The sequence below is a fragment of the Cyanistes caeruleus genome, chromosome 2 (genome assembly GCF_971803275.1).
Source record: "Cyanistes caeruleus chromosome 2, bCyaCae1.hap1.1, whole genome shotgun sequence".
Lineage (NCBI taxonomy): Eukaryota > Metazoa > Chordata > Aves > Passeriformes > Paridae > Cyanistes > Cyanistes caeruleus.
In genome coordinates this window covers 61,899,558-62,187,915 of record NC_141702.1, presented here as the reverse complement: position 1 = coordinate 62,187,915, position 288,358 = coordinate 61,899,558, and the positions used below count along the sequence as shown (strand labels likewise).

The window sequence follows — 288,358 nt, the reverse complement described above, 5'->3', positions numbered from 1 at the left end:
TGGTAAAAAATGACTGAGAATATCGTATTCCTCCCTTTTTCTTTTAAGGCATTTCTACCATAATATTACTGTTTAAAGATTAATTTCTAGCTTTGGGGGTTTTATTTCTCTTGTGGGGTTGAAAAACTTATTGAATTTAAATAGGAAGAGAAAAAATAGCTCTCTTAAATGCTACAGCACAAACTGCAGCATATGAAATTGTCCAGATGTTTCTCGTGGTGTGAACAATCAGACTGCCTGACAGAATGGAAAGTCTCTGTGTGTGCATTACATTGCAGTACACAGTTAGAAATGCCTGCTGATGGCAAGCAAAAGAAGCTCCATCTCTGTCCAAAATCCCTGATGATGTATTGCTAGATGCTTCTTGTTTGTTCATGTCACCCTTCCTATAGAAAGGACTCACCTTCCAGGAAGATGTGCATATATATAGCACCAACTTGTTCTAGTTCCCTGTAACCTAAGAAAATACAATGAGGTCCCTGAAGTTCCACTTGAATTCTAAGTCCAGAATGAAACCAAGTCAGGTTTTCAGGGTAATGTCTCCTATTTTGAGGAACCTTAGAGGCTTCTCCTCTGGTTTCTTTCTATTGTCTTCTTTCATTATTTCCTCATCCCATGACAGAGGAATTCCTCCTTCTGGGTAAACACACCACTGTGGCACCCTTATAAGAGCATGTGTAATGCCCAACTTGTCAGGCATGCTGAGCAGCTACTGAATTGCACAGCAAAGGTTTCAAGACTGACTGATTAAATTTTTATCCAGACATGAAAGGGAGCATTTTTTCCAGGTTATCAGTGTATCATGGACTATGGTAGTCATATAGTATTCTCTGAGATACTCAACCACTTCTGCTTTCAGCACTGGTCTTACAGAGGTTATGCCTTTCTGTCCTGGCAGAACACCATAATTTGCAGATTGTGGGATTCTTCTGTTAATGAGTCTCCAAAAGCAAGAAGGATTTTCCGCCTTCTTTTCTTCAGGAGTTCTGATGATTGAGTCCTTTCTGATGAGAAAGGACTGTGTAGAGAAAACAAAGTGGGCTCATTTATGACTGTTCAGCAAACACTTATCTTTTAAAGGACTGTATGAATATCCAGGCATTCAGGCTGTGCCTGAATAACTCTGGATGAGGGCATAGACATAATACAGAGCAACACACTCTGCAGAAGGTGAATTACACATCTATGCTAGGTGGAGTGAGTTGCAAATAAAATGAACACTGATCCTGGAAGACATGTCTAGACTACATTTGGATGAATAATTACAGCCAGATGAAACACACTCTTAATTTTTACATTAACTTTGTTATACTAACATGATTAATATTTAATATCTTAATTGATTCATCAGAAGACTGATAGTGATCTAGTCTTGTGGGATTTTTGTCAAGTTCATTTTCCTGGTGAGTCCGATGCTGTTATCCCTTCCCACTTCCGACCAATCCCATAAGGCAACACATTCTCTGAAGGGTACAGAAGCCCACAGCAGTCCTATGGGAATATCTACTCAGCACTATCAGGTATGTGATTTATTCTGGTTCTCTATATTTATGGATTGTGACAATTTTGTATCTTTTCAAATCTATTTGTCACTTAGCAAAAAAGTGTGAAACATGCATTGCAAAATGAGTATTTCCCCATTGATTACACCCCCTACAGTATTTTCTGGTCATTATTTGCTGCATTTTTGAAAACACAAGAGAATGTTGAAGTCACAGACTTGATATTTCCTCCTATTCTTTATGAGTACTGCATGCAGACATTGATCTAACAGAATTACATGAAAGAGAGGTACAAAAAAGAAAAGGTTTAATCTATCTGACATGTCTGAAGGGTGTACCCAAGGACTATACCTGCTGTGTATATTCTTAATTCAGTAAAAAGAGAAGCTGTTTTTCCATTGAAATGTTCTTTTGTTTCTGCCATTGTGCAAACTCTGGGAAAACACTGAAATGTTCTGATGTGCCACAGCTTCATTCGTTCAGTGTCTGATATTAGACTGTGTCAGAAAATATCTTTATTTTCATCTGACAGACTGATGGAATAAGCACTTTTGTTTTCTGCCTTTCAGTCAAATTATTGTGTTGTGCTTCTTCATATCAATATCTTTGATGTTAAATAAAACCCATACATAAAGTTGCTAAATATAAAAGCAACTCTCTAGTAAAACATGACAGATATCAGTATACATCAGTATACATGACAGATCCTTTAAAACTTGAAATTTTACACATATCACTTCCGCATAAGGGCTGTCAAACAGTTCCCTAGATCTAAGATTTATTCCAGAGAGTTTGAACTGGGCAGTTTGGTTACACAGAATCATAGAATCACAGAATAGTCTGAATTGGAAGGGACTCACAAAGATTATAAGTCCAGCTCTTAAGTGAATGGCCCATATAGGGATCAAATACACAACCATCACATTATTAGCACCATGCTCTGAAAAACTGAGCTAAATGGAAATGTTTTGCTCCTCAAAACCAAAAAATGTCTCTAAGATTATCTCATTAAGTAAAAAATCTGATTTTTCTCTGCTTTTTTGCTTAGATTCAAGTAGTGTCATTTTTCTTAAAAGGTTTATAATTTTTTTTCACATAAAATGTGATATTTTCGAGAAAAATTGTTGATTTTTTTTTTCATCATTTCTTTTCTTGGGAGCAATTTCCATTTTTAAGACATTCCTAGTGGAAAGTATCACACAGGACACCTTGGCTTTTAGTTGCTCTTTGTTGGTTTTGTGCTTCTGTGGGAATTATAGAAGCTAAATGAGATGAATAAATGGATTTTTAACAGGCTTATTACAATGAACACTTGCCAACATGTTCTCAGCTTGAAATATAAAGCTCTTAAGATTTAATTTTTAGCTGCCTTTCTCCAAAAGTACAATTTAATTAGAACCAAATTATACTGAAATTGAGGTAACTGCTGAGGTAGTGCAATGGATACTCAGTCCCATATGGTCTGATTTATAATCCACAAGCACTCTGAACAACTACCTTATTGCTTTTTCTGTATTTATACACATTTCCTATTAATATAAATTAGAATTTCATGGCTGCTCTGAATGTATTTGAGAAAAAATTAAACTTATATAAGAATGTCTACTTTACTATATATTTACTATGGCTTTACATTGCTAAGAATAAATATGCATAAATTGATGTTATATCAATTCAGCAGAAACTGAGAGTTTCTGCTGAAAAGATAAAAAGGAGAGTAAGAAAATCTTTCAGAAACACCAGTATCACCTTAATTCTTTTGTACAATAAAACCTTCCTAGAAAATACAAAATATGGTTTCCTATTTTGTACTCACACCAATGTGAGCCCAAAAAAATGTTTCTAAACTCATGATTTCTAGTTATTCTGGACTTTTAACAAGTATCTTTAATCTATACGTGAATCCATTAAAATAAAATTCATTAAAAAGCCCCCAGCAACAACAAAATAACAGAGACACAGACTATTTTCTTACCTCCACCATTTTTCTTTGAGGGAATTCCTGATGCTTTTAAGGGATTTTATCTGAGATTTCTAATTAATTACATGACTAGAACTTAGAGCAGAAAGCATCTTCATGTCTCTCTACATAAGGCACAACATAAGGTAGAAGACAATGGAGGATCAGAAGGGTTGAAACAGTAAAGAAACAGAAGCCTGAACAAATGGCCCTTCTTGACTCATGTTCTAATAATTTTTGGTCAAATTTGGAGTTACAAAATGCTGCTATTCCTTATTTTTTAATGTTTAACAGGAAATGTTAACAATTAAATAGTAAATATTTACCTACCCAATTAGTATTTCCTGCAAAGTAATTTGATGTGGACTTAGGTTAGTTTGTTAAGCTCAAGCTATTTTCTCCAAAAATCATTTTGTGTTCTGAAAATGTTTTCTGTAGGATAATAGTCTATATTTTAAGAACAATTTTCTGGGTGATCAACATTATGACATGGTTTGGCAGATTAGCTAAGTGGCAGTAAGGTAACAAGTACTAAGTGTTGTGTTGTGTTATGACCTAAAAAACTTTTTTTTTTTTTAATTTTGTAATTGAAAGCCCCTCTGCCTTCCTCTCATTCTTTTACGTACAAGAAGCTTAAAAACATATTTATTGTATCTGTTTTCTCCAGTTACACATCTGATTGCAGATCTAATATGTCATGGGAATTGCCAACAGCTCTGCTTGTTGGCAGCTGAATGTCACTGAATGCTGGTACTGTACCTCACCACATAATTTCTCAAATCACCCTTGCATCTACAATCCAAGCTACAGGAAGCTGATGAGTATTCCTAAAGAGGAGGAAAGACTCTACAACCCACCGTGTAAACAATAATTGATCTGCAGCATTCATACAACCATAGAATTGTCAAGGTGGGAGAAGATCTCTAAGATCATCAAGTCCAACTGTCAACCCAGCAGCACCACCACATTCACCACCAAACCATGTCATGAAGCCACATGTTTTCTGAACACTTCCAGGTATGGTGACTCCACCACTTCCATGGGAAGTCTGTTTCAATGCTTTACAACACCTTCTGTGACTTTTTTCCCCCAATATCCAATGTAAACCCTCCCTGGCACAACTTGAGGCCATTTCTTCTCATCCTGCCACATGTTACCAGGGAGACACAACCAACACCCACCTGGTTACAACCTCCTTTCAGGTACCTTTCAGATACCTCCAGATATTACCTGGAGAGTGATAAGGTCCTCCTTGAGCATCCTTTTCTCCAGGCTAAACAGCCCCAGCTCCCTCAGTGACCTCTCATAAGATTTGTGCTCTGGACCCTTCACTAGCTCTGTTGACCTTCTCTGGCCCTTGTTCCATCATCTTAATGTCTTCAATTCAGTGCTTGTTTACATACTGTTAAAAACTACAAAAAACTCCATAGCAATGTGCTCCACTTTTTTAGCCCAATTCAGGCTGCTACTGTCATTAGAAAATAATCATAAAACATCTTTACATCTGTGAAGAGCAGTTTGGAAGTTGGTTAAATTCCTAGCATGTGCTTGCCCATTTGGGAGGCTCGCAGGGTGTGATCATCAGCATGCTGGTCCTCCCGTGCATACTGTGTAAAAGGATCATTTCCTCCTCTCTGCACGTAGTCTCTATTCTCTATTGCACTTGTGGAAAAAAGAATCAAACTGGGAGTTTGCATCTGCTCAGGTTTTAATAATATTATTCACAAATATATCTTGATTAGCTGAGTTTCTGGTCAGCTGCTGCTAAATCCTTTCCAGGTATAAGCTGATTTGAAGCTTTGATGTTTAATTGAAATGTGGTTTTGAGCCTGTTGTTAGTACTGGTCAGTATGCTGGAAAATGCAGCCTGACTTTTTGTGATATGAGCTGTCAGGGTGATGCAGACACTTTTTTTCAATATAGGCTAAACCCAAAAAACTGCTCTTCTTTGTAAACAACACACATAGCATTCAAGAAAACCATAGTAAAAGGTCATTTTTAAAGTGGTAAAGCAAAGATCTCCAAAATAAGTGAATACTGGATTTACACTGAACCTTATTGTGTTTATCTCCTTCCCTGTGCAGTGCAGGAAGAGAAGTCCTGTGGGAGAGGAAGAGTTTGTGGTTCTAGATGTAATGATATCAATAATGTCTCCTCAAAAGTTAAAAGAGACGCACCACTGATTTTAGCCTTTTCTTCTTTGTCTGTTCTGTGGTCTGCAGCTGAGCCAGAATGCTAAACCAGCCATAGATCATAAAATCATGGAAGGGACCTTAAAGATCATCTAGTTCCAACTACCCTGCCATGGACAGGGACACCTTTCACTAAACCAGGTTCCTCAGAGCTCCATCCAACCTGGTGTTGAACAATTCCAGGGATGGGCCATCCATGATCTCTCTGGGAAACCTTTTCTGGTGTGTCACCACTTTCTTTCAGTTTGATCCCATTCTCCGTTGTCCTGATCTTGCAAAAAGGCTCTCTCCATCTTTCTTGCAGGCTGTCTTTTTCCCTTTTACTCCTGGGACTTTACCCAACTACCAGGAAACATCTTTTCAAACAAACTTAGGAAAGTGACTTGGTGACTACATCAGTCAATTCCCTCAGGACTCTGGGATGTGTGGGATCTCATTGACTTACCTTCCAGTTCCTCAGGTGGTCATGAACCTGATCTTTACTTACAGTGGGAGGGACTTCGCTCCCCCAGTCCTCATCCTGCTGTCCATCCCCTTGAGATGTGTGGGAAGACAAGTTGCCATTGAAGACTGAGGCAAAGAAGTTGTTGAATACCTCAGCCTTCTCATCTGTTGCTACCAGTTTTCCATCATCGTTTATTGGGGAAGTACTATGGATGCCAAATGCAAAAAGTAAGCAGGGAACAGAGCCTGTGTGACACAGGCTTCTCAGTCTGGCCTGAGAAAGCATAAGAAGGAATCCAAAATAATCCAAACAGACCTTGGTAAAGGACAACAATCTTAGCAGGTGGTGTTTAAGAAACGGTCAAGGGGTAGTGTTCCACTTAACCAATGATGGTGATGTGTTGCTTTAATGACCAATGAGAGTTTTACCTCTCAGACCTTCTCAAAAAAGCATATAAAAGAATACTAGGAGTAATAAACTTTGCTCTCTTGGACAATGCAGCTAAGGGAGTCAGTGTTGTACTGCTTCGCCGTTCCTAATATAGTGTGACAGAGTACACCTTCTTTGACTTCTTTTTTTTTTGTTAATATACCTGTAGAAGCTCTACCTGTTATTTTTGTGTCCCTTGCCAGGTTCAGTTACAGCTTCACCTTGGCCTTCCTTGTTGGGTTGCCCTGCAACCAAGTCATGTCCAGGGAGGGTGCAGCTACGGGTGACCGACGTGGGAAATCAACGAGGTGCATCTCTGTTTGGTTAAATTCGGGAATCCATTTATTAGGGCATCACTAACACAGGATTTAGCGGAGCATAACCCAGAGACAAAGAACCTGGAACAAAGGCAGGGTGGTGGGTTTTATGGGGTAGAGCAAGGGTGGAGTTTATGGTCTTTATCAAACTGGGACACACCAAAGAAGTCTCAGGGGCACAAACCAATAGGGGCACAACAGGAGGGCCCACCAAAATAAATGCAGCATACACCAGCAACACAAGAAGGGTAGAACATTCCTGGCTGACACTTTACAAAGGACCTGGGGGTGGAGCAATTTCCCCCAGGGCATCCCACAAGGCAGAGGGGCAGAGTCCACCCCTCCCAGATTTAAAGCCATGTCCCTCACCTTAACACTGCCCATATGAAATCAAATCCCTGCCTCTTTGGCTGGGGATACTCCACACTTCCTCATCCTCTCCCTACACAGCCATACTTCATCTCTACACTCTTCACATGTTACCTGTCAGTATTTATACTGTGTATATTCTTTCCCTGTAGTTGAAAGCAGTTCCCAACTCAGCCATGCTGATCCCTTGCCTTCCTTGCCCTATTTCTTACTCCTGGGGATTGCTAACTATTGCACTCTTTAAAAATCTTTAAAAATATACCAGCTCTGTTCCACCCAGTCCATTGTCCCTGAGGGCAGTATCCCAGGGATACCACTGACTATCTCCTTGAAAATCTGAAATTCTGCTTTCCTAAAGTTCAGGGGTCTAACCTTACTCCTTACTTCACCCGTATTCCTAAGGACAACAAACTCCACCACTGTGGCCCAGACTGCCTCCAATCTTGATATCCCCAGCTAGTTCACTTGCATTAGTTACCAGCAGATTCAGTGACACCTCCTCTCTGGTAGGACTATTACCTGTCTTAAGAGGTTATAATGATGCCCATATCATTCCTGAGGGCATAAAGATAGTTTAGAACACTGTCATTCCTTCACTGTGTGGAAATCTACTACAGTCCATATGTTTTATTAGATGTATCACTATGAAACTGATAATAATGAAATGTGTTGGATGCATCAGCTTTTGCCCTCAGAAGAAAAGAAAGCAAACAGTGTGTAGACATAGAAGCATTTAACAGAGGCTAGTGCACAGTGAAAGATATAATATTTGCCATTGCTGGTATTCTCTTCTACAGAGATATAGATACCTCCTCTGCTGCTGACAGCTCCATTCTCTGCAGCCACAGAATCAGATTGGAGAGCTGCTGTAGAATCATGAGCCCCCCCTAAAGCTATGTTGTGCTTTTCTGAAATGTGTGCACAGTTACAAAGGTTAAGTAAATCTGCTCTCAGACAGGCAAAGCTGATGGATACTCAGCAACATTTAGTTGCAGACATTGGGATGTTCAAAAGTAAGAGTACTAGAATTGCAATGGTTTTCGATCATATTGATTATATTGCACTGTCTTGGGATTATCTACCCTTAGTTTTAACTCCAGACTTTCACATCTCAAAATACATTCAAATTCTAGTTTGGCTTTTCCAATCTTCTCCCTACATGACCTTGCAATATACTTATATTCCTTGCAAGTTACCTGACCCTCCTTTCAGAGACGATAGATTCTCTTTTTTTCCCTAAATTCCAGCTTAAATTCTCCATTTAATCAGGCTGGTATATTTTCCTGAAAACTTGTCTTTCTACACTTGGGGGCAACCTGGTCCTGAATATTTAACAATTCCTTTCTAAAGCACTTCCAGCCTTTTTAAACTCCTTTACATTTCACAACTATCTACCAAGGGACTCTGTCAATCAGTGTCCTAAACAGTCCAAAAATCTGCCCACTGGAAGTCCAAGGTGAAAGTTCAGCTGGTACCTCTCCTTATTTCACCCAATACTGAAACTCTAACATTTCCTGGCCACAATGCTCAAGATAACCATTGACTACCAAATCACCAGCCAGTCCTGTGTTCACAAACAGCAGGTCTAGCAGGACACCTTCTCTGATAGGCTCATTTACCAGTTGTGTTAGGAAGTTGTCTTCCACACATTCCAGGGAACTTCCTAGATTGTTTCCTCTTTGCTGCATTGTGTCTCCAGAAGGATCTGGCTGTTGCCTTTTAAGCAAGGCAAACACCCTGGTTCAAGGAACAGCACGGTAGCCCCCCTTGGCCACTCAGTCCATAACCCACAGACATCAATGTGATGGATGGCGAAAATGGCGTTTATTGCTGGAGAATTTGACATTTTATAACCTAGGGTCACTATGTTACTCCCATCTGCTTTCATCACAGCTAGGTGCTATTGGCTAATTGCAGGAGTCATTACCATACCAATGAGGAGGGGAGGTTACTATCTTTCCGTTACATTCCAATATCTTCCAAGCGCCAGACCTTACTTCAACATCTGGCAAGTTGAAGTCACCCATGAATACAAGGATCGGCAACCATGAGACTTCAGACAGCTGCTTGTAGAATGCCTCCTCTGTCTGGCTGTCGTGGTTGGGTAGAATATAACAGAATCCCACCACCATGATACCCAGCCTGCTGACCTTCCCCCTGATCTTTACCCACAGGCAGATGCAGTTCCACCCCACCGCCTCTCCTGCTTGGCCTGGGTCTTCTAAAGGGCTTATCGGTATCCATTGCAGCACTCCAGTCATGAGAGTCATCCCATCATCTTTCCATGATAGCAGATACATAACTTTCCTGCTGTACAAGGGCTTCCAACTCCTTGTGCTTGCTGCCCACTCTGTGTGCAGATGTAGATCTAGCTGTAGATCTACTCTTGGTGTAGATGCACTTCATCTGGGCTAAGGGTCCTTCCCTCATCACAAGCCTGCTAACACCTAGACTGATCTCTAGTAGCCTGGTCTTATCCCTTTCCCCTTTGAGCATCATTTAAGACCTCTCAATCAGCCCTGCTAATTCCTGGGCCGTAGTTTCTGTGAATCTTCCTTGACTGAGTTAAAAAAATATCTCTGGGGCAGGTGTGTGGTAAAGATTTGTCCTGTAATGTAAGTGAAGTGACTTTGTTGAAGATAATTATCACATCACGGTGTAATGCTAAATGAGGTATCTCAGGTCGGTTGAGAATTTAACCATACAGACATTTCAGGATTCAGCAGTGTGTGTAATATTTCTAGTACTGACAAGGTGGAGTGAGAAGATGTTATCAGACTTACATTGTACTAGCTCTAGTCTACAAAAAAACCCAATTGTGTTACACTGAGTAAACAGTAATTACCTCTATTCTTTCATTTTTCAAAGGTTAAGAAGGGATTGAGAAGTTTTCTCAATTGTTGCAAAAATATTTTTGAAAGAAACCATCTCAAAACTCAGGAGAGGAACAGAATAGAACAGAACTGATGTTTCTGAAATAAGAAAATTTTCATAACAGAAAAAAACATGGCATTTTAAAACTATTTTGGCATAGATCTCAATGATGAATATGAAAAGCTGACATGATCTTATTTATAGATTTCCTTTGTTTCTTTGACTACAGTTAGAAGAAAATACTTTATAAAATGCATTCTACAATCATTTTAATTGTTAGCAAGCAGAGTTGTCTGAAAATAGCTTTATACATACAGCTTATATACAATGTGTACAGAAGCACAGTAACAGACACTTCCAAAACGTGCACTTTGGGTTAGCAACACACCTAGTAGAGCTCCAGACAGATTAACTAATTCCCCCACACCATGCTATGAAAATTTGAAAGGAGCTATATACAGTTTAGCTTACTTACTTGAAACAGACTTTGAATATTAGGTCTGGGAAATAATGAAGCAAAACTGTGCTGATTTCCTGACAAGAAGGAGTTATAGTCTGCCTTGGAACACCTTCCCTTCACAACAAAAAGGAACAGACTGTAGCTTTCTGTTCTGCCAGAAAGCTGGCTCATTCTGTCTATACCACACACAACAATTTAAGACATTGAGTGGAGAGCATGAATCAAGCAGAAGCATCAAATCTGCTACAAATTAGATTATTATTTTTCCAGTAGGCCACCTGTATTATCTGGTAATGTCTACATCAGAAAAATTCATTTTGAAAATAAAAACCACCATGGATTTAGAAGGTCTGTGAAAGGCTATCCAGTGTAGAAAGATTGTCAAACAAAATGAGGAGCAGGGAACCACAAAAACCCCAGCAGGAATAAACAGAAAACTTGGTCACAGTCAATGATAAGCATCAAGAATTGACAAAGGAATACTTTAGTGCTTTGCAGATGTACAATATTTGTGAGTGAAAAAGACTTGAGGCTGATCAGAAGAGCAGAATCCAAAACTTTTTCTGGCATCCAGGAAGAATTAGTGATATAAAATTAAAAAGTAGTTCTGAGAACATGTGGGCTCACACAAAACTAGGGCAAGAAGAAAGAGAAGAGGCAAAATGAAGAAAAAAGAGGATGAGGCAGTGTTAGGCAATTATGGATGTGTCCTTGTTCCAGCCAGAAAAGGGTTCATTTCTGCAGTAGCCAGGAGGGACATGACCAGGACCCCAAGGTTACTCTGTACCGCCTCATGCCAAAGCAGGGAGCGGGGGAAGGATGGGTCCTTCCAGTCAGGCTGATGGTAAAGTGTGTGATCCATGTAGCAAGATCCCTGTGATGAGTGCTTGCATGTCAACCCTTCACTTGTTATGAATTTTAATAACACTATGCTATTAATATTGTTGCTGCTACTGTTTGTTGCTTATTTCATTGCTGTTTCTAGTAAATTGCTATCATCTTAACCCACCTTTTTTGCCTCTGATTTCTCCTCTTCATCTCACTGTTGGGGGAGGGAGAGAGGGAAGTGTGGAGTGAGACAGTGGCACATGGAGTGGTTCAGTGGGAACACTAAATTGGGGAATTCCATTCCTAAACTGTGACAAAATGACAATTTGCTAAACCATTCTACATAGATTTACAGGTTCATGTTAATCAGCTCCTTTGTATAAAGACTTCTAATGAGCCACTGAAGGCACAGGGCAACAGCAACCAGCTAGGTAGGGTAGGCCATATGGAGCTGCTGTAAACTGAACTTAAAAAGTTCTCTCATTTGAAAGATGCACAATATTTAACTACATCCTCCTACAGATCTCACCAGCTGGACCATGCTGGTTGACATCACGAACTTCAATCAACTTTCTCTGTTGAGTAGTCGCAACTGGGGATATTTTTTTTTCTTTTTTTCAGATAAATAGCTAGACAACTTACAGGTTACGTTAATGTAAACTTCTCACTGCTTTAAAAATTGGGGTAGGGTTATAACTATTCTTGAAGAGAGAGGAATTGAGAAAGAAATTTTGAACTTCAGGTGGTTCACAGAGTTACAAACAGAACCAAATAAGAACAAGTGCATTATTAAGGACAAAGAGAAAAATGAACTGATACACTGCATTAGCACTCCAGCTTTTGAAATTGTAAGACTAGAAACTAATTGCAAAATCCAGTCTAAATTTCTAGTGTACTCTCTAGTATTCACCTTAGAGAACTCACTGCAGAAGTACAGGATACAGTGTTGTGACAGAGACAGATCTGTGCTGGAGCAGTTCCATCCAACTGTAAAGAAAAACATACCTAAAATTACATTTGGCTCATGAACTGGCCATAAAAAACTACTTCCACTGTGGGAAACAGTAAAAGTAAGAAGACTTTCATAAGCTGTGAAAACAGGCCTCGGAAAAGAAAAAGCAGAGAGCTTAGAGCTAGCTGCAGCTGCAAAGCCTGAAAGTAAAGAAGACAAAATAATACAATATGCAAGGACATGAAACAATAGTTGAGTTTTTAAGCTTGGCTAAGATAGACCATAAGGCTGCAGAAAAATATGCTTACCAAGATAGTAGAAGGTTTTAAGCTTAATAACAGAGTATTGTGTATTGTTATTGTGTATTCTATTGTTAATAGAAAATAAACAAGCAAGCATTGTTTGAAGAAGGTTTACGTGTGCTTTTAGTGATTGGATAGAACAATTGTCTGTAAGCTTTAGCAATATGCTATTGGCTGAAAAACTTTTAAAATGTTCTGTAACAGAGATCTCTGGCTGCTCGTGCAGAAGTGAGCTTGTGCCATCTCCTGTGACTGTAACTGAGACTGGTGTCCAAAATAAAAGCTCGTGACACATCACCCGGGGGTCCCGTCCCATTTGTGAAAAATTAACCTCCAATATTCCACAAGGTGCCTTTGTCTGCTATTACTGCTCCTTCTAAGAAAGACACTGTGAGCATCTTCTCTCTGGAGCTCAGACACAAAAGCTAACCTCTCACCTGGCTTGGGAATGATTATTTGTCAGATTCTATGCCATTGTGTAAGGGGGGATAGAGCTCTGACACCCCCCCTTCAAACTTTTATATGAGCAGCCTTGTATAAGTAGCAGCAATAAGCTTCAGTCAGACTACCTGTGCTGACATGAGAGCTGATTATAGAAAAAATAAATTAAAAATAAAAGTTTAATTGAATCCAAAATGTCTAACAGTCTTAATCAGCAAAGCTAGCACACACCACAGAGCTAAAATCATGCACAATCTATTAAAGCAAAACATAAGCCTGGATCAATATTCAGTTAAAAATACATATTTTCAGATCAGAAAATCTATATTTTTTAAAGCAATGTTTTATCAGATACACTGCTTTCCTTTATGTTAAACATGTATCAGCATCTCCTTTAAAGTACAATATGATGCCAGTCAGTTTTGTTTTTTCAGTAAAACACACTCTTCACTTCTATCTAAGAGTCAGACAGTGTGAAGTAACCTCAGATTGGCCAGAATTTAACAGATCCTCTCTTCTGAGGACTGTCTAAGAATGAGAGCCAAAAGTGAGTTACAAGCTGCAAAGGAAAAGTTCAGATTTGTTTCACAGTCAAAAATCACACTCATGATATCATAATGACATTTCTTGTTTCAAGTGGTGCCCATTCAGTTGTGTCATGGTAGTTACTGTGTTCCTGGTATTACTTTTCAGGGAAGTCATTTGAATGGCAGAAGTGTTGCACAAGTAGCTGGCAGATCTCTCTTTCTGAGCTTTCTTCCTGCAGCGAAGCTGGTTGTTGAAATGTCTTCTAAAACTCTCACTGAGAAAATACAGTGCAAATGGGTTGACACAAGAGTTGCAGAAGCTTAGCACTCGGGCCACTAAGGTAACAACCATATGTCCCATCGATGGATCAATCTTATTGTAATGAAAAGATCTGTACATGTATAGCACGTGGTTAGGAAACCAGCAGATAGCAAAGAAGCCAACAAAAACTAAAACAATTTTTGCCAGACGCTTCCGAGTTTCCATCTAAAAAGATGAAGAGAACTCAAATGAACAACAACAAATAGAACAACCCCACATAACAGATTTAATTAAAATATGTAGCATTTTGCTTTATATTAGCTTCAACAATTGTCATGAGTAAGGCCAGCAAAAATGCTTCCTTTAAGACCTGAATTACTTTTGCCATCTCATTTACTTTCCTTTTCCTCTTGCATTTTTCTTTCAGTGAACTTTCTTAGCTGTTTGCAGTTTACAGAAGGTTGCTCTCTCTATATGATACACACAGCAAGAGTGATTCATGGCCCAAGGAAACACTGGTTTGTAGCCTGTAAACACGCACCAAAGGATGTCATGAAATGTAACCTCTTCTGACAAGATCTCAGTGCTTGGCTCAAAACTTAAGTTTTAAGCCCTTAGTCAAAAAGCTATTTGGAAACTGTTGGCTTCAAAATCTAGAGATATAATGAGATAGACATTACTAGGGTTAGCTATACAGTGGTACTTCTATCCCGTTGTTCTTCACTGAGGGTCTCAGCTTGCACCTTTCTCCTAGGGAAACCACCAAAATTACATTACATCATCTGAAGCATTTTAATTTCAGGCTGAGGTAAAAGGTTTCATTAATTGCAGTAACATCACAAAATGTGCCTTAATTGCAGTGCTAATGTATAACAGATTGCATTGTAGATACTGAGAGTGGCTGAAAAGATGGCAGGATACGAGCCTACACAGCTCCCTCTGACAGAGGGAGATAAACTGGTCAGGCAGAAGGCACCAAAGAGGTAGGCAAAAAGTGTCCCCATATTCCTACTAAAGGATTTATTATGTATATCAGGCATGAAAGTTTTGCACAGCAAGGAAAGTTTTCTACTCTGCTCAATTTTCTGGGGAAAAAAAAACCCAACCAAAAATCAAGTGAATTTATTCTAACAGTTTTTCAAAATCTGTGAAATTAATCTTTAAATAGTTTTCTTGGGTCTATCTAAACAAAAAACAGTGGGGAATCAAAAAAAGATGGGAAAACTCTAACATTCAAATTTTGTAGCATTTGCACTCAGACAGATTGCAAGAGCAGACTAAAAGGTACAGAAGTATAATGTGAATATTACACTTGGCCTAAAGAAACATGAGCTGATAGCAATAGTCTGAATTTATTTCCCCTTGCTGGGAGATATGTAAGTACACCAGAATTTTCTATCCTTCTGAGCCTCATAGATTAACAAAGAGAAAAAAAAAAACTAAGTAGAATGAAAAAATGTGTTCTTACTTTAAAAATACGTATGAGTTCAGAAATGTGGTATAAATTAAATATTGTTTCCATCCAGAGGGTTCAGCCAAAAGGCCCTCTATATTTCACAGGAAAATAAAATAATACATGAAGTGCTAATAGGTATGCACTTTTGACAAGAAACAGACTAGAGTAGAAATGAAATGCTGCTCAAAAAGGATGTAAAGGAACGTAGACTTTCTAAAGGAATGTGTACATGTGAAGAGATTTCTGTGAGTAGGAAAGTAGTTTTCTAAATTACTGGCAGAGAAAATAATTCAAAACTGTTTAAATGGGTGTATTTTTCTCTGTCAATACTAATGCTTTTTTGTAAACTAGCTGAGGCACTTTCACTGCAAAAGCTGTTGTTTGTACATATGTGTGTTCATGCTGATGTTACTATCTTATTGCTTCCTCTGACTTCCAAGAAAGATTGGCTTTGTCCAGCATTTTAAAATGTTTTGTCTCAAAGATATACAGAATCTATACCAAGAATTTTATAGCATCTCTTTACAGAAAGGATATTAGAAAAGTGCCTGTTCAGTATTGTAATCTTAGAAAGTAACAAAAAAATCAGCTACTGCTCTGTGTTCACATTTTCAGCACTCCATCTGAGAAGAACCTTAAATCCCCTAAGTAAAGTTTTCCTTGCCTGTGTCAGTTTTCTCATTTCCAAACACAAATAAAAAGGGACGATTCTCAAAGCATTAATGTAAGATTTCTTTCCTGAAATGACTGCCTATAGAGACAGGTGAAGCCACCATCATTAACTACAAAAACATCATTCCTCAGTAAGAATATAAGTAATGGGTACAGTAACAGCACATACAAACTTATATACCTATCTCATTTGCTGTTATGAATGTGCATTCATGGGAGTGAATTTATAATTTTCCTTGTTCATATTCATTTGCATACTGGGCTTAATATTGAGAAATTGTGAAAATAAGTAAAATTTTGAGATAATCCTTGGTTTATTTCATGCGGAAACTGAACTAATTCTCTGCAAAATCCAACAAGTTGGATGTTATAATCCCTTGACTTTCATTTATAAGTGTATACAGCACACAAATCTTTTACCAGGATGTAAAAAGCAATTTGCTTACCTGTCTTTTGGAATGCTCACTGTGTTCCCCAGGGATGTTGTGAGCACTTTTTATTAAGCTCTTTGCAATATGATAGTAGTAGATACTGATAATTACAAGAGGGAAAAGGAAATACACAAGGAAAAGCAGCACAGAATGGATCTTTGGGTGCACGTCATCTGTCATGGGGTATGGTATGCAGGCTGTGAAAGTGGCATTATCTGTGTCATTGATGTGAGCCAGTTCAGAGAACACTGCTTCAGGAACTGCTAGGAGCATGGAGATTACCCAGATGGCAGTGGCTTTAAGACAAGTCCACAGCACTGCACTGGAGGTCTGGATGTCCATGGGATTTACAATTGCTTTGTACCTGAAATTGAGCAAAATGCAGATGCAGATTAAAAGGTACTCAAATTCATCATGCAATACACAAGCTTACTTCATATCTTTGATTAAAATAATGTCATGAGGTGTTTTGGTTTTTTTTCTTATTTGAAATGCCAAGGGGATTGTAATGTTTCTTTAACTTGCCTTCTCTAAATCTCTACCTTTTTTTGTATACACTCATCAGAGGAGGAGCCCTGGATACAACCCGTGACTGTAGGTGCCCATTCTGTGCCATTGTGGTGCAAGTGAAGAATCAGCCATGGCTCTACCCTCTGCTTTTCCAAATATCCCCAGAAAATCTGCAAATGTCCATACTCCATATCCAAAATCCATACTCCGTGTGTACCAGAACATGCACGCTTAGTGTTTCCTTCCTTCTTTCCTCAGCTCCTGAAGCCCAGGGCTCTCTCTTGCTGCCACCACAACTTCCCCACTCTAGGAAATCCCAGTCCCCCTCAGAGGAATATATGCATCTTCATCAAGTCAGGCATATATGACTCCCAACGGCTTGTGCAGAAAGTATTAAACTCTTACATAAAGTAAACATTTCCACATCAATAGCTGGAAGCTGCTGCTCTACACTGCATTTTGGAAAACTGTCTCATAATGTATGATTGCATATAAACCTTTGTGGAACTGATAATTTCATAGCCCATGCAATGGAAACAGGAAGATTTGCAGAGAAGGGAAATATCACTCTAGACCAAAGTAAAATAAATGAACTGAAGTAGACTTTGGTCAGGAATTCTTTTATTAAATAAAATCATTACAGGAGGTGATACAAAGTTAAAATTTCCACAAGAAAATTTATATGTTATAAGGACAAATATAATTTGAGAAAAATATTTCGAGGATACCTTAAAGTCCCAGTTAGACTTTTAATTTATTTTATTTTTTTTAAAATGTAAGTAAATTATGCTTTATTGTTTTTATTAAAAACTAAACCTTAAACAAAGGTTAAGCAAAACATTTTGTCTAAGCTGTGGAAGTATGGAAACTCATGGGATTACTTTTAACTCCATTAAATTTTTTGTTTCTACTTTCCATTTGATTTGGGATGGCTGTGATTTTTTCTGAAAGAGCAGAAGTTTTGAGAAATGGAAAAAATTATTCTTCTTTAATATTTAAAGAAAAGTTTAACAGGATAAGGGGAATCAGGAGAGATTCAGACTCCAGGAACATAACTTTGTTCACACTTTGTTCATCCTCACGTGTTTGTAGTCCGTGGAGAAGCACTTTCAAAGAGTGATTCAGATTTTAGGTTTATTAAATCACCCTCTAGAGTGCTTGTGTTGTTCTCTGTTCTTAATCTAAACACAATGAGTTTAGATTAAGGAGAACAGTAAGTTAGATGCCTCTACTTTGTGATAAAATTCCATATCCATGCACGTAGATAGATAAACATCCGTAAAGATTATACGTATAAATATGTACAGGTATGAGCAAGTGTCTAAATACTTACCAAGGATTAGTTTATACCCAGATATAATGTGGTTGCTGAAGGGAATGCTGATAAATGGAGCTGTGGTCCCAAATGCCCCTTAGGGCTAATTTGCAGGTCCTGACAGGTAGTTCATAGTCCCTCAACACCTTGAGCAGATCTATGCCATGAAAACGTCTGGAGCAGGGATACTGCCATGGTACCCAAGGAAACCTTTACTTCAGAGAATATGCGAGTCAAAATGTGCCTTAGGGTCCTCTTTCTCAGGTTTGTGATAAATTTTTTGATCATTAAATAATTAAAAATAATGGCTGTTAATGTTCATGTCCTCTCTAAATTCAGAGAGAGAATTTTCACTCTATTTTCACCCCTATCATGGAGTAGACAAAACTCAGCAAACTGTCTTTGTTGTTTTCCATTTTTGCTATCACACAGTGAGAAACTCCCTGGACACCAAGGTGTAAAGAAAGCCTTTGTACTGCCATAGGAAGGACCGGGATTTCGGCACAAAACATGGATACTCCCCAGCACAAACTGTGACCTTAATATTCAATAATTGTTTTCTATTGCTGTCTGCATTTATTTCATTACATAAAGACATATTTTTGAGGTGATGTCAAGTCCTTACATCTGCTAATTTTTTAAAAAGTCTGCATTCTTAGGAAAAACCTGGCTTGGGGATTTTGGGGTAGGGGGAGGACATTGGATAAAAATAATATTTTGTAGTACAGATTTTTTCATCTCCTTTTCCATTTCTTTGCTTCTAAATATTTTGACCACAGTCCTATCACCCAAGTAAATGACCATGTCATAAATAATTGTTTTAGAAGCAAATTTGCCTAAGTAATCTAAATGGAAGACTTTTTCAGAAGTCTTTACCTTAGCAGAAGATGACACATATATTTGTCCTTTGGCATATCTTGCTGTTTCAGTAAATAGTATGCTTTTCCCTGAGCCATAACTTTCTCCAAGTGGAAAGACATTGGAGCAGAGTGCACTTTTTCACGAAACAGCTGAGTTTAGTGCAAAAAAAAACCCCTCCTTTTATTCTACTCACTGCTTTACTGACTATAGGGTGGCACTCTTCCTGGGACTCAGCCCTTCACAGTACTCAGTGGCAACGGGAAGAAAAATGCAGTGTGTTTTACAAAACCAGTCATCTTGTTACATCTTTAAAAAGCTATAAAGTGAAAAGAAACAGGTTACAGATAAAATTAAATGTAAACTGAGTGTAATGAGAAGTGCCCCCAAAGTGAAAACCCAACCTCTTTATTGAGGTATAAAGCCAGTGTAAGGCTGAAACATACCATCAGCCATTCAAATTACAAAAACCATATTTTCCATCAATAAAAACAATGTCAGTAAAGTAGATTAGCAGTGTAAATTAGTCAAAATAATAAGTAAATTCATCATTTCTTTTACTCCACAGATGAAAAAAGTGCAAATTATAGGTTACCATGAAGTTCAGGAAAAAATTATAAATATGCATTTGGTTTTAATTAAAAGCCTTTATGTAAACTCCATCTTCCTATATCCTCTATCATTATCACTGCTGACAAAGGGACCCCAACTTGGGAAACCCTTCCTGTCTTTGAAGCTGTAGTTTCTGCCAACAGACACAAGCCCAAACTTGCTCACTCTCCTTCAGCAGATGGGTTTTTATTTTTGTATAGTGTTTATTTCCATTTTAAAGCAATCTCCTCCCTTCTACACAATCCTAAAATAAATTCATGAAAAGAATATCCTTTTTCTCCAGAGGTATAATATTTTACTACCTTCTAAATTCCAATCTATTTTATCTGCTTCTCCTAACCTTTGTTTTCAAAGACTTTCTAAAAGTATTTCTCAGCTCCAAATTAGAATGGAAATCTCTACTCCTGTTTCTGCTGCATCCACAATGCTGTTTCCCTCCCACAGAATTGATTTTGAAACAAGGTGCTCCTTTACTACACCTACGCTGTCCTTCCTTTTCTTTCCTAGTTCTTTTTTTAGAGTACTTTTTGTGATGATCTTAAAAAAAACCTGAAAACCCCAAACCTTAGGCAGCCACTGGAAAGTAGCCTACCATTCTAACAAGATTAGCCTCAATATCTTCTTGCCCTTTTGATTCTGCGTGGTCTCTTGTCCTTTCTTAAAAGCCCTTCAGGTCAAGGATTTCCTTCTTGTTGCTGTTTATATAGTACCTACCACAAATAGGACCCTAATTTATCACCTAATTTCCTTCATGACATCACAATGAAAATAAATGTAATAATGAAGTGTCAGAAGCCAAGCAGAGATACAATTCAGGCAGGGAAGTTTCACAATACTTTACTTTTTCATTTTAATCCTGGAGCTAGAGGAGTTGGTATTTGTCTCATTATAAATAAGCTTTTTGAAGTGATGTTGCTGTGCCATTGTACTGCATTTCCTGCAAACTAGAGTAATTTATCAAAACCATTCATATGTTAGTCTTTTATTGTGTCCCTGCATGGTGCTTTCAAACACAAAAAATTTAACAACATAAAAGCTTATAAATATATCTGAAAAGGAAACCTGCTTGTATAATCAGTATTTGTTAAAAATACTCATATTATGTCCAATTGCAGTCCACTCAACTGCAGTAAAATTAAATTTTGGATGGGACCAAAGTCCTTTTCCTTGTTCAACTGGCCCAAATCCAGTTGAATCATTAAGAGGAGAAAAAATTTATCTAGCTGAAAACATTATGGGATCATTTTATCATTTGATCTGAGATTTGCATTGTTCTATTTTATTCTTATAAATCCTTGCAACGTAAAGTACATGTCTCTCTTTTTTTTCTTTTTTTTTTTTTTTTTTCAGGTAATACCAGTATTTTTATTCTGTGCTTATCTCTTGAGAGCAGAGAATTGCATTCACTCAGGAATGAGCATCTCTGATGTCTGGTAGTGAATAGAATGAACAGTGTTTGAAATGCAGACTAGAAGACCATGTGTAAACACACTTAAAGTCAATGTCAATGACATGTGTTCTGTGTTTCTCAGGGGGAAAATATTAAGATTTTCCTAAGTGGAAAAAGTTTTCCACTCTGTAAAAATACACTCTGTTGAGCCAAAAACTATCAATAATGCTTCAACACTTGATGATGATCTCTCCACCCTGAAAAGAATCAAACCAGAAGTTTCCCAGGATGGTGGAGTGGTTTTTTTCCTGCATGAAATGTATAACCTGTCCTGCCCCACCAGTGTTTCAGAGGAGACACTTTTCATTTTTTCTTCTCTTCCTACGTCTTGGTTGCCTCACATTAGCTAACTATGCTTATTGCAAGCTCAAGAAAATCATGCAATGCCCACTCATTGCCCACAATCTGGACTTTAAGTTCCACTTCTCTAAAGCCATTCATTTATGGGTGGAGAGGAGATCACCAAATCTAATAAAGATGCTAAATCTCTATGAGCAAATTAAACAGTACCATAATCTATTTTTAGGCTATGTGGAGGCCAAGTGGCATTGGCTGGACATCCATGACTGTTTAATTAATCTCTGTAATAGCCCAGTACAAAACCACCACATCCAAACAAATTAGCCAGTTTACTCTTCTATTGGTAATGGCCCCTGGGCTTGTGTTTAATCCTGAATCATGCCTTGAAATTGTTAAGAGAATCCTGATTGACCCAGGTCAAAACCACATCATGGACCTCTACAAAACCAGTGTGACAAGTGTCTGACTGTCAGTCCTCAGTCCCATGCTCTGGTACTGTTGAATATTGGTCTGTGCAAATAAATATGGGTAGATAGATATACACAGACAGATGTATGTGCATAGAAAAAAACACACACTTTCAGGTGCCTGAAGGTATCATCCAGAAGCCTCACAGAATGGCTGGCCCATCCTCACCCACTGTGCCCATTCTTTCTTGACTTTTAAAATAAGCAAGCAGTTGTATTTCCCCTGCTGTGTGTGCCAGGACCTCCCCGGATTGCACCTACTCTGTTTGCACCTAAGCTTCATTTACAGTCCTGAAACTAAGCACAGCCAAGTTGAGGAGTCAGACCTCAAAGTTATGTTTAAATAATTGCTGGGGCACACCAAAGTCATCAGCCTTCACAAAACTGCCCCAGCAAAGGCAACTCTGGTACGTGCATCTCCAGTAACAAAAAGGGGCCATTCATGCAGCCAGGGTGGCTGGGAGCCATTGCCCAGGCCTGCTACACAGTGGCTCAAAATTAACATTTCACCTCTGAGGAGAGAACTTTATTCTTAGCCCGTTGCATCACACAAACAACTGGATATACAATTTCCCTGGAGGAAGTTTAAGGAAGCTTAGCATGTGTATTCTCTTGGCTTCTATCACCTGTCTGGACTATTTATCTCATTCCAACATTAATTTGGAATTCTGGATTTTGGATTATGCTCAAGAGGGGTGGATAGGATGAAGGGAAAGCCAGTACCTAGGCTAGATATTAGGCCTGGCAATGTGCAGCCTGGACAAGCTTAGGTACTGTTTTGCTTTGTCCCCTAGTTCTCCGTTTTCCTTTTAAAAAAGCTTAGAAAACCACAATTAATCTCATTTAATTCTTTCAGGGTTTATAGGCTCAATCCTGAAGGGTCAAAGGACTTTAAGAAAAGATAAATCTATTTCTCCAATTGAGTTTGATCCAAATCACATCAATACCCCAACCTTTAGACTGATGAGACAGAATTGCATGCTTGTCTACATATTTACTATGTGCTTATTGCATGGCGCTCAGCAGAAATATCTATACATACTTGAATGGAAAATGTCTCATAAAATCATCACTGCTGGATCAGAAGGTCAATAAAAAGATCAATTACAGAAACTAGAGTGTCTGAAAGAAGAAATCCCAAGTGTAAAATATGCTTAGTGCCAGTTTGCCTTTATAAAATTTTTGCTGTCACAAAACAATTCCTCGCATTTCTTTGAAGAATTCAGTTATAATCTGGGCCATGGCAGATAACATACTGTTGTAGAGAACATCACATGGTCAGATGATTTCTAGAAATGTTACAAGCCAGGAAGAATTAAATAACCAAACTTGCATTCCGCAGCTGCAGGATCATGTCCAGAGAAGCTACAGTTACCAGTGAGTGGCGTGGGACATCAACGAGACGGGCTTTTGCTCATGAAACCATTTATTCAGCATGGGAACAAACTCAGATCCAGAACAGAGAGCCTCAAACAAAGGCAGGGTGACAGGTTTTGAGGGACAGAACCAGGGTGGAGTTCAGGGTCAGGGACCACTAGGAACACAGCAAGGGAGAAACCCCAGGGGCTCAACCCCAATCAGAACTCTGGGGCTGGCACCTCACGAGGGGCCTGGTGTGGGGTGACTCTTCCAGGGCTCACAGGGCCCAGCCCCTGAGACAGAGGGATGGACTCCACTCTTCCCAGGCTTTAAAGCCATGCCTCTCACTTTAACAATGCTTATCTGAAACTAAATCTTTGCCTCCTTGGGTGGGGGGCACCTCACACCAAATCTCTAGTAGTATATCTAGACTTAGACTTAGATTTTCCCATTTGGGAATCTAGACCCTAAATCTTTAATTTTAAAATTCAAAAATCATAAAATCCATTTCTTTGCTTTAGTATTATCATCTAAAAGCTCTACTCTGTCACTTTTAAACACATTTCCAGTTCAATTCTATTTGCAACTTCTGATCTGGGTCTGCCCTGAAATCAGCATAGATGGAAAATAAATAAATACACATCATGGTAAAAAAAAAGACTATAAAAACAATATAGAGTGAAAAGTAATATAACAATCTTTAGAATACATTTAATCAAACAAACTTGGAGCCAAAACACAAGCATGAAACCATTTTTTTAAAAATACTATGAAAAACAGTTGGAAAAAAATGAAACAATATTTGGGATAATCATGTGAAGTAAAAAACAAAATTATATGAGATATAATGACAGCATATCAGAATAACTCATTTCTCTCATGTTTGTACACACACCACAATTTTATTTTGATATATGCTCATACAAACCTGGAAATACACAAATCTACATGCAGCAGATGCAATTATGAAAGGCTTATGTGGACTGTTTGTCTCATGGTTATTTTCTCTGATATCTGAAAAGTTGTATCAGCTCCAAAATTAATGGACAAATCAATGGACACCAAAGTAAGTTTCCTCTTCTTTCTGCAAATTTAATGAACTTGTAAGAACTTACTTGCTATTTGTAATTACACTGTCAAATTACACTCAGCATGGATTTAGAACTTGTTTGTGGAACATGTTTAGACCTAGGGATCAAGACTGCATATACCTTGTTTCATTAATACATATAAAAAAATATAAAATAATTTAGCACCAGAAATACATAGTCTGGTTCTACAGCAGAACTCATATCATAAATACACAAGTTCTTCTGTAATTAAACAATTTAAAATGAAGATTCAATTAAATTATCCCTCTTCAGGAAGATATTGAAGAGTTCCATCACACTGCACACATATACAGAGATGTATTATTTCTTTTCTAACAAATTTATCATGTGAAATCTTTCCCCAGACAAAACACTGGTAGAGCATTTTTGGTCTTTGACAGCATTTCTGAGGGTCTGCTAAATGCAGACTTGAGAATTCCAACATTCCAGTTCTTATTAATCCATTGCAGTGTACTAGATAAGGGCATTATGCTGATGGGCAAACAAATTAAATGAATGAATGGTGATATACATGCTTGTTAAGAATTGGGCTGGATCTGCTGTTTAGCAGGTATTTTGCCTGTTACAGACACAGACTTTTACTGAATAGCTCAAGGAAGCAGGAAAGGAGAGGGATAGTTTTAAAGCCGTTTCTCCGTGTTTAGGTTGCAGCCTACAAAAGGCAATCAGACACCAACATTTGCAATAGTTAAAACAAAGTGGTTTCTGCCAGCACAACACAGGCACTGCATTGATCACTGACTGGGATAAACACCACAGCCATTTCTTACTTCTCCATCCTCAATCTCAGCTGTTTCTGTATGGGTTGGAGGGCACACAGAGGACACACACAAAGGCAGGAGTTTAACAGATGCGTATGTTTGTATGAAGTTTGAGAAACAGTTGCCTAACTTGGCAGGAAAATGGTTTTTGCTGAGAAATCATTTTCAGCTGTGCAAAAACAGTCACAAGGGGAACTTCTCCAACTGCTGATTTGAATTGCCTGGCTTGGACAATATTACCTTAGAAGAGTTAACTCCTGAATCTACTCCAGACAGAAAATTATTTCTACATTGCTGGGGAAGGGGTGGTTCTGCCATCTCTTTTTTTCTTTACATTTTACATCCTATTCCTTTTATCTACAGAAGATGGATATAAATCAATTGGAAAATTATTGAGTGGGGACAGGTGAGACAGGCTTCTTTGTTCAATTTGAAAAAGGTTTTCTAGTAAGCTTTATTTTGTGAATCATGTTTGCATATATGAACTAAAAGGCAAGTCAAAAAAGTGGCAGTCAAAGCTTGCCAAACCTCTCTTAAATTTCTTTTGCATTGTATGTTATTGCATAATTATAACCATACTGCTACAGCCTACAATGAAAGAAACATCTGGACCATCATTTATTTTAATGTACTTCAGTAATTCACTCATTCAATACATTTACCTCAAGTGTTAAGGTTCCTAAAATATGTACTTACAGAATCTCATTGTTCTACTTGGTCCATATATTTCTGTTTTCCCATCTCCTGTCTACAATGAAGGCATTGTTTTTCACTTACACAGATAATCTTCCATTTTACCTTTGATTATTTTTTCTTTATTCATTCATCTTTATTCATTGGTTAATTATAAGTAACTTTCAAAATGTCATTTAATACTGCTTTCCTCATAAGGACTCCTTAGTCCCTGACTATCAGCTATTAGAGCTGAAAAGGAAATCATGTCCACTGTCCTGCTTCACCTGCTCCACTACATGTAATAAGAAATGAGGATTTTATATTTTTTCAATCACTGCATTTCAGCCTAAATCAGCATCTGCCATAATAAAGAAGAACCTAAAAATAAATTCTGTGAAAGTTAAAAGGAAATTTTCATTAAGGTGATATTACTATTGAAAAATCCAAAGAAGTTACTAGGGCAGCTTTTCTTCTTCAGAAGAACTTTTCAGAACTTTTCACCTCAGAACATTTCCAAAGTTCCCCAAAAATAAAAAAAAAGGAGATAATAGAGCAGCAAACTGAGCCAAAACAGATTTTGCTATCAGATGTCATTAGAAGTCAGCAGAGTACAAACTTGCAAAAAATATTTTTTACTTTTTTTAAATATAGATTGCAGTCTTCCAATCTAACACAAATAAATAAAGAAATAAGATAGAAGGAACAAATAGTTCAGCTAAGAAAATCTATAGAATACATTTTAAGCATCTCAGGCACTATATTTAGCTATTTAAGTATGAATTTAAATTTTCAAACTGTTACCTGTTAATCAAGTATTTGTCTCATCAAAGGTGTCTTTATGTCACATTATTTAGGAAGATAACAAATACAATGCTATTCCATTTGTAGTAGGGTGAGTTCAGCTTTGCTGTCTCCATTAGAGTGCAGCAGAACTGCATTACAGCTAACACATTTAAATCTTTCATTAGCAACAAAATTCAGTGTAGGAAAAGAAACAGAATTAAATTTAATCCTATTTTTACAGATCACTTAAAAATGAGGGATAAATGACAGCTAAAGAGAAAAGGAAGGACTATGTTGGACAAATCTAAAGCTGTTTGAAGTGGCTGCTGTTTATTCCTCCAAAGGATATCCACTGCAGATGTCTTGGCATTTTGTGGGTACCACACAATACTGCAGTAAGGCCAGAGGCACCAAGACTTAATTGACTGTCCCCTGAGCTGTCCACACCAAGGCTAAAATGCTATCCAGACCTCTAACTCTGAAAAGCATTTTGGATACACCTTTCTATACCTTCCTGCTTATGTTCTTACTCTACCTAGATTCCTTCCCGTGCACAAAACAGCAATATCCCTCACCCTGAGAAAAAGAGGAGGAGTCCTATGGGCCCAGTTTGCCTACTGAGCTAAATGTATGTCCATCATGGACACAAATTGGAAAAACACTTTGTGCAGCAGTGAGCAAGTTCATTGGATGGTTCAAATCAGGTTCATCCCTGGCTTCTGCCCTTTTTGCAGTGAGGAGATGCTAGCACACAGCATTTTCTTCAGGTGTGCCATACTGCAGTCCCTCTGGCAAACAGATCTCACTTCTTTATTCTTATCCTCCTTATCAAAGACCACACCAAGTCCTGAGACTTTCTCATCAACATCCATCAGCCCTTGCCAAAACTGCAGCCCATGGACCCTGAAGAAACAAGCTTATCCACGCCCCATTTTTCAGTTCTTGTCCTACCACATCTTTAGGAAGTGCATTCCTAGCCACTGTGCACCAGCTCTGGGCACTTTCAGGGTATGCTGAGTGCTATTGGGAGTGTTCTGTCTAACACTCCCCTTAGTTCCCCTCTTTTTTTTTTGTCTACATATTTGTCTTTCAGCCCTCTTCCTTTTCCTTATTTGTCATCCACTCTATTAAGTTTTCTCTATTAACCACCCTCTCTTTTTGCTTTGGTTTTATAAACAAGAGATATATAATAATAAGGTTTGTAGAGGTGGTCTGGTTTTTCCACAATAGAGAAAACCCAGTGGCCACGAGGGGCAGGGTTGCTGTCCCTACGTATCTCCTGGCTCAGCAGCACAGCTCCTGTGCTGCCTTCTCTGTCCCATAGGAAGGGCAGTTTTCATCCTGCTCTGACACCGAAACCCTGCACCACCACTGCATCATCTCTGCTGCCAGCATCCCCACCTTCACCACTGACCTCCCTCTCCTCTCTGCCCCAATAAGTGTGGGGCTGCAGCAGGGCACCACTCCCCACTCCAGGCAGCCAGACCTCCAGGAGCTCAGGGCTGGGAAGAGCCAGCTGCTGCTCCTGTGATGGGGATGGGCAGCCTCAGGCAGATATGATGCTAAATTCCACCTGCATGGAAGGGAAATCTGAAAAGTATTGTTAAAAATGGCATATTACATTTGTATACACACACAAAAACCCCTAAATTAAAACTCAATCTCAATACAAGATAATGAAGTTTGCAAATAAAAGGTGCATGTTTGTCACACTGAAAGCATTACTGATGCTGAGAAGGACTTCTGTGACAAAAAAAAAAATCTATATGAAATAAAGCAACTTTAGAAAAAAAATATATATGTAATTACATACCACTACTTTTACTAAAGTAGTAGTACTTTTAATTGTACTGAAAGTACTATTTCTTCTTTCACTTTGCTGGCAACAGTCACTCAGAGTTTGTAACTTCTGCAGCTACTTCTGTTAAATGTATCACATACTCAGAAATTGTCATGCAGAATTTCCACATAAACAATAAGTGTTAATTAGACTGTGGAACCCAAGACAACCTCCCTTATCCTAATTTTCACAAGCATGCTCTAAAGAATCCTAGGTATTCCTAAATCTGTTATTTAGTGTAATCAGTGTCTGCCATTCTATACCGTCTCATGCCTACAAGGAGCAAACAGCAGGAAGGGTTTTGTTATCCTATATTAAGCTGTACTTTGAACATTTTCTGTGAGAGAAGGGGCCACTATGAAGACAGACCAAATAGGCACTGGATTGTAATGGAGCCCTCTTGGTGACATCACTGCTTACAAACTGCCACCATCCTACCCTAAATTCACTCACCTGGAGAAAACACTGCCCCCAGCCAGGCCTCACCTCCTCAGCACGTCTTGGGTGCAGGATGCTGCCAGCACCTCTGATCTGCCAGCATAACCACCCACAACTGATCTAGTGGTGACACACATTAGAATCCAGCTACAGATCAGTGTCACAGAAACCCCTCCACACCAGTGCTTCCCCTCTAGCTCAACACTGGTGTTGTACAAATCCATAGATTTGACTCCAACCCAGACACCACTGAAAGGTCAGCCGGCTTCACTCAGCAGTCTCCTGGGTCCTAAAAGACTGGTCTCTGAAGTCTTCTGACTGGAAAATAAAAGTTGTTCGGTTCTCAGTAACCTAAAATAAAACTACAAAGGTTAAAGAAACATTATAAATTCCTACTATAACAATTTCTGACACTGGCATATACTGTGGAGTCCAAAATGCTGAAGAAATATGTTCATTATGAGCTTGTTTGGTCTCAGCACACAAACTGTAACCAATTTTTAGCATATGCAATTCTACATGCATTAAGCATAAACAGTCAGTATTATAAATTCTTGACTCTTTACTGATATAAAAAAGTTATAAAATTATCTGGAAAATGAAACAATGAATGCTCCAAAGCTATATAAAAACCAAATTAATGAATCCTTAAACATTAAATCACCAGCATTCCCTCACATTACATTTCTCTAGAGACGTGATCTCCACTAACTTCTTCCCTTTTCAAATAAGATATATACCACAAGATATTAAGGAGTGGAAATAAAGCACAAAGAGAACTGTAGGTTTTCCTTGGATTTGTAAGGACAGATTTTGAAACACTATTTGACTGAGGTAATCAGAGTTACAGGTGCTCACTTTAAGGTATGTTTTGCAAACTCTTCTTCAAAACCATAATCCATTTTCATCAGTTGCAGACTTTATAGACAAATATGTTATGTCCTGATTCAAACAGAATTTAAATTAATGTTCACTGAAGGCTACCCTCAAGTGAAATCAAACAATTGACTGAATTAGTTAAAAAAAAAAGAAAAAAAAATAGTTATAGTCTATTAAAGAAAATAAAGGATTAAAAGAAACATTACTCTAAGTAGGAAAATGTATTTCTAAACTCAACTCTTCACATCATGCACCAGTATAATGCAGTGGCTCAGTTCAAAATGCAACAAGAGAAAATGGGAGAATTCCTACGGAGAAAGAATTAAACATTTTCATTTCTGGCCAAAAAAAATTGATTAGATATAAAAATAAAGATCATTTCATATAATTTAAGTTTTCAATTACACTGCAAAATTTTTTCTTTTGAGCCTGAAGCACAGTCTTATAACCACTCAGTTGTTATAAATTCCTTAAGTACCCATTCACAGTAATTGGAAGGAAAAGCTGGGGATCCAGCTCCTTCTTTCTTCCTAATTTGACAAGTACTGGAGATAAAAGTGTTACTTTCTAGTTTGTTTGGAGGTATTTTCTTTTTTTTTTTTTCCTTTCTTTTCTAAAAGTTCAGAAGACAATAAGAATAGTTTGAACTAGAGTTTAAGACTGACAATTAAAACAGAGCAATTTGGTGTCCCTGAATTCCCAGAAGCTAAACTAGTTCTGGCAGTCACCTCTAGTAACCTGCTCTTCTCCTAAGGCACAGACACACATACATGCACACATGCCTAAACCTTCTGAGCAGAAAGAAATAAATTGATTAAAAATACATCTGTGCCTAACTTGGTTTAAGTCGCTCATTGCCTGTTGACACAACACTGTGACTTGGCAATGGTCATATCTAAAACTCTATTGAATAAAATTCCAATATATGGACTGTTACACCATCCCAGGGGTGCAGAAGACAGGGCTGCTGACATCCTGGAAGCTGGGGGCCAGGCACAGCTGTTTCCAGATACCCTTTAACTTCAATAAGTACCACTTGCCATCAGCCAGTGAGGGAAGAAGAAGCCTGGGCATCTCGCAGGTTGGAATGAAGGGATTACAGAGCAGGGACGCCTTATCTAGAGAGATGCTTTACCTTTCATCCAGCCTTAGCCCAAGTTGCAGAGAGCTGAAGTGGCAGCCCAGCTTTCCTACCTGTCAGCACTGAGGGCAGTGAGGGTGAAGACAGAGACACCGACGGAGGTCAGCTGGATGACAGGGATGAGCTTGCAGCCAACTTCCCCAAAGAGCCACTCTTCAGAGAAATACCGGGAGGCATCCACGGGCACACAGGTCACTAGCAGGAGCAGATCACCAGCGGCGAGGCTGGAGATGAAGATGTTTGGCACACTTCTCATGGCACTGTTGGAAATGAAGATCTTCATGAGGGTGACGTTGCCCAGCAAGCCGACAGTGATGATCAGCAGGTAAAGTGAAGGGATCACACAGCGGATGATGAACACGGCCGTGCCTCTCCCCGCGGCCAGCAGGGCTGTGTCGGGCACCGGGTGGGCACTCCCATTCTCCCCCAGGGGAATTGCTGGGAGCTCGGGCGGGGGCTCTGGCTCCATTCTCCAGCTTCGCGTGGACTGACGGTCTCAAGTGCAAAGTGCAGTGGGAGCCACAGCAAAGCTTCACCTCTCTGCAAGTCAATCAACTTTCCCCCGCTTCTCTACTGCCCTTCTTCGCTGAGTTTTCCCCCTTAAGAAATGCAGAGGAATGTCAGCCGGCGCAGCTGCCGGGGAGGGAAATAGAAGCTCCCGTGCGCTGCCGCTCGGCTCTTCGGACAATCCTCTCTCTCCCTGCGGGCGGGAGATCCTGGGCCCGGGGGCAGAGAACGCCGTCGGGACAGCGGACACCTGCCCGGGTCCCCGGGAGCTCCCTGGGCTCGCCGCTCCTGCCGTGCCCAAGGCGCGGTCCGGTCCGGTCCGGTCCGGCCGCTCTCCGCGCCCGCGGAGCCGCCTGCGCTGTCCAGCGGCGCCGCTGCTGCCCGAGCTGCTCGGTTCTGCTCGGTACTGCCGGTGCTGCTCGGTGCTGCTCGGTACTGCCGGTGCTGCTCGGTTCTGCTCGGTACTGCCGGTGCTGCTCGGTACTGCCCGGTGCTGCTCGGTACTGCCGGCGCTGCCCGGTACTGCCCGGTACTGCTCGGTACTGCCGGCGCTGCCCGGTACTGCTGGTTCTGCCCGGTACTGCCGGCGCTGCCCGGTACTGCCGGTGCTGCCAGGACCGCGGGGGTGGGACAGAACGAGCCCGCTCCTCGCTCGGCAGCACCGGCTTATACCTGGTACCGGGAGGGGCCGCCCAGCCCCGCCGCCCCTCCTGCGAGCGCCTGTGCCCTCGCCCCAGCCCCGCGCCGCCCAGGAGGATCTTGCGGTGAAGGGAGAGGCGGGTCCCGGAGCGTCCCGCGGGGTGCCAGCCCCGAGCGCCGTGGGGAGGGGGAGCGGACAGGGAAGGCTCCAGCCCCGCCGCTGCCCACCGCAAAGCAGCCCCTGCCAGGCTCTGCTGTCCGACACGTCGGACAGAACGGGGATCGCCTCCGGAAACTCGTCTTTCAGAATCTCACTCAGGTGAAAGCACGGTGCTTTGAAACGCAGGGTGGCAGGGAGCGAGGGGCCTGAGAATGAAGAGATTTTATTCCTGACATCCTCCTGTGGGTTCTGCATAGATCCTACTGAAAGACATCAACTGTGTTTAAAGTTTTAAGGGTTGATTTGTGAAGCTGCATTTCACAGTGGTCTCGACTGTGGAAAGGGGTACAGGTGATGTGCTTTATCCATGACTTACTCTGCAAATGGAATAACACAGTGGAGAATGAATTTTGTTTGCCTCTTTGAAGAGTAGAATTTGTCCCTGATGTTTCTTGCTTTTCAGTGAGGTAATGTCTTTTACTTCTGAGTGTCTGCACATGTATAGGCTTTCCAAACAGCTCCATCTGCTTCCAGCAGAAGCCATGAATGTAGATAGCCATGTAAATATGCTGGAAGACAGGCAGACCCATTGGACTGAAGTTTCCAAGATAAAATGTTAAGGTAGAAGAATAACAGCATTTGCCAGTAACATGCTCTGCAGACTGATTCCTTTATTTCTTTTTCTCAAAAGAGAGCTTGTAGAGAACTAGCTTGTTCATATTACTACAGCAGCTCTCTTCTCTTCTCTTGCAGCTCTGTGAGTTTATGACAGGCCTATGGAGAGTCTGACCACTGAAATACCAGAATCAAAGCATGTCACATGTGCATAGCCTGTCCATGACATGCTGTCTAGTCTAGGAATTAAATCAGTGATTTCCTCTTAAATAAGCTTTTGCTAAGATTTTCTTAAAAGTTACACTTGTCTATATCTATTTGTTGATCTTTGTAACTCTTCTCACATCCCTGAATATATAAATGTGTTAAAGGTGTGTAAATTACTGATTCATATAATGCTGAGTAATTTGTTTGAACCCAACCAGTGCTAGGCCTCAGTGAAGATCAGGCTAGACACTTCACCTTTACCACTAAGCAGCTCATCACAGTCATCACACAGCTCCTCTGGAGGTGACTCTTGTTACTGATCAAGTTTTCTCACACGGTTTTAAATCAACTGTGCTCCCTCTGAGGCAGCCGTACTGATGGCTTACATACTTATATAAATTGATGTGACCATCTACTTTGTTGAGCATACATGACATTTTCTAAGATCAACAACAGTCATGTTTCTGTTATCCAAATCACTCTTTTTTGTCCCCATTGGCTGGATCTAATAGAAGTCTTTAACACTGTGAGTTTAACATTGGGAGTCTGGTCCTTTTGCTAATTTGTTTGAAAATGGGTTTATATATTAACAGACAGTATGATTCCCATTAGGAGAATAGTTTAAATTCAACATATCTTTAATATTGCTTTTTTGGACAAGAGGAAGTTGAGTCTTTTTGCATGAATATCAACAAAAGAACACTTTTAAAACTTCTATTCATATAAACATACTGCAGTTTGCATGGAGAGAGGTCAGATTCCTTGTTTTTTGTTGCACGTCACCTCCACTCCTACTGCTGGCTTCCAGGAGAATTTCTTCTATCCTAGTGAGTTTTATCTGTCCTTTAGTCCACTGGATGGAATTCCTAAGGTTCAAGAATTAGAAACATTTTCAGTAGAAATTTACATTCCTGATTTTTATCAGTACTGATTTTATCTACTCCATGTTTTTTAGAACTCTAACAGCAAGGAAATAAGCTTTGAAGAAAGTGAGTGTCTCCAGCTCAGGGAAAACAGAAAGTTAGATTATGCTTCTAATGTTGTTCAGCAGATGCCTGTGTAAAGTCAATGGAATACACTCAACCAGTGTGAATATAATTTCCTGCAGAGGTAAAAAGGCGTCTTTTTAACAAGATCCACAGACCCTGAGATAAACCAGTCAGAATTCAGACCTCCACATACAAACTGTTCATCATTCTCTTTTCAAACAAGAGTTCACCCATATCTTTGGATCTTATTTCAGATTAAGCCTAGAGACAATTCCATTGTGCAGCTCTGACACAGTTCTTAGCACAAGAGTGAGGGAGAGAGTGCCACAGGTGACCCTCCCCAGTGGGAAAGAAACTGCACAGGCACAATCAGCCACCACAGATGGAGAGCATCTGGGAGTGCAACACCGTAGGGCAGAAACCACAACAACTTAGAAATGTGAGAGGCAAATTCACTTCATCAGCAATTCCCAAATGTAGGGTTTCATAATCAGTTCATTTAGGAATGAGGAACTCCACACATCTCACAAACGCCCTCTACCGAGAAGTGGGTCTGACAGGAAAAAACACTCTTTTCACACATTTATGCAGCTCAAGGCACTTGATAATTCCAGGGCTAATTCCAGATTTGCACATCACAACATCTGTAGTCCCATGAAGAGCCAAGTATATTTGCCACCAAAACTACCTGCAGAAAGTACCCTAAGTATGTGTACTTGCACATTAAATGAAAACTGGGTTCCAATGGAGCCCTGGATGTGATCATGTTTGAAGGCCTGATCATCAGTCAAATTTAAAAAAGAAACAAAACAACAACCAAGGAACAAATACAACCTGATTTTAAACACTGAGCATTAGGAACCAAACCTTTGATAGATTTTGTAATAACACACATTACACAGATAGATACAGCAGGGAAAAGTGGGCACACATTGTAGCAGAGAGTGATTTCTTCCAGGCAGTCAAATGTACAATAACCTAGAACAACTCATGCTTTTTTTCTTGTTACTTCAATAGAGGCTTTCTTATTTTGATGGAGGGAACTCTGCAAACCAAAATGGAAATTCAGGTGCTTCCAGCACTAGACAAAGCTGGAAAGCTGGCAGAAGTGTCTTTCTCCAATATTTATTCAAGTTCCCTTTAGGGAAACAAAACCTTATCTTACTGATACCAGTTCAGTTTTGTGTACCATTTCCATGGTGCTGTTTTTTGTTCATGGCACGAGGATAACAGGTGCCATTACATTTAACCACGTTAATAAAGCAATGAATTGGGTGCTTAATGTTAAAGACACAGGTCATCCCTCTAAGCGCAACTGTAGCTTTATGCATGCATTTAGATTCCATTTGTTTTAAACCGTATTCATTCAGTAGGACTTAAACTCATTAAAAGGCTGAGGAGCACAGTGCTAAACTGCAAACTGGAGTCACAATCCAGGCTTCAGACTCACTTAGAAACAAATGTGATACCAATATCTTCCATCCCACTTGTCAATGATAGACAACTAACAGACAGCTGCTCTTACCGATTCAAAACAAATAATGATTTTCTGTCAAGGAAGTCCCAAGGAATGGCTTGAGTTCCCTCAGCAGACTGCACTCAAAAGGACTGCACAGTGCCAGCCTACTCTACTTCCATCTCAAATTATCCTCCTAATGTGGTGTTACAAAGCACATTATTGAACACACACGACAAAAGAAAAACATTGCTATTAGCTCCTCCTAGTGCGAAGATAATGGGATTCCTGTGCTTGAGCTCACATGACACTGGAGCCATTTCAAAGAAAGTGACAGTTTTATTGTGGGCCTATTCATCACACTCAGGGGGGTTTTACTGCAGACACCCATGGGCTTTGTGTTGGGTTTATCTGAAAACCTCTCTAGAATTAGTTTATTTTTTTTTTAAATTTCAATGCAGCTGTATTCCTTATGTATTCCTAGAAAAAAAATCAGAGCATTGCCAGCTAAGTCTTCTTTTAGCATCTTTATCACAGGACAGAGATTCAAATTTCCATATTGTTACTGAGGTTGACTGTTGATTGTCGTGTATTAGACCATCCAGTCAGGTAAGTAATGATGTGATTCTCACCTAAAAATAAAAAGTTACAAAGTAGCATTTGTATAATGCAGATTTCTACCTGAAATGTGTTCTGAAATATTGTTTCTATATATGCTGGAAGCAAATACTGACCAAACTTCATGGGTTCATATTCATCAATTAATGTGCAAATAATCACTACTATACCAAGCATAATAAAAAGCTTTGAAAGATTTATCTCTGTTTAAAAACTAGGAGTTGTTGAGTTTTTCTACTGTGTTTTTAAACATTCCTACTTAAAGAGATCCTAATAAATTCAAATATAACTATTTTTGACATACATTCAACAGCAGATTTTTAATAGATTTTTAAAATTCACATTTTTAAATAATTAAATTATTGAAATATTACTGATATTAAACGTGCTGAACTAACTTGGTCATTTTGTAGTATTGTGGGAACACTAGACTTGCATTTGGATGATAATTAGGCTCCATATGTATTGAAAAACAATTCACTGTAACCAAAATCAGTGCATTTTGGTGAAGGTTAGTCACCACACTGAGAACCATGGTACTTTTTTGCAGGTCGCACACACTATGAGACATTGTTGCTTTTAGCTCATCTGGCATACACAAACCTCAGCATTCTCTCTATGCAGCAGAGCAGCAGATGCAGATTGCATTAAAAACCAATACAGCACCTTTTACAGTACTCCAGGAGACAGACATTTAATTAACTGCCTGAAATAGGAGCTGTAGTAAATAACATGCTCTTATTGGAGCATTTTTCACTTTCTTTGTAATTTACCCACTTGAGTAGATGCAGGGTGGGTTCCATTTACAAAGGGTGTTCTGATGTCTTACAACAGTTATTTCAACCATGTCATTAATGCAGCCTTTTAGGGACACAACAGATAAATCCATAGATAAATGAACCGGTTCCCATCATTTCCTTTCTTCTGTCCATGTTTCCATGACTATGAGCATACATGACAGAGGGAACAATGCTTTTTGATACATCAGCTGGAAGTCATGCTGCAATTACCAGGGCGGCTCCCTTTTGAGTTTAGAGGCAAAAGAGTAACTGCCCCAATCTGGATTTGGTAACCCGATTTCGCTTTCCTGCGCATGCCAAATAAATTACTGCATACGAGTGGGTGAATGACAAACCAGCATTTCCCCTTTGCCGGTTTCTCATCTCCATCCTTCCACTCTCCATCTTCCCATAAAATTCCCACTGGGTTCAAACTACTGAGCTGAAGTACTTCCTTGCGGCAGTTTACCAGCAGGAGTGTCTGGCACATGCATGGACTTGCATGCACAGCTCTTCTGGAGCTGCTTCAGCTCCACATACTGAGTATGCTGGCAAATTATTAGTAGCAATTATTGCCATTAAGTTATTTGTAGCAATTTTGAGGTGGGTAATATTATTTGTTTTAATTCAATTTCTATTTCTTTGAATTCAGAAGCGTGGATCTACAGCTTCCAAGTCCTGCTGCATCCTTTTTTATTGGACTTAGTTAAAAGGTTGATAAGCTCTAGATGCTCCGGCTAGCCGGGTCCTGGCTCTTCCCGCCGGCGGCAGCCCCGAGAGCGCTGTGCCTCAGCCGGGACGGGGCTGGGAGCCCGGGCGGGGAGCGGCTCCGGGGGCAGGAGGGGCTGATTGATGGTGGATACAGCGGTACCTCGGGGCGGCGGTGAAAGGCCGGCAGGGGCCAGCGGGGCAGGGCAGGGGCAGGGGCAGGACGGGACAGGAGCAGGGCAGGGCAAGGGCAGGGGCTGGAGCAGGGGCAGGAACAGGGGCAGGGGCAGGAACAGGGGCAGGGGCAGGAGCAGGAACAGGGGCAGGGGCAGGGCAGAGGCAGGGTTAGGGACAGGGCAGGGGCAGGGGCAGGAGCAGGAACAGGGGCAGGGGCAGGGGCAGGTGCGCGGCCGGCGGCGGGGCGGCGCTGGCGGCAGGCGCTGCTGACGGTGCTGCCCGGGGATTATCGGCGGGCGCCGGCCGGCCCCGCTTTTGCTGCTCCCGCTGCCGGCCCGAGCGCGGGGGCCCGCCCGGGGGCAAAGGGCGGAGCGAGCCGGGGCCGGGGTCGGGGTCGGGCCCAGGGCGGGCTCCGGCTCCGGCCGCCGCCACCCACACAGGGCACCTTCCCCAGCCATGTCCCCCAACTACATCCGGAGCTTCTCGGAGGGATGTGTGAGTACGCGGGGCGCGCCCCGAGGGCAGCGGGTCCGGCCCCAAAACGCGCGGAGGCCGCGCCGCGCCCCCGGCCCCGCACACGGGACAGCGGTGCCGCCCGGGCGGCCCCAGCACGGCGGGCAAGGCGGCCGGAGAGGGGCCACTGCCGCCCCTTCGGGGAAAACTGAACTGTAATTCGCGGGAATAAGTATAGTTCGAAGCATGGTTAGGTTTGATGGTGGCACGGCGGTCCGTGCTTCGCCATCACCTGACATCATGTGAATGAATCAGTACAACAGCAAAACGAATAGACTTTGGGTCGAAGCGCTCAGCTCTGTCTGGCGCCTTCTGCAGCAGCGGAATACAGATAAAGGCAGTGAAACAAATGAACTGGCAAGCGCTAGACAAATTAAAGCTTTTATAAAGTTAGTAGGAACAATAAAGTGTTGTAAAACATTATTTTTTTTAGAGAGCTACTGCACCCTTCATAGGCAAACTGTCTCCTGTAAAACAAGTAGAATAAAACAAATATTTTGGATAATGAAAAAGAGCAAGTAGACCTCCAACAATAACACTCTTCATTTTTGTTTTTTTATGTTGAATGAACCCTCTGATTTGCAGCTCAGGCCGCCAACAGTAATTGGACAATTCCACACTCTTTTTTTTGGCTCAATTCGAATGTTTTTTCTTGGTGTTTTGGGCTTTGCTGTTTATGGAAATGAGGCCTTGCATTTCAGCTGCGACCCAGACAAGAGAGAGGTTAATCTTTTTTGTTACAACCAGTTCAGACCTATAACTCCTCAGGTAATTATCTTTTTCTGTCATTTATTTCATGGTTAAAATCCAATGTAAAGAAAGTAAACTGCAAAAATTAAAACATGATTGTTCCATATAAGTACTAGCTGACTAAGCTAATTATCACTAGCTTTCATTAATATGTTCCTTTTAATATCCCTTTATCTGTGACTAAATATGGAGCTGTGCTTCCTGTCCTTCAAAGTAATCCTCATTTTTCAGAACCCAACTAACTTTTCAAATCAAAACATAACTCGTTTTTACCTTTATTGTCATCTAAGTTTTTATGCATTTGATATATATTTAAAAAAGACTGTCAAAATGTTCCAATATGCATGTGTTTTAGCTGTTCCAAAGCAGTTGTAGATAATCTGACAACTACATTTCTGCTACATTTTAGGTATTCTGGGCATTGCAGCTGGTGATTGTACTGGTACCTGGAGCCTTTTTTCACCTTTACGCTGCTTGTAAGAGCATCAAACAGGAAGATATTCTCCAAAAGTCATCCTACACTGGTTTTTATATCTTTTCTGTTTTCTTAAGGATTGTCCTTGAAGTTGTGGCTTTTTGGCTTCAGATTCAGCTCTTTGGTTTCAAAGTGAACGCAATCTACATGTGTGATGTGGGAGCACTTGAAAAAAAGTTTAACATTACCCGGTGCATGGTGCCAGAGCACTTTGAAAAGACAATCTTTCTTATTGCGATGTACACATTTACCGTGATTACAGTGATCTTGTGCGTTGCTGAAATTTTTGAGATCTCATGTAGAAGGCTAGGTTTCTTAAAAACTCAGTGATGTCAACCACTCACACTCATTTACTGCTCTGTCCACCTGCAGTTTTGTAACAATTATTTCAAACCACAGCAAAAAGCATCTCCTGTCCTCTATGCAGTGCTGCAGAAGAGAACCATGCTCATGATTACTGAGGCAGAATAGTCACTTGACATAAACTGAGGAGTCTAAACACTTGCACACTATGAAAATAATCTTTGTTTCCATGTCAAGGTCAAAGGCACTCAGATCTCCAAGAGCAATATATTTTCATGACCTGCCACCTCTGATAGTTCTGCCTCTAGAGGAGTGTCTATGTGTGAGGAGGTTATTTATAAACATACTTCTATTCACAGCTTTTCTGAACACATGCCATAGGAGTTAATAAGGTCATTGCCCTTCCAGGAAAAAATATTGCAAATTTCTTACATGTTCTTATGGCTTGAGAATTGAACAATAATAGTGGATACTCTCTGGGTACCAGAAAGCATTCCAGCATCTTCCCAAGAAGTGCCACTGAGATGCAACCTGCCCCCAGGGGCAGAGACTCCTGGTTAGGCTGGGGTGACAACATATCCATAGATACCAGCTTTGCAGAGGCTCAGCTACTGTCACCTGCTGGCTCAGATTCTCCTTTTAAAAGTGAAAGAATAGCATTTTAAAATAGGTATTTTTGTGCTGACCACAGCGCCTCATTATGTTTTGGCTTAGCATGTAGGAGATTTTTACCAATTCAATATGATCTCATTTTGAAGGAAGAAAAGGGCTTTTTAACAATTTTGCATAAGCAGCTTAAAAGTGTCAAAATAAAATCTTGGAGAAAAGCCTTTCCTAGGCCCAATCATGATTTGATTTCAATGCGCTTTGCTTGTGTGTGACTGCAGAATTGGGCCCACAAAATTTTCTGCTGCTTGTGTCACATCTAAATTTTCCTTTCTCTGACTAAAGCTGCTTAGAGTAACAGTGAAAAGAGAACTCTGCATATTAAAATTATTCTATGCAGTAAGTGTTTTTGGTTAGATTAGGTCTCAGACTTTATATAGGCATCAGATGTTTTTGTGTGCAACAGCTTATTCTTAAGGGCTAATAAACATTAAATTTAGAAGTGATTTCCTTGTGCTGAAGTGAGATAAAGGAAATAAAACAGATTTCAGAATCAGAAAGGAGGAGGTAGTTTCCTGTATAATATATATATAAATAAATAGAAATAATAACAATCAGATATTTTCCATTTGTTTTCCAAACATAAAAAGTTGAGATCCTGATGACAGAATTCAAAAATATTTAGAAAATTCTGGAAAAAATTCTTACCAAATGTTTTACCATCAAGTGTTAGTGAATAAGTCCCAAACACAGATAAATTATCAGCCTTGTAATTCTCACCCACAAAAGTAAACCTCCTAAATAAATGGAATAACAAGTTTTAAGTGTCTTGGATTTGACTGAAACTGGGCCTTTTAAAACAAAGTGGGCTACAATTAGATGTGTTATTTTTTTTAACATGCTGATCAAGATCAAGACAATAGATTTCAATATATTTGCTATGTTAAAATTATTTTTTTTTCCCTACGGAAATAAGTTATATGTTGTCTTAAATAAATGTCCAGTCAAAGCTTTCAAATTCATGCAATATTAAACTAATCATTTGATATTTTCAAGCATTGCAAGTGAAATAAAAATCACTGTGCTAACTTCTTGTTTGTATAATATGCCATGTTCTTTGGTTGATACATGTTTAATTTTTCACTGTATATGTCAGTATACATCTGGAATTATTCTTTCCAATTGAAATTTGTAATCTCGGGTAAAAAAAAAATATTTATAAAACATACAGTATATAGAACTACTGAGAAAAATAAATTACTGTCATGTGCTCAGTACATGCTAGATACCATGTTACCAATGGTACACAAATCCCACTTCATCAGTGATTTGTATAATAATAAAATAACTTAATCACAACCTTGTCAGTATCTTCCCTGGTGCTTAATATGTCATTGCTTGCTGTTCTTCTGCAAATTTCCAAACACTTCAGAAGAGTCAGAAGTGTGCCAAAACCCCCAAGCCCTCAGGACTTAAAGAAGTCCTTGTTACCATCAACAGCCTTGAAGAACAACTACTGGCATGGGACTGCCTGAGGAACCCTGGAGTGCTTTGGGAGCTGGGTTACCCACCACCACGGCCTTTCTCTTTGTGGTCAAATTCTGGAACATATTAAAAATTTTCCTTCTTCCAAATCAGAGGCACTGCTTTTTTTTTTTTTTTTTTTTTTCCTTTTTCTGCAATTTCTGTGGAATTAAAATTGACAAATTCCTTAATCTTTCATTTAAAAAAAAAAAAAAAAAGTGCATTATTGCCTTCTAATGCAAATGTTCCTCTGTTTCTGATTCTGCCATTAGTTTCTGGAACATGTTGATAGAGATATTATGTCCATGTAAAGAAATCATTTCCCCATGGATGTCAACATTTCTCTTTCCTATATTTGCCATTTGTCTTTCCAGCGCTCACTGTATTCTCAAGTGTCTCTAAACTTTTCTTTTGCTTAGTCTTCCAAACTCCCACCACTTTCATCCTCATTTACATTGTTTTCTTTTGGTTTCCTTCCACCCTTACTCCCTCTGAGATTGATATGCCTTCATGTATTTCTCAGCGTTGAGCTGATTTTTGCTCAAATATTTAGCAAGTATTTGAGATGATCATGATGGCTTTTTTTTTTTTCTTTTTTGCCATTAAGAAAGGAATTATATAACACACTTGTGGATTCTTTGATTTAATTCTATTTCTTTACGTAGCAAACATGAAGTCCTGTTTCCCGGAACACTGAGGAAGCATTTTTGTTGCTTACATCAGGTTCATACTGTAAGTGCTTCTTTGACTTTTTCATTGTTTTCCACCATACTCTAGCCACCAAATTTTCACAGATAGCACTCAAAGCAATCCCCAGCTCATGTGTTTGCAGTCAGTTTTGTCTCTAGTCAGACATGACTAGTTCTCACTTAACAAAGAGCTGTAATTGTGATGTGATTGCATTTACATCAAAGGTATAGCTGCTCTGGGCCACCCAGCTTCTAGTACAGCACCACAGCATCCCACACAGTCCTGTAACCACTCCTTGTTCTGTTCCTTTCACGGATTCCTCTCTTCTGTTCAGACATCATTTCCCTTCTGCTCCCTTTTTGGCACACTCCCATGTTAGCAATGAGACAAAGCAGCCACCTCTCCTACCCTGTGCCTCTGTCCAATATGCACCTTTCTTTATGCCCTGGAGCACTGACATGCTCCTCCTTTGCAAACAGATACTTTGAGATCAAGAAGAGGCTTGGCAAAAGGGCTGCCTAAAAGAAATTCAAAAATAGTTTTAACTACACCATTAGAACGAGGTAATAAACACTAAAATAATTTATATTGCAATAACTCGTGAGATCCATTTAAAACCATTTTGCTTTAACAGTTCACATTTCGTTTGCTGTTCTTATCCCCTCTCTGCAAAACCAAAAATACCTGGTGGTTCCTCTGAGGAAAAATCTGGGAAGTGGTGATCCTAGGAGATCCATGTTCCAGGGCTGAAAGACTTTCTGACAGCCACCAGGAAGCAGCCCAGTTCTATTAGCCAGGCCATTGTAGTATTGCAAAATGAGGAATATGTGACATATTCTTAAAAAAGGATTTTCTTTGATGTTTAATCTTTAAATACTTCCAAGCTTAATCAACAAGGGAGATTTAATCTGTTAAAACAGACAGCAGCTAACAAGCAAGCTCTAACTGATGTCCAAGTGTTAGAAAGACAAATCACTTGGTAGGAGAATTGCCTTGTTTACCAGGTTTACATTGCTTGCCAGGTTTAGAGCTTGACATTCTTCATTGATCTCAGACCCTGGGAGAGGTTAAAAAGGCTTAGGAAGAAGGATGCCCACTTAGAGCTGACACAAAGAATGCAGAACTTACAGGCCACAGGGCAATTTGGCAGAACTCACAATATAAGGAAGAAACTTATAAGGCAGAGCTCAGCAGCTGCACTGCAATCATCTCCGACCATGTAAAGGGTAGTTCTGGCAGGGGGAGATCCTGACCACCAGCTCATGGACCAGTGACCCAAGAAATGCAGTGGATCAAATGAGAAAGACTAAACACACTCACTAATTAGCATTAGAAGCAAGAGAATCATTAACGATCAGAAGACAGAAAACTAATTAATTAATAAGAATGTAACCTGTAGCATTTGTTTGCTGAAATGTATAAATAATAAAGTGTTGATAGTTGGGGTGTTTGATTCATGGAATACCCCCAAAAACTCAGGCCCACACAACTCTGAAATAAATAATGTCTCTCTCGAGTGTGTATTTATTGGTTAATTGCATGCCAGGTAACAAACCTGGCAGTTTTGGGGGATAAGGAGCAGAGGCCCAGAAGTAAGGGCACAGTTCAGGCCCCACGGGCCTCACGGACTTTGGTAAGCCTTGGTGGAGCCCAAGGAGCAGTTTCAATCTGAGAAGGGATTTGACTTGCAGGTGTATGTCCAGGCCGGCTCTTTGGGCTGGCCTGCCAAAGGCAAGGAAGCAGGAGGGCTGGGGAGGGCATCACTGCTCAGCCCCGGGCACCGGGGCCAGCACTCCGTTCCACGCTGGGCCAGGGAGCAGCCCCGACCGCCCCGACGTCTGCAGCCCTTCCTCACGGCAGCTGTGGGATGTTTGAAGTACTAAGGGGCCATGGAGGTGGCCTTTCAGGCTGTAGGTCACCATAGACAGACGGACAGATAGACGGACACACGGCCCGGCCGGCCCCCTCCTGGCCAGCAGGGGGCGCTCCCCGCGCCCCTCAGCCCGCCCACGGGCGCCCGAGCCGGAAGCGGAAGCGGCGCGCGCCAGCCCCGGGAGCGAGAGCCGCGCGCCGCCGCCTGCCGCCGCCGCTCGCGCCATGGCGGCCCCGGCGCTGCCCCCGCTGCCGCCGCAGTTCAAGAGCATCCAGCACCATCTGCGGACCGCGCAGGAGCTGGACAAGCGCGAGCCCGTGGTGGCGTACTACTGTGAGTGAGGAGGCGGCCGCGGCGCCGTCCCGCCGGGCCCGGTCCGGCCCGGCCGCCGCTGCACCGGGCGGAGCGCTCCTCCCCTGCCCGCCCGGGCTGCCCGCGGGGTGTGCGGAGACGCGGGGACAAGCCCCACCTCTGGGCGGTGCGGGGTGGTCGCGGTGTGCCTCGGCTGCCGCTGCAGCCCCACCCGCCCGTGCTCTGCTCCGCGCTGGCCGAGTTCAAGGCTCTCGGCAGGCGCAGCGCCCATTCCCGCAGCCCCAGCGCCTGCTGCTGCTCCACAGGGCACTGATGGGACAGTCCTAAAAAGTATGGCAAAAAATAACATTCAAGAACCTTTTCAGCGTTTTTGTTTTCCTGAAAAGATAATCCCTTTCGTACTGTGTAACCCTGAATAAGGACTTCGAGTTTGAGGATCTTTAGTGCTGATAGAAGCTTTCATTTTCTTTTTTGGGGGGCTTTGTCACTTTCTCGAGGCTCTCAAAGGGAGTGAGTGGTTTTCTCGTTTTCTGCTTCTTTCACTGAAATGAACACAACAAAACCTTACTGTAAAACTTGCAAATTAATATGTAGGTTTTTCTACAGCTGATGTGGCTTCTAAGCTAATGGTTGTTAGCGTGGACTGTGAGCCTTTCTAAAAGACTTTGCATAGTGAATTAAGAAATGCAAGCTTGCTGTTAATTCCTGGTACAGTTAAGACGCATTTGTAAAGAGCCTAAGACTAGCAGATCACCAGGAATGTTTATGTTGTTGACAGCCCCCTCTTAAGGGGAAGGAAGATGACTCATCACAGCGTTGGTATTTTTATTGAGATACGAGGTCTTTCTTTTCTTCAAGAAGAATGAAATAAAAAAATAGATGTAGAACTGGTAGTTTTTCTTCATAAGGTGATCCTAGTTTAGAAGAAAGAATTAGTGAAATCTAGGTTTCAGATAGCTCTGAGAAAATTGTCATCTGAGTGACAGAACAATAATTTTATCTTTTCTGTGTTACACAGGAATAGTGTGCTAACGTGGAACAGTGTGACCAGGATGGGGAGGTAGCCACATATTAGAATGCTGGATGTTCTCAGTAGTACTCGTTTTTTATGTACTGGAAGAACACTGGACAAAGTGACACTGTGTGTGGCAGGAAGCACAAGCTGGGTCAAGTTGCACTGGGAGTTTTTTTTGTTTGTTTTTCTTTATTTTTTTGGATTTTTCTGTCAGATGTAGCACCCTGTCTGGCTATACAAGAAAAAGACATGCATCAGTGTATGTGATGAAATACAGGTCTATTTTAAACCAGAAATATTTTGGTGTGTGATCTTTACTTTTCTTTGGTTTTTGCATTCTGAAACTTAAGTCTTAGTGTGGAGGAAAAGAAAAGCCTGTGTTGGATAATCACCGTATTCTGTAAGGTCATTTGCCTTGTCTGTCCTAAGTAGTCTGAAGTTTTGTTTTTCATTTGAGTACTTCAAGACATCTGGTTCATTACTGAATATAGCAAAGACTATTCTAGAGGTATCTGTTTCATTACAGTATTACGTAAAGTAAAAAGCACTGACACCTCTTTTTCAAGTTAGGTCTTGCTCAGATCCTTTGTTTTTTTAAATACACAAAGGAGAAGAATTTGTTTTCACCAGTGTTCCACTGATGACACTTGTTTCCTCCTGTGGTGGATGAGTTTGTCTGGATTGATGAAAATGCAATACTCCTGCTCCATAGTTGTTTTTTTTCTTCATTTAGTTCTGGCTTTGAAGCAAAAGTAAGGTTTATGAACCATTAATTTTTAACACCATGGGTTTGGAATAATTACATGGAATCCCAAAGTATTAATTATTAATATTGCTACTGTCAAAAAAAAATGTGCTGTATATACTCCTAGCATGCTATAAATAATAAAAGCTTTACTAAAAAGATTGATTTTTTGAAGTGTAGAGCAGGGAATACAAAAAAATTTTAGTATTCCTTTTGGATAATGTTTTGAAAACCGTGCGGATTTATGTAGGGTTAAAGCAACACTCCTCATTAGATGCTTCACTGAAAAAAGTGAGTGGAGCCTTTGGAAATGGGTTTCAGAGAATCTCTATACATTTTATACAATGTATTGCGTGGAAGGAACAGAGTGAGGAAAGCTCTGGGTGTGCTGGATTGTGTGGTGTTCTCTGCACTGGCACTTCTCCACCAGCCTCACCTGCAGGCACATGCCTGGCACCCTGCATGTCCCGGGACAAGGGGGCTGTTGGGTCTGGGATCCTGCATGTCCCAGGTATGGGGGGCTGCTGTGCCTGGGATCCTTCGTGTCCCAGGACAGGGGGGCTGCTGTGTCTGGGATCCTGTGTGTCCCAGGACAGGGGGGCTGCTGTGTCTGGGATCCTTCATGTCCTAGGACAGGGGGGCTGCTGTGTCTGGGATCCTGCATGTCCCAGGTCTGGGGGGCTGCTGTGCCTGGGATCCTTCATGTCCCAGGACCAGAAGGCTGCTGAGGCACAGCAGAGTGCTCCCTGTGCTGAAAGGGCATGTTCCATCACAAAGCTGCTTACACAGCCACTCTGTGAGTGGGATCATTGGTTAGCTAGTGGATGTAGCCATCACTCTGAATAGTGATGTGCTTAGAGCTTTGGAATGTTGATTCATACCCAGAAAAAAAGCTTTGGTCACAATATTATTAATGTTGCCATGGCACAGTAGTTTGCAGTATGGGCATATGTATGCTAGATTTTGATTTATGTTAATTTTAGTTAAATTGCACTATTATATGTCTAATAATAAATGACACAATTTAATTGGAGGATTAGAGGCAAGTGAACTCTGGCAAGATGTGTTTGCAATGTAAAATTTTGCTTTCTAAAGCTTAGCAATAAAATTTTCAGAGAAACTACTTACTACTTTTGTTAATGTTTTCATCTCTCCTAATAGGTGCTGTAGGTGTACTCTTAAAGCTGGGAATTTATATGGCAGTTACATGATTTATTTGCATGCACCATTTTTTTTTTCCTGTGTTGTAGTGCATTTTGAGCATTAAGCTAGCATAAACCAGTAATGCTCCTAAAGAAAATGCTGTAGTCCTTCTCTGGCCTCTCATTCCCAACCCTAGAGTGCTTTAGAAGCAAATGTGGATGTAATTGTATGATGAAAGACAATAATAAGCTATTTTTCAACCAGGCCAATTCACTGCTGCTTAAACAGCTGTGTTCCCACACAGACAAAGAATAGGAGCAAGACACAGTGGCTTGGGGCAAAGGCAGGACTCCTGCTTTTTTGGTATTGCAGGCATATGTTGATTTACAGAAACTGTAATTTAATTAACGTTAATCTGTTTTACACAATATAAATAGCTACAGCGGGGATTATTTGTCTTTTTCAACTGCCACATAATTTTCCACATGAAGAATAAAATACTGGGCATTGATGTTCTTGTACACTGTGACACAACACTTTTTGTTGTGGTACTTCCACATTGCAAAAATTAAGAAACTGGTTTAGTGATGGTAATCCTGTGTAATCTATAAAAAAACCTTCATCATTAACCTTTTTTTAAGTATTCAGATTGAAAGAAGAATATGATCAATAGCTTAATATGTTGTGTATAATCTGTTACCTTTTTTAGCCCTATCTATTGTTAGATGATGGACGTAATTGATTGAAATAATTAATTTTTTCCCTGACAGTGACAGCACCATAAATTCACATGGTTGTAACATTTCTTCTACCCAGAAAACAGGCTCTAGAGAAATAAAGAAACCAAGTTTGTTTTTTACAAATTTTTAGTAGGACATGATTTTACAAAATAATTATTTTAAAGAGGTTTGACACTTAATGGTTAATGTAAGTATCCAGCACTCTGGTAATCTACCACCTTATTTTAAAATGCTTTACTCCCCATATGATACTTTTTTACTTTTATATTATTTGTTAATCATTGTCATTAAGTATGTAGCTATTTCAGGTGCAGTAAATGTCAGTTTATTCAGCAGATATAATGGAATACCTGAAATTTATGCTATTTTGTCTGCTATTTAACTTTTTATGTTAAAAACTTACTTGAATCTAACTGTTTGACTACTTTGAGGTGTTATTTGCAGACACAAGGAGGCAGGCTCCGATAAAAAAAATCTCTGGCCTGTAATATCTGAAGAAATCATATCTCCAACTGTAGCATAGGCACAGGGGTTTTTTTAAAAAGTTATTTTTTAAAAGAAATATTAACTTTTTTTAGAAATATTAACTTTTACTTACTGGAAAATTACTAAAATTTACTTTTTTTAAAAGTTATTTTAAAAAAAAATAAAATTGCAAGGTTTGAGACATAACTGTATTTTCCAAAAAATTAGAGTTAAAAGCAAGATTTTCCTTAATGGCTGTTGTTTCAGCCTTCCAGTCACATTATTAATCTCTTCGAAAAGATGAGTGGTAGTCTGTACTTACTGGACATTGATGTTCTAATTCAAAAGTATTGAGAGAATTCCAGTGAGTTGCCAGAAAAGGATTGATGTTTCATGTTTGGATAGTCAGTGAATTCATGTGAGAACTTACAATTCTGGGAACTTTCAAAAAGCAAAGTGTGGTGATTTTTGCTTTACAATCTACTAAACATCAGGAAACAATTATGTAAGATCAGTAGATATGATCTGTATAAAAGAGGCATGAAAAAAAATTTTATTTTTAATTCTTGAGATGGAAAAGCGTCAGAGAAATGCTTCCAACGGATCACACTCTTGTATTAGCATTTGTGGTTTTCAAAGACAAAGCAGGAGAGAAAAGCAAAAGAGACAACTTTTATTCTACAACTAGTTGACAACTTCTTGAACCAAAAGTCATTCAGCTTTTAACAGAAATATCCATCTGTTAAATGTGACTGGCTTGTCACTTTCAAGTGTAGTCAGATACCTGTGAAACAAACTTCTCTCTGCATACAAATTCTAAGTTTTTTTAGTACTATTGTTATTATTACTAAGAAAAAATTGACTGTGAAGTTCATGGCTTGACTAAAAATTTGGAAAATATAGTTATAGCAATTTTACTACTGAAATACTGTTATTTTTTACCAATTCTTATCCTTTACCAATCCAATTAGTCCTTCTTAATAGGAAGGACTAATGATGGTCAAATATTTTAATTGAGTTTTTAAATTATTCAATCTTTTATTGTATCTTGATGCATTCTAAATGATTAATTTAGAAGATGCATGCAATTAAGAAGTATAAATACAATTAAAAGTAACTGGTATTTGCTGTATTTGGAGAGATTCAGCACATACTTAGTGACTTAATTTATACTGGGACATTGTTGAAATGAAATGCATAAAAAAATGTGTTGTAGAATTCCATCTATAATATGATCAAGTCCCTGAGCTTTCCTGTTTAAATATTCATCTTTTGTAATTTATATAGTCCATTTGTAAAAGTATGTTTTTCGTATTTTCTTATGGCTGGTGGCAGAAAACTATTTTGTGGGCTACTAATACAGCAAATGTTTTAAAGGTTTTTGTTAGAGCTTGCATACAGAAGAATAATCTGTTGTTTACTTGGGGTAAGTTAATATGTTTAAATCAGATATTTAAGTAAATACCAATTTCATAGTGTACTGGGAGAGTTTTGATTCTGCTATGAGTATAAGCTAAAAATTTTTCTTAATTTATACTTTTCCCTTTGCTTTCTATTTTTTTTTTCTGTTTTCAGTCTGTGGAGACAGAAAAATTTTAAAAGTGGTAGGAATAACAAAGATAATTGTATAAACCCCACAATCCTCAAAACAGACTGTGGGTAGTGGCAAAAATTATGATTATATTAATTTTGGGCACTTGCTGCTATGATTACATAGGTGATATTTTAAAATAATCTGTTCTGGTAGAGATAGGACTGAGAACATATAGGACAAGTGTACTTTACAAATTGAAATCTTTCCTGGGTTGCATGTATTTGTATAAAACTCCTAAATTTCACTGATATGGTGTAAGTATACTGAGGTGCATTTTTTCCACCATATAATTCACCACTTTTTGGTATATATTTATTCAACTTGAACCTCTGGAAGCAGAATTAACAACTGTCTTTTCCTGGCCAAGGTTTGCTGCTGCCTTTGAAGAAGGGATGCATCCACATTCTGATTTGCAGAATCACAGAACTATTGGTTGGAGGGCTTTGTACATTGCCCTGTGCAATGCCTTGCTCAGAGCATAATCGGTAGGGCAGGTTGGTCAGGACTGTGTGCAGGTGGTTTTTGGACATCCCCAAGGATGGCAACTCCATGACTTCTGGGATCAACCTTTTCCAGTGTGTGATTACCCAGACAGTTGAAGATTTTTCTGGTGTTTTAATAGGATTTCTTTTATTTAATTTTGAACCAATTGGCTCTTGCCCTGTCACTGGACACCCCTGAGAAGGGTCTGGCTTTGTCTTCTCATCAGGTATTTACACACAGTGATAAGTCTTTCTGATCCTTTGCTTTTCAAGACGTAAACACTGAGCTCTCTGCCTCTTCTGGTGTGACAGGTGTCCCTAGCCTTTTGTCAGCATTGTGGCCGTTCCATGGCTCATACTGGGAGCACAGGGCTACAGGTGTGGCACAATAGTGCTGAGTAGAATGCAAAGATCACTTCCCTCAACCTGCTGGCAACACTTCTAATTCTGCTGCGGATGCTAGTAGCCAGTAAGGTCAGGAGTACACTTTGGAAGCTTGTGGTCATCTAGAGTGCTTTGGTTCGCCTCACAAAATGGTTTAAAGATGTGAAATAGGATTCTTCCAGTTTAAACTAAGCAAGAGGGAGTTTCAGATTTGTGCTCTAATCACTAAAAGGTGTTTTATCCTCATGACTTGACCACAACTAATCCAGAGTAGCTGCCTTCTCCTCTTGTCTCATTCTAGAGGTCTTAATTGCTGTAAAATCTATGTTTAATGTAGTTTTTCTGTTTTACTTGGAAATGTTTTGTTTTCTTTATTTAAGTGTAGAGACAAGCTTTTAAAAATATGGGTAGTTTAAATATTGTAGAAAAGCGTAGAAGCTTATGAATTGTACATATAACTCTTACTCAAATTTTATTAGACCAAAGTAAGTACTTAAACCAGACTGAAGTGTGGTAGTGTAAAATACAATAATTTCCTGAAATTCATAGTAGATATTACTGTGTTACTTGTTTTGTCATCTAACCTTAATAGTTAACAGTTGAGTTTTTCATTGGAAATTTTGTTTCGCCTGTTTACCTTGTCTATAAGTTGCTATTATTATTAGTGAATTGTAAGGGGGCTTACTATAACTTCCAGGAATTTTAAGAGGCAATTGAGATAATTTTGACTTAATAACATTTGTTTAGCGTGTAGTATACTATACTGTTAGCTACTCGTTTTCTTCAGTAAGATTTAGAATAGTATAAGAGAATCTGAGAGGACAAAAGGGTCATGATGCTATCTCCTTTTGAGTTTCTTAATTGTAGTCTTGATTTCCCCAACTTTTGCATTGTATTTTTTTTTCTTAAATATTTCCCTAAGTTAATTTAGCTTGAAAATAAGTATTTGAAAGTAATTTGATATCTCTGGAATGTTTTAGAGTTTCAGTTGATGCTGCCAGCCTAATGAATTTTGCCAGTTTCCTTCAGCATCATGTAATGAAGAGATAGTGTAAGGCCTTCCAAGTTTGTTTGTCAGTATGTTAAATCTGTTTTTAAAAGTCCTTGAATTCAGACAGGTTGGACTAAGCCATGTAGAAATATATTTATGACTGTGTGCAGAAATTCCATGATTGAATTATGACACATTAATGTTTATGAGAGCAAGAATAATTCATTTTTATATGAAAATGTTTCCATTAGTTTTGGATTTGAGTAGAATCCAATTTAATGTCTTTGTGCCTTGTGCTTCCCACATTTGTATTCCAGCGGTTGGCTTCCTGTATCAAGCATTTAACAAATGTTTTTCTGTCAGTGGTTTGACAAAGAGATGTAGAATATGAATGAGTAATAAATAAGACCTGGTAAAGCTTTCATCCTTAATCAGAATCAAAATATCCCTAAAATTTATTGCAACGTTATTTGTTACTATTTTCTGTCACTTTGTTACTATCAAATGTAAAAAATATTTCAGTTGCTTGTCATTTATTTTCTATGCTAGAGAATTAAATACACACAGGGAAAAAGAGGTGTAATCTTTTGATCCTGTTATACCAGGAAAGAGAAAGATGGATAGTAGGACAGAATTTAGAAGACAGAGAATCAGCCTATTGTGCATGCTTGCTGGCTGGAACTTTTGTTCTCTGGTATTTTTTACTTGGCACAAAGTTAGCTTAAAATGGGAGTGAGGGGAGTTTCAGTTGTTATCCAAACATAAATCTGGAGTAACTTACTGTGTATGAGGAATGAATGTCTGGCACACACTAGAGACAAAATACTTGCTCTGAAATTGTGCTGTGTATTAGCAAAGGAAAAATAACATGGTATTACGTGACATAAATAAAGGCAGAGAAGTTTCTGTAAAGCTCACTGTATAATTCCAGCCAGCACACCCACACTTAGTATTTACTGAACAAAGATTAAGGGCAGCAAATCAAGATGTATATTTTGTAGTTGTCTTGGCAAAATATTTTTGTGAGAATGATTACTTGCCAAGTCTTTATGAATTTGAAGATAAATGTCCTGTCTACGAACTGAGAGCAAACTCTTTTAGTTAATAATTGGCAAAACAGTTGTGTCTTTGTGTGTAAAATTACAAGGGACTTTAGCTCTACTTCTTATGTTATTTAATATTTAAACATCAGCTCTCTGTAGCTTCCTTTACCTCCTTAGTACTTTAATTTCTGCACATAGTATACTACTTTGTTGGCCACATAAAAGTATTTTTTGCTACTTGGTTTGAATAGAGGGGGGCAAAAAATAGTTGTATCTATTATAAAACTGAATGCATAAAACAAAAAGGAGGAATAATTTCATTCACCTGTTTGTTTCCAGATATTCCAGATCTTAATCGTAAGTAGTGAAGAGAGGTAAGAAGTACAGGTCACTTAATTCAAAGATTGTATCCATTCTTCATATACATTTAGGTTTTAAAACTTAAAAAATTTTGTAGCTAGAGTGTATGGGTTTACTTGTCTTTTACATCAACATGTTCAGAAGCTTGGCTGTTCACAGAGGATTTATTTTTTATCAGAAGTTCCTAAACAAATACCTCCTCTAAGTCGAGCTCTTTAGGTTTAACAGTGTGTCACTGGTCATTAGGGACATGCACTTTAAACATTTTGTTCAATGTGTAGAGAAGTTCTGAAGAGAAAACCAAATTATTTTGATGTAAAATGGCCTTTCAAGTATGGTATTCTATAAGGTAAAATAATGCATTTGTAACATGTAACACTATGAGGATTTTTTTTGTGGCGTCTATACTGTTCAGGAGATTCCTTACCACTTACTAGAAATAGAACACCTTCCATTAAAGCATAACTTTTGTGACTTAGCGGGCATAGTAATAATACTGTCTGTTGCTTTTGCAATATTACAGAAACCAGAACAGCTGTATTTAATGGAATGTAAATAATTTGTTTTCTTTTAAATGTGGGAGAAGGGGGCAACTGAACTCATGTCATTGTTGACTGTCTTAACAGGGATGTAGGAGGTAATAAACTTTTGTCTTCTTGCTTATGAGTTATTTGCTACTGAAATTACCAACATAAACAAAAACCTCCATGTCAACATAAACATGGAGGACAGTTCTTTGACCATTAATTGCCAGTTTAAAATTTGACTGATATTAACACAGGATAGGTATGTTTTGCTCTTGCTGCTGAAAATTTAGTCTTGAAGTGCATTTGCCCATTTGCTTCAAGTTTGGCAGGAAAAGGACATTAATAGATTTCCTTCACTAGGTGAAAACATGTTTTTCAGTCACAATCATGGATCTTTATAATAAGTAATACTTGCGTGATCAAGCACACACAAAAGATATACAAGAGAACACCTTAAATGGCAGAAGTAGTAGTATCAAAACCAGCACAGTCTTACAGATAGCCTTCTTGTAGAATACTTGGGACATTTAAAAATTAGAGGATAACAGAAGACACAGATGTGGAAGAACTTGCATTTGGAAATAATTTTTTTTTTTCCCTTACAGTAATACTCAAAAATGGAAAAAGTAGAACTAATATATAATTTTTCTTGTTGGCAGCAGTAAGGCAAAAGACTGCTTGCAGCTTTCAGATGCACTCCCATATTGCTTCACCCAGATTATTTCAAAAGCAAAATTTTAAAACATGAAAATTTTATTACATTTATTTCAGTATTGTATATAAAGTTAAATGCCAAATTATTTCCTCCTCTTCCTATATTGTTTCTTTCCCTAGAAATCTCTAGCTCTTTCAGTTTTTCAACTATTTCAACTTCTGTTTGCTTGGTAAGTTTATTGATGGAAGTTTTCAATCCCAAAGCCCTACTTTTGACTAGAGCAGCACTGATCAAAGCAGTAGGTATACCTAAATATACTAAACAACATTCTATGTGTTACTGGTGAGATTCAGACTGATAGAGTGTACTTTTCTTCTGTTTCTTCAGTTTATCAACTGAAACTGATGTTTGTGGAGATTTTGACTGGTAATGTCTGGTTTGCACTTCCTGACCTGAAGGTTGCCTCATTTTTCATTACAGTTGGGTTTTATCAGTGTTTTATCAACAGTATCTGAGCCAAGACTACCTTTTGGCACTGAATGCTACTAGGTAGTGATGCTCTGTCAATAGTTGTTTTCACAGACATCATGCTTTCTCTAGATCACCACTTACTTGAGAAAAAAGGAATAGCTTTTGCCTTTATCTGAACTGCCTCGTCAGAGGCTTGTCTCCTCTCAAACACCTAAATGTATGTGAAGAAGAGAGCATGCAAAAATTGCAGGCTTCAAAAGCTTTTAAAGATCACAGTAGACTCTCCTGCTAGGGTAACTTAAGTGTGCTTTGACCTTTTTCTAGTTAATAAGATCTTTTAGGAAATTTTAATGATTTCTATGGGCAGTGATGCAAATTGGGACTTGGTGGCTGCATGTAGTAACTGGTCAGTTTTGTGGTACAGAGATATAATTGCTGCAACAGGTGGAACACATTTATTCTTCACTCAGGTGACATTAATAGTTTGGCTCTAGGATGTTGCAGTTCCTAGTATTTTAGAGCTGCTGCTGCTGCAAGAGCACCTTCACGCTTTCTTGACAATCTGTGCTTTGAATAATAGTACTTTGATTTTTAACAACCTAGGAACCTTGGCTACTTTGGTCCTAGAACCTTTTGTTAGAAGGAAGGTGTTCATGTGGAAGATTGCTCGATGTCACCCACAGTGTAAAGTTATATATAGACAAAACATTTTGTTTCTGTAACTGTTGTTCTCTGAGGTGATTTCTGTGTGTTCAGGAGTTACTCTGCATTTGTCCACTGGAATGCCTGAAGGAGTCTTAAAGTCTTCCTAAGGCTCTGAAATCCTAAGAGGGGAAAGGGCTGGTTTTTTAGGGCTTTATACAAAGCATACAAATGTCTCAGTCCTGTGAATACATCCCTTTGGATATTAGTGAAGAAAAAAATTATCTGGCTTTCATGATTTAAATGGATGTATTTGCAATGAGAATGAAAAGATCCTCTTAATAGGTAACATGAGAGTAACAGTTACAACGTAGAAGATCTTTTCATTTTTCAACTGATCAAGGCTAAAGACATTTGCAAGATCCATTTATACAGAAACAGAGTTCTTTTTATGTATATGAGTTATGGACAAGATCTGAAGATGCATACTTCAGCAAGTAAGCTAAATCTGTATCCCATAATGATCAACTGTATCTTGGATTTGTCACCCTAATGCATATCAGTCTAAAATTAATTTCTTTGCCTCTGAAAATATCTGATCTTGTCATCTATCAAAAAGAAATAATTGACCTAAATGGCTCATAGGTTTCGCAAACTTATGTTAAACTGTTAAATTATACTGTGAAATGGTTGGGGGGAGCTTACAATCAAGTATGTACTTAAAAATCAATTTAATTGAAGACTTCAAATTGGCTCCTTATCATGTGATGATGCTATTTTAATTGATGGTTGCTTTTCATATTAATTTTAATGCCTTAGATACAATTCTTTTTACGTTTCTGTGTTTGAATTTCTTTGAAATCTAATTTCAACTTTGCGTGTACTAGTTTTGTAATGTTTAACATTAACGTGTCAGCATCCTGAAGATAAATTAGGTGGGCTTAAGAGTACCTATCCTTAATTAGCTTAATAGTAATGTCATTTGATGAAACCTACATAGCAATTCTTTCATTTGTATTGGTCAAGTGTTGTAATTGTTCTTAGTCTTTATTAATTTAATTCCTTTAGTTTTGTTAAGGACTTTCACTTGGTTGTTCTTTACTTAAAACTTGAATATGAAGATTCTAGATCCTTCTATACATTGTAAAAACAGAGGCATTGGAGAGCAGAAGTATTTTATTTTTCAGGGAGAGTATTTTTAAATGGTTGGTCAACCCAGCATCTTTACCATTCAAAAATAAGTGAGCTTTGCAATCCCAAATAAGGAATGTATGCTTAGTCTGGTACACTCAGTTATATATGAAATAGGAAATACTACTTTAAAAATCCAGAAAAAATTGGTTAAATTGTGGTGCTCACCAGCAGAATCAAAGTTTTGTAGAAAGATATTTTATTTTATTAGATAAATTGCTAATAGATGGAAAATGCAGAGAAGCTTTTGAGCATATGTAGTGTTTTCTTCTGCATCAAGCATCAGGATAAGTGCGTGATAACAATTGTGTTATATTCATGTTTAATGAGGTAATTTGAAGGGAAAAGAGTCTCTAGTGTATGAAGAGATGCTTGGGAGGAACAAGCTAAAGCTGTGAAGAACATTAGGACTGCTTGTAGAACTCTGTCCTGCAAGAAGAAAGACATGATTTATTCCATAATAACTACCTCATGATAATATTTGGTGGAGTTAGACCTTTTGATTCTTAAATTCTGCATTTGAAAGTGTTTTGTAGGACTCCCTTGAGAGGGAGTCAGAAGTGAGAGTTAGAGGAATGTTTTTTTTGTGGAAAATGTTCTACATTTGATTACTGAATGTTTCTGTCTATTTTCCCTTCTTGGTATGTGTTAATCCTAGTAAATAATACTTGCTTGGGTTTGTCCACAGTTTCGTGAAGCCTATAAAGTTCTGCCATTTGCAAATCTACAACTCACAGATTTTTGGTAGTAAAAAATTAATCTTTAATCAGAAGATGCTAATCATTCATTTTCAAGATCTTATTAAAAACTGGCAACTCTGCTTGCAGGGGAAGTTTGATAAAGTCTGGATTGTCTGGTTTAAAGATAAATTTTTTGTCTTTAGTATTTTGATGCTGTGTATGCCTGTACATGGAGATAGTAGGTGCTTAATACCATTTGTTCAAGTGTTTTAACTGCCTCCTGCCACATGCAGTTCCATTTATATCCATGCACTCTTCCAAATCAGTTTGAAGTTCCTGTTTGGGTGAGTTGCAAGTGAGGGTGGTGGTAGTTTATAAAAGCACTTGATATTGCCTAATAGTGATACAAACATCAGTTTAAAATTAAAAGGAATAGTCATGGAGGAAAAATAAAACATAAATCTCCCGAAAATAACTCCTAGTATCTCTGCAAGACCAAACCTTATATTTTGCTGTCACTGCTCAGTAGTACTGGAGTCAGTGTGTGGTTAAATCATGAGCTGTCTTTCAGGTGTGTTGGGGGGCTTTGCTTTGCTTATGGGTTTTGCCTTAGGTTATCACTTAGTGTTTTTTGTGTGTTTTGTATCATTTCAAGGTCGTTTGTATGCAATGCAGACAGGGATGAAGATTGATAGTAAAACCCCAGAGTGCCGTAAATTTTTATCCAAACTTATGGATCAGTTGGAAGCTGTAAGTAGAAATTATTGCTTTCTTCAAAAATTATGATTATATTAATTTAATTTTATTTAAATTTCTGGAAATACTGTCTCTTCTCTGCAGCTGTTCTGCATGCAAGCATACTGCATGAACTTCAGTTGTGTGTAATAAATTGCAGAAGGATTGGAAGGAGATAAAGCTGTATATATGTATGCATGTACAAACATAATTGAAATTTAGAAATAAGAGTTGTGTAGACAGCATAAATTACAGTGTTTTATTTATGCATGTTCTCATGGAAAATCATAATTCATTATGAAGTTAACATGGGTGTTCTAGAAGACTTTTAATGGATTTGCCTTTGATTCCTTGAAGTCTGTACATTTATTTTTACTGCTGTAGGACTTAATAGCCTAGTCCTTGGATGCTTTTGAAATATCTAACCTAAATTGTTGTATCCAGGGAGTTATTTAAAACATTCTGTAAAAGATAAAGATACTTCTGATTGAATCCTGTCTTTAAGATTAGAGATTTTATTTCATAAACTCTAGTAAGCACAGCCTAATCTCTGTGGGTAAGGGGTAGCTATGCCACGCTGGTCTGAAAGGACCTGATACTGTTAAAAAGCTTTAAATAAAAGAGAGTTAAACTAAGAAAGGTAAAGTTGTGGTACAGATGGTGAGTTTAAGTTCCAGGAGCTGTTTATGCTCATATCCTGTAGTTTTCAAAATTCTCAAAGGAAGAAGTTTTTTGATTCTAAGGTCTAAGTGCTCATTTGGAAGCAGAAAGCAATGTTGAAAGATTTATCAGCAGTTCTTTTCTTGTTCAGTATTGGTAATTCCATCCAAAGTCTAGCAATGCCTGAAGAGCTTGTGTGAAACTAGTACAGCAGCCTTCAGTTATGAAAGATGGATGGCTCACCCACAGAAGTATTCAAGGCCAGATTGCATAGTCCTGAACCTCTTCTAGTGAACATCATCCCTGCTTACAGCAGGGGAGTTGGAACTAGATGACCATTAAGGTCCTTTCCAATGCAAACCATTTTGTGATTCTTCAGAAAATAAATGTAACATGAACCATTTGTCTTTTTTTTTTTTTTTCTCATAACTTGTGCTTCTTGCTTTTTTTATCACTGTTTTTTTGCAATGGAAAATTCAGTGTACAGTGATTTCTTGGTGTATTATTTCATTGGAATTTGACACCTTTAATAGGGGTGTGACAACTGATGCACAATACTGAAGATTCTTCTATGTATCCGGGTGGTGGAAGGATGAAGAGAGCGCTCCTAGTCAAGTCTAATAGAGCAGTTTTGGGGCTTAGAAGTTTGTGTTTATGGAAAAGTTGGACCCCTGCTGTAATTTAGGATTTACTGTTTCCATCTGCCCGTGACCACCAGGGGGCGTAGAGGGGTGCGGTTTAATTTTTTTTAAGATTAAACCTAAATGCCTTGAGGTTTAGGTTGAGATTTTGTATTAACGTTTGAAACACCAATACTGCTGTATTGAATCACAGGTAGTGTAAAATGGTGTAAAGGATAATTTCAGCAGTAAACAACTTGGTTACCTTTAATACTTTTAGCAGTGTATGTAACAGTGTTAGTTGTGTGTTTGAAATAATTGAGAATCAAATCAAGTACAGTAATCAGTTCTTCTCTGAGTGTGAGGTGTGCAGATTGGTTAAGGAAATATATGTATACAAACAGTTTTCTTCCTGAGTTAGCTTCAGTGTTTGGCTGTTTCGTTTGAACACACTAATTTTGGTACTTTCACAAGAAAATTACACTTTGTAGAACAATTACTCTTTGAAAACCACATATAGAAAAAACTTATGTTTAAACTTCAAATTTAAAATTCTATTTGGAAAGCTTATATTGAACTACTGAAATCCAGTAACTTTTCTGGCAACATTCTATGTCTTAGAAAGTTGGCAGCAATATAAAAAAATATGGAAATGCTGCCTGCATGATTAAATTTTCTTCGCACGCACAGTGAAAAATAACTGCCATTCAGAGATTGTTTTTAAATCTTTTGGCAAAATAAAGGCTGCAGGTTAGTATCATGCAGTGTTCCTGTTTTTGTTCTCTAAGGATAACCTGAGATTTCCTTATGTGCAAACAGTAAGCCTATTCAGAAGCTGTAAATCCACCTGTTGTAACTGTTACAGGGTTGTTTGCTTTGCTGATTTTTATTAGGAAACCTGAGGATTCTTGCACTCTTAACATCTTTGAAAAGAGTTCTTTGAATTGAAATACGCTGCTTACACTGAAAATTCCAGTAAATCCATAGGTCTCTAGACTGGTCAAGGTAGGGCTCAAAGACTTGGAAAGATGTAATGAACTGCAGTGAAATAACCTTACAAGAGGGAAGATACATTATCGATCCCTCTGATCTACAGCACCTTTATAAAGCATGCATTATTTCACCAGCTGAACTGTGTTGAATCCTGACACAGGCTTCAGAGTGCCAGGTCTTTCAGATACTAAGGGGAAAAATATCTGTTGCTGTTCTTTCACAGCACTGTAGTTGTGTTTAACTTTGGGGGAGAGGATGTTGCTGTGTTGGTGGTTTTTATAAGCATTTTGTGACCGAAGATTTAGAGCTACTTATTTGTAGTGTTTCTCTCCAGATGAATGTGCTTTCTCTTTCACCTGCTGCTTTTAGCATTTGTTATGTTTGAAACTGCAGAATTGTAAAATGTAGCTTAAGTTGTTTCTTTTTAAATTGTACTTGACTTTGTTTTAATCAGCAGGTTCTTTTTGTGTTTGCAGAATTGCTAAGGTCTAATAAAGTAATTAATGTATTTTTCCAATATTTTTCAGATGAAAAAGCAATTTGGTGATAATGAAGCAATTACTCAGGAAATTGTTGGTTCTGCTCATGTGGAGAATTACGCCTTGAAAATGTTTTTGTATGCAGATAATGAAGACAGAGCTGGGCAATTTCATAAGTAGGTGCAAATCTTTGTTTTTCTTATCTGAATTAAGATACTGGTCAGGGAATGTGAATATCCAAATGCTCTTTAATTTCACTGGAAACAAGAATTGGGCTTTAATACATTCTTTTCTCTTCTGAAAAACTCAATTTGCTACTACTTTTAGGTTTCACTTCACACATTAACTGGTATCCTCCTCCTTGTGTTCCTTAGGGAGTTGCTTAACCTACTGGCAAGCCTTCTAAAACCACAGGCTAATACTGTGCTTTATTTTATCAAGCATGTTATGGTTTCTATTGATCAGTGATAGTAAAATAGTCGTGATGATCCATTATGTGATTTGGTTTACAGCAGTTACTATGGCATCTTAATGTATTTTTCTAAGTTAACACAGGATTTCTGATGTCCTACACAAAAAATACTGAACATTTTCTGAATAGTAGTTAGGAGACTAATCAATAGTGTTGGATTTAAATGTTGGGAATCAGCTTCTATAACATCAGATTAAAAGAAAAAAAACCCCGATGTTTGGCTTGAAAAAAGCCAGTATGGTCTAAGATTACAAGTCCTAAAATGTGATTCTGAGAGACTGACGTTACCAGGTTAGCAAAATGCTTTCTTTTTTGCAGAAACATGATAAAGTCCTTTTATACTGCAAGTCTCCTGATAGATGTTCTAACGGTATTTGGGGAGCTCTCTGAAGAGGTAAGTGTTAGGCATATGAGTGTATTTTCTGATTGCTTTTCCAAGCACAGACGTTGCTATTATAATTCATGAATATGAATTTCAAAGAATATAGGTTCTAGTAGTGTAGCCAAATACTTGTTAGTGAACCATAAAGAATCATGCTAAGTATTTCAGATAAATTGTAGATGAAATACTTGACATCTGTTAGAAGATGCTTCATGACAAGTATCATTTAGAAATTCAAATTTTGATTTGTACTGTGGGATACATAGCGTTATATTGAGCAAGTGGGAATGCTTATAGGGGAAAAATTATGCAAGGTTCCTAGCTTGAGACACCTTCACTTTTTTCCATGTCCTGCTTGAAATTCACATGCTTGACAACCTGTTTGTAAATCTCCTAATCTGTTAAGTGTGCCTAAAGTGCAGTCAGTACTTGATCAGTTTCAAATGTAGTTGTTGTGGCTACTTTCATTTGTAAACATTAGAAAGAAGGTAAAAGCATGGTTTTGATAGTGGTGCACTTCTTGAATACTATAGGATGTAAGTGTAGATACTAAAGATAGGTCTTACCCAAGAGAAATGCTTGGTGAAGAGTTCTTTCAAGATTCTCCATCTTCTGTAGCCTGAGACTACCAATCCAAAATTTCCATCTTATAGAGAGGCACAAGTAAGTTTGCTCTTTGATGTGTCCTCCTTAAACTGTCTGCTCTGCACCCTGACATCCTTTCCTAGATCCAGTACTAATATTTCCTAGAGCCAGAAAGTGAATGCACATTTGCACATTGGACTGAAAAAAACAATATTAATCTGTAGTGCACAGGACAGTGCACTGACAATTGAGTCCTCAGAATACCTGAAGCAATCCTGCTTTGAAGATGGAAGAAGTTGTTACAAATGTCAGTGCAGAATGCTAGCAGGGGTACATTTTCTACTTTGCACTGGGGGTTTTTATTGTTGATGCTGCAAGGAAATGCTTTGTAATTGGAAAAAAGCAGAATTCTCTCATTTTGTTTGATTGGTGAACACCGACAGTAAAAGAGGGTGTACAAGAAATACAGAAAATATTTACTCTTCTGTATAGCATCATTATATTTCAACAGTTTCCTTATTCATTCTCATGTAAAGGGATGATGGGAGAAGTATGACTTGACTGTCTTAGACTTTTGCAGAAGTTTATGTCAGCCACTCAGACTCAGAAATACACTCAGAGCATGACATCTGCCTATTTTCTCAATAGATAATTGAAATTCATATATATGGACTATCAGCTATTGAAAGGCTTTTAAATCAACAGGCATAGAATGCAGGTATTTCACACTGAGAATCAGAAAATGGGTGTTTAGCATATGTATGTTTTTAAATGGTGAGTGATTGATTATTGGTTGGTATGAATGGATTGTGTCACAGATGAAGAGTGGTTGTTCTATATCTCCATGTTAGAACTAGGCAGAAGGATTTTCTGGAAGATGTGTTTTACAAGACACAGCTTAGATCAAAGCAGTAGGAAGCTCTGTGACAGCAGCATTCTTTTCATTTACTTCAATGTAGTAACATTCATTCAACAGGGCAGCCTTCTGAAAAGGGGCAGCACTGCAAACAAACCAAAACAAACAGCATTTCACTTCTGAGTTCTGGAATGATAAGCTTTGCAGTCAGGATGCAGGACAGACATCAAACTCTTTGTTGCCTTCTCCTCTCTCCCTCCAGCATCTTGGGTGTGGGGCTTGAGGGTGCTTGGCACTCCCTCAAATAAGCTCTCCCTAGGGCACCACCAGATGCCCGAGGGCCTCAACTGTGTCCCAAGGTGGGAGCACTGGAGCTGGTTTTATCCAGCGTGGGGCAGCCCTGGCCTCTCCTCACCACTCCTGCCATGCTGAGTTGCCAGCACCTGGCAATACCTGCTACAACAGCACCTTCACACTTTTCCAGTAAATACTCGCCATGTTAGAATGGAGGGGAGATGTAAAGGCTTTTAAATATTGCATAATAATCTTTCCTAAAAGTTGCATACTCTGGGTATGTGTTTTCTGTATTTTGTGGCTTCTAGAGTGTTTGTTAAAAATGAAAGAATTTGATCTGTAACACTGACTGACCAGAAATGATTATTAGAACAAATTTTAACAGAAAGCCATATTTTCCAATTGCACATTTCCTTTTTCAGGTAGAGTGAATGTGGTTTAATAAATATGTCAGCAGAATAGGCTTTTTTCTGGAGAATATCTTGTTTTCGAAAATGAAGACTAGATCTTTCTCCTGGATTGCCTGAGCATCCTGGGTGATACAATGTATTAAATATGAGCAAGGGATCTTGCTGGAGATACCTTTTGTATTGTGTTTCTCTATGCTGTTCTTGGTGACAGTGCAATAGGCTTTGTGAAGTACGGTATTGAATTTCAGTTTATTAATTTCTTAGAAACTTTGGATTTAATTTCCAAATAATTTTTTTAATTAATTTTAAAATGTTGGTGTGAAGCATGCTATCCCAACTTGCACTGTTCATTTGGGCAAATGATTCCACTCATCCTTACACATTTCTCATCTGTTTATATTCAGCCTTGTTCCTTGATTTATATTACCTCATAACTGTCAGAACTGGTTGTTTTCCATACAACTTTTGACAAGTAGTTGATTTGCATAATCAGTTTAATATTTCTTGCATCAATTGACAGTTCTTTCTGGATTAAACACTATTGTAATAGTCCCAGGAGATACAAAGTGGCCAATCTTCCTTTCATGTTTTGACATGTTTAAAGTTGTACCTAGGAACAGTAAAGTATATTTTGAAAAACAAAATGGAAAATCTTGATGCCATAGAATATTACAAACAAGTCACATTAATCTGCAGTTACATCAGCCTTTCCGTATCCATGCTTTTAAATACAATTTAAAATTATAAAATAATATAATGAGAAAAGATTTCATATTTCTGATCAGCAGCATAGCAGCATTTTAAGTTTCAAATATTTAAATCTAAAGCAAATAATCATCTAAATTTATGGTGATAGGAAGCTTTCTTCTTTATTTCATATCAATAATTACTAGACAGTGCTGTGCATTTCATACTAGATGTTCTTGGTGTAATTTATTTCCTTTTCCTGATACGCTGTGCTAATTGAAGAGCTCCACATTATCCTTTCATGCTGAGATCTTGCTAGAGCTGTTATTTTAATTTTTTTTTTTTTAATTCACCTATTAATTTTATACGTGTTGTTTATCTTTAAAAGGGTGTCAAATGACAGCAGAGAAGGTGGAAGAGATGTTTATATTTCTGTTTTGAATGCATTAATATGCAGAAGTGAGTGGTTAAAATGGCTGGCCTTTTCCCTCCCCTAGAACGCCCAGCACAGGAAGTACGCCAGGTGGAAGGCAGCATACATTCATAACTGCTTAAAGAATGGAGAGACTCCTCAGCCTGGCCCCATTGGAATGGAAGGAGAGAGTTTTGGTATGTGTTTTCCCTTTTCTTTTTAAGAGAGCAGAAGGATGTGCCAAGGTGAATTGGTGGTATGCACCGTTCTTCAGGGAGCACCCCTCAGGAAGCACAGCTTCCCCACTTGATGTTCCATTCACAGTGGGCTGCCTTCTACTTCATTTTAGCTTCTCCTGCTGTTATTTTTATTGGACCTTACTGTGTGATTGACTTATTTAATAAAATACTCTTTTCTTTGTAGTGGAGATTATTATTTTGAATACAGCTACTCTCTAAGAAGGCATTTTCAGCTTTGGGCCAGAACCATACATTTCTTTAACACTAACCATATCCTTATTTTAAATCTATTTTGTGAATTTATGATCCCTTTGCCAGTTTATCCACTCTTAAGTTAAGCAGGAGTTAAAAATGGACTGATTGCAAGTGAATTCAGCTTCAAAGCGAAGACCTGCTTGTGAGACAACCCCTTTTTCCTGTGTAATAACATCAGTTTCAAAACAGGTTGATGGCCTGCTCCTACTGAATTGGATTTTCTGCCTCTTTCTCACTCATCCTCCTTTTCCTTATGTTTTCAGTTGCTCCCTCTGGCTACCTGAGCTCTTTGTACAGGACTCCTTGAGGTTCCCACTTTATGTAACAGTTAAGGAGGTGATTTCCAAGGACACGCACTTAACCAAACTGAATGTGTATCAGAACAAGTTGTTCTGCTTTAGATAGTGATCAGTTTCATTGGTCTTGATAGTGAGCACTTTCTTTGCTTTTCTCCTCAATGCAGATTGAATTCCAATTTTAGAGGTTGATCTCTTGTGAAATAGGATGTCATTGGAATACATATTTTCACTATGCTGATTAAAACAGACTAATTCTGCACAGTGGCAAGCTCTGTGTATCATTCTTCACATACCTAATGGAATGACTGAGACCATCAAATAATTTGTAACTTTCTTGTGAGCTTTCATGTGAGACTTCATGGCTTGCTAGGGTTAGTTATCACAAGCTTGGGTATAGTAATACAAATTTCTCCAAATAAAAAGGGTCAATAAGCAAATCTACAGTACAAAAGGAAAAGATCAACTTGTTGAGTATTGTATTTAACCTGCAGAGCCACCTTCTAGGGCTACATAAAGTTTTGTGAACATATGTATTAATATAGATGACCAGTGTATTTATAGAGCACGCATATGAAATACAAATGTATATACACATAAAAGTAATTATCTGTTTGCATTCATTTGTGTTTGGGGTCTATACCTGAGTGGACTTTGAAGTCTGAGCTTGTAATTTACTTCTAATAAGTCACAAACGGGTTTGTAATTTTCTACTCATTACTTTGGTTTTAAGCATGTCAAAACATTAGAAAACTAGTTTCTCTTCTGGCTCTCAATCTTTTCATCATGCAGTCTCACATTTTGATGCATCTCCACATTGTAATTAATAAGTCCTAGACAGTGTTATATTAAAAAAAAAAGGGATACTATCATGATTTTTTTTTAAGTATGTGTACCGAACCTCTATTTCTATTATCTTTATAGTGTCTAAGAGCTATGGTGCCAAATATAATTTATTTGCAGTTTCCTGAATAAAACACTGTTTATATATTAGTACTCTATATTAGTACAGAAACACTGCAACATAAGTAAATTCAAATATTTGTGAACAAACACAGAGTATGATAGTTCTGTTTCCAAGCTACACATTTATTCTTGTTATTATGTCTTCTATCCTAAAGGGACTCTACAGACTTCAGCACTGGAATGGGTATCTTAACTGCTGAAATGTGCTCCAGTCTAGGCACAGCTGTATTTGAAGCAAAGCATTAGCAAACTAATTTCTTCTTCAACATAGTCTTTTCCAAGGCAGTTTTCTTAACTGTCCATGTAACTGTAGCAAGAGATTTTTATGATGCAACTCCAACTGCAAACATCACCTCATCTTTGTCAAATTACACCAGAATAGGGATTTAATAGAGAACGTAACATGAGAGAAAAATCTCCTGTTACATTGAATGCAATGAATAGCTCAGTTAAATATTTTCAGCTTTAAATGAGTGCTCTTTTAGTGGTCTGGCCCATAGTGTGGTAAAGCTGACCTGAGTATGTGAAGCAAACTATGAATTTTAAACAACTGCAAAAATAGAACTTCTAAATAAACATTACAAAGCTCTTGCTAAAAACCCATGTGTGCAACTTTGAGAAGCTAATTATTTCTCAAAAGCAACAAATAGGCTCTTTTTTCAGTTTATTAATGCACAGAGATAACTAACTTGCTCAAGACTACAAAAGAAACTGTTGTAGGAAGGAAAGCAGAATTGAGGCTTTCCTCAAATCCTTGGTATTCGTTGCAGTTCATTACAGGTGGTAATGGGAATTGGTGAAGACTTTTGCTTTCATTACCAGGTTATGTCTACATACAGCTTAAAAGGGACACAATGCTGAGTGAATCAAAATTTTAATATCCCTTTTAATAGGGAGCCTGCAAGAGCTATGGCTTGGCAGTGTTTCTTGTTTGTTTATTTTGTTGTTGAATTGTATTTCATGTAGAGAGATTATTTCTCGCACTCCCAATTTTCTGAGAAATTAAAATGAAAAATACATGTTGATGTTTTTTTATGCTGACGGTATTTTTTACAGTTAGCTCCATAATGTAGGTGTCCATAATGTTTCACATAATCAAGACAAAAAATTTATTCAAATTAATTTTTATGAGAAGAATCAGTACAAAAGAGTTTCAGTTCCTCTTTGTGCATCATAAGAAGAAAAGCAGTATTGTTTGAATGTACGACTGGACCTTCCCCATTCCTTTCTGCTTGCTCATTTTCTTCCTTCCCTAGCATGTGGAAAAAGTCTGTTTAAACAGAGTGAAACTAGGTCTCTGTAGCTTGACAAATTACCATTTTTTTCCAAGGTGCTATTTTTTTTGTGATTCTTGAAAACCATACTGTAACTCTTGGAAATGTTTTTACAGTAACATAGGCATGCTTTATGCAGTTCTGCTGTTGGATTTATGGATGCTTTTGTCAGGATGCCACCATGGAAACCTTAAAATTACATGCTTAGTTTATTAATGCAGTTGGAATACAAGTCCTAGAGTACACATAAAGGTTACTTAGCATTAGCCCTAGGTCATCCAAGAAGATTTTACGCTATTGGCAAAAAAATGAAAATAAGAAAGAAGTTCCTAAATAGCCATTCTATAGCCATAGTAAATACATTAAATGTAATCATGTTCATTGCAATATATAATATGTAGGCTACATTTCTATTACAGAATTTCAGAAAACCTTAATAGTTCCAACTAGTAAAAAGAATAGTGTGGGAAAGGTTGATGGATTTTTGAATTCATTTCTCAATGGAGTGGAAAAAAATACATGATCATTTGTTTTTTAAAAGTAGTGTTCAAATAGAACCTTACATTGTGGATCTTTTAGCAACATCTCAAGCAAAAGAGAAACAGCACAGCAGAATGAGACAAGGACAAAAAATTAAATTGATAGATTATAATTCTCTGAACTCATTAAAAATAGGATGCTAGAGAACTGGAGGAGTCTGAACTCCTTAAAAAAAATTGCTAATTTCATATTTGGTGGACTGAGCTGCTGAAATTAAGTCATGATCGATGCTTGCTTGCATTAGGAAAGGGAATACCATTAAGCCTTGAGAATCCTCTGTTTATATAAAAGTGTCTTTGGATGGTTGGCTATGGGGCTGGGGTGTTTATTTCACAAAGGCTTGCCTTCAGTAAATAAATAATTTTTAAAAAACACAAACAGGTTGTCTGGGTATACTGTAGCTCTGCAGAAAATTGAAAGATCTTGTGAATTCATTATACTGGGATTCAAGCACAAAAGCTGATGTGGTTCCAAGACAAGAGCTGAAATGAAATGTAAAGCAATTTCAGCTGGAGCTGAAATTAAGTGTAAAACAATTGTGTCATTGTTTCACAGCCTAGCTTCAGCATCTTTTAGCAAATTGTAAGGAACTTTGAATTCTAGGTTATTGCTGCAGAATGAGAAAATAATTTTCTAGAATTCTTTCCTATTCCCTGGGAAAGATTTTTTTTTTTTTTTCACTTACGGACATTCTAACCATAGAATTTAAAACCTCTGTTGACTTAAATGTTCTTTTATAGCAGCCTGAAATCCTTTTATCTGGCACTACTGTTTAAAACTATTCACAAATATTGAGAGTGGGTATCTTAGAATTTTTCTAATACTTTAGTCTTGGATAAAGAATATTTTAAATATTTGCTTTGCAGGAAGAATAGTTACAATGCTTTTATATTTGGGCACTTTAAAAACCTAAGAGTTAACTTAAACAAAATTACTTTTATGTTTAATACAATTTTAACATTGGCCAATTGCACAATGAGCAAATCAAAGCAAGCTCAGAAAAGAGCTTAGTCTTTTGATAAATACACCTGATTAAAAAGCAGATTGCCTATTTGTGAATTTGCCTCTTGCGGGCACTGTTACTATGGGTGGTGAGCACTTCTAACACTTTTTTTGGTTGTTTTTATCATTGCCAGACTTTAACCCTTTGAGTTCATGTCTTCTGTGGCCAGTGTTGCCCACAGCATTGCATTGTTACAGGATTGAGTAGAGACCCTGAGCTATGCAGTGAGGAAGCTGGAAGCTGAAACTGGGAATGGCTTGGGGAGAAAATGGGAGCAGTGCCAGAGGGACACAAGTATGTGAGATTGTAATCCTAGTGCAGAGAAGGAAATCAGAATGTGCCTTGAGATCCAGATTAGGGCAACAGGAAGGTGTAAGGGGCAGAATAAAGGAATAAATGCATTAACAGATTTAATATGGGCATGAATATACAGGTAATTTCTCATAACTGAGATACTAAGTGCAGTGGAAGCATGTTTTCTCTCACTGTCTCATTCTCAAAAGTTGCTTAGTAATTTTTGCAACAGCTTTCCCAAAATCCTAATTTCAAGCAGACCCCAGTTTGGATAATCCAACTTTATGGCTACAATTTGACCAAGCTGTAAATTATTGGTAACAGTGCTCCAAGTAATATTCAGTAGCCTCACCTTCAGACTGCATGATGAGTGTTGTGTGTAACTATTTTATTCATTTTATGTATAGTAAGCCTCTATTTTTGTTCATTTTATTTTCTGAAACTTTTATAATTATTTTTTTTTTAGTTAACAACAAAACCAGTGGAATAGACAGCATTCAAACAATGGTTTCCTATCATTACCATGTTACTTAAAAGTTATGCCACATTTATTCTTGAATCTCACCTTCTTTTTGCCAGTTTTCAGACATTGATTTTATTTCCATCCATTTTAGCCATGCAATATTGCAGTATGAGTTACTGACAAAGAATACAGCAAAAGAAAAATCTGGCACCTTAAAATATTCTTTGTCTTCCAGAAACCTGTCAGGTTTTCATCTACATGTGTCAGAAATTGTGCCACGAAACCGGAGCGTATTTATTACAGTCCACTAAAAATGCCCTAATAACTATACTTGATATTACTCTGCTTTATAGCCTTTTTTTTTAGTAAATTGTATTGCAAATTAGAAATTCAGGCATTTTTCATAAAGGTAGAATGTGAATTTTTTTCTGGGAGGAAGAGGGAAACAATTCTGATATTTATAATAGTCATATTTTTAATAATAGACCATTTAATTATGGAAGCAGTGGAAGTGTTTGCAGAACACATAGTCTTATGATGTTGAAGGTGAATGTGGATTTCTTAAAAAATATCTCTTTTGCCAGCTCTACACACATACAAGTTTTGTCCTCCCATATTTTATTGTTTGCTTTCAAGCACTGGCTGTTAAATAAGTAGTTCCCAAAACTGTGCTTGTTCTGCCTGACACCATGGATACAGGTGAACACATACACAGTAAATGAAAATTAGTTGTTTTAAACTGATCTGAATTCAAATGAAAGAGCAGGAATCAACCATACATTCTGAATTGACTGGATCCTTAGCCTTTAGAGTAATATTAAATAAAGTAAACCAGAAACTTAAGAATATGACTAGATTAAAAAATGTGTAGGTTCTTTGTACATGTTGTGGGATATATTGAACCTCATTGTTCTTACAGCTCATTATGTATTCTAGCTGTTCTCGATGGAAATACGACTTGGCTAAGCTGCATTAATTTCTTGTTTGATATTACTTTCTCAAAGCTCCTCTTGGTTCCTGTTTATCTGTGGTTTGATTTGGGATAAAAGAATTGGCACTGTCTAGCCTTTTATGAAGAGTTTGTAAGGCAAATACAATTTTCCATATTCTAGTTCATGTATACGTTAAAATGTGGATTTGTAATGCCTATTTGTAGTAACTTGTTCAACTTCTATGGATGCAGAATATGAAGGTATAACAAATTGTTCTAATGAGACAGCTTATATTCAGACAAGTCAGGAAATGATTCTTCAAGTTGAACAGAAGAGATCTTTGGAAATATGTGAGTTTCTAGATCTTTATTGTATGGTATATTGCATTTTACCTTTTTAAATCAACCCTATGTGGTTTGGGTTGATCTTTTTCACGTCACACTCTGTGGTCGCAATTTTTTTGGCAATAAAAATTTGAAAGGAGGTTTTAAGAAAAGCCAAAGTATTCAAGTGTTTATACATAATAGTTGCAGTAATTCCTATTTTGTGTCATTTTAGCAGATGCTGAAAGGGAAGAAGCGGGGTCATCTTCTGCCCATAGTGGAACAACTCCATCATCATCATCTACATATGAAGCTAACAACATACCGACTAGTAATTACACTGGCATACATATACCACCAGGTGCCCATGCACCAGCCAACACTCCAGCTGAAGTACCTCATAACACAGGTATGTCCAAATCATATCTGAGAAATCATGCCTTTACTGGGGGAAGAATTTTTGCCCAAATTCTAGTCCATCACGTATGAAGTAGAATAACACAGCATTGTGTGGTAAAAGCATCTTCATAAGCTAAAATTGTAAAAATGCCACTGGAAATATTTTTTACTATTTTTTAAAAATATGTAAATGATAGTTGGGAGCACTTTTAGAGAGGACATGTATGGACTAAGAAAGTGACTTTTCCTGCAGACAGAATTTATGTCTTCTCTTGAATCAGTAAAATGGTGTTGCATTGCAACATCTGTACTGTAAAGCACAATTTGAATCTTTCAGTTTATGAATGGAATTATATTACTTCAGTTCATATGTAGCTTTGCCTGTGCAGATAGGCTGCTGTTCTTCATGTGGAAGAACATTATCCAGCACATTGTTGAAATTGTTATGGCCTTGTAGCAGTCATGCCTCATGTACCTTTCATACTGGTTTGGTTTGGCTTGTGCCCCTTTTCCATGCAAGTGCTTTAGTGTCGTTGACTTCAGACAACATTATTAATGAAAACTTTGTCCCTGTGGCTAAACATATTGGCTTCTACATCCTTATTATTACATGTAATTTTTGGACCAAAATCAAGTTCTTAAAAATTCCAAGTTCATTCCCAGATGCTGTATTTATTTTAAAAATAAATAAATAAATAAATAAATAAAAGTATTAAGTGATTGGTGAATGCAACTTTTGTACCTTATGGGACCTTTTTATAACAATCATAGAGTAGAATTATTAATTAATGATAAATAAGACTAAAAAATTAAAATCTCTTTATTTCAATCCTGGTAATCATTTATTGCTCACATACATTTTTATATTATCGAACATACGAGATATTTTTGTCACACAATCCTTCCTTTTCTTTTACTTTCTCATTTAAAAAATGCTTCACCCTATGAAGAGTTCAGGATGCTCTTTTTTTCAACCTTATCAAAGGGAAATCCTTCAGATAGGTGGGGTTTTTTTGGGTCTGGGAGGGAGCATATGTTGTTTTTTTTTTTTACCAGATCTGAAAATTAGAGTACATACCTTGTTGGAATACATGAATTCTGTGCATTGCATAGTTTTAACCCCACTAATCTTTTAATGGGGTGATGTAACTTAGAAAAGTGATTATACCCTCTTCCTAGACAGCAGATGTTATAGAAACAACTTCATGCTATGTTCAGGACATACTGCAAAAATACAGTTTTGGATCAAAGCAAATGAGTGTACCTGAAATGGGAATGCAGGTACAGCATATGGTGCTGTATGTTTCTTCTTCTGGCACCATTATTTCCCTTTTAAACTTAGCTAGTTTTTTTATTCTCACTAATTGTTTTCAGAGGAATTAGGAAGGAGATAGTTTGCAAGTGTGAAGAGACTGGCACTGGGCTTCAAAAGTACAATAATATGCCTCTGGTATTAGAATGTAGAATTTAAGCTTCAAATATAAAAGTTTACTCACACTTTTCTTTAGCAGGTTTTTCCTTAATGCTTCAGGGTAACCAGAGTCTCTTGCACTAGTATTTTCTTATTTTTTTAATGCCTGCAATTTCTGTGAAATCCTGTACTGGTAAAATGTATGACAGTCTGTACATTTTTCTGTTTTATTTTCTAAAACATCCATATTTGAAGTGAAAGCATTAAAATTGCTTGTTAAACAGTTGCAGAAATAGTACACTATCAGCTGCTTAATTTGGAAATCATAAGGTGTATCTGTTCTGGGTTTTTTTGCGTACTTTTAAAGCCATTAAGTAAAAATAATCCAAGTCCATTTTTTTGCATTGATTTGAAGGAGTGACAAGTAACACCATTCAGCCTGCTGCTCAGAATATTCCTCTAGTTGATCCTTCCCTTTACAGTGCTCAGTCTGCAGGTAAGCTTATGGCATTTGTATTGTTGTACATGGACATACTGTGTCCTCTGTGTCTCCCCTGGACCGAAGGAAGAAGTTCTAGAAATCCTGTCACTATTATCTGAACGCTCTTCCAGAATTTTAAAAATAATGGACAACATCTAAGCATTGTGTTGTAAGATTTTAGTAGTTTCTGAAAGCTGTTACAGTGTAGTGTTGTCTGTCAGACTACTTTGAACCAGTGGCCTACCATTGTGTATAGCTTTTTATTATTTATATTATTGCTTCTCAGGTGAATTCTGATATAGTTTGCAAAGCCTATATTCAAAGCTTTAATTTATATTTTCTGTAAATAATACACATTCCCTTTACTTAAAATTTATTCTACAGGATCAGCATGTAAGTTACTTATTAATTTCATAAAATAATTTATAAAACATTCAAGTTGTGTTTTTGTGCAGAATAATAGGGTGTGCTTCCTGGCTATAAATAGTACCTGTGTTAAATGAAACAATTTGTAAGGCACTGCTGATGATATTTTTTTGATGTAACATTTAATCAAGGCTTTTATCTTCTAAGATATCATCTGTCTTTGATGTTGAAATCACTGATAACCTGTATCTTACATATTTAATGTCTGCTTGCAAATTCCATGCTTTGAAGTGTACACATAGGGGCTAAACTTAGGGAAACCATGGCCTGTGGAAGAGTAGTAACTGACAATAAAGCTGGAATCATCCTAGATTCTAATTTGAACACTCATGTATGTTTGGACAAAGAGTTAAGTGTTTTCTAAGATTTATTTTTTTTTCCATGGAGTAGAGAAAATAGTGTAAAAAAACCCCATAAATTACATCTGTTTGTAATAATCGGATTTTTGTTGGCAATATAACATGGATATTGAGTGAGGAGGAGGTCTAGAAGTCCTGGTACAAAATCTGTTCATATTCTCTCCTACAGTTTCTCCTCATCCGGGATCAGCTAGTAGTATATATTAGTATACAATATTATACATAATTGCTATTTTAAGTTCTAGTATTAACCACAGTAAAACATCACCTGTTATATTCTTGTATTTTATAACTTAGGAATATTTAGTTACTTTATTATGTTGTTCAAGAGTGTCTGTGCTAAACTAGCTTTGCTGGAAAAGCAGTTTTGCTTCAAGTGAATACTGTAGTAGGATTTCACTATATAACTTGGTTTTAGCATGCTGGCATAAAGAACGCGTAAGGATATTTCCATTTTATTATATTAGAGAGCCATTTTTATAAAAGATGCCATAAAACCAGCAAAATTTGCCATTGGTAGAGACATACTAACCTTTAGTATTCTCCTGAAGAGCAAAAGGTACAATGGGTGCTGTAGTTTTTCTGGCATATTATTATAATCACAGAATCACAGGATAAACTGAGGTGAAGGATGGAGCCCAGCTCTGAAGTGAATGGCCCATACAGAGATTGAACCTACTACCTTGGCACCATGCTCTGGCCAGCTGAGCTGGCACTAATATCTCATTTTTTGATAAAATTTCATTTTATCAAAAACAGCACCTCAGACCTGTAGCTGTAACATTTAAACTTCATGACAGTTTTTGAGTTTTGGGGACTGCTGTGGGGGCTTTGGTAGCTCCTCAGCTGAAAAGGCTCAAGGCTTTACTTAAGCTTTGCCATTGTCACTGCTAGTTGGAAGGCAAATTTTGTGGTGTTTAGAAGCAAAGCTTTCATGTTTAACTAGCTTATCATGATCTTCTAGAGTCACTGTACCAGGTTTTTTGTAACTACTCTGAAAATTTCAGTAATCATTGTTTCTCAGTTTGAATGTTTATTTCAAAATGTTGTCAAAAATATTATGATTTTGATTGAAACTTAAATTTCTTATAAAGTGTAAGACATTCCATTATTCAGTATCTGAATAGTATCAGTGCATTGCTCCATCTTACCACCTACCTGAGATAACCTGGTTTAGTAAGTACATAAATAAGTAGGAATTAAGTAGGTTTATGAGAATGCCTAATAGGTAATACTGTGTAATTAAGAGATTAAGACCCTTGCTAAGCACCATGATAAATTTCTTAACTTGATCTAACCTGTGTATTTGCATGCCTGCATTCCTCCTCTCCACATCTGTTGTGTCACTACAAGTTTGGGTCTGTTACAGCTCAAAGTGTTACATTCTTATAAGGGAGTGCTGCAAAGCACCCAGAGAGATGATAAAGGTCGTACAGATTGTTGGTTTGAAAGCTTAGAAAACACACTGTAGTTATGCAGGAGTCTCAGAGGGCACAGGGGATGTGTCAGCAGAGGTGCAGTGACAGTTTTGTTTGCATGTGTGGATTTTAGAAGCTTGACAGCAATTGAAAGTGTTTGTCCTTGCCTGTCACTGTCTTCTTGTGCATTCTTCTCCTCATGCTGCTGAGGAATCCTTTCTGTGCCAACAATGGCCTTGTTCTCTAACCCAAAAGTAGATTGAGAAATGCCTGTGTCTGTTAATGGATGTACAAAACTGGGGGACCCAGGAGGCCACCCCAGTTCCTGAGCTGCAGTATCCTTATCTGGGCTAGATCCTTGCTGCATACCTTGAGGTATGTACCGTTCCTGTGGAACTGATGTTTCCTGTGGACACGAAGGAGGGATCGGAGCTGCCCTCCATCCAGTAGATCCACAGAGCTATCCTGTGCAAGGTACATTTGCTTCATGATTTAGACACGATGTCTGTGTCTATGCTAACAAATTATACAGGCTTACGAATATTTGGCACGGAGAACAGCTGGCACAGAACCTCTCACATCCATATTTTTAAACTTCTAAACCTAAACGAGGTAGCTTGTTACGACTGCTCATATTGAATGGTCTGTAGCTTGCTCTGACCACAAGTCATGCCCAGGAATTGTTTGGGAAAGTGCTAGTTTGCGTGGGCCAAAACCATACTGGAATCTGTTCCAGCAGTTTGACGTTGCAGACAGTCAAGTTTGAGTGCTGAGACGCCTTCCTTGGCAGTGTTGAATGTGGTAGTATAGGCATAGCCAAACAGGATATTCCACATATTCCTGCAAGACTCTTTCTTGTAGTAAGATCAAATGTGTATTTTAAAGATAAATTATGTATTTTCTTTGCTTCCCATAACATGAGAGAAGCCATTTGATTAATGTTGTTATGGGAGAAAAACTTTTGGTGAGAGGAGTAGAATATTTTATGAAAGGAAGACTAAGTTAAAGGAATGGTGTTCTTTGATTTTTAGTTAGCATAAATCTTTCAATAGTTGTCCTGTCCTGTGGAAAGAAGTTTCAAAGTTTAACATCGACTTTTGAAAGTGTCAAAGCTTTTACATTTAAGCATCAGTTAATGTGTCTAACAGAATGTAGAGTTATGCAACAACTTCATGTACATGTGTGTGCAGTCCTCTGGTGTGGTTTTCTTAAGAAAATTATTACGCTTAGATTTTGCTAACACTAAAGGCATTCATAATTGTGCTACACAGTTTTTATAAGATCTTCTTACATTGCCATATGGTCCCTTCTACAGGTGGCATAGTATAAAGAAAGCATTTGTCCATTGTAATTGTATGTACAATGTTTGATATTCTACACACAAAGTAGACTTAATAATTTGACATTGAATGTGTTTTCATGATCTTAAAAATAAATCCTTGAGTGCTTATATTTCAAATCTTTTAAGTAATTTAATGGAAAAAATTGGTATCTTGTTTCAAAAACCATTTATTACCTTTTCCATCACTGTTTTTACATGCCAATTTGTATAAATCATCTGCCTTATATTTGGGTAAAAAGGAGAAACATGTGACAGGTAGAGGAGGATTCCAAGGAGAAGCAGATATATTTATGCAAAATGCACAATACTTTCATTCTAAAACTGTTTTTTTTCCCAGAATGATTTCCAGCAGCTCTAGTCAAATCGTTTTCACTTTGTGTTCCTCTTAAACTTAATAATGCTTGTTGTTACAGTTTCCTGTCATGTTTCAGTAATATAACTACAGTCCTAACCATTTCAGATTAACAGAGGGAGCAGGTTTGTTTCAGAATAAATACAGTATACCTTTTGTATCTCAGTGTTGTTGGGCTTTTTTAGAGCCAAAAATCACTGGATTCTTGAGGTTGTAAAGGACTTCAGCAGATGATCTGGCCCAACCCCTCTGTTCAAGGAAGGTCATGTAAAACCAGTCACTCAGGACCATGTCCTTTGTGTCTCCCCCTTTCCCCTGCAGTCTTCTTATGGTTTCATTTCCTGCACTGAAGAAGTTTGAGATAAAACGTCACTGCTAATTCAAAAAATAGGTTTTGAATCTCTCCGGGGACAGATACCACAACCTCTCCAGGCAACCTGTCCCAGAGCTTGGTCACCCTCAGATTAAAAACTGTTTCCTGATGTTCAGACAGGACCCTCCTGTGTTTCAGCCTTTGTTCTTGTCACTGTGCATCACAGAAAAAACCTATCTTTGTCCTTTTAATACTCTCCCTTCCTTCAGATGTTTATATACTTGATATAAGATCTCCCTGAGCTCTCTTCTCTAGGCTGAACAGTTCCAGCTTTCTTGGCTGCTTCTCGTATGAGAGGTGCTCCATTCTCTTTAGTCATCTTTGTGGCCCTTTGCTGTACTGTCTCCAGGATGTCAGTCCATCTCTCTTGTGCTGAGAAGCCCAGAACTGGACATGGCACTCCAGATGTGACTGGAAGGGAGAGGATCACTTCATCCACCTGCTGGCAGTGCTTTTCCCAATGCAGCACAGTCTACCATTGTCACTCTCTGCCACAAGGGTGGATTGTTGGCACATGTGCAAATCAGTGTCCACCAGGGCCTTTTCTCCAAAACTGCTTAACCCTTAGAATATGTAAATCAAAGTCGGTTACTAATTTTTGTGGTTATACCTTTGATGTAAGTACAGTCATTACAGTTAAGTTGTACATTATTTGTAAAACTTCAGAACGCAGAGCTGGTTTGTTTCTATTTTGCTTTTCCATTGTGAGGTGTTGACTTCAATAGGAGCTCAGGCTACTGAGCACATCAAAAGATCAACCCTCTTACTGTATAAACTTTGGTTTATAAATTTAAAACTATTAATTTTTTTCCCTCAAGTTTCGTCATAATAGCATCTGAGGTAGATTTCATAATAAATAAGGCTTTATGCCAGCAAAACATTAATAGAGCTCATACTGTAAAAATAAGATTAGACGGGTGAATTTAGGCTTGCTTCCAATAAATTAGTTGAATACTGGACTGATGCCTTGGCCAGTTTTTAAAGAATGATTTTGTAGTTTCTTTTGGCATCATAGCATAAAGCTACTTTGAGGGGAACTTAGTCTTTTTAATTTCTTAAAGATGTTTGGTAATGTGATCTCAGATTGACCCCAGCTGCTTTTAGTCTGTGGCTTTATTGAGATTACAAAATACTCAAGGTGTGTGCCTGTGTTTATGCACTCCCTTGTGTATTTACTCACATGTGTATGTATTTTAAGGTATTTAATAATAACTTCACTTATTAAGTGTGAAATTAATATACATTGCAATGATAATAAGCCCATCAAGTTTTTATGTCCCTCAATGGTTATATTTTGTTATTAAAAGGAAAATTAGTAGAGTTCTAGAGTATATTTTAAAAATTGATAAAATTAATCTTCAGAGTGCTTACCTTTCTCCTTTTTATTTGGGTAGGATTGTTTTGAAAACCAGCAGACCAGTCTAGCTTTTAATATTCCCAGGTTTTCTTTTTTATTTGTTCAAAAGCTGTTCTTAAAGAGTAAGATTGAGGGAAGGAAAAGCAAATATAGTAGACATTTTTTGATAAGAATAGAGATTCTTTAGTAAACATTCTCACAGTATTGCTAACAACAGTTTATTTTGAAAGGATCCAGCTGACTGAAATTGTGCCATAAAAAATGTCTATAAGTATGTTCATGTTGTTGCTTAAAAGTAAAATGTACTTAGAAAGCTAAATCTTCATTTAACTAAATTTTATGTAAAATGTGCGGTGCATTTAAAAGTGCATTTTCTCCTAATCTGTGAAATCTATTGCTTATACCATACTGTATGGAAAATTATCAAATATTTATACATAATCTTTAGTGTTTTATATAATTATTTATCTGTGCCCATAAATATCATTTACAAGTTAAGTTGTTTTGAAAGAATCTGAGTAAAGGTTTTACAATTTGTCCATTTTTTGATTATTGGGTTAGCATGGGATTGGCCTTAAAACTCGCAGTGAATTTGTGGGTGGAAGGAGGTACAGTAACACAGCTGTGCTTTATTTTACACTCACATCAGTGATACTATTCACATATAAAATCTTCTGCCAGTTTAGGGCATAAGTCTCTATTATGCCTTCTCTAAGACTGAATGCATGTGTTTGAGTGCCACAGAATTCCTAAAGTTTTAACTTACATCAAGAAAATACTCTGATTAATAAGTAACAGTAGGCTTATACTATATTATGGGAATATTTTTTGTTCTACAGTGTTACAAAAACAGGCATATTTTATGACATCAATCTTGTTTTCTTACATTTTATATAAAATTGGAAACATAAAAATTATTTTGAAAAACAGAAACAGAATGTGTGAAAACATACTAGTGAGAAATGCTTCTACATTCAGAAAAGTTATTCCAGTTGAGAACGAGCATTTTCTAACAATGTATTATTCCTGAAGAAAGCAGAGTAATTATGCTGTAAACACAAAAAACACTGTTGTTGTCTCTTGTAGGTTGTAACATGATTACAGCTAACTTAATGTCATGTAACAGCTCTCTTTTGCTTTCTTAGATGTAGAGCAGGTCTTTCTCAAAGGTATTGGCTTACTTTTGAAAGGCACTGGGTCATGCAAATACCAGTGTTTAGAAAGGTCCTCACATTTTTCAATAGCAAAGAAGTTAAGCTTTATATGATTGGAAAGAAAAAGAGAACAGAACAGAGGAAGTATTGTAGCTTGGTCTTTGCAATACTACCATAAATATTAGCCTGGTTTTCATAATATTACCACAAACATAAGTAAAACATAAAAATCGTAAGAAAGGATGCTTAAATCAGATTTCCTTTGTAGTAACTTTGTTTATGTTTTTGCAGGAGAAGTCCGCTTGACTCCAGAGGACTTTGCCAGAGCTCAAAAATATTGCAAATATGCTGGCAGTGCATTGCAGTATGAAGATGTGAGCACTGCTGTGCAGAATCTACAGAAGGCCCTCAAGTTACTGATTACAGGCAGAGAATGAAGTTTTAATCCAACAGATTCACATCTTTTGCCTAAAGAACTAACACTTTGTTACTGTACCTGTTAAGGAAGTGGAGTTACACAGAAATTCTCAATCCCATTACTCATGACAATGAAACCACTGTTTCAGTGTCAGATTAGCAATTTCTGGTACAGTTGGAATCTCTGTTTTCATTTTACAGACAGTGGAGCTTGAAACATGAATGCAGTAGCTCGTGGTATGCAAAGTATTGAAGGAAGTACTGTGAGCACCACTCAGGAGTTAGAACTCGTCTTGCAATATTTGGTTTATTGGAATTGGAGAATGCTGACTGTAGAAAACTTGAGAATTATGATGTTCTGTTAAAATTCTTACTCATGTTTATTATTGCAAACAATTATTTTATAGGGATAATAGCTTTAAAATGGTAACTAAGATTAGTGCTTTCCTCCTGAAATGAGAGCATGTGAAAAGGCTGACAGGTCCACACTTGGAAGGGCTTTTCTATACATAATTTTTTTGGTATTTGTATTATCTGAGACTTAAGTCTAAGCTGAGGGAGTCTTGAGGACCTTCATATTTAATTTGAAAATGTGCTGGAAAAAAAATTTCTTGATACTTCAGAGGGAGTAATTTTGATGGTGTTGCAATCTAGTCCCCCACCAGTATATGGACTACTATATGTATTCTCGATTATTCGTTCTTGCTCCTTCTGTGTGAACACTTAAAATTTTGTATATGTATGGTTAATTAAGAGAAAACAGTAATATTTATCAACAATGATCCCGAAACTGGAAGCAGAGATTCTAAATAATTTGAACTTTCAAGAAGGCTTACTGAAAAAACAAAATTGTTCCATCTTTTTAAGAGGCTGGAAAAAAGTTTGTTCTTCAGCCATTAAAACCCTATAGGTTTGTCTCTGGTATCAGTGTCATAGAGCTTTGTATTTCCAACTAATATTTTTCCTGCCTGCTTTGTTGTGAAGACTTTTTGGACTTGGGATTTAATTAAAATCTCTTCAAAACTGGATTTTGAGTCTTTATGAGGTCTACAACTGCAATTACAGAGCTCTTGATTGTTAAAAATCCCCCCATGCTGTTTAAAAGAACGAATACACAGTCTTTTAACTGGCGTGACATAATAATCGAGTACACCATAAAGCATGTTTGATATATGTGATAATGATATTTTATCTGATCTCTGTCTTTCCAAGCTGCCAGATCAACTCCATGTTACTTATAGCTGCACTGCTTTGGAGTAACTAAAATAAGTGTTAAATTCAAAGCAAAAAGATGAGGAAAAGAAAACCAAACATAAGCATGCATTAAAGTTTAGCTGGTTGTATCCTTTGAAGTGTGTAGTGTCTTTCACAGCAGATTTGAAACGGGTAATATGAAACTTAAAAATGTATGCTTAAGCACTTCTGTTGACTAGATAAAATTCAGTTGACTGAGATAAAATATGATACTTTTTGTGTTGCTTTCTGATATGCATGCGAATCTGGACAGTGATTTGGGGAGTTGTTTCTTTAACGTCAGTCGTTACTTTAATCGTTTGGGGAAATTTAGAATAAAACCATCTGAAACTTTTTGGACAGTAATGCTGTAGAGGCCTGAGCAGTAAGTCTGTATTTTGTACAGTGTTGCACGCAAGATAGACCTCTCACTTCAGTATCAAACTGAATTACTGCAAAGTCTTCCACATATATAATTGTTGGTTTACACTGTAGCATTGCTATAAAGTATATGCAGCATTGCTATAAAATAGTCAGAAGTTTCTTTCATTTCAAGATCATACTACTGTATTTTAAAACCAGCTTCAGTCCCCTGAACTTGTAGGAAGAAATTCAGTTTTCCTATTTCTATTTATAAAATAGTAAAAAGAACTTTGGGACTTTTGTATTACATGCAAAAATAAGTAGGCTATGATAAAACATATTGATTTGTGGCTTTTAAGTTAAAGTTGTTGGGTTTTTTTGTAATTGAATGATCTGAAATGGAATACGTAACTATGCTTGAAAGTGAAAATGTAAGCATTTCTTAAAGCATATAAAGTATTTTCTGTTGGCCATGATTATATTGTACCTCTTGATTCTTCTAGGAAACCAGGGAATCATCAGTAAAAAAGTGATAAGCAATGCAAAATTCATAAGCAATTTGCTTGAATGATCATTTGCACATCTGTTAACTTTATTCTGCCTAGAAAGAAATTAGTGTTCCTGAGGGGGATGGAGATGAAAATGCTAATACAAAAGTTGAAGAATTTCTTAAAGAAGCTAGCAAGACATTCTTTCTGAAAATAAATTAGTGTTTAGAAGATTTATTATATAAAATTCAATGTGAAGTGGAACATATCCTAATACTAACCTTCAGACCACAATACCCGATAAAGCCTATTAAATTTATTTTGCATAAAGTTATTTTGCTGTAACCATTTACTTCTTAATTGAGAAGTTTTGTAACAGCTCATAAAACCATGTTTTAAACCTCATCTTTAAGCTGATGGTTTTTTGATGGAACAGATGGAATATTTATCATCTAAACTGATGCCTAAAGTAAATTATAGCAAAGCATTTCCATTCCATTAAGTGTAGCCTCTGGGACAGCTTTAAATACAGCAGATAGCACAAAAGTAAAAACCACTGTTTCAGAACAGTTGAAAAAGTGTACATATTTGAAATTGTCAGGAGAATGTAGGTACATTGGCTATAACTATGCCAAATTGGAATTTGTGACAAGCACTGAAATTTATGGCCACATTGTTAAATGTTGTGTGAGCTTTTAAGTGTTGACTGATTCACTTTACAGCTGTTCTGAGTGATAAAGTAACAACACACAGCTTCTTCTCGACTGCTTCCCCAGACAAACAAGTACAGTATTAAGGGAGAGTGCTGATTTTTTTCCATGCTGCAGTTAACCACTCCTTTTCAGTCTGACTGCCACCTACATACTTGTTGGCCATTCTCCTTTGGATTGTGAATTCTCAATCTCCTAAATCTTTCTTAAGAAAAGAGGAGACATCTGTCAAATTTTTATTAGGTTTTCCATGTTCAGTTTTGCTACTTAGTTAAGCTAGAATTTTAGTCAACCTGTTCAGTGTTTGTTACTTAAAAGGCTTTATGTTTTTGCAGTTCTTTGTATTTTCATTTCTTTCCAGGAAAGTCCCATATTATACTTCAGGATTCCTACAGAAGTCTTTAAAAAGTGTATTGCAGAGGAGGTCATCCCTTATGAAATGGTGAAGATTTTTTCAAATTTATTTGATTTACTTATACTGGAGGCAATGTTCTCAAATTTTTGAAGTAATTTTGGGTGGAATAATAGTGTTCTTTGTAAGTGAAATTTTTTTTTCACTTCACTTTGTAAGTGTAAGTGAAGTTTCAGAAGCACAGACTTAAGTATGATCACATTGCAGAATGTGATTGTGACAGTAATATTTGAGACTATATAGTACTGACCTACAAGAAACTAACAGCAGAGAAACTTCCTGCCTAAAGCAGAATTGGGGGGTGGAGGTGGTTTGTGTGCAGATGCATCAGTGCATGTATAATACAATATATATAAATTCAATGGTGAGCTGTAGGAATGTCTTTAAAAAAAAATATTATTACCTTGTTTACAAGTATTGGAAAAATGTCAGTTACAAATATATAGATACTGCTGACAAATGTTGTTCTTAACATGAGGTTTTAAATGTACTAGCACAGGGCCAAAAGTTAGCATTTAATTGTGTGGTATTCCAGATGAATGATCTTTGGTTTTCTTCTTTTTCATGTCAACTGTAAAATAGGAGCCCAGTACAAACCGAGTAAGAACACAAATTCAGAGGACGTTAAATTTATAAAAGATCAAATGTAGTTTCTGTTATTGTGAAGTCTTTGTGCTAATGTTTTGATTCAGATTGGAAAGTGCCCATGCTTAAAAAGTGTAATTCTTGCGTACTTTTACAATATCCTTTGTCATGCGGTTTATGGAATTAAGAGCCTGAGCCAGGATATCTCGACTAGGAAAACCTAGACTTTGATGCCAAGTTTCTAAACCACCAATGCATCCTGGTACTGACAGCAGCTGCTTTTCACAATCACCTCAGTATTTATTTTTAAACACTGGAATTTTAACCAAGTTTGTTGGGAAAAGGAGCAATACTTTTTTCTTACTGCATCATCATCTTTCAGTGTACAGCTGTAGTAACAGGAGAACTGAACAAAACATGATTTTCCATTAGATATTTCACTATCAATCAAGAAAAGAGTATTAGGGCTGCCAGCAGAGCTCTCCTTGGCTTACAAGAGTATTGGAAAAGTCTGATTATAGACACTGTTGTAATGCCCTAAATGATCTCAGAATAGGAAATTTATAAGAGCATTGAAAACAAACTTGAAAGAGGGAAGACGTATGCCAGGGGAGAAAATGAAATTGCATTCTCCACAGAATGAGAGAGGGACAGAAGTGATTGCAGAAGGAATACTTAAAATCCCTCATGGAATGGGAGCAGGACAGTGACTGGAATGAGGTTAGAGCTGTCTGATTTCTTTAGAACCTTGGAAGTGCTGAGAAAAAATGCTGGATCTTAAAGCAGAAGATTACAGGGGGATGGGAGAGATGGGAAGTATGGGAATGACAGGGAAAAAAACATGATTTTTTTTTTTTTAATGCAGACCAGAACAAATGTGAGTTGCAGCACAGGGGAAAGTTAAAGCACAGGAGAAAGTTTACCTAGTTGACAAAATGATAGCAGAATCTGAAGTCTAGCTATAAAAGGGAAGCAAAAAAATACAATTGACAGCACTTTGAAAGCAGAGGGTAGAACTGTCCATACTAAGAATCTATGCTGATTAAATATGTCATATTAATTAAATAAATAAAATTGGCTTGATGTGCAAAACTTGGGAGATTGCATAAGTTACTGCCTGAGAACTACTGCTATAAGTTATCTGCAGAGAACTACGGAGATCTGTTTGCCTTAAAATGCTATCTACTGATCTTGTGCTTTCCTTCCTGTTTTGATTTGCCTCTCTATTTTCAGTGTCTGTATTCAATCTGTGGTGTTCCCACAGCTGGGAGGAGGTTGCTGTAGTTTATAACAAAGCTAAGTCTGAGTGATAGCCCGCATGTTCAGGCATTCTCAGGTAATTTGCGAAGATTATCTGGTCTGGGTTTTAGCTGGTATGTGCTGTAAAGAAAGAGGTAGTGATTGTACTTCCTTTCTTTGAAGAGCTTCAGAGTCTCTTTGGCAACAGTATGACTCTAAGAACTAAAGAAGGGTATATGGAAATTTACATTAACTCTACAGTTGTTGCACAACTAAGAGCCCAACAAACTAGTCTAGAAGTTTGAAAACCTCCAGCTAAGCAATTGATGCAACTGTAAACTTTCCTTTGCCTCAATTAGAGTCATCTGTAAAATAGGAGGATTTAGATTTAACACCTACTAATATAGTCAGGATTTTTGTAATTCTGTAATTAAGTAAAACAAGTAGTAATTAAGTAAAACAATGAGAGGAGGACTGATCATTGTAAGAAGTTCCCATAATAAATAGAATTTTTAGGAGAGATGAGAAAGTTTGGGTTTGTATGGTTTTTTTTGCCTTATCTCAACCACCTAGTTGTTTTCCATCTTGTTTTCTCTCCCCTGTCCTGCTAGGAAGGGGCGTTGTAGAGTGGCTTGGTGGGCACCTGGTATCCCGCCAAGCTCAGCCTACTACCAGAAGAAATGGGAAAAAAACCCCAAAAACTTGGTAGGGTAATTTAGGGAACAATGGGCAGAAATGAGAAGATTTGAGATGCAAAAATATTTGTAGTTGTAAATGACAGGCAGGAATATATAAAGTAGTAGCATTTAATGCAAATCATAAAATGTTCAATTTATCAGAGGTCAAAAATAACCTCCATTCCACAATACTGAAATAAGTATAAATGCAGCAATAAGAATCCTTAATGGAGTTAAACAGTTGTATTTTACAATAAAAGCTGTGATCAATTTTAGACCTGCTATTTTAATCACAGGACTAAGCAAGAGTTTACTTTAGATGGTGAACAAAAACCTTGGAAGTTCAAACATGGGTATAGATAGCATATAGTATGTTTCCTCCTTGCCCTTTCATTCTTCTGCTAACCCTGACTGTTTTGGGACACTGAGTTTTTAGAAAATGAATGCAGTTAACTTAATTTACTTAAAATGAAGTAATGCTTGATATAAGGCTCTAAAAATACTTGGATGGAAATAGATTAACATGAGAATTGAAAACCAGATTAAAGCTGGTGGAAAAAGAGATTGCAATAAATTCTAAATTATTTTCAGAATGGAAATGGAGAGTTCAGCCTAGAGACACATCCCGTTTCATGTATCAGTGACTTAGGTTGAGGTCACCATCTAAGTCAGATGTAATTTGTGGATGAGATGAAGTTGGGAAATATTGCAAGAGAACTGGGGAAAATTCTGTGATTTTAACTGAAGGATTAGAATGGAGTGAAACTGAAAACACAAAACACAATATAATTCACTTCTGTTTTAACAAGTCTGAGTTTTTTTTAAATACAAATTAGGATACTGGAAGCAGAAGCAATACTGATCATAATGGGAATTTAGTATGCATTGGATGAGATTGTATCAGTACAAAAAATACATTGTCACTTACAGCACTGGGTTTGATTCTGACCATTGTTGATGAAAATTATTTACCAGTACAAGATGCAAAGAAGGGCTACTGAGATTATGAAAATCTTATTTATTGAAAAAGCATTAACCATGGGTACAGAATGGCTTTCTTAAGGTATTAATGATGAAACATTTAAGACATTTTGATAAATTTGTGGATTGGATTGCAAGACTGAAGCGATTCTAGAGTTAAAATTTCAATTTGTCAAGGGCTTTTTTTTGCTGGTTTCTGCTAAACCCTGAGTAATGGTCCATCTTCCAAAATACCTGTAGATGTTAGTTTTGAAAAAGGTATTGCAGAGCTTGAGACATTGTGATGACCTGACTTCTCCCAGTGTTTTCCAGTGGGAAAATGTTTTCCATGTAAATTTATCTTTATTAGGCCTAATGTTTGCTACAATGCAATGTAAGCATTTTAGTGAATAATAGCGAGTGTGGGGTAGAATGAAGAGATACTTACAAATTCTATTAATACAGTCCGCATACTTCTCAATGCAAACACCTTTTCAATTTGCAGTACGAGAAGCTCTTCAAAGATTGAGATGTATAGCATGTTGTTAAAGATACGGCATTGCTCGAGATAGAGTCCATATCTCTTGGTGTGAATTCAGCTTTGTAGAACAAGCCCGTACTGAAATCTCTGTAAGCTGTTGTAAAAATCAGCAATATTTATTTTGTGCTGAAGTTAATCAAGTGTATCTGCACAGTCTTGGGAAAAATACTTCATTCAGTGTCAATACTGAAGTCGTGTTTGTAAAACAGGCATGCAGGTACTCATAACTGCTGCACTTCAGCTCAACAGCTTTTGGTCATAGAAACCACACACATCTGGCCTTCATCCTACACTTACTTGCCTGATTAACTCCATCCATTTAAATGGTCTTAGTGAGGCAATAAGAGTACTCATGTACATAAGTGTTTGCTGTATTCAGAAGGCTTTGCTTGCTGTTGAGTAAAATACAGCAAGAACAATGGCAATGGCATTAATGGATCCAGGTGTGGTATGCTGATAGCTCTCCAGAGTGGAGGTTCTAATCTCATAATCTTTATACTGATATATTTTTTTCAGCTATTTTTCTGAAACTCTCTATTAAGGCTTGGATTTAAAGTAGTTCCTTGAAATTTTGACATCAAGTGGCAGAAGTACTTTGCAAGGATAGTATGTTTTATCAATCTGTATCTTAGTCTCTGTATCTCTTTTTGTAGGTTCCTTCATCATCATTCCAAACATAGGTTCTGCTGACTGGGTCTCACTGGGTGGCTAGGTTCAAAATACTCAGAAAACCAGGAACTTTGACAAAAAGTATGAACAAGTGCAGAAGAGGCTTGTTTTGTTCATGTGACCAAACACAGTAGTCGTGTCTACTGCTGAACTGAGTGGCTTTTTTTATAGTAGGACCTGTCAACCACTTTGTAACATTTGAAGACTCACTAAATAATTTCTTCTGGGATTTGGCACAAAGCAATTATCACACAACTCCTTGGGCTATCCAGGAGAATACCAAAACACATGTATTAATGCCTACTCTGTGTGCATCCTGATTCCTGAAGAAAATTTATCATGCAGTGAGCAATCTTTAGCATCTGTATAGTGTAATGGTCATTTTGATAAAGATAGCTGTTTGATACTTTTTGTCACTAGGGGACCTCCCTCCACTCTAAAAGATACTAAATCTGATCTTTTTGTTGAGTGCAGTTCAAACTGTTTATTTTCTGTGTGTTGTGACTTTGATCTAATGTCATTTTGGATGCTATTTATCTCCAGTGTTTGACACCTGGTAACCTCAGACATGTTTGAAATTATGAAACAGTTTTTCCTTTGTCTACTAGAATTCCTCCCACAAGAATCCCATTTCCTTGTCAGACTTGCTAACAGAATCAGAGGTTCATCATACATCATTCCTAAAACGACCACAGTAGATCTTGTTCATGAAGATGCAATGTAAATTACAAACTTAGTGTACATGCAAAATGTAAAATTTTAGAAAATGTAGGGGGACGATTCATAGTCATCCTTTTTTCCAGCTGTGCTCTGGCAGTGCCCAGTAAAAGGTCTTAGTATGGAAAGCACATCTCAAACAAGAATTTCCACACAGAAGTGGATGGAAGAAAGGAAAAAATTAACCCGGATTCTAAAATAAAATAAATGTTGAAAATGTAACTGCCTACATCTTTATTGCTGTAAGTGTTTGGGGAGACATGTATGTGTATTTCAATACTGTGAACTTCTGGTTTTATTCTGTGGGGGAATACATGCTTCGTTCTTGTAAGTGTAAAAGAAATTTGAGTTCTTAATGTAATTAATACTTCTCTCTGGCAAGATATAACTGAAACCTAATTTTTTTGTATTCAAAGTTTCACATAATATATAAGAATATAAGAGGGACTGGAAGGGGGAGGGGAAACTATACCAGCACAATTCACTCATTCTTCAAATAATTTTCTTAGTGGATTATACTATTGATTCAGTTTATTGTCCAGAATGAGAGATTTGCACATACCTTTTTTATTCAGTTTTTACTAAGTTAATGTGCTCAACTAATTACTGTTGTACTTAAAATTGTGTTTCAAGATAGAGGCAAAGTAAAAAATTTAGGCAGTGTTGATGTAAATTTGTTACTTGCCTTATAAACATTCAAACATAGTACATCCATTTTTTTCTGGCATTTCTTTAAATGCTACACTTGCCACCAAATGCGGGTTCATAACCTGTGTTACGACATTCACAAGCCAGTGATCACACTGGAATATGTTGCAAGCATTCAGCTGTTAAATGCAAATAAGTATTTCTTCCCTTGAAGTGATTCCCTTCCCTGGCACAACAGATTTTGATTAGTGTCATCAAAATAGGCATGGAGAGAAGAAAATTATTTGGTCCAATTCTACATGAAAAGAAAACTGATAAAGTTCAATGTATGGACATTGGTCTCAGTAAGTCTGATTCTATCCTAAGTTAGTGTCTAGGTGTCAGATTTTGTGCGTAGGGGAGGAGAAATCTAGAGTCATAGCGATCTTTGACTTAAATGATTAAATTAGCACTTCCATGGGGACAAAAACAGGACTTTCAGTAAGTATGTGGCATTCTCTGCACAGATTATGCAATACGAGTATTTATGTAGAATAAAAATTGTTTTTCCTATTCCATTTACCACTGTCTGACTGCTTTCAGTTACTGCTCCATGCACGCAGCCAGTGTGTTGGTTGTCCTGTGTCACAAGCAAGTCACATAAACAGTTTGATAGCCACCAAATCCCACCCCTACAATGTGGCAACAGGAATGGCAGTTACTTTAGACGTGTCAGTAGTGGGTTTTTTACTAACATTGTGTTGTAATGATTGTGTGAGTTGGGTGCTGAATAACTTGATTTATTTTCTTGAAGTAGAGCACACTCATAGAAACGTGTGCTGTGAGCATGATTTCCTTGAACACCTGTGACTGCTACAGGAATAGCGGGTTCATGGAGAAGGGACAGATAGTCTTTGGTGACGTGATTGCATGTAAAAGAGAAGAGAGGACAAGGATGGGGGGGATATGATTTGAGGATGCTGGAGACCTTATATCCAGATTGGCTTAAGTGGAAGCAAAGATGATTAAAACAGAAACATATTGTTAAATATCAGTTCAGAGTTTCAAGACTTACTTTGTTGTGAAGGCTTCAGCTATAAAATTCTGCTCCCAAATCTTTTCAGGCAGGTTCAAAGTCTAGAAAGACCAAATTATCAGCAATAGTTGTCATGATTTTGTCCATTTCCTTTACAATATCAGGGTCTGATATCTTTGGAGCACATGGTATAAAAAGAACTATGTATATATTAAAAGGTTTTTTTCTCAGTCAGATTTGTACCTGTACCTGTATTTGCCATTTCTGAGATTTGCTTGGGAATGGAAGTTGTAATTGATAGGGGCTGGCATAACCCTATTTGGGCACTTGTGGAGAGTGCAGTGCTCTGCTTGTGCCACGACATTGGCACGCTTCAGAATTTCCTTTTTATTTCATCAGATACAAGTTTCCACAACTTCACACTTTTTGTTTCAGGTTGGCATTCTAATTCAAAGAACTCTTGCTGGAGTGATTAAAATCAGATTAACCAAAGGTGATTTTTCTTTTTTTTTTTTTTCTCTTCACTGTATTTTTCTTGAGCATGTTACACAAAACAGGTGATTCATAAGCTGCAAGGAGAAAATTGCATCACTGCATATGTTGGTTTTTTATAGACTTATTCTACATTGGCCAATACTTGTTTTTTAGTAGTTTATTCCACTATAATTTTGAGAATATTATTTCTCGACAGGACACATCATTGTTTATTTTCTCTAATTACAGTTTGGGATGTGAAACTTGACTAGATTTGCCAAAATGACAATCCAGTGAACTAAGACTCATTTAGGGGGAAAGGGCAAGGACTGGTATTTTGCAGTGCAGATTCCATTTTGATTGGGTTTTGCTTTCTTTTAGAAGATTCTTGGATAGCAAAACCTGAGGTTACAAAACCCATTTACCAAGGAGAGGGTTCAAAGCAGGCCATTGTGTCAAGCAGCATCCCTGAGCTTTGCATAGCTCTGGCTGTTATTTCCCTACATAACTGCAGCCTGCTTTCTAAATAGAGGATTTATCTGTTCAACAGGGGTGCTGCTTTTATGTTTTGGGATTTTTGGTTTGTTGGTTTGTTTTTATCTTTAGTTTGACCTAATTTCTTTCAAACTGGAGTGCAATTTTGAAAATAAAATAAGATTCAAGTATGTATTAATTTAATCTTGGAAGCTGTTCTGATGGATATACAATAGCAGCACTTCTGACCACAGTATGATGCATTGCAAAAGAAACAGGATGTAAGCATGCCAGAGTTTTACAAAGCCCCCTTCTTTAAAAATGGGAGTGTACAAATGTGTTGAAGTATATCCAGTGTCAGACTACAAAGGAGTGGCCATCCCTTTGCAGACTAATTAGACTTCCTACCCTTGCCGATTTGGAGTCAACAGTTATTCTGTACTGCTTCCTTGGCAAAACTAGGAGGCATGCAGAGAAGAGGATCAGACAGAGCTTTGACTTTCCTGCCTTCATAAAGGATCTCAACTTCTAAAGGGAGAGCTGTGCATTCATATGTGATTACGAATGATCACTAACATGGAACTAGCACCAAAGGGGGAAAAAGAAAAAATCTACCCTTTACTTTGCTTCTATAGTGGATCTATGTTATAATATTTAAAGTTTTTATTTTATTTTACTGGTAAATTCTCATTCAAGTACTGACTCTTCATCTATTAAGCATGTTTTCTGTTTTCTTTAGCACAAGGTTAATGAAACTGGTAAATTTCAAGAAGAGTTTCTGTTGAAGGGAACCAAATTCATAAAAGGATCAACAATCAAGTGCTTCTTATTTCACCTGATACAATTTATTAATCATAAAATTTATTAATGGTGAAGTTCTAGTATATTTTACTTTATTTCCAGAGGAAAATGTCATTGGTGTACAGAAGATTATGTTAATTTGTCTACAGAAAAGAGGGATCACCAAGCATGAAGAAATATTTATGGTCTGATATGTGTTTTACATAAATGCAGGACCTCTGATTCTGCATTATACTAATGCAATAATTTAGACACAAATGACATCAGTGGTGAAGAAGGGGAAACAAACTGGAAACAATATATTCCCTCCAAGTAATTTGAAGGCAGGATATCTGGGTAAGTTCTACTTTCCATAACCTGTCATGGCTTGTAAGCCTTGCAAAAACACATCTAAACACTCATCATTTCTAAGGAACTATATAGGAGACACACGGCTTGTTCCACATGGCATTTGAATTACCAAATGTTAGGAAGACAATCATAGAATCATTAACCCAGCACTGACAAGTCCATCATTAAACCATGTCCCTACCATTTGAGCAACAGCCATAGCATGAGATTCGTGTCCAGTTAAAAGATTGCTTTATAAATCTCTATTTTTTAATAAACCTGGCACAATGCCATTAGAGACCAAGTAATCCATGCCTGGAATTAAATTAATATGGTTATTTCTCAAAGCCTAAACCAACTCTTCATTAGTGTTTATTCTTCTAGTTTCATACTGCAGCTATGCTCATGTTTTGAGTTTTAGCTGCTTTAGGCCTGGCTGAGCACAGCACAAATTAAGGCTGTGTACTATCGTACATGATGGAAATTATCACGATGAAAAAAAGACTATGTCAACGAGTAAATGAGTGTAATAGGAACAATTGTATTGTCCAAATTAAATAAGGAACTTCAGATAATACTTCTTTAACTCTCTAGAATGACAATATTTAAATTGCATCTTTTCAACACACCAGTTCTCAACAGATACACAGAAACAATGAGAATGACAACAGGCAGGGTAACAGTTACTTTTGAGCACACCAAATAAGTGGGAGTTTTAATTGTCCTGCAGTTTCTCCCTTCTAGGACTAGAGAATTTCATTACTATTTTCACTAGGGAGAATAGCTTTAATGATATGTCATAAGGTCAAACTGTATTAAACTTACTACCTGTGTAAGAAAAGGTTCAATTGTAAGACCATAGTGCAAATTCTGCTGATGGAACATAATGTGGGGTTGTGTGAGATTTATGGCACATTTTCACCAAGAATTAAGGACTCATTTTTATCATTGTTCTTATTTCCACCTCTTCTTATATCCAAGTAGTAGGAGTTAATTATTGTATATATGACAGTATGAGACCATGTAGAATAAAACTTTAGAATCATCATAATCCATTCTTAAATGCCCACAGAAAAGCAAAACATTTGCATTTCCCTGGTATGTACTATTAAATCTTTGCAAAATACTGGGCAGATTCCAGTTCAGTTTAAATTACCTGTCTGTCCCGGTTGTTCTGGGGACCAGCTCTCATGTACCCCTGCAGTTCTTAGGACAAACTGAGGAAGCCTCAGCTATATGTGGTCTATGAGTTTGGGTTGCCCCTGCCCAGGGAAGCAGGGATTTGATTTTAGAGGCATGGCTTTAAGGCCAGGGAAAGTAGATTCCACCCCTCTGCCTTGGGGGACGTGCTCTATAAGCCCGGGAAAAGTTGCTCCACCCCCAAAATCCCTCGTGGGGTGTCAGCCCGAGGTGTTCTGCCTTTACTGTGTTGCAATTTGTTGTATCTCGCATTAACCCCTCCTATTGGTTTGTGCCCCTGGGGCTTCTGCCTTGCTGTAACATAAAACCCACCACCCTGCCTGTGCTTGGGGTTCTCAGTCTCTGGGTTAAGCTGAGTTGGTTCCCGTGTTGGTGACGCCCCAGTGAATGGGTTCCTGAGCTTAACCAAGCGGAGACCCATCTCACTGATTTCTGTGTCAGTCACCGGTGGCTGTAACCTTCCTGGACAAGACCCTGCAGCTGCAGCAGAATGCAGCAGATGACAACTGGAGTTGTAAGCGTGTAGTATTTAGGGAAAGAAATGTATCTGTAAACTCTGGTGTCTTCATAATTACTGATCAAACACTGTCCATTCCAAAAGTAGCCTCCTGGTTTGATACGAACATTCCTTATCTCAGTTATAATTTTGGTGGCACTGATAGCTTTCTGTAGATAAATTCCTTGTGTAGTGGTATTCTCTGATACTCCTCTTCAGTTGTCTCACCAGACCTGTTGGTGTTACCATCTTACACCATAATCTTGCACAAGCATGTGGAGAATAAAAATCAGTTAAGTAAATGAGAACCTGATCCTTAAAGTATTTCTCTACAGATGACTTGAAGTAGATTAATGGCTCTGTTTGTACACATATTTCCCTGTTTAGTATCAAATATAATGGCACTATCATTTATGAAAAATTATTAAGTGAGTACGTGTCATGTGAATTTACATCCTGTTTCCTTGCCACTTATCACAAAGCTGGAGGCGATACGCTGTTTCTGGTGTTCTGTTCCCAGAGGAGACAGAGGTGCTATAGCTGCGGCAAATGTAAACCTGGCAGACACTGGAGACCAGGAGGGGGAAGGAAGTACGTTAAGTGCTTAAAGGTGGGTAGTGTAAATATCATTTTCCCACTCCCCATGCTGTTGAAATCCCAAATATTTAGACCAACTGATAAAGCCAAAAGAGAGCTCTTTGTTTCCATGCGCAAAGCAAGAGCATATTTTTGAAGGCTGTTTAGCTTCAAGTGAGGGGGTGTTACTGCAGCAAAAATAACCATGGTCTAAGTTACCTTAATACTGCTGACACAAAACTGTGGCAGCTTGGGTTTCAGCACGGCTGGTTATCCCTCCTGGCCAGGGTTATGCACGCTAGTACAGCAGCAGCAGCCTGTGTTGGGGTGCCTCACTGCCAGCAGTACTGCAGGTGGTTGCCACAAGCCCTTTATGGTGCATCCTGGACCGGGGTTTGTTAAAATATTGATGTCTGTGTGTTACTGTTGAAGTTGTCAGATTATGCTTAGATCATTAAATTAGGTTTCTCTGAACAGTGAAGTAACAGCATCCTCAATTACTCCTCTGTCTGTCAAATGAGGCATTTTGGTGATGCCCTTCATGGAAGAAAAGCTTATTTTAGGAATATTATTGCTATCACACTAAATTTGCATTTTCTACTAGCAAAGGAAATCTAGTTGCTGATCATGCTCTGTTTTTTACTCCTATACAATAATTGCTCAATTTTGAAACTAATGTGCACTGAAGCACCTTTGGAGCCATACCAAATTCAATTTCACTGCCCAAATGTTTCCTGTTTTTCAAAGAATGTGTGCAAAAGCATTTCTAATAAATCATATGTGGAGAAGTATTCAGTATCAGCTATGCTTCTGTAGTAGATCTCTCCAAAAGAAATGTAACATTTTTTTTTATATATAGGTATTGTAGAAGTAAAATTTTCCTGTGAATTACCTGCACTTCAGATAAGGTTCTTTTAAAATACCTGTGTCTTGAAAGAAGAGAATTCGTATTTGATCTTTTGTATTTCAATACTGACGTAGAACTAATGTGGAACTGATGTGCTAAACCAATAATTATAATAAATGCAATTTCCTTATCATATAGATAGATACACTGTGGCTAAATGCAAACACAATGCAGCCAAAATTCCACACTGATTCACTGAAACCAAGTGAGCCAATGTAGCAAATTTCACACAATGTACTCCCACAACAAGCTGCACTATATTTTCCTCACTGCCTTCTAGTTTGCATCTCTATATAGAGGAAGAAACATTTATTTGTCACAGCTAGCTTTATCCCAGAAAGATGAAATTTCTGAAATTTCTGATCTTCAGTTCCAGATAATACGTGTGCCATCAGCAATGACATTTTAATCTGGAAATTTTGCTGAAGCTGTATCCAGTCTGCAAGAGGTGAACACCTGTTAGGCATAGAACATAATTAATTCTAGTGCAAAATATTTTTATTTTCTTTTTTTTAAGTGAAAAAAATATGGATTTTAATTAATAATAATTTGGATAATAATTTGACTGTTACCTGAGGAAATGGGGTAACATTTCCTCAAGATAGGAGAGGTAAGATAGGAGATTTTACCAAAATAAAACCCTCAACAAAACAAACCAAAAAACAAAGCAGTCTGCCCATATTTCTGCTAGGTGTTACAGTTCTCAGCTGTACATGTTAAGGCTGTTTAAAGACGTGTTTTACTTTTCAGGGTAGCCTGATTCTTTTAGTTGCACTGTTAGCCTTTATTTGCTGTCCTTGGAAGGAAAGTTGAGTTTAAACTGGCTTTGTCTAGACTGCAGCCATCTCTTTATAACCAGCATATTAGTACTATAGTTATTAGTTCTAGAGAAGGTAAATAATATGTTCATTTCCAAGGAAACTGTAAAAGCAGTAAACACAAATACTTTCATTAACGGCAGTGCTCTGGCATGAAAGATTTGTAAACAATAACTGGAAATAGTAAATTAGGCAAAAAAAAAAAAAGTCCTTCCTTAAAACTGCCTCTATGCTGCTCCTTAAGTCTCTTCCTATTCTGGGACTGCCTGTTTTTATTCATTTAATTAAATCTTGGTGCTGAGGGCTCTAACAATCCTTGTTAATGACAGACAGTAGCACAGCCTTCTCTTTCAAGTATACTCACTTTACATACAGTTTAATATTGGGAGGAACAGTGCATCTGTTGTCCTGGCTCTGGATTTTATTGACTACTTGCTACATCAAATCCAGTAATTCAGTAGCTGATTTGTGTAGTTGAGATAGTATTTGGTAATAGCATTCAGTGACACCTTAGTGTCGTATCTGTGTGATTTCTGGTTTTGGCAAAACTATGTAAGCACTTACATCAATATAATACCTTTTAGGAGCATCAATAGGCTTTTTTTACTGGAGGGAGCCTTCCCTCCAGGTGGATGTACATTATTTCAGCACTAGCAGGTGAGTGCTAGGGTATGATTCACCTGTTGCCTCAGCTGATGACATGCAACAAACTCTTTTTTTTTTTTTTTCTCCTTTTGAGTATTCTTTACCTCTGGAATTATCCTTATATTTAATTTCCCTCTTTTTTTTTTTTATTTTAATCAAATCTTAATGAATAATACTGTGTAGTATTTTTAATCTGCAGCTGCCAGATAAACAAACTGGTATAGATTGGTAGTTGTATCTAGCCAAAATAAATGTCTTTCACAATAAAACAAAGAACTAAATTAAAACCAAGATGTGCACATGAATCCTATGTGTCCAGCGGAGTACAATGAAATCAACAACATAATTAAATATTGCTCTGTCTTCTGTAAATTATATTTCTAATGGAAGCCAAGTAGTACATGCATCTATGAAACAGAGTGCACCAGACATTCCCAATAGTGGAAAAATTCTCAAGTACAGCAGGGAAAGGAACACAAATGCCAGAAGGATTGACTTGGAGCAATGAGGAGAAGGAAAGTCAAGGAAGGTTCCAAACATGGACAGAAAATGATAGCTACTTACTTGCAAAAGTTATATTTGACAAAGATATTTGAATCTATTGCAAAGTGAAATACTGTCACCTTTAAGAGCTTGGTGCTTGAGTAATGAAATGCACTTTATAAATTGTTTCACATAGCTCTATAATGTCAGTATAAAAAAAGGCACATCAGATAGGGCCATTTTAGGGGAGAATTAAAACTTAAATTCTAATTCTGAACAGTGCTGTATTGGCAAAGATTTTTTCTTTTTGATTTTATGAGTAGGGGGGTAGTTGAGGACTTCAAATTACCAGAAGGGTGCTGGAAATACAACACTGCAGAGAGGAAACAGTCTGGAAGTATCTGTCAAAAAACAATTTGGTTTATTCTGGGAAATTCCACCCTGTCTTTCAATTTCAGTGGTATTTACATTTATTACAGAGAAAACTATTTGTGTTTTGATTTCAAAAAGGCCTCAAAGACAAATCTTCCTATCTCATCCTTGCTATATTTCACACACTTTGTTAGATGTATGTCTGCTCAGTGGGAAAATGTGGTCTGTAAGTGTTTGCATATTGGTTCCACCATCCTTCAGCTGGAAACCTGACTGTTAACAGGCTACCATTTTGCATAATGGAAACCTGAGATATTTCTCCACTATATCAAGAATTTATTTCCAATTAAATTTGGAGGTAGAGTTCTTGCTGCTTTGGCTGGTAAAAGACAAGATAGACATGCTCATCCATACCACATTCAGATGCATTCTGTCACTCATACTAAGGGCAGAGTTGTGTTGTAAACTTTAGGTCCTGCTGACAAATACATCCAGATAGAAGGCAGAATCTTGGCATACAACAGAGAAAACAGAAACATAATTTCTTACAGTGACAGGATAAAGTCAAGTAAATTTTCTGTTCCCATGTGCTAATTTGTCATCTGACAAAGTAAAAAAAGACTTTGGAAGGAAAGCCAAGAGTTTTAGAAGCTTTTCTGCAAGTCACCTAGACTGCAGCAACAGTCAAGAAAATTAAACTCAAGAGAAAGACAATACCAATAATTTAGCCTAGAAGAAAGGCTAATACAGAATTTCATTCAAAAAAGATAGTTCTAATTTCTTAAACCACACTGTGGAAGATTGTGTGCATATGCCTGCCATCAAATTTGCTCTGGAAAGACCTCTGGAGAGTGAAGACAGTGCCCCATTAATGCTTTCAGGTACTGAAAAAAAAAAAAAAATCTGAATTTTTGATCATACAGATGCATATGTAAAAGAAATACGCTCTGATTTCCCAAGAGTGCTTTGTGCTGTGGGGTTTTTTGACAGGGCTGTGGTTGGAAGGCAGATATGGGAGCATCTCAACTCTTGTCTTGTCTAGGCTGTCTCAGGCCTGAAAACCTGGAGGAAGAAATTGAAGATTACACCACTGCTCAAAGCAAGCAACCTTAGCAAGGGTAAAGAATTTTCAAGTGCTTTATTATTTTTCTAGTTTATCTACAAGATCCAACAACCTGTCTTTGGTTGCAGATCGTGTTTGCGAATGCCACTATGGGTAGAAGGTCTTATTGGCACATTCAGTACACTCACTCCCAGATCCACCATGAAGTTTGGGCTGTCTTGAGATCCCATCATGGATCTCAAGATCATAGAATCCAATAGCAGCTATGTCCTATGCAGCTTTTAGTAAATGTGGCAGGACTGCTGCATGCAATGAAAAACCTACAACCAACACGTTTCAAAGGCACTTGGTAGAGAGAAGGATTAAGCAATATGCATTCCAACTCAAAGAGGAAGTGAGATTCAGTATCAGAGAGGTAAGGAGAAGAGTTAAGCCTTGTTACAGCCCTTGCCTCATGTCATTGCAACAGCAGACTCTAGTCAGGAAGGTGGATATAATCCCATGGAGGATAGGATGAAAACTCACTTGGCTTCAAAGTGAGCTGGTGCTGTGCTGATGTGAAAACAATTGGGTTTGATTGTGACAGAGGAGCTCAGAAAACCATTCAGATTGCTAGGAGCAGTGAGGGGAAAGAAGCCAGAAGAGCCCAGTCTGAACGATGCATAGCTTCTTTTAGGGAATAATGTTCCTGAAGGCTGAGTCTTCGTTCACTGTTCAGGAGGGGAGAGGAGAAGGGAGATTAAACGAGGTGGAGAAAGCATTTGTATCTTGAATTTTGAAACTGTGTAATAGGAAATTGAGACCAAAGGATGACTGCCAAAGCTATTGTGGAGATGGATATGTTATTGTCTCCATAGACGTGTTGTTGGCTTACTGTTATTCTTTCCAAAAATGAAAGCCAGATTCCTTCTCCTCCTCAAATTTTCTTTGTTTAGATGCCAGTACCATTCTTAAGAGAGAAAGGAAATACAGCAGTTGTGTGGGGTCTGTTTCCATCCTTTGCTTGCTGTGATTGACTTAAGTTGTGATCTATTCTCTTTCTTGGTAATTCTTTAAAGGAAAGAGTAGAGGTGGATAACAAACTAACAAATAGTCAATAAATGGTCATGACAACCATTACAATAAGATTTTCCTTCAGTCATTTGGTAGCCATTTGAGGGAAATCTAGTCACTTTATTTCTGTGCAGACAATATAAACTGCCCTTGGCTGCTGAAAGGATCTTCTGAAGAAATACTGGCACACCACAGACTATCCATCATTTTGGAATAGTTTCTCCTGTAATAAAAGGAACTATGTGACTCTAAGAACAATAAATTCTGTGACTAAGAACAATATCATAATAAGGGTGTACACACAGAACTTGTGAATCATTGGTTTACAATCATTCTAATTAGATTAAGCCTAAAATGTGTGTTTGCACCAGGAAATTGTGTTTTCCTATCTTAAAGCTCATAACAGGGTATGCAAAGAGTTATATGCAAGTTCTTTAGTACTGAATTTAATTATTCACTTCACCATCTTATATTTGAAGTGCAATACTGGATAAAAGTGCTTCTCATTCTTTTGAAAAATGGCCAATAAACATGATAATGCCAGTTGCATAATAGGAATTTGGGTTTAGGTGCTTGTATATATATAGATATAAATGCAACTGGCTTTTCATGAAAATAAACCTCAGTTAGCATGGAAGAAGATTTTACCTGTGTTTTCTCAGTATGTGAAATTCAACATGTTTATTGGTGGCATGCACACAGTTAACAAAATCAGCAGTGATTTAGTCATTGCTGGAATTTCTATTTAGCAGATTTAGTTAAGGTCACAATTGTACCTGAAACTTTTTGAAAAATGCTTGGGCTTATTTCGAAATAGGGAGGAGCATTCTTGCATATGAGAGCTAGAAGAGCAAGATGGAAGAAAATGTTTACACTGGCTTTTAAACTAAACAAGGGGACTCCAAAGCTGTGACAGACAAAACAGGGCTAAATTGAGAGCCAATCTGAGAAGGGCTTTGTTGGTGGAACAGAAGCTCAGTGTGACCTGGCAGTGTCCACTTGCAGCCCAGAAAACCAAACGTGTCCTGGGCTGCATCTGAAGCAGTGTGGCCAGCGGGGTGAGGGAGGGGATTCTGTCCCTCCTGTTCTGTTCTGTTCTGTTCTGTTCTGTTCTGTTCTGTTCTCTTCTCTTCTCTTCTCTTCTCTTCTCTTCTCTTCTCTTCTCTTCTCCTCTGGTGAGACCCCACGTGCAGTGCTGCATCCAGCTCCGGGCCTCAGCACGAGAAGGAGATGGACTTCTTGGCACAGGTCCAGAGGAGGATAATGAAGATAGTCAAGGATCTGGAGCATCTCTCCTATGAAGACATGCTGAGAGATTTGAGATCATTCTGCCTGGAAAAGGCTCTGGGGAGACCTTACAGCAACCTTCAAATACCTAAAGGGAGCTACAAGACAGCTGGAGCGTTTTCCAAGAGCATAGGACAAGGGGTGATGGCTTTAAACTGAAAGTAGGAAGATTTAGGTTAGATATTTGGAAGAAGTTTTTTACTGTGAGAATGGTGAGGCACCAGACCAGGTTGCCCAGTGTTCAAGGTCAGGCTAGATGGGGTTTTGAGCAACTTGATCTAGTGAAAGATGTTCCTGCCCATGGCAACAGGGCTGGAACTACATGGTCTCTTCCAACCCAAACCATTCAATGATTCAATTAAATTTATGGGTTTTATCCCATGTTAACATAAGCTTCTAACAATTGATGTAACAGTTGATTTTTCTTACCCTTTCCTAGGTTCACCTTCAGTTAAATATAATTTCTCTACTTTTCCTGGTTTCCTCATTTTCATCACCTGATACTGTCCCAGACTCTACAGCAAGGCCCTGGATGAAATTATCCTTGGTGAATAATGGTTACTTTCTGACACTCCTTGTTTACTCTTTCTCCTCTACTCCACTTGCTGTCCTCTACCCCAGTGTGAGTCCCTCTGGGATGTTCTGGGATGCTCTGACATAGGTTGTCCATGGCTAAAATCCTTCAAAGCCATAACTCCTTCATTGTTGGAGCACCTCTTCCCAAGAGTGTATCTCCAGCCACATCCCAGGACATGTCCACTTCTATTTCTTCCTCTGTTCCACCTTCCCCTAGCAGCTACTGCTCTTAAATGTCTGAGCACGGGTGCTGAGTGCTCCCCTGCACTGGTGTGAAACAGGTTACCCCACAGGTTTCACAGCCAGAATGAGGGGTTGTCTATGTGGGTTTAATAAACCAGATTAGTACAGTCTTCTCTAAGAACACAGATTGGTTAAGTTCTGCCAGCTAGCTTTCTTTCATCTGGCTTGTGCCAGCTTGCCTCCCACATTTAATAGATCTACCTGCAGTGTCTGAGGTGGCAGTGAGGCAGGCTGGGACAAAAAGTGTGTGGAAGAAAAAAAAGACAGTATGGGGAATCACTTGCTCCAACAAAGAGGAAAGCAGAATGGGAAAAAAAGAGGATTTAAGATTGCATTGCCATAGGCAGCACAGGGAGGCGTGCTGTTAATTGGGATGTGAAGGAGGCTGCAGGACTGGGGTCTCCACAGTGCAGTGAGGGTCACAGGAAGAAGAGGTTTTGTGAAGAGGGGTCTTGGAGGATATCTTGGAGATAAGACCATATTGTAGGTATCAAAAATTTTCCAGACCATTTCTTTCATTGTTGGGTATCAACACCATGGGGAGCAAGTCCTGGATCTGTCAAACAGAAGAAAATTTTGAAATTTTAGTGCTTCATGGTTGTGAGAAGAATGACTAAAAGGCTACATTTTCCGTGGTTCAGGAGAGATATATAGATACAGCATTAACTGAGGGAACATAGATTATTGGTTACACAATGTTACTTGCACTTGGGTTCTGTATCTTAATTGTTGTCTTGGTGATTTTACTCACTGGGCTGTGCAAGACTAGTTTTTATTACATCTGTAATTTAAATGAGTAATTCTATCATAAACTAGAGCAGATAAACTAGAGTATATTTACATCTGTATAGACACAAGTGGATTCTTAGCTCCTTTATTAAGTTAATATTTTACTTGAGCAACACATGTCTTAGCAAGATGATTGTCTTTCCATATTATTTCCAGAATACAGCACTTCTTTTATAGTGTGCATCAATGAGTTTTCTTTCAGTCCCTATGCAGACAAAGGAGTAATTTTCTATTATTACATTAATCAGACAGTTAATACACTCATACAAATATATATTCACAAATAGTTAGTACAAAGGAGTTCCTCTTCAGAGGTGTGTGTTATGACCAAAATATATTCACATGTATCCTGTACACATACACATATAATATTCACATGGTCTTGTTGTTTCTTATGCAAAGCAAGTGGAAAAGGCTTTGTGAGTTGCCAAGGAACTCAAGGGAAAATAAACCCAAAAGTTCAGGCATTCAAATCTACTATGCATTTAAAGTAAAGAAACCTATTCCATGCTAAAAGAAGCCCAAATCAGAGGACCTGCAGTGTCATCAAGTCTCATTTAATCAAGTAGAATACAAAAAAAAACCTTTTAGCCAACTTACCTGCAACAACTTTTGCATTCTTAACTAAAATTAACCTGAATTTTGCCCTATGCTTTAATAATGTAATTGTAGAGACTTTTTTAGGCATGCCATGATAAGGCAACCCTACTGTATCACCAAATTATTTTCCTGCTAAGTTGGGCTTGGGGTGTGGCAAATGGGTTACAGTCAAGGGATTTTTTTTTTAATTGTGCTTCTTATCCGCTTTTAAGTTATTCCCACCAAATTTTAAAAAAAAAAAAAAAAAAAAGTTGGTGGGAAGCTTAACTTCGTATTTTCTGAAGAAGAAAGCCTTGAGGGACATATTTTTTTCAGAAGCTTAGACAGTAATGTGTAAATTGCACGCATTTGCTGACACTGGGAAAGATGAATGTGCTTTCTGGCTCAGTAAAAGACAAGTGCTTTTCTCTGCGCTGAAAATCTACAGTCTGTATGAACTTGCTTCCCTGTACCAATTTTTTTTGAAACCTGGTTTTCTGGCAAAAATTACCTATTTTATATTTCTTAAAAACACCAGTATGTCACATTAACATAATAAATTTAAATGTATACAGTGCCCACATTTGCTGGCTTTTTCTGCAAATTGGCTTGAGCAGAAAATGGTTGAAGACAAAAATTCATTTATGGTCTAAAGAATACAATATTTAAGAGTTTGGAGTGCCTAATACGATGATTTCAATACATAGCCAGCCTATAGAATCATAAAATCATTTTGGTTGGAAAAGACCTCTAAAATCAAATCCAGCTGTTAAACCAGCGCTGAATTGCCCATCACTAGAGCATGTCCCTAAGTGCCACATCTCCATGTCTTTGAAAATAAGTCAGTGTATTTAATTCTGGTCTAGTATAGAAATTGATTTCAAGGTGCTGGGCCCCTCTTTGTAACAATTTTTTAAATCTAGTATAATTCAGAAAAAAATTAACACTTAGATTATTCAAAAATATGAAAACCGATGGAAAATTAAGAGAAACATTAGTCAATATAAACTGGAATTTTTTCTGTGTCCTCACACAAAATCAGCTTTTAGAAGGATGTCTTACCATAATCTCATTAAAATGGAGCATTCAATAAAGGGATATTCCTTGGCCCTTAATATGTCCAAATTGGATAAAAGGGAGGGGTAATATTGCATATTGTATCAAAGAGGATGTCCCAGTACTTACTGTCAGAATACTCCAAACAAGTACAGACTACACGCTGATGGGGAATGGAATTGTCCAGTGTACACTCTGACATTTACCCCAAAACCTTGTTTATAAGAATTATCCATGGGTTCTAACACCACTGACTAGATCATATCTTCCTATATTTTGATTGTTTTCACTGCTAGTAAAGAGTATTTAAAACAAAACATTTCTCACAAGTGCACTCACATTCTGTTGAACATTCGAGAGCAGAAGAAAAATTCAGTCTTTTCTCCGGTTTCTTCCCTCCTGACCTTTTTGTGGATGGGGGATAATTAGAGCTAGAAAATAAAGGATAGAAACTCTCCTCTCTTCCAGGAACAAAGCATTCTGAAATTCCCCATCTCTTTCTGTGTTTACCTGGCAGAGCCCCAGATTCTGTCACCAGTATTTACCCTGCGCAGATCCTTATTCACAGCTTAATCCAAAGCCTGTTGAAGTCAGTGGGAACCTTTCCCTTAACCTCAGGGGGAATCACTCTGCTTGTGTAGGCAGAGCAGTTTCAAATTATTTCCACTGCTGATTGCAATATAAGTACTGGTTGAAATCAGTAACCTGTCCTGACATCCAATGTTACAGCTAAGCTGATGACATCTTGAGATTCTATTATGCTCTTTTAGCTGTGCTTTCAGAAGCTTAAGTAGTAACAGCTGCCAGAAAAAAAAATCCCCAACAGATGAATTACTTTACTGAGAGTAAAGAAATTAAGAACAATGTTACAGCTTCAAGAGACAATCATCAATAACCATCCCTGGAGACATCATAATGGTTCTTCTTGTCTTTTGAAATGTTTATGTTAATAATACAAAGTTATTTGGTTACTGTAATTTAGGAAAAAAAGCCCAACCTTAGCTTTTGTCTGGAGATTGTTTTTAATGATAGAGGAAGTTCTTCTGATAAAAGATAAAGGGGGAAATATGGAGAGCAACTAGACACTCTTCTTACTGACTTCACATGAATTTGGGGTGTGCAGACCTTTCTGAATCTGAACTGGCTATTTATGGTAACTCTATAAAAAGCCTCATTTAAGGTCTTGCTTACTATTGAACTAAGTGGTGTTGGGAGCCATTCCAGGCAGACTACTGCAAATTCAGCTTCATTTTCCTCAGGAGCTTAATGGAGGTCTGCATTCAAGTTCATAAAAATAAAAAAGGAATGAGAAATGGAGGAAGAATGTAATGATTGTCAATTCATAGCTTTTAATGATTTAGATTGTTCATCTTTACAATAGTTTGTATAGTGGGCATTATCTCTACACACACACATTCTCACATAATATGTATGATACCGAAGAACAGAGGTCTGAAGAGTGCATTTACAGTTACATTGTTAAAATATTTCCAAAAATACTTGCTTGCAGTATATGAACTCCAGGATCAAGATTTTGCAAATCCTTTTCACACCCATTTTATTTTGATCTCATAATTTAAATTTTAGTAAACTTAATGCTTATTTCATACTTTTCAAGTTTTTCTGATTTTCCAGTTTAATTTATTATTCTCCTTCTGTACCTCCTTCAATCATCTTCATTCTCTTCTCATTGCAATGTCCCTTGCCTTTTTTTATGCTGTAGCTGTATTTCTATTTATTGTCTCTCCATGATGTGGCCCTGCCTGTGCTTCTTCTGTACCTATTTGGTTTATCCACCCAGTCTTCTTCCACCACTTCATTTTCTTCTACCATTTCCCCTGCGTCTTCTTTCTGAAATTCCTACCTCCTGAGAATTTCTGTGTCTTCCTAGTCACCCTTAGATGTTTGTCTTGTGCCACCTCATACACTCACCCTTTTTCCTCAGTCGTGCTTAGGGGTTTGCACTCCTTTGTTTACATCTGCCTTAATTGCTAAGATGCTGTGGGAAATTCCACTGCAGGGTGGAACCAGCTGCCCATTATTGAGCAAGGAGAAGGTGGAGGTGGAGCGCTTCATGCTTTGGGGGTAGAAGGATGATTAGGAAGCCCCTGAGGGGTCTGTGGACACGGTGGCACTTCCTTTTTCATCCTCCAAAAAGGCAGGAGGAAGGGCAGAGAGGGGACAGGGAGGAAGCATGTTTCAGAAGAAGAGAGGAAGGATGGCACACAGAGGAACACCCACTCTCAATATCTAAATGTAGTCTTCTATGGTAGGACCATGTAGTGATACACAGAATAACTCTTCTAATGCATTAATATTTCTAACACACTACATTAAATCTCAAGTCCTAATGCAGTAATTTGAAAGTGGGATTCCAGCACTGCAGACCTTTTCATAGAAAGGGTTTGGGGCAGACACTGGTGCCTTCCCAGGCCATAGAGCTGTCCTGTCCCTAAGGTGAGTGGTATGTGCTTCGCACAGAAAAGAGGTTGGCTTTCTGCAGTCCCCTTCACCTCTCTGCTGAGACTTTTAAATAGAGACCCCAGGGCAGATGTTTGGAGCTATGACATGTTGATGGTAAAACCAAGTCACTGAGAGCTGGACTCCAACAACTTAGGACATAAAAGAACCTGTATATGAGATCATTGCTTTAGGGACATATTTGAGCTGCTGAGTCATTAACTCAAACTGGTTCGCCAAATACCTCTAGTTTAATAAATTACTGTCTATACTAGTGTTGTGAAATTAATAAGCAGCACTAACATTCAACTGCCTGAATTTCCTTTTCAATTTGAAAAAATAAATAAGTATGTTCAGGATAGATTAGACAAAGGTTAGCTGCAGGAAGACATTTCGACATCATAATGAAAATGGTGAACTTCAAAAGAATTACTGTATGTTTTTTAATTTATCTTTGTGACTTATCCAAAAAAGGTTATTAAACTAAGTTCAGATAGTTTCATACAAGGCACTTCTTTTGAATTTGTTCTTTAACCCTCTGCATTCTCATGATTGCCTACTTCTAATGAAAATAATTTAAAATAGCAAAATAAAAAAGTCAAATGGGAATGATGTTCAAGCATCTTTATCTTTGTGAATCTTGAATATTTATACTTGTACCTAAATTTACATTATTTGTAGTGGTTTCTTTCTGTCACTGTTACTTGTAATAGATTTCAGAGATTAAGAGTGTATATAAGTAGTCAGAAATTAATATTATTAAGAGAGATTTTGCTCATTTCTTTTTATCTTAGAAGTACAGTAACCCTAACAAGTGATATAATGTAAGATTTAGAGCCTGTAAGAAGTAGCAGCTCTCATGATTAGCTGGACCTTACATCTGAAATACAAAGCAAGCCACAGGAGCACTGAAGCATCCCCCGTTCCTGTGCTGTGGGATCTGTCCTCTCCTCCGGTGTCCTGGTCTGTGGGCAGCGCTTGCTCCTCACTTCAGTAAGTGATGATTTCTTGCCACAGGCTGGAATTTGCTCGGGGTGAAGCCACCATCTCCTGCTGCAGTTGTTTCACTGGTGAGGGCTGTGCCCTGCCTTTTTAACCTCAGTGCTGGCGAGAGGGAAGTGGTGTGGGGAGGATTACTCTGCTAGATACACCTGCACTTAAGCTCCTCCTGGAAGTCAGGGATACAGCCAGCTGGATTATTTTGTATCTCCACATGATCCCTAATACTGCTGTATATCCCAAATGTTTGGGGAAGTGAACAGTCCCCAGGTGCCAGGAGGAGAGTACAGGAGACATGTCTGCTGAGGCTAGGACTGGTCTATATTTCCCAAACAAAGGAAAAACAGCATTTTAAAAATTAGAAAAAGTTAGAGGTAAGAGGTTTTCTTCTTTATTTTTATTTTTTTTTCACACAGAGGCTTTGACTGACTGTTCTGGAATACAGTTTGTTCTTTCTATGATGTTTGTAAAGTTTCAGTACAATTCAGGGAAATGACTGAATATGCCTAGTTAATACAAGCTTGGAGTTCGTGTTTTCAAGGGGTTTTTTTCTTCAAACTTATATTAATCTTACGATTTTTCAAAACACATGCAAAATACAGATTTTTGATAGTTTAAAAGTTATGTCATATTTTTTATTTAAGTAGGTCTTAATATAAAGTGAAGTTAAGTAACTTTTATTTTGGGATCTCTAATTAAAGACGAACTATTTGTAGAGGAAAGGTGCGGGGAGAAGGGGCAGGGAAGTGGGGGGAAACAGGATGGAAAATAAAGAAGGGGGAAAGAAGATTTGAAAAAAAAATTATAATTGTATGAATAAAACACCAAAATTTCACACAGGGTTAAGTGGAAAATATGTTCTTTTCTCTCTGCATATTTTCCTGTGACTTGTCAAGCTCTAATTCTGAGTTAGGGAAGTAGACATTATTTCTTTCCCCTTCCCCACAAAATTTTCCAGGACTTATTTATTCCTCATAAAAAAATACATCCTCAACTCTTTTTCTCATGCACTCTTTCTTAAATTAGGGAAAAAAGTATTGATAGAATCATCCAACACATGCCACATAAAAACAACACTATAATATTATATTAATTCAGGTCCTGAGATTATACTATATGAAGTTTCACAATGTAAAAATAATTTTTACAGTAAAAATAGAAGAAAATGCATTAAATTTCACACAGGATTCAAAATATCTCAAAAAGAAAATTGTGACATGGGTCCTGACAAGTAAAAAGACCAGCCTACAAACATAGTCTTAATTACCCCTCCCTAAACACAAAATTCAGGGGACTGAACATTGGCATTGCAGTGCAAATAGATGAAGTCTTGTTTCTATGATGAGACAGCAGTGTTTCAAAATAAATAAATCAAAACCATGCACCTATCTTAGCTTTCACAATGAACTGAACATCTTCAAATGCTGGACTGGGTCTTCCATGACAATTCTGAATTAAAGCTGTCCATAAAGCTTTTGTGTCTGTTTTTCCACTGCTGACTTCCTTTCCCTGTTTTGCAGCTGGTCTGTGGAAGCTCTCATCCCCCAAAATCACAAACACATACGCCTGTTACAGTAGCACTCTCTTAATGAGGCTGTGCCTTTACTTTTCAGGGCTTTTTCACTGACTTTTACCTTTGTTTTCAATTATATTCTGCCTGTGAAAGCAGAAGAGAAGACATGAACAAGAAATAGCCAGGAAGTCAACAGAGGTGTGGATTCCTACATCGTCATATGGAAAAGTTCAGGTTTGGGTGAGACAAATAAACATTAGCCTAGTGATTCTGAGCTCATTTTGGCTCATCTCAGTGATATTCCTTTGAGTAAATAAATTATAACCTGTTTCAGATTAGCTGTTTTCCCTCACAGCTTTTTCTTCTTTAGTTGCAGGATGTTGTATTTGTGTCAGGTCAACTTGGAGTAAGACATGGTGCCTTAACTGGAGGTTCTGGAGGTGTGTGATCAAGTGGAGCTCAGTGAGCTGGACATGGTTAAGTTGACATATAACAATACATGTGTGATACAACTTTTTAGTTCTCACCACACCCTCCTCATGGTTCCAGCTGTGTTCACTGATAGGAGTCTGTACATGCAAGAATCACAATTATTTTTAGGATTTGAGATGCCTCTTCATTGTGTGCAATACCTGCAACCAGTGAGAAAAGGAGCCAACACATGGGAAAGGAGCTGAAGGCAGACAAAAACCATTTTAAGGAAGATATGAAGAACTTGTTCCTACTGCTGCCATGGCATTTTAGATTGAAAAAAAAATCATTACAGATGCACTTCCACTTCCCCATTAATTTTTACTATGAGGAAGACTGAGCTCTACAGGACTGCATTTTCAAAAACTCAGAAATGTTATAAATATAGCACAAAATTCACAAGGGAAAATAATACCCTAAGTCTTTAAGTCTGGACACTTATTATGGGGGTACTTTTCTGTAATTTTGCTCTTAATCTCTCTGTCAGGTCCCTTTTTAGAACATTACAGTAGATCCATTCCCTCAAGGGTACTGTGTAATCAACCATTCACATATAATGGTGAGAGTAATTCAAAATGTACATTGAAAAGTTCAGGGTTTGGACTGTTTTTCTCAGATAATTCTTTTAATGGAAAGCACTTTTTAGATTTCAATTAACTGTTCTCATACTGACTGGGGCCTGTGAGTCCAAAGCATGGATTTAATTGCTACTCTGAATTCACACTAGAGTCTGTCCTACTTAGTTCAGCTTTAAAAGAATTCCTAATCATTCAGCTTGAGGAACTGAAGTCTGTCAGACAAAGTGTTACCTGCATCACTCCATCACGTTCTTCAGGCTCAAGAAACTGTCTCATTTCTTCCTCATCTTGTGGAACAGATAGTATATGCTTCTGTTATATATCATACTGCATATGCACAGGAAACGGAATTTAAATTCTGAAGGCAGGTCAGATTTTAACGTACTTCTGAAAAAACATTGGGTAGTTTTGCTTGGTTGGATTTTCTGTATAATTTATTGAAAACTGGAATTGCAAGGACTTTTACTCATATCTCAAAAAAAATTACTTTGCAGTAATGTTTTAAAACACTGGTGTGAAATTCCTGTGGTTTCAGCCTGAACACAGTGAAAAGTTTCAAAAGAGCTGTGGATAGCTTGTTAATCACAAACAGTACTAGCTCGTTTTTTCTTTAATTTTCTTAAAAGTTATAAAAGGTTTATATATTTGTATGTTTTCTCCTTTCACCCTACAACTCAGCTCTTTGAACCTTCTTTTAATTTAATGATATGCTTCTGTTTAGCATCTAATTTCCATTCTGCATGGAATTACACTATTTTTTATGACATGGAAAATAATTGCTTGTGATTAACATGCAATTGTTTCAATTTCTATGTGATCTTATGGTTTTTTACCACTTGTCCTATTATTATAAAGAGTGATGAATGAACTTTTTGCAGTTCCCTCTGGCTTCAGTCCTGATAAGCATCCAAATATTTTGATAGTTACTCAAAACTTATCCAAAATGTCTTAAGCTCTTGAGTCTGCAAAACGAGCCTGAACACTTAAAGAAGGGCTTTCCTCATGAGGCTTCCAGTTGTTCCACTAGTGGAACCTGATGGAAATACCATGAGGTCAACTTTTCTTCCAGTTGTTCCAAATATTTAACATCTGGACAGAAAACGGAAGTGAGAAATCCTGCCCAGGAGTCATATTAAAGGAAAAGTTGGGTTCTTAAAATAGGTGAAGAATGACTGTTTTTTAAACTCCTCCAAACTGGCCAATACATGACTGAAAAAAAGATCAAGACTCCAGAATTAGAGATGAATCAAGTTAACTGGTACCATAAAAATATAGCCTGCTCAGCTGAAGCCTGTTTCTCCTTAGAATCTGGTTATTTGTGAGGTAACATACATGGAGAAAAATTAAAATTGGTGCCATTTTAGAATCCTTCAGGGATGAGTATTTTTTCCAGTCAAGTGTTTGTTCATTCATGAATAGGTTGTGTACAGATCTTGGTGGGAAAATGGTCTTCTAAAAAATTATCTGTTTTTTCCCAGTACTGACATTCTGAGAGAGACCCTGGTTATCAGTGTTGCCTTCTCTAAATAGCTCTAATTTCAAGGTAAATCTATGGAGGATATGGGGCAGTTTAGGTGGTGATGAACTCAGCATTAAAATTACTTGTTGCCACAGAGGCACATTTTTAGACAAAAGAATTGGATAGATAAATTATTTTAGCCTGTTGGTATCTATTAAGTTCAAAGTGTACTTGGCAGAGATTAATTATCTCTTGTCGAAGCCCCTCTTTTCACTACTGGGCCTCTACCCCCTGTGCTTTGTATCACACCACAAATGACTGATCCTCTCTGCATATCCTCTGATTTTACAAGCCCTTTCTTACCACATTTATCTTCCTGTTTGAACACCAGACACCAGTTCATATCCAGGCTGCAGATTCCTCTTTACTGGTAACATCCTCCTACAGTGTTCTTTAGAGTTAGAGTGCATCACCATGCAAAGTGAGCACCACTCCCAGGTTCATTCATCTGAAGCTAGAAAAAAGTTATGAGGTTCCTCTTCCCCTTTATAGAAATGAAAGTTCAGGAAGCAGGGACCTCCAGCATCCTCCCACCCCCACAGATCAGAAATGTGTGGAAAAACACCAGTGGCAGCATGCCCCAGCAGGCTGAGGTTCAGGACCCCTGGAGTGCTCAATCAACAATAAGGAGTTGAAATGGGCTCAGAAAACAAGACACTGATCAAAGACATGAAATGATTCGTAAAAACTATCCAAATTAATTTTCTGCCTGATCTGTCTCTTGCTTTGTTTGAGGTCACAGACTTTACAGAATTTTATGGAAGGCAGCATGTGCAGACACTGTATATGCCATGGTGTCAGCACTTCATCAAAGACGTCTTATCTGGCACAAAGCACAGCATTCTAGCTGGTGGTAACCTCCCTGACAGGAAATATTTCATAGCCCAAGTTTAATGCACATGAAAGCACATACAGAAAGTACTATGTGAGACAAACTTATGAGTGTATGTTAGCCCCTGAATTCCTGCATGTGCATTGTAGAAATACATTACATTTACAATTCACTTTATGCTTGTTTTCAGGAGACAAAAACTTAAATTCAAGAACATATGGGTCAGTACAATAACTTATAGGCAGTTTCACCACTTACAAACATTAATTGATAAGGTCCTCGAAATTCCCTTGCCTCCCAAGCTCTTGGAAAACCATGCTGGCTTGGTACTTGGTTAAGCATAGAAACTGTGTTCCATTTCCCCCTATCTACTGGGTTAGCAGCCTCTAAAACATGCACCCAGCCATCCCTGCCCAGCACTTAGGTGACACCACTGCATTAAGGCCCACAGTGAAAACTGACTGACTTGACACCTCTTCAGCATCTTACTAATGGGAACCATGCCCTGTCTGAATGGCACTTGAAATCTGAAGGGAAAACATATGTTCAGAAAAAAAAAGGAGAGAAAAAAATAACTAAATAAAGAAAAAGACATTTCTGATCTTGTTTGTGCTGCATTTACACATGAAACAGAAAGGTAAGACCCTTACTCTCTCAGATACTCAGCTCTCAAATGTGATCTGCTTAGACATTCTGAAAGTAGAAAAGCCAGGAGCTTTGATCATATTGTCTTCTGGGCTGTGAAAAATGGTTTCAGCTGTGACCCAGGGAGGGACAAACAAGGCTGATTGGTGCTGGGAAATCTGGGAGCTAGTTAAGTTGTCTTTAGAGGGACAAAAGATTCTCAAAAAGAAAAAGCTACAAGAGAGATTACTTTAGGTAATTTATTAGATCAGTTTATGTAAAAGCATCATGAAACAGAGCTATGTATCAAAAGTCTGAAGCAATTCTTGGGTTGATTGAATCCTCTAATTAATGTGAATTGTTGTTACCAACAATTCACATCACTTCTGCTACTTCACCTTTTAGACTGATGCCCGAACAGAGGTTCCTCAAAACCAGCATTTGGGAGCTCACCTTTGAACTTTCAGACTCAGCTGTGCATATGTAATATGTTTTCTTCAAGATATGAGAATGACCAGACAGAAAGCCAGGAATAGTTCTAGAATGCAAAGCAAATTATTTTTTTTCTTTTGGAATTTTTGAGAATGCATAAGATCTTGAATTTTCTTGGTGAGCTTATAGCAATTAATGCACTAATATTTTCGGCTTCCTTTTTATTGTTTCTCTTTTATTGTTTTCTCTTTTACACTGTTGTGGGTAATAAAGTTTCAGTATTTGCACTTCTCTAGAAAACAAACACAGATTTTCCTAAACTCAATTGACTATAATATAGTCAATATAAATAGACTTTCAAAACAAAAGTTCATTGAGAAATGAAGTACCCAGACATAAAATATGGTATTTCATACTATTATTTCTTGAAGCATTCTTGAACATTCTTATAAGACATTTAAAGGAGTCGATGCAAACTTGCACAAAATATAAGGAAATCACCCTAGCCATAAGTTTACAGAAATATGTGAACAAAGCCATAAAAATCGGGGCCTATAAACTAATGCAAAATATTTCACCAATCATCTCAGAATATTCATGAAACACTCTGCAATATTTGAAAAATATGCTACCCCTGTACCTAAGAATATTCAGACTGCTTGAGGTGTAATAAAAATAAATGTAAGGCAACATTGTGACAACAGATGTGGCAAGAAAAGACTAAAAAGAGCTGCTTGACTTTCTGTGGGTGTCGCTCACTAGATGTCAATATAAAGAAGCTTTCTGGTTATAGCACTGCTTCCCAGACTTCTGTAATTTTTTTCCTCTTAATCACATTGTGCAAAAGACAGCCTGCAATGTTAACCTGAGTTGGGTGTTGTAATGTAGCCTGCGGTTTCTCATGCTGAGACAGAGATCTTAAAATCACTGTGATCTACACAGAAACTCTCACTCTTGCTAAGCAGCAGCCAGAAACGCAGCCCTCTCCAACTACCCACACCATGCCAAGTTGTTTCACTATTGACTAAAGGCAGATGTGGCACAGTGAGCTCCTGCCAGATAATGATCGGCATTTTCTCATTAGTGATTGGGTTCCCTTCCCCTGCTGCTCTGCAGCTCTGAGACTGTCTTCAGAAACACTCTTCTTCATTGTCCAGAAAATCTGCACTGCACGTGATCCCCACTGGACACCACAGACGTTTCTTGCTGGGCAGTGCTCAGTTTTGGATCCAGAAGCAGCAGTGCTCCTGCTGTGGAGGGGAAGCAGATTGAAGTTTGCAAAAGTGCATGTCAGCAAAGTCAGAACAGGAGAATTAACCAAGAAATAGCTGAACAAAAACATGACAGGGGAAAAATCCCATTATTTCCTATTTTTCTTCTGGGTTTTTTGGGGTTTTTTTTAGCTTGACCACCAGGTTCTGGAATTGCAGTCACCTCTAATGTCTTCCAGGTAGGGAAAGAAGATGTAAGTTTCCAACGCAGCCAGCAGATAAACACTACACGTGTACCACTAATCTGGGCATGAATGGCAGATTGATTTCTTCCAGATGCTCTCGATTTACTGTGTACATCTCATACCAGGTGGGTTCAATACGCCCAAGAGATACTGAGCTCATGTACAGTGAGTCCAGTGCATTCTAGAAGCACAGACTTGGCTGTGCATGTGAGGAAAATGCAATAATCTGCAGGTGTACAATAAACCCAGTGGCAGGAACTTGTAGGCTGATGTTGTCCCAGCCTGCACCATTGTCCATGTGGATTTGGCTAACCAGAAGTTCTTGCGCCCATGTTTAGTGCCAGCAATTTACAATGAAAGCAAGCCTATAGATTTATTGGTTTTAAGGACAGAGAATAAAAATTGACCAGAATAAGTGAATATTAATGTTTAGTATAAAGTTCATGAAAAATTTATTGATTTTTTTTTTTTTTTTTTAAATGGGAACAGTTTGCTTTTAACTGCCATTGTATGCTGATAACTTCATTGAATGATTCACTGTGCCAGGTCTTATATTTCCCCATCCTTCCTAATCCTGCCTGTTCAGATCCATGGAGTACTCTGAGAATTCTGGATTTCTCTGATGATCTTTTGTTTTTCCCTTTCTACCATTTCAATGCTTTCCTACCTACCTGTAGCGCAGTCCCACGTCCTACAGATTTTAACTGAGCAAAGCAGCTCAGGATCATGAGCAAATGGTGCGAACTACCATTCTCCAAGAAGGCTAGCCAGGAGTGAGGTGTGGGCCAGCGTTCTGTGGGAGCAGCACACCGCCTTGCACGCTTCAAAGTGGGTCAGAGCCGCGTCACCTCCACCCACCTGTCTCGTGTCCCCAGTGTGTTCTGTGCTTCAAAGGCGCCTGGCACACGTCAAGTGCCGTGGAGTCTGTGCCAGCAGCTCTGGGACACGGTGGGACAGTTTGTTTCCTTGGGGCGAGCGGGTGGGTTTGTGTGCTCTCCCCTTTGGCTTCTGCGGGCTGCGCTTGTCCGCAGGGCCCTGCTGCCCCTGCGATGCTGCGAGGTGCTACACGCTCAGGGCGCTGTGACCGCCAAGGGCAGCGTCCCCTCCATGGAATCTTCTCAGAGGCGGCCCCTGTCCTTGCGGGTGTGCCTTTGGGCCTGCGGCTGTCATCTCCTGAGGGGCACCCGGGGACCGCACACCCCCGGCCCAGCCCCTAACCAGCGAGCCGGGTCGCTGCACCGCCGTGTCAGCCTGGAAGGTGCCGCCCGGGGAGCGCCTTTCCGGGGATGGGCACCCCTCCTCCCGGAGCGTCGGTGCCGAGGAGCAGCTCCTGGGAGCGCTGCTTGGGGCTCCGTCCTGACCCCGCAGCGCTGGGCCGGGCCGGGCCCGCCACCTGACAGCGGCGAGCGGGGAGAGGGGAGAGGGCGGGGCGGCTCCCCGGCCCCGCCGAGTTTCCCCGAGTTGAGCGAAGAGAGAGGCAGGTCCCGGCGCGGGGTGGGAGAAGCGGATCGCGGCGGAGGAGGAGCGGATCGGCGCGGGCGTGGAAGAGAGGTGGGCAAGGAGCGATGACCTTAGCGGGGAGCCGGCCAGGGAGCGGGCCAGAGGCAGAGCGAGCGGCAGCGCGGGAGGATGGTTGCTGAGAGCCGGAGGAGAGCCGCCCCGTAATGTCACCATGTGAGTGTCCCTTCCCCGGGCTCTGGGGCCAGGGCTGCGGCTGCCGCCCGGGGCGCTGGGGGACAGCCCCGCTGAGAGGCACCCCGGGCGGATCGGCAGGGCTTCCCCACCGCCCACGGCGGCTGGTGAGTAATGTCGGGGCAGAGCCGTGCAGGTAGGTAGGGCTGAAGGAATGGGGAAACCGGGAAGTTTCAGGCCGGGAGCTCGGAGGGCAGGGCTGGCAGGGCTCTGCCCCGTCCGGGCTCCGTGTCCGTCGGCGGCTGCCCTGCCGGCTCCCTGCCTTTCCAGGGCCCCCTAACGCCGTGCTTAGGGCCGCTCTGGTGGATTTCCCCGTGCTTGCGGACAAGTAGCGAAGCGCTCGGCCCCGCTGGCCGCCTGCCCTGAGCGGCGGTGCCCCCGCATCCGCCCGGCCCCGGCCTCTCGGCCGCTCCCGTCGAGGAGCCCTGGCACCACAGGCAGCCTTCCAGGTGAGGTGCCAGCACCAGCAGGGAAGAAGTAGGGGAAGGGAAAGGGGAAGGGGAAGGGGAAGGGAAAGGAGGGCAGGGCGGGCTTCACAAGGCGTTGGCAGCCCCGCCGCGGCTCTCGGCAGCGCCCGGAGCGGGGGCAGCGAGGGGCGGCCCCGGGGCTCCCCCGCCTGCCCGACCCCAGCAGCCCCGGCCCGGACACTGCCCCGGCCGCCTTGCCGGCGCATTTCTCTTTCACCCACTGTCCCTCGCCGGAGGTAAGGCGAGCTGCTGAGGGTTAGGCGTTCCGCCGGTGCGCTCACAGCCGGGAGCGAGAAGCTGGGGATGCGCCCGGGGAAATCGGCACAAGTGCAAAGGGCAGGGGCTTCTCCCACCCTCCCGCAAGCTGCGGCACAAAGCAGGAGCTCCTAAAGATTTAGTGTTGCGGTGCTGCCGGGCTGGAAACAGCCAGCAGACTTGTTGCCTGCAACTGGAACTAGTTCCCTTTGAAAGGAAAGCCAAGGGACTTAGATGGATCTGATAGGGATGATACTGTTTAAATTAAAAGGCAGTGTCCTTTTTTTTTTTTTTAATCTCTTGATGAGTATGAGGGTGTTTTTAAAGGTGGCTGTAAGAATAATTAAGAGCAAGCAGTGCTTAACAAAATGAAAGTTTTAAGGGGTATTGTGTAATTAATCTTTCAAGACATTCGTGTACTACAGTTTAAAGCAACTATTTCAAAGTTAAAGTCAACTTCTCTATTAATCTTGGGGAGCTAAACTATGAGTTACAATCATCTTTCACTTGCAGCTCCACTTGGGAGTAATTAAGCTTAAAATATTTTTGTTTACAATCTATGTGAGGAAAAAAGTAGTGAAATTGATGTTATCTTTCTTTTAGTTTTAAAGTGTTAGCATTATATTTTCTTAATAGCTTTAGACATGTCAAAGACCAAAGAATGTCAAGTCAGTGCGCCTGAGGCGGAATTCACATCCTCCAGGGAACTTTTGACAAAGTTTTGAACACAGAAGACGGTGTGTTCGAATTTGTATTGCATGTTTTGGGATGGTACAGTCTACAAATGAAATGCTCCAGCATTATTCACATTTTGTGTATGTTGTCCTGCAGAGCTGTATATTCCCTAAAAGGTGATGCTGGTTTGTCTGCTAGCTGGCTGCTGGCAGAGCAAAAGATTTAGTGGTTGGATGTAGCAAAACTCAAAACTCACAGTAATACCATCTTGAACTGTGTCGAGTTACTATCCATTTATGGTTTAGATAATTTACATGTCTATTTTGCTCTTCTGGAATGAATTGTGAATAAGTTCATTGTCTCCCTATGTTATAGGAAATTCAAGTAGCTGTGGACTAGGCTGGACTGAATTGGTAGCTAGAGTGCATAGCTGGTCATGTCACACAGTGTCTACATTGGGAAATGCAAGTCCATAGAAAAATTAGCACTTCAGACAAATCAGACTCCACAGAAGGCCAAAACCTTCCAAAAACCCCAAAAAGTTAAGAGGGACTACTGCTGTTTTCAGACTATATCCATCTGTAGTCGGTGTACTCCTACCATTGGTATCCTAATAATTCCCAAAAATATTGGGTAAAAGGTTTTGGTTCTGTGACAATCTAGAGTGTTTTGTTCAGAGCTGCTTGTGTGTTACCAGCTGGGGATAGAGCAGGGCTTTTTCATTTAATCTGATACAAAACAAAGAAAACTCACTATGAGCAGTGTTCAACAATTTCTGAGTAACCAAAGACTGGAATAATTTGTATAACTTCTGAGATCTTTGTTACAGATCCATCCCTTTGTTACAGGGTCCATCCCTTTGCTTACTTAAACTCGCGATGTTTTAATTTTTTTTAGCAGATTGCTGTTCTGATATCCATTCTCTGTGCTGTTAATTAATATTAAATGACAGAACACATCTTTTTAAAGCTATTTAAAATAGAAACATGAGACCAAAGGAGTCTCTTGGGCCATCAAATCAGTGCTGTCAGGGGACCATGTAATTCCTTGATAAGCTATAAACAAGCCCAGAATTGTTTGCTGATTTTTCTATTGAATTATTCATGTGCTGTCTGTATTCACTTCTAGATGTTAACACGAGTAACCAAGAAAAAAAGCCTTAAAATAAATATGGTGGCTACTAAGAGGTGAATAATATCTGCAACTGAGTTGTGTTTTTTTAAAGCCTGGGAAGTATTTATCAGTTATTGTGACACCTTATCATAATTGCCTGAAATGTCAAATAATAAAAATATCAGGGATAGATTTTGTTGCGGAAGAAGCCTTTTTGTTGGCAATGTGTTTTCTGACTTCCAGCTCTGACAACTTCTTGTGTGGACAGGAGTGTTACACATCTCAGTGAGATGGCAGCTTTCTGAATTTTGACTTTTTGTATCTGAAAGATCCTAGAAACATATAAATAACTGATTTCCTCACTAATTTTTAGCACTCAGCTAGTATTTATGCTTTGTAAAACAGTTCTTCAACAATCCTCTCCAAAAGAAACAGATCTGACTCATGGTGCCCACATTAGTGGAGTGTTTTTGTAGCATGCGCTTCTGTGTTCATTCTTGTCAGAGTTTGATAAACCTTTTTTTTGTAAACTGAGACAATGTGGTGTAAAGAGAATTGTTTTGCCCTTCAACAGTGGAGAACGTAAATGGAGAAGACAGTTTGCTGATTTTTATATATTTGTTTTGTTTATTTATTTTGGTGGAGAATTGTGTATTTTTTAATAGCAATTATGTAATTATCTAGCCTTTTGCTCTAGGGAAAAGTCTTTATAGCTACTCTTTTCTGCCTTATTGTTTGCACTTATTTATTCTCTGCTCTGTTGTTGCTTATCCATGTTCTTGAAATCTTTCTTGCCTAGCACTTTTTACATGGGTGAGAATGGGGAAACAGACTATAAACTATCACTCTGGAGTACTGGCTTGTAAGCACTACCACAATGCAAGTAAACAGTAGCAAATTGAAACTGGCTACCTCTTTCAGAGGCAGAATTTCATGTTCTTTCAAAAAGGCTAGAGGAAATGTGACTGGATACCTTCATACCAGACCAAAGCAGCAGAAGCTTGTCATGTTATTTTTCCTTCATTTTATTTATCTCAAATGTGGTGTCTTGGATTCTCCAGTTATTAAATGAGCAAAAACTTTGTCTGAGCTCACAGAGATATCAAAAGTGACAATACAGACAATTTACCAGTTTGATGAAAACCAACGCAGATCTATTCTGAATTAATAAATAATTGATTGTTTCCTAGTCTGATAACTGTTAACTGTGCTTGTTCAAAACAAACCAGCAGCAAAAATCAGTAATACAACTGCTTCTACGGGTTTGCATAGGAAGATTAAGCAGCAGGATGCCATGTACCTGCAAACTCTTCTGTAGGAACAGGAAAATTCTTTTGTATCTCTGGTATGCCATGCTGTTAGCCCAAACATTTCCATTTCCCCACTATGTCAGTATATATGCATGCCATATGTGCTTGCTGTTACTGTTTTCATGCCTTCAAAGGACTTATGTTCAAATTCAGCTTTCTAGATTAATATTAAAGGTACTGTGGTTTTATGAATTATATACATTGGAAAGTAACAGTTTCAAAAGCTCAGCTTTCTGCTGTCTGAGATTTTAATAGGGATTTTTGGATCACTAAGTTGAAGGACAATAATTCTATTGTATGATAATCCAGTTATACTGTATGTCTGGCTTCATCAAAGAGATTCTTGTCTTTCAGAGCCCCATGTTTTCTGAGCTTGTCTTCAACACTTGTTAAGTTTGACTTTACAATATCTCAGAAAAACAAATCTGCTTCAGATTCCTAATTTGATAGAAGTACCCACAAAGAACTGAACTTCTTTTGTAATCAGATACCTGTGCTGTGTAGCTCTGCACTCAAGGGAAGCCTAACTGGTCGCAGCAGTCTGCTGAGGTGCCGCTTACCTGGGCCCATTGGCAGCTAGCCCACAGGAGTGCTTTGATGAATTGCTATTTTTAAAGTTGAAATATTACTTGTTACTTTACAATGGTTTGTCTTGCTGCATTGGTTTCCACTTTGGGCATAAACAGAAGCTTACACTTCTTTGTGTAAAAAAAGGTTTTATAAAAAGGTTTTATATTTGCCCCCAGCTTTTTATGGTGGGTTCACAGCAATATCTGTGGAGCAGAAGGAAGACTCTTGTCCTTATCTACCTCAGTTTAGGTAGTATTTGTTCTTACTGAACAAAAGCCAGTTGTCATCACCAAAGAGGAGAGGAAGGAGTTGGTCAAAATGATGCGTGTTGTGTTTCATTACTTGTTATTTCCTTTTGCTTGCTGCTGACTTGTTGAATAAAATGAGATGTGAATGTAGTGGAGCACCATTCATTTTGTATGAATGGTTAAAGGTCTGGATAAATTTATTAAGAATTTTGCTTCCTGTTCTGCCCACAATGGAGGAAACATTTTGGTTTAGCCGTTAAATATGCTCTAGGCTTTAAGGGAAAGGAAACTTTAACTTCAAGCTATAACTGATAGGGACTTTTCTATAACTGCATTTATTTTATTAAATAATCAGGATGTTCCTGACTTCTCTGGCAGCACAGATGAGCTCCTAGTTCTTGGCAAGGAAAGTTTCAGAATTTTTATAAAAGTTGTCAGCAGAAAATATCATAGTTGTCAAAACATTAGAACTGAAAAATGGGAAGCCTTGTTAAGGGCAGAGGCAAATTATCATCTACCATCTTTATTTAGTTAATAACAAATATGTATATATTATGTATAATTAAATAGAATAAATGCTTCTATATATGTAAAATTTCATATTTTAAAAAAACAAACCCTACAATTTATCTCTTTCACACTGTGCTTCTTGTTTCTTTTACAAAAATGCCACCCACATCTATCTGCTTAGAAGGCCAGTGCTGACCAGTCTTACATTTTGCTGTCTGCTGAGAACCAGACGATATAATTTCTGACCCTTTTTAGGAGACTTTTGTCTCCATTTAAACAATACTAGGGCCATCCATGACTAACAGAGTCTTCCTCATGTTCTTGTCATGTAAAACTCACTGAGTTCTTGGTTGCTTTTCTTTTTTCCCCACAGGATGTCTCATGTGAGTGAAATGTGGTGTTATCACTGGAAATGGAAGCTGCAGCACTGCCTCTGCATGTTAACCACATATATTATATGCATGCAGCAAGCAGGTAAGTCAGCAATTTATCTTCTTGTATAAAGAAATTATCTAGGAGCCGAAGTTTTAATGACCAAGGACTATGCTTATGTATGGCTGAATTCTGAGCAATGTAACACTTTGATGAAAGTGATGCATTATGATCACTATTTGTGATTTTATAACTTGGCTCCTCTGCTACTGCTGAATTTTCTTTTTTGCCATTTTTTTAAGTTTTGCTGTTATTAATTGTTACTATTTTTTTTCCTTTGAATTTCTTCCCTGGATTCTTTAATTTTGTTCTTTCTTTGTGTTTATCTTGTTAATGCCTGCCTCTTTTGAACTTCTTTTTGTTGTTGAAATTCTCTGGATAATGATGTAGTTCTTCCATTTTCTACAGTACTGTTTGTGCCTACAGATTGTGTATTTAATAACCCTTCACTGTATTTCAAAGCTGTAAAATACCTGGAGTGTGCTCATAATTTTTAAAAGCTTTTATGACTCAAATAATAGAAACATTCCTCATCAAAGTTATATGTAAGATATCTTACATATAATAGTGTCCACTGTAAAGAGCCATCGGTTTAAGCATGACATCATCTTGATCTGTGGTGACACTTCAGCACAGCATAATGTAACATTCTGGCTGTTTTCTTTAAATATATGAATGAGAGATTTCATTTAGTAAATGTCTTGTCCTAACCACTAGAGTGCAAAGTATTTTAGGAGATCCAGCTGCTTTGCTGGAAAAAAGATGTCTGGAGTTTATTCTGGAGCATATGAAAATTTTGGAGCAGCTTGTGGTGCCCAGCTAATTCTGTATCAGATGGGTAGTTTTGCTTTGACAGGCTTGCTATTGGAAAAAAGGATTGTTTATATATAGAAAGGGCTTCTAACTTCTTTGGTAATGTTTTTCCTTTTTTTAAAAATGCTTTTTTTAATTTTTAAAACCTACACTGTTTTGGTTTTTTTAGAGACAAAACAATGTTGTCACTGTGCAGTACACTTTCCATATTTATGTCGCTTTAATAGGTGTTTTCCATTTCCATTAAACTGTAGCCAGAAATGCATTTAGGATCTGTCCTCACCTCTGGCTCCATTGGATGGTGGATTTTGTGTCCCAGTGTTCCTGGTCCATACTTGATCTTGGGCCATGCAGCTGCCATTCTTAGCACAAAGTGAATCAGCAAAACCTCCTCTAATTTACATCTACTGTTACCTGTTGACTAGAACATTAGGGCACCACAATTATTATCCTTTGCTAATTCCTCTGCATGACAGAGAGCTGGTAAGTGAAAGTGCAGGTGGCACAGCAGCCTAAGGCCTGTGAGCCAGCAGGTCCCAGCCAGTGTGCTGTGAGGGCAGAGAAAGCCACCCACAAACTCACCTGTGCATTCAGCTAATTGCAGCACACCATGGCTAGCTGAGCTGGTGCTGAACAGGTAACGTCAAAAGCCCTGTGCCAAACCCCAAGATACACTTCCAGAAAATCATATATGCCCCTGGCTAACCTTGTCAGCAGTAAAATGATTGGTGCCATTGGATTGGTAAAAGCAGACAAAGTGTTCCAGTCTCAAGTGCATCCCTCTGGGGACTTTTCCTTGGTTGCCTCCACGGGAATAGATTTGAAATCTTCAAAACTTTCAATAAATGGAAAAGATATTTCCCTGTCTGCCTGAATTAGTAGATAAATCAGGTACACTGGAAATGCCCAGGTTCCACAGACGGATGTTTGCTGTTCAGCAGTGGAGGAGATGATAGGTAGCCTGCTGTTAATACTTGACTGAAATGAAAATGAGACATTTACCTTTACAGGAACCTGTCATTTGGCAGTACTTGCCTGCAGACCCTCAGGGTTCATATTTCTTTTTATGTTGATGTAAAAGCATAGGTTATGCTGCAAAATGGAGTATTTTCATCCTGCCTTTTCTAATAGAGCAAGACAGACAAAGTGGGAAACGCTGCTGCTCCTGCATTTTTTATTCCGTGTTCTTAAAAGGTATTGGTCACTTTGGCTATGGATTCATATGGTATTCATAATCTCTCTGGCAGCTTAAGCTTGACTGAATTTACAGTAGAAATCTCATAAAAACCTGACATTCATCCAGATTCTCTAGTGAGCTGTAAGCTTAGAAAGCTATTGGTGCTTATTAAGCTTTGCCCAGAGGAGGTTACATACAAGCAAGGGATTATGATCATCAGGTCCAGGTTTTATGGATTATTTAAGGGGCTATTCATAAGGATAAAGATATCAGTCATACTGTGACATGGAAAAATGCAAAAGTAATAATCTTATAGTTTAGGTTGAAGAAAACTACAGTACTGGGCCTGCTTTCAGAAACAAAGTTTAGGAGTGGGATTACACAGCAGAAAACTTAGAGCAGGAGCAAGATGGTTTGTGGAAAGAATTGGTAAGGTGCTGATAGCAGGTGCACAAGTGGAGTGCAATCCAGAAGATACCTCAGAGGCATCAATGGATGCATTGTGACACTTGAAACAAGCTATGAACAGGAAAAAATTGATAAAAATATAACATCTACTTTAGTTAAAAACTCAGCAACCTTGAGGGTTTGGACACACTGGCTTCAGGTCATGTGTTGTGGGTCAGGGTGAAGTTACGGCATAGCTCAGTTAGTAACTTGTCAGGGTTCCATTGCTGTCTGGGGTAGATGTCCCTGGTGGTCTTATATGGGTCATTTAGCTGTGCCTCAGTTTCCCTGTGATGAGTGTACATCTTGCCTCCCTTGTAAACAGCTTGCCTATCTTCCAGGCTGCATAGGAGCTGAGATGTTAGAATAGGGGTGTCCTAAACAGAATTAGTTACATCTGCTTTTACAGGAGACTCGGATACTCCTAACTTTTCATTTGTATGCACATGTCATTGGTTTCAGAAAGCCCAGAGGAGAACACCTGGAGTGAACAGAGTTCTAGAAAACATAACTAATCAAGGCAGACAGAAAGTACTAAGTTCTCTTCTACCTATAATAGGTAGAAGAGGGAATGCATGAGAACTGAGAATATTTAAGGAGGTAGGTGCAGTGGGAAGGGATAGACTGATCTTTTCAGGCAGTTGAAAGGGAAAAAAAAAAGAAAAGGGGGAGGGGCTTAAATTACAGCAAGATAAATGAGAGGAAGACACCTCATCAAGAGGTTTAGATAGCAGTGAAACAGATGTCAAGAAAAAAACTGGGAAATCCCAGTCCCTGGGAATGTATAGTTATATCTAGCAGGAATGGTTTAAATCTATGGTTCTCTTTCCCTGGGGATGAGAAGTGCATTATATAATTTCCAAATTTATCTAATGTCTATAGCTCTTTCTTAATCATTGTCCTGTAGAATCTCTTCTGGTTAAAAATCTGGGAAATGAGAAGACCCTTTGGAAATTGCACTTCTCGGAATATGACAGTGCTTTTGCTGTGCCTAAAAAATTGTCTTGGTGTTTGTTCTGTCACAATGGCTTCAATTTATCTGACACAGAGAAGCAACAGTTCAGTATGGAAAGAAAAAAATCAATTGCTTCAGGTGTGTGCAACCTCACAAAAACGTTCCGTCCCATTTTAGTCCCCTCTGTGGTTTTTTGCTTTTCTGTTCTCACAATAAAATGTCTGTTTTTTCTGTATTGTGCTGTCTTTTGAGTTGTCTGCACTCTCTGTGGTAACTCAGGAGAAGAACAGGAGTTTCCCCAGTGATCTTAAATGCAGATTGCAGTTTGCATAATTATTTTCTAGTCTAGTTTTTGAGTATCTTGTCAGCACTGGACTTTCAGAGTTTAGAACTTTTGAGGAGATGGCAACATCCTCATAAGAGTTTTCACCTTCTTATGTCATTAGTGGACTTATAACGACATAAGAGTCAATAAATATTTTAAGTTTTGACTGCTCTGCAACCATATTTAGTTTTATGCAGAATGTGGAAAATATTTATTTTAATGAAGCCATGAGGACATCTATAATTCTTACTACACTATTTCTGCATTATGCCCCATGCTGATGTTATCACAAAATTACTGTGACTGTAGCAATGCCAGAATGAACATTTGTTCTTTTGGTCATCCATCAATAAAGTGCACTGCTGTCTGTAGTCACATTTCCATGTCCTCAGAGCAGTTTAATCAATTCTCAGGAGCTCCCAAAAGTGTAAATTTAAATTCTGTTACAGCCCCTGGAATCTTAATTTTAAGTGATGATTCAAAGCAAAATTTCTTGCTGTATTTAATTCATCAAGAAAAATAAACAAATCTGAAGGCAGGTCCTTCACCCTCATGTCTGGTGATGATCCACAATATAAGATCATCTTTGTTATGCTCTATAATTGCGTCTGCGTCAATAAAGGAGGGGTTGAAGTCCTCCCTTGTTTACGGGAGCATTTCAGAGTGAATCTGCGGGTTCAGAAGCCTCATAAGAGATGGGAAGTCAGTATGGTGGGAAGTATTTCTCATGCCACCAGCACTAGCAGTGGGAGTTAGAGACACAGTGAAAATGGACTGGGCTTTATCTGGCACAGCCCAGTCAGGAAGTGTGGCTTTTTCACCACACGTCGCAAGCCGCCTACCCCAGACGGGGCCAAAGATCCTATCACCGGGCAAATGCTGAAATGGTTGTCAGCACATTCCCTTATCTTCCTCTTTCTTACCATGTGCAGAGCAAGAACCGAAGTGCCAAGGCATTAGCCCAGCCAGTCAGTCAGCACAATCCTCACGCAGAGCAGGGGGTGGTTTTATAGCCTTGTTACTGGCGCTTTGTCCAGCTCCTCTCATGGCATCCCAGGGGTGGGAGCGGGTGTGCATTTATTGCTGAGCAGGGTAAATGTGACTGATAGCTCTGTCCCTGACTCAGGCATGGAAATTCTTATTTCTGAAAGTTATGAAAAAAGTCAGGAAATTTAAAAAGTGTGGAAAAAATATTCAGTCTGGCAGTCTCTTTCCTTACAGAGGCATACATAAATCATGAGTAACTGAGAGATTAGTCAGAAGGAATCTATGTATTTAACGAATAGCTCCAAGGTTTTTTTATTCTTTCTTCTTGCTCTGTCAGTTTGGGTTGTTTTTTTTTTTTTAATATTTTAATTTCACTTAAACAAAACATATCATAAGCTATCCCTTTTATGTTCTGTTTAATATCTAAATTTTTGCTGGCTTGAGACGTGTTTAGAATTTCTGTTCATACAAATATTGCGGAGAAAAAGTTGCTAGTCGGCTTTCTTGTATTTCCCCTAGTTGACAGCTTGTTAATATAAAAGTAAATTACTGTTGAAATGAATTTCACAGGAACCTGCCTTTCATTGCCTCTGTTTACTTTTTTAGCTATAATCTTTTGATGGTGTTGATAATTCTTTTTCCTTAAGTGTTTCAACCTCATTGCATTAACCATGCCAATGCTGCCTTAAAAGCATAGTGATTTTTTACCCCCTCCTCTGATGTGCCCTCACAGCCAAACCAATATGGAATGTGCTCAGGCATTTCTAAGCTGACTACAACCTCATTGTACAGGGTCTCTGCACTCCTTTATTAGAGCAAAGGCTAAATAATGTTCCTCTCTGTGAAGAATTTACCTTCAAAGAAAGAACACAGAAGGTCTAATCTTTACAACCTTCACTATTTTAGAATCTGTTTATAAATTATTTTTGCCTCATTTTCTTTGTTCACTGTTAGAAATTAAAAAACATAGCCAACAAAAGCTTGAATGTTTGTCAATACTATTGATCTCAACACATAATAGAAATAGTTACCTTAGCAGTATATCCAAAAACAGGCCCAAGATGACTCGTGGCCATCTGGGCTGTGCTTTACAAAAGGCTGCCCTGACAGAGGTTATTATGTGAAAAAATTAATGTTTTGTGGTACTTGTCAGTCGCTCTCAATAAAGTGAATGAAAATTTTAGAACAAAATGTGTTTCTGTCTTATTAAAAAGCTGAAGTCTTTGCGAACTCCACTTTATTTCTCCTGTGGATTACTAATGTGAGAAGCATTGCATCCTGAAGTGAAGGTGTTAACTAGAAACAGAAGTTTTCCAGGTAAAAGTTCCTAACATACTAGTCTAGCAGTTGTGTGATGTGCATTTCAATATGTATCACAATTAATACTGAGTAATTAAAATGGTTGATTTAATATCCCAGTGGACCTTTTAGAAGTGAGTCATTACCACTGCAAAGTCAGCATTTCTCAATTAATCAGAAGGGCTGATCTTGCAGATTTTAGATGCCTGTTTTAATGTCCATGGTTATTTTTGCTAGAACATAGTATTTGTTTACTTAGTGGGATTGCTTAAGCATTTTGCACAAGGTGTAACATGCAATGATTACTGGATCAAGGCCTCAGTTATCACTTGCTGATAAAGAAATGTTAAAATTTGCATTTTTACACCACCACAACACAGAGATGACTGAGATAGATATACAATACTAAAGTGAAGAAAACATATGTGATGTTTATTTTTCAAGAATCTGAAAAGAAGAAGTGAGGGAATTGTAACTACAATCTAGTAGGGTACCACGATGTAAGGAAACTCACCTGGAAAGTTATATTCCTTGTTTAGACTATGTCCAAAAAACATCTGATTGAATTATTCACGTGTACTGTTCCTTAATTCCTTTCTCTCATCATGGAAGAGAAAAATATCTCTCCTGTGGCAGGAAAATAAAGTATTTTAGCTATAGACTGTCAACATTTTCTACAGAGTTAACAAAAATATTAAAGTAATAATAGTAAGTTACAATGGAGAAGTACATCCCTTGCTGTGATATGTTGAACCAAAACTACTTTTCCTGCCCTAGATATGATAATACAAGCGCGAATATCAAGGGAAGGAAGGGTTTCCAGAAACCCCTCTTGTTTTGTCTGGGTTCAGTGCCTGTTGGTCTGCTCAGTTCCTGACAGTAAATGACAGACCAAGCTCCAACTCTCGCTGCAGTACAGGAAAATTTAGCGTACAATTCAGAGTTAGAAGTGTGCCTATGTAGTCTGGCCTCCAGATATCTTTCACACAACTCCAGTTTAATCGCCGTCTCTGGAAAGATCAGCTACTTTCCACTCTAAACTCAACTCCAGTCCTGTATTTTTGGTACTACCATGAATTTGTGCTCTTCTTTATGATCTTCCATGTTGTAGGTTTTGTGGAGTTTTTTGGTTTATTTTTTTCCCCTATTGTCTGGGGCTACAGCTGCTTGAATAGTATGTTGTCTGTTTTCAATTTGTTAGTTGGAAACAATTTTGCTAATTGTTCTCAAGATTTCAGCTCCCAAAGATGTTTAGCAGTTCCCATTCTGTGAATTTCCTTTTCAGTAACTTTTGAACATCTTTTCAGTTATTTATTGGTTTGTCCAAATTCCAGTGTAGCAAATAGTCAAATTTGACAATAGAGGCTACCACAGTGGTAACTGAGATTGCATAATCCTCTAAAACTACTGCTATATTAATTAAGATGTAAGACAGTTAATATTGCATGGAAGTGTCAGCATGGCATATTTTCGGAGAAATTAATGTTTGAAAGTTCTTGTAGACTTAAAAAGTGTGTATTGGAAAATAATTTACTCAAAAAGTGACAAAAAGTTAGTTTCTGTTTTTGAAACCATTTTTCTTCTGGATATCCCAAGAGCAGTCCAGCTGTCTCCCAGTACACTCTCTCCCAGTACAACTGCTTTTTCATTTTCCAGAGCTAAATATCTGCAAGAGCTTGCAGGGTAGATCCATGAAAAGATTGTCACACAGCTAATGCAATTTTTGAAAGGATACAATGCAAGCAGATTTTTTTTCTAGTTCCAGCATTTTTCGCTCATGAATATGTTTCTTAACGGGTGTCAGACAGAAAGCTGCAACTCCCTGTCTTGAACAGAGGTTTTTTTTGTTCAGATGCATGCTCTGGCTTCTCAGAGCTCTTTTAATTAAGAACTGTGCAGTGACAAATCCATACTATGAAACTCAAGGCATTTTTTAATCAGAACTTGCTTTTTAGGTAGAGAGAAAGACCTCATGGTTGAAGTTATCACAGAGTCATTTGTACAAGTGACCCAGTTGCCTGTGACTTTTTTTAAGTGTGCAGACAACTGGTTTTTTTTGCTGTCTTGAATTTACAGGAAAACTCTATAAATGGGTTTAAATTTTGAACTTTTATTTTTTCTTCTGATTCTGTCTAACTATCTTCCATACCCAGGGTATGATAGTCACATACTGCTCTCAGTGGAAATAGAAAGCGTACAGAGAATCCTGAAATCACTTGTCTAATGAGTCATTAAAAGTACAGAAAGGAACAGTAGTATGTCTTTTGCAATGAAATCTAAAATAACTGAAAGATTTCATTCTGAGGTCCCACAACCAGAATGAAATGTCTCTAACATTTTAAATATCAAATAACCCAAATGATGTTAATTTATCTTGGGCTTTAATTTTGTTCCAAAGAACCATTATATTTCATGTATATATGTCATTTACACACAAAAATAGAAGGACAAAATGCTGGAGTTGGAAAATTACATCATTTGTACAATGGGTTAGAAGTTGTGGGGTTTTAAAAAAAATTGTTAGGCTGATAAAGATACTTAAAGGAAGTGTAACAATAACAAAAATGGGCCCCCTCCCTCACAGGGGTACATCAGATGTGCACTAGCTGCTCTGGTTACAGTTTATTATATAACTGGTTTATAAAGTGTGTTTTTTTTTCTTTGACCAATCAGATTTTGGCAGTATACCATTTCCATGATGTCTAGTATTTTGATCTTACTTTGGATTGGCTGTGCTTCTGCTAAAATCTTGCCATTGGAACTGGCGAAAGCATTGTCTGTCAGAAGTGCCACCAGTCAGGCCTTCCCTCTGTCTGTCTCTGCATGTGAGGAATTGCTCTTCTGTTGAGCGATTATTTCACTGCTTTACAAGTGAATTGTGTTTCTGGAAAGGTCTCTGTGGAACTCAAAAAGGCAGAAGCAGCATTGGTAGAATAATGAATTTCTCTTTCTGGTGGCACATGGCAATCAAAAGATACTACTGAGGATTAAAAAGGCAAACATCTCTATGTATATGCTGCCTCCCTCTCTTTAATGAAATATACACATATTTTTCATGTGGGTAATACCAAACAATAAATTTCTAAGTCTCTGACCAAAATCTAGTAACTTAGAAGTTACCTGCAAATAATAGCTGGCATAGTTGTCCTAAGTTTTGTGTAGGTTTCTTTCCCAAATATAATTTTTAATGTTGATGTATGTGATACAAGTATTCTGTTTTACACAGCTCCTGTGCTTTCTGAATCCTTTAGCTATTACCATCAACAAAAATATCTGAAGTTGTTCTTTTTTTTTTAGAGCTTAACAAAATTGAATTACTGGCAATTTAATTATAAAATCAATAGCAGAACTCAAGATCTTAGGGAAAAATGCTTGGCTGCATAAATCTTTTCTGAATAGCACATCATAGCAATGGAATGTAGCAGATGCCAGAAGTGTAGCTGAGAAGAGTCCAGTTTTTAAAGCTATTGTTCTCAAAACATTCATCTTGCCTTATCATCCTAATAATTTTTCTGGTGTAATAAGTATTCTGAATCTGAAGGAGAAAATTATAACACTGATTTTAAAATTCTGCCATGTTCTCTTAAAAGCATTAATTTTCTTAAATAAACATGCTGTTCAATAAAGTAAAAGAAAATAACTTCCTGATAACATGATTGAGAAAATAATGAAATAATTTCATAGAAGGTGTGTGCTTTGCTTTTTTATGCCAAGGAATGGTGAAATTGAGACAAAACTGCTTTAATCTTCAAATAGTTTTGCAAAAATTATGGGCTAAAATACAAGGAAATTCTTAAGTGGATGTTCAGCTGTGTATGTTCTGTTGGTTCCTCCATGGATTGCATAACATTCATTTTACTGGGTCCCACCAAAGTCAGTGCAGGTTTTACTATCCTTGAGTGAGAGCAGAGTTACATCACTGTGGAGATCTTTGGAAAATCCCTCCCCAAATGTCCAAATAGAAACTATTTGGGAGCCTGTGCCTTGGCCAAGCAGTGCTCCTATGTCAGAGGAAGCCAAAGTTCTGCCCCATGGCTTTAAAAGATTTAACTTGCATGGTGCTGCACATGTTCAGTGTCAGAAAGGAAAAAGGCTTAAAGAACGAAAGAAGAGTTGCTGTGGACACTTGGCAATGATTATATGTTGTAACTTGTGGGTTTTGTCTGCAGATTACTGTGATCTCACCCAGTGAAATGGAAGAGGTTTTTGTATTCTGTTTTTTGTCTGTGTAATCCCCATGTCATGTGAATCCTTTCTTGGTACTTAAGAATTGACTTGAGCTCCAGCGAAAAATTCAGATGCACAAACTCTTCTGGAAGGACTGATGCTGAAAGACTTTCTGTTCCAGCACTGTTCCTGCTTTTTCTGGGACATGGTACCATTTGTGGGAGTCAGAGCACCTCAGATTCCCAAAGATTCAGTGTTAAATGAATATTCTCAGCTCTCACAAAAACTGAGCCAGCATTTTTGCTCTATCACTCTCTTTTTCAGCTAGGTTTACTACATCTCTTTGGGGATTGTTCAGTAACTCTCAGAGTCAGTTAAAGTATCATAAGAATCCAGATATCCACTCTGGTTTTAAATCCTAATGCACAGAGGAAAGCTTCGTTTTTCCTTTTGAAGTTAACTGCTTTTGATTATAGTGGCATGATTTTTTGAGCTTTCCTCTTATTTTATTTTAGTGTGTGTGCTTTTAATGAGAATACAGCTCAGCCTGGCCCAAGTTTTAATCTTTAGGGTGAGGTCTACAATGCTTCTTATCTTAATCAGCTACTGTGTTTATTGACTTGAAATATGTGGAAATCTGAAGAAGCATCTTTTATTAGCAGGGATCAAGCCAAACTTAGAAAAATAAAAGAAAATCAGGTCTTTCAGAAATTTGTAGTGTTTCACATTAGATTTCGATTAGTTTTCCTTTGCAGAATTCAATATAAGAAATGATACAAGGACAGTAGAATGGAAAAATAGTGTTGCATACTGTAATGACAAAAAAAAAAAGGTCTTGAACTAGAATCTGGTCATCAAAACGTGATGATTGTGAGTCACAAACATAAATTACTTAATAGCAGTTGATGAAACCTCTTTTTTTTTTCTTGCCAGGAAGCTCTTCTGTGGTACTTGTGATTTGTTCTTTATACTTTGTCATCATTTAATTGTCTTCATGTTTGTGGTTCAGTTTTTTATACTGGCCCTCACAAGAGTTCTCATCTACTCCTCTAATATCACTCCTCACAGTAATTATGGTGTCGGTGTGTAAACCTAGAAGTGTGTCTACAAACACTGATGGTAACAAATATGACAGTCAAACGCTGTGCAAGTAGATTTTGTATGGCTGAGGTGCTACATACATTCAAGAGCCAGTTACTTGGCAAGAAGGGAGATATTCTGCACTACTATCTACCACTGTTGGGCTATGTTTAACAATTTGTCAACAATTGTGAAGAACGCTGAAGACCAATATGATCAGTCACACTGATCTGAGAAATATGTTTGTTCCCTTATGCACCTTTCTTGGGGTTATGGTATGCATTACACATGTGAAGCTTTCAGTAAGATTAACAATTTGTGTGTTATGTTTTTAAAGCTATAATGCAACTCAAAGAGGATTGTCCACCTAAAGGCATAAGATAAATATTAAATAATAATAAAGATAGTATTTTATTATTTTTCTCCATGTAACATGAGCTTTCATAAGTAAATGAGTACTAGGTAGCATTATCACTGCTGGAGATATAGTTTGGAGGTAGGATCAACCATTACCCTGTGCTTCTGTACTGCCATAAATAAAGCTACTTGACTTGTTCTTTGATGTTACTTTAAAAAATACAATTATTATAAATTGTAGAAATTACTGATAAAAATGATCCTGAAACATTTTATGTTTATGATACAACTTAAACTTTAACAGAAGCAAATGCTGAACTAACATTTTGTGTCAGTTTAAGGACAAATATCCATACGGAAACACGGTATTGTGTTTATTTGGATTGTGCAGGTGGATCTCCTGTGTGTACTGACAGATTTATAAATCCAGCCACAGAGCACAGAGCCTTTGTCCATGCTTTAAGTAAATTATGTTCTTGAGTATAGGCTGCTTTGGTCATGGAAAAATAGATCTGAATGTGACTTGAATGAATAATGGCTTTCATTGTGAGCACCTCTTTATCAGCAGCAATAAGAGAGGTTTGAGTGAATATCCAGGCTCCCAATTATATGTGAGTAATGCCATATCCTTGTAATCTATCTTTTCTAATTATGACACAGTATGTTTATTTCTGAAACGCCACATGCTGTTAAATGGCTATTACCTGTCTGTTACTGCTTTAAAGTAACACAACCTTTTAATCACACCAATTCTGACAAAGAGTAAGACATCCAGGTATTTTTAATTTGCAGTAATTTCCTGTCTTGTGCAGAGGTGAGGAAAAGCTTGGGATTAGCTAGTGAAATAGAGAATTATAATCTAGAATCAGCAGTTGCTAGTTTAATTGATTCGTCAGAAACCTGTTTGGTGGACCACAGGGGAAGGTTTCCTTTGATTGTCACATAAGGGTAATTTTCAAATTTGACTTATTTTAAATAATAGAAGAAAACTTTAATAAGAAAATGTATAAAAGAAAGTGCTAGGGCTAGAAAGCTGGCAACCCAATAATTAGTAAATAGCAGATTTGAAGAATTCAGCTTGCCTGTGATTTTTCTATTTTCACATCCATGGTGATCATGCAGGGTGTATTACAAAGCCACCTGCTTTTTGTCGTTGGCCTTCAGTTTTGTACAAAGTAGACATGCCAGGAGGCTGAAAACAAACATAATTTTTAAGGTATTTGCTTGAAGTGTGGCCAGAGGTAAAATATGTACACTGAATGAGAAGCCGTATTGCAGAGAGATTTCACGGCAAGAGTGGCTGAAGGCTGTGCTAGAAAACTGAATTCTGTCTCTATTTTCTGTTATGTGTGGCTCAGCAAATGAATTTCATGCCTGTTTTTAGCTTGTCTCAGTTTCTGTCACTAATTTAAACCTATAGAATGATTTGCATCTCTGACTGCAGCTGAGGTGAATAGGAACTGTCTTTGACTATATTAACCTCCATAGAATGCTGCAGATCACAAGTCAGGTCTTGCATGTCTGAGACACCTAACAACAGAAGATTTTTCTGATCTGGATACTCCCCAGATATACTTCTGTAAAATGAGTTTAAGAATACTTCTTCTGTCCCAGCTGTATTGTAGGTTTTTAAATAAAATAACTGTTGGAGAAACGTTCAGATGTTATACTAATGAACACCACAGAAGAGCTCATGAGGAAGTCAGTGATAATGCCTCAGGAGAGAACTGGAATCGCTTCAAGGCTGAGGGTAACACATCGAAGAACAGAAGTCAAGCAGGATACTGCAAAGTTGCTTATTTCATGGGGTTTGTCCTTCCTGTGCACTGAATGAGATCCTGCAAAAACAGTAGTATGTGATTATGTAATTGAAGATTTTTTTTCAAGTATCTGTGCACAAGGGCCAGAGGAAGGTTAACTTTGGCATTTCCTAACTTCAGTTGTCCTTGATTGTGCAACCCTAATGGTGTCTGACTGTTTCTGGGAGGGGTTTATATTGTTGTGATGTCTGTGTATATGTAGATAAAACTATAATTACTCTTAAAGCTGTGTAGTTAGAATTCTAATGCATCCCATATGCAGAGCAGAAAGTCCTCTTAAAATGCAATTTACTTATTTTTCTTGTTTCATGCATTCCTGCTTAATCAAGGTGTTCTCCACTGTATTTTTGAGACACTTTAAGGAAGCTGAAATTGACAGTGATTGGAGTAATCAAACTACTTCCCTGTGAAGCAATTTGCTTAAGACTAGAACTTCCTTTTTCATTTAATTCTTTATTGCAGCCCTTGAATGATCCAGCAGTTAGAGCAACTGCAACCTGGTTCTGTACAATCTATGTAACACCAGAACACAGTATTTTGTAATATAAAGGGAAAAAAGGAACAGAGAGATATTCTGTTGTTGTATTTCTAGCACACTCCTAATACTTGCAAGATTTTTTTTTTCACTTAATTTTTCTATTCTCTGTAAAACTTCAGGGGAATTTCTGGTTACACATTTGAAAAATACCATTTCTTCATCTTCTCTGGTATTTTCTCCAGGGTGATGCTTGGGTGTGGTTTGGTTTTGGTTTTTTGCTTGCTTGTTTGCTTTTTTGTGTTTGTTTGTTTTTAAGGCAATGTAATTTTAGTTTATTGATGATTGATTTGTGTTGTCCTGTTGGAAAAAGGAAACAAAACACTTGGCATTAGGAATAAAGGATTCAATGTTACTCTTAGCAAAAGAGTGACAAGAAAATATCTATCTAGGGAGAAGACTTTTACTTCTGGAGTGTTAGTTTCTGAAGGAGCACCTGGGCAGTGTTTTAGTCTGGATGAGCAGGTCCTGCGTGGACTGAAGTTTGAGGGAAGGTGGCATTTTTCTGAGAAGTGGGGTTCTCTGAAATGCATACAATCTGTGTGTCTGAGGTAATGGCAGGGTGCCCAGAGCTTTGTGGAGAGATTCCTACTTCTTCAGCAATAAATAAAGTAAATAAATTAATACACTTAGTGAAGGGTAGGATATCTTTGATGTCAAGATAGTCTGTTAGATGAAAGACTGGAATTGGCAGGCAGTGCCAAGCACCCCCTGCTTCCTTAATGCCTTTGGTGCCAACATCCTCAAAAAGAACAAGGATCGTAATCCTTAAGACACCAGATTTGAAAAAGGATTTCCTTTAGAGCTGAGGTTGTTTTTCTTACTCTCCAGGTTTGTAGCTAGTGGTAAGACAAACCAGTCTTCTAGAAATTATGAAATGTTTAATAACTGCTTAATTTTTCAGACTACAGGTTATATTAAATAATTTTTTTCCTGTAACTGTGGACAAAATCTTGATGCCCATCTGTCCTTGGAACAGAAGTAGGTCTGTTTCTTCTTTAAGATGGGGTCAAAACAGCCCAGTGTTCATATTTGTGCATCTGGAATAGAAGCATTAAAGCAAGGCCTGTGTACTGACACTTTTCCTCAAAACTCCTAAGTCTTCGACCCTTTCCATTTTGGGCATGCAAATCTAACTGAGGCTGGTGTGGCTTGCCTGTTTAGTCTGCAATGGATTTCTGCCAGCTCACTGCCCACTCCCTCTGAACTCACACATCACAGTTGTTCTCATGCAGGGAGTGCCCTGTGTCCATTTCCTGCTGTATGGGGGACCACCTTGTTCTCCTTACTCTGAACCTGGCTTCTGTAGCAAAGGGTCACTGAGTGATGACAGTGAGCAGGTACTCCTTATCTCTCTTTTCCCTGTCACCTACAGACCTTTTGTAGACCTTTGTCTGTGCTCCATTACGTTGTCTCTTTCCCAGCTTGAGAGCACCTGGCTACTCCCTCTTTTGCCCTGGCCATCCCCACATGGAACCCACACCCATGCATCCTCCTCCTGTGGCCCAACAGCTTCATTAAATCCAGGCTGGGACATCCACAATGCCCTGGGCTGTCACCTGGCTGGGAGCAGCGGGATCTGGAAGCCAGGCTGACCCCAGCACAGACAGGGTCCTGACTGGATACAGTCTCACCATGTCTGGGCTGGGTTAATAGAAAGGGTGATGTGAAGAAGCAGGTCCAGGGTGCATCCAGAAAGTCTTGTTAGGAGCAGCCAGAGACAAAGGCCAGAGACAGATACACCTACAGCATATGTCCAGCAAGAACTGAAAGCCAATTAAGGGCTTTTAGTGCACTCAGGGTACCGTCATGCTTATCTATGTTGAGTTTTATTTGTTATTTTATTGCCTAGTCACTCTGTCTTAGAAGAGACTCATTTTTCTGTTCTTTACAGTTTGCCTTCAAGGTATCTACTGTCTGGAGCAGCTTTCCATCAGCAGCAAACTTAGTCTGTACTCTTCTACTGCTTTCCCAGATACTTTCTGGATACACTAATTTGTGTTGAACCCAGCAAAGACCCCTGTGGGACTCTGCTGGTGACTTTTTTGTGTTTTTACACCATCACATTTGCTCGAATGCCCAACTTTTTAAGCAGTTACTTATCCGTGCCAAAACTTTGCTTTTTTGGCTTCTTAGTGGCCTTTGAAGCTTATGGTGAAAGTCTTTGCCAGAAAATTTCTGGGTATCCAAGTGAAATATGTCAGCTGGGTCATATTAACCCACACAGCACAACTCAAGCCTGCAGAGAACTCCAAGAAGTTTATAAGACAACATGTCACTTAACAGAAGTCATGTTGACTCCCCAAATAGATTTTATTTATTCAGGCGTCCACTAATTCTAGCATTTCTTGTACTACAGATCCTTTGTGGTAGCCAAGGCACTGGTCTGGTCAGAGGGAAAAATTGTGGTAAACTAGTTTTGCTTGCTTGCCTGTTACCAGCAAACTGTACAGGTGTTAACATTATTAACAAAACTTTAGGATGTATGACTTGTAATTACACTCCTGTTCCAGTGCTCTAGTCTAAGACTGCATCTGGTAAAATGGGTCTGAAAACAATAAGGTGTGTTTGATCATGTTGACAAGCAGTGGAAAGGACTGAGTGGTACTTCAGGTCCTTTATTAAAATGTAATGAAAGCTTCGAGCAGCTCACTTGAGTGGTAATTCCTCACAACTGTGAACATTAGCAGAACAACCTTTCCAGTTGGAGCAAATAGCTAGACCACCGTCTCACACCTTGGTGAAAGTGGATTCATTTCTTCTTTCTTCTGAAATGCAGAAGAGACAGAAGGAAACTGCGGTGCAGAAGTGACTAGATAGTCTGCAGTGCACTATATATGCTATAAGTTCCTTCTCACAAATGAGGGAACAAACCTGTTATTCTGCACTGTGCAGATGTGGTAGCCATAGGACTAATGGTCCTACCTCTTCCTGGAAGGACAGAACACTTCCCCATATCCACATATCAACTCAAATATGGTCACATAAATAGGTTATTTCTTATTGGTGGGCAATTCAGCAATCATCTGCTTCAGACCGCAGAGGTTTTTACACCTTTCTATTTGAAAGATCATGTAGGTGTCAGCTCTAAGCAGTAGATAACACTCTTGTGCCAGTTCTGGTTTTTTAGTAAACCAAATGCCAAGAAACTTCTGATACTATTACTTCCTGTAAAATAATTGCTTTCTTAGAACAGCGCAGCTTGTTGCTTTTAAATGAGGTAGCAAGGTTTTCATGTGCAGGGAAAAACAAAATTGGCTTAAAGGAGACTTAACTATGAGACAAAATAATGTTAAATATTTGTACACTGGAACTGCAGTTCTTTTATTGTCATCTTTTTTCATGAAATAATAATGTTTCACATTTCATCTGTGCTAATACAGACAGATTACAACCAAAATAAGGTGATTTCCCATCACAGCTGCTGCTTTGGCTTTTGAAATGAAACTGGACCTTTGGTTAGTATTGGGGATACAGTTCTGGGAGATGGACTAGATTCAGGCAGAGCAGAGAGTTGATTTTAGCAGAAGTCTGCTGTAGGTAGCAGACCTGCTGTAGTCCTGCTGCATACTGTAGGGTGGCCTTGCTGCCATTGTGGAAGGGATGTGAGCGTGTGGTTCACACTTTTATCACCTCGTAGTGATAAAAGCAGTAGGTGTTGCAAGGTTGGCTTTCCAGACCTCTGCATCATGCCTGTATCACTGAGCCCACTCTGTCCCTTACACTTCGCTGAAGTGTTTTCCTCACAACCCTTCTCTACAGACAGGCAGTGCAAGACCATTCTTACCCTATTGAAAAGGTTTGAATGTAAACGTGGTGGTATTTATTTTTGTTGATTTATCCCACTTGGAAGGTTTATATGATCAGCTTTTTTAGGCTGAATTATTTATATTTTTGTCTCTGTTATTACTTTGCATTTGTTTCATCAGTTGCCTGAAGGCAGCACTTGCAAAGAGTCAGGAAGCTTGAAAGAAAAGGTGCAATTCTGTCTACTTAAAAATGAACTCACTTCTGGCAAATGTTTCCAAGTCATAGTTGGTGGAGAATCTAGGAGTTGCCTGATTACTTACAAACAACCCACTGCTATTTCCATAACTAAAAACTGCTTAAAATTGCTGCTGGCAGTACACTGTAGGTCTGTTTAGAGTTCAGGCTGAAGCAGACTCACCAGACGATCCGAAAAGAGTTGTGAGCCTGTCAGCATTACTGCTCCGTAGTGCGGCGCAATCTCTTCGGTAGTGGATCAGGCGACCACGGTTTCAGAGGCATTTACATCAGGCTGGCATGGCCTTTCTGTCCCCAGGGCATGGCACACATGCAGGTGGTACCAGAGTGGTTCTGTCAGAAGGAACATGTTCCAGCCGACCAGTAGGCACTGCTCTGCAGCTTTCATAACTGATCCAGACTGAGGAAAATATGCAAGCAGTTACCATCAGAGCTATTATAAGAAGTTTTCCTTCATGTAGTTGTTGCAGCCTGATCATAATGACTCAATTACCACATGCTACAAAATGTTGTAATTGCTGTTAGTCCTGCATACTGTCAGAGCCTGTTTTGGCTGTTCTGGCTGAATAGTTTTGAGTCTGACTACAGGAGGTGACCCGAACTGCTTGGATGGAGAAAAGCCAGCAGTCATGAGAGTCACAGGAGAGCTGTCTAGCACACCCAAAAGCTTTTCATACTACAAATGGATCTCCAGCACTCTGTCTCACCACAGAATGTGCTGCATAATAACACTTAAGAAAGCTACAAAGAGAAAGAAAATATTTTCTTCCAGAGTTACTGGAAAGCTATTTGGATGAGGAACTGAGTTGCTGTTATTAAATGAAATTGATTTTTCTCCCAAAAAATGTATTTATTTTGTTGAAACTTAAAGGCGTATTAATTTTAAGGAAAAGTGACAGGATAAAAGTTCTAGCTTAAGTGTTTTAATGATGTAGAAAAAAATTGCTCTGAAAATCAAAGCAAAATTTTAAGTAACTGTTTTGAATTTTTTTCAGTATTTAAAAAAGGTTTTCTAAAAGTTTTAAAGGCAATAACAACCAAATGTTTTGACACTTACCAGAAATTACTTTGCAGATTATTTTTTGAAAGAGATTTCTTTTTCCCTTTTCTTTTTGGAAAAAAGACTTCCCATCTAATTATTCTTATACTGCTTATTTTCAGAAGGCTGATTACACCTATCATTTTTAATTTTTCAGTTAATCTTTGCTGCACCAAATTAATGTCTGGATCAGCTGACCAGGTATAAGGTTCATACTAGGTTTAACACTTGCAGGTGTTAAAACATTTCTCTACTTTTCCATGCAGACTGTGGGAAAGCTGTACTGAAGCTATCCTGAACCATACTGAAGAGTTCCCTGTTGGTTTGCACGTACTGCTCAGCAGCTTTTGCTGAAAAACTTGCAATGATTGATGCTAGTGCCAGCCACACAGCTACTAAAATAGATGTAATAGATTTCATAAGAACTAGGAGATCTGGAATAGCCTGTCTCTTAAGGAAGTAGGCACAATAATTTTTTAACTCTAGGCCAGCAGCCGTTTTGCAGACCTTGGCACTAGGGTCAACTGGAGTTATTAGAGTAAGAAGGAATAATTTCCCTAAGGACCTCCTTATATTGACTGTAGCTTAATTGAGCTAATAGCTGAGAGTCCTTAATAGAAGAACCCTGAAGAGAACAATCACTAAGTTTTATTGACTGAACTCCTGACCAAAGTCAGATGACCTGCCTAAAAATTCTGCCATTCTTATCCATGAGAGTCTACCATAGTTCTGGGCTTAGTCACTGGCTTTTGTGGAAGAAATAATGCTATTATAGGACAATAGCAAGGTGGATTTAGATGAATGTGACTGTAGAGTAAAATGGCTATTTGGTTATGCACAAGGTAGTGTGAAAGGAATTTTTTGGTTTTTGTTATCCATAGCAGTTAGACACCATGGTCAGGGTGAAATGCAAGACTTCACTTCCTGTTTATACAGGCTCCATCCTTTTTACTCTGTGCTTCTTGCTCATAGCTTTGGACTTTTTCTCCTTGTTCCTCTGTGCTTTGACAGCCTGTCCAGCTTAGTTCTTCTGCAGCCATGGTGTTGGACTAATTTCTGCAGAGTTGTTATGAAATCACTCATGACTCATTCTTCTCTTGCTTCCATGAGTAAAATATGCCCTCTAAACAAATCTTATGGTATGGCAAGGAACACCTACCAACTTGTTAAGTATGCTGAGCTGTGTTTATGCAGGTCTATAAAGTGGGTTCCAGCCTACACAGTTCAGCATTAATATGCCTCTTCCTAATTCCTATCAGGACAGAGTATGTCATATTCAGAAGGAGACACTATTAGGAGATGGGAGAGTCAGATGTAGCCCTCACTTCTTTTCCCCTCTAAGCTTGTCTGCTTTTTTTATGATTTATTCTTCTGTGAATACAATGATATGATGACTTACGAAGTAAAATGGTGTTTTTCTGTGCCTTACCTTATTTTCAGTGTCTAGTTTTTCTTTTGGGACTCTGTGTTCGAGCCAGAACTCACCAAACAACAGTTATGTGTTTTCAGAACACGCTTTTTCTGACACTACCTCTATAGCGGTAACACATTGCCCAAAAGAGACCTTGTACTTATGTTTTTCCTTCCCTCCATAAAAATACTGTGATCAGTTTAATTATCTTACAGTTTTTATTACTTCCTGCATTCAAATATATACTAGAGGGACACAGGGCAGTGTTGTTGGAAAATTTTTTCAGATTACTTCTTGTTTCTGCAGGTTTTGTCTTCATTGTGTACGCCTGGTGGGGACCACCTTGAATAATGATTCAAAACAAAACAATGTAGATTTATCAACAAAAAAGAACTAAGAAGAGTTTTCTCTGCTCTGTTGCCTGCTGTTTTCTGGTTGGATATTGTAGTCACTCGTAGGCAGTACAATTTCCATCTAAAAACTTGCCATGCTTTAGGTGCTCACCTTAAACAACTTCTATATTTCTGTTGAACTTTGTGTGTGAGGATAGTGAGGTAGGTAATTTGTTTCTATAATAGAAACTGTGCATGACCAGAACTCAGGTCACTTGATGAGGTTTTGTTATTGTCAATTATAGTTTTTTATGTTTGAATCTAAAGGCTATGGTCCAAATCCTGCTGTGAGAACATTTCTATTGAGTTTTGGATGAAGCCTGAAACTAGATGGTCTGGCCAAGGATGATGAAAGGAGAAAAACATTTAGTAAGCATTAAATGGTGAACTAAAATAAAGTGAATTAGATGTATTTTATGTGTTATTTGTTTAATATGTTTAAACATACCTGCTTCTTCTAAACTTTTAAACTTACTACCCTGAATTTCTATTTTTAAGCATTACTCTGCACTTCTGATAAAATGTCTAAAATATCTGGGTGAACAGCAGTGAATGGAGTTTGTGATAACTTTCTGCTTGACAGTCTGATGGGATGCAGATGTGGGAGATAGCCACTGTTCCCACCAGTCTCCTCAGACTGCTTTTGAACACTTCACTGATATGCTCCAATAGCCCCTGAAGTAAATCTTCAATGCAGGGAAATGATCACTGAGATAAACACTAAAGGAGCGGAGATAGAAGTCATTTATGGGTTCATTTATGAACTCAAGTTCATACAGTTTGCAATTCAATAGTTCACACAGCAAGTGTGTACAAATTAGGCAAAAAAAAAAAAATAAAATAAAAAAGAGAACCCCAAGAATACTGCTTTATTCTAATTTTGTAAAAGGTGAGTTTAAACACTTCGTTGCATTTTGAAGAGTCATACTGGTAACAACATGGCATGTACCATAGCAGTGGGCATATGCTTTATATTTTGCTGCATTTTTATTAATTATCACACATGGCAAATTGCTTTTCTGTTAATCACTTTGTTCTGTAACACTGAGATATTTCAATCTGATTCTCCCTCCAAACCTTGCAGTTAACTCTTCATAAACTTGGAGTCATGGGTAAAAATGTACTTACTGTTAACTATTTGCTTCTTACTTTTGTTACTGACTGTTATTGCCAAGTAAATCTACATTCAGGAGGCAAAATCCCCTCCCTCTTTATGGCTTATACCCTCCACGCTCTTATGTTTCTGTCTTTGGGCTTGCACCACTGTTTATTAAAATTAGCTCGAAAACTACAGTATTGCAAATGTTAAAATTTTCAGAATCTACAGAATCAGAGTAATTGTGCTTAAAAGCTATAGTAAAAGGTAAGTAATGTGAAAGCAGTGGGAATTGTAAGCTCTCTTGGAACTTCATAGTCAGATTTTCAGTATTAGAATTTGATTACTGTCTTCCATATTTACTCCTTTTATTAGGTCCAGTTTAGCCTCTGCCAGGCTTCATCCCTGGAAGACCCAGGACTTATTACCTTGAAGGAGTCAATCTTGGTGGGTTTGACAATTTCAGCAATAGAAAACTTGCAGTCAAAGTGAGCATCAATTCTCAGAGGTGTCCAGATAATCTGTCTGGATACTCAAATTATTTTCATATTATTAGTTCATATCTTGGGTGCAGAGAGAGAGAAAGGTGATAAATGGACTCCAGCTCTAAGTAAGAAAGTACCTTTTTCATTGTGGCTTTGAAAGAGGCGTTCCTTGAGAACAGTTGTCATGTAATATTAAGTGATGTTGGAAATGGTGTTAAGAAGGAGAGTGCCACGGGTCACTGGTGTGTGCTGAGGTAGGTTTTGCTAAAATGGTTAGCTGAAAAGTTGCACAGTGAGGATGTTAAGTTTTGAGATGATGGCACATGTTGGCGTGCTTGAATTTCAGAGCTTCGTTGAATACAAAACAATGGCAGAGTTTAGTATTTTGGAAAAATATTTTAAAAAATAACCTCATACAGAAGGTTGCTCATACAGTACTTGGCTTTCTTTAACTGAATAGTTAAGGCAATTAATGCAGTACAATGTGTTAAAGGTCAAGTAAAGGGACAATACTTGGTTGTAAATGTGAGTGTATAGTCATTTTTAAGAGAGAACAGTTTGTTCACTTAGTTTTATAGAAGGATGATGCCATAAAATTTTCTCATACTCACTTCCTGTCTCATTCTAAGGAACACTGTGCACCTGTCATTATACTTCCTAATCTTTTAAAACCTCCTTAAACAGTGTCTCCAGAGCTAACAAAATACCTTTTTCCTGTCTGCTTTATATGTAAATAACAGATCCATGAAAGAGGTTTCCTTTGCTTGATTGGCTTGGTTTGGTTTCAGAAATTGCAGAGTAAGTCAATTGTAAAACTTCAGTTCCCATTAAATGGCAAGTTCTTTAGATGTTGTTTCCAAATAATGCTGATGACTGCAGAACCATCACAGAAAATAAATTCCTTCACATGAAGTAAGTTCTTCTAAGACTAAGAAAGCACTCTTGGTCTTCTATTAAGCTGAATAACTTGCTGATTTTGATTTGGGGAAACAAGTTTCCCCAAACAAACAAGAAGTCTATTTTCAGAATTCCTCTTTCATGTAAGAATTGGTTTCTCATGTTATTTGAGATTGAAGTTGTCTAGTATTGTGTAACTAACTGCTGTACATGTTTTTAACACAGAGACCACTTTAATATTTTTGTAGACATGTTTATAAACATCACACCAATATCTGCAAACCTGTTCTTTAAGATGTAGACAAATACTAAAAATGAGACAAAGCATTTTAGAATCTAGCAGAGAGGTTTTAAAGTCAAGCTTAGTTAAGCTTGTTGTAGTTTTTTGTGCTTAAGAAGAGAATATTTTCAGGTTTTATGTAGTAAGTACTCATAGTTGAAAAAAAAGACCCTGTTTAGGAGTTATTTATTTCTGATCTGATCACTGTAAATTTGGGGGGTTTCTTTATATAAAGAAGCAAGATGTAAAAAGGGAAATGGAGTACATAGTATCCATGCTCAAGGAGTTAAATGCATTTAGTTTGATCAGAATCAAATTCCTAATTTGGAAGTCCATTCATCCATGGAATATTTTTCTTTAGGGAACTGGTAGAAAAGGGCTTTAGTGTTGGAAAAAGCACTGGAATGTGTGAGGAGAATTTTTGATTGATTGCAGTGGGAGTTCAGCATCTAGAGCTGTTGCAGTACTGGATGGAGGTTAGAAAAATAAATCACATAGCCCAGACTGGTGAAAAATAAAAGGTTCAGGTATAGTTACACAAAGATCAGTCACTGTAAGCTTAATGGAAGCAATAAGGAGACACTTGGCTGTTCAGTAAAAGACTTTGCAGTCTGTGTTCACAAAGTTTTCAGCTGTTATGTGAGGAGAAATACACCAACATACCAGGGGTGGAAATTAATAATACATCAGTGAAGGAATTACTGTTTTGACTCAGGTATGCCAGTCCCTTCCATCTTTACATCTGATAAAAACAATGTGATAAGAAAGCAGTTTTAGATGCTGTATAACTGACATTATTCAAAATTATAATGAATGGCTTGTTTGAGAATATAAAGCAACAAACGGCATTAACATAAAATGTCCAAAATGCACACACTTCCCTACCACAATAGATATTAGTCTGCCATATTTTACACAGCATTATTCAGTTCTCATCAATGAAAAATACTGAGAAGTCATTTCTAATCTCACTTTTACTTGTGTAGCTGGACTACTTCCAGAAAGTCCCTAAATGAAGTAGGAAAGTTGAAATTTTGGCTTAGCAAAGAAGCTCTAACCCTTTCCAGTCTCCTCGCCCCTCCATTGAAAGTGTACAAGAAAATACCTGATATCCTTATTCTTTTCAGTTTGGTCTGGGCAGAACTAATTGAATTATATGTGTTAATACTTAGTATGTTTTTGTCTGCAGAAGGTGTAAGAATGGCTGATTTTCTGTGATGGGGTCAAACAGAATATTTCTGTGTGTAATAGAAAAACTCTTTACTAATTTGTAGTGTTAAAAAATCCCGAAGTTTTTGACTTAGATTGCTACATCTTTCAGAGCACAAGACATATATATTATCAACAGCTTATATTTTTAATAACTGGATAAAAGGACCCAGAAAACACTAAAGTGTTGGCATATAAGTAGCCCAAATAATACTGAAATACGTACTTTGAAAATTCATAGAGAAGACAATTAATAAAATGCTTTAAGTGTTTCATAGGCTCTGTATGAAATCAGTTTTGAGTTGGTGTTTCCCAGCATGTCTAGAATGCCTTGGTATTTTATTATAATAGCGAATTCCAGTGTAAAGTAATTTTTCATAGTTTCTGTAATTTGTTAACCACAAAATGTAGTTTCAACATCTACTGTAAGAGGTCTGTGTAATTAACAGCAGATTTTCTGGAATAGCTAAAAAATTCTAAAAAAAAAAAATCCAGACAAAAAATTTAGCCTGTAAATGGACAACGTTTGAAGCATATAATTGATAAACCATACAATAACTCCTCTACCTTGTGTTTTCTAGAGGTCTTCATAGGACTTAAAAATGATGTGTATTCAGAATACTGATAGTAGCAGCCAGAAAAGACATTCCAGCATTGAAGCCTCAGAAAGAAAACTCTGCAATTGACCTATCCTCTTATAAACAATAAAAGATTTTGAATGTATCATGGATCAAATGGAAAGTGCTTTGGGTGTGTGTTAAATTTGCTGGGTAAAGCTCTTGATGAAAATGCAATATTTTCTACTTTCACTGCACAGAATATTCTGTTACCCAAGAATTTAATCCTAACAACTTCTTTAGTCTATTTCCAATGTATATGTAGAAGAAATGCATACATCTGTAAGACTGAGGTTTACCAAGATCACTTGTGCCTAGCTGTGACATTATTTTAACCCATATCTGCACAGTTTGGAGGCAGCTCAAGTTCGTACAAACCACTCTTCCTCACTAAAGGATTGTCAGCTCTTTTCACACTCATCTTTTGAACTACTTCCCAGAGAAGCGTGACATGTGTTTGCACAAGTGATAACCTGAGAACGTGTACAGCCATACAGCTCTTCAGTTTGTGCAGCCTGGTATTGAATCCAACTGCAGCCATCGATTCTCTCCAGCTGAGGGTGGGTTCTTCATTGTAACAATGCAGCAGCAGAGCAGCTAGGGGCCAGCAGCCAGATCTTCTTGCTGGAGCAGAAAAAAGTACAACATTCTTGATGACCATTCCTGTTGTAAATCTTAGCACAATTCGTGATGGAGTGATATGTAGATCCCAGATTGAAAAACATTATGTTACATGCAGCAACCTCACAAAAAAACCCTCACCTGTTCTCACCCTATCCATTTCCTGGCTTAATTTTCTTTTTACTTACATGTATGCTAGCTTACATGCTTATTGTACTCACCTGTATACTTACTAGTTAATGCCTTTTTAACCAGCATATCTAAACTGAACTGTCAATACCTTTCTTTGTCCCAAACTTCTGCTACTTTGTGGAAAAAAAAATCCAACTCGGGCCAAAACTAGCAAGTCAATTCTGTTATTTTTATAAGATTATCACAGGAATGCCAATGAAAATATTCTTAAGTTACAATGGGTGTAACACAGGATTTTCACATTACCCCCTCCCTCTGGGGGAAATCCATAACTTTGTCTACAGTGTGAACTCCACTCATATGGGTCAGAGCTGATTTACCCAGTCAGTGTGTTTGTTTCCACTTCCATTTTCATTGGCACAAAACCAAACAACTAAGGGGAAACAGGCAGTGCAGGGCCCCCACCCTGGCTCTGAACGTATTTTCTTCTATTGTAGCTGGTTCCCTCAATTTCCCAGATCAATCAAAACCTGCTGGAGTCACTGCTGTGATAAAGTCAGCTGCTGTCAGGGAGTAGGATATCTGTGCTAGAGTGATCAAGAGGGGTCAGAGCTTTTTTGTGGCAGTGATAACCCTACAGAAATAAATACCTACTGAATTCCAGCATAAAATGGGGCCTGGGGGCAATACAGAATATCTTGAAACACACTGACTCTCTAATTGTCTCCTTTTTGTCTAATTGTGTTGTGCTGGCATCCCACTCAAGAGCATCAGCTCTTACCTTACCAGGACTATCATAAAATTTTGGAGATCCAGCACATAAGAAATACTGATAATGTCAGTACTTGGATGATTCCTTTCAGGACTGGATAGAGTGCTAGTCTTGAGAAGTCAAGGTGTCAGTTCCATGAAATATCCTGTCCAAAATGTCAACAGCCTGCATAGGAATGGTACACCTTAAACCTGTGTAAAGTTCCAGTCCATCTATGTGCCTAATGAAAAGGTTAGGAATCAAGCTGTGGTTTATATATTTATTTGTGAAAAAGTAAATAAAATAATCTTCCTTGGTGTAGGACCAAGCTACACAGTTGTGTCAAGAGGAAGTGCAAATTAGCTTCTGCTGCCCTGGTTTTAGTGAAAAACCTGCTCCTGGATTTAGTAGTAGCTGGTTACTGCCTGTGTTCATGGTAAATGCTTCCTGAGTCAGTAATTTACTATTCTCATGTCTGCTTTTCTAATCTTAAACCTGATTCGAAAATTAAGCTTCGCTCTTCCTGATTTTTCTTTGTACATTATTACTGTTACCGACCTCAAGTGTATCCTGAAAGATAATTTTGATTATCACGTTAGAAACAGGATGTAATACCACCTGTTTCTCCCCGATTTCTGTGTAGTGTTTGAACACCAAAACTAATGAGAGCTGCTCAGTTGGCTCCTATGAAAGGTACAGGAGACAGAGCCTCGTGTTCAGCTTCACATGGCTTCGTCTGCTTTCCCACACGTGCAACGGCTGCTTCCACCCCGGTCAGTGGGATACACCCAGGGCTGCTCTCTGCCTCAGGGGACGTGAATTCCAAGTGCACACAGTTACAAAAAAAACTAGGCTAGCTGTATCAGGGTTGTGTGCTGGGAATGGCCTCTGACCTGTGCTGGCTGTTCCCAGGAAGGCTTTGGAGGAGACCTGTGTGGGGTGGCCTTGAGCTGCAGCTATGTGGGCAGGAGACTGGGACTGTGTCCACGACTGAGGTGGAGCTATTCATACTGTTCTGGACAGATGGTTAAGATTAATTTTAAACATAAGCCGTGAGGTTTACAATTTCTTACTGTTATCTCTCATCAATTATTTTATGTCTGGAGGGGTTCAGAGATCCTATTAGATACTTGGGAAAACATCCGTGCACTTTCTGGGTTTTATGTTCCCTGCTTTGATAGTTTTCAGGCCAGAGTTCCACAGACTGACATTGTTATGTAAGAGAAAATACTGTCTTTTATCAGTTTTCAATTTGCCACATATAATTTTATTAAGTGCTTTGTTCTAGTCTTACAAAAGAGAGAAGATAATCAGTTCTAATTCCATGTGATGACAAATTTAATTTGTTAATAAACTGATAAGCAATAAGGGCTAGAGCAGCAGGAAGCAGGAATAATAAGTGAATTCATAGGCAACAATTACACTTTCATATAAGTCTCTATACTAGCCTGTAAGGAGATTTTTTTTTCCTCAAACATTTTATTATTCCTAGGTGTGCCAACCAGTTCATCCATTTAAAGCATATGTTGCAGCACATAATGCATCAGCAAACGATGATGCAAGGCAAGCTGATAGGACTGGCCAGGGCATAGTGTGCTCTTTGTCTCCTGACTTCAGTGGCCAAAACCCAATTGTTGAATTATTTTGTGAGAGCACAATCTTGTCTTTCATTGAATTATAAAAGACTCTGCCAGGGTTATGTGCTATTTCCAGTCAGGAATATGGAGGCTTTAAATTCTTGCTGGGTACAAGGAGTACTGTGAAGATGAGGCAATGGGAATGATGCAGAATGAGAGTCTGGACTGAGTTTTTAATAGTGCTTAAAATAGTGATTCCTTACAAATCGACCAAAAGAGTCACATTTGCAAATGAAGAATAACACAGACACAAAAGATGCTTGCTAACTACAACTTTATTGTACTTGTGCTCTGGAAAACACATCTGACTATGTGTTGCAGAAGAAGAATGAAAAGTTTCATTCATATAAAGCTTATAAAAATTTATTTTATAAAATTTGTTGGTAATGTTACTGATGAGTCTATGCAGGTGATTTCACAGAAAAACTTGTAATATTTATCCTGTTCAGAATTCTCTGTATACTACAGCTATTAGTAATAAAAAATACTTGGAATGTTTTAGAAAATTATTTAAATTTTACTAAGTTACATTTCTGATGATGCACTCTATACTGCCTGGGATTTTCACAGTTCAGCGTTTGGAGAAATTCAAAAAACCCCAAGGGTGAATTGAAATTTATTTCTCCACACCCAGACTGTCCAGCATCAAAGCTTGCTATTGATGCCTTTGCAGAGCATCCTACTAATGTTAATTACTAATTACATTACTAATGTAATGGTGGTGTGATGGGTTTGAGCCCTACCCAGAGGAATAATGCTTATATTTTTAAGTGTGAGGCCAGGGAATAAAAGGACATTTTTAGAAAGTTTATGGCTGACTTAGAATTAAACCTAGCTTTTCCTGGTCTTTAGGCATAAAGTTATTTGGTAAAGAAATTCAAAGTCCGGAAGGAACTATTTCATTGCAGACTGGTGTAAAACACCAACCTCCCCACAAACTCAATCAGCATTACTTAATTACATGGTAACCACATTTCCATATGCATCCTCTGTGTTTGAGAGTGGATCTCTCTCCCTGAACGGGTGTTTTCCAATGTTGGTCCAGTTACTGCTCCTTTCATTGACAGGAAAAGAAAGTGGTCAGAAGTAGAGAGGGTGGCAGAGCCTTCCTCACTGCTCGGGTCTGGGCAGTGCCTGCCATGTGGTTTTCAGGCAGCAGCAGCAGCAGCAGCTATGGAGTCATGCTCTCCCCTTTCAGCCCTGAGGGGGCTGCAAGGCTGAAGAGAAGGACTGCAAAGCTTCACATACACGGCTCAAAGAAACCATTGTGCAGGAAAGGACTTGAAACAGTTGCTGAATTTTAAGTCCATGCTTAAATTCAAAGCATATCTATGAGGTTATAGGATTTCCTCAAGACTTTTGTGGAATTTAGAGCTGTGCACATTGTAGAAATGTTAAAGTAGATATTGTTCCATATGATGATCGCAAATCCAGGTCTATCTGTATTTTTACACAATCAGCAGTCAGTGCCAAGCAGTACACCTCAACCCAGTAACACTATTTGTAAAGGGACAAACTTCTATACTCATCAGAATGAGTCTTGCTTCCTTTCTATTTATTGCAGAGATAATACTTTATTTTTAAATCTGAATGTTTAAATAGAATTAGGATTGTCTGTTTAATTTGATAATTACGCTACCTGCAAACATTAAATTAGATGTGGCGTATAGTAATTTTTATCAGCATAGTGTAGCAGAATAAAGATCTCTTTGAGAGATCATACAACTTCTACAATTTGGAAAGTAAATAAGGAAGCAAAAATAAACCTGCCACATCTCCTCATTTGAACTTTCCCAGACTGAGCTCAATCAAAGTGTGGGTTGCACAGAGAGCAGAGTACATGGTTGGGTCTGCAGGGGCTCCAGAAGAGTGCTGGGCTTCCTGTTTTGCATAAACAAATTGAAGAGGTTTTTATCTCATTACTAGTTTAAATGTCAGTAAGCAGAGCAGGGCATTACTTTATGCTCAGAGTGAATGTTGGGATATTTATTTGCAATTAATATGCTCACACTTTGCATATGGACCTTTTTTTATATCCACAGGTTGCCTTTACATTCAAAATGATTTTTAAGGTGAAGATAAGCTGTCCGAGCCTATGCCATAGGATAGCTGTTTTTGGTTTGGTGTTTGTGTCTTGCTGGAATAACACGGGTTTGTTTGTTCTGTAGCCATTCCAGCCCACCCACATCTTGGTGGTTTGGCCCTTCCTTGTGCTTGTCTGCAGGTGTGCCCATTGCTGACCTCATTCACCCATCTGTTTGCAGTCATAAATACATCTAACCTAATGTTTGGTCATATTTGTGTTGTGATGTTCTTGAAATAGATAAAAACCTGAAAAATTAATTGCTTCTTACAAAGCAAAACTTTTTGCCACCTAATGTTCATCAAACTAGGTGTTTTTTTCATGCTGTGACACAAAATGATTGTAAAGTCTCTTTTAATTTGGGCATCACCACACACTTGCAAGTGCCTATGCTGTGTTACCTGCCTGTGCTTAGTTCAAATGACCAGCCTTGTTAGTAGTGCCTTTTAAAATATATGTAAAGTGCTTAAAATATCTCAGATGTCAACATGAAAGCAAATTATAATTAATTCTATACTGCATTTTTATGTCTAAAGTGCTAGGCACTCTAGTTAAGATTTTCTATGGTTTAGAATTGGCCTAATTCTGTCAGGCAGGGGAGATTTTTGTTATTCACTTGAATATGACTAGAGTTAACATAAAATATTCAGGGTTTTTTTCTGAAAATTCAATTCCAGAGCTGCTTAGATTTATTTCAGTATATTTTCATATAAAAATTGTATCATCAACAGAGAGAAGTAAATTTATTTTTTTGCCAAAATGAAATCCAACAGCATTCTTGTTTGTGAGGGGACGTTTTAATGTATTTTAAAAAATACTGGTAGTGTTCATACAACCCACCCCAGCTGTCACTGGTATTCTGTGCTGCTGCCTAAGCATGTGGAGTAATTTATGTTATTGCCAGGTGGGAAATGCTACATGCTTCAGCAGTGAAAAGAAAGTTCCAGTGCAAAGTGTAACTTACGTGGAAAAAAAACTGGATGAAGCACAAACTGCAAGTACGGGCTTTTTCCCCACAGTGACCTTGGTTTTGTTTGATTGTAACCTTCACAAAATTTGGGTCTTTAAGGCTGAAATAGACAGTGCTCCAAACTGGATTGCTTTTGTGGTCTTATAAAAATTCTTGGCCAAAGAAAATTTGTTGTCCAGAACTTCAGCAAGGTTGGATAAGTGGAAATCAGGTGGAGAGGTGGAAGTCAAAATTCATGCCTGAGTAAGAAGTATAGGACAAAAGACAGGTTTTAGTGGTAAACAATGACAATGGAGAGAAGTAGAGGAGTGTGAGAAACTAGAGGAAAGTATTAATATTAGCGCAGATTTTGGAGGCAAATGTTGGAATGTGTTAGTCATTCAGGTAAAAAAAAAAAAAGAGAAGTATGAATGTATGGGATAAGATTATATAAAGAATGTTTCCTTCCCAAATCTGCTGTTAGGCATTGTACCTCTGTGTCTGTCTGTGGCTTTAGCTTCCCACAAATGACTCATGAAAGTCGCTTTTCAAATGGTGTATTTCAGTACTTACAGTTGTCATGATGAGTTCATATGGTGGAATTCAGTGCTGGGACTCTAAAGGAGGCAAAATCAGTGGACAGGACAAGCTGGACAATTAATTTTGTTTAGGATATGAAGATATGTACACATGGCACACATGACTGTATGGTGCAATCACTAGTGAGCCAGACATGCTTTCCTTAGCCCCTTAGTTTTAGGGCAGTCTTAAGATGATTCAGCATAGTGTAGGAAAGATTAGGATAGGGTGTTTTCTGCCTCACACAAGTTAAAAGGTGTATATGTAAAACAGGAAACTCCTAGAAGAGAGTGAATGGTTTCATGGTTAGGAAAACTGGCAACTGTGAGAATGGTATTCTATCCCTGCTTTTACTGATAAGTTCTTATTAAAAGTGGTCAAATTGCTTTGCCCAAAATTTTCTGTTGGGCACTAAATACTCATTTTTTGGGTTTTCTACAGTGGGCCAGATTGTCAAAGTGCTCTCCCAGCTGCAGTTTAAAGTCATTGGTAGTGTGCTTTGCACATATAAAACCCTGTAAAATATGAAGTAGTTAAGGAAAATCAGTATTTCATTTCATTGATGAGAAACCCAAAATCTGTGGAAAGTTTTTCTGGTTTTGCCCATTATCTCCACTCCATGATTGGAAAAAGCCATTTCCCCTACAGTCTATTCTGCTTCTGAAGTCAATTAACGATTTTGAATCACACAGATAAACCTTTGGTGAAACCTCTAACTAGCTCCAGAGGAATTTATTAATTTCCCTTTTCAGTTTAGTGTTGAAGTATCACACTAGATACTTAAATATTCTTTACTGTAGGAAGTCTGAGTATGATGCAGAAAAAAAATTGATTATGAAATGAAAGCAGATGCAGATGATGCAGAAAAAAATGATTATGTATTCTCATGATGGAAACAAATTAATTGCCCAGTGAAGCTTTCCATTTAGTAAATGTTGAAATTAAGTCCTTGATTTCACTATCTGAAGAGGGTGTTCGTTTTGGTTTGGAAAAGAATAGAGGGTGGAAAAAAGAAAGGTCTTTATTGTATAAAATATATTTAGACATTTCCTTTGGTCTATGCTGGTAAAAATTACTTCACAGGCAGATTCTGGATATGTGGGGCTCCTAACCAGGAATATCATAGCTAAATTTGTTCCCATTAAAATCAATAAAATATCTTGGATTGCTTCTAGAAATGTTTGTGGTGTGTATTTCAACAAGTATTCATTCTCCACAGCTCAGAACTGCTCTGGGCCAATGGGATTGCAAAATATCTGTCAGCTTTGGCTGACAGCCTAACGTTGCCACAGCAATTTTTCTCTTTAATGAGTAAAATAGGTGATGTTTATAGAAAAATAACTGCCTCATGAGAAGCTGTGCAAAACGTTCCATTTAAAACCATTCTGTTTATATATAGTTTTGTTGTTTGTTTTCTTTTCTTTTTACTTACTACTGTGGACATTTGCATGAAAACAGGATATTTCTCCTTCAAATTGCAGTCATGGACAGAATAGCTACTATACCAAAATGGAGCCAACCCACTTAAAAAGAAAACCCAACTATTTTGCTTACCAAATCTGTTTCTTCTGTGTATGCAAAGTTTTGAGCACTTATTTTCCTATCTAAATTTAGGGGCTGTTTTTTAACATTAGTTCTGTAAAATTAACAAAACAATATGAATGTAATAAAATGAGAGTACATTCCTGCAAAGATTAAATTATTTTAAAAATCATAAATAACATTTATGTTTTAATATCTACAGTGACATCAAGGATAAAAGTATTTCTGTTATATATGCTGACTTTTTCTTTTTACACAGCCTAGAAACAATGATAAATACTCAGGAGAGAGAGATAAATAGAAAAGCTGCGTCCTGTTTTTGGTTGCTGATGATCAATAGAATTAATAAACATGAAGAACATCAGAGTTCTCTCTGATGGACAAATTTGACTTTTCCAGTCTCAGGTTGTGTGTAATGTTCTACCAATTATGGACATACACTTTACTGACAAGTAGCATATTTTCTCTGGTTTGGCCATGTCTTATAATGCCCTTAAGATTACTTTAGGTGCCCCAGGATGAATCAATGTACATTCACACCCATGTTCCTGTATGTATTTACATCCCTTAACACCTTAGTCCCTGGCTTCAGGTCCATCTGCGTGCCCAAGGAGAGTTCTCAACTTCCCTGAGAGCTCTGTGTCATTTGTTTCTCTGGCAGGAATGAGAAGGAGAGTGAGCAAGATCCTCTGCCAAATCCTCAGCCCCTGTAAGCCCTCATCCTAGCAACCAGGATCCTGGATCACAGGGCCTTCCAGCTGGAGACAGCTCCTGCCAGAGCCATCCTACAGCTGCTCTGCCCTGTAGAGGCTCACTTGCCCTGGACTAGGAGTCTGCCTGCAGTGGCTTGTGGCAGAGAGCATGCTTTACCTGTTTCTCCTCCTTTCAGTCTAAGGTGGTTCTCTGAAAACTGATACCTATCTCTATAAAACCCACTGGATGAAGCCATCATCTCTTTGTACAACTGCAGGATTTATATTCACCGTACTAATAAGTAAATATTCCCTCTCTGGGTAATAAATGGAACACCAGGGTTGCAGTGCAGGTGAGCATAGTCCTCGACTGTAAAGACTTGCAGGAGTATTAAAAATGGGCAGGCTTTTGTTTCTACTACACAGATCAAGTTTTCATTTCTTCCCAAAGCTACCTGCAAATCTTTCAATTTTTTTTCCCCATTTGAACAAATAAGCGTCCTACTGAACTTTCTTCGTGTAACCAGCCTGCATTTGGCTCTGAGAGCTCAAATATTCTCTTTACCTCATTGGGGCCATATCAATTCATGCTTTGGAAATAAAAATTATAAAAAACTATAAAAAATATACCTCTCAATTCTAACTGCAGATGTAAATTTAACTAAACTGCATTTTTGGCATGCAACTTCACAGGGTCAGGGTCCATTTGCTTATGCCAAACACCATTTAAATGTGACTGAAAAATATCAAGACCCTGACTGGAAAGAAACATCAAGGGCTCCTTGGAGAAATTAGTTGCATTTATTCCTATTCTAAAACTTTTCTGTGTGTAATTTACACTCGAAATCTTTTTAACTTGTTTTTAGTTTGGTCAACTAATAATGCATATTTTTTCATCCTTGTAGGACTTGACACAGGATTGTGGCTTGATGAAATGTTTGCAGAGTAATTCAGCATAAATGGGCCAGTTAGTTTCTTTGGTTATCTCTTGGGGATATTCAGTTCCCACCTATTTTGTTCAGTGCTGCTTTGGCAAACTGTAACAGATTTTAGCAGCAGGCAGTTCACGGTAATTATATCTTATAATACACTAAGTAAATATATGATAAATGAGCAAATGTTAACCAAACATGAAATGCAGCCCTGGGGACTAACTGGGCTTGAAATTCTCATGGGTAAACACAGCAGGTGAGCAAAGGAGTATGACAAATAGGGTAAGAATTTCTTAAAGCCTGACTGCCACAAATATGCCAATGGAGCTGAGTCAGCATGGGAAGAACACAGTAATTTACTGTTGATTCAAAAGCCAGTAGCTCACTGCTACCCTTCTGGGTGATGTGGAATGCATCAGCTGGAAATGCAGATGACTAACCTTCGAGGACTGCTGCTTCTGCTGCTCTTCAGCCCAGTTCTTGTGCTGCTCCTTTCCAGGGACACTTCTCTGGAAACAGTAGCATGTCATAGAGCTTCGGGGATAACCTCCAGTCAGCATCAGACCAGGAGCTAAAAAATGTGAATGATACCAGTCATCTTTTTAGAAGTTGCAGTTTTAGAATTTGCCTTTCTGAATTGAAGAGCATTGCTTTTGCTTTGCCTTTATCAGGCCAGTATATTTAGTAAATATATATATCATGTGCACAAATTATTGCTTAGCAATATAATTTATATTTCTTTGCTATAGGATTTCTTACATAAAATATGCTTTCTCTCTACTATTCCTCCAACATGTTCCCTACTAGAAACAAGGCCTTTTTCTGCCTTTCTTCCTCCCATCTCTATTTTTCTGCATAAAAATACATTTAGTTATTGCGTTGATGGTTACTCTAGGTTACATCTCTGCCTGACCTCCAGCTTTTCTCTGTTTTTATTGTCAGCTCATGGATGCTATGACTGTAGGACCGTGCTCACTGACCCCTCTGGAGTTTTCACTTCTCCATGCTTCCCCAGTGACTATCCCAACAGCCAAGCGTGCAAGTGGATCATCCGAGCACCTCATGGATTTATCATACAGCTAACATTTATTGATTTCGACATTGAAGAAGCTCCGGGCTGCATTTATGATTCACTGACATTAGACAATGGAGAAAGCCCAATGAACCTTTGTGGCATCACTGCCAAAGGATTATCCTATAATTCTACCGGAAATGAAATGATTGTGTCATTTAAAAGTGACTTCAGTATCCAGAAGAAAGGTTTTAATGCCAGCTATATACGAAGTAAGTCCAAAGCATTTCATCCCATTATAGATATTGTAAAGAAATGTGCTATAAGGATTAGAATGGCACTTCCCAAAGGAATTAAGTCCTCCATGAGAAGAGAATGAATGGGTGAGGCTGCACTTCACAGGGTTACCTTGTATCTTTTATAAGCTAATTTATTTTTCTTTGGATCAAAATTACTTTATTTCAGGACATGACAGGAAATGTCTTAGAAAAACTTTTCACGTGCAAAGATTTTAGGCCTAACAGTTCTCTCCCTGCCAAATTATGCTGGAGGATTTGGAAGCAGGATACGCATCCTTCAGGCCAGCATACCTGCAGAGAGACGTAGAAACTTGAAGCAGAGCATGAGAGGGAACCTAGCAGAGCCAGAGAGATGAGCCTGCACCTCTGGCCCAGTGTAACTCCCAGCAGTGGGGAGAAGTTTGTGCAGAAAGCAGAACTTCTCATAGTTCATCCAGCCTCTGGAACAAACTCCCAGGGATGAACTGACATTGCAAAACGGCTACCTGTCATTCCAGTTCCCTGACCTTTCTTTCCCTTCCCTAAATATGTAGCAATGTTTTAAAAAGACACTCATGCTTTTTTCCCTAGAAGATAAGCAAGCACACAAATGATTTCTGATTGGTGTTTGGCTTCTTGTTAAGCACATTAATTAGGATTAATTAGACAGTAAATTAGACAGTAAAGGGCAGTTAGGTAACAAAGGGCATTAGGACAGTCACAGAGAGACCCCATGTGTGGCTGACCATTCCACCTCAGGGTTATAGTTTCCAGTTGCATGCTCTCAGTATTCTCAGCATTATTCTTCAGTATGCTCTCAGTATGCTCTTTCTTTTTGTAATGGTTGCACACCTTAAACTGAACACTAGTATTGCATTTAGCCTTTATATTATTGTAGCACAGCTATGTTCTGCAGGCTGGCTGGCTGTGAAACACAAAGCAGGGAAGTTTGGCAGTTCTCTCTTCAGTCACAAGCACATCTTCCACATGATTATTTAAAAATATTTATTACACATTTCATATATTTTAAAATAATTAAGATAGTAAATCCCAGGAATCATAAGACAAAAGTAGGAGTGTGATGACTGTGTAATCAAAATCTGTGTGCAGTCCTGAAAAAAAAAAGGTAACATCACAGAGGAGCTAAAAATACTTGTCTCTACTGAGGTCCTTTCATACTGACAAAATAATGTAGTAATAATTGTAGGAGCACATGTTTTCTTATGAAAGTCAAAGCAAATTTTCTGAAAGGCTTCTCTATTTGAAATTAACAAAACTCTTGCTGTTTGGAAGAAGTTGTAAAATCAAGTGATTCATAAAAACTCATGTTCAGTCAGATTATGCAAAATTATTTATTTCTTTATTCTTCTTCAATATTTTAATGTTTAAGTATGACTTAAGAGATAAGTTACAATCAGAATTAAAAGATGCAATGCTGACCTCAGCTGTGTTTAATAAGGAGAGGAAAGGTCCACAAACATAGGCAGAGAACCCTTTGTGTCTATGAACCTACAGTGATGTATTGTTATGGAAGCAAGAGCATTACCTCCATGACAAATAGAATAGTACCTTTTGCTCATGAACAGCACCATCAAAATTAAATAGTCTTGGAAGACAGCCTTTCCTTTTGAAAAAGGCTATTCTCCAGTGTGAGTAAAACTTCACCAGTGACTCATATCTTAATGTTTCACATATATATTAATTCAGAAGCTCTGTGTTAAGGCTTGCTGCTAAGCAGCTAGGTTGAGGCTGGCTTCATTTGGTTTCATTACTCCAAATGTGTAACTCTCACCTGACATCTTGATTTTGACTGTGGATGCTGGGAGAGCTGTCTGCATTCCTCTAGGGCAGATTATGACTCCATTCTACTTATTGCTAACAGCTGTGTAATTGTGTTACTTTCAGAACATAGTTGGAGACAAAGATCATAGTAAAGCTTAACCTGGAAATGGATACAGAACAGGGTCTTGGAAAAGGGATCATAACGTACTGCTTTCCTTTCAAGTTATAAATGCATGTGGGAAATAGGATATCAGTGTGCACACACACTGAAATGACAACACATCCACATGGCAGATGTCAGCACTGTGCTCTGCTATGCTTGCAGAGTTCCCAAAGCCATCCAAAAAATTGCACACCCCTTCACTTCAGGTCATGTGTAAAACTGCACACCCCCTCACTTCACATGAAGTTTCAAAGCTTGTACTTCAAGCTGACACCATCTTTAGCTACTAAAAATGTGATAAGGGAGCAAGAGCATTAATTTCTCACAGAACTAAGGGAATGCTGTTACATTTTTTTCATTTCTCAGAAATTATAACGATAAATGATAAAATTATGATAAAATGATAAAATTAATTGATAAAATTATTTGTTCCACTTTGAATTTCACAAAGTAATACAAAGTTGGGAAGTCAAAGGCCATTCAAAGACACACAATTGGCTATACAGAAATGTAGTTTAAAAAGACATTAGTGGTGCATACATCTTAATATGCAGTATGTACACAGGACAGCTTGAATGTGGGGAAAGTCAGACATAAGAGAGTGAGTTGTGGGAGGGTATTTGGGAATAGAACAGCTTTTGTGTGACTGCTCAGTTTTATGTAAGTTTCAAACTGAGTTTTGCGGTGTCCTGTTGTCTGTATCAAATTGGCCACCCACACAAATGTTAGTTTCCTGCTTGCCACCTCCTGCAACACACCAGTAGCAGATGGATGGGCCATATCCTCAGCTGCAGCAAACCAATCCAACTTTGGAGTCTTAGAGGAATTATGTCAATTTACACCAGCTGAAGAGCTTTCATGGTAAATAATTTCCTAGTAACACTCAACTGTGTGAGCAATAACTCCACCAGTAAGTAGAAGTCAGTCATCAAAAGGGGAAGAAGGAGAGCAACAGACCTTTGTTAGTACATAAATGCTTGAGGCAATTTAGCATACTGTTAAGAAGGACAGCAGCAGTCCAGATTAAAAGTACAATTCACTGAGGTAGCAACAAAACACTCCCAAACACACTTGGTATGTGGACACTTGCAGGCCTCATTTAAGTTTGACACATTTCTTCCAGCATCAGTGACAGGGTAGATGAAAGCAGGGGAGCTAGAAACAGCAGAAGGCATCTCTTAAACACCAGACTATACTGAGAAGCCCATCAGCTGGCAGGAGACCAGTGTTCCCTGCAAGGGGTTGTAAAATAGAGCCTAAGGACCCCTGGCTTGCTTGTGTGTGAAGGGGTGTATGAGATGTGAGACAGTGAGATGCAAGTAAGGTAGGTGTTTGTATGTTCTTCATAAGAAAATGTGTCAAAAGACCCCATCCCAATGTAATCCCGTTATCACAGAACAGTCTGAGTTGGAAGGGGCCCAGATAAATCATCTAGCCCAGCTCTGGAGTGAGTGGCCTACACAGGGATCAAACCCACGACCCTGGCATTATTAGCACCATCCTCTAACCAATTGAGCTCATCTGAGGATCTTCCTAAGAGAAAAAATTTAACATCATTCTGAAAGCATTCTGAAACACCTGGATGAGTATTCCAAGAGTATATGTATATTCTTCCTCAGAGAATAACCAGATAATAAATAATATAAATAAATAAATAATCAGAGAATATTATCTGATACTAACATTTAAATTCATCAGTATGATGACTGACTATGCAACAGCAACAAGGAAAGAGATCTGCACTTAATACTGATGGCAGGATTCAGTTTTCTCTATGTGGACAAAATTCTTGTCAGTTTTTTCAGTATACGAGGAAGCTAGTGGTTAAATCTGTACAAAAATACAGCAAAACTAAGTAGACTTCTTCAGTATGGGTGCAAAGTCCTTCCCATTTATTTCTCTTTCTGTACTGCTTAAATGTGACCAGGTGGTCTGTAACTTTTGTGTACACCTGGTCTGGATATTGCTCATATAAATAAGCTTTCTTCTTTTTCGAGTCTTGAATCCTTATGCTTCTTCTGGAACACTTTCCATGTTACGTAAAGGAGTTTACAGTATAATTAACCTGCTAAAAAATGCCCTGTTTTCAATGGAGAGTTGAACGCATTTTCTATCTATAAAGTTGTTACAGCACGCTTTTTCCCTTGGGAAGAAAAATAAATCTATGAAGCAAATCCAGTAACTATAAAAGCCCAGTATTTTTCTCTGTTCCCTCCCATTATGCAGTTACTGGGTTGGCAGATAATGTGAAATGCTTTATGTTACTTCACTATGTAATATATTGGTCAAATTATGTTCCTGTGTATATCCAAATATGGTAGTTTGGAGCTCAGAGTCTTCGCAAGCCTCTGGCAAAGGGAACTTGCAGTACCACAGACAAAACAGAATCCTTATCCACTATATATCTGTCTTTTCTCTGCCATGACAGTCATCCGTCCCTTGTGTCTCACACTCTTGAATCTGAAAGGGTTTTATTTCATTCTGAGAAGAGAATAGGTGTACTAATTAGTTTAAGTGATGGGACATCACTAAAAAATCCCAAAGGAGATTGGGAATTAATTACTGTGGCACTTAATCTTCAGGTTCTGCCGGAAACAGTTTCACTTCCAGCATACACACTGTGAAAATGTCTAAGAGGTAGCAGACATTTGCAGGAGATAGGAGAGCCAGAGGTAAAACCAGGAGCTGTTGCAATCTGTACCAGACACCTTTTCATCCTCTGCTACCTCTGGTAGCTGGAAATTTTTGGTGGAGAAATTGGCTGGAAGAACTGTGCTGCCATAAATGTGCCAATAAAACTGAGCATATTAACTTTTTTTTTTTTTGAAAAATAACGTTCTCTGACATACAGTGAACAGAATTGTAATTCGTGGAGAAAAAGTTTGTGTCACGTGATGCTTTCTCATTTGGTGGCTGCCATTTTGCCCATGCAAATGAGAATACTTAACAACAATTAGAGCAATTCTGCCTAAATACCCTTCCAGCAATACGTAAATTGCTGTAGGACTAGCAATTTCTAGATACTTGTGCAAAGTCCAAAACTGTTGACCCAACTGTTAGGAAATGGAAACAGCTTGGATAGAAATATTTATGAGCACACAATTGTAGTATTCGACCAGAAAACTGCTGGGGACAAAATGAGAAGATGCCTAATGCTGTGCAGAAATACCCATTAGCTAAATTCAGCAACAAAATGCTTCAATTTGCCAAGGAATGTAATGGGGGCTTTCTTCTATTGCAATATTTAAAAGAAGGAAGGTCTGAACTTCACTGATGTAATGCAGTCATGCAGATAAGAAATTAAAATAATGTATCTTAAAAGCAAGTCATACTGTGTTTTTCAAATAACTGGTTTATTCCATTGCTTAATGCATCCTTACTAGATGAAAGAGAAGTAATTTTTATTAAGTGAGCTGAAGCAGAGTTGGAGGTCAGTAGGTAATATGTCCTAATATTGCTCTTAACCAGCTCATGGGGTTGTTAACTGGGTGTCACACAGCATTCTCTGTGCCACCGAAAGGATCTCTGCGTATTTACAGCTGAGTGCACTCCCAAGTCAAATTCCCCTTGGTGTGTGCTGTTGGTATATCCCAGTGATAAAAACGACCTGATGAATGTTTGATTTAATGAATATTACTTTAACCCCTGCTGCCAGTCTGCCTTTATTCCTATGTGATGAATTTTTTTGTTGTTGTTAATTTACTTATCTGCTCTTGGTTCTAGTTGCTGTGTCTCTGAGGAATCAGAAAGTCATCATTCCCCAGGTTCCTGACATCGATGATGTGTCTGTGGCAGAGACTGTCTCAGTGCCAGAGCTCAGACAGTTTACGCTGTGCTTTGAAGCAACCAAGGGCAACAGCGATGACAACGACGACTGGAAGGTTTTCTCCTACACTGATGCATTGTTGAGAGAGCTCTTCAGCTTCGGGAAGACCACAAAAGGCCATTTTCTGTCCATCTCAGGCACACAGTGCATCCTAAAGAATGCATTGCCCCGAAATGCAGAGTTTTTCACTGGAACCTTTCAGCAGCTGTGTGTTGTATGGGACAGCTTCTTGGGCACTGTAGGTGTATATGCCAAAAGCACCTATCACGTAGTGGACTGTCCAGAGATCTTTGACAAGGTTATCCCTGGAAATGGGAGGCTGGTGCTGGGCTCTAACAGCAATGAAGTGAGCTCTCTAAATGGGGACATTTACAACTTCCGCCTCTGGAATTTCACCATGAATGCGCAAACACTGGCCAACCTCAGCTGCGATGTGAAAGGAAACATTGTAGACTGGGAAAATGAATTCTGGAGTATTCCAACTTCAGCACTGAAAGCAGAAAACAATTTGAGTTGTGGTGGGTATGCCTTGCCAAAACTTTTTTTGCATATTTCCCCCCCACACTCCTGTATTGTGCTGAACATATCACATATCAAGATGGGAAAAAAAAAATGAGAGCATTCCCGTGAAAGAAAAATAGCAAGGTCTTACCTTTATTAGAGTTTAGCTCAACTCTTGCCATACACAGAGGCTTTGAAAGGGTATGGAGTTGATTCTTTAAAGGAAAAGAACAAGTCCCCTAGGTGTATTGAGTTGCTGCTGGAAATGATCTGCAGATCTAAGATTTCCTAAACACTCCTTATTGGCTCATGCAAAAGCGGGGCTAACAGCAGGTACCTGCTAGCCTCAAATAAGATTCCTGTGGTCTCAGGAGAAAATAAATGTACCTTAGCTAATTAATTACTAAATATTTTTGTACCTGCCCTTTGGCCCTTTGATTAGCCAGAGGAGCCCATGGTGTATATGCAGAGCCAGCAAAAAGCAGTGACAAAAGCAGGGCATAGGAGACAGGAACCTAGAAGAAAATATTAAATTAGAAGAGGTGGACAGGAATGAAGGTCTTGAGATCAAAATCAGGAGATTTTTTTCTTCATGATGACATATCATCAGTCCTTTTTTTAACTGGTACTTACTGAAGTTTGTTTGATTTTTTTTTTTCTGTAGATTACTCCAGAAGATAAATTTCAATACATTTACCAGCTTATTCTCATTTTATGGCTCAGACACTTGATTCACATAAAAGTCCTGGAGTGTTTTTTGTGTATGTGACAGAGCATCTGTCAGCATTCTGAGAATTCTTAGTTTGGAAGAGAAGCTGCCATTACTAAGGCATGCTAGTTTATGTATCTAATAGCTCATGAGGGATTAAGGTGGCTAAAAAGGTGCTTTGCTTGCTTTACTGTACTCATATCAAAGTGTGGGATATTCATTCATAGCTAGAACTACTGAGAAAGATGTCAAAATGCCTCTGCTAAAAATACTTAAGCAACACCTGTATAAAACCACAAGCAACTAGGTGCCTTTGCCTTTCTACCAGAACTAAGAAAAGGCTGATCTGACCATGACTGATGAAGGTGTTCTGGACAAAAAAAGTTCTATTTCATCGGTACAAACTGATCTGATAGAGAATAACTTCCCAGAAAATCATATTCTTCTTACACTGTTACTCCATGATGTCACCATAACACTTTTACCAAACAATGTATCTCTGTAAAAGCTGATCTCGTTTAATTTTGACTGGAGTAGGAGTCTTGTTTTGTTTTTTTTTCTGTTAAAGACTGTACAATCCTAAGACACAAATATAATATCACAGCTGTGGTCATAGAAACAGCAGAATTATTTTAACTCCACAGCTTTATTCTGTGAGACATGAGCGATCAATAGTTTTCCTGCAGCAGAACATTGTTTCAGAAAAAAATATATTAATGTTTTTGCTTTAGGCCCAGTATCTATACAAGTAATTTAAAATGTATCTACATATAAACATTGTTGTTGCCTCTAAATAAGCCTGTGAGGAAACTGACTCACAAGCCAGTCTTTTTCATTCCTTGATGTGAAATCACCCTCTGTGATACAGGCTTTCCTGAGCCAGAGTAAAAGAAAATTCTGGGTTCAGTGCCATTTCAAAGATGGTTACTAAACCCAGAGATTAAATTGTTAGAATTGTCTTCCCTTCCTTCTCTCAAGTAAAAGCCTTCTTTGTAAAACCAGCCTTCAACAGGAGAGTCGATGAGTCAGGCTATCAACCATGAATACACCACTGACATTGGGGAGCTGACTCTGATTAGGCTTCATTTAACAGCAGTGAATGGATTTATGCAGAAAAGAGTTTTTCACACAGCTCCAATAATGCTTCACCAGGAAGTGGCTTGTAACTTCAAAAAAAAAAAGCAAACTAAGCATTTAGAAGCAATCTCAACATATCTTTGCCTGAACAGTACTTATATTTTCAAGAGGTATTATATTCAGGGTTTTTCAGGCAAAGCTTTTACAAGTAGATTTATGGAGCGTAAAACACTGGCAAATTGTTTCAGGTAATCTTTTCATAGTTTTACCTTTTATTAATTTATTCCTTAGACTAATGTTTTCACAGCTGTGCAGTTGTGGTGGTGTGTTTGAATAAGACTTGATAGAATTCCGTTTTTATTGCCATACCTTTGTGTAAATTGCATTTAAAGGTATGCATACACAGCTTAGGTATCCGGATTTATTTTAAAACAAGTAACCTAGGTAGTGATAGATGTATAGCTATTGACCACCAGTTCAGAGTTCAGTGCAGGCAAACTGAGGAGTGTTTAATCAACTTCTGGTTCTGATTCTGAAGCTTGCACTGCCTACAGCTATAGCAGGATATGATCGACTCATTTTAAGGGTAACTTGGCCACGTATCTGTCCATGCCTGCAATGGGTTTTTTTTTCATGTGCATTTCATGTTCATTCCCAAAGGCCAAAGGAATCCTTAATTTCACTCTCAGATTTAACTCAGTGTGGGATGTGTCTGCCTTAGGCAGCTGGGCAATATTTCAGGCTAAGATAATTGCCCTCAGTGCTGTTTATGAGCAGTGGAATCAAAAAGGCTATTCCACAGGTCAGTGCATCTCATGCTGGAAATGATGTCTCAGTGAAGTCAAAGTTCTTTTGCTGTAGGAGTGTCTGTTCCTCTCCACTGGGTATAAAGTCTAGAATCACAAGCAGATATGGATGTCTGAGTTTTAGACATTTGAAGTGAGATGTATTACAATGTGTCTGTAATGTAGTTTCATGGGGTCATGAGTCCTGTCAGCAAACCTGCTCTAGAATAGGCTCCTCTCTTCATGGGTCCACAGGTCCTGCCAGGAATCTTCTCCAGTGCCAGCTTTCCACAGGGTAACAGCCTCCTTCAGGCATCCACCTGCTCTAGCATGGGGTGTTCCACAGGCTGCAGGTGCATCTCCACTTCACTGTAGACATCCAAGGGCTGCAGGTGGATCTCTGCTCCACCATGGACATCCAAGGGCTGCAGGTGGATCTCTGCTCCACCATGGACATCCAAGGGCTGCAGGTGGATCTCTGCTCCACCATGGACATCCAAGGGCTGCAGAGGCACAGCTGCTTCCCCATGGGCTGCAGGGGAATCTGAGCTCCGACACCTGGAGCACCTCCTGCCCCTCCTTCCTCACTGGCCTCGGTGTCTGTGGGAATTTGCTCTCACACATTCTCACTTCTCTCTTGGCTGCAGTTGCTGTTGTGCAGTGAGTTTTCCCCCTTTTAAAATCCATTATCCCAGAGACACTGCCATTGCTGCTTACAGGCTCAGCCTTGGCCAACACATCCATCTTGGAGCCAGCTGGAACTGTCTCCATTTGACATAGGGAAAGCTTCTGTGAGAGGCTTTGCACAGAACTGTCCCTGAAACCCCTTGCTGCCAAACACTTGCCATGCAAACTCAATGCAGTAGTCTTCTGACTTAAATGTTCTGTAAATTTGGATTTATTTTTTTTTTTAGTTTCACCAAATAAAATCACAATCTTGTTTTAAATACTCAGTGAAGAAAATATGAACACCCACAGTATTCATATTCCACATATTCCACAACTCTCAAGTCATCTTTCCATGTTACACAACATTGGTGAAACTTAGAGTGGGTTTTGATATTGACTGTTTAATATTACCAAACTTACTTTAGGAGAAAAAAACCACCTCATTCAAAGGATAGAACATCCTCTCACTTAGAACATCCTTCCTGGGATTCATAACAAGTGTACCAAAAAAGTGAATTTGCCTCTATCTCTTAATCCATTAAAAAAAATGGTGAAATTTAGTATTTGTTAAGGATCACTTGTTTTAAACCACCCTATATTTGTTGGCAATACATGTAGTGGTATCTGTGGCATGATACAATTTCTGTGTCAATGCTCCATGCTTCATTTGTTCTTGCATCACAGGAAATATTTTCTTAGCTATCTTTACAAGCTGATGGGTGGTGGCTATTTAATTTTATGGAAGGATAGTGTGTTTCATGAGAGAACCTCATTGAGTCAATATGATTCTGAAGTGGTAAAGCAAAAGCCAAAAGGGCAAAACTCCTAGTGGGTTCACATTTTGCCAGAGCTCTGTGGTCCCATTATGTTCAACACAGTGTACAAAGGCAGCTGCATCTGCAGCTGAACCTCTGGGATACGTGAAGTGTAATTAATGCAGTTTTGCCAGTTCTTTTTCTGTAGCCATTCTTGTGTGCCTTGGTTTTGTCTCCAGATCATCAAAGTGCAATGCTTGTTGTTATGAATAATTCTGTAGAGATACAGACTTATAACATTATCTGTTTATAAATCATGCATACCAGAACGCTAATCACACCCTCGCCCTGGGCAGAGGAACAAGTTTAATCACCTTTTATCTGGTTGGTGTCTGTCACAGGCAGATTACTCAGAAGTGTGTTCTGGGTAGCCTGTGCTGCAGTAGCAGAGCGTAGTCGCTCTCCCAAAGCATGCCTTGTTATGAAAATCACATAAATCCCATGACCATGCTGACCCCTTTGCTTAAACCCATTTCACAGAGTACACACAAGCTGCATTCCTTTAATGTGAGGTTATTTAGTGAAAGCTAAGAAAACCACGGGAGGCTATGTAAGTGACTCTTAACTTGCAAGTCAGCAGGGTTTTCAGGGATCCCTGAGCCACAACAGAAACTGAAAACTTGTAAGACTTATAGGCAAATGGCAGTGTCAGTTTTGCCACTGAGAGAAATTAGAAAGAGGAATGTGTCACTGCACAATATAATGTGTTTCAGGCTCAGTAACTAACCCTTTCTAAATTATTTGATTTCTTCTTTTAAAGGCTCATACCTAATTCCCTCTTCTTCAATTGAACCAACCAGTTGTGCAAACCTAGGAAGCCTTTGCCAAGGTAAGAAACCCAGATCCTTTTCACAGTTTCATCTTTGGGAAATCTTTATTTGCCTCGGGGTTTTATTCAATTTCTTTTTTATTATCATTTATAAAAGGGTGAGTGGCAATAAAAAATAGCAAGGAAAGGAATTCTTTAGTCTCATCAAGTATGTGGGTGTCCTCTACGTACAGTATGTGGAAAAAATGTGATCAGTCCCTTGATAATACATTTTCCAAATAGCCTTCATTATATCAAAACAGAATTAACTGCTTTCATTTCTTTCTCCACCTCTTTCCCTCCTGCACATTTTCAGAGTAAAATATTAACCAGTATAAGTAGTAGGTAAATCTGTAAAAAAAAAAAGAGCAGATGTAAATAAAAGAACTAGCTTTTATTCAGTTTTTTTCTTCAATGAAGTATTTTGAGGCTAGATACTTTGAGATTATCCGGTAAAATAATTACCATCGAACTGCAAAATGAATCAGCTTTTAGAGAAAGAAACACATGCTAGGGCACTTAGTGATGGATTAATAATGTAAAAATCACCACATAAAAATTCATTAGGTGTTTTTAAAGGTCAGCTCAGTTGAATGCAAGAAATGGGTGAACCCTACAGATTTCCATGTCACATGAATCAGTGGGCATGCAAGGATGATTAATTCTTACTGTTCTGCTCAGATGTTGAAGTTCCATAAAAAGTGTTTGACAAGAGCAACATCAACACACTTACACAATGTCTTCATGAACACAGGCCTTACAATGTGTTGGCATGATTTACTAAACTTTAATTACAGCAGCAACTGCACCAAAAATATCCAGTTTTGTAACCCCTTTCCAGCTGAATGGTGGAAGAAAGAGACAGGAGAGAAAAAATATAAAAGGAGAACAAGAAGTCTCAGAACCTTTCAAAACCAGTATTTATAAGTAAATTTGATATAGTTTAAAAATAAAAGGGAAAATGCACTCTACTTGGAAACCCAGTAAGAGACCTATGACAGCTTTCGGTGTACTTTTCTCAGATTTTCCTGAGATAAATTTGGTTCAGGTTCTTGGAGCTTTTTGTACTGGTCTCCATAGGGAAAGCAAAATGCTATTAATAGCCATACTCAGATTTTAAACAGTAATTCTAAGGCATCATATTCACAAAGCACAGTATGATCTAAATATTACTACTCAAATAGTTTGGGTAAATGAGGCATCCGCAATTATTCAGTATTGGTCTTTTTGTATGTAAAGGGTGCCACTGTATAAATAACTTAGTCCATTCTTTCAGAAGATCTCGAAGTATTTTCCTTCATTAAAATGGCTTAGTATGAAAGGGAGAGAATATCTTTCATAACATAAACTAATATGGCTGCAGAAATGAACACACTTTCAGCTAAACAAGCCTGCTTTTCTCAAAGCCTCATCCTTTGTCCCAGCTTAATTGACTTCTCTAGGAATAGATAGCGCCTCTCATAAAAGATGCTGCCTTTCAAACTTTCCTTCTTAATTTCTTAGACCATCTGTAAAGACTTCAATATAGACTAGGAGTATTTTCACAAAGGTAATACTCTTTCCTTCTCTAAAAAGTGTTTGGTAAAGTGTCCCTTGTATTCTGTTTGTCACTTTGGAATAAGATGCCAGATCAGGTTTATCCCACTTAGCACCATCTTAATTACAGTCATAATAATGAAAATCATAAAAATATGTCTGTCTGTCCATTTCTGTCAATACCACAGACTTTGTCTAAACTGAGAGGCCAGTTTGGATTCCTTTGTTTGTTGAGTGTTGTGCAATAACAACAGTAAAATAGTTTGTGGATGCCAGGTTATGTCAGCTATGTCTGATGAAAGAGCTGATTTCTCCATTATGCTCATTATGCAATATATACTTCATGCAATATTTTTGTTCATTAGATGCCTCCTTCAGCAGCATTGGCTGGAGGACACAATCTCTAAGAAGCCTTTTAAATTATTCCTCAGACAATATAGCTCTAAAGTTTCATGGAAGAGCTTTTTTTTATATTTCGAGGTGTCACCTTATATGCTCCCCTTCCCAGTTAAAATCTGTTTGTGTCCACCTTTTCCTTCTCTTTCCCTAATTTTCTTGTCTCACTGAAACCTGAACATGAATGTGTTCCTCAAGCTGTGACAGGTTTGTGACTTGTGGATTCAAAAGGTTAGATAAATCAACCTAGCAAAACAAAAAAAATGCTATTTCTTGTCCAAAATATAACTTCTTAACCTTTCTAAGTTGATTCTGGGTCAAAATCTTCCAAAGCCATGTAACACTGGGAGATTTTACCATACCAACCTTCAGATTTTAAATATGGGTTTTCAGGAAAAAATCTATCAGTGAATGGATTTGCATTCCCTGGGAGTTACTGAACAAAAGTAAATTATTTTCCAAACCATTATTTGAAAATTTAGTGGTATGATCTTTGAATTCTTCTAGCACATAAACCCTCCCAGCCCACTCTGGGGGAAATTTGGAGTTTTGGCTCCTTCAAATTTTGAAAAGTGTTCAGCCAGCTCTTCAGGATTTTGTGGAGTGACTCCTGTTGGTGTCAGTGGGAACAGTACAGCTGAGCTTCTACATAAAGCTTTCAAAATAGATATTTTACTTCACCTGTTCCAAGTCTGATTTTGATTCTCTTCATTGTTTTGAGTTCAGTGGAGTTAATTGAATCCTTACATGAGCGTTTTAGTTTCTCATTTGTCATATTCAGTCTTTGAGGAGGGACAAAGATTCTATTCACAAGCAGCATTCTAAGTGCACGCATCTTAGAACTTCTCCTTTTTCTGGTCTTCACACAACCACTGCTCTCATGAGAGGATTTTGAGTTTATGAAAGTAGTGCAGGACTCATCCTGCAAAATTTACACTGGCAAAATTCCCACTGAAGTCAGTGCAAGTGAGGATTGCAGGACTGGGGCCTCAGTTCATATGTATGCATCGCTTTGTACAGAAAAAATAATGTGTTTTTTTAACATTTACGTCATTGTGTGTAGATGGTTTCATTTTACATTGTCATGCATTGTTCCCATTTTGTCTTACCTTATTAACATTCATATTTCATTCAAGTTCACCTCTTTCTCATCTTTATTACCAGCTACTGTAAATGCTACTACTCCTACACCACCCACTGTCACCACTAACATGCCCGATACTAATAGAAACGATAAGCCAAACAATGGTAAGAAATCCTGTGTTACATTTTTCCTTGTACTGTGTCTAAAGCAAATTTGTTGTATTTTAAGGTGTGTTTTTCCTACCATCATAATGTCAAGGGTCATGTCTCAGTTCTGATCTCATTTACACTGAATGAATCAGGACTAAATCTCTGGACCATGTCAGAACGGTGCAAATGAGAACAGACCCAAACTCAGTGTTTATTTGCTTCGTGTTTACCTGGCTGTTCTGTGAAAGGGACTAACTTTGTGTCACCCACTGCATTTAACAATGCAAAGAACAAGGGGAGGGGAGAGGGATTTTTGGCAAGGGTCCAAAAAAAACCATGATGTTGAGGTGTTCCAAGGCTGGAGATTTTCAGACGTTGTGTAGCTCCCACTTGTGCAGCCAGGGTGGTAGTATGCTTGGATTGCTCCTCACTAGGTCCTCGCCGCTCCTCAGGCGCAGGAGCCAAGTGGAACCATTCCTATGGAGCAAAGCCACTTCCACTGAGTCAACAGAAAATCTTTCCACTGACTTAAAGAAGAGCTGGATTGGACTTTACTAGGGAAAATGTTGACAGTATCAGATATCGTTTACTTTTCATTTAGAAAGATTAAGGGAAAAAATAAGGTAGTAAATGAGCCTATTATTAGCACAGGAATCAAGCCAGGGTTTCTTTTGAGGCTTCCTCAAATTCTGTGATATCACCGTCTCCTAAAGACTGAGCATCATTTTGTGAAGTGCTGCTAAAATATTTATTAGTTTGTTATAGTTGGTTGTTAAAGACCGATTTTGCCAATTTCATCACATGCTCAAATGTATATTTTTTTAAAGATTTTTTTTTTCAGTGTACTCCACAGAAATAAATTAGAATCCGGGTGGGGTTAGTGGTTTGGTTTTTGGTTGGGTGTTTTTTTCCCCCAGTCCATCAGTTGTTACTGTAGGATTTAAAACTCCTGGAGTATTTTTTACTCTTGGCAGATCATTTATTGTACACTGGCAATCAGGCAGCACAGTACATAATGTGAAAGAATTTATCTGAATCCAGACGGTTTGGTTTTAATAAGCAGTAGAAGTAAAAAGAAAATATTGAAAATTTCTTCCAAGTAGTGTTTGCTTCCTTTTTGTGGAGCCACTCACAAATGTTCATCATGAGCAGTTAACTCTGATTTTTTTTAATGACAGAATTAAATAAATCTTATTAATATTAATATGAATTTAAAAATGGATAATTAAGTCTTTCTCTAGCTTTGAAAGTCCCAAGACAAAGCAGAAAGATTATGAAAATAAGCCAGGTTCACTTATGGTAGAAGAAAACTAAACTTTCTCTCAGCTAAGGGGCATCATTTTCCATGCTTGTTAAGTTGATTTTTAGACCAAGAACAGACAGCCAAAAACAGAGACTTAGGTTACATATATTTTCTTTGATCCATTAACTATGTGGCTTGCTACACACAGACCTGCAGGAATTCAGACTTCCTGCTACAGTTATCTTCAGAATGAAGAGAAATTCACCTGAATTTTCCCATTCACGACCACAGTGGCAGCAACAATCTAAGATAGAAGGGATCAAAACAATAGGAATTATCTCAACCCCAATTATTTGGCCAGTGAAGAAAAGGCCTCTGCATTTCAGTAAAAATTCAGCAGATGATAACCCAGAGAGAAAAAACCCACACAGCTTGTTCTTTCCAACTTTGTCCGCACCAACTTCTTCTGAGGAGACCACCAACAAAACCTTATCTGCTTTTACAGAAAACATCAACCTAGATAATCAGTTGCCAAATGAAAATATTTTGAATTATTCTAGAAGTCCATCCCATGGTAGTTCTGGTGCAGCAAATGCAGTTACAGAGCCGCCTGTGAATGCAGCGGTTCCTTTTCCTCACAGCAGAAATGCTAATGCAGAGCTAGCAAGGACTTTGGCAAGCAGGCTTCGTCACTCTTACTCTGAGCCAGCGTTCCACTCTCCCGCTAGCAGCAGCAGCAGCACTGCTTACGAACACACAAAAGAAACTCCGTGGATTTCCTCCTCCAACAGCGACACAAACAATTTCATGCATACAGGCAATGTCTTGGAGCCTGTGAACTGGTGGAATGAGCCCGTACTTCACCATCACATCAACTCTGACATTCAGGAAGACAGACATAATTTTCGTTCTAGCTTTTCTGTGTCACCTACAGATGAGAAACCACCATTCCAAACAAGTAGGTTAGATTTGCTAGACTTGGCACCTGAAAATTTTTACCTGGAAATGATGGAAGGCAATGCTGACAGGAAAAGGTTTTCTACACCAGCAGCAAACAGCACATTTCAGCTTAGAAAATCTGTGCACATTAAGGAACATCACTCAAGAGGCATTATAAATTTAGCCTCTGTGGAGATTCTACATGCAAAACCAACAAGTTTTTTTCAGAACATGAAAAAAACATACACAAAATTTATGCCTGAAAGCCAACTGACAAATTCAGTCCAAGAACACAGTAGAGAACTATTAATATTTCCAACATTTCTGGTAGAAGCAGGCTGGACAAGCTCAGCATTGAAGTATGTTGTAACAACCCTGCCTGTTTATCAACAGCTGTTGACTGACACATATTTGAAAAGTGACAGCATATTTATATCTAGTAGTAATTACTGGTCTCATTATTTACAGCATTCATTATACTTTCAAAATCCAAGTGAGACCCTCAGAAATGGAGCACTGGAGAACAATTTAGATGCATTTCATGGTAGTAATGAAAATGGAGAGTCAGCTTTTTCCATATTAGAGCCAGAGAACATGAATCCAGTTGCTGGCTCCTGGGATTCAGATTACTTGGACTTTCCAACAAAATATGTAGATATTTCCCCTTCTTTAAGAGCAAATTTCTGGACTGCTTCCCATCATTTGAAAGAAGCATCTCAAGTGTTTTCTGGGGAACCATCAGAAAATTTCTGGCTTTCATTTAATAAACTGCTTTCTTCCCCAACTAATAGATTGCTGTCCATTAGTTTATATGCTGAGTCTGACAGTATCTCTGAACAAACATCTGCCATTAGATTTTTAGGTCACAGAGCTGAAGAAATTAATTTTTCTAGTCATGAATCAACTTTGGAAACACGAATCTTTAGTTCACTTACTCCAGGCATTTCAAAGAGAATTTCAGAAAGTAATGGCAGGTCAATATCACAATTGCAGTCAACAATGAACTTCACAAGCCTAACTGTCACTTACAACAGTGAATTTTATTTTGATTTTCCTTTCCCTTCCCTGGAAGCACCTTACATTCAATCCTCTGTGTGGGCACAGGTAAGTCCTTTTGATCAGACACTTGAGAACTCAGCAGATAGTGTGCACATGCAAATTCAAACTAACATCGGAAATGATCAAGCTGACACGACCTTCCTCAACAATAGGCACCAGCCTGTTTCTGTCTTTCCAGCACATTCAGGAACCCAGACTTCTTGTTCAAGGGATAGCCAAGCTCCTTTGTTGGTCAGTACACCTGGGACTGAGAATATTTGGATAGTTAAGAGTTTGATAAGCAGTACAAGAGCACACGGAACACCACATTCTCAAAGTCTTCTGGAGAATGATGGTATAACAAATACCATAGATAAACCAAGAAGTAAAATTCAAAAAGATGCAGGTATTTTTTTAAAAAACATTGCTTCAATGAGTTCTGACTTTCTCCCAGTGTCTTTGGAATTAAGGCAACTTCTTCATTCAGACTCCAAATTCAGAGACAGCATTCCTCCTAACAGCTATTCCACACCTCCACTCCCACAAAGTTTTCAGAATCATCTTGATACAATGTCTCCAAGCCTACTGCCTCAGTGGGATGTAGAAGAGTTAAACTTGCCAGCAACAGAAACACCACGAAATATTCTAACTGTTTTAGGACAAAACTCTATGGAAAATCAAGTGAACAGTCCAAGATACTCTCTCTGGGCAGTAGAACAAGAAATCATGGACAATAATAAAGACATAAGGGATTTTGCTGTTCTGACATCAACAAACATACCAAGGCTTTCAGAGTGGAATTCAGAAGGGGAGGTGTACGGATCATTTAGCAGGAACAGAGAAGCAATGTCTATCATTAGTGCTAATGCCTTGGATTTTGAAAATGCTGATTATGGGCATTTTTCAAATCCCTCTTCTGTCCTGGAGTCATCAAGAACTGCAATAATGGATGATGTGGTACCTTTGCCATCTTCATATAGCAGAGATTTTATTCAGCACAAAGAGACCAGCTTGACAGGCACTCTGACAACAGCTGCAGCAGCCATCCATCACTCTCTCATGCAGATCCAAACATCACTTTCTTCTGTGACATACCATGAGTCATCAGTTTCAGCCCATGTTTATTCCTTGGACAATTTACCATCTGGGACAAGCCAAAACAGCACCTCTTACCCATCACTGAAACAACTTATTAGCTCTGCTGCAGTCCTTTTGCCTTGTTTGTGTGAGTCCTTCACTGAGCTGGGCTGCCTGTGTCAACCTGAGTTCCACTACAGTATGTCAGGCCATTAAGTTAGATGTAGAAAAAACCCCAGATCATCTTATCTATTAGATATTCAGCTTGTAGACTGAATGTAGAAGTAGCTGTCTTCCTTCCCTTAAATATAGAACCATTTAGCATACAAAGATATTTTGGAATAATAATATAATTACAGTAGAATCGGGAATCTGTGACATCTTAGTTATGGTAAATGTCATTAACGTGTGATTTCTAATATTTGTGTACTTCTCTAAGCTCTCATGAGACTGAGGATAATATACTAGTTTCCATGTCTTTTATGTAATTTAATGCCAATTTATTGTTTGGGATAGTTTGAATTATTTTTACTGACATATTTTTGAAGATTTCCCTTTCAAAAATATAAGATTTTTCAAAGCTAAATGTTTGGAGGATTTTTCTAACAGAATTTTTAAAAACACATTCAATTGATCTCTATATTAATAGTTGGTGGTGGGGGTAGGGAGCATGGTTTTGCATGGTTTTGCACTATTTTTTCTTCTTTTTTTTTTTTTTTTCAAATTTTCTTTGGCTATTTTTCCACCAATTATATACTGGTTTTTTTTTTCTTTTTTCATTCAACATTTTGGGGAAGGATTTCAGCTGTTTAATTTGAAGAAGGATAAATAAGTTTTAGTTTTTCCTATCTGCCACTGCAGTCTCCTGAGAGTATTTAAAAATGCAAATTAGTTCTTGCCCCTTTTTTTTTTGCTTCATTGAAACATGCTTTGGGTCACCATCTGGTGAAGATCTTGAAGCTATTGCTTAGTTTTTAGTTACTGTGTATGATTTTTAAAATATTTTGCATATTCCTATATTAAGGTGATTTTGTCACTATACATAATTATCTATGTAAGGTTATAATTAGATATATAATTATATATGAGTTTGTGAGAATATATGTAATGCACACTTTCTGTCTGTGTGTATCTGATTGCCACATATGAAAGGAACATTATGGATTTAAAATGGAATATGTGTTTATACAGAGATATATACATATAAAGGACATACAGATCTTCCAAGTGTTTTCCATTTGCCTGAAGTCCAAATTTCTACTTCCAAAGACTTAATTTTTTTAATCATCTTTTTTTTTTAATTGAAGCTGTCACAGTAATAATAAACTAAAGTACATTTTCAGATTGAACTATGTACCAAATTTGTGTGCCTCTTCAGGAGAGTTAAAAAAGGCAGTAACTCAAAAGTTAATTCTGCTCCTATTAAAAATTTAATCATAGCTTACCAAAGAAGGTATCTAGCGAACCATCTTCTTTAGTGTTTTATCATAAATTAATTTTTGTTCCAATCTCAATATTCATATCACTAATTCCATATTGCAAAGAACAATACTCCAACCATTTAATGAGTAGAAACCACTTAAAGTGGAAAATACTGACTTCAATTTTTTCCCAGATGCCTTTATTTCAAGCTCTTGTAAAATAAATATCTATGAAGTTGTAAAATTATGGCATTTTCTCCACTTAGAATAAAAGGTCTTTTATTTAGATTCTGAAAGATAGAGCAGTTCCTTTCCAATCAGAGACAGAAAGGGATTTCTGTATAATTATTGTCATGTCCTGCTCTGTCCTGTGCAGTGTCTCTGTAAGATTTACATAAGATTATATAAATGCATGTATCTGTGGTCAAGACCCACAACCTTGGTAGCAGCCCAAATCCGAGCAATGCCACAAATGCACATACATGCAAGTGAATTGATCCAGAAGTTCTTAAACCTCCCCCACATCCTGGGAAATTTTACCCAACTAGAGCTTACAGAATGATTAGTAGCTTAATGAAAAAAAATAAGACTTCTGGAAAGTACAGACTTTTAACACAGAGCATAACTATGAAATGAATTGATGTTATTTATTAGATGTGAAATCTTGTAATGCTGCCTACCCACTCATGAGCTTAAAGAGAACTTATATTTACCCAGTACCATTTCAAAACAGTTTTCTGAATATAAAATTGCTCTAAGCCAAGTGTTACACATTTTGTGACTGAAAGATGGTTTGTTCAGCTGCCAATTTTCTAAAGCTAATATGGGTTCCTCTACTGTCTGGCCATTGCCAGGCCTGAGAGCAAGACTGTACTTTGGACACATGAGCTCTATATCCCTTCTCACACCTAATTCTGTCCTCAGTTACCTTGTTACTTTTAATTGATGAGCTCTATCTGCTCTCACAATATTTAAACTCTATTCTGCAGTGATTCAATTCTGGAACATATAATAATATTATAACAATATACCTAGGAGCAGAATTTATCTGCATTTACAGACTTCATTAATTATAATAATTTTTAAAATTCCTGACACTGTCATGATCTTGATTTTACACACCATATTAGAGGCGTATGCAAAATACAGTTTAGATGAATGTTATCTCTGAGTTTCCATGTCACATTTCAAGTGCCTCTGAAAATATGGAGGGGTAGGGAATTCTTGTCAAAATCAGCAGGACTAGTGAGAATGGGCCCAAACCTGCAGGGCTTATTCATTTCAGACTTTAAATTCCAGCAAGAGTGTGAGGTGACCTTATATCTGGGGTTCAGCACAATTTTTATATTAATCATTAAGCTAAAGTCTCTTTATTGAAAAGCTAAATTTTCTCAGTTTCTAACAATATAATGCTGTTTTTAATGGACAGGTGGGCTATTCTACAGGATATCTATAGTTGTCTCTAGTTCCAACCCCAACTCGGTGTCGAAAGTCCATGACGTCGTTGCAGAATGGGTAAGGTTAAGTTTTCTTTCCTGTGTGATTACATATATAAATCTGGCCCATCACTGTTATCAGTTGGAAAAGAAAAAAAAAAATAAGAGAGACTACCAAAAACAACTCTTCAATGTGTTCTCCAAATATCTTTCTTTTATTGATTTGTGCAGTAATAAATTCAGGTCTAGCTGGGGCTCTTCAGCACAATGGATAAAATTTTAAATGTTCTATAATGAAACTATACCAGCTAGCTTCTTAAGAAATGTAGATAGTAGGTGAGATTTTGGAAAGTAGGGAGAAATCAGAATTGTCCTCCAAAAGAGGTACATGTCTGAGTTCCAGCATCACTATACAGGACAAAAACTTTCCCCCATATGGTTTTGAAGCTATATTGTGGCAGAAATCATAGAAACACCAGGTAATATTTGTGTGAGGTGATAAACTTTTCCAATTTATCCTAATGTTTTCTACTTCAAAAGGTTTCTGCCATAGGCCAGTTGCTGAGGTTTCCAGTACACCCTGGATTTTCAGACCATTTTAGCATACATAAGCTCCTCTCTGGGTGAGGGATTCTTGAAGTTCTTGCCTCAAAAAGTTCTTGTCTGAATAAAGATATTCTCTGTCCTTTTTGACAGCTCACATAGTCCCACTCACACAATTTATAAAACCTTTATACCAACTACTTATGCGAAAATATTATATCATGACATATGGCAACAATTCTTGGTTTTTCATTTAATGAACCTGGAGATTTCAGCTATCAGAAGCTAAGGAATCCATTAACCAGATAATACAATATATATAACATATAATGTAACATATGATATAATATATATATATAATATAATATAATGTAATGTAATGTAATATAATATAATAAATATAATATAATATAATATAATATAATATAATATAATATAATATAATATAATATAATATAATATAATATAATATAATATAATATAATATAATATAATATAATATAATATAATATAATATAATATACGAAACAAAATTGCTGTCATCCACACCTGCCAAGGTTGTTCCCTTAGCAGCAGTACCCAGGTGAAGTACAGAGGTGCCAGAGCCAAGGAAGCTAGAAAGGTGTCACTTGGCCCTAGCAGAGTATGCTAAGGTGTCTCTTGGGGGAAAACTGAGCAGCTGTTGAACACTCAGAATAAAGAGTACAAAGGTCTGAAAAGAAGATCATTGTAAGTTTGAAGACTTTCAGGTGAAAATATAGCCGGTAGGTTTTTCAGGGAATCTGTTCTATTCAAAGTGTATCTGAGAATTTAAGATGAGGAAGAGAGGGAGAAAAGGAAAAGGTCAGGATCCTGTGCACTCACCTCTTCACTCTGTCATGACCTTATACAGATTTCCATCTGTCCACAAGAAACCACATCACTCACTACCAGCTGTATAACAATCACCTCACTGAAAAGTGAGTGTTCTCCTTGCTTTGCAAATCTGAAGGGGATTTCTCGAGGGGCAGAAGGGTGAAATTCTAACACTGCTTTAAGCAACAAAGAGCCCCATTAACATCTTGCCATTCATGTGATCAATGTCTTCCTGTTTTTCAGCTGAACCGTACTTTCCAGAACTGGAATTACACTGTGTATGTGGTGAATATCAGGTAAATTAAGGAGGAAGATATTTATGCTGTGTTCCTTTGGAGAATTAATCCACCCTAATTAATGTCTGTTTCTCTTGTAGCATCCACCCTGCCTCCATAAGAGAGGGAGCAAGACAAAAAAGGAGTATTAAAAGGTAATGTTTTGAAGACATTTTCTCAATAGAGGCAGCAGCTGCTATTGCAAGTGGCTTTACAACAGGCTTTATTGTTTATCATTGGATTCATTGCCTATTATTTGGCATACACTGCAAGTCTGTAAATACATGACTGCTGGCAATCTCAGTGTTCTGAATGTTCTTAGAAACCTAATCCTGGTTATCATGTTTGTTTTGGTTTAAACCTGATGAGCTTTAAACCCTAACAGATCATTTTTTTCAGAGCTCAGGTTTCATCTGTCACAAAACTGAACAGATACAGGGTATTTAAGTTGTAGTACACACCCTGCTTTCTTTAGCACACCAGTATCTGTCCACTGTCTCTGCATTTGTTCTCTTGAACCAGACACTCTTGAGTTAATAGACATCTTACTAGATGGAAAACACTGAAAAATCATGCTAGAATTGAAAGCTAAACGAGTGTGAGTTAAACTATTTACCATATGCTCTCATTTCCTGACTTCTGCTGGGCTTGGAGGCGCTGGAGTTGGAACGACCTCAAAGGCAGCCAGAGAAAGTTAGATGGGTCACCTCCCCTGAAAATCTGGCCTCTGTGGGCTTCTTTGAAAGCAGCAGGCTGATTTCTGAGGGATGTTGAGGGAGGGGGAGGGAGGTAATCTTAGGACCAAATTAAGGAGAGGAAACCAAAACATAATTAGTCTTGTGAGAATGGGGCAATAAATGGACATGGGATGTATCTCTTCACAGTGTAGTCAAAAGTCCTGTTAAGAAAAGACTTTTAATTGCTGACTGTTGAGCACTGCCATGATAATGGCAGTAGAAGTTGGGCTTTTTAATATCAGAGATAGACCAATATTCCTAATTTACCATCAGGAAGTAGTTAGTGGTGCTTCCAGTTTTCAAAAGTTTGCCTAGACGTGAAAAGATCTGTAGAAAGATAGTATCTCCTTTCCACATAGCCACAGCAGAAAGACAGCTTTGATTGGCAAAACCTCTTAACTGCTACACTGTAAGTGTAAGCCCAGTCTCTGAATGGGCTATTTTGCTGCTTGACCTACATTTACAGTAAGGTGTAGTGATGTGGGTAGGATTTTTTTTCACACTTCTAAATGATATGGTTATGCCAGCAAGGCCTTTCAAGTGGAGACCACACCTCAGGTCTTACCAACAATCCAAGACTGCTGAGGAATGTAAAGCTTTCCCCATCCTTATTCCTGTATCTTTTTATGAGTCTAGCAGCTGAGCTGTACACCTGCTTTATTCTTGTCTCACCTTCCCACCATCCTGCCCTCTGGATTTTTTTCCTTCTCCCTAGTCTACTCAAAAAAGAAAGTTGAAGAGGCAGAAGCTGATTTAGTAATTTCCTTTTCCTTTCCCTTTCATTTCTCTCCCTTTTAGATATACAGTGAATATGCCACTAAATCACTTCTCATAATGTATTACTCTTACAGGGGAGTAACCCCATCTTTATTTCTTTTGTTCATTATATGTAATTTCAGAGGCAGTGGAATTACATGTTCATAATATGTCATTTTTCAAGGGAGGGCTGGTCTCATGAGAAGCTGAAGTAGGGGGCTCTACTGCACTTTGTGTCAAAGTCAAATGGCATTTTTTCATCATTCTGAATAATTTGGTGTAAATGCTGGTCATGTCACACCAAATTTTAATGTTCCCCAAATCAGGAGTGCCATGCTGTGAATGTTTCCTTAGAAAACAAAACAAAATAAAAATACAAGTCAAGACCCTGTTCAACCTAGAAATCCAGATGGGATAATGCAAGGATAACTAAAAATGCAAGTTACGTGATATATGATTAGCAAAAATTACACTTTTTACCCACTGTATATGTATATACACATATATAGAAATATATGTACACTTGATTTTCTGCCTTTTTTCATATAGCTTTCATGTCTTGAGTACATGTTCATGCATCATTTACCTCTTACAGAAGAAACATTTCAGAAAAATTGGTTGAAGCATCTTTAGGTCTTAGGTTTTCTGTGTATGTATCTATGTTTGTACCTGCCTTCTTTTTGAAACCAAAAAGGGATCAGCTTCCATGTAGTCTTCAGTGCTCCTGGGTTTAGTCATCAGTTCCTTACTTCTTTGAGGCTCACACATCTGTTTTTGAATTGTGTGGGGAATAAATCTGTTGAATTTCTGAGGATCCCTAAAGCAAACCTTTTTTCTTCCTGCTTCCGTGCGTCCACATGATTACTGTCAAGATTCTTTGTTAGACTTTCCTTGGATTTTTCCTGTATGGGATTCTTAGGAAATCCTAGAAGAGGCTAGGGTAACACCTGAGAGTATAAAAAATTAGCAGTTTACAGTTTAGAAATTCTAAACACCTGATGTAAGTAATGGTAATTCCTGACTGCCTAGGTGGTTCACTGAAATTTTTTGGCTGAATTCTTGTATGTAATTTGCTCACAGTTTGATTTCATGCAGTTACTATTAATTTATTGTTCCTATAAATTATTTCTGTGAAAAGTTGCCCAAATATATTCTTATTTCTTCATTTTGGACAGTCCAGGATAAGTCTGTTGCAACCTTAGATATTCTACCATTTCCATTAATTTTTAAGTACTTCTTATTCTATTCACCTTCATCTAAACAGAAATTCACTCCACAGTTAAAATTTAAGACCTAACACAGAATTATCATGGCCTTAACTTTGTCTTTTACAGAAGTGAACATATTAGTCTTAACTCTTAACTCACTGAGTCTTATCTCTCTTTTCTGAATTTTCTACAAGATCATAGCCTTCTTTTTTCCAAAGCAGTATAATAATTCTTAAAATTGTTCTTTGAGGTTTTTCCTCTCTTTAGATGAATTCATATTCTTGTAATTCGAATCGCATATTTTTTGCATTCCTTTTGGATTAGTATTTTATACAGCAGTTTAAAAAACCCCAAAAACCAACAAAACAACATCCCCAAGCTTGTTGTCTATGCATTTTGCTTTGTTCCACCCTTATTTACCACACTGCTTCCTCATCAAGGAAATTCAGCTGTCACTTTCCCCACCTAGTCTTCTTGCATGTGAAAGAGGAAGAATCGTTAGAGAGAATGATTCAGAGAAGAAATAGTAGCTGGAAGTGGGAGGTAGGAAGCTGGCATTTTTTTTTGTCACATTAAAAAGAGGTGTTTTCCAAAAAAATATTTAAAACTACTGCATTCTGGAGAAGAGCAAAGCAAAATTATTGAAGTGGATTGTTGCTCTTTCATTGCTGTGTTGTAGAGCTGCAGAAATCCAAAGTACACCGTGCTTTATGTAGCAGTGATGAGAGACAGAATGCCGAGTCCAAAAGTGCATATTATTATCAGCACCTTTATTACTGGGATGTCTCTGGATGACAGCAGTATATTTATTAAGCTAATACTTTGGTAGATTATTAACTACTTCAATAGACAGAATTTTATCAAAGCTATATTTGACATTATGTCAGTGTTCAATTTTTCCTCTGGTTGTACCGTTTCCGCCGCTTAATGAAAGGGCAGCTATTCAAAATAGACAGGAGTTCAGCATGGCCTATTTCTTTGTCCCCATTATTTTTGTACAAATCTTTGAAAGTGAAACCAGTTTGTGGATGTTATCCAAGTGAACCAATTTTGTGGATAAACTGTACATGTGTTTGTTTCTTTCATTAATTCAGAGTCTGTATGACTCTGCAGCTTTGTCAAAACTTTCTGTGACTGCTGCTTTTCTTAGAAAAGTCCTACTGATCCTAGGTTTTGTCAGATGACTACATAAGGCTGCCTCACAGTAGGGGTATTGGTCTTTAATGAAGAGGTCAGTTGCCTTGATTCTCCTTTCTTCTCTTATTTTGCAAGCAATTTTGAGAACTCAGGCCCCAATTAATTTATGAATTTTGCTTGACTTAACATACAATAATTTTATGCTTGTTACAACTTCCACTGCTTGACTGTCATAATTTTGCCTATTTCCAGTGTTGGGTTTCTCCTTCTATGGTAAACTAAATATTAATGTTAGTACTGTTAAACATCTCATCCACATTAAAAACCACAGTGGTAGCCATCTGCATAAAAACTACTAAATCTAATCTTTCTAATCTAAGAAATCCCTTGTCTTGGGAATGAAAATAGAGAGGAAAGCAGGAAATCAGAACTACCCATGCCTAGTCCTGCTCTTTTGAAGTCTGTGGGAGTTTTGCCACCAATGTCAGTGAGGCATATTCAGGCTTCTGCATGCTGTGTTCTTGGGTGTTGCTTTGCTTAATGGAAAGTCTAATGCACTTGGATAAAATGTTAATTAGATTGTGTAATATTTTTAAACAAGAGTTAGCAACATTAGAACAGCATAATTTTGCTTTCCTAGTCCTTAGTAAAGTATTAGGCTTTTTATATTCTTTGTAGATCACTTCCATTTTTTATTTTTTATGAAGTAACTTTGCTATTCTTGTTATAAATGAACATATCTGTGATGTCTGTTCCTATTTCAAAAGTTTTCTGGGCTTCTACTGGTGAGGTTTTAAGAAGGACGTGTACCTGGCCTACCTCTGCCCCCCACAACTTCAATGTTACTGAAGGTACAAAGGGACAACCTTTACCAGGGCTGAGAAATATTTTAAAATGCCGCATAACGTGCACATTATATGTAATATTTCTGTTTGAAAAAAAAAAAACCAAAAAAGCACCAAATGAAAATCCTCAGGTTTCTCCACAGTGCCCTGCTGGCATCTTGTGTCCATGATCTGTGAAGAAAGCCTCCATCACAGATGTAAGGATTTGGGATTTCCTTTTGAGTGACTGAAGGATGATCCTTAGTCTCCTGCTGAAGCTTCCTGCCCTTTTCCAGCTTCCAGTGACTTCCTTTGTCTTTCCACTGACTTTAACTAGATTTAGCATAGATCTGACATTGTTAGATGCCACTTTTGGAAAAGCAGTGTATTGGGGATTAGGGCATGGGTGTTCTCTTCATTGTTCCTGAACACAGTGCAAGTGTAACCAAAAACTCATTTCAGCAAAGACCAGCTGTTCCATGTGAGGGATTCCAGTCCTTACTGGTTTGACTCTGCAACATTCTCTAGTAGTGAATAGCCTTCATACCAAATTAGCATATATTATAAGTGCTTTCTGTTGAAAAGCCATACTGTTTGTATTCCCACACCAGATCTGCAAGGAGGAGCAAGACCCAGAGACACAAGCCAAGGCATGAGGTGTGACCATGGTGCTTGCAAAATTGCTCTGCTACAATGGTCACTAACTTAAAAAGAAGTCTTAGGATGCTTTTATTTTTAGTAGTCCCAAAAGTAGCTGCAATTTTTAGTTTTGTGTCACAAAGTCTCAGATTTTATATTCTAACTTTAACATCACCTTCTCCAGGGAAAGGAAACTCTTCATCCTTGACATTTCTTTGAATGTTATGTCACGTCATGTACTTTTGCTCTGTTTTGAACATTTTAATGTATTGCAGTCAAAATCATCTCAAGTAAAAGATTATTCACAACTCAGATGTTTCTGTGGAATGGTTTTTAGTTTCTGTCTGGTTTTATACTTATTTCTGTCTTATTCTGTGTGTTTTCTAACATTTTGTCTGCTCTTTGTATCGCATCTTCACTGAGTGATTATGGAACAGTCAGTTCTTTTTTGTCTGTCCAGTTAATGTGAAACAGTTAAAAATTCACAGGTGATTTTGTAGGACTACCTGTGCTGCCAGTCTTCAGCTATAGCTACCCATCACCACTTATCTTCAGAGAAAACATAACCATGAGATTAGTAAAAAATTCAATGTTGACATTTGAAAACTGTTTAAAATATGCCAGGGTAGTCAGCTCTGAAATTCCCAGTGAAATTTAGATTCTCTAAATATTTAGGTTCTTCAAAAATAATTCTTTATATTCTTTAAATCAGGTTATACTAGCTCTGAAAGAAGTTAATAGCGATTAGTGAAACAGTTTGACAGCAACAGTAATTCAGTATTAGTTCAGGCTGTCTAGTACAACAGAAAGGAGAAATGTGCATTGCTAATTATCAACCGCATCCCTCCAGGTGCAAGTCAGTCTGTGCTGCAGAGTTCGCGTGGTTTGTTAATCCTTCCTTCGGGCTCCTCGCAGGGCGCAGCAGCGAGACCACAGCCCGTGTGTAGGCACACTGTCCTGGAATAGCTCTGAGTCACACTGCCGGAGAAGAAAGCTGGCTTTGTGGTCCGGGCCATGGCAGCACAGGCTCCGCCACCGCCTCCTGTGCCTCTGATGGGGACGCAGCTTCGTGAATTCCTCTCTCTGAGCCAGCTTAGCTCAACAGACCAGGACAAATTGGGATAGACACTGGTCTCACCAAGCTTTCCTGCTTGCTACAGCTGTCACCATTTCAGTCAAAGAAAAGAGAAACATGCTAATCCCTCTTGTGTTTACCTACACCACTGTCCATTTGTTTTATTGCATCGATGGCAGTAATGTTGTCAGTACAGGTTACTGTAGATGATGTGTAAATTGTAATTGATTACTGCTGTGAGAATCTACCTGCCTTTATATATCACACAATAAAAGATTTAAAGTTGGGTGTAGCAAATCCAGTGACACCAGCAGAGCATGGCAGCATTGCCATTTATTTGAGTGCATGCCAACTGTTTCCCAAGTTGAGAATTTGCTCTTTACCATGATAATATTTTCTTTCTGGGATCTGAGTGTGACAAAACTGGAAGGAAGCACTCAACTTCATATTGCGTCAGCTGTCAAGTTAAAAGGTATTTATTTACCCTGGGAAGCTAGTATGAGTCATTCTGAAAAGTTTGTGGAAATTGTTTTCATCATATTATGGAGTAAGCTCTTATTATACAATATACATGACTCGTGCTCTAAGAGTTTCTCAGAAAACAACAGATTGGTTTAAGGGATTATTTTTTATCCGTGCTTCATAATCATTACTTTTCTCTGTAATTTTTCAATATAACTGCAACCTGTTCTACCTCGTCTATCATTATCCCTTCTGGTTTTTTGGCATTACCCTTCCTCACAGGTATGAGGATACTAAATATCATTTTGGTTAGCTGGGAATCCTGAAACAGGCAGCTTAGCAAGTAGTGGTGACTGTTCAGAGTGTCTGTTCTGCAGCCAGAGTGCTGAGGTAGGGAGTGGCATCAGTATGTTAAGTTTTCCTTTTCTGAAGTAAAGGGAATAGACAAATGAAGCCAGAATCTTTTAGGAAAGATGGTTAAGTGCCAGGAGACTCTGGGGATGAAGTACTGGAGGGCTGAAGGAATTGGCAATCCTGTAGGCAATTTCCATACTTCTGCTAAAAATAAATGCTGTAATAAATTTGTGCTTGTAACATATCTGAGGTATACAGCAAAAGCCTGCTAATGCATATCCACCCTACTGAGGCTATTTGCCATCTACATATTAAACACTCCACAGAGACCAAAGGAATGTTAGGAGGAACTCAGTATCTCTGGGAGCAGGGAAGGAGCGACCTGGCCAGAGGTAGCTGGAATTTCTCTGCTAAAATACATCCACTGGGAAAAGAGAAAGCCAAGCCTGCAGGTGGTCACATTTTTATCTTTCTTCTCCAGCAACATGTTACCAGCAAAACGGTGAATATGTCAAGAAAATTAGGCACATCTGGAAAGTGCAGTTCTGAGCTGTCATCATGGGGATGTCTTTCTGAAGGATTTTTTTAATTGAAGTCCTGGTCTGTCTAGGAAGGAGTACCTGAGAACCCTACTCGCCCTCTTCAGCACCCCTACAGATTTTTTTCTGCTATTCTTCTTCTTCTTCTTGTAGACCCTTTAGCTCACTGTTGCTTTCTTGCACAGGGGGCCACAGGTGAAAGCACCCCTGGTGGCTGTGTGCCCTGCTCACTGTATGTGTGCTGGCAGTGCCACCAGTCCCCAGGCTGCCAGGAACAGCTCACACTCTCCAAAGGTCTGTCTTTATTCAGGCTAATGGGTATCCAAGGGCAAGGCTAAGATGAAGACAGCCCAAAGCATGTTTGCTTTTTCCCTTTTTCCACATTTTGGCTCCCATGGACATCCAATGTTCCATGCTTTAGTGGCTTACCTCCTACCAGCCAGAGCCAAGCAATGCTCTTGGGTACCAACATATTCTCATCTTCATCCAACATCTTCTTTTGTCCCAGGAGGAAATTTCTGTGCCTTCCACTCTGGGCTTATTTCCTGTGTCCTGCTAGAACTGGTTTGCTGTTCATGATTACCCTTCCAGAAAAGCTATGTTTTTGGACAAGGGTGGGGACTGTTTCATTTTGTTCAAAGGAAAGAGGCTTGGGCACTTTGAACTACTTTTTATGCCCAAGAAAGTAGCAGTGGGCTACTGTACAGAACAGAGCTATTAGAGCTCAAAACTCAGTCATCTGAGGAACTCGACTTTCCTAATAATGACTAAAAGCTTCAGAAGTATGTCAGGGTGTTTTTCACTCCATAAAAAACTTCAGAGATTTAAATGTTAGGCATCTGTTCTTTGTTAATCTCCTAGCCTTTCTCTGTAGTCAGATCCAGAGGTGGATCCTCTGGAGGATGACTTGTCCCACCCTGACAAGTTTTGTGAGGTGGGATGAATCAGCTCTTAAGTTCCTAAGCCGTCAGCAAACAGATTTTTAAAATTAATTAGGTCCCATTTAGATCTCACAAGTCTACGGTTTCATCAACTCTTCTGAAAACAATTTTTAGCCCTTTTGACGAGATGCTTCTTTAAAGGCAACTAGAAGATGAAATTTCCCAACCATATTTTCTTGTCATGGCCCTATATATATAAAAATTAATTTACAGATAATGAGCAACACTGTTTTGGTGACACTGTTCCATACTCAGAAAACCAGAGTTTGTCAGATATTTTTATTTCCACACATTTGGCCTCTGATGCTCTGACTGAAACACTTGGAAAATTTTCTTTGCAGTTTCAGTGCTTTGGCTCTTCTGGTTTATAATTCTACCAACAACATCAATTTAGAAGAGGAAGACATCCGACAGAAGCTCATAAGTAATAATCGAACCATGGAAGAAGGATACCAACTTCATACTGTGGATGTTGATCCAGTGGGTAAGTTGTGTTCAGCTTTGTTACACAACAATTTTTTTTTCTTTTTTTTGCTTGTTCATAAATCAGCATCTTCTGTGTTAAAATAATCACACATTTCCAAACAGTATGACTGTTTCAGATTTTAAATTGTCCCCGGTTGTTCCACTAATCTCAGAAAGCCATGCTCAAAATACCATTTTAACACAAACAAAGTTGTCCAGATTGCTTTAGTCAGTGTCTTGCTGTCTGGTTCAAAGAGTCTGGGACAGTTCCTGATAGTTCCTCTGGTGGTTTGAGGATAACAAAATATGCTTTACAGCCAGAGCTAAAATGAGACATTTTGTACCTCCAAGGCCCCTCATCCCCACTTCTCAATGTTGTTTGTGTTTATGACAGCTGTTGTCCTTAATCAGTCTTCTTTTAGCTCTCATCTCTTCCCATTAATTTTGGAGGGAGGGGGTGGAAGCTGCTGGAGTACAGATGGATGCAGCATGCACATCCAAGTCTTTCCTTTGAGCAGCAGCAGCATGTGTGATCCCCTGTTGTGCACCTCTCTATTGACACTCTATTGCAAACAACCAAACATTTCATCTGAAGACAATTTTGTACTGTAGACTGGGTGATGAGCTGAGGACAAGAAATGGAAGATGGTGAACTAGGTGAAGAAATTTCCTATTAATACTGATATATTCATTTTTACAGAAAAATGTTTAGCTGAAGAAAACCCTCCAAATTATTTTTGGCCGGATACCAGGCCTACTGTGACCAACTTCACATTTTGCCATGGGAGCTCAGTTCAGACTGCATCAAGAACCTGGTAGGTGTTCAAATATCTGAGAAGCTGAGTTGTTTCACATGCGACTTTCTGGTTATATATAGTTATTATTTAGTTATTATAATGGTTGCCAATGGCTGGTATTGTATTTCAGGAAGATTTTTTCTATACTGTGAGGGATTAGGTGGGTACAGTAATTGTATGTCTTTCATTGTTAAGAAAAAAAGACTCATCTACCACTTCTGTAGGGCATATTGGGGCCCACAATTAATGTTCAACATGACTATAAAAATAACACCTTCTTACAGAATGAAACTGTTTTATTCAAGTCATAGAATCATGGAATGGTTTGGGTTGGAAGGGACCCTGAAGATTGTCTCATTCCAAACCCCCCTGTCATGGGCAGGGACACTTCCAACTGGACCAAGTTGGGCAGAGCCACATCCATCCTGGCCTGAACACTTACAAGGATGGGGCATCCAAAGCCTCTCCTGACAGCCTGTGCCAGTGCCTCACTACCCTCAAAGTAAAAAGATGTCTTCCTAATATCTAACCTAATCTCTTTCAGTGTAAAACAATTTGCCATTGTCCTGTCACTACATGTCCCTGTAAAAGATCCCTGTCCAGATCTCTTGTAGTCTCTTTAGGTGCTCCCCAGAGCCCTCTCCAGGATGAACAACTCTCAGTTTCTTTATAGGAGAGGTGCTCCAGCACTCTTATTATTTTTGTGGGCCCCCTTTGGATTTGCTCCAACAAGTCCAGATTTTTCTTATCCTGCAGGCCCCAGAGGTGGATGCAGCTAGATGCAACCAGGATATGGCTGGCTTTCAGGGCTGCATCTTCCACCAATATCTCTGAGTTCTTCTCTTCAGGGCTGCTTTCAATCCATTCTCCTCCCAAGCCTCTATTTGTGCTTGAGATTGCCCTGAGCCACATGCAGGACCTTGCACTTGGCAGTCACCTTTATGTTACCATACCCAAAGCCTCACATTTGCTACCACTCCACCACTGCTATCTGACTTGTGCAAGAGTTAGAATAAAATTCTATGAAGATGAGATGTGTATTTGATTTAATCCAAAACACCTCATCTCATTAAGGGAAAAGTAAAAGAAATTGTGAAATAAATATTTTGCCATTAGTTAATCATAATTGAAGGTGGGGTTAATCTTAGGCTCAAAGTTTTGGACTAGAGACTTTAAGGTTTACGAAATCTTCCCTAATGTAGGATTTTTTGCAAACATCTACAAAAGACTTTGACCCTGTATGTCCATTTCCCATTTGTAAAATGGGGATATTATTACTTCTGTTTATGTATTACCAAAACATTGTGGCTTTGATCTCCTTTGAGTGCCTTAAACATGGTTATGATGATGCAATATTAATTAATTTCTTCAGTATTTAGGATGATTATTATTAAAGGCAATATATTAGTCTTATCCACCCACATTGCTTCTGGAACATGTTCTGAGAAGACCAGATCTTTTACTTTTTCCAAACAGTATGGCAACATGGATATGAATCAGCTTTGAGGTTCAGTGCCAAACAGGAAAGCAACCCGCATTATATTTAAATAACTCACTTCCTCAACCTCCTAATCTTGTACAAAAGTGCAGAAATCAAATTGTTTTTATGTCAGAGCCTCAGAATCATTAAAAATTAAGGTTTCTGGCCTTTGCTGTCCCAGTATTGCCTATCTTTATTATTCATTTGTGGTCTACACTATACCACTGATTGTGTAGAGCACATAAAAAACAAAAAAAATAAATTACTGTGTTCTGTCTTGTGCTGTGACTTCCTTGCCTCTGCCTCCACTACCTTTGGCCAATATGGAGCACTGTTTGGTAGGATTTGCTGGGAGAGAAGAGGAAGCTCTTCTAACAGCCTCCTCTAGTCATCTTCATCCCACAGTAGGTGATTACCTGTGATGTTACAATAAATGTGATCAGCTGAGGAATAATATTGTTTTATCGTGTGGTGAGTAAAGGATAATTTTTTCCCATCCTGCCTTTTTTCATGCTGTGACAACAATTGTCTTTAAAGAAAAACTGAGGAAAAAAGTGTGTTTAATTTTGGAGCCATTTTTACAGGGTGACAAATATGATTAAGAGATTGGAGCATCTCTCTTACAAGGAAAGGCTCGGGGAGCTGAGCCTGTTCTACCTTGAGAAGAGATGACTGAGGAGGGCCCTCATCAATGTCTATCAATGAGGGGAGGGGTCAAGAGGATGGAGCCAGGCTCCTCTAAGTACTGCCCAGAAATGGGACAAGGGGCAGTGAGCAGAAACAGATGCACAGAAGTTCCACCTGAATGAGAGGGAGAATTTCTGTACTGTGGGGGTTACCAAGCACCAGAACAGATTGCTCAGGGAGGTTGTGGATGGAGTCTCCCTCACTGGAACATCTGAACTCAATCCTGTGCCATGTGCCCTGGGATGACCCTGCTTGAGTTGGGAGGTTGGACCAGATGACCACTGTGGTCCCTTCCAACCCGACCCATTCAGTGATTCTGTATTTTGCCATGTTAATATGGATGCTAGCTTTGGAACAGGCTGCAGGGAGCTGCAGAAAATGCAGGCCCATGGCCTCTCAGTCCTGCCTGAGAAGCTAGCCTGGGAATTCAAAGGAGGATTTCAAAACAATCCTCAGAGACAGAAAACAACTGCCAGGTGCTGTTTATCTGTCCTCTTGTTTCCTCTTGCAAGAGAGGGTCAGAGGGGTAGAGTGCCCCTGACCAATGATGGTGATGTAGCACTTTGTTAACCAATAAGAGTTTCCTTTCTGTACTTTCCACGTATCTGTCTATAAGACAGGGCTGAAGCAATAAACTAGAGGAATTCTCCTGTTGAGACTCCCTTGAGAGTCCAGTGTCGTTCTTTAAGGCCGTTCCCAATCGGAACGACAATGTTAAGGCTTAAAAAAAAAAAAAAAAAGGAATCTTTATATCTGCCCCTCACTTTGGACCTGGATCTGATAGTGACCTACCCTAGTTTTCTTTGGTGGAATACATTTATACCTTCATATGGCTCTTGTGCCTGCTCTTATGAGAGGCATTATGGCTTGCTGCTGACTAGATCAAAGCCATTTATATCAAGGAGAAATTATAGAAAAGCATCTGACTAGGCCATAATAGGGGTGTAATAGTTTGTGTCAATACTTGGGTCTTTTCTGTTCTGAAATACAAGGCCAGAATTTCCACTGAAGAACTGGGGTTTCTCTCAGCGCTATCATTTTATCAATCATATACTTTCATTGTCATGTATACATATTGTGTTTCACTAGGGGCCATGTTGCTGGGAATATTGAGAATTGAGAAAAGTGGACCACTGTGACATCTACAAAAGAATTATGAAATATTTATATATATATATATATATATATATATATATATTTTTTTTTTTTTTTTTTTTTTTACTATATTTAATTTGAATTTTGTCATTTTTCCTCTTTAGCTATTTGGGTCTGCAGAATTATACATCATACTGGGGTCAGCCTGATCTTAGAAATTGCACAGGTGGGTATATTAGTGTTACTCTTTGCAAGGATATATTTTCTCTTTATGATAAGTTGTTTAAAATTCTCTCTAAAAAAAATCCATGCAAAGTAAATAAACTCTGAGTAAGTGCACCCAAGTTCAATTCACCTCACCCATTAAAAACTCTGGATACCAGTTACTAAATAAAATCAAACTCCTCAGGCAATTTAATCAAGAGTACAGGAAGGGGGTACTTTACCTCTATTTGATATTCAAGTTAGGACAAATTTTTTAATATTTTGAATGCTTGCCAGGGGAAAGACTCCTGCTCTCTTCACTGGACTTACAATCAGACATTTTCAGATTTCTTCCCTGCTTTTTAAATACCCCCTGATGTCATTCCAGCTGTGAAAGAGTAATAAAACAACAGGACGACAATGTTAGGGTCCCCTTTTTTCCCCTGTGAAAAAAAATAGCAGAAGAAGAAGGAGAGATAATATGCATTTTATTCCTCTCTTTTTCATTCAATCAGCCCTTTCTATAATAGCTCTGATTTACATACTCAAAAAACAACAAAAATAAAATAAAATAAAGAGCAAATGAGGACAGTATCAGAAGGGCCTATATACTTTTTTTTTAAAAAATTTAAATTTGACAAAGTGATGAAACCCTCTGTTCACTAAGAGTACCATAAAACATACTCCAGCTTTCAACAGCAGTTATAAAAATTTGTATTTCTGGATTACTTCAGGACTGTAATGCATTATTTTCTCTTTTGGCTTGATTCTGTATGCTCACAGAAAATGCAGCAGATATCGCCAATCAGCTTCTAAATCTCACTGGTGAGGGGCAGCAGCTGACCTCAGACAAAGTAAATGACGTTGTGCAGAAGCTCAAAAAAATTGTGAACGATGAAGAAATCGATGAATCTCTGGGTTCTACCGTGGTGACAATTTTTTCCAATATTCTGACCAGTTCAGACAGCGTATTGGCAGCCTCATCTTCAGAGTAAGTGTTTCTGCAGCTGAGAAAAGCTTTCGAGAGCAAGGCTGTCAGGATTCATCCTTCCATGTATAGACAAACCAGAAAATCAAAGTTTTCAGATTCCCATCAAAAATAATTTTCCAAAATAGATGCACTAATATTTCTCTTAGTGTGCATGACAAAGAGAAAGTATTTCGATGGAAAAGAAGTCTTCTGATATATGACACGACATAGATACAAGTATTGTTGGAAAATTATTACAGGACCAGTGATATGTAATCACACAGTTTCTGTCAGTCAAAAGCTTTTGTTTTCAAGAGAGATACATGAATTTACACAGTGTATTTACATTGTGAATACACAGATGGGTGATAGAGACATAGTCAGTAACAAGAGGATCATCTTGTGATGTGAGGCATGGGCAGAGCATAGGTGGGAGTTTTTTCTGTATTCAGTTTTCAGAGTAAATTTTATTTCTGTTTTTAGAGCTCTAAAAACTATTGATGCCTTGGCTTTAAAGATCCATTTTGCTGGACCATCCATGAGTATTTCAACACGAAATCTCGCACTTGGAGTGTCTTCTATAAATTCGACTTCATTCAAAGGTGGTTCTTTCAGCGTCAGTCCACAGAATAATGCATCTGATTTCCAGGTACAGAACAAGCTGTTGTATTTGAACACGAGGTGTGTCTTTGTTCCAAGTGTGTTTACTGTGGTTCCTATAAATCCACTTACAACTCCCAGTTCTCCCCCTACTTTCTATTTCCTTTTTCCTACAATCATCCAAACAGATAACAGATTAATGTAGTATTTCCTTGAGTGACAGGAAACACAGATAAACTCACATTCCATGCAGATAAAAAGTAATTTGGCTTATAAATCCAGAACACACTTGACTTTTTTTTTAGTTTTGTGAGGTTTTTTTATTATTAGAAAAAGGAAAATAACCTTTAACAATCTTTAGTACTGACCATTGTACAATATCTAACAACTCTTTTAATCTCTTTCAGCTTTAAAATAAGATACCTAGATATAGGTATCTTCATATAGATTTCTGCAGATACAATAGTTCTTCAACCTTCCAGTACAGTTTAAACATTTAGTGCTAAAAGAAACCTAAGCCTAACCCAGTTCTCCACACATAGGTTGGTTGGCTCCTATCATTTAGGGTATCTGAGGCAGTTCAAGTCATTCATGTGTAGCTTGACCAGCCTAGATATTAAAAATAAAACAAACAGAGATCACACAAAATTTAGGAAGGTCTCCAGCGCTACGGTATCTAGACAGGATACCATAGTTAAGATATTTATCATCACATCAATAATACTTTTTCTTTGCTTTTTTCCCCCAAATAAAAAAACTCAGACATGTAAAAGTTTGAAATACTATTTGAGATACACATGGGCACCTGTAGGATTTTCCAAAGGTTCTTTTGAAATCAGTAGTGATGAGGTGCCAAAAACTTTCAAGTTTCACTGCATGCTTGTCTGCACCTTAAGGCACCTAAACGCTTTTAAAGATGCAGTGCAATTTAATTTTATTTTTTTTTTCAGTTAAATAGGAAGTCTGTGACAGAGGTAATGTAATCTCAGTTTCCTGGGTGTTTAACTATGCAAGTACTGAGAGCCTTACTTGGAGAAACACAGAAAATATTACACAGAAAAAGAAAAAAATCTGCTGTCATTTGGGCCAGAGGAACTAAAACTGAATTCAAGAAAATATGGTATTATAAAACAGTTAAAGACTAATCACTAGAGTATAAGTACAAATTAATTCCTGCTGCAAACTGGCAACACAACATAATAAATGTCTGATCATTTTATAAGATACTATATACTGTAAAAGTCAAAACAAGAATGAAGACAGAAAAAAATCTCCTTTCTAGAAAAAATAGTAGTAATATAGTAGGTTTTAGGACTTGTGCATGTGTATAGACTTTGGATCAAAACTCCAATGTTTGTTTAAATAGATAAAAATAGATTTAATGTACCTGAGTTTGAATCTATTTTATCAGAAATTTTTGGTGATTGTAAATCTACTTTTGTTTAGCTCTCATATTAATGAAGCTCAATAGCTGTTTGTGAAGCTGAATAGTTCTTTGTTATCAAAGGAATGTTTCTCCTGCAGATTTCATCTTTTATTTATGGAAAGAGGAAAGGAAAATTCCAAAGCCAGGGTTTGGATGATCGCACATATAACAGGAATTACCATCTGTGGCTTGAGGACATCCAGGAATTTTCTGGTCCTGGAATCATTTATTACAGCACTGTCTAAATAATCATAAAACCCAAACTCCGTCAAATTATTTATAATGTTCCTATTGGAACACAAGCTTCTTCTCAGATATTCATATTTCCAACAGCTGATTGAGAATTCTTAGCATCCTTCCTACCAGAAATTTGCAGCAGCTGTGAGCGCCGTTTATATTTTCCATGCCTGTCAGAAAGATACTTATTATCCCTGCCGAAGGGAGATTCCCTTGTGAAAGCCCAGGTTTTTCACCAGTGATGTGATCCTCTATCAGAGGTTCATCAGGGAACATTAAACTCAGAACGTCAGAATGTTTCCAGATTTTTTTTTTTGTATTTTTTTTCTTAAAGTAGATACCAAGTAAATTTATCCATGGCAATTTGGAAAGATTCTATTTCAGTCCCCTGTGTCTTTATGTTTCTTGCCAAACCTTTGACTAAGTTAGGTTTTGGTGATTCATATTATTAAATTGTTCCTGTAATATATCCATGCTTCTTTGGAGAAGCCTCTTCTACTCTATTTGCAGACAATGCCTAATGGGACACCTTTATCACATACACACTTTCTGTTTACTGTGGCAGAATCAACTTCTGAAAACCTGGATCTGAACTGCCTTTATCCCTGTCAGGATGAGGGTCTATGAGTTACCTCTTACTGATTTTCAAGGGTGAATAATCTGTCAATAGGCCTATGACTTTTAATTTTCTATTAGCTAATGGTGCTTTTAGAATTACACAGTTGTCCCTGAGAGGCATAAATACATGACCAGGATGCCCCTGGGGAAGTCAGCAGTGGGAGTTGCTGTATCTCACAGTGAAATTCTTAAGTGATTTTACTACACAGGCACTGTGAGCTGGCTTATTCCCCTTCCTTCAATGGTATGGTGGCACACCTTGGGTAGGCCTTGGGGAAGTGATCAGTCATAAAATAGCGAATAAAATACAGGATTGCATCCTCTTTTATTTCCTACTCACTTGTTACATTCCTGGGCTACAGAGGACTTTTAGATTTCTGATACAGTGCCAGTAAAGATTAAATTTATATGATGTCAGAAAGTGTCTTTTTTGTGCTGTGTAGCACAATAAATATGGAGAAGTGACACTTATCATTTTTAAATCTCCTTTTCATTACACAGAAACTATAAAACCTCATAAGAGAATTATTTCAGATGTGCAGATTAAGCCAACTAATACAATTTAACAAAGGAAGATTCAGAGCTTATTTTTTAGTTTTCAACATTGTTTGCTATGTTTGCTATTGTTTGCATCTTGAATGCTATTGAAAATGGTTATGACTGTCATAATTACCATCTCATTATTTCCAAATCATCATTATAGCAGTGGAGAAGTTTGTCTCTTTGTTGATTTTATCTAATAGCTTTTTGTAGCAGAAGGCAGATCTCATGCTGGAAAAGTGGGAAACCTCCCAAGACTTAAAAAAAATGTATTTATTGCATCAACTCTTACATATTCACAAGTCATTTTAGTATGGATTGGTTCTGGTCCCATATCTAGATATTTCTGTGTAAGAGTATGAACCCAGTTGTGGACAACAGATGGTTTCTTTATTGTTTGAACACGTTCTCCTGTTGTTTTTATTCAACAGATAGATTTTGACAAGGATCAGTCAAGTGCCATCGCCTCAGTTGTTCTGCCACCAAGTTTACTGAAGAATTTAAGTCAAGACGAGTTTGAAGTTATATCCAGGGCTCAGTTTACTTTCTTCAACAAAAATGGTCTTTTTCAGGTAAGCATTAATGTGCTTGAAGTCATTTCAGATAGGGTAAATCAAAGCCAGCTGCTAAAATTTCCTGTAGTGGAATCGTTTCACGGTATTTCATGAGTTACAGGAGTTAAAAGATGACAGCAGATGAAGGCAGTCTTACATTCAGAGCAGCAAATCAGTTGAAGTGCCCAAGCTGAGTTGAAGTCAATGGTTTTAATTGAAAATTCCTCTCACTTGTGAAATAAATCTTTTCTCAGGGTAATCTATGGAAAATTGTACCCCAACTGCTTAAAATCAGAGGAAAGCAGCAAAGGCCTTTAAAAAACTTTTAACTTCTGTTAAAATGCATTAATATAAGTCCTTGGTGTTCAGTGGAGCCAGGTTATTTTCTATCAGGAAGGATAGAAGGAAGGAGTTTGGCATGTAACACTGTCAAGTACTCTCCTTTTAAGAGCTGGTTAGCAGTCATATTCAGCTCTGCTTTGTCTTTTGCTTTATCTCTGCTTTTACCTTAGCTGGAAACCCTGGGCTGATGGTAGGCAGCCAGAGAACTTTTGTTCATACATATACACAATTCTTTCCACACCTGTGTTCTCATCAGTATACCATATTTTAATAGGAATAAGGATAACAATAGTTCTACCTGAAACCCAAACATGCACAGGTAGATTTGATGTTTTATTTTTTGAGTCTTGTCAAATAGTTATTTTAAATAGTGCCTGTATGGTAGGTGCCAAAATATTAGGAAGAGTTTGCAGCTTGGAAAAATAAAACCAAAACCACACATACTAGGGAAAAAAAGAAAAGAAAAAAAAAGTTAATTAAGAAGGAAACATTGTTTCATGTTGAACTGCAGAATGTGTCTCAGAAGACTTGAGTTTGTTTTCCCATCAGTATTTCAAGTGACCTTTGGCTCCTGTGCATCCGCAGAACTCCGTAGTATTGTATTGTCTCTATATTATCGTTTTTATTGGCAGTGTATCCAGATTCTTCAGATAATCTAGGCAAGAAAATACCCATGACCCACAGTTGCCTTCTGAAATACACCCCAAAGTACTTTTATTTTAAATTGTGCTCATTTTAAGCCTGCTTTTGAGAAAAACAGGATGGATGTCTTGAATAAAAAAAAAACCCAGAAGAATACAGATGGAGGCCAGTCATAATGGCAGAAAATCATATGAAGTCAGAATGTGTCCCTTAATGGTGCTAGAATGCGTTTCTAAGTGGCACTTAATAAGCCACTGAAAAACAAAGACCATAAAAATTGCACCTTAATTTGCAACTAAAATGCCTTTCATTTTTTGTGTGCTTTTCAAACTCTTCATGGGTGATGTGTTTAACACAATGAATTAAAAATGTGCGATCCTCACATTTTTAGGAAGTCTAAAAATAAAGGAAGAAAAACAGGATTAAAGTAAGGCCTAAAAATAAACTGATGCACATGCCATTACAAACAAAATAACATTATCCATCAATATGAGTATTTAATTTTTATTGCATTTCAGATTTCTTCCACATGAAATTACAAATATCTGAATGCTATTCACTGTATTCCTTAAAAGTATTCAACATAACAGAGAAACACGCTTTGCAGCATTGGAGGTAGTGGGTTATTTGATTGCAACTGAGAGAATTCCAATAAGTTTTGTCTTGCAATTCATTAAAGATGGTTCCATTACTTAGAGAACTTTATAAAAGCTGTTCAGGGTGGGATTCACCTCACCAGAGGCAGCTGTGTTCAGTGTAAACATCTATGTCTGAACTGTTGAACTTCAGCTGAACGCAGCCTCATGGCTAAACAAGTAGTAATCTGTATTTTACTTTAATGCACACATAAGAATATATTAAATTGCCTTCCTTAAGGAGACCAGCTCTGTCTCGTTTTTCCTATCTGCTACAGATAGAATCCACTGAAACCTGTGGAAATATGCCCAAGAACTTCCATAAACTTTGTCAGATGTTCAAATTTAGGTGTTAGCCAAGAAATCTTTCTTGTCTGAATACTCAAGAGCTGCCTAGAAATTTGCATTTTCTTTCCACTTCAGTTTTTAAGGTTTTAGGAAATTTTGCCACAAAGCTCCAGTATAGTCTGAAATACTATGTCTGAAAATTCTTGGATATGGTTCTTAAGAAATAAAATACTCTTCTCAGGATAATGTGCACTTAATAACTGAAGCTATTGTGTCTCTCATGAGTGGTGGGATCTCACAAGCCCGGTGCTGAGCTGAAACCTGATGTCTTGTTATGCTAATAAAACTCCTAACCAGAAGGAATCAAGGATTCAGGAGTCTGGGAGACCAGATTTTGGGAGAGAGAGTGAGTGGCAATAGAAGACCTCATTTGACCTGAGATCTGCCACAGGCAATGACCAAGCTTCCCAACCAGGCATCGAAATATGCAGGTTCCAATAGAAGCCTATCAAAAGAAAATAGCATTGCCTATGAAATTCCATTTCAATAAATAATTGGTTTCTAAGGAAACCTCTTCTGGAAAATTGCCAGCTGCAGGTTAAAAATCCTACTGGCCAGTGACAATGTCAGTATTCTATTTAAATTCCTATCAAGTAACACCTTACAGAAAATGCTATCTCCTTCAATATGTAACGTTGCTTTGTGGTTTTTTAATACTTCATAGTCATTCATTTTAAGATGGAGATTGATTTAACAACTATATGCAGAAAACAGTTTATTCTCTAAAAACTTTGCATTTACTAAAGGACAGTGTCAACAATAAGGTAAGTGAGCTCATTCATGCTTGTTTAGGGAAATGAGCTAATCATATCATAGGTTGTTATCTGCCACACTGTTTGAGTTATAATTTTGTTTGCCTTCTAACCTCTCTCTATAATTGTGCCTATGCATGTTTATGGCTACAAGGAAAATAGGGAAGCTTCCATAAGGCTAACCCATAATTTGATTTTATAAACATAATGTTCTTACATTGTGTGATCAGAAGTACAGAAATGCTGACAATTTACTTATTCTGGCACGCTGCAAAAATGAAACTGTGTACTCTGGCTTTTATGTCATGTGCCATGTAAGCACTTATTATATTTTTCTTAATCTTTTGAAGGATGCAGAAAATCCTGCCAATTTGACCAGTTTTGTGGTGGCATGCAGTATTGGAAACTTAACCATTCAGGATCTTCAGGATTACGTGAAGGTTACAATCAAGCATACCAGAATTCAGGTAAAACAAGACGGATTATTCAGAAGAACGGGAATGCAGATTATAAAGGCTAAGATTATAGCCCGATTTATATGGATGAATTTTGAGTTAGATCAAACTCAAATTGAAATGAAAAAGTCTAGAACAAAAGCAATTAAGCAAAAAGTAGAAACAATCTCTCCTATCCCCATGTATTTGTACTCTGTTCATGACCCAACACTTATCTGCAAGATCATTGATTCTGCCCCTCAGAAATAATTTCTGTGCCAATAACTGTAGGTGAAACCTTTTTTAATGACCATATTCATGACCAGAGACCAGGGACATGATTTATTACACTGGAACTTCATAATTACTTGAATTCTTTGACCAAACATTATTCACTTTGTTAATAGTTCCCAGAATTATTTTGTTGTTGTGTGGTTTTCACCAGAGGAATGGACAGAAACTCATTAATAAAAGATGACTGCAGTAAATTTAGGGGAAATACAGACCAAATACAACCTTTTGTCACATACTGTTCCAGTTAGAAAATGTGTGAGTTTGACTCCGATCTCTGTATCTAATCCAAAAGAGGCAATAGCACAAGAAACGTTAAAGACAATTGTTAAAGTGATTTTAAATTTACCTAAGTTGTTTACATAATGAGAACCTGGTTGGTAATTTTCACAGCTCCATTATTTTGCAGTGCATTACAATTACTATTTTAATGTGAGGCAAAACAACCTACACCTGGGTTCAGCAGGCATTTGCACATTTTCAAGCTTTACGTAGAGGATTCATGGAGAAGCCTTAAGGAAGTAAACAGTGCAAACTATTTAAATTCTATAAAGACATCATATTCATGGATAACTTCAGTTAACACAAGAAAACTTCATTACTCTGAGGACATGCAAAAGGAGCCATTGCATTGTACAAAGTAGTGCTCTAGATTTTTCAGTTTGGACAAATCCATCTCTCTAGCAGAAAAAAACCTCTAATTTGACACCAGGCAAGTAAGTTTCCAACAATCTGATGATATGGATTCTTCTGCTTATTAAATAAAAATATATGCATTGCAACATCTGTTGTAAATGCTGATGAGATTTATGTCTGAAGAGATACACAAAGTATACTTTTACATCTGTTCTTAGGAAGATCCTAAACCCACCTGTGTCTTCTGGGACATGAACAAAAATGGTAAGTTTAAAAATACTTTCATTTCTTTCATGAGGGGAATAAATGTGTCTGAGTCTTAAAATTGGTCACAGTATTGCAATTTTGCTTCCAAATCAATCCTTACAGGATTCAATAAAGTCTACTCAGTAAAGTGTATAATTTCTTCTGGTTAGTATAGTTACATGTAACAGCAAATGTTAAATTTCTTTTTAAAAGTCTATTTTTAGTGTAAATGTTTTTAACATTTTAGATTTTTCAATTGGGTTTTCCCACTTTTTCCCTATATCTGCAGTTTTTCACTGATCTGTCCACATGAGCAAATTCAATTATAATGCTACTCAGACACATGAGTGGTTCTTAACCATACTTTTAACTGTTAATTTTTTTAAAAACTGGGTTATATAGGTGTAAGTTTGTGACTGATCTTAAGCTTTTCTTCATCAAAGAATGGTCATTACTGCCAAACCTGTGTGTGATGTTTTACTCAGGCTGTTAGTCCTTTGCACCAAGTTGTTCTCTGGGATGACTTTCCAGATCTCTCTGTTTTAGAAATCACTGCTGAGCTGTTTCTTTTCTTTACAATGAAACAGATAGAGCTTTAGGATTTTGGATGGAGAGGTTCCCTACACAGTCCTGCAAGAAATAAAATTTACCATCCGAATTTGTATTTAAAATCCAGAAATACAGACAGAGCAACTGAGGAGAATGTGGGAGGATAAAAATGAGAAAAAAATCATAGAAACTAGTTAGGAAGCTGAACTTAAGAATCACATTAAAGGAGAAACACACAGGAGGAAACTATTCCTGGTGGCTGCTTGAGCAAAGAACAGTTTTAAGTGGTTTTGGAACATCTTCACAGATGAGACATTCACACATTTTTGAGAGAATGTCTTGAATTTGAGTGTTTGATTGTCCTGAAGTTACAGAGCAAATTATGCTGGGTTTTGTCAAGAGCTGTGAATAAAATGTCTTTAAGAGTCAGAAAATATGAATGACTTCACAAAACCAGCTCATATTTTGGCAGGGGGGAAAAAAAATGAAAAAAGAAACAATTTTACTTTTTATGATTTAATTTTTAAAACTAAAATTTTTCTACTTGTATTTCAGAATGGCCTTTTCAAGTGGGGCAGGTTGGGAACAGTTCACTTCATGTTTTTTTGTAAGGTCACTGGAGATCATTGGGATTACCCACTCTGACCTGCATTACATGCTGCAGAGAGGAAGGGTGGCACTCTCTGCTTTTGGGCTATAAAAGCTTTCATCTGCCTGAGGATATATGAGTGGGAGGCAGGCAGGTGTAGACATCATTTATCAGTGGGGTAAAAGGAGTTCTATAATCATCTTATTATTGGAGTAAACTAAGGCATGTCTTAATGCATGATCCATGTAGTTGGTTTTACTCAACAACCAAAAAGCTCCCTACCTTTATTCTACATCTCCATCTATTGCCTCTGCTCAGTAGTCCATTTCTGGGACACGCATCTGGGGTGATTCCTTGCTGAAACTAGGAAATCTGACACTTGCTTCTCTCCTGGTTGTTATTAATGCTGGCTCGTTCAGTCTGAGAAAGCGCTTCTGCATTTGCACAAGATGAAGTGAGAAATCCCTGCAGGTGCTGTGAGAGAGAAGGAAGAGAGGTTGACATGTGTTTGTTGGGCAGCAGTTTCTCATGTTTCATTTCCACAGGTGGCAGTGGTGGCTGGAACCCTGCGGGCTGCCAGGTGGATGCGGAGTCCAATGAAAATGAAACTGTGTGCTTATGCAACCACCTCACACATTTTGGGGTCCTAATGGTAGGCAAACTCACTGCTCACCAAGTTACCTTTCCCATGAACAGCAACACAGCTTTTGTCTGGTGTCAAGACAACTCACATTCTTGTTACTTGGGTTCTTTCTTTTGCATATAATTTTTAATTATAATAGTACGTTATTTTCCCCCTTATTATCATAAAGTTATCTTTTCATAACAAAGTAGCTAGTGATAAGGATTCTAGAATGAGATAATGAATAAAGTTAGCAATGGAAGAATATTATTGTTGTTGTTATTATTATAATCATTATTAAATTCTTTACAAGTGGCTAAATATTGTTTTCTTTAATAATTAAAATGTACCAATGAGATTTTTCTGTTTTGAAAATACTTTGCCACAAAAGACCTGAGACTGAGACTTCTGAGTGATACCAAAATACAAATGGCATATCATAACAGCCAACTTAATACAGCCAAGGCCCAGCACTAACATTTCCACTAGATTTACAGGAAAAAAAGTGATCTTAATGAGTCCTAATTTGCAGGGGATCTCTGACATATCTGTTAACAGTATAACCTGACAAAAGTGACCTGCAGCTGAGGCAGGAGGTGTGTAACAAGAGGGAAGTGAATAAGAAAGAAGTCTAAGTGTATTTGAAATTTCCAGATTGAGAGAGTGAGAAGTTGCTTGCAGGACAAAAAAAAAAAAAACAACAACAAAAAACCCCAAATAGTTAGAAATGCTGTTTTCAGAACAAAAAGAGAGACTCACTGTAGGGAAAAACAGGGAAAGAAAAACATCCTCCAGACAGTAGAAATAGTAATGAGGATGAAAAATCAAGGGAGCACAATAATTCTCTTTCATCCTTAGATCGAAAGGCTGACTTGTCCCTTGCAAATCTAGTTTATAAATTTGACAGGATTTATCTAATGTCATAAACTATGAAGTGGCACCTTTTGCACAGTGTGTAAACCCATATTGGCTGTTTTCTTACTTGGCTTTAATTAGTTTTGGGGATGCCTTATATTGCTGGCCTTCTCTTGGAAAAAGACTGCTCATGGAGCACATGGTACAGAACACGTAGCCCAAACTCTGTCAGAGCTGTAAGCAAAGTCTCCAGACAGGGTGGCTGGCAGAGCAATGTGTATCCCGGAGGAGATGAAAGAGGGAACCATATGGGGCACATCAGCCCCAGCAGCATAGCCTCCAGCCTTCAGCTGCCTCCAGCAATTTGTACTTGTGAAGTGTTTTTCAGAGAGAAAAAAGTCCCAACATGAAAAAAATGGAATAGTGCTATCTTTTCTTAACTTTTGGTGGTTGTTTATGCTTAATAATGGGCTGATACATTTTTTTTTCCAGCTGAAATTAATATTATTTGGCTTGTAAAACATAGCTGCAGAAAAGATGTTGGCTCCTGGTCACAGCAGGAATAATTCCTAAGTGGAAGTATTTGGAGTTTGAAGTAACTTGCGACAGTGTCAAAAAGGACTTGAACCACACAAGGCAGCCACATACGCTGAATTTTTCAGCTTTGGCCTTCCAGACCCTTCTTAATAGGACTGCTCCCTTCACGTCATGCTGAGATGTAGATATGGAAAAGCCACAAACTTTGTGTCTTCTTGCAAGCTAAATTATAGTTTTGTTCTACTTTTCATCCCCAAAGGGATTAAGAAATGGCTTTATTTAGGATATATTCAATGAGCCCCTTCTCTTCCCTGAATGCTTTAATGGCAATAGGAAATAAGGCAGAAGGTCTTTGAATTCGGGCTGCATTCCAGTAGATTTTTACACAGTTTTGACCATTCGAGTTGCTTTTTCCATTTTAATCATTTCTTCTGACTTTAATTTAGATACTAAATTATTTCCAAAGAACACTCTCCTTATGTGTAAATAAACTGTCATTTAAGACTGGAATGGACAGTAAAAAAAGCCCTGCTCCTGCCTTTTCCTATAAAGCACGCAAAGTTTTGTAGCATTTCATGTTTCTTTTTGCTAGCTAGTTTTGCTAGGGACAACAGTGACACAGTGACAATGACTGCAGAATTGACTTCATTGTCTCTTAGTGGTTGCTCACATTTTCTCCACAGTGATACAAGTCTGAACATTCTTATATTTTCTTGTCCTTAAAAAACAGAAAATAACACTGATATTTATTCTCAGATGGTACCATGTGGCAGTTAGACAGAAAAGAAAAATAAAAACCTTAGAATGTTCCTGCTTAATTTCCAAATTTTTTCCTGCTGTCTTTGTCACTACTTTTCTGACCAATTCTATTTAAAAGTGTAGTTCTTATGTCAAAACAGACCCTAAATCCAAAAAGCAGTAATCTTGCCCTTGGTTTTACCTGTGGATGATTGGTCACATCAACTCCTATGGATTTTTAATAACAAAAAGGCCAAAAATTCCTTACAATGTTGCATATTTCAGTATGAATAGTTTTTAAGTTACATTGTTCTAAATCTTACATCTCCTGGAAAACATTTGTATATACGCAACAGAATTAAAACGTTTGGAGACTTTTCCAGAGTAGTACATTTGAATTCCTAGTACTGAATTATGAGGATCAGAATCAGGCTCTATCTGCTGTTCCCAGCAGTTATAATACTTAAAGCACAATGTTTTGAAGAGCTGTGGGAAGGAAGTGAGAGGTGTAACAACTGTAGACCGAGTACACTCAGCAAAAACGAACGCCAGTGTCAAGGTTACAGTGATATTGCCAGGATGCTTTTCACTTTTACTTGACTAATTACCAAGAAAGAGTGCTGTGCTCATAGCAAAGGTGCTGCCTACAAATGGGGTCTCTTCCTTCTCTCCCACAGGACCTGCAGAGAACCGTGACACAAATTGACCCACAGAACACCAAGGTCCTGACCTTTATCACTTACATAGGCTGTGGAATATCTGCTATATTTTCAGCTGCAACTCTTCTGACATATATTGCGTTTGAGTAAGTACTAATTCTGTGAAGAGCATCACAAAGAAGTACCTGTATGCACAGAATAAAATAAGTTAGTTATGTGGTTAGTGTGGTTTATTTGCCTAGGAGGGGAAGTCCATGTTTAAAAAAAAAAATCAAACCTGCAAAATCAGTGTTGTAAAGTGGAAACTTTTTCAAGGGGACATAAGTTCAGAGCCTTTCTTCCAGTTTCTAATGTGTTGTGCTGCTCAGACTAGGGAATAAGGTGTGTATCAAAATTTTCTTTTTGGCAAGAAAGAATCCTCTAGATTTTGAACAGCTAGATATTACTTTAAAATTATCAAACAGACCTTTTATAAAAAAAACAAAACTTGCCTATGTAAGCATAACAGGTTCCAAATTAAAAAAAAATTCCAACTAGAGTAATTGCATTCTCTAGCCCTTCAGAAAGAAGTGGGAGAGATAAAATGAAAATAAATTGTGAAGTCTTACAACAATTTCAACAGAAGTCCTGCTAAAATGTGAAAGTGACTCAAGAGAAAGCAAAAATTTTGAAGTGGTGCAGTTCTGTGAACAGTGAAAAGAGAAAATGAAGTCGTGTCAACACAAAGAAAGCATTCTTTCAGTGACAGGACATAGTAGCTGATAAAGAAAGATAATTTTCTGTGGATGGGGGGAGGGCTGGAGAAGGGGGTTTTCAAGTTTTAAATATCTTCAATGACTGCATTCCTATTACATTACCTATGGTATAATGTTCTGGTTCAAGTTGGTAGAAATTGGTTGCTGCCCCTTGTCATCCACATTTCAGTGGGGATCAGATAGAAAAAAGAAATACTTGCTCTTCAGTCTTCCTAAGATCCTGTTTAAAAACAAACAGAAGACCACATTCAAGAGATCATATATCCCAAAAATCAAGCTCATATATAAGGCCACATATGAAATGATCACAGATGACCTTCTCATCAGCTATATATTTTTTTTTTGTTTTCATTTAAAATAAAAAGTACTGGTTTATATTTCATTTGAAAGACTTGTTTTCTTTGGATTTTTTAATAAAAAAAAAAATCAGTTGCTAAAATATTGCAGCAGTTAATTAGCACATTATGGACCCAAAGAACTGGTAGCTTACCCCTACCACACACAGTTGAAGCCTTCAACAATCCCCCACAAAAATACACTCCTCTATATCTTAGCGCATAAATTCAGCTGGAAGGAGTTCCTTGTGCTTTTATTGACTTTGTGAAGGAGTAAACCCAGCTGCAGTAGGTGGTTTGTGTGATTGCAGCAACTTAATCATGTGCACCTGTGTTTCTCTCATTAGGAAGTTACGAAGAGATTATCCATCCAAAATCCTGATGAATCTGAGCACAGCCCTGCTCTTCCTTAACCTGATTTTTTTGCTTGATGGCTGGATTGCATCCTTCGATATTGACGGCCTCTGCATAGCTGTAGCTGCACTTTTGCACTTTTTTCTTCTGGCCACCTTTACATGGATGGGACTGGAAGCTGTTCACATGTACATTGCTCTGGTGAAGGTGTTCAACACGTATATACGGCGATACATACTGAAGTTTTGCATCATTGGCTGGGGTGAGTTCATTAGGAGCAATATTTACCTAGCGGGTATGCTGCTGTATAAAATGCTTTCTGTAAAAGAGAAACACATATGTGAAAGGTCTCTGTCAGAAATGCAGAGTAGAATGCATATCAGTGTGTCGTTTCCTTCCCCCAGCCCGCAGCAGTGCCGGCACACCGCCAGCCCTCCCTGTCACCGAGTTCCCCGGTGTGATTCTGTGTAAATGCACTCTCACTGGCACTCTCCACCCAGAGCAGCTCCCAGCCCCAGAATGAGCAGAGACACCAGATAAACTGGTCTCGTTTTCCAAAGAGGCCAGAGTGGGAGAGAGGAAATGTGAGTGCCGTGTCAGATATGGAGAACTGTGTCACACGATGAATGCAGAAACTTTTGCAGTTACTGCAAAGCCTATGGAGGTTTTGCACTGACTTTCAAAAACTCTTGAGTCCAGCCTACATTTTCTTGCCAACAAAGCCGATTGTGGAATCAGAGACAACCAAAACTTTCTGAGATTCAGCAGTGTTTAAACCACAAAGAGATCCTGGCTGCCCTAAGCAATGTACACAGCAGGACAGAAATGGAAAAAGTAATACTGAAAAATTGCTGCAAGGCTCAGGCAGCAAGACTTTTATTCTTCATTTTTGTCTGTATCAGGAATCTGTGGTTTCTCCCTGAATGTGCATATTGTGTTTGAAATAATACAAGACAATACAAAGCCATTAACCTTACGGCTAGAGCACTGACCTCAGTACAGCTGATAATTGATGTCTTTCCATTGGCAACTAGCATCCTCTTTGGCAGCCTCGGCAGGGGACAAGGACTGAGTGGTCGGAAAAGCAAATTAACCTCTTCCCCTTTGAATCTGTTCTGTTATAGCAAGGATAAGACATGTAAATAAGGCACATCAGGAAATGTACATTTCTTTTGTGTGAGCTGTACCTTTCTGCAGAGTTCTCTTCTGCATACTTGTCTATTTTCCCCAAATACTCCCTCTGCTTTTTTATTAAGAAATGCATGGTTTGCTTTACAGAAGCAAGGGGACCACATATAAGTAAATTATATATAATATGTATGATCCTGTAGAAGATACGTAACATAATGTGGTTGAGAAAAGCAGTGGAGAAATTACAGGTTTTATTTAGTCCATGTTCCCCAGTTACACAACCTAATGTATTCACAATAGCGTGAAAAAAAGTCCCTCAAAAAATTCCTAATACCATGCCTCGACTAGATGTCATTTTTGCAATAATTTGTTAATCTTCTCACTATATAATGAGAACCTGTGTGCAGTTGCAAATTTAACTTTGGGTAATTAAGGGATATTATTTTACTTCAGTTTATTATTTTACTTTAATTTCCTTATCATCTACTAAATTTCTTCTACCATACAGAACATTACAAGGCTTATTAATGAATGCCTGTTAATTGCTTTGATAGTTCAATATATTTGTACTCTTTGAAAAATTGTTTACGTCTACCTTCTCAATGCAGTTTTCTCAGGATGCTCTGCACCAAAGAATTTTGGTAGGAATGGAGACATCAATAATTCAGCTTACCATGGTGAGTTTGAAAGTTTAGGAGATTCGAAAGCTCACAAATTTTCTTGTGTTACAGGTTTGCCAGCTCTGGTGATAGCAATCATTTTAGCAAGTGCTAATACAAATGCAAGTCATGTTTATGGCAAAGAGTTATATGGCAGAGATGCTAATGGGCAAGGAGGAGATGATTTGTGAGTATTTCTTTTGATCTCTTGAAATTTAGCCTTTATAGTTGCTTTGGATAAGTCGATGGTGCATTAAACAAGCAGAAAGGGCAAAACTGTTCTGAATGATTAGAATCTGTAATGTGAAGAAGGCTGTTAGAATAATTTAAGGGAAATCTGCATTACCCAACACCAGGTACAAGCATGCCTGTAGCAAAAGAATAATTTACAGATTTTGTCATGAAAATAAAATAAAAATACTTGCTTTGGTTTGTCTTAAATGAAAAGTATATTTTCTAGGTAAGAACAAGGGAAGAATTTGTATAAAAAGTTTCCTTTGTGAATCAAGCATCCTTTTGCCAATGTAGTTCAATAGTCCTCTATGTTCTTGATGTCCAGATAATAACTCCAAATGCCAAAATTTTTATGTGAGTGCTCTTTGCCTCGCTTGGCAAAGCTTCATCATGATAAATAAAACTTTAATTTTTTAATTTTACTTTAGTATCATGCTGAGCATTCAGGCCATTTGCTGCATGAGGAATTAGTTAGAGCTCTCATATGGCTGACTGTCAAATGGCTACCTCAAAAGTCCTGCTACTTCTCCAGTTCTTACATGTTCAAGTTCTCCTTTAGCTCCAGTGGCAGAAACTTGAGATTTTGACATTGAGGATCCAAGTTTGCTCATTCTGTTACTAAAGCACTCAATGCTTCACACAGATGACAACACCAATTTTTTTTTGTACTGAGTCTAAACTTTTTTCATTATGAGATTGCAGTTCCCACCACTTCCCACTTTTTAAAATATTTTTGACTAAAATGTGGCACAGCCTTCAGATTTCTTGAATGGTAGTACTATAGGCCATAGTCACTTAAGGTGCCTCTGGGCTTCATCCTGTTTCCAAACTGAAAATGGACAAAGGTTTCATTTTACACTCTAATTCTGCATCAGTGGTATCAGAAATCAGCTCATTTTCCTTCAGTCATATGAATAATTGGAGGATAATTTCCATTAGACAAAAATTATTCTTTTTTAAATTTTTTAATTTTTTTTACAGCTGCTGGATCAAGAATGAAGTTGTCTTTTACGTGACTTGTGCTGGCTACTTTGGAATCATGTTTCTGATGAATGTTGCCATGTTTATTGTGGTGATGGTGCAAATCTGTGGAAGGAATGGGAAAAGAACCAACCGGAGCTTGAAGGAAGAGATCTTGAGGAACCTCCGTAGCGTGGTCAGCCTGACCTTCCTCCTGGGCATGACATGGGGCTTTGCCTTTTTTGCCTGGGGTCCCTTAACTCTTGCTTTCCTGTACCTCTTCTCAATTTTCAATTCATTGCAAGGTAAGCTGAGTTTTTCTTCTATGAACAAATAATATTTGATCTGTTACTGTTCTGGGGCATATGATGTTCAGTGATTGGACTAGGGAACTGATATCTGAGCTCTCTAGGTTTTCCTTTGATATTAAACCATCATTAGTTTCCCCTTATGTGGAATAATGATAGCAACTACGTGTGGGTTGAATATCTTACATAAATTAATTACAGTTTCAAGGTCTTTTTCCCTAAAATGAACTACATTATAAATGGAGATCTTCCTAGCTAACAGTCTGCAGTGTTCTCTTTTGAGATACATGCTGTATGACCTTCAGCATTTCCTTTCACTGATTATAACAAATATAGGAAGCCTTTTTCCTTAATTTATTCCTGTAGAGAATTTATAAAACTCATAACTGTTCTATTAAGGCATGAGAAACTCATAAATTAAAATTCAGTCCTGTCTCAGTGTGGAGAGATAGCAGAGACATATGGGATAGTCTTCACCTAAGAAAAATCCACTGACTTGTTACAGTCAGCTTATTTTTCTTTCCATTACTCAATTTTTCAGTATTTTACTTTTCCAGAATAATTTGTCTTTCTGAAAAATGCTGTAAATTCTAATAAAATGGCTATAAATTACAGAACTACATAGCTGACATTTAAAAAAATTCAGCTCAGAGCTAAAATTTGCATATGTTTCAACTGTCATAAAATTCTCTACCGGTACTTGCTGTACCCACCTATGCAGAACAATTAAATGCATAAAGAAGAGAAAACCCTGAGGTCTTGGAAGTGCATGTGTTATGCCACACACATATTGACATAAAAATTAAATCTGCCAGGAAAAAAACAAACAAAACAAAACAAAAAAACCAAAACAACAAAACCAAAAAAAAAATCCCAAACCAACCCCTAAACAAACAAACAAAAAAACTCTCAAGAATGTAATTGAAGGAGTATGTGTTATGCAACACAAATATTGAGATAAAAAATGAAATTTTCATAGGGTCAGCAAAACATCTTCTCTTTATGGAAAAAGTACTTAATATCACCCTGTGCGGATTTTATCTGATACTGTTGAGATGTATTTCCTGCGCTGAAAGATTTATTGAGATTTCATGGAAGGAGAATCATGTTGTGGGTTTTTGTTTGGGTCATTTTCAACATAAAATGCTAAGCAAAATGATAAAAAGTATTTGGATGTGGTGCTCTTACTAGACTGTTTTTTCCAAAGGACAGATTCTGATACTCCCCTAGCAGCTTAATGAAGTATTTACTGCATTGTGTCTGTGTTAGAAATTCAGACAGGTCTAGAGAGATCAGAAGTATGGGAAGAACATGAAAAAAGACTTAAATTCTGAAAATCTTGCCAAGGGTCAAATTGAACAAGTTCTCTGGAACCAGAATTTCCAGTGCAATCAATTAAGCTTGTATGTGCAGAGTGCATATAAGGTTGGCCAGCACTGCCTAAGTGGGATAATAACACTATTTAATGGAAAACGAATATTTGGAAGGCAGTTAAGTCAGAACATGAAACTGAAAAAGACAAGAAGTAAATGTAACAAGAAGAATGATGAGCTTTTCATGGATTGTGGTAGCAAAGATGATGCAGTCTAGGCTGAAGCATGTCATATCAAGCAACAGGAGATAAAAATCTTCTATCTGAAAGTACTAATTGGTATATTAGAAAGAGCTTGGCAAGGCTAAAGAATAAGGGAAGAGGATGTTTAAAATCCTGTATAGCTGGTGCAGTGTTCATCTAGCCGTAAGGGGATGGAATGGGGCAAATCTGTATCAGGAAGCCTTTTCTAGCTGCAAAAAGCATTTCAATATGGCAAGTCTTTCATCAGTATTAGCAGCTTAATTATAGAGATGTTGGTAAATAACCTGTTTTCTCTCAAGTTTTTGAAAGCTGCATGAGTATTTCAAGCCATACCAGCAGCCTCCAGCAGCAATTTTCTGTGCACTGGCAATGAAAAAGCAGATTGCAGCAACTGCTAGTGTTACTGTACTTTGCTGTTTCATCTACAAAGGAAATTATTTTTCTCTCCTTGACACTCAGAGTGAAAAATATGGGAACATTTCTTTTTTGGCTGCTCATTTTATATATATGCCTGGGCAAGCCAAATACTTTCAAGTCAGAGCCAAGCTAGAACCAAGCCTAGGGTCTGATTTGTCTCTGGGAAACAAAACCAAAGCTGTACTACTAAAAGCACATTGTAAACTTAATGAATAATGAAATACAGAGAAAAAAATTCTGGAGACCAAGCCCAGACAGGGTAAAGACAAAGTACTTAATGCAGTACATTTGTTTTGCATTACTATGGAATATGCATTTTCTTTTTAACCATTCAGAACATTCACTGCAATTTAATTAAGTATCAATTTACTAAGTCTGTAAGCTATGCAAAAGCCCTAAGAAGAACTTTGGGCCACAAATTACTTCATATTTCCAGCCCTGTAAGAGCTGCTAGTGGTTGCATTGGACTTGCTCTGTGCTTTAAACAAATCACACAGAAAAAATACTTTACCAAATGCAAATACAATATCCATAATCCAAGAGAGTTGAGATGCATTAAGGTGATGCCTTTTCAAAAATGTGCTTTTCCATTTTCTCCCTATCAGCTCTTGAAAAGTTTTGGAAAAATTATGTTTCATGACCCAACCCCTACCTGAAGTTAGCTGATTCTAAAGGTCTCAACCTGTCCTGATAAGCAAATAAGTCCAGTTCAATGACATGCATTAGTTCAAAATTAGACCTCAGCAGTTTGGGAGAGAGAAGAAAATTTGGTTCTCTGAACATTAATATCTAAACTATACCCTGCCATTGTGTTCTGACAGCTGAAATACAGTGTACATTAGTATACAGAACTATTCATGATGATCTTAAACGAAGCCACTTGATGAGGTTTGCCCACATTATGTAGCATTTATTCACATTTAAGATATAATCAGAAAGATCTGGCAGTAGCACTTTGCTGTCAGGTGTTCGGCCTCAGGTTGTCTCTCTCATAGACAATACAAGTAAAACAGGAAATAGGCTAAGCCACAGAACAACAAAAGATTACACAGCCGGTGCCTGCCTGAGAAGCCAGGAGCATATGAGACTTCCAACCTCTGTATTTAGCTCCAAAGTACATTTCTAGGTGATGAAATCTTACAGTACACCCTGTCAAGACCTACCTGATCACATGGTAGGATGCTAATCTCCTGTCTTGAAAATAAAGACTTTATAATTGCATGAGAAAAATCAACTCTATCAAAACATTCTTAAACACATACATTACAATTGCTTATGCAAATCAGTTAGTTGTCTTTGGAAGTAAGTAGCTGGACTCCTAATTAGTACTTGTGAAGATATTCTTACCCTTTTTATAATCATTTCAAGTACGTGTATGTCATACACATAAATCCAAGTGGATTTTCAGGATTTTCAGTGCACCATTTCATTCATTTACAAGATGTCTGGTTTTAAAAGAATACAGCCCACTGTTCTGTACAAGTGGAACCATATCCAGGACATAAAGTATCTCTTTGCTAATATAATAATGTTGGTATTTATTTTGCAGTCTCTCTCTTGCAGTCCTGTTGGGTGCAGAATAGTCATTTACTTCAAAGAAAACTCCTTTTCATTTTCCTCTAAGCAAAGGGGGAAAAAAAAGAAAAAATAAAAATGAACACTGAGGTGAATCAACAATGCTAATAAAAGGCATCCCAATCTGTGTATTCTGATATCCCAGACATGTGGCAAATGGAGGATGGGAAAACTTTAGTTCTTTTCCATACCTCTTAAATGATGCATGGATGATATTAACAAAATATTAAGATGATATTTTTTTATTTGTACTTCATACTCCTCTGATTACAAATTTCAGTTAATCTGTTTATAAATACATGCTTCATTTTTTTATTTTAAATATTAAGATGATATTTTTTTATTTGTACTTCATACTCCTCTGATTACAAATTTCAGTTAATCTGTTTATAAATACATGCTTCATTTTTTTATTTGCTTTTGTCACAGGCTTGTTTATATTTGTATTCCATTGTGCTATGAAAGAAAATGTGCAGAAACAGTGGAGGAGACATCTCTGTTGTGGCAGATTCCGACTGGCAGACAATTCAGGTAAAGGCAGTTCACAATTCCCCTCCTTAGGTGCTGCAGTTATCTATAAAAGTCCAAGTAAACAGCTTGCTATGTTATTTTTAATATCATACAAGGTAAGCCAGAGGTGTGGAAAAATAGGTTAATCACAGGCTAATATCACTACTAATAATTGCTGAGAGTCTTCTCAGATATCACTTCATAAAAATTCTCAAGTCCTTCAGGGTTCCATTAAAGGCAGCTGGTGTATTTTGTAGTGCTATGGGCATGGTTTTGGAAGGCCCATCATACCCTAAAAATAAAAAAAAAATAAAAAAAAGAAAAAATAAGAATAAAGAGATTCAAACTTTGTCATTCCAAACCCAGTCTTACTCATTTTCTCCTATATTAAAGTATGTTGACTTTGAATTGTATGGACTGTTAAACTGAGGTAGGAGCAATTCTTAAAAGTTGCATAGAAGCATTCTGACTTCTTTTGCTTTTATCTTTGCCTTTTTAAACTTCCCTGTCCTTTTCCATTGAACTCCGAGACTATTAAAGACACAGAAACATGGAAAATTCTTTTAAAGAAGCCTGATTAGGTCCTAGAACTGGAATTCACCTTCATCTGCAAGTCAGAGTGAAAGGAGAGATGTTGGTTTGGACACATGAAAAGTGCAGTGCTTGAGCCACTATACTTAAATTTTCCTGCATCTTTGGCCATCATGGATGGAATGAGTCTGCTGTGTTCAGGCAACTGGCTCTTCCTTTGCTGTCTGATGTGGTGACTTGGACCATATCATTCTTTCTCATGTGGTTCTTGTTCAAGGACCAGGTTCAAATCTACAGTTGGTGTAAGGTGGCATAAGATCATTGCTTTCTATGGTAAAACTTTCATTCTTTTCATTTAATTTCATTTCTTTTTTTGCAAGTAAGAAAACTTAATTCCTTATTTCAAAGAGTTAATAAGGAAACTAGGAAAATCATATCCATTCTGATTTGCCATCCAAATTGTTTCATATGTTCAGTTTCCATGTGATTTATCTTATAACTCCTGAACTGAAAAACAAAGATGGATCAAATTCTTTCCTTTTTTTTTTTCTTATGCTGCTGTTGGGCAGGTTGTGGGTATGAATATAGTAGAAATAAAAATATGAAGGATTTGAATATTTCAGTGGTATAGTTAATGTGATATCATTATGTTTGGCATTAACCAGTTTATCTCCATGGGCTGGTTTTAATCTCCAAAAACTTGACACTGTTTTCAGGCAGAACACTGAAATATAAGTCAAATGTGAACTTGAATACCTAAACACTCTAGCAATAATTTAGTATAAAGTATTTGTCTTGATTTAAATCAAGACTAAAGTGGCACACATGTCTTTGACTTGGACTTCTCTTCCATTTTGTGAATTTCATTGAAGTGTAGTGAATAGCAGCAAGGTGACTGAATTGTGAAACTTCCTGCACTTCCCTGCAATTGTATGGTACAAAAGTAGTTAGATACTTTTATTCTAGTGGTATTGGGACACTTTGTGAGGAGTTTTTAAGTGTTATTTTTCTTCAGTCAGTCTATTGGTATTAGCTATTTAATTTAATTTTAGAAATTGTTCCAGCATAAGAGCCTATTGTCTTAATGGTTTGGACAAAATTCTTTAGATGTGAACTCCTGAATAATCTTTATTATATAAATTGTGAGCCTATATGCTAAACAAGTTAGTTGTTAGTATGTAGTATCTTCCTCAGCAGCAGATCAAACCCTCAGATGATAAGATCATTGTAAATGGTCCTATCTATCCCTTTCCTGTCACCTTTGGATTTTGCCTTTCAGGTCAGGACAGTTTGGTATCCCTACACTGTTACAGAGCTTCTCTGCTCTTCTGCATTCTGGAAAGCCAGGTCATACTTGCAGTTCTGCTGTCCAGACAAAACTGTTGTTAGAATGTTAGAGCCACCAATTTCAACTGCTACAGTAGAGTAAATCAAGTAGGAATTATTGTTCTTAAGAACCAAAGAGGATACCTAGCAGGAAAAGGATAGGATATTTGTTATAAACAATACTAAGAAATGCATCAGATATTTGAAATTGTAATGAATAAATTAGGCATATATTACCTATGGTAGTTATTTATGTAAAACTTCTCAATCATTTTTAGATTGGAGCAAAACAGCAACCAATATTATAAAGAAGAGTTCTGATAATCTCGGGAAATCCTTATCCTCTAGTTCCATCGGCTCAAATTCAACCTACCTAACATCCAAATCAAAATCTACAACAAACACATACTGCAAACGAAACAGCCATACAGGTGAGTTCTTGCACTGCAACCAATGCACCTGTGAATACGTGGGCTTGTGTTAAAGGCACAGCAAGCGTTTCTACCCAAAGGTTAAAAAGGGAAAATGACATCAATTCGCACAGTGACAGTATTTTTTAAATATATGTTACTGTTTAATAAGAACCATTATCTAACATGCAATACATCCAATATATAGATCTGATCTCCATATGTTCCCATACTAAATGAAATAGGCTTGATGAAAGCAAATTTTGCTTATTATCCTATTGTAAACACAGGGTAGCCAAAGCACAGAGAGATGACGTTCTTCACCCGAGGTAACATGAAAGCTGACAGTACAGCTGGAAATAGGAACCAAGTCTTCAGACTCCAAGTCCACAGCTGGTTGTCTTGGTTAAACTCCTTTCATCTAACTGTAACACATTTATGGGTAAAACGACAAATGGAGCCTACTCGGAAATGGATACGGTGTTCCCAGAGTGTGCATTGTCTTGCCCTTCTAAATAACCATATTTACTGCTTATTTATTTAGATGTCAATGGTATATGTAATAAAAGGCATCATCTGTACTCCACTCATACCATGAAAATATGCTCATTTTAAAAAGCTTTTTAAGGGAGCAAAGAAAGAGAGCAGCTGCAATGATTTACAAGTTTGGTTGTGTCTGAGATAATATTTCAGAAATTCAGTTATATAGTTCAGGCTTTTTTTTTTGTTACTCTGTTTTTGTGAGTGCATGTTTTTGTCCTGTGTAAAGTCACATAGCATTATTATACAATACTCCTTTATAAATACAGTGGAAATAAAATCTGCGCACATATTTAACTCAAAGGTGTGTTTACTTGCTTTAAAATATTCATTAGAAAAAATATTTTGATGCAGATGATTTGACTAGAAGGGAATTTATGTTGTTTCTTAAGTATTAACTATTTTCATTAAGCCCCCAATGTCTCATTTGTGATGGCACGCTCTCCTTTCTTGATGCATGGCATAGTTTCCAGGAAATACCTTCTATTTTTTTAATAACTGCTTCAGTTAGGCACAAACACCCCTTTTTTAAATTAATTACACTGTTGTTTTCTCACTAACCAAGATTCAGTGCATCCATTAGCGTGAGGGATTGTGCATCAAGTATTTCAAGAGTTTAAAACTTTATTGAGAATATGCATGAGTTACATCTGCTTTGAATACAGTAAAAATGAGAAGCATTTTAGAAATTCCCGATAACTGATAGCACCTGAGCTTGCTCTCAGGTCTGCTATTCCCAACTGCACTGGGAGCACACGGCTGGTGCCTCCCTCCCCAGGCTGCCTGTCCCTGCTGCTGGGTCAGGTTGGGTGTGCAGTGCACCCAGCTGCCCTGATCAAGCTGTTCATTCATCTCTTCCCTGCAGGAACACTTCTGCCAGCAGTCCTCCACAAGCAGCATCTTTAATATCCACTGATCACAGTGCTACTGTTGATTTAATGGTAGAGGTGGACAGCATTGTGCCCTTTCTGCAGCAGACAGAGAATTCCTTTTTGTACTCATGGCAGATGAGTCTTTAGATCCTTGATCCTTGGGATTAATGATAAAAATATGCTTAAATGCTTCATTGGACTCAGGGCTTTTTATCAGGATATCAATTAAGAAGACTTGGTGCTGGAGTTTTTGCAAGGTGTTCTTAAAGTAAAACAAAGAAACTGTTCTAGATAAGAAGGAGTAAAGTTAAAATAAACTTGCTCACATATATTCTTCAAAAATTATGAGCTTAATCCCATACATCAATTATACCTAAAAGGGACTGCAGTTCTTAATGCAATCAAAGTTTTTCATATGATGGTTTATTCAGCATTAAGGAAATATAACAGTTTTTATTTTATGGAATTTTGATACATTTTATTTTGTTCTCTAAAAATACACATCTTATTGTGATACTCCACAGGAATTTTTGATAGCACTAGGTTTTTAAATACTGACATATCTTCTCATGTGTGAAAATAATAAAAGTAATAAAAGATAATATTCAGATTCTGATTGTTAATACAGCTGATCTTCTCAGTTTGCCAGTTTAGCTAAATTACAGGCAAAGAATGTCATAGCTACATGTCTTGGCAAGTCTTGTTGATATGGTTATAATGTGCTCCCTGGAATTGACACAAGCATTCATGTGTTTGTGGTGTAGATAATGTCTTCTAAGGCCCTTTCCTCATCAGTGGTGGAGCATTACAGGTAAAGTGAGAATTGCTTTTGTTGAATGCATGGTTGGATCAGGGTGGAGGGATGCTTCTTGCATGGTGTCCTCATTGATGCAGAGGATTTTGCTAATCAGAAACGCTGCTTATTTCTGTTACATCTTGCACCACTGATGCTGAATCAAAGGACAAGCATGCTTCAGACTCTGGGTGTCTGCACTCTGCATGGGGCACAAAGCATTTAGAACATACCATTTTAGAAAGCTGACCATGTCCTGACATTAATGTCTGTGTACAGTAGTCTGGAGAAAGGAGATTATCGTGAAACATCCATACACGAAGCATATATTAAAAAGCAATAACAATCTGATTGAGTTGCAGAAGATTGTTTAGTATTTATCAAAGTTATTACAGAAAATGTAATGTATTTTTATATAGTCAATGGCTATTTCTGAATTAGTCTTCTAGACACTGAGATTTTTATATCCATTAACACCCAGACTTACTCTGAATGATGAAATATATATGCCTGGAAGTCGTCCTGTGAACTGCTGCTTAAATACAGAATGTACCAACACAAATATTGGGTGGACCCTCATGGGTGAACGAAACGGGTCATCTGTGCATCCTGTGGCTCAGCTATCTACAAACCCAAACCAAACTACTTGTAGAAAGTACTTAAACAACCTCTGTAACTCTTCTGTGAATTAGAAGTTAAGACTGTCTCTGCAGAGAATTTGGTCATACAACTCCCATTTACTTCAGGGATACATGATTTTTACCCTGTACTTAGATGTGAAGCCATTGGTTAGTAAATGCATACATTTGAAAGGCTCTCAGTACTCAGAAATTTGCCATTGGACATGGAGTAATTCACTGCAATCCATGAACATTCTTGCGTGCTTTGACAAATCATCCTGATAAGCCTCAACATGCCTGTTTCTGTTTTAATGAGTGGAACTGTTTTAATTTCTCTGTCTGCGATCCATTTCTCCTTTGCAACACTTTGTGCTCTTTTATGGCTTGATATCATGACTTTTCCAGGGATGGGTTACTTTTCTGTTTATTTATAGTTGGTTTATTTCTAAGAAAAGTCTTTTATGAAATCATAGTTCAAGTAGTATGCTTAATTCTTAAATGATCCTTTAAGAAGGAATTTTTGCCGATGACTTCACCAAGGTCTTGTAAACAGCCACCAAAAACGTCACTTGTAGAAAACATTGCTTCCCAGGGTACTCCACCTTACTGCTGGCTTAAAGTGGTACAGATCTTGTCCAGGTTCAGGGAATTAATTCCAGCTTCACTACAGTGGAAGAGATAAGAAAGAGAGCCTCGGTTAGGACAGGATACTTGAGAAAATGAGAGACGAGCTCTCTCCTCATTTCTCGCTACATTAGCTCTCCCTACTGGCCATTCTCTGAACAGCACTAATGCGAGCCGCTGAAGCAGACTTTCCCAGTCTGGCTGGGAATTGCCTTGTTTCTTTACCTCTTCAGCTTCACCCTTGACCTCTAGCACATGGACTATGAAGGGAGGCCTGGTTGTTGCATCTTTTCCTTCCTACAGTTTTCAGCCCGCACCCTTCACATTACGGAAAAAAACGAGGTGAGGCTAGGCAAGCACAAAGTTTTGGCTGTGGTTATCTGCTTTAGGATGGAAGATATCCTCTGCTATATCCAGAACAGATTGCATCATTTGTGTGCATAGCTCAAAACATCCACTGTTGAAAGAACTAAATCTGTTCAGTCATTCTACAGTACTTTATTATGAGGACATGCTATTTATGGAGATCCAGTACTATCAAAAGGTTTTTGGTTTGTAAGATTCAGAGCATAGGCAGTAAATTAATGTATTAAAAGGCCATAGGAGTCAATAACACTTAACTGAAAATAAGAGAGGGATAATTTCAAGAGATACCTGAAAGGTGTGCCCAAAAAAACAGACATCTCAAAAGAATTTAGATGAAGCAATCTCAGGCGAAAAAGTTCTTTGCTGACTTTTAGGGCAGTAATTTAGTTCAGCAGTAGTCACAATTGAAGGCATATCAGTGTGGGAAGGACACATCTTTTAAACTGTGAATTTGTTTAAGAGGCCCTAACTTCTTCTTGTTGCTTTTTCCTCCTCTTAGAGAATGTTTTTCTTGACAAGCCATCTTCAAAATTTGCCCAAGAGGATGGAGAACAGACATCAATCATCCCTGTCCACCAGGTTATTGACAAGGTCAAAGGATACTGCAATCCTCACTCCGATAACTTCTATAAAAATATCATCATGTCCGACACATTTAGTCGCAGCACAAAGTTCTAACTGGCCTTCTGATTTACTGGGTTTTTTTAAATCAAAGAAATACCAAAAGTCTATCTGAAATTGAGAACATTGGATGTCATAGAATGTGACCTGTTCAGTTATTTTTTCCCAGTTTATAGTGTTCTCCTGCAAACAGCTTCCACTTAAGGACTGATTTTTTAAAATTTTGACTATTGTAGAAAACAGCAATTTTCTACCATGGTATTGAGCTGTTTTTAAATTTACAGCACATACTGTAAATGCCAGCCAGCCAACATGATGCCTGGACAGCTAATAGTAACCCTGTGTAAATATCTTTTAAGGCTGAAGAGGCACAAGCCTAACTTTAAATTATGTAATCCAAACAGAAGCAAGTCTTGACTCCTGGAGAAAATAGCAGACATGTCATGCAGTACAGGCAAGCTTCTATTGTGCAGTTTGCTGATGGTCTTTTTGTTTTGAAAAATATGTATTTTCCCTATGACATCTGTTAGATTCTTGCTTCTTGAATGTCTAGTGCTGTTCTTTATTCATAAGTGAGTAAAACCCTAGTATCACTTAAAGGATTATTTTAAACCATTTTTGCCTAAAAAGACCTGATCATGCAAACCTTACTCACCAAAACAGTATGTGCTGTAAATGCAGGCCAATTTGTGCCCATATACACAGAAAAACAGCTTACACAAAGTTGTGTTTCAGCATTTATTGATTGGTATGTATGAAATGCAGTGTCTTCCATCTCGAGTCAACATTTAATGTTCTTTTTTCACAAAATGAAATAACAAAGAGACACTCAACTATATACAGATTTATAAATATATACCTAGAACTCTCTCTATACACATATTTTTATAATAATACACACAGTAAGTATGACAACGTATACCAGAGACAATCTAAAAACTATGGACGGTGCTAAAACTTAAGTTTAAATATTTAAATACAAGATTAATTCTTTGTAAAGCCATGAGTTTGTCAGTCTCTGTGCTTCACATATACTGTATGTATAGATGCCTCCATCAGATGGCATTGCAGCATTAGGATAACCCGGAATATGTTTACTAAAAATAAATAAACAGCATCTTTCTGGGCACATAACTTCATCAGTATCAATATCCCTCTGTTGCCCTGTTGCATGACATGATTGAGGTTGTTGGATGCAGAGTTTAAATGGTGTTCAGGCAATATTAAGGAATTCCACATTGCTATACTGTGTCCATAATGACACTGAGGGCTGAGGGGGTGTGTGTGCAGAGAACAGACAAGAGCATAAAATGCTTACTTGTTTTACTCTCTATAAATGTGTGACATATTAGCAAGTGAGCTTGAGTGCCAAAAGGGCATCTCTCCTCATGAACCATGTTTCACCCCATGACAAGCTTTATAACAACTGTACCTGCACATGTTTCTGAAGGCATGTGCTGAAACATAAAAGGTTTTTTCAAGTACTGCTTTCAGTGGACAATGTCTCCTAATCAAAGTTTTCATTTTTAAAATTACCCCTTTTTTTAACCAAAATATTTTTAGCCACATATTTAATTATTTTAATTCAGAGAGCATAAATTTGTGCTGAGATTTTTCAGTTGCCAAGCAGGTGGATGCTCAGTGATTAGGGATGTGGATTTGTGCTTTCTCTGCTCTTTGCACTTACTTTTGTGTGCAGAGATCATTTAATGCTGTGACCGCACAAATGGCACGTTTTCCCTGGCTGCAAACACCTGGTGGGAGGAGGATGTCCTGACGGTATTCCACCCAGGAACACTGCTGTCACTACATGGACCTGAATGAAACCTCAGTCTCATAACTGCAAATACATTTGCGGTGTATGAATGGAAGTCAGCCCCATTCACTGAAACTGTAATTAAAAAAAGGGATGAGTGTTGTCAGATATCTTTAATAATTGAAATAATTTACAGAGAAATTATGTACAAGCATTTACTGAACTTATATTTTATCATCCCACTTGCTTAACTACTGTAGATAATAGTGTTCACATAGCAGCTTACTGTGAGGTTTCTACCTGATTCAGATGTTCAGAAGTGAAGAAAAGAAAAACCAAACATTCCTGAAAAAATGAGGAATCAATAAAACATAATAGATAATAAAATATAAATAAAAACACAGTATCCTGAATGAAGCTGAGCTGTAACCTATCAGTTTAATGTACATCTACCTGTATTTTTTGCTGAATTAAGATTTTTTCTTTTTTTTACTACCATGTAGTAATCTTAAACTGTCTGTGTCACTTAGTTGCTCTTGAATGCTCTCAATTCTACAATGTATAGCTTCTGTACATGCTGTAACCTCCCTTGTACATATTTATTTATTTGTGAGGTTAAATATGTCAAATATACTTAGCACTATAATGACTGTTCTTGTTACTTTAATGCTAAGTTTCTGCTTCATCATAGAAGAAGAGGGAAAGAATAATTTCTTTTATGTTTTTTCTAAATAACTTGTGAAACAATTTACTGTAGCTCTATCTTTTGCAACTTTCAGGAAACTTGTCAGTGTAATTTGTGATACTAGTCAGTGAAATATAATGTAACAGGTTTGAAGATGGACTAAATGGAAAGAAACCTTTTCAAGTAAACATTTTTTATGTTAGTGTTCCAAATAATTAAAGTCTTTTAATAGTGAATGGTTGACTTTTATTTTCCCTTTTTAGTGTTTAATGGCAAAAATTACATGGTGGAATTCTGGAAAATAATCTTGTGGTTTTTAAGTACTTGAGACAGGTACACGCCTAGCCAAAATGTCAGAAATAAATGTGCAGCACTAACTTCATCTCATCAGGGGAACACACTTTGCAGAATATGCCTTTCCTTTTTGTAGTTTACTCAATGCCACATTCAGTGAATGATCTGGAAGTTATGCAATCTCATTTATCTACAGTGGCAATCGTGATAGATATGAAAGAAAAATCAAGGCAACAGACCATATGGTGGGATGATATTTTAAAGTAATAGAAATTAATAATCTAAAACTCAGGAGTTATTCCTTTCTATATGTTTTTCTCCATCTGAATGCAGTGCCTCATTATCAAAAATTTCTTTCAACTTGTAATCATATTTTGATCACTGCTGAAAAATTTGATTCAGCTAATCATTTGATTAATACACACTAATGTATAAACAGTAAATGTCACACACTAATGGCCTACCTTTACTTGCTTACCCCTAAAGATGATGGAAATATGCTGAAATGTGTCAGATCTGCTTCCCTATATTTAAGCCTGATCACAGAAAATGCACAGAATACAAGGATTTAGCAGTGATATATTTTAGAAAGCATTAAAACAAAAAAAACATGGGGAAAGTGGCATTTAATAATGAGGCTGCTGGGTGCACCTGTGTACAGTCTGTGTGTCTGTGGACACTGAACACTACCCTTGGGCTTTCTGCCTTGAAGAATGTGGGAGGACCCTCTGAGGAAGGAGCACAGGTTTTTTTCCCCAGTAGAATCTTGGCAGATGCCAAACTTGTAAGGAGTGATTTGCAGCGTTTGGGGGTGGATTTATTTTTCTCCTCATTTCATCACTTTTTAAATACCAAGAACAATTTTATTTTAATCCTCTACTGTTAGCAGCTTCCTACTGTAACCCATTGAGTTACATAAAATGCCACTTCATTTTATTACTTTTGAAAGGCTGATCTATAATCAGACTCATCTGTGTAACTTCAGGGACAGCTACCGAGTTACAGGGCAGCAATGTGTCATTCATGGAGTCATTATAAAAAGTTTTTATGCATTTGCTGTATATGAGGATGAAAACTCACATATGGGTCAGCAAATTAAGCAAAGTGCATAGAAGTTAATGTCAGGGAAGTCAATCATGCAAACCAGTCTGTGGAGCAGACCTTCCATGCTTAGCACTCCAGCTGCTTCTGTGCCAAGGAGGCTTTCCCCTTCACCCTCCACTTAGCTGGTCTTTGTTTACTCAGTCCATTTATTTGTCAGATCTCCTGGAACCATCGTGACAGTTCCATCCCCAGGACAATCATTTACTGTAGTGTTAGAGAAAGGGAAAGGGAAAGAAAAGAAGAGAAAGGGAAACTGAAAGTAAAAGTAGGGGAAAGGTAGTTGCCAAGGCCTGCTTTGCATCTTCTTATACTTTTTAAATGATTTCTTGCCCCTTGCCCAGGTTGTGTCACCCTGACCAACAATGGAGACAAGGCCACTGGAGTAGGTAAGACACACCACCATAGCTATTTGTGCATTTGTCAGTGTAAATTATTGTTTTTGACTCTTTGGCTTTAAATTGAAAATATGTCGTGGTTCAAGGCAACAATTCCAGCATTTCCATGCTTGAAGACTAACCCAGAATAATATTTCTGTAGTTCAGGAAGAAGCTAATTCCTCTCATGAGGAGAAATCAGACTGATAACACCACACCAGAAATGGCTAAACAAATCTCATGGAAACCTTTTCTGGAAGGATAACCATTCCTCAGATGCATCTGCTCGCTCAAAGCCGATGCTGCTGTTGTTCTCACTAGAGAACAGTTTTAGTACCCATGAGGAGTGCACATTGTGGTGCTGTCCATATGGATTGCTTAGCCACAAGCATCTGTGCTTAACCACGGCACTCTGAGTGATACAGTGTTCTCGAGGTATGGTGAGGGATCTACCTTAGAAAATAAATGCCAGTTTGATTCTTTAGCTGGTAACAGATAATCTAAACTGGGCACTTTTTATCCCAACTATTCTAGTAGGAGTTCTTAAAAAACAGAGTTTTAGATAGAAAAGGGTTCTCAAAAATCCAAACTGTATTCTATACATGAAATGTAGGAAAAAGAGCAAATGCAGGTAAGTCTGGTCTGATGTTTTCTTCCACTGCCAAGTTTTTCTCAGTCTGGGAGCCCTCCAAAGTGAGGAGGTCCTCCTTGGTAGAGGAATGGATCCTGCTCTGTCTAGTGGGAAGAGGATTTCCACTGGCCCAGTCCTGCTGCATTTCACAGATCTCCAGCACCGAGTGCAGTAAATGCAAAAGTATAATGCATTTACAAAATTCCACTCTGGTTTTCTTTTCTGCTTGTCTGGCTCCAGCTTTTCCAGCAGAGGGCAGTGGCATATTTCTAGTTATAAAGCTGTTAAAATCCAGTAAAAAATGCAGAAAGATTCCTCCATATGTGCACCCGCACAGAAATAAGTAGGAGAGTTCAAACCAGGATTGTCTATTATTTAGCAATCGGTTACATCATTGGATAAAGCAAACACTCTGCACTCAGGGAAGTGAGGGGAGAGAGCTGTCTGCCTGCATTTGGACATATTTAGTGGAAAGAGCAATAGAGAGTCTCTCTGTATTCTCTCTTGCTGGTTGTTACATTTTCTCCATTTTTTTTGCTCTGAGGGATGCAATGGAATTAGCAACTGCTACACTTCTGTCAGCTGAGCAAACAGAACCAGCTCACCATTTCAGGCATGTACACTGGCTTATTCCAGTACTGGGCAAATTATGTGATCTGTTGAGATGTCAGCCTGTGACTCAGAAATTCACTGCATGCATAATTGTCCAGGGAGGAAAAAAACCCATCAGTTCTCTGTTGACAGTGGCATGCAGATCCATACCTCCCTACCTCTTTTTCCATCAGGGGCATAGCAACAGATCTGCTGTCAGCTGGATCCTCTGTTCACATACTCCTTGCCCATGGCACATATTACTCAGTCAGCTCAAGAAAAGTGCAGAACTGCTGGGCTTCAGACCCAGCTGTACAGCTGGCCCATGGCCATTCCATCATAGGGCAGGACTGACCAGAAAGCTGCTCCATTGGAAAATGGCACCCTGTTGAAATTAAAATGCCCCACCTGTAATTCTGGCTTGTCCCTGGACTCTCACTGGCATGTCCCTCTGAATGTACACTGCACCAGCACCAAGCTAAGGGAACAGGAGTTGCCTGGAGGAGATGGAGCAGGGGAGGCAGGGAAGGACATGGCCTGCTCTAGCCTCACTTAATTTTTTTTGGAGTATGGCTGCTGTGGCTATTGGAAGAAGGAGCACTGGGAAGGGAGTCCCACAAAGGGTCAGGACTTGGTGTACAGGGCAGAGCAGAAGGATGTCAGATGTCATGACACCATCACTTCTCCAAAGACTTGTGGTGTGGGCGTAGCACAGGTTCGGAGTCACAGCACAGCTGTGTTACTGGCACATCATCTTTTGGTGTCTTTACATGAGCACAGCTCTAAACAAGGCAGGAGCCAGCATGAGCTCCCCAAAATTTCTCTGTCCTCTTTACAACTAATGCTCACTTCCCAGGAGCACAGACATGCCAGTATGCCTCTCAGTCTAGCTGCAAATATCTCCTTGCTTAGATACAACCATTTTCTAGAACTAACCAAGGTACAGAGTAATCTGGGGATTATGCAGCCCTGCTGGAGTCACAGAACTGCAATCAACTGTATAGGACAGTGAGGATGCTCCAAAAAGGAGGGCAAGCATGGAAAAATAGCATTTGTAAAGCTTTACAGGGGCACTGAATGTCAGGGGCTGAGATACTGTGGTTTTCCACGCAGAGTGCAACTGAAACAGCTCTTAGAGAAGTTCTGTGTTTGCACAGGCCCAGGATGAGCTCAGTGGGAAGGACAGATCAAGGCATGGAGCTTCAGCAGGCTGGCTGGACTTCAACCCATGGGTATCTTCTTCACCCTTTCTTTGTGTAGCCTAGAGATGGTGGTAATTGTGGCAAGATTTGAAGCAGTCCAGCTAATACTTCTCACATGTTGGCAGGATATATTCAGGCAGACTGGGGCTTAAAATCCTCATCCAAAGTAGTCCCTACTCCTTGCTATGGTTAGGTGGCAGCTTTTTTTACCAGAGATGAGAAACTTATATTTATTTTACCTGGATTAGATCCTCCAGATATGTACACCAGTTTCAGATGGAGGTATGGTCATGTGAGTCTGCCATGACACTCCTGATTTAGCTGGGCAGAACTGGCAGAAAAGCCAAATGCACATTTCATTGCAGAAAAGATCAACCAGAAAAAGACCAGCACAGGCAGAAGCAGCCTGTCCCTGAGGGTGTTGGATACAGTTGCTGGGTTACAGACAGCTGATTTTAACACATCCCGCTCTTGTTTTCATTGGTTTTTCAATTTCTTTGAAAGATGGGTCTTTTTCACTTTGCCTCTTGCTTTCACCCAAACTGAAGCATGCTTTGGTTCAAAGCAAATAGGCAGCCCCCAGTCGTATTTTATCCTACCAGATGTAGTATGTGAAGTTTCCTGCATTCATGCAAAGAGATCCTCTCAATGCAACCAGACTGGACATCACCTGGGGACTAATCCAAGGACAGTCTACGAACTGCCTCCTGAACAAAGCGCAGGTGAAGGGCATGTCCTAGTGAAGCACCGGAAGACTTTCAGGACAGAGAAAACCCTCTGTCACTGGAGATGTCTAAGAACAGGCTGAACCTGGGTTTCCTAAACCCACACCTGTGGGTGCCACCATCAACACTGGCAGCAGTATCAGGTGATACAGAGACAACCTCCTTCCCTGTGATGATCCTCCTTAATTCCATGGAGCTATTTTCACTAGCGCAGCACACCGCTTGAGAAGGAAGGTGCTCACACAATCAATTCATCACTACCCTCTCTCCTATCTTATTCACACTCCTCAATTTTTCAGCTGCAAACCCTTTGCCTGTAACAACACCCACCAAAGTTTCACCCCTCTGAACAAGGACCCACAGTCATCACACTCCATGCTGCCAATAACCACTCCAGTTGCCAGCCTACCCCCACTGCAGCAACAGCCCCTGTCCCTTTACTTACAGAAACAACCTCTGTAGGATAAAGCAGAGATGGCCACAACAGCAACATCTCCCAGCTCCTGAGGAGCCTGGCACTGGCATGGTGCTGCAGTGCAGCAGTGACTTACACATGTGCTGGAGGAGCAGGTGCAGGCACCTTTGCCACATCACCCCTGAGCTCTGGTCCCTTTTAGAGATGGGTTGGCTAACTCTGGGTTAGGTTTTTAGGCATAAGTATCTCAGGGTTGATTTTGACAGAGATTTTAAACAGGGAGGAAAAATAGACACCCTCCTGAGAATCTCTGGTTCCATTTTCCTTCAGAATAATGTCCAGTATAGGCTTGCGTGAGCTGTTTTCACTAGAACCCAGGCTTCTCTCTGGAATTTTATGGACCAGGTTAAATCTGTGCCAGGGCTTTAGGTATTTGTTTTACTTTTTAACTTTTGAAATGAGTTCATGCAGTTACCTGTGTGAGCATGACAGCTGTCACCTCCTTTGACTCTGCCAGGAAACCATTACTGAAGATGCTGAAAAAGCCATTTCAGTGTTTTCTTTTGGTTAGGCTGAGAAAAGAAGATGAGAAAGAAGCTTCAGGGAAAATGTTCACATGAAGAAGTTTGACTTAAACTTCTTAAACTTGAGTTGACTCAAAAGTTGACTTTGCCAGGGATGGCAAGAATTAACTTCTCTAACACTTGGGCATGTAGGCACAGAGTCTGCTGCAGTGCTTTCTGTTTAAGCAGCCATTTCATCAGATAGTCAGCAGGCAACGGGATGGGAAGAATATAAGGAACAACACAAACTGCACATATAGCACATACACACATCCGAGACAGGTCTGAAAAATGGGCCGTGTGTTTGTTCTCTGTTTTTTTTTCTGAACCACTGTGCACACAAAAGCAAAATACTAGCTTGAATTGTCCCTAGGTCAGGCCACAGAAATTAACAGATAGTTTTCCAGGATATTTGCAGATAAATGTATCAACCCAGCTCCACACATTGAGGCATTTAATTAAATGCCTTGATTTTTGTTATTTTCATATCACAGGAAAATAATTCTCCCTTTAGCACAGAATCCCTCTTCCTTAGATCTTAATCTTTGCCTAACCGGATTTTTATGCACACAAACCTTAAACTGTTTTGGCGCATACAAATCACAACGGATTCAGCTGCCCGATGATAGGAGCTGCAGTAGCTTATTCCCATAAACCAGGTATTTCAATGTGTGTAGAGCAACCCTGTGACTGTGATTGGCATGTGATTAATTTCAACCAGCTTGTTTCTCCCATGGCTGGCATAATGTCAAGAGAAGCATTTTATTATTCAGGTGGTTGTGGAAAAGCAGCAGATGCAATAGCTGAGAAACAAAAAAAAATATTGCTTTATGAAGTGTTTTGGCTCATTTACCTGTAGCAATTAATTACTGATGACTAAGTGCCTGAGTTCAGGAAACAAAGGCTGTTTGTCTTGTACAGTTTCATTTGTCCGGTTTGGGATGGATAGGATCCACTAAACCAACACCCAGATGTAAGGCAGGAAACTCACTGAAATAGTTTTCTTCATATCAGCTAAATCAGGACCAGTATGCTTTAACTCTTTTGCCCTACATTTTGAATTTAATTCTTAAGCCACACTATGTAAGAGGATGAGGAACACCAGCTTCACTCAAGTTGATAAGAGCCCTCCTACCTTCCCTAGACACTGATACAGTCAGAGCCCAGTATTGTGCATAGCCTCACTGTATAGTTTTGGGGTTTCTACCATGGGTGTCCTTCCAGTGGGGTGTTAGTGCTGTGATTCCCCAGAACTTGCTCATCATTTTGCAACCAAAAATGCATGATTAGTATGGATTATTGACTTTAATTTTATCAGGATCTGTTAAGCTGCACAGTGATAGCTTTTAAATTTGAATGGCATGTATTTTCACTGCCGAGGTAGCAGAAGTTTAAAGTCATGGGTAGATACTTCACCACACGTATTCTCCTTGGCTGACCTCTCATATCCACAAAGCTGGACCTTTTCTCACACACTCAGACTGTCATTTCCATAGATCTTGGGGCTCAGACTTACAATGAAGTTATTGTCATTTAAGAAGTTTGCCCTATCCTCCTGAGTCATTAGGACTGCCAAGATGAAAATTCTTCATCCACATCTTTTTCCTCCAACATGTTTTACCTTTCAGTGGTGACAAGCTAAGAATTGAACTCCCTGCTGCCAGACCACACTCAGCTGATGCACACTGAATTGCTGTAGCAGAGCATTGTGCTCAGGACCTGAATGCACTGATTTATCAAGTGTGACATGCTACTGATGGCTTCTTCTTGTGCCTGTAAATCTGGGTGTACTAGTGGTATAAAAAACACTAATGGATTGCTTGTCTTTGTGATGATTTTGATCATAAATTTCAGAGTAGAGGGATGAGGAAATAGTATTTGCTATTTTTACCCTTTATAGCTGAATGATGTCTGAATGTAAATGAAATTATCATTTTTAAAAAGCAGAACATCAACTTATAAGACCATTGGATAACACATACGTAGTGTTTAAAAATATCTGAACTTTTTTGGGGGAGAAAAAAGAAGAAATCCTTTATCATACTGGATTTATCATACTTTTATCTGCAGAAGGAATGCTGCTTCCAAGTTTATGGCAGTGGAGTTTTAGATGAAAACAGATTTCAAAGTCCTGAGTAAAGAAAAAGGAATTGCATCTGATCAGTTACAGCACGAAGGCAAATGAACAGTGCATCTTGCACTTCTCTGAGAGGATGTAAAAATCTGCAACTACATTTACTGAAAGATAAATCAACCATTTCCACTTGACCTGATCAATGCATCAATTGCAAGAAACTGTTAGATACCTTAAACCAATAGCAGATTTTTAGTTAAGACTCAGGAATGAGCCAAAACTAAAAATTCAAGGCAAAGAGCAGCTGTAAGTTGTGTCATTTATCTCCTGAAAACATGAAACTGAGGTAAAAGCCATCCCAAATCTGTTCACAAAGGCTGTCCCAGGAGGGTGGCAGGTGACTCCTGTGACACTGCACCAGGCAGGCTGGGTCACTCATCAGACTTACCGTGAGATGTCCAGGCTTGAGCATGGTCCTGCTGGGACAATTTCTATTGGAGAGGGGCTTGGCACAGCCTGGCCTCTGAGGAAGGGATCTGCCAGTGCACTCCTGAGCCACGTTTCTCCTTAAACACACGGAATGAGGGAGATGGGAGTTATTTAATGTGTGGTCTGATTTGTGGATACTACATACATCCTTACTGGAGATCTGGGAGAGCTGCTGCACTCTGCAGTGGGACCAAACTGAGCCTGACAAGAGACAGGTGCCATGGAATTACCAGGGCACTAGAGCACTAATAAACCCTGAGTCCTGTGAGCACAGTTCAAGATGCTCAGTGCTTTCTAGAGCACCCCAGGATTTCCGCCACCAGGAAACTGCATTACAGACTGGGACAGCATCTCCCCTTTCCCTCTCATTCCTGGCCCTTTTCATCTTGTGGTTGCTATGCCACTGAAACAAAATGTTCCTTCTGACAGCAGTGCTAAGCAAAGCTCAGCTGCTGCCAGATCATTATTCCAACTCTCATCTTATCCTCAAACTTCCCGTGGATCTCCCGGTGAGCAGCGGCACTTGGAGGGAGACAGAGAGGAGACGCTGCTTTCTGAGCACCCCGCCGGCACCCTCAGATCCTGGCGCTCTTTATGTGGGCCCCAGGCTTCACCCGCGCCCCTCAGCAGCGCCACGTCTCCCGCCAGCCGCGCTGCTCCCCTCGGGCGGCACGGAGCTCTGTCCCCTCGGAAACAGCTCGGGCTGCTCCCCTCGGGCGGCACGGAGCTCTGTCCCCTCGGAAACAGCTCGGGCTGCTCCCCTCGGGCGGCACGGAGCTCCGTCCCCTCGGAAACAGCTCGGGCTGCTCCCCTCGGGCGGCACGGAGCTCTGTCCCCTCGGGGACAGCTCGGGCTGCTCCCCTCGGGCGGCACGGAGCTCTGTCCCCTCGGAAACAGCTCGGGCTGCTCCCCTCGGGCGGCACGGAGCTCTGACCCCTCGGAAACAGCTCGGGCTGCTCCCCTCGGGCGGCACAGAGCTCCGTCCCCTCGGAGCCAGGGCCGCGGGCACCAGGCCGCGCCTCGCACGGTGATTCCCTCCCGCCGAGCGGGCCAGGCCTCCGGGGCGGCTGGAGTGCTCGGGCGTGAGCGGATGATTACAAATAAGCTAACTCGGGCCCGGGGGACTGAAACAGTTCGACAAAAATCTTATCTGGAAATGTAGAGGAATAATCAGTGTTAAGCAGCAGTGGAATAAGTAGTGATAAGGCATGTGGGAAGGCTTTGCCTCCAGAAGCCATGGCTGCAGCTGTAGCACTGCCTGTGTTCGTTTTCCTTCCGTAGCTGCTGCAGTGCCAGAAATGCAAAAGTGGAAGTTTTATCTTTCTTTGATTTGTTTGCTCTCTGTGAAAAGAGCTGCCACATGCTTGCCTCAATAAACCCAGTTCAAATTCTGTGTGGAGCCGTTTTTGAAAACGCACATTAGGAAAAGGCAAAAGTCACTGAGATTCACCCACGACCCAAAAGAGATCCCAACTCATGACCAAAGCTTTTCCTAGGAAATTTGTCACACACCAAATGTTAAACTTCTGTCTGGTATAATTGGCTTCAAATCCAGGTAAAAACTTGGATAAATTTATGCATAAGCTATAGGGCAAAAAAAAAGAAGACATTAAAAAGAAGCAAGGGAAAATGTTGGAAAGGTCTCAAAAATTTACTGGAATATGTTAGCAAATATATTTTTAATTCTTCGGCATCTCTTTTCATTTTAAGACAAAAATTGTATATACAAAAAACCTGCAGACACTGACAGATGTTTTTCTTTAACGTATTTGTTTCTAAAAAGAAAGCCACTATAGGAAATAGTGATCAAAACAACATTTATTTTTTTTTTTTGTCAGAAACCACTTTTTTTCCACATTGGTTTCAAGCCTGTACTTTCCTTAGTTTAGAGGAGCCCTTCTCTGCCTGAGCAGTGCCACCTGACTGTAAGCAGTGCTGAGGATAACACATTTTTCCTGTGCTGGAAATTTTTCCTGCTTAATAGAGGGAAAATCCATTGAAATGAGAATTTCCAGCAGAAGATCTAATAACTTTAGGCACTAGCATAAGTTTTTTCTGAACTTCACCCAGTGCAGAGATCCAACTGAGGGCATTGCAGGCTGGAGTGTATGGCTGAATTAAAAATAGTTTTACTGTCCTTGTGGACAAGTAAGGCTGCAATAATCAGTCTTAGAGCTGCCTCTACATCCTGCCATCCCCTCAGGCAGCTTCCTGAGTACTCTTATCTATTTTACAGGGTTTTATAGGGTCTCATGTGGCTCTTTGCATGTATGAATTTCATCTTGCCTAGTATCTACAGAGTTACTGAGTTTACATGTGTTGCTCATGCAAAACTCCATTCCCAACACATCTGCAAAACCACTGCCTGCATCCAACTCCCACATAGCACTAGGGAAGCCACCTAGCTCCTGTAACATTGTGACCTGCAAGTCACTCTTCAAACTTGTCACCCCAAAATACCTTTTGACTTGTAAGCCATTCCTTGGGGCACTACTTTTTGGTGTTGAGCAGGGGTGAGCCAACCCTCTATCTGCTACATCCTGTTGGATAACTGCTGGGCTCAGAAAAATTGGAACATCCTCAAGAAAAAGCAGGGAAAAAAGAAGTCCTTGGATAGGAACTGAATAATAAATAGCTGCAGCAGAAATGCCTGATTAGTTGCAACTGTAAGGTCTCCCAGCTCTGGAACACCTGGCTCTGAATTGAAGGGGCCTACAGCTATCTCAGAGTCAGTTCTGGCCTTTTTTTTTTTCTTTTTTTTTTTTAATTCTCTAATAATATTAAGCAAATAAGTTTTAGATGTCTTTTGATGTTATTGCTCATCTGTAACAATTTTTGCCACTTCACTGACTGTCTTTCTATATTTGCATAGTGTCTGGGGCTTTTTAGCATGCCAGGTAGATTGCTCTGTGAAGAAGACAGGTTTCCCCAAGACAGCATGATACACAGAGGTGCAGGGAAAAGCTGCTGTACTCCCCACCTAGCATCCAAGCTCTTAATTGAGTTCACCCTCTTTCAGGTTTACATTCTTTGAAAAGGATGAGAAAATAATTGCTTCTCTTCCTTAATAGTGGTTATCAACACCATTCTCATTCCAAATTCAAAACACAGCATTGTAACAGCTACTGAGAAGAAATTAACTCTACCCTAGCTGAAACCAGGACAGGAGCCCAGAAAAAACATCTCTAGGAAACACACATTTGCTATAGTCTGACTCAGCAGCAAAAGCAGTAACTCACTAAATGTTGGCAGAACACCACTTAAGCCATAAAAGTATGAAAAGGTTTGGTTGACTGCACATGCTGCATCTTGCTCTGTGTCTGGCTGGTGAATGGAGAATTCAGTCTCTAGTATGGCCAAACCAGCACGTTCTACAATGTTAAATTTCTTGGATAAACATCCTCCTGAAAAGAATTAAAAGTTTGCAATAAATTTCTATGTGATCATGCATTTCATTTCTTTTCTTTCTGGTCATTTGATCAAAGGAGGTTTCAAATATTTTGGTGCAAAATTCTGAGAAGTATATTTGCAAAATCTAGGGTCAAAAATTCATAGGAACTTGTACAGGATGCAACCAATCAATTTCTCCAGCTAAGCAGAGCATACATTCACTAGATCTGCTTCTGTCAAACTTGCCTAATTTTTAAGCTAAAGATTGCTTACCTTAAGTAATGTTTACTGCTTTGTGACACTGTTCAAGAGATGCACCAAAAAAATTAAGGGAAATTACCATTATACAAAACTCCAATCACATTCTCAAAATAGTCTGATTAAAAATAGGAATAATTTTCTCTAAGTACCACAAGATTAAATAATAATACCACTAGGTTGTCTTCTAATTGCATTCTGCTTCTTTGAACAATTAGATGCACTTAGATTTTCAAGCACTTCTCTGCAAACATGAGGATTAGAAATGAATGCTTTACTTTTAAATGCAATTAAGACAAGCAAACAAACAATCTCAGCTTCAGTTGGCATAAATCATCATAGTCATACTGGTGGAATTACAGTCTATGATGAACTATTTCAGTTAATAATCACAGGTTCTTCCCATGCATCTTTTCACCATTTCATTTATCTCACATGCTGCTTCTTTCCCGGTCCTGTAATGAATTCTAAAGAATTCAGATATGAATTGTTACAAAGCAACACATTCTCCCTCAGCCTGAACCCTTTGTCTTGAATGATAACTGATGCAGCTGCAGGCTAAAACATTTGTCCCTGCAAGAGGTCTTCTCTTAGTGTCTATAACTACTTGTAGTAAACATTCTCAAAACCTTAAGCAGTTAACTTAGGGTCTCACTGTGGTCTTGCAACACACCACAACCGATTGCAGTGTAACAGCAGTGCCATAAGAGCTCAGGTTAGGTCAAAACTAGCCCCACAGGCTCCAGTGCCCTGGTACACATCTACACGGGGCAACCAACACAGCTGTAGGAGTGCAAGCACATCCACATCTACCTCTCTGCCAATTCTGCCTTGGTGTTGGTTGTCTTGCTCTACTTGCCACTTTTCTTTTATAGTTCACTTGAGAGGTCAAGGCTGGCGGACAGTGCTGGATCCTAGCCTGGGAAAGCTGCAGTTCCTTTCATGTTTACCTGTTTGGACCCAACAGGATTCCCAACAGGCTTTGAGGTCTCTGTGTGCTCTTTTCTTGCTGGAACCCAGACCTGTTCCTTTGTCTCTCAGAAAACAAACCAGCCCAAACCCAAGATTGGAAGAACTGAAGATAAAGAGTCGCAGATTTTTGTGGCCTTGGCCCTCTGCTTTTCCCCCATTTTAGGGAGCTGATTTTTGTTTTCCTTTCTCTACTACCTTTGTAAAGGCAGGAGCAAGCCTAAGTGGTGTAAGCAGACTCCTCACAAGGTTTGATTTCTCAACTTGATAGTCCTGTAACATGACTTTAATGCTCATAACATTTTATAGCCACAAATAATGTAACTGTCTTTTGGTGCCTGGTTGCCAGAATAGCAAAGAAGTGCTAAGTGAAAGGCCTATTTTACATTAGCCATAATTCCTTTTAAACTGAGAGCTTCAATTTGTAATTTCCTGCTCTAAACTACTGGTGTTTCTTTTTAACTTCTATGTTGAAAATACCTCATTTCAGATGTTTTAATGCAGCAATGTTTCTACATAAGTTTAAAAATTCCAATTATAATATGATTTTAGAGTCCAAAACTGCTTTATGGGCTGGCTCACTGCATATTTTTTTTTCTTCTTCTTTCATTCTTTTATAAAAAGCAAATCTTAGCTGTGAATTCATGAGCTGTAATAGAAAGAACATGCATATCTGGTCTCAATAGTCCACAAGTACAATTTACAGTTTATGAAGGGGAATTCTTTCCATAGATATTTTTTTTTTCTAATTCACCAGACAGAAGAAATTTTCTGGTTTATTCTTCATTCCTTTCCAGAGGTTCTGTTTCAGCAATAGACCAGGTTCCCCTCACTTGCCACCCAAGGATCGCAAAATGCTGGCAACCCTTCAGCTCATGATAATGCTTTTCAAACATGTGCAGCACATTCCAGTATAGAACTGATGGTATTTAGGGGAAGAGCACAGAGGAGAAATAAAAATCAAGAAACAGGAGAGAAGGTAACCCTCACTTCATGGTATTGCTAGCCAGAGTAAACGGTATCTGTTCTACTGCGGCTTTTCATGTGCGGAGGGTGGTCTAGGGAGAACCTAGAAATTCTCTGTCTCTGAGGGTAGGTATGTCTCTGATGTCACCCTGCCCCCCAACACTCTGCACGGGCTACAACAGAAGGAAAGAGAAAGCTAGGACTTTTCTAGAAGACAGCCCTGAGTAAGGATTGAGGTCCTGGACCACACCCCTTCTCCTTTCACCATCGGTGTTGGTGCATACAGGCCATGACCAGATGGGGCTTGGTGCATGACAAATTGACAGCATCAGACTGAAACGCCCTGAACTAGGCACTGATGATGATGTTTCTCACTCTTGCCCTCCAGAGAACCTCAATCTTTCTCAAATAGCACAGAAAGGAATCTCTTAAAGCAGCAGGGGAATATAATAAATGCAACTACAATACAGCATCTCTAGAGGAGCACATAAGAATACCGTAAGGAAAAAATAAAAACAAAGAGAAAAAGTTAAAACCTTATATTTGCATAGAAAAAAAATTAATAATTTATGCTAGATTTAGCCATGCCAGTATTAAAAGTCATTTCTTGTCCAAAACATAATATTTTGCCTACATTTCACAAGTTCAGAAGTGAGTTTTTAAGAGATTTAAACCATGATTTTTTTTTGTCTTACATGAAACAGAAGCATTCATGTATTTATATACGCTTCTATTCCAAATCTTACTACCTTTGCAACACCTCTGAGTTTCCTCTGCTTTTTTGATTACATTATGAGAATGATACAATTTTTATGTATTGGCCTGTGAGTCTGTCTTCTGTCAGTATTACAGCAGCCATGGTTCAACCATTTTAAAATAAAATTCATCAGTGCCGAGAGATTAAGAAAGCAGAAAACATTTAAAGTGCCTGCATGAATTCTGCATCTCTTCACAATTTTTCCATTAAAATTTCTAACCACAACAAAATGGCCCATTGGTTCAGACTGACAATTCATCCATCTGTTGTCTGGCCAACAGAAAATATGTACAGGTGCTTTGGGAAAAAGAATGTAAAACAAGCCATGTCGGAAGTGTGTGCTGGTATCCCCCTCCTCCCCACACTCTCTGGGCAGTACTCTACATTATATTTTATCTATGATTTTATTCCTCTGTTGCCCCATACTATGATATTACACTCCAGTTTCTTACTGTCATCTTTCCGCTGAACATTCAAAATCACCTTCAGACTTCACCACCTCTCTGTTTTTCTCACAAATTGTGTATGGGTATATTTAACAATATAGCCTGCGGTAATGTGTCTGTCATGGGGCTGCATTAGTAACCTCATTCCATTGCTAAAAGTTTTCATTCTCTATCTTTTAGCAGATATTTGCCCCAAAGGGGCTTCTTTCCTAGTTGGAGGGGGTTTTAAGAGTTTTTAGGGTTTTTAATGATCATAGGCTAATGATCTTGCTGAAAGCTTGTAGAAAGTCCATATATACTACATGGATCCACATATATTGCTTATTAAGGACTCTAACAGCTCTGTGAGGCATAACTGTCTTGATAATATGCATATTGCCTGTTCCTTATTAGAATGTATTATCAAAATCACGTATGTATTATCAAATATCTGTTTGAAGCTTTTTTTAGAATGAAAATTTAGAATTTTTCCAGAATGAAAAATTAGACTCACTCATCCACACATTCTATGACCACTCTTCAGTGACTGAAATGATCTTTGTCAGCTTTCCTTTCTTTGGTATTGCAGAAGGTTTAAACTATACATTATTCCCATGTGCAATAGTTTAGTAATGTTATGTTTGAGATTCTTCAGAATTCACGGCACTATCAATATTTAGTCCTGGTGATCTGTAAAGTTTGTCCTTCTTCACCCAAAAGCCTGAAATATAAATACCTCCAAGAAATTCTGTTATGGTTTGCATTGTAGCCAGATCTGAAAAATATGTGGGGTTTTCTGCTTTGACAAAGACTTTCTTATCATTTACATCTAAGGCATTCTCCAGACAGTGAAAAGAAAAGGCTTCTCTTTTTCTGGGATCCTTCCTTCCTTCAGGCTGTGCCTTGATGCACAGACAGCATCACCCAGCAAGCTGTTGGCTGCAAGGGATGTACAGCAGCAGCTCATCTCTGAGCCCCTCACCATGCCTGGCCAGCCTTCTCTCCATGGCTGTTACTTCATGGCATCAGGAGAAAAAATGGTTTAGTGACCTCCTCTATTCTAATCTAATTGCTTTTTGTTTGTGGCTACAAGGTACCCCAGGCAGAGTCAGACATTTAGCATGACACCCCTACAAATCTATATATATTCTATACAGGCTGCCACTCCAGCCTCAGCATTATCTGTAATGTCAATGAAGTCTGTGTCCATCGAGATCTGGTACTGGTGCTGCCCCATAGGTGTCTCATAGCAATCTTGCAACAGCCTATCAGAAAAAACATGATCTAGGTATGTTTTATGGAGTATTTGAGGTAAGAGACATGAAAAATGAAGACATATGAGGAGCAGGAGAAAGAAAGACATTTTTAAATGACAAAGGAAAAGGGAGCATTCTGCTGGAGATGAGCTATGCATTCTGATGCAATAAATTTCCATTTCTTAGCAGCTAAGCCTGGATCCCCACTTTCCATGATTATGATTCCTAAAAAGCAAGAGGAAGTAATAACCTCATAGATATGAATTTAAGTGAGGCTAGATGAGTCACTAGAAATATCATCAGAGAGCTTTCCTGCAGTGATAAGTCTCAATTAGATGGATTAGCAGGATCTTTCTAGCTCCAGTTTCCATGCCTTAGCTAAGATTTTCCATAGTTTACTAAGAGTGCTAATTCACAACTTTCCCCCACATGCACACTCTTCTTTAGAAAATCTAATATTGGCTATGTCAGGGGAATAGATGCAGGTTTTCCTGAGTCTTTGTCCTCATTCAGGTTCATCTTCTTCGTCTTTCTCAGAGGTGTATAGAGCAGTCTGTAGCTTGACTATAGATGACAAATATGGACAATTTTGAGCAACACAGGAGAGCTCATTCTGGACTTTTCTCAGCTCTTTTCAATATTTTCCTCAACTTCCTTATCATTCCCAGTCCATGATAATTTGGCTTTATTTTTTACTGCCCTGAAAACCCCCTTACTCAGGGAGAAGAAATAATTCACAGCTGCTATATTCCTTAGTGCCTTTGCCAATCAAAACAAAGAGCTTGCCTTTTACTGGCAACATGGTTATCATGATTCAAGCCACTTGGCTCTCCTCTTAGCTCTCTGGCATGTAAAGGAAAATTCACACCAATGAAGAAGGGAACCATCGACTCATTAAATATATTTATTTGAATATTTAAGTCTTTGGCTGCAGAGAAGTGTCTAGGGAGAGCTCCATATTTAACAAGGGGGTTTGCTGAAACCACGCCCACACACAGGACTTTTGCAGTTTGCTGACACTTTTGCTGAACACCCTTCTGTAAAAGAAATGGGCAGCTCTGGATTGCAAGGGACACTAAAAGATAAAACCAAGCCTTTCTAAGGCAGGACTGCAAGGTGTTACTGGCAGAACAGGAAATCAAATTCCCAATGATACCCCATGTGGTCATGAGGAAATTACTCTCCTGTTAGTCACAGACTCCAGGTGAAAAGCTGGAAGTCAAATACAATGATCCAGGGCTTGTTGGGAGTAGCATGTGACCTGTCATGTCTCACACAACAAGCACGTTCAGACTTAGACAATCCATTCTCTTTGGGATCTTTAGGCTTGAGCTGAACCTTGCCTGTTTTCAAAGAAACTGTGTTTGGAGCACAGACTCAGCAGCTGAAACACCACTTTCCCAGAGTGTTCAAAGAGTTCTAGCACAAACTGGGAGCTCTACTTGGTGTTCCACAGGTGTTCTTGGTAACATGGTCCCTCCTTCTTCCTCATCCTTCCTATAACTGCCATGAGCCAAGGCAGCATCCCTTATATGCCCTCTTACAACACTCTCCTGTTTCCTGTCACGAAACAGAAGAAACCTTACATGGTTTCTATAAATGGGAAAAGAAAATGAGAAAGACAAAAATCGAGATCATTCACTAGACATGCAGAGCAAAGAAAACTTTTTTTTCTTCTTTTTCTTCTTCCAAATGAAATCTACTGTACCATAAGAATCATTGCAACATTAAAAAGAGAACTTAGATAAAATCAAAACCCTGACAGGAAATGCAGTAGAGAAGTAATTTTTGATCCTTCCAAAAGATTTCACTTTGAACGAGCTTTTAAACACAAAAGGGTATGAAAAACCCCAGAAATTTTAAAGTTTTAATTTCATAGCAAATCAAATGGACCAAACTCTTAAAATAATGTTTTCCTAAGGGATGATCAAATAAATCAGCCAAATACCCGATAAAAGATATAGTTTATTAAAAATTGGAAAGTCCTCTTAGGAAGACTTCAGAGAATTGTATGGATGAGAAAGAGCAGTACTGGGATGACATAAAATCCTTTCTTTTGTCCTTCTGCACACATGTAAGTTTTAAGGGAAAATGTGTTTCATCTATGACAATGTTATAAATTTATCTATACAAATCTGAACTGACATGAGTGACAGCTGTAAAGGTTCAAATCCATTTTCCTAATGAACCTTATTAATCACAAGGAAACAAGTCTATCAGGAGAGACCCATTTGCTAAAATAATCACGATAGGTTAAAGTGCTCAGTTGTTCTTAGAAAATTAATCCTGATTTTCTAAGAAAATACACAAGATGTTGGTCACTGGCACCACTGAGTTGTGGTGACCACAGGTCTCTGACTCGACATTGCCCACAGGAATTGTCAGTTTTGTGCTAGACTAACTAGTCAAAAAGAACCCCAAAGGCACTATGTTCAAGGACTCATTACCCACACACTTTTTCATATTTATAAGGCCATCTGTATACTAATGCAAATAACGCCTTTTGAAAATTAAGTTAAAAGTAAAATATCCCTAACTCAACAGAAGAAATGTTATTTTTTTATTTGTTTTATCCTTGTCCAAGGTCGAGCCTTTAGCAGGCCAGCAAATAAGTAAGTTTATGTAAGTTAAGTAAGCTTTCAGGATCTACCTATTTCCTTCATCGTTAAAGGGCAAAACATATTAAATTTGGAAATATTCCCCCATGCCCTAAAACATCTCATCAATCACAGACTTGTGTTTGTGTTGACATTTTTTTCTTTTCCCTCCAAAGAAAGGAAGTTGGCTAAGCAGAACATCTGCCTCGAGCCAATCTTTTCCCTGAAGGAATCTGGTGCTTATTTGAGTGAAGTGAAACTACCGGTTTCCAGCAAATATTTATAAGAGGGGAATAGGAATAAAGGCATTAAAAGTAATTGCTTGGTCAATTTAAACACTTGCATGAGCAGAGCATCTCTTTGTCCAAAATGGCAATAATAATAACAACTTTAGGCCCTTTGACAGTAAATCTTTCTCCTTGATGCCTCACAATTCGGTCTAGGGCTATAGATGTGTTTACTACATGTTCAACATATATCATGAAAAAGCCCATCCCTGAAAAGAATTTTCAAACACTAAGGGACCCAACTTGAAGAAAATGAGAAAAATAGACAGGATGGAGACACATTTGTGACATTTCTGTTACCCATTGCACATGAAAGAGAAGTGTACTCCTTTGGAGAAGGGAAAGGAAGGCTTAGGATAAATTGTATAACAGCTGATTTGAAGGACCATACCCCACTTTGTGACTTAGATTCCTAAACTTTACTGTAGTCTTCTGTAGTGTGTTTTTAGAGTTAATTAAAAAAATTTAAAAAAAATTAAGTAAAAAATTTAGATAAGAACAGACCAGGGGTACCTTCATTTTTGTGCAGGAAAATGCCAAACAATCCATTAAAAATCTTTTTCAGTTGCCTCCTTTGAGAAAAGATAGGATGTATTTTCAGGGAGCACTGAGCACAGGTGAGACACATAGAGAAAAAACAGAGGTTCACTCTGTCATGTTGCATTTCTTTAACTTTTGGCAGTTACCACCACCACAGCCTCTAAATATCTGCCTCTGGGCAATGCAGTGCTTCCAAAGCCATGGTCATATTGATCTTCTCAGCACCCACCTCATCCCCAGGCCTCCTAGGGCTCACAAAAGGCTGATTCTGGCCATGGATATGCCTGCAAGCAAATTCAGTTTGGCAGTTAAAGCACATGGGAAATGTGGGGCTGTGCTTCAAGGTTCTCTTGGCTTGGACAGAGTGAAGACCATTTTTCTTCATCTGAATTCAGGTTCTGTGTGAGCTCCTGGTTGGCCCATGCTGGGAAGTTTGAGGGTTCTGTATCTGATCATGCACCCTCCCCATCCAACCTATCGAAGTGGTTCAGGTGTCAGTGCCTCCCTCCTTTCTTCTTTGTCTCAAATCCGTTCCCTTGCTCCATTTTCCTTCTCTCAGTTCCTGGCTATTGTCTTGGGTTGCAGCTCCACTCATGACCACTGGTTTAGTTTCAGCACAGAGAGCTGAGGATTGACAGGGAATGAGGAGGGACAGACATTCTCTGCTGCTGCTGCTGTAGGCAGTCTGGTCTGTGCTTTCTTCTCACTGCCCTACCATTGTCACCTCCATTCCCTCCAGGCCTTGTCCTGAAAATCCATTCCCCTGGAATGACTGTCAGGGAGCTGAAATAATATTCAGGGTTTAACTTACAAAGTGAGGGTCCCATGAGCACCTTTCACACTCTGTGGTGGCCATTAAGAGTTCCAGTGAAGGCTTTACCTCATGCTTGGTGTTGGAGCCGAGGTCTCAGCTGCAGATAGATGCCAGATGCCCCTCAAGGGGAAGGGAGGAAAGGCCGTGTGACAACACTGTAATGAAAACATGAAAAGACGTCATGTAATGATTCTGAAGTTTCTAATGAATCAGAATGCAAAGCATATGTTGAAGAAATTTCAAATTAAAAAAAACCTTAAAGATATTCAGTACTTAAAAAAAAAATGTTGATTTGTTTTTACTAGACAAAAAAAATGGTTTTCCTACTGCCATAAGGGAAGAACATGTTAATGAAAACAAATTTCCCATGGACCTTTGATGTCATCTGAAAGCAAGATGAGAAATTGCTGTTCCTATTAAGATTTCAGTTTTCATGATGCAAGATGTCACTAGCAATGATGTGATACCACCACTTCCATGGTCTATATTTATCCAGTACTCATATTGTGACTGGGTTGTAAAATTTGATTAATTTCTTCTGCATCCCCCACAAAAATGTCAGCGCCACTTTCCCCATTAGAACACACTGATGACTCCTTGCACATTGTTTGTACTTCTGTAAATGAAATGCAATTCTCCACCTCACTTCTCAAATTGTCCACCAAGGCATTGGATAGTAATTTCATACACTTAATACATATTTACAGTATTCCAGAATATCTTGTCCAATGTTTGTATTTCAATGAACTGAAATTATTTACAATATATATTTAATCACAAGCAGTGATGATCACCATTGCAATGGACAACAGCAAATTAACCCCATATAATTCCTTATAATGAGGAAAATATTTGGTAAGCATTGTACTACGGAAGTTAAGTCAGCTTTCAAAAAGACACTTTTAAGTAATTCATATAACTTCATGCTCATTGCAGTAGCATAAAAGCTGAGAAAATCTGATAAAATAAACTTTTATTTAAAAATCACCTTATTTCCCCACAGCTGTATTTTTTATTCTGACCTAATATTTTTAGTGGCTCTTAAAAATATTTCCCTTCTATTTATTTGCATCCTCAACCATAAACCAGAATTGCTGATGATATCAGGATAGACTTAGGAACAAAGCTCATTAAATATTGCTAGCCTAACTCTGCAGTCCATAAATGGCTAGTTTCTTTTAAAATTAATGTGAGGTTGCTCTGTAAGAGAACTTAGCATTATTGTACTGTACCATGCTTCGTTGTTCCAGACATCATTAAGCATGGTACACTAACATATGGTGAAAAACTTGCATGAGGAGCAAGTTCCTGGAAAGCCATAAAAATACTTATTGCTAGCAATGCATAACTATGCAACTCTAATAATCATTATAATGATAGGTACTTGTTAGAAATTTGGCATTATAGTTTTTATTGCTAGGTTTTGCACACATGTAATGAAGAATAATTTCTTTCCTTCTTAAAGGAATTACAAAACAAAAACATTGCAAAAAACAAAAGAAAGAAAAGCTATGATTTTAGCTAAAGAAAGAAATAGTCCTTCATCGCACTCATAGTACAAAATGGATAGATGAGACTGACTCTGCACAGTGCTCTTAGAGATTGAAAATATAGGTAGTATGAAGGGCATTTTTACCTGGAGTGCAGGTGCACAGCCTGCATCTTGCCTTCTCCAGTGAAGCAGAAACAGAACTTTTGGTAAGTTTCTAGAGATAAGATGCAGACATTTACACAGAGCCCATGCAATGCCTTTGATAAGCTTTAAAATCAGATAGTCCAAGGTTTAAACTGTTTGGATGCTATTTAGGCCTGGAGAATCTGGGCCACTTTAGCCAGCAATAAGTTACATGATAAGCAGTACATAATAAGAAACCAGAATTATTTATTAGTGGAACAACTTGAAGTTTATTTTATTTGATGATGCTTTTATAAAATGTCAGGTTTTCATGTTTTGCATAATCAGAAGTATTTCAGGTAAAGAAATTACAGGACCTACTTATTCAATAAATAGTCCTGGAACTTCTGTTCTCAAATGAGGATGGTTTGAAAATATCTCTGATCTAGAATGGGCTTGTCAGTTCCTGGCATCACATATCAAAAACTAATTCTAAACCAAAGGAACTTGTACTGCCATTCATAAACTATAATTTCCATGTGTGATTGCACAACTCTGGAATTCCTGAATGCCAGACTTTGAGTTACACAGAAACATTAGTTTCTGAGTCACAATCTTAGTTGACTGTGAGGTATCTCAGTGTTACAAAATGTCATATGATAATTAGACTTGGTTTATCTCAGTATATTCTTTTCAGTGTAAATCGAAATGTAATGTAATGTAAAGAATCAATAGACACAGGAGTCCATGCCAGTTTTGATAAGAAAATCTTCTATTTTAGAATATTGGCTTTTTAAATTATTAATTGTCATATGTACCACCTATAATTTTTAAAGAGAAATCTTCCAGTGACTTGTGTATTAAATTTTATCTGGCAAACAGTATTATTTTGTCTTCATTGTCCTTCATATTCTACTGGTTAACATTATTTATGTAATAAAATGAGAGGTGGAGGTGTTTCTAGAAATTGTGTTTGCCATGGAAAATGGCTGGTTCAATAGGTCTAGTATGCAGGAAAAAAATCTCACAAATCTACAACAAAGTAATCCTTAAAAGTAATCTTCAAACAAGGATAATTTAAAGATAAAATCCTTAAAATTACATAATCTTTAAACTAAAGTCAAGGAATATGAGTAACTTTGTGATTAATCTTTTGAGCTTCTGTTTAGTTTAATATTCCCATAGATGCTGCTTTATAGTATAGGCCATGATGAATTTCAAACCCCTTTGGAAAGTAATAAATGTTAATTCTGAAATTTTCTACTGACATAAAGGGTCCACGGTACAAGAGAGAAATTTAGCATTCAATATTTTTCCAAGTCAATGTTTTTGGAAACTCATCCAGAGTTGGTGAAGGCATTTGATGTTCTTCCACTGACTGCATAGGAGGTTGGATCAGCTTTTAAGAGTGTCACAGAGGTCCTCAAAGATTTCTTTCAATTGAAAAATAACAGACTGAGGATTTAAAAGCCTACAATAATTAACTCTGCTGGGATTTTTTAAATATTAAAATGGGAAAATGCTAGTAATAAATAATTACTTTTGCATCATATTTTCACTTCATATTAGCTTCCTATAATTCTTTTCAGTTGAAAATTTAGAACTGCTAGAGATACACTAATAAATATTAAAAGAATAAACTATACAGAATCTCACTGTCTGAACTGGGGTCAAATATCTGATTGCAAAAATGGAGAGAAAGAGTTGTAAGTAATTTTCTTCCAAGTTCTTGAGCAGATGTCTATCACATTTTGGACACTGACATTACAATTTTTGACAGGTTCGGGGTTATGGTTACATAAGTATGTTAAAGAAATTTCCCACTGTGCTAAAAAGGCTGTAGGCAGATTAAAAAAATGGATGGAAAGTTGCCAAATAATAAAATCTTGGACCTTTTCTGGTTTGCAAACTCACATATAATGTAAACTGATTTTTATCTTTTTCGAATAATTTTAGTTATTATCAGTTTTGATGGTCACTTTATTACACACATCAATTTACCAGCACCAAAAGCCACTTGTGTGTTTGTGCACAGAACATTTGACATCACTTCCAAACATCTCCTTCTAGGAACACACTAATGAGAGTCATCATATTATACAGCTTTTCCCATGAGGTCACAGCTGGACCTGATGGGAAAAGAAAGAAACTTTCCAGGACCTTTGGCACTAGGATAACCAGCAGTGCCAGGGGCCACAGGCACTCTGCTATGGAGATAGGTACTTGCAAGCCCACAGTTTCCAACTAGCTGGAAATCCACATTTGGAAAAAATCAATCCTCTCCTTTTGGCCAACTACTTAACATAATGATGAGCCACAAGAGAAAGTTTTCTAGAGGAAATTTCTCCCTAAAGGAATAAAGTTTTAGCAGAATGAGTGAAAAGGACCAGGCATAAAGACCCAGAAAAACACATTTGATCCATCCTTGCAAACTTAGAAAAGATGACATTTCATCTTTTCCTGTCCATGTATTTGGTCTTGTAGATCACAATCTGCTATGTGATTTCTGATCTGTGGTTTGAGGAAAATTGATTTGATAAATAACAAAGTGTGTGATTCAGTGGTTTTGGGGTGGTCTTGGTTTGTATGGGGTTTTTATAGCGATTGCTGCTGTCAAGACAACGGTGCCTATTTGGAGGAACTGTTGAAAATTCTTGAGGAAATTTAAGACTTACAAGATCATGGATCTTCATATCTCTCTTTTCTTCCCAGAAATTGAGAGACTGGTAAGGAGAGATATGAAAATTATTGATTAGCCAGCAATAGCAGAATCAAATGACACATTTATAGAAGCCATATGGTACACATAAAGGTGATAAAATAATATTTAACAACCATGTGCCACTGCAATTTCCCTCCAAACAACTTTCTCTGTGAGCTGGCTCACTGGAAGGGAATGCAAAAAAACCTGAACACAGGTTTCCAAAAAAAACTTGCCACTGCCAATGGAAAAATGGATGGTGGGAGCTTCCCCTGGCTGAACCTCTCTGGGTGTACTCTACCAAAGAGTATCTCCGGATACCAGAGCTTCCTGTATAACTTCACTGTGCAAAATCCCACTCACTACAAAGTGCCTATTCTGATTTCCCTGGAGTTACTGCAGATTTTAAAAAAAATGTAAATGCTAGAAGAAGCCATCTGAGCCTGCTGGCATGGTGCTTCAGAGAGATAATTTTGTGGTTTAAGATGTTTGTTCCAGGAGGAGAATGTGTTTGAAAAATTGTTTAGCATTTTAATCTCCTGAGCAATTTCCATGAGATTATTGATTGCCGTGTCTCACTGAGCATTGTAAAAAAAAACACAACAGAACAACACCAGAAGGAAGTGGAAATTGCCCTGAGAAAACATAATACAGACCCAGGGATGATTAGAAAATACAGCTGGGTTCTAATATCTGTCAAAAGCAAGTGAAGTAACAGGTGATTCTTTGGTCTTCCAGCAAATATAAATGTGGAGTGTTGAGACAGAGAAAAGAAAATAGAAATGCATTTTCTGCTGCCTCATCTGTAATAAGTTAGACTGGCAGGCTAAATCATTGAATAACTCAATATGATGAGTATTTATGCAGTGGGCAGTTGAAGTGGGTCTTGAACAGTCACCACACCAAGTAAGTGTTTTGAGCTGGAACAAAACAGTTCTCAAGCAATTTCTCGTGTTCACCTGCCACAATTTCCTGTTCTATTTTCCCTACTCCAGGCAAGCTTTCCATTAAATTCCTAGCATAAATGGAGATACTAGTGGTAGAATTATGTCTATTAAATGCAACCAAAGTTATAACCTTGCCTTCAAAGTAATTGTGATTTTCTCCTGGAAGTGATGTTTTGATTACTGCTGAAGTTTGCATTTTTGCGTTGATCTGAGATGGTTGCACCTTCTTTTTTATGCCCATGGAATATATTTGCATTAAAAAAATCCTTTCAATTTTATTGAAAATGCATCCTGAATTATTGCTTGTGAAAGTAGGTTGTAACGTCTTGGCAAAGCCAGTTGAAAAAGTGCAGTAGCAAACAGAGCTGCAGAAAACCAAACTGGAAATACAGAATTTTGACCTGTATTGTATTTGACCACAATAATACACAGAGCAGGTCATTGTGCAGATGCTCTGATTTACAGAGCTGAACTGAACAGGGCAAGCGAACGACACACATTCACAAGGCAGTTATTTGCACCTGACTGATTCCAGCTGACTGCAAGGTGCCTCTGTCAAAGCTCTCTGTCAAGCCTGAAAAATAAAGGACAGTATGTGAATAACAATAAGAAGCTTGGTTAAGAAAAATAAACACAGAAATAAGAGATGAAAACTCCTAATTCCCATTTGGCCTTCGATTTATGTATCATTTTTGGCAGATTTCTTCATTCCGGGGCTTGATTTCTCTATTTGCAACACAGAAGAAACAATTTCCACCTATTCTATTCCCCTAGTTGTCCCAAGGAATGTTTGATACTTGCATCACACTGGGGAGGCATACTTGTTTTCTTCATCCTTTTTCTAATAATCTCATGCTCAGCCACACTGTGCAGCCTAGAATTTTTGAGCACCTTCTTGCTGTAGCACCAAATCCATAGACAAGACATCAGACATCCACAGAATCCGGCCCAAATTTGGTCATAGCATCAGCTCTCAAGAACCAGCTGTGCTTTGGGAGGCAGCCTGATGGGGACTGATCGTGTTGTCCTGAAAAGCTGGACAAAGTGAATGGGCCACTTCTCCCAGGGTGTCCCAATTTCTGTGGCTAGGAGAATGCCATGGGAACTGCACAAGGAGATTGGTGCCTCAGCCTTGCACAGGCCTTATAAAGAAAGAAGTGATGATCACAGCACACATCTTACAAATCTTACAAATGCTCTCACCTGGCTGCATGTCTGACTCTGTGCATGTTTGGCAAGAGAGAGATCAGTCTTTCTGGGGCACTAATTTTCTTAAGCACATGTAGCAGAAATCTACCAGGAAATGCATAGTCAGACATAAAGATCATGTCTTCTTGAGCTTTGCACACACCTTAGCAGAAAGAGAACAATCTTAGATACTTAGTAGGATTCCATTGCAGAACACATCAATGGAAAAATCCTATACGAACTCCTGATAACCTTCTATAGAGACCATAACATGTCAGGTATTAGGGGACTTGAATTGAAGCTGAATTTCCTAAATTTTGCACGCTTGGCATGGCAGTCTTACTATTTCTAGTGAAGTTTTCTCATTTGAAATAAATTATTTGCTTAGATAATGTTATCTAGATGACTCATAGCAACAGAGCCATCATCATCCATACTTGCACTCAACATATTGCCACAAGTGCTGGTTACAGGCAGCCCTCGCTGCCTTAGACGCTTACTTAAAGGTCAGAACAGAAGGAGGAGTATTGTAATGGTCTTGCTGGCTGAAGCCAGATTTTATGCTTTGCAACTTCATTAGCTGGAATTACATCACAGGATACAGACAAGCAAAGCCTGAATTGATCCTACTTGACTGAATTTTAAATGAATGGAAAATGACTGCATGGTTTCGCTAAGGAGCAGCAATAATGGCATAAGAAAGTTACGATTTGTATGAAGATTTATATCTTTGTAGCACTTCTTTTCAGTTTATGTGTTTCAGCTGTGGTCATGGGACTTGAAAAATGAAGGCCCTTTTGAAAGATGTCTTTTTCAAGTAAACCAAAACAATATATTGATTTTTCAGTGTGTAATTTTAGAGTTCTTTCATTTCACTTAAAGAATCTTGCCTTATCTCAAGCACAGAAACCTCATGATATTTGGAAGCTTGTTTCATTGTACTGATAATTACCAGTTATCAAAATATCCTCATCCATCCCCCTCCTGAAAGAGATTGGAGTAGAAAAAAAATGGGCCTATATGTTGTAGGAATGTAGCTAGAGAGGATGAATCCTTTAATGAGCTGATATTCAGTACAAAGGGTTGATAATCTGGTCTTGTGGACTTTTCTTCAGTGTAATTTTGAGGAATTCATCTCACCTCACTGATTTTACACTTCCCCAGAAATAAGAACTCATAAGAAGGATGCACTTACAAAAAAATGTCTCCAGAAAATCAAAGAAACCAGTTTATTCCAAGGATGTAGAGAAATATGATATCTCAGTCTCTTCCATTCCCTGTCATATTACAGCAGGAAGATTCTGATCACACAAAGTGAAAACAGTGTCCTGAAACGAGTTTTATTAAACACACTAACTGGGATGCTCACTTGAAGAGAGTCATCTAAATACACAGGTCTGACCACAGAAAAAATCCCATATCTTTTTCTCAAATCAAAGAATAATCTATATTGTAATTCAGGAAGCAATACTTCTCAACCACTTGACATGGCAGAGAATGGTTTGGTAAGAATAAGGCATTAAGGAACTCCTCCGTTGCCAAGGTGAATGTGCTTTCACATGCTGGGATTTGAAGTTCTACATTTTCTCTGCTGGTCGCTCTTAAAATATGTTTTGATTGAACAGGGTGAAAAGAAGGAACAAAATGCCGTTTTGTCATGTCCTGTGGATGTGTTATGAGTACTGTAGGGTTTGTTAATAGAAAGGTAATGCTATCTCCTGTATTAAACTTCCCTCCTTTTTCTATTTGAGATTTGTCCATCTCCAGAGCACTATTCAATTAGCCAGACAAGTCTAAGCAGATTAAATAAGAATCTGAATCCACAAATCTGACCCTGATTTGCAAAGTTTGTGTCCAAGAATATGGAAGAGTAGGAGTAACATATTTGTAGGGGTTCACACAAGGATGAAGGAATAGGCTTTGCCTGTAGAGTAATTTTAATTAGAAAACAGATTTCAAATTTCAGACTGATTATATTATTTATTTTGGGCCTCTTACTCAACACTCTTCAAGTATTATAATTCAGTTACAGGCATTACCAGAGCTTGTTTCTGTGGCATTTGGTTGTTTGTTTGTCAATATGCATTTGCAGGAAAGAAGTCTTGAAAGTTTTTGGATTTGCTGGAGTTGCTTCAAACAACCATCCAAACAGCTGAAAGATTATCCAATTTTCCTGCATATTTCATTTCTTGAAAAGCAAAAAAAGACATTGGAAATTTCACAAAGACAAGCCTTTTCTGAGATTTCTACCACTTCTGATTATACTCTCAAATGAAAAACTGGAGGAAGAAACATTCATGTCAAACACATCAGAAATATATAAAAGTTTGTTTCTTTACTTTTTCTGTAATTAATTCAAGTGAATGAACTAATTGTCAGTATTGAAAACATGAGCAGATGAAATAGAAAAAACAACTGTAAGAATGAGGCTGGCCTTTTTGCTGTTTTTCCCTCACTGACAGCAAAGGAGCTTTATGAAGCCTTATAAAGACTTCTCTGCTAAACCATTTCCTGATAGAGAAGTCTCTGGCCGCCCCTTCCCCTCCTTCTCCCTCCATAAGTGATTCTTCTGTGTTCCTTATCCTTACTCAGAACCTCTTTTCCACTTTGTGAATATACCTCAAAACCCTGATTACCAGACATCTCCTTTCACTCCACTGCATAGATACCAGATGGGCCTTTGGACGTCATTATGCTGACATCCAGGTATCCTGCTGATCCTTTTTTCTGTCCAGCCTCTCTATAACCTATCATCTACAGCCATCTATTTAAAAAAAAAAATCTTTGTGTGATATCCTTTTTCTATATCTGTGACTGGGATGAAAATATTCCTTGGCTATTTATCTACAAGAGGCATTTCTCCTGAGCTGCCTTGTAATGCCCTGCAGGATATTAACCGTGTATCCCTCCAGTGAGTTCCGCTAAGCCCATGGAAACAAGGAATGAGGTGAACAAAGAGTCTGCACTTCACCCTCTGTCACCCTGTACTCTGCATCTTCTTAGGAAATCATGTGCCCTTTCCTTGTGCAGGATGCACTGCTCTTGTCTCTGAACACGAAGGTGCAGTACAACTCAGCACGAGGCAAGAATCCTTATGGAGCACTAAAAATATCTGGCATTATGGTGTGAGTCTGTAAGATACCTGAATTAGTTTTTTAATTATTTCATTTCTGAATCTATAGTGATATCAAAACTAAGAGTCAGTCCTTTGGGAATTTTCATCTAAAACATCTTTTTTCTTTTGAAGATAGTGTTTCCTTGACAGTGGCCAGGATTCCTGCCAGAATAAACGTGGACTTTCTTTTCATTGAACCATCTGTGTGTGATTCAGGGAAATGGATGCTGTAGTCCAGAGAGATGCTTAATACTTCAGCTATTGTGCTTTTGTTATTTTACTCTTTTTTCAAAAGGAGCAGCCTGGGACTTATGAGGCTATGGCCTAATTGCAAATTCTGACCAGAAAATAATGCAGATATTTCTTGCTAATTTTGAAAGAATTTTTTTAAGTTACAACTCCTTCAATTCTACAGAAAATAGAAATATTAAGTACAAAAAAATGTCAGCTTCAAAGGCAGATGGCTCAAGGTGCTTCCAGGTCCATCCATCTCAAAATTTTCTGCTGATTCTGGTACAATGATAAGAATCACAGAACTCAGTTCAGCAAAAGACTGTCTATATAATGTGTAACAGCAAAGTCAAGATGGTAGTAATCAATATTGATTGAGTCAATGATTACTGCATTTTTCCTGTTCAGGGGAGGGAGAAAAAACCATATATATATATATATATATATATATATATATGTGTGTGTGTGTCTGTGTGTGTATATATGTATGTATATATATATATATGTATATGTATATATATATATATGTATGTGTACGTGTATGTGTATGTGTATGTGTATGTGTATATGTATATGTATATGTATATGTATATGTATATGCATATGTGTATGTGTATGTATATGTATATGTATATGTATATACACACTGCAAATTCAAAACCTCTGCTATGTAATAGAATTTACCACATTATCTGGTAGGAATACAGCCAGGGACTTTTTCACTGAGCAAAATGCAGTAAATACAGACCAAAAGAATTACTAAGGGAATGCGTCTGGAAAATAAAACCAACAGGGGTGCAGGGGAGAGAATTAATGAAACTGTTTATTGAAACATAACCTGATCCATATAGTTTAAAAATTGGTTTACACTTCCCATGCTTTATAGCAATTATTGATTCACTGATTCAGGCCAGAAGAGATATCCTTAGCTACAATTCTTCTTCTTCAGTTTGTATCTCGTTAAAGATCATGTATGTATTTCTTCTAGCTACCATTTTTATCTGATTAGAGATTTTTTTTCTGTCACATTAATGTATGAGCAAAGCTCTCATTCAATTTAAAAACAAAGCACTTACATTAACTGGCTTAACCTTTGTGTGACCTTTGAGCTTATAAAGTATTTTTTTTTAAAAATAGCAGCCTTTTTTTGGATTTGTCAGAGATGAATTATGCATTTTGCACTTTTAACATCTGCTTTTAAAATTTTCTAGACAAATACTAATTATGAAGATCTCTGTGTGTCCTGGTTTCAGCTGGGATAAATTTAATTCCTTCTTATAGTAGATGGTACAGTGCTGTATTTTGAATTTAGAATGAGAATAATGTTGATAACATGCTGATGTCTTGGTTTTGGCTAAGTTGTGTTGATCCTAAGTCAAGGAATATTTTTTTTAATGTCTCATGCTCATGACGGTGAGGAGGTACAAAATATAAAAAAACTGGGAGAGGCCATAGCCAGGACAGGTGACCCAAGCTGGTCAAAGGGATATTCCACATCACAGAATGTCATGCCCAGTACACAAACTGGAAGAGGGTCTGATCTGGGTTCTGGAGTGGGGCATTCAGGGCAGTGGATGGTGAGCAATTATATGGGGTTTTTTTCCTTTCCAATACTATTTTTTTTTTGTTTGTTTTCAATTTTTAAACTTTTCCTATCTCAACCTACAGGTTTTACTTTTGATTCTCCACTGTGCTTAAGCCATGACAATGTGTCTGATATTTCAATACTTCTTCATGTAAGATGAGAAGATTAGTTTCTGTTTATAATGTGCTATAAACAAGTATGGATAAAAACACATACATATATATGCTGAGCTTACTAGTTTTTTAGTTTTAGTTACTATCAACCTGTAAGTCCAGAGAAAGACTTGCTAATATATACTTAATGGGTTATAGACTTCAGGGACAATCAATAATGCAATTGAATTTTCTGGGATTTTTCTCATACTAGAAATGACAGCCTGTGTTACAGTGATCATCTGACTGTGGCATGCCCAGATTGTAAGAGGTTTTCCAACTGCTGGACAGAGATGTCTTCCTGAATTAAAAAAAAAAAAAAAATTAAAAACTTTAAAACCTATTTTAAAGACTATTATAATATTAGACAAATTCATCAACTGCCTTGCTAAATCATTCAAAAGTTTAATCATCTCCACTGATGGGACACATGTCTTATTTCAAAACCAAATGTATTTTTGGATGAAAATCTTTTTATGGCACTAACAGTTCATGGTGACAGTGATACCCAAGGGAAACTCTTCCATGTCCCAAACTCAGAGCTGTTTTCTGTGAATAAAGTTCTAAAACTTCTTTTTCAGTTTCCATGCAAAGAAGTATATTGTCACCCATGGCTTTAACTCAGTGATTAAAATAAGCCAAGAGCAGGAAGGCAACATACAAACACAGATCCAGAGTCTGAAATTCAGTCACCCTCTTCAGTGTTTCATTTTCTGCCTGTGAAATAGAGAAAGAATTTTACAGCTGATAATGATCTGTAGGGTGAGATCCACTACAGAGCAATACCACAATAGAATCAATAATTTAAATTCAGAGAGTAAAAAGGGAAAAGCAGTAGAATAATTATATTTACATATATATATATATATTTACACATTGTTCTGGCACAGAGATTTGGATAATCATGCAAACCAAGATACTGGACACAAACATGTTGGCAGCTCTGCAGTAAGGTAGACCCAGATCATCCCTTAGCTAATGCAGCTATGACAGATTTGGTACCTGGATACACAGTGCTGGATGCTCCCAGGTACATATAGCTCAGAGCTCATTTGAATAGCCATAGTTTTTTTGTAGCTTAATAAATCTAGCAGAGAGAACAACTGTTTTTTCATTTACCCAAGAAGCTATGTCTGCTGAAATAAATCTCTTCGTCCTGTTAAACCATTTCTCTGTGAATATGCACAGAGTAGAGTTTACTTCAAAGAACTCAGCAGTCAACCAAAGTGACATCTCTCTGACTGGTGACACATTCCTCCTTGCAGGTTTAGGAAATTTAACACAGGGCATAGAAGGTTATTCAATGGTTATGTAATGTTCCCAGCTCCTAAGGGAAAAACTAGAATATCACACAGAAGGAAAAGTTTTTCTACACATAAAATAAGCCAGTGTTCAGATTCTGTCAATATAAATGAATTAATGTCTGTTTCTTATTCTATTGAATAATGTTTCTTTCTAAGGAAAGAAACATGCACACAGCCTCTTCTCTGTCCTTTCTGGTCCCCTCTTTTCAGCTTGTTGGCAAACCAGTCCCATACACAGTGACCTGGACTAATTATTTATTTATGGCAATTGTTCATATATTAAGCAGTCAGAATGTTTACACTGCAAAGTTGCTTCTTTTCACAACATATTTACCATCTGAATTACATGGATTGTGAAAGGAAAGGATAGGGGAATAAAAAAAAAAGAAGTAAGCTTACATAATTTCCCAATAAAGGCATTTAAGCATCTAACTCCCAGTGAAGCAAGTGTCTTCCACTATCTACAGATACAGACCAAAGCTTTGGTGCCAGAATCCACACATACCTTTTTGTTCCCTCAGAATAACTTGCTTTTTAATGTTTTAGTCAATGGCAACAGAGTAGAGGAATTCCAAAGAACGGTTTGGATGAATCAGTGAGGGATGTTGGTTAAAATAAGCTCTGCAGTTCCTGCTGGAGAAAAGCAAGAATGAATAAATTGAAACATTATGTCTTTAAAAAAATGCTTTCTATATATGATCAAATGCTCTCCTTAAGCTCCAGTTTGTTTCCTATTTCTCACTTCAGCATGGATGTTGGATCACTGACTGCTGTCAGGAGGAAGAGCTAGAGCTCAGTTTGCTGTTATTGCAGCTAAGGCTTCAAGCGTATGATCAACATGAAATGGGGCAGAACTGCTCAGAAATGGGTCTGACCTGCAGAATAAGTCACCAAGGTTCAACTGGCCTCTTATTGCTAGAAAATCAGAGAAGTCACCCTGGAAAGGACAACATCCTCTGTTTTTCTTTTCCTAGTTCTCTTAGATGTTTTCCACATACCACAGTGATGTTAGATTTTTTAGCATCTCACTGAATGAATAGTAGAATCATCAGGGTTGAAAGAGAGCTTTAAGATCAAATAGAAACATCCACCCAGCACTGCCACTGTAGCCCCTAAACCACTAAACCATATCACCCAGAGCCAGATTCAGACACCTCTTAAACACTTCCAGGCATCACCACCTCCCTGGGCAACCTATTCCAGTGCTTGGCCACCTCAACAGTGAAAAATAATTGTCTGATAATCTAATCTGAATCTCCCCTGCCTCAGTTCAAGGTCATTTCCTCCAGTCCTCAGTGCAGGCACAGCAGAAGAGACCAGATCTAGCTACAACCTCCTTTCGGGGAGTTGTAGAGAGTGATGAGGTCCCCCCTGCACCTCCTCTTCTAAAGATTAAAAAATCCCAGCTCCCTGAGACACATTTTCTAGTCCCTTCACACAGACCTGCAGCTTGTCCAGCCCAGCCTGAAGACCACTGACCAGGACAGTAGGCCATCTGCTGAGACTGGGATCATCCAGTGTTCAAACTGCACAGATTTAAGATGTGACAAATACACTGAATTTAAAAGGAGTGGTTCTCTGGGTCAAAATATTGAGTTCTTAGGCAGAAATAAGGACTGAGATTTTCAGTGATCAAACCAAGTGGATAAATAAGAGAATCATAGAAAGTGGGTCACTTAGTTCATCCTGTAGACAGTCCAGGACATCTGGGACAAGACAGTTGATGTCAATCTCACATTATGTTGGAATTAACTCAGTACAGGGCAGGCAGATAATCAGAGAACTAGACTTGGAAGAGTTAAACCTCAGGAACAGCCAGGCACTCAGAAGATTTACTGTAGGTGGAATTTCATTACACAGAGAAGCTCATGGCTAGAATAAGCTGCCAAAGGAAACAATAGAAGCTACTACCTTACTTTAAAGACTTAAGAAAATATTTAAAAGAAATAAATATTTGGTAGTACATCTGCCATCTCAAAGGATACCTAGCTTCCTTTCATCCCTGCAGTGTTCTCTGTTCCAGCTGCAATATATTTTCCTCATTGCACAACTAACTTTCTCTCTTTTTTTTTTCTTTTTTTCTTTTTTTTTAAGGCTTAAAAGAAGCATCTGCTACATTTTAAGCTACTTCTGCTCACCCAAGCTACTGTCATCCCTATCTCAGCAGAATGGATATAAAAGGAGCTTTATTCTGCCTTTTGGCCTCTCCTCAGCTTGGGGACAAAAAAAAAGGTGGTGTCACTCCTCAGGTTATACCCTAGCCAGCTCAGAGCTTCTCTACTGACTGCCTGGAAGCTATGGAATATAGAGCACCCCAACATCTGCTCCAGGCTGGAGAGAATAACAGCCATTTCTTTCTGCTTGCAATTTTGACATGTAACACTGGAGTCTGGCTTATTTGTTCTGCTGGCAGAACAGCACATAAGGCACTTCATGGGACCTTGAAGGAAGACTCTCTAAATCTCTAATCTCGGTTGCAGCAGCAAAACAAGAGTTAAAAAAAAATTCTGAATTTGGAAGCTATGATTAATTCTGAGTGGGGAAGGAGAATTTAGATATGTATTAGTTTCACCATGTGAGGAACATACCTTAGTATATTTTTTGCCATTACCTAGGTAATGAAGCTCCAAGGACAAGGAAAAGGAACTTGGAAGCCCTATTTTTCCCATTTTAATCCAACTGCAGCGGGGGTCGGTGCCTCCCATGTCAGCTTGTTACAATGACGAGTTACTAAGAGGTTTTTCTGCTTGTCAGCTTTCTGACAACTCTTGAATGTGGTAAAGGTGGGCTAAGAGATGATTAGTCACCACCTGCCTCTAACAAACAAGTTCTCCTGAGTAATTCATGTGAAATGTTTAACTGTGAATAAATTCATTTAAAGCGCTAGCTCCTTCAAAGTTCATCTGATGGCCATCAGACCCTCTTCCTCTTCCCAGGAGACGTCTTGAGCAGTGTCCCACAATGCAGCTCCACAGTCCTGAGTTCCCCTGGGTGCCAGTGGGGTGAAAGATGGGGAAGAAGCACATAGAGCAGTTTATACTTTGTGCATAAAAAACATTTTGCATTTTGCTCAGTGTCTCACTAGGCTTATTCAGACAAAACTAGAACATCATGGGTAAGGTCCTGCACACCATTCCTTGATCCCCTGCTGCTTTCCCTGCAAGTGCAGTGTGTGCACCCTGACAGTGATGGGACAGCCACAGCTGGGACACTGCCTGTGTCTGTCATTTGGTACATCTTGCTCCTTGAATGGTGCAAGGAGCTTCAAGTGTCCATTTCTGCGTGTTTTTGTGCCAGACATGTTTCACATAGACATACTCTGTATAGGAACAACAAACACAACAATATCTATTGTTCTACTACTTACTGATTCCCTTTCACTCACCCTCTCTTGTATCACTTTGAGTTCCCAGCCTTGTGCTTTGAATCCCCTACGCTTCTTATCTTCTTTCTCCCATATCCTTTATTTACACTCTCCAGCCCCACTGTATGTGGCACATATATTCCCCCCTAACCCTAACATTAAAGTCCTTATTATACCCTCTCTTTCACTCACACACAAAACCATGGAAAGACAGAAGAAAGAAAAATCTTATATCTGAAGAAGTCAATACATTTCTTTAGACTTCACACTGTTCTGGCAGAAAATGGTTTCCTAATTTGTTACAATACTTGTCTAACAGTAGCACACAGTCCAAAAACCAGCACAAAACGCCACAGTCTGAGATGTTGGTACCTGAACTAATCCTTTTGCATTTTGTGCCTAGGGCTGTATTGAAAACAAGTTTGGCATGAACTTTTTGTCAATTAATTTGGAGTGTCTCATTGCTTTTCTCTGCTGGACTTCTAGAACACGTCATAAATACTCTGGACACCAGGGGGAAAGTTGGGAACATTCATTCAAAAGGCCTGCTTGAAGACAAAGTGGAAGATAACTGATACCTATGCAAGATGATAAAGAAAAGTCTTGAAGGACAAACATGATGATAAGCAGAGGGGTAAATGGACCTAGGTGAGGCTGCTGGACAGAAAATCATCTTTGAGGTGTTTACAGTTCCCAAGGATGACATGGTTTTATTTAGATAAAAAGGCTAGGTGATTTTAAAAGGACAAGCAAGTACAAAACATGATCATTGCACCAATGCCAATTCCTTTTGAAGCATAAAATCCCACAGCTGCTGTTCTAAGTTTTCACACCTGCTCCAGACTGGGAGAGTGTTCTCAGATCATAAAGGCAAGTGAAACAGCTAAAGGAGAGCAAGTTACATCCTTTGGCAAAGACTACAGGTGCAGGGTGGGTGGAAGCGGGGGCAAGGAGCACAAAGTGCCATGTTAATTTCACTATCAAGCCTGGGGAGATGTATGTTTCTCTGCCAGACCAGTCCCTGGAACACTTCCCCATGAAACAGTTTACCATCCATTTTCTGAAGAACACACTTCTTTGATTCCCACCGAAGTATATGCTAAAAACTTGATGATATAATTTTGCCTTTGTGTAAATTGTCATTGCTCCATATAAAAAATATTTTCAGTATTTTCTGTGTTCAGTTCTACTGTGGAGTGAGGTTCTTAGACTTTGCTGCCAGTGTTTTAATTCTGCAGGATGATTTATTTGTGAATAATCCATGTTGCATCTGTTTCATAACATGTTGGGGCAGTTATTTACATAAAAGTCTTTGGTTCCAGTTTCTCTCCCAGATAAGCTGATGCAGATGCCATTGAACTGTCAGAGCACATGAAAATCAAATGACCCTGACACCTAGTCCCCTGTAATCCATGCCTCATCATCCAGTACAGGATAGTCAAATAAGTGTTGAGTCTGCTCTCAGATTATTCCATTCTTGTTCTAATAGGCAGAATAGCCCAAGCAGCTTTTCCTGAGACTGGATTTCACATTTTCTCATTTAAAAAAAAAAACATTCATTCTGTTCATAGGAAGTAGATCAAAGAGATGAAGAAATCTTCTTTGCATTGATTAGAGAAGAAAACTTCATTGCATTGATCAGAACTCTTTAATTTGCTGTTTACTTGAAAGATTCACAGACATGCTATCCAGGGTCATAGTAAGGGTTTACAGAAACATCTCTAAAAAGATGCATTAAATAAAAAAATTAGTAACTTTAAAATGCAGGTGAGGGGGAATTAATTTTTGCTTCTGAAGCATGAATAGCTTGCAGAGTGAATGAAAAGGACAAAGACAGGAAAGAAGTAAATCAAGAAAATCTCAGCTACACTGAATCCACAAATTCTGTGCAGTTTATGGACATCTGATGATTGCTACAGAACTTAAAATTATATTCACTTACCAAAGATGCTTTCAACTGTAAAGCCCTCACCTTAGTCCTGGTGTCAGTGAACTCTTTATGACAGAAGGCAAAGAATTTGTTCAGCACAAATATAAACAAATATAAACCACCACATTTTCCTTTTCTTCCAAAGAAAAGAAGATAACCCAACAATCTGGATAATGTCTTTGCTCTCCTCTGTCACCAAAAGTGAAAACTTTATGGAAGACATAACAAGTCTCCAGGACAGCTTGAAAAAGAAATAAAATTTAGAATTTGGGAAGAGAAATGCCATCAGTCCAAATGTCCTCCCTTTCCTCCTTCTTCCCCACACTTTATATACTGAACATGATGTCATATCCTGTGGAATATTGGTCAGTTGGGGTCAGATGTCCCAGCTGTGTCTGCTTTCAACTTGCCATGCACTTCCAGCCTCCTCACCAGTGTGGCAGTACTAAAAAAAGAAAAGGACTTGGCACTGTTTAAGTCCTGCTGAGCAGTAACAAAAACAACTCTATATTGTCAACCATTCACTCGGCAGCTCCATACCTGCCACGGGGAAGAAAATTAACTCTACCCCAGCCAAAAGCAGCACAATATTCCATACATAAATTGAACTACCTGAAGAATAAGAAAAGAGTTGGGTTTATTGAAGGTAAAGGAAGGAAAACCTCTTTCTCTAAGGTAATTATACTGTATAGATCTGGAGTAATTTTTTGATGATTTAAAGTAATTTTGATGTTTCTGACCTAAATTGATACATCTCATGTGGTTAGCTGATACTAACGATACTACCTCAAACAGAGCTAAAATATACTATATTATATAATATATTATTATTGCTGTTGTTATTTGACAACTGTTTGTTTTTGAAGTATGCAATATATTTTCTCTCTTTCTTTACAGTTAGAATATCCAAGGGGATTTCTTTTTTTCTGTTAGAAATTTAATTACTTTCAAACGCTTTTCATGTCTTAAAAAGTATTGCTGGAATGTAAGAATAGTCACTAGATGAGTCCAGGTGTCACAGCAGATCTGTGTGAGCATAACCCAAAGCCAGAGACTTCAGCAATTTTCACATCAGGTCAAGTAAAAGGACAGATCAGGATACAAGAACTCTGATCTAAACTAAAAGCTAAAGTTCAATGAATACAACTGCCTCTACAGTCTTACACACACGCTTCTGTTGCCACACTGAAAAAAGAAATATAAATAACAATAAATATATTGGAATCAAATGTCTCTTTTGTCTTCAGTACCCCAACATGCTGCATGCTGTACACAAAGGTAATGAATCCCTGGTCCTTGTTGCTGAGTATTTTCCTACCATATTCTTGTGGTTTAGCAGTGGTACTCCCCAGTTTAGTGTTCCCACAAAGATACTCCAAACCATGTGCCACTCACTCTCACACCCTTCTGTCTTCCCTCTCCCCCTGAAGCAGGATGGAAAGGGGAACTGGAGTCACAAAAGGTAAGGATCACAGGTTGAAATAAGAACAATTTGCTGGGAAGAGCAATGAGATGAAAAACAAAACCAAACGGTAATAGCAAAAATACTAATGAGAGAGTGTGAAAGAAACACACAGCTTCTCACCTCTGACAATACCTGACCACTCCCTTCACCGTCCTATGTGACCAGGAAGGGACCCCTTCTCCCAGGAAGAGAGTTCCTATCCCCCATCCCCCAAAAACATCATAAGGGGATATAGAATTACCTCCAAGTCCTAGCCATGACCCCTCCTGGCTGGTGCAAAACTTAACCATGTCCTGGCTGGGACCAGGACACATGATTACATTAAAAGTGTGCAATTCACCTCAGTACTTCTGAAAACTGCCAGAAAAGTGCCCAAAGTTTACAAACATGTAAATTAGTTCATTTTATTTCTTTTTGCAGAAAATCACTGTGGTTCAAAGTGATGTACTCCTCCACAAGGCCAGCTTGGACAATGAGATGATCCAGCTTACATATGGTGCAATTCCTAAAGTATCCACATTCCAAAAGAAGTTATATTTGGTATTTTCTGCTAGTTTGCGAGTATGTTCAGGGTGGTGAGGGAAAGATTTCTTGTGCTAGGAGTAAGTAGATATGAGATACAAGCTGATGTTCCTCTGCTATGATAAGACATTTCCATGGTGTTTCTTTCACTGAAGAAAAAGGAAGATGGGTGATTTTTCATTAAAAATCAAGAGTCCAATCCAAGCTAGGTAAACTGTGATGGACCCAGTGACAAGTTCTTGGTGGCTTTTAAATAAGTTCAATTTATTATTGAAGTTAAATTGATTATTGTGGACACTGCCTATGCAATTGTAGCAAGAGAGGCATTGCCAGATCAAAAGCCAGTTTAATGACCCACAAGTGAAACTCTTTTAGAGGTGAGTTGCTAGCTGGAGGGAACTGGGGAAAGGGGATTAGCAGAGACATCTGTTCTTCCTTCTTCCTTGCTATAAGTTTTGTGGATCAATGGAAAACCTGTTTCCAGTTTTGTCAGTTTGTAATTTTTCAACCCAAGTAAACAGATCATTTAAAGAAACGTCATTGCATCGCAGGAGCCCAGGGCTCATTCTGTCCCGCTAGCTCTCTCCAACGCCAAGATTAACACCTGCGGCAGGAAAAGTAACATAACCACTAACGCTCCTGTTGGCATTCTCACCAGACCAGAACAGACTTCCACTTGGTAAAGCCAAGTGCTCTTTCCTACCCCTCATCTCCTTCCCCCCAGGAAGGAGAGGTTTTTGAAGATTCAGAGATAAAGACCCTCAGCTAAATGCAAAGTGGTGCAGCTTCTCTGACTTTACATAAGAAGCTGGTACCACGAGCAAGGAAGGGTTTTATGTAGGGAAGCAGGACAATATAAATATAATCTTCACACTGTGTTCCACTGTAACTGGCATGAGCAGCCACTGCTGAGTGACTGCTGTTTATATGTCCCATTTCCAGCTGGTTTTATGAGCATATGTCATATCTACAGGAGATATGCGTAGGGAGCGGAAACAAAGTTACTATGAAGGAATCTGTCCTCATCGATGAGAGAAATGCTTAAAAAAAAAACTTTTTACACATGAAATCAGAACTGCGCCTGTGCTGAAGAATGAGTTTTACAGGCAAATTTGAAGACCAAGGGGGAACCACAGTGAAGCAGTGAAACCGGAGCAGTTCTGCTCAGGGTGATATAGTGGAGCAGGGATGTGCCAGCTCTGGCCTGTCAGGAGCTTCCACAGAAATGTTCTCCCCATCACTTGACTGAAGGCAGAAAGGACACAGAAGCATACAGGAGACCTTGAAAGTGCAGAGTCTGCCAGGATGGAGACCAATCTCACCCTGCAGCTTGCTGTGGGAGTGTGCTGCCCCCAGAGCCCTTGCAAACACCGGAGCTCAGACAGCGGCTCTAAGTTACCTCCCCAAAGCACTGCAGATCAGCCTAGAACGAAGTAGTTTCACAGTCTCTGGGGTTGTGAGCAGCCAGCAAAGAGGAAGGTATTCTGCCTCTTTCCAAGGTCAAAACCTGTCTGCAGAAAAATCTTAGTGAGACCGACACTCACAAATCATAACAATCACTTTTCTTTCCCAAGAATTTTGTTACTCTTGCTAGTAACAAGATCATTCAAGGTTCCAAAATGTCTCATGGAGAAACAAAACCTTAGGTTTTCAGTGTTATTTGTCATCTGGCAACTCCTTACAATGAGTATTTGATTTATATCATGAAATCATGAAGCACTTGATGGAAAATAAGTGACTCACTCAGGATAGCTCATTTTTAGATACAAGAGATCCAGCATACCTTGATAAACCCACATCAGCAGTTTCCATATATCTCTGGTTCTTCCTCCCATAAATCAGCTTCACAGGGACACAGAGATAAAGCTTGAAGCAAAAAATTGTATTTATGTTGCATTCAAACAGTGGAAGACCACCACTGTGAAGCTTTACTAGAATAAGGGCTAAATCCTGCTATCTGATATCCAGCAGAATTTAGGAAGGAGCTTAGCTGAACTTACTGACCCAATGAGCAGCTTTAACTTTTTTGAGCAGGCACATAAAGAACATTTTCACCTCTTCTTATCCTCCCTGCCCCCACCAGTGCAAATGCTTTCAAATCTTTTCTCACACAGAGCTAATTCAAGATTTTGGGGAGAGCTAGTGAAATGATTCATTGGACAAAAACCCAAATGTAAATGCCTTAGTTTAGGACAGATTTATAAATGCAGCCCAGCAACAGCATCCAAATTCCCAAATCAGTGCAGGAAAAGAGTACAAGGCAAGGAAAAAGGGCAGTTTCTTCTTTCTGACCTTGTTTTCCACTTGGGAAAAAAAATCAATGCTTCTGAAAGACACAGAATTCCCACTCTCTAGTCAAACAATTAACATAAGAACACTTCTGACATATGTAGAGAAAACTTGCCAGATTTATCTTCTGTACCTTTCTAGTAACTGCTTCCAGTTATGTAGCATGGCTGCTCTATGTGGTAAATTAAGTAAAAAATAACTCTCAATTCAACAAAAATCTTCTCTATTTAAAATGGCTTGCTACAGAATCTTCTTGCAGAAAGACTCACATGTCATTTAGTATCAACTCAGATAACTGAAAACCCTGATCCAGGACTTGAAATCCTATAGTCAGGCCCTTTCAGTCTGAAATATGTTCCCATATTCAGCATATTTTCCTTCTTCATAGGAACAACTCCAATATTTCTGTCTACACCTACAATTAACTGAAATAAAGTTCAACATGGAAAACTCATCTAGAGGGGAAGTATGTTTTTAAAATATTTAACTTATGTCATTGCCAAAATTATATTCTCTAATATAATTATGTAGTCACAAGGGATGAGACTTTTAAGCTACTTTTAGGTATTTACAGATCAGAAGATCTTTTGGAAAACATCATTTGGCATTCAAATGCCTCTGAAACTGAATTTTTGAATCTCCTTTTCTGTGAGCATGGAGGTGATGCTTTTTCAGGAGATGGAGCAAGCAGTGTCCAAGATCTTGATTTTCTACTGCACATGACTGACTTTTTCCAATGAAATCCATCTGAGCCAGAGATTTGCAGCAGCAAAGCAGCTATCAGCCTCTGATACATCAGCATTAGACTGTAGCTCAGAAGAGCTTAACTCTGAAAGACTATACATCTGTTAAACATATTGGCATTTCTGTAAAGCTGGCTGAGATTGCATTCCTTGAATCAGTTTCTAAGGACTTGTCTTGAGGCTCGTTTAACCCAATCTGAGCAGTGCTCTGAACATAGCTAATCTTAATAAGGTATGCTCAAATATTACAGAACCTGATGGCAAGAAGTAGGCCAAAGGAAAATAATTTAACCTGCACTTCTCAGTAATTGCTAGGAAGGAAAATAAAATACATTGGAACTTTATAGTGTTCATTTACTTCCCTTTAGTTGCTTTTTCACATACTACTTGCATGCAAAAGTGTCAGCTGACATTCTCTAGTGCTTCAGGATATGAATCACCTGCTGATAGACTTGGAAAGTTTCTCTAACAGTTATGTGTAAATAATCTCTTTCAGGTTCCTTCTGCTGGGATTCAAAAGGTCTTATTTGAAACAGGTGCAGGGAAAACTTCCTGCTGGCAGGACTGGTGCTGGTGCAAGTGCATATAAGATATTGCCTGGTGATGCATCTTTGCAAATCCCTTGTAGATCCACTTATGGTGGTAGGACATTATTCAATGCATTGTTCATCAAAACTTGTGGTTTCTTTTTCTCAAGGGAGAAAATTCCCCAGTTCCCCAGTAGGTGGACACAAGACTTGTTCAGTTTAACATTTCACATCTTGCTGATAGCCCTTTGGCCCAGCAATGCCCTTCTTTGCACCCCCTTTCACACTCTGATGAAAAACTAGTTTTACTCAGTCTTGCAAAGCTATCTATATTAAAACCTTTCTCCATTCCAAGTATTTTTCTGGTGCTTAGTTAAAACACGTAACTGGGAAAAAACTTTCTGGATGAAAAATATGGGAAACTCATTAAGTTATGGCCATCAATCCATTCGATTTTCCAGGTATAAAACACTCCGTTGTTAATTTCTCCAGACCAGAACTTGAGTTGAAAGCCCTTGAACAAGCAACTTGGAGAAAATGGGTGAAATTGTGGTCTTGCAACCTAAGCAGGCCTTCTCTGTCAGGTTAGCCAAAAAATTACCTATTATCTCAGCTTCCATAAAGTCACCAGTCAACAAATCCTTCTTTTTGCTCTGCACTGGAGATTTTTAGCCTGATTTTCAGTACTGGGCCTTTAAAATTGAGGGCAGAAAATTATAGAGTGAACTAAGGGGAATTTACACTATAATAAAGATTCTCTGCTTCCCAGTGTCACCACTCTCAAACATGGCCTAGGAATAATTAAATACCACCTAATCACAAATCTCCTTGTATTTGGTCTGTTGAAAAATCCAAGAACCCCGGGAGGATGTATCAAAGGAACTGCACAAACACCACAAAGGGAGTTACCTAGGTTCAGTCATTAGGAATCACCAGGCAAGCCTGCTGGTGGAATTTAGAGTATCTGAATGTGGCCTAAGCTAGAAGTTGCCTATTTGACTTTCAAGGGGAGTAAATGAGACCCAGACTCTGATTCACAGATCAGCTTGTGGATTTGAATTTTGTGAGAGAAACAGGCCCTCAGCCTTTGAGAGCTGGGACTGGTGAAAGCTCTGTTACCCACATAGTCACTTTCAATTCCTGTCTGCCACATCTGCTCTGGAACTGTGCAGAAGAGCCAGCAGGCTGGTGGGTCTGTCCCCAGTGGGACTGCACATGCTTTTCAGAGGCAACCAAAATGCAGATAGGTTGAGGAGGTGTTAAAAAGACTTTTCAACATAAATGTACAAATCAAAAATGGAAGACTCATAGCTGTTTCAAACTGAGTATCTCAAAACTTTAGAGAACACCATCCACTCAGCATCTCCTGCACACAAAAAGGTAATTTTGGTTGAATCTTTCACGCAGAGCTAACATCTGAACTCCTGCTGTGTGCTAGTTGACTCTGTTGCCACGACCATAGCTGCTTTGCAGAACCAGACACCTGCCTTGCAGTTAATGCTCCTGCCAGGCTGGAGGGAGAGCACGCTGTGCACTAACACCTGTACTGCACAGTGACTGCCCTGCCATGCAGGGAGATTGGATTAGCAGCTGGGGAGCTGAGCTAATAAACTGTAGTTAATGTTCCCCTGTGAGCCCACTAATTTGAGTTAAAAATGCCACTTTGCTGTCATTAAGGGCCTTGTGTGCAGAAGGGATTTGCAGTGGTATCAATTCACAGGTTATAACAGCAAGAAACTCTCTGACAGGTATTATGACCTTTGAAGCTCTGAGATAAAAATTCTATTATTAAATTACATAAGCCTATGAAATTACCTGAAGTAAAAGAGGTGACGTGGTATACTTCTGTGTGTCATTCAGAATCAAGGAGAACAAAGGAGAAAATGTCTTCATGCTCTTGTTAGACCTCTCCAGATAAGATGTCTGGTTGGGAAAGAAAGGGGACTTTATAACCTCTGTCAGTGAAGCAGCAGCCTGCCTGTACCAGCCTTTCTGTCCCAAACACTGCAGAACCTTGGTTACAACCACCACCTCCTTCTTAGATGTCTCAAACATAAGAAGGCTGAAGATGGGAGCCACAGGATTACCCTTCTGGTCTTTTCCTGCCCCAGAAACTCCACACTTATACACAAACACAAAGGCTTTTTCAAAAGCCTGATTCAATGTCTAAATGTCTTTGTATGCAGAAAGGCCAATTTTTAATACTGTTCTCTTTAACTAGGGCCAGAAATACTTCTGTCTTCCAGGACCAGAAGTGGATGCCAGAAGACACTAAAAATTGCACTTCTGGGATACATTCACAATTCAAATTTTGCTTTAAGTTAAACCAGCAGACATGGTCCTATAAGACTATGTAGACTGTGTATTCTTACAGGACTGTGTAGACTTCAAGTCTACACAGCACGATAATACACAATTTATAGAGCCTGAACTGAGGCCAGCTGAGTCCACAACAGAAGTAAGCAGGGTACCTGTGGAGACCAGCCTCAGTCCCCCTCTGGCAGCACAGTGCTGCACCAGCACAGCAGCTTCTAGACATAAGCTGGCAATGACCCACCACTTTGAGACAGCATCAGGATGCAAAGATGCAAAGGATACATGATCAAGCCCACTGTTTAGGCCACTTTTGGATCACTATACCCAAAATGTTCCTAAATATTCCTGAAGAGATTGATTTTTTTCTTCAGATACTATATCTTGCTACACCTGGAACTGATGCTGCATCTGTTTGCGATTAGAAGATATTGTGCAAAATTACAGTTTTTATAGAATTAGGCCATGTAGGGAGGGTGTTTATGATCTTGAGTGAAGCATATGCTGTTTCTAGGTTGTGATTAAAGCACAGAACTGTTAAAGCACAGGAAAAAGGCCAGATATCTTGGTACGTCTATCCTTCTTTTGCTAAATTTCTCTTAGTCTTTCTTGCTTTTCATCATATCCCTCACCTCATATTTTGTTCATAAATAAAGGTGACTCAAGATTATTTACGCTTCTTCATTCCACTTCCTTTCTTGTCAATTTATTCCAGGTGTCAGTTGAAGTTTCTGAAGTGTCTCAGATTTTTGAGACAATTTATAAGATTTAGGTGTTGCCACAGTAGTGGAAGTCACATCTGAAAAGAGAAAGCAGGATTTGCAGAACCCCAAATTATGATTTTCAATTTGACCTGCTTCCTTTTTTTCTCCACTACATGAAATTTTTGCAATAGCTATTGTCTATGATGGGCCTATGGCTTCTTCTAAAGCTGCATGGCTGGTCAGAGGGAAAAATACTAATTTGGTAATGAGAGACGCTATGTGGAGACCAGACTTACATTTTTTCATTACAGACAGTCTTGGGATACCATTCATGCTTCCTAGAGTAAAGTGTAGGTGCTGCTAACACTTTCTCATTAAACTATTTATTGTCAAATCAATGATATTTAGAGGCAGGTTCCTCTAAAGGGAATGTAAGATTAGGATCTGAAGATCTTTTAACTTTCCATTCCTCCAGGTCTAATTTCTCAAAGTTGGCTCTTGAGTTCTCAATACAGCTAATCCAAGTATTTGCAGTCATATTTTTATTTCCAGAACTGGCATTCTGCCAAACACAGAATGTTTTGTGGATCAGAAAACTTTCCTAGAGGCTATCAAAGAAGAATGCAGAATAGCTGAAAGTGTAATTTATGAGGTCCTCACCTTAGCAGGAGATGTACCAGCTGTTGTTTTCCTATATATCAGGTTAATGCCAGATTAATCTTTTTGCTGTTTTCTCTCTCCTGAGTCTTCTCTTAGCAACTTGTTCTTCCTAAGAAAACACTGAAATTCCAATTTTTATTCCACCACATATGGACCAAAATCAAATTTCATAACCTCAGAAGTACTCACCAAAGGAAAATGCTGTCTTTTTGCTGGGGTAATCAACAGTCTTAACTGCAAATACTCTTAGCACAATAACCCAGTAGGAAAGAAGGGGAAAGCTCACATGGAGTGTAAACAATCTGATGCTTGCAAAACAGTCCCAAATGTATTTTCAAATATATTCCTTCGTCATTGCTCAGGATGCTGCCTAATGAGTTGACAGTAAGCCAGTGACAGTCTTGCACAGCAAAAGTTTAGTACTTCCTTTTTTGTACATTCAAGTATTCCCTATTGTTTTGAAACTGTTAGTTAATGCTGCTGCTTTGCCTTTGCCATCAAACAAGCCCTTCTCCAGCAGTGACTCATTCGAGTTCTGGCACTGCGTAGGATAAAGGAGAAGTGTTAAAAGGAAACGCTTGGTGACATAGATAGGAGGAGAAGGGGAGGAAATATGCAAAGCAGAGTTCTGGCTCTGTTATGTTTTCTCTAATTTGCAGAGATTTCCACTCTTTTTGGAAACTAGATGCTGGGGGTCACCACACTGCGCTCCCCGGATATGTGGAATACTGAAATCCCAAGGAGCATACGTTAATGAACACCACATGATTCCATGCTGTTCCTATTAAAAAGATTGTTTATTTCAATGGACTGTGTTACTTTTGTTCTCCACAATGCATGTTGGGTTACTCCACTCTACTGAAGCTCCACAGCCGTGGAACACTATGGCTGCTAAGCAAGAGTGCTCTTCCAGAGATCTGTTGGTTACTAGACTGTGATGGTTTCACCTGATTGGGATGGGCAAGAACAAGAACTTAACCCTTCAAATGAAACATGACCATTAGCATCTACACTTTGCCTAAATCCTTTCACACAAGAAGCAAGAGGTAACTCCCACTGCATTCATCTGTGCCAGTATTTTGCTCCAAAAGTGTTATTTCTATAGAGCCTTCTTAGAGTAATTGGCATCTGTCCTCTGCAATTTCAGAGGCTTCAGCAAGATAAAGGGGTGTGACTATGAACACAAACTGACTTTGGGAGTTTACCTTATTCTCATATTTTCTCCATATAGTTTTAAAATTTAGCCTATCATCTTCTGTTTCCGTTTCAATTTCTTGCAGGACTAACACTTCCGTGTTAAAGAGATACCTCTAACCTGCACATCGAAGGGGTTCCCAAAATACTAGTAGGACAGAATTCTCCAGGTAACATGGACATGGTTCTCCTTCTTGATGTAGTGCCAACCTTTTAATGGAGTTCTGTAGGTAATGGAGTATAATAACCCTGACACTGCCAATCTAAAATTGATGCAAGAGGAGAGTCAGGTTCTGTATTTTTTATTAGCTCTTAAAAGTAAAACAGTAAAAGTAGTTTTGAAAACAGAGAGGTGAAGAGTCGATCTCCTCCTGAGAGGAAACTAAGTTCAGTTTATTTGAAATGTATTTCTTGACTCTATGTCACCTTGAACTCCTATGAAAAGCATGCTTTTCTGTACTGCTTTAGCTTTTCTCATTTCTGCTTTACAGTCTCTTGGGAGACCCACTTAAAGTGTGCCAGAGGGGTGGGGGCTGAAATATTTTAAATCTATTAAATAAAATAACACTTTTGAAATGCCCAAAAACATATGAAAATATGTTTCCCCTCATGTGGGAATTCAGCTGTTCCCAGGACCAGCCTGGGTGTCAGGAGACCAGAGTAGCATATGAGGAATGTATTAAACAAATGATGGAAGAAGGATTGAATAGCTCGGGGAGCTGGAAAAATAATACATAACTTTTCATCTTGAGTCTACCCTGGACTGACAGAGCAAATGAAAATCATTAGACTCTGAAGACAGTTTGGTGGTCCATGTGGAATCACTTGGTGGTTTCTCTGGAGTTACTAATAGACAGCTTTCTACATCACAGAAACTTCCATACATTTATCACCCTTTTCAGCAGTCCTAGTGGGAGCCAAGAATAAGGGTTTAAGAGAGAAAAACATTTAAGCATATGCTTAAAATTAAGCACCTGCTCAAGTACTTTTCTGGATGAGAACCTTAAAAACTGCACTGCTAATACATGTGGTAAAAATATGAAGAACAGAAAGGAAAAGGGGCTGTTCATATGGTAGCTGCTCTGGTAAAGATTTTATTTTCATTAAATAGCTTTTAGCAACATCACATTGTATTTTTTTTTTAAAAAAAAGGAATAAAGAAGAAGTCTCAAGGCTATATTCCAAAGGCCATCTGTAATGGACAATCAGAAGGGAGCAAGTGTATCAGTATCCTGTGCTCTCTCACCAGAGGCTGAGAATGTTAAGTCCTCTCATGTGCTTGCATTTCAATGTGGAATTAATTAACAGATGCCATCATATTTTCCATTTCTCTGCACTAGGCAATGTTAGAAATACTGAAGCAACTTCTAGGTAAGTCAGTAGAAATATCCAGCAAACTGCAATACCAAAAATCTCGCTGGAGTTCTGCCAATCTGCACAGTTGTGTTAGTACAGTGCAGGCACATCTATGTGGCTTCCAGTTTTGCAGCTGAAGGATTCTAGATTAGTGTGGCATTTCATGGGACCAATAACCTTCCCTTGCTCCCAGTGCAGGCAATGAAGCAAAGGGGATGACTGTGCAGGGCCTCGTTGTGACAGAAGCAGAGCCTCATTGTACAGAGATACCTTTCCCATTTTGTTATCACATAAATGTGAGGGAGGCTGAATGCACCAATCCATCCTCAGCAGGTTGACCATACTTACTTCCAGTGCAGAATTTACACAAATACCAAGCTGAGAAAAAAACATAACAATAAATCAAAATGAAGTTTTGTCCTTATCTTGCCCAAAGACTGCACTTAATTACATTCCTTAAATAAAACTGAAGAAAAATAATTACTTGGCTCACAATTATTTTTGACTGCACTGAAGCTGCATCAGGAATATTTGAAAAATGTAAAAACCTATTGTGTAGTAAAATGGCTTTAATTTTGAAATTAGATGCAAACTTCATACTAGCAATGTTAATTGTGGCAGACTATTCTTCTGCCTAAACTCTATTCTTTCTCCAAATTAACTGGGAACTAAGGAGATATATTTGCTTCCACATGACTACCAAGTTCACACACTACATTGCACTGCTAAATACACTTGTGATAAGACAACTGTAGACCATCTTTGCTTTCATTACCTGACAAAAGAATTTAAAAATCACAGGGGCTACCACATTTTATCATCATGAAATGCATGGAAATATTGAATCATGTCTTGACAGACTGTTTTTATCTGTGCCAGCTGCTAGAAATTTCAATAAAAGAAAAATAGCCTCTTCAATTTTTAAATTATTTAAGAATGGTAGAAATTAATAAGATAAATCAAGAGAACATGTTTACATTTATTTAGTATGTGCTATCTCTATAAGAAATCTTTCTAAAATTAATCTACTCAAATATTTGCTGACATGTATAGACAAATGGATTAATTACATGGCAAATTAAGGAATCGATGACAAATATTTTGGCCATAAAATGTGATTTTTACATAAAAACTCATCATGACAAAGCAGGAAAAAAAATACACAAATTGGTTTGCATATATCATGGCTCACCATCCTGGCTTTGCTAACCTAGCAAAGTTATCCTACACCATTTCAGCCAAGTTCTCAAAAAGTTCACAAAAGAAGCTGAAAGCATGCTCTTGAATCTTGTCTCAAAGAATAGGTCTGAAAGGTATTTGCAGACAGTGGTGGGTTCTACATGCAGCCCTCTTGGGTCCCGTTACAGTTCTGGACTGCACACTTGGGTGGGTGCAGAGTTTTCTGTCTTTGTTCTCTCCCAGTATAATGCCCTTCAACTTATTCCTCCTGCTCTGTTTCCTGACCCCTTTCCTGACCAGTGCTGTGATCCACTTGCTGAGTTTCTGGGTCCTTGTCCTCTTCCCAAACCCGAGACAAGCCCAACCTCGGAATAAGACTTTCTTTCTGGTCCCCATCTAATCTCAGCCTCTCCACACCCTCTCTTCCTGGCTTCCCCTCCCAGTTTCTTTGCCAAGTCCTTATGTCCCCACCCCTCCGTCCCCAATGACATTCCTCAGTCCTTAGGTCAGCTTCCCACTTCCCCTGACTCCAGCTACTCATTTCATTACTCCGTGTCCTTATCTGCTCCCTTCCCCTTAACTTAAATCACACGGCTCCCTCCTATCCTGCTGCCCGGACTGACCGCAGCAGGGGAATACAGGGGCAAAGGGCCAATGCTCAGGGTTACTCAGTGCAGCCTCCTTGGCAGGGAGCCGTGGGAAGCCGCCTTCCAGAGGAAAGCCCTGTTTCTCTGCTCAGCTGCAGGCGAGGCCTTTCCCAGCTGCGCTCCACAGCCACGATGCCACGGGCACCGAGAGGCTTACACCTGCTTCCTGCATGTGCAGCTTCCAAAGTGCTTGCTTGAATTGTGGAGGTCAGCAATGATCACCTGATCAGTACAGAACATTTCTTCCCCCACACCTGCAACCTCATTGGTTTTCTTGGGGCAAACCAATTTTTTGGTTTTATTTGGCATTGGGAAGGAGCGCATCGTGTCAGGTTAGCACCACTGACATGAGAGTCGCATAACAGCAGGTGATGCTACTGCTAACCCATGGCTGCTCCAGGTTAGCTGGTTATACTTCCTGCTTGAAAAATATTTCCTGAGTCTGTCAACCTGTCTCCCGCTACATGACTTCAAAGTGTTCACACAGGTACAGAGCCTCAGTCCTTGTCATTCTGCAGTTTATCAAAGAGGTACCTAGAATGGAAATTGTGAGACCATCATCATCATTTTCCACAAACGCTGCAACAGAAGCTTTATAGATTAAATTATAAAGCCTGAAACAAATAAAGATTAGCCATTGCAGAACATTGTGGAGGGGCAAGCTGAAAATGGCAAGTCACAAATTTAGAGTAGCATGAGAAAAAGTGTAAGAAATCTAAAAAACACCTTAATTATCAACCCTCAATTCTCTTGATTCACTGAAATTACTCCCCCTTTACTCATGGCAGGAACAGTGGAGCACACAACTGTGCTATCGACCTAGCAAGAGGCCCATGAATTTGCAGCACTGCCCTCTGTGCTACAGGTCCTCTATGCATCTGACCAATACACCTTCCATCTCCAAGGGTTGATGGGGACTACCCACCATGCTGATAATACACTCATTTTTGTTGGGATTTTGTTCAGTACAGGGAGTATGTATCCCAAAAGTATGTATCCCAACTGCTGCCTTCTCAACTCTCCCTCTAGTTAATATTTGCTGACCTGATCCTGCAGACCTCCCTCAAAGTCATCTGGAGCTCTCAGGAGGAAGATATTGAAAACAATAGGGAAAATATTTTTATTTGCAGTCAGATGTTTACAGCACTTGAACTGACAATCCTATCAGTTTGCCTACCCTTTCTTTCCTTGCTCCAGGTTTTGCCTAAGAGAAAAAAGAGCAGCGCAAGCCCCAGGTGCACCTTCTACCAATCCAGCATTTGCCTCAAGGACAGCAGTCCTAGTACGGATTAGCAGCTTCTGCAGGGAGTTAATGAGGAGGCTGAGAGCTTGGTCTCCACAGCCCCTCAGCCTCCACAACCCCCTTCCTCACCTCCCCAAGCAAACTAAAGCCCTCGTAGATCCCAGAGTTTCAGCAGCAAAAAGACACACTCTGAGAAAGAGAGAAATGCAGCCCTGGCTTCAGAGAAATACAGGATGGTAATTACAGGCCATTCAGGAAAGAGTTAAATACCAAATACAAGAGTGCCAATACTTTCAGCCTGGACATTGTGATTTTATTACACTGTTCTCTGAAAGTTGGCAGGCTGCATGCCAAGCACTTTTTGATTTTATTTTATTTTTGTTTTACTTTCTCACACGCAGAAACTGTCCTCAAAACCTCTTACTTTTAAGCTAAGTGCCAAAAAATGCTCAAGTGCCAGCCAATGACTCATCTTTTAAAAGCCTGGCTTTTGGAAGGTGGTTTTCATTTCAGGAACTTAGGATTGCTTCCTGGATACTAAACATTGTGGGATCAATAATTAGACTAGAAAATGTTGAAAAAGGAGGATTTTAAATATTTAAACACCACTCATCTTTGGGGGTTCTGTTTAACTAGAGGTACATGGGAGTTCCAAGCAAAGGGAAAAACAGAAAGGCCAAGAGTTTGGCTGATGACTCAAAATGGCCAACATCCACCTCTTTTTTTTTTGTCAATCTTGAAAAAATATTTTAAATCATTTTAATCATTTTTTAATAATGAAACCAGACACATACATCACATCGCCTTGGAAAGAGCAGAAACACTATCCTTTTTTTCTTTTTTATTTTTTCTTTTTTTTTTCCATGGTTGCAAACAGAAAGCACATGATGACATTCCATCTCTTCCTCCCCTGTGCTATGTTTCACCCATTTCTCAACACACAACAGACATGCAGCCCTTATCAGTGCTGTGGTTACATGTCATCATTTCACCATCATGCAAGCCAAACATCTAAAGTGCTCTTTTGCTTCTAGGGATTTCCTTGTTTACACACCACATAAAACCTTACTTGCACCACAGTAAAGGCATGTGGGAACACAGAAGCCTGTACACAGGTGAGGGCATCTAGAAGGAGCCAGGGTGGAGGAAGGACACAGATCTCCTCTGAAGCCTGGATTGTTTCTGTTTGGAGGCAATAGAGTTCATCAGCTCCAGCAGGATAGTGACCTGATGACTCAAACAGCTATTTTTCTAGAGGGAATAAACAAAGTGATTAAATAAAAATGAGAAAACTGAGGGGGGAAAATGAGATATTTATTAGGTCCAAACCTAAACATGAACTACTTCTTCCTATGTTTGATGCAGGCTCCAGAACAGTTATTCAGGGTAACTGTCTTTTTTTTTTTAATCCTGCTGAGATCATTCATTCTTTATATATCAAGGCTAGCAACTATGACTCTCAAAACTTGCTTATAAACACACTTCACATCTTATGTGTAGGACAATCTGCCAGCGCGCAGGTGCCCTTGTCCATGGGTGCTGAGTGAAATATATATATATAGCTATCTTGTTATTCTGGGATTGGTAGCATCCTGGACTGACACTGCAATCTGTTAAGAAGCAGCTTTGAACAAGTCTAATGAGAAGGTATAGATTTTCTGGGAGCATCAAAGGCTATCAAAATTTTCTCCCACCTAATCTGCTCTTCTGTGTCAAAGACAAACCAGCACTGAATGTTTCAAAGTAAGGTCAAGAGTCCTCGGTTTAGCCTTTAGTCTTTTAGTTTCAGAAGTACCTGGCACTAGAGAAAAGCATTCCTAACCACTCAGCTGAAGCATATGTATGTTTAGAAATTAGATAGTTCACTACAACCTCGGGGCCTTTTTATCCATTGGTGTGTTTTGGAGCAACTACTAACGGAAAAAAAATGTTTCTTCTCCTTACACAAATCTGCCAAAAGCCAGAAATTTCCTGTTGAAAACAAACAAACAAACAACAAACAAATCAAGAAACAAAACAAACGTTACAGCTTTATCTAATATCCGCTTCCCCAATATACAGTTTCAGTCACAGAAAGGAAGACTAAAACCACTTTACTAAGAGTCACAATGAAGACATCCCATGATATCTTTTCCTTCTTAGTGTGTCAGGAGCTGCAAGTTAGATAACCTTACTCTTTTTCACTTAAAACGTGAGCAAGCTATGCCATTCTCTCTGAAACCTTTGAGTGTGCCACTAGGCAAACACAGCCAAGCAACCAGCATCACTTACTGCCATGGTATACTGGAAACAGGTTTTAACCCACATTGGTGGGATGGTTTAGACAGTGGCAGATTGCTGATCCTCACTTAATTTCCTGCTAATCACCTTTGCTTGCAGATCCCAGCCTGGCTGGATGAACAGGTTGTGGAGTTGCTGCCAAGAGCAGGGAGCTGCTCAGCTTCCTACACTAGGTGGCATGGAAGGACCAAGTTTCGCCACCCCTGGCACTGTCCGATGGCAAATGACGCTGTTGTTATGCATCTTGCAATCTCTTTCCCCTTGTGCTCTGCAGAAATATTTCTTATCTATTTATTTATTTATTTAATCACCTGGAAGAGTTTTATCCGGATAAATGCTGAAGTTCCTCTTGCTTATGACTTTTCCATTCCAACAGAGTGGGAGCTCTTCAATCCTTGGTGACTTTCCCTCTTGATTTTCCCATACTTTCAGCACTTCTATACACCCTAAATCTGAACCTTACTCAGTTAAGTCTCGGGCTTGCCATTAGTTCTTCTCATTTCCCCATTACTCTAGATGGAGAAAAAACAGCACTTCGAAATTTTGCAATTCACAGGGCAGGAACTTGGCACCCTATGTCTGAAATCACATTTTTAGCACTGCAGAATCAGACCACTTTTGATGTCTGAAATAATCAGTCTTCTCGAAGAGGTCAGTTTGATTTTTACCTTGCTCAACTACTGAGCTGATTACTGCAAATTATTGACCCTGTAAAGCAACCTGGATGGATCCATCAGTGCTGTCACTGGGAAGGGCAGGGTTGCTCAACACTGGGATTGCACTAACAGCACAGCATGTGCAGCTATAGTCCTGCTGCAGCCCTCCTAATTCTTACTCCTATCCCACCACGGATACAGATGTGCAACGAATAATGTCCCATACAGTTCAGGATGACTACAGGGCCCTAAATCATGTAGATGAGAACTCTTAGTGATTAACCTGTATTGTTGCCTCTCCACTGTCACTACAAAGTACTTCATTTCTACCTGGCAGTTTCCAATACCACCTGGATGCAACGCCATTCCCATTACCTCACCGTTCTCCCAGCATGTTACTTAACAGCTTTCCAGCAAATAAACCCTGCCCATGCATCTCCCCACACCCCAGCCCTTAAATGTAATTTGCCTTCCATTGCCTGGAGCAACAACAGGGGTAGATTATCTCTTGAGGTGTTTTCCATCTCTGTTTTCTATGATTCCCCGGGGACAGGCTTATCTCTAAAGTAACATCTTGCAGGATTCCAGGGTTACACCGGTGAACGTGTTAAGGCCAGAAACGGGGAGGGAGATGCCTGGTATTAATAGCAGAGGCATGGCTTTTCAAAGTGGAAGATTTTCCCATTATGTGAATGAGGCTGAGTAACTCGGGGTTTTTTTCAACTTGAGATTCAGAATTTAGGTCTCAAGACTATTTACTTTATTTTTTAAATCTGATTCTGCAATCCCAGCTATTTAACTCTGTCTTGCCCTGCTTTCTGCTCTCATGTCCATACTGAAGTGATTTTTCTACCCTTTTTCTCCCTGATGTACTGAGCTGGCACTCTTCCCCTTCCTCTCTGCCTGTCCTGACCTTCCACGTCCCTTGCCAGGATACCAAGAAAACCAGAGGCCACTTGTATCAGGAGTAAAAAATTAAATTTAAAAAAAATAAAAAATAAACAAAACCAACCAAACAAACAAACAAAAAAACCCTGGAAGTAGGTTGAAACCAAGGAAAGTTAGGGTCAGGCACAAAGCTTAAAAGTATGTTTAAACCTAGTTTTGGTACAAGGAGATGGCCAACAAATACACCCTCTAGCCATTACAAACATCTGTATTTCATCTCTTTTTATACAGTAATAAGCACCACCGGTACATTTCAGTTTCCATGGCATCTACAAAGTATACTTCCTGGCGGATAAGAGTTCCTATGAGAAACTGTGGATTACAGCACTGTCAGTACTTGGCACAGAGCAGCTCACTGTGCAGCACAGAAGGAAGAAGGCAATGCCACCACACATCTCCCTCCTGGCAGCATACCTCCCTGTGTTTCAAAATAACATATAAAACCTCCAAGTAGCTTCAAGGAAGACCCATGCACAAACTGAATGAAACCATGCCTTTTGGGTGACTGTACAGCAACATGTACTGTCCCCAGTTTCACCAGTGCAGGTGTCATCAAGAGATAAAAATGACACACAGGGCACAAACACATGACAATGTGAAACACTATAAAGTTTTAATTGCCACTTATTTGGTTAAGCCTTTCATAGCTCTCTGTTGGTGAGTCTTGAGCAATGTGGTCATTCCATTCTCAGGCTCATAAAAATTTACTGCACGCCTTCACGTGTTCTCCCTATATAGCTCCACTTTATTTCACTGGGAAAATAAGGCCAGCTGGAGCTGCAGCTCTGATTAGCTGAATGCTTGGGATGCAGAATGCAGTCCCCAGAATACATCATATTCATGGTAATATTCTGACTGTAAAAAAGGCTTGACTTTTTAAGCTTCTCCAGAGATGCAGATAAATGTAATGTGTCAGAAATAGGGACCACCTACACATCAGATCACACTTACAAGGATAATGTATGCAGGCGTATAAAATTGCCAAGGAACGCAAAGCCACACAGAAAGGGGTACTTCCCCAGGCTACTGACTGGTTTATTCCACATTTCACTGACTTTATTAGGCAGCTGAGTGACATTTGGTAGCACCAGAACCACCTGAAGGGATGAAATTGCACTGTTCTTGGACAGACAGCACCAGAGACATTATGATTTTAAACTATGTCAAAAGACAAAGTCATGAACAAACAGCACTGCACATTCATACCTGCTTATTTCCAAATCATAATTAAAACCAGTGAATATAAGTTTCCTAGTAGAGACACTGAAACAGCTCCATTAATTGTTAAGATTCCAGTTATTGCCAAAGCACTTTTACAGGGAGGGATTTGAAACATTTTTCTAAAGGGAAAGAAAAAAAGGAAGAAATGCAGCTCTGTGACTCAGAGGTGCAATTGAAATAAAAATCTAAACATTGTCACAAGTGGCACTACTGAAGCCCAAAGCAAAACACTACATCTTGGAAATTTCCAGAGGATCTCGGAAAAATTCAGTGCTTTTAAACAAAGAGCAGCAAAATGAAAAGAATGTCAAAAAAAGAACTTGAAAAGAAATTGAGTAGTTAAAGCTAAATCATTACTATTTCTACAGCCCAGAGAGCAGCAAAAAATGATTGATACATAGCTTGGTATT

The 288,358-nt window shown here is 38.4% G+C and overlaps 5 protein-coding genes and 4 long non-coding RNA genes across 27 annotated transcripts; 4 read left to right on the top strand and 5 right to left on the bottom strand.

Annotated features, from left to right (window-relative positions):
• Positions 1–12,853: 12,853 nt before the first annotated feature.
• On the bottom strand, positions 12,854–32,069 carry NMBR (neuromedin B receptor). Its single transcript, XM_023923483.2, has 3 exons — positions 30,973–32,069; positions 16,435–16,783; positions 12,854–14,085 (listed from the first exon to the last, which is right to left on the bottom strand). The coding sequence occupies exons 1-3, from the start codon at positions 31,386–31,388 to the stop codon at positions 13,684–13,686; spliced, it is 1,167 nt and encodes a 388-aa protein (XP_023779251.2). The 5' UTR covers positions 31,389–32,069; the 3' UTR covers positions 12,854–13,683.
• Positions 32,070–33,667: 1,598 nt separating this feature from the next.
• Positions 33,668–44,626, bottom strand: LOC147654856 (uncharacterized). Its single transcript, XR_015283278.1, has 2 exons — positions 43,320–44,626; positions 33,668–33,913 (listed from the first exon to the last, which is right to left on the bottom strand). It is a non-coding gene; the product is annotated as an uncharacterized LOC147654856 (long non-coding RNA).
• Positions 38,159–41,780, top strand: GJE1 (gap junction protein epsilon 1). The gene is made up of 3 exons (XM_086877367.1): positions 38,159–38,269; positions 38,873–39,055; positions 39,447–41,780. The coding sequence occupies exons 1-3, from the start codon at positions 38,231–38,233 to the stop codon at positions 39,840–39,842; spliced, it is 618 nt and encodes a 205-aa protein (XP_086733493.1). The 5' UTR covers positions 38,159–38,230; the 3' UTR covers positions 39,843–41,780.
• A 14-nt stretch (positions 44,627–44,640) lies between the features above and the next one.
• Positions 44,641–83,679, top strand: VTA1 (vesicle trafficking 1). Of its 4 annotated transcripts, none has more exons than XM_086877366.1 (8): positions 44,641–44,841; positions 58,604–58,698; positions 61,484–61,611; positions 62,226–62,301; positions 65,619–65,730; positions 72,357–72,527; positions 74,344–74,424; positions 81,482–83,679. In XM_086877366.1, exons 1-8 carry the CDS (start codon positions 44,733–44,735, stop codon positions 81,625–81,627), a joined length of 918 nt encoding a protein of 305 aa, XP_086733492.1. In that variant the 5' UTR covers positions 44,641–44,732; the 3' UTR covers positions 81,628–83,679. The 4 variants fall into 4 exon arrangements, with proteins under 4 accessions (XP_086733492.1, XP_086733489.1, XP_086733491.1 ...); XM_086877363.1 differs by having other exon boundaries at positions 44,642–44,841; positions 72,354–72,527; XM_086877365.1 differs by having other exon boundaries at positions 44,685–45,150.
• A 17,412-nt stretch (positions 83,680–101,091) lies between these two features.
• On the bottom strand, positions 101,092–106,874 carry LOC147654855 (uncharacterized). Its single transcript, XR_015283277.1, has 3 exons — positions 106,597–106,874; positions 106,426–106,517; positions 101,092–104,218 (listed from the first exon to the last, which is right to left on the bottom strand). It is a non-coding gene; the product is annotated as an uncharacterized LOC147654855 (long non-coding RNA).
• A 2,689-nt stretch (positions 106,875–109,563) lies between these two features.
• Positions 109,564–114,908, top strand: LOC147654854 (uncharacterized). Its single transcript, XR_015283276.1, has 3 exons — positions 109,564–109,919; positions 111,215–111,298; positions 111,429–114,908. It is a non-coding gene; the product is annotated as an uncharacterized LOC147654854 (long non-coding RNA).
• A 3,366-nt stretch (positions 114,909–118,274) lies between these two features.
• On the top strand, positions 118,275–229,384 carry ADGRG6 (adhesion G protein-coupled receptor G6). 15 transcript variants are annotated; one of them, XM_086877353.1, is made up of 26 exons: positions 118,275–118,644; positions 124,184–124,284; positions 160,496–160,837; positions 166,512–167,132; positions 171,931–171,999; positions 175,075–175,158; positions 182,291–182,376; positions 183,939–183,991; positions 184,072–184,125; positions 192,984–193,126; positions 193,808–193,922; positions 197,331–197,392; positions 198,154–198,361; positions 198,824–198,989; positions 202,193–202,333; positions 205,385–205,501; positions 206,614–206,659; positions 208,325–208,431; positions 211,209–211,336; positions 212,628–212,896; positions 214,497–214,611; positions 215,640–215,923; positions 219,924–220,025; positions 222,140–222,292; positions 224,448–224,494; positions 226,586–229,384. In XM_086877353.1, coding segments are annotated over exons 1-25 (3,582 nt in total). In that variant the 5' UTR covers positions 118,275–118,642; the 3' UTR covers positions 224,462–224,494; positions 226,586–229,384. The 15 variants fall into 15 exon arrangements, with proteins under 15 accessions (XP_086733479.1, XP_086733481.1, XP_086733474.1 ...); XM_086877355.1 differs by lacking the exon at positions 175,075–175,158; XM_086877348.1 differs by lacking the exon at positions 224,448–224,494.
• Positions 203,790–212,551, bottom strand: LOC111926772 (uncharacterized). 2 transcript variants are annotated; one of them, XR_015283275.1, is made up of 5 exons: positions 212,436–212,551; positions 212,048–212,165; positions 211,275–211,375; positions 208,062–208,253; positions 203,790–206,271 (listed from the first exon to the last, which is right to left on the bottom strand). It is a non-coding gene; the product is annotated as an uncharacterized LOC111926772 (long non-coding RNA). The 2 variants fall into 2 exon arrangements; XR_002863165.2 differs by lacking the exon at positions 203,790–206,271 and adding an exon at positions 207,012–207,271 and having other exon boundaries at positions 212,436–212,545.
• Positions 223,418–240,027, bottom strand: LOC147654853 (uncharacterized). Its single transcript, XM_086875209.1, has 4 exons — positions 239,925–240,027; positions 237,570–238,755; positions 234,960–235,056; positions 223,418–225,760 (listed from the first exon to the last, which is right to left on the bottom strand). Exons 1-2 carry the CDS (start codon positions 240,025–240,027, stop codon positions 238,097–238,099), a joined length of 762 nt encoding a protein of 253 aa, XP_086731335.1. The 3' UTR covers positions 223,418–225,760; positions 234,960–235,056; positions 237,570–238,096.
• Between the last annotated feature and the right edge of the window lie 48,331 nt (positions 240,028–288,358).

Coding starts and splice junctions, on each gene's coding strand:
- GJE1 (XM_086877367.1), top strand. CDS start 38,231: ATGTCCCCCAACTACATCCGGAGCTTCTCGGAGGGATGT. Junction 38,270..38,872: donor GGAGCTTCTCGGAGGGATGT/GTGAGTACGCGG, acceptor TCTGATTTGCAG/CTCAGGCCGCCAACAGTAAT. Junction 39,056..39,446: donor TCAGACCTATAACTCCTCAG/GTAATTATCTTT, acceptor GCTACATTTTAG/GTATTCTGGGCATTGCAGCT.
- LOC147654853 (XM_086875209.1), bottom strand. CDS start 240,027: ATGTTACAGGAGCTAGGTGGCTTCCCTAGTGCTATGTGGGAGTTGGAT. Junction 238,756..239,924: donor GTTTTGCATGAGCAACACAT/GTAAACTCAGTA, acceptor TTTCCAGATAAG/ATTTTTGTCGAACTGTTTCA.
- NMBR (XM_023923483.2), bottom strand. CDS start 31,388: ATGGAGCCAGAGCCCCCGCCCGAGCTCCCAGCAATTCCCCTGGGGGAG. Junction 16,784..30,972: donor ACTGCCCTCAGTGCTGACAG/GTAGGAAAGCTG, acceptor GCTCAATTTCAG/GTACAAAGCAATTGTAAATC. Junction 14,086..16,434: donor GTGAGCATTCCAAAAGACAG/GTAAGCAAATTG, acceptor TCATCTTTTTAG/ATGGAAACTCGGAAGCGTCT.
- ADGRG6 (XM_086877348.1), top strand. Junction 193,923..197,330: donor CAGACTGCATCAAGAACCTG/GTAGGTGTTCAA, acceptor TTTCCTCTTTAG/CTATTTGGGTCTGCAGAATT. Junction 214,612..215,639: donor GGGCAAGGAGGAGATGATTT/GTGAGTATTTCT, acceptor TTTTTTTTACAG/CTGCTGGATCAAGAATGAAG.
- VTA1 (XM_086877363.1), top strand. CDS start 44,733: ATGGCGGCCCCGGCGCTGCCCCCGCTGCCGCCGCAGTTCAAGAGCATC. Junction 61,612..62,225: donor AGAGCTGGGCAATTTCATAA/GTAGGTGCAAAT, acceptor TCTTTTTTGCAG/AAACATGATAAAGTCCTTTT. Junction 65,731..72,353: donor AATGGAAGGAGAGAGTTTTG/GTATGTGTTTTC, acceptor GTGTCATTTTAG/CAGATGCTGAAAGGGAAGAA.